General features: G+C 43.3%; 1 protein-coding gene across 2 annotated transcripts; it reads right to left on the bottom strand.

Annotated features, from left to right (window-relative positions):
* Nucleotides 1–114,676: 114,676 nt before the first annotated feature.
* STIM2 (stromal interaction molecule 2) lies at nt 114,677–264,127 on the bottom strand. 2 transcript variants are annotated; one of them, XM_090035731.1, is made up of 12 exons: nt 263,842–264,127; nt 176,248–176,378; nt 143,633–143,747; nt 133,376–133,487; nt 132,832–132,947; nt 128,637–128,814; nt 127,759–127,936; nt 126,235–126,402; nt 125,859–125,959; nt 125,449–125,585; nt 118,484–118,703; nt 114,677–116,381 (listed from the first exon to the last, which is right to left on the bottom strand). In XM_090035731.1, exons 1-12 carry the CDS (start codon nt 264,017–264,019, stop codon nt 115,901–115,903), a joined length of 2,115 nt encoding a protein of 704 aa, XP_089891857.1. In that variant the 5' UTR covers nt 264,020–264,127; the 3' UTR covers nt 114,677–115,900. The 2 variants fall into 2 exon arrangements, with proteins under 2 accessions (XP_089891857.1, XP_089891856.1); XM_090035730.1 differs by having other exon boundaries at nt 114,678–116,381; nt 125,347–125,585.
* Between the last annotated feature and the right edge of the window lie 24,231 nt (nt 264,128–288,358).

Here is a 288,358-nt window from a genome sequence, read left to right as displayed (position 1 = left end):
CACCTGGGGATAGGTATATCTTGACATTGGTGCTTAGTTTTCATAGCTAGCTACAGTGTGTGTGTGTGTGTGTTTGAGGAGATCAACCCCAGGGTTTATGATGTCACTTTTGCATCAGTCCAAGAAACTAGAATTTTATGATGATCCTGTGAGTTGGTCCTTTGTAGCTAACAGTGGGGCCACCCTCACAGCCCATGGCCATTGCCCACAGCCCATGGCCACCCTCACAGCCCACAGCCCATGGTCTCAGCATCCATTCAAATCTCACAAGGAAAGTCTCTGGGTCACCAGCCAGTCCCAACTTGGGGAACCCTTCACCTTCAAGTCTCAGGGCTCCTGGTGACTCACTAAGTGGAGTGGGGCTCTTTCTCCATTCCTGTTGTTGTTGTAGAAACTCCTGCTGTTGCTGCTGCTGCTCCCTTTAGAATTGGTGCAGTTGCTGCTGCTGCTCAAATTGTTGTTGCTGTTGTTGCTGCAACATCTCCATCCATTTTAGTAGATCTTCTGTCTCCATTGCTGAGGTTGACTTTAAGGTGCTTGCATTCTCCACCATGTGTAATGGGTTGTCTGTTTGCACAACACAGTCTTTAATTCCCTGGGGTGAACTTGACTCCCAGGACACAACATAAACCATAAATAAGCAAACAGGAACAACAACAGTAAAGGATTAACTCACACCCAGCTGTCCTTCCCCAGACCCTGAGAGAGTGCTGTAGCTCTGTGCTGCAGCCCCTCCTTCCCAGCTTTCTTCCCAAGGAGCTTTTAACTTCCCATGGGCCAGCCAACTATCCTGTGGCCCAGTCTTCCTAGGCAGGCCTGTAATCACTTTCTTACCACCTGCAGCTGGCTGAGCTGTAGTCCTTGAAACATGAAGCCTGCTACATACATGTTAATCCCAAACAGCAACCCCAAGCCCACAAACAGTGGAAACAAGCATGAGTATCCTTAAACATGCAAACTAATTAGGGTATACAGAGAAAGAATACATAATGTTACTATTACAGAACATATCCATACCGAAATAAGACAGAACTTAAGCAAGGGTACATGAGGATACAAGAAACCCTTATCTTTATCCCAATTAAATTTTGATTAGTTATAGAGAGAATAACTCCCATATGAGAGCCAGAGAAACCCATTTCAGATAGTTGATAGCCTTCTGGTCAGAACATTTAGTTAAAATGTAAGAAACTGGGTATTAAGTCACTGCTCTAAATGAGCTAGCTATGCTGATTTAGACAACACAAGAGAGCTCTACTTTTCAAATGCTTCATTCACTTGCTTCTGCTATATGTGCTACAGTCCAAAAAGTATATTATTTAGCTGTTACTGTGGTGGCACTGGTCTCATGGCAAAAGGCACCTATGTGGTATTTTAACAACATGCAGGATTAGATGGGCATGTTCTCATAAACACTCTGCCTACCAGTATCTGGCAGACAATAGTCAAGCCCAATGCAATGGGGTAGAGCAGGGGTTTTCAACCTCTTTGGATCTGTGTACCCCCAGTGGCCAGACACAGAGCAGCGTACTCCCAGCAGCTGGACACAGAGCTGGGCGGGGGTAGGGTGGTGCATGGCTGAACGCAGGAACGGCAGTAGCCGTCGCGTGCAAGCTTCCCCCACCCCCCACTCCCACCCTCACATCCAGCTGGGTGGGTGGCGCCTGCGCAGCAGCATGGGATGGAGTGCGGTGGTGCTCCATCCCCACCAGCCCACACATACCCCCTAGATCCTTCCCCCCGGGGGTAAAGCTATGTAACATGGTTTTCCAACATCCCAGGCAAGTGTTCTTCATTGCCAGCCTTTTTTTGGCACTGGTTCCAATCTATCTCTTGGTTTCATTAAACACAAAATAAGAAAAATGTTGAAATTATTACTGTATTTGCAGTTTCTTATCGAACTCCAAATAACAGCTGTTAGTCACTATAGTTGTTCTTAAGCAGAAACTGCACTTTTTTACCATAACTGACAGAAGGTGACAGCTAAATTTCCACTTTGATCCATCAAGTTGATCATAGTTTGTCTTTGGTTCTGAAAGAGTCCAAGGTATTAATTATAATTACAAGCCATATACAGTATGCATAATGGGAAATTAATCTGGGAAAGTCAGGAGTAGTGTCCTAATTAATGTTTTGCTGAAACAGCATTTGTGTAGAGCTCCTTGTAGCTACAAATAGTCCATTGGCACAACTGCCTCACTTTAAATTGAAAGTATCTTGTTATATTAATGGTGCATCATTTTCTCATATTAATTGGCCTGTTATACCCATGCAATCTGGAAGGAACCTCTGTTTCTGCCTCTCATGTCATGCCCTTTATTCATCCCAGAATTTTAGCATTTCATTGCATTTGCTAGCCATTTCTAACCACTTATTACAACTTTAATCCAAAAAGGGATTATTAACCTTGTGCATATGATTGCCAGTCACAAAGTGCTGACAATTCTCCAATGCCATCCCCATGATTCCCCTCAAAAGACAGACAAGTTTTTTTGCAATTGACACAATTTTCTGGGAAAGACTCCTGAGTATCAGCACAAAGAACATGGAATGTCCTCACAGATTCTCACAAGCAAGCTCAGAAAAACTAGAGACACAGTAGTGTGAGGAAGGCTTTGCTGTGGAGACTTGTCTGCACACCAGCTAGACTAAATACAGATGCTGAGATCTGCATGCCAGTGTCACAGGTTAAATAAAGACATGCCTCCAGTGACTACCCATTCAATCCAGAATTCAAACAACAACTGAGGAGTTAAAGCTGCTATACTTCATAATCACATATTGGATTTGGTCACTGAAAACAAAGTGCATTGCATAGGAAAGTAAGTGTGATTACTTTGACCATCATGGTATTGTAAACAGGTTAACTAAGAAAATTAAAATCCGAAAGAACTGTTTAATTATGCAGAATTAAGCTCTTAAGAGTGTGACTCCTTTTAATTAGAGGTACACTTTAATCTCTTTTGAAATCTAAAAGTTTAAGTTGCTATGCTTTAGCAAGAGAATTCTTGGAACAATGAAATATATTAATCAAATTGCATTGAACTCTGAGTTGAACCAAATGTGAAAGGTCCTGCTGGAGTGGTTATTGTAACTGTTCTGTCACAAAGAGCACATATACAGAGTGACAGGAATAAAAGTCTGGACAAAAATAAATGCATGGGGGATTTCAAAGTACACAGTCTGTAATGTTTGGACTCTCACTGTTTCAACTAACCCTGTGCCAACACTTATGATGGGCAAATTCCACTAAATGACTGCTCCCCATCTAAATTTCTACAATGTCAGCAAAGTAGAGAAAGCCTTCATTCCCTCGGGAAGGTGTGGACAAGGCCCATTTATTACTAGAGACATAGAAAAAACACCTTGACTAAAGAAAACCAAAATAGTAACACAGAAGCAGAGTGACATTACTAACATGTTCCTTCCTTGTAGTTTACCAACTTCAGGATAAAATGGTGAGATTTAGAGGACATATATTAATTCCCAAATGAAAGCCACCATTTCTGAAATGCCTCAGTTACTTATGATGTAAAATATTTCTCTGCTAACAATAAACAGAATCCTGACCAGGCCTTTTAGGATGTCCATTCATTTGGAACTTACCAACGTATGGGGATGACACCTTAAAAATGTCAAGAGTGATATTCAAAGGCACGAAGAGAAATGAGCTACCCAAGTCCCATTAAAACAGAATAAAGTTGAACATCTAACCACCACGCTTGCAGTGCATACTTACAGACACAGAAGAGGCATTGCCTTTAAGAACAAGGTTTCATCCTAATCTCCTTGTACAAAAAATTACATTTGTCTTCACGGTTGCAGTAGGGTTGGAGCATTGTTGTAGCTTTGATGGACCAGGAAATATACAAGAATCAAGGGTATTTTTGGTGGTACCTTTTTTTAGGCCAACTTTATAGTTGGGAAAGATGTTAGACGTGCTCACTCTACTCCTAGGCCCTTTCTCGGGTCCCTCTTTCTTGACTGCTGATCAGTACGCTTTATGCTGGCTGGCATCTGCCTCTCACTTCAGAGGTTACTACTTTGAGTGATGTGGTGTGTAGACATTTTGTGTAACATGCTTTGAGCGCCAAGGCCAAAACTGTGAAAGAGTGGAATTTAAAGTCAGCAAGGAAGCGCTGGGCTTCTAAGTTATTTTGGCACTTCTGAAAATGTGAAACTATACAGAAACTTAGAAACCTGATTTCATGTGTTTATATTTAAGGGGGAAAGGATCATGTTATACTTATATGCTACAGCAAGGTTGTCAAACATACAGCTCACAGGCCAGACCCAGCTTGCTGATTCATACCACAGGCCCACAGATCCCCTGAGGGCCTGAAAATCTGGGGGTAGGGTAAGTCCACCACCAAAATCCAGGGCTCAGAGAACAACTGGTTATACATGTCACCAGTGGGGCATGACAGACTGCTATGTTAACACCAGTGGCCGCCACTCATTCTGCTGCCATATCCCGATCCAACCTGGAGGGTAGGATAAGTTTGACACCCTGTGGTAGAGAACAGTAAAACTAAGTGAAGTCCAGTGTGAGGCTAGAAATTCGCAGAAAGTATCTGAAACGTTTTGATCTACAAAGTTCTTTTCAGAATGGAAAAGCAGCTGTGGGCAGAAACAGAACAGTCTATGTAATTTCTGATTTCTTCATTTTAATGTAAATTAAATTCTGTTAAAGACTCCAACACATTTTAACATGGTGCCACTGTTAAGAAGTTTACATGTGCCATATAATTACTTTCTTTAGTACCTAGGTACTAAGTTGATGGACACTCAGAAATATTGTAGATACGTTTGGATAGTTATAACTGTGAACACATATGTACACTTGCCAAAACACTTCATTTTTCTTTACACACCTCACATTTTCTCTCCTAATGCTATTCCTCTGAGCACAAGACTATTTTCACAGTGAAACAGGGTACCATTATAAAGTGCCAGTTCTTATTTACCAGGGGCATCTGACCTGCAAGCCTCTGGGCTTAGGCCTGCAAGTAGGATGCCCACCAAAATTTTAGAAAAAACTGAAGCCCCAGATAGGGGTGGAGGATGTTTGCTGGTAGTAGGGCCACTGATGCTTCTGAACTGACTCTCAAATTTGGAATTTATTTTGGCTAATTTGCTTTGGACTATGAAAAATTTAAATTAAAAAAAAAACCTGTTTTCAAACCTGTAAATCAGTTTTGGATTTCAGCTTTGAACCAACAGAAAGGTTGGTCAAATGTTGTATTAACTGGCTTTAAAAGTTTCTCTTGGCACTAGTTTTACACTGATATATTTCTAAAGAATGAAATGTGTTCAAATATTTTTACAAAGCTTTTATTGCTATGATAGAATTTCAGTAACCCATAGAATGTCTTTATTATCTTGAGGTAGGGAACTATAAAACTGCTAGTTTTAAAATCAATTTACTCTCGAGTCTTCTTCAACTAGCAATCGCAACCTTGCTCACTGCTACCTTTCATTTAGTACTTGCAGTTCCTGCAAAATGCACCTTTTTCTTTCTCAATTACAGGCTTCAGAAAGAAGACTACACAGATGAAGGGGCACCAGGGAGACCTTTCAGCAAGTTATCCCAAAAAGGGTCAGTTTTAAGCCTCTGAAGTATTTAGAAATGTACTGTACATGCCACTATCATAATAACTGAGAACACTGCACCTGGGTATAAAAACCATGGTCTTGTCTGACTTAACCTCCACAGTACTCAAAGCTTAGTATACTGAATGTCATTTATGACAAAGATGTAGAAGTTGAAAATGAAGGACAACAGAATAGTGCTGTTGAAGAGATTATGAAATGAGATAAAGGGGTTAAAAAAATCCTTATTGACAAAAATGGAAGATATAAACAGAAAGGAATCTATTGTGATATTTTGTTTTGTTTTTTAAATTACAGGGGGTTTTTTTAATGAGGTACAAGTAGTGCAGAACCCAGAGACCTCAGTATTGAGAAAACCTGAATGCTTCCAAGATTAGACGTGATGTTATGTGTCTCATAGCCTTTCAGTAAAGGCAGGATGACCTCCTTCTTGACCTGCTTTATTGGCTCTAATCCAAAAGCAGATGCCGCAATGAAAGCCTGATTTATTTGGGCATGCTACCACTGCAAGTAATTCCCCATTTGCACTTCAAGAAGGGGAAGTCTAGGACGGCTAGAAAAGAACAATTCTATTTCAGAATTTGCTTTCATTCTACTATGTAACAAACACAAGATTTTATTTTGGGGGATGGAGGGAGGGAGGATAGAAACAAAGATGGTATTGTAGATCTAATTGGAAATTTCTGGCATAATACATCTGTTTATAACACCAAACTTGTCTACTACACCCAATTCAGCAAAAGAATTGTAGTATATCATTGGGAAAACTGAAATGACAGATCCTTGACTGCCCATTTCAGAAGACTCTGTCAGTTTTACTTTCTTGTCTTCAAGAAAGCAAAATTGAAAAGAGCCATCAAGAGCAGTTACCAAAAGTGGACATATCTTCAGTCCTTTCCTCTGTAGCTTTCATTCTCTCTTCCCCACCCACCCTACATCAGGGAAAAACCAGTGGCCAATTGATAAAAAAAAAATGTTCCTAGCCCAATTTAGTTGCCCCAAATTTGATTTTTATCTTGAAATGCCTACCCACTAAAAATTGTGTTTTTGACAATTCAAGCTCATTTGAAATGAAAAATCTTTTAAAAAAACTAAAGGATTCTTTTATAGGAAGTTAGTCTACCCTCCAGTCAGATAGGTAAGACCCCTCACATAGGGTATGAAAACCAGCTCTATGTCTGCTCCACCTGATTCAGAGAATGGTTTTAAAGGAGAGTCTTTTAAGTGAGTCCTATTGCCCTCAGCCATTTGGCTATTGTGTGGCAAGACTGTCTCTTTCTGTCCAGAAATTATATCTGCAAACTAAGAACACTTCCTGACAAAGTGGCTTTTGTGATAGGGAAAAAAACAAAACACATTCAGATTTTTGTCAGAACTAAAATTGTGGCTATTGTTTGCATATGTACCTGTAAAGAAAAAGATTGAAGGGACTCAATACATCTCTTCATGTCACAAACTCCCCCATTTCTGTATGTACTCTGTACCAGAGTTGAGCGTGCAGGTAAGCGTGTTGTTGACATAGACATAATGAGTGGTTTAAGAAAATTTATTTAAGAAGTTATGTACACATTTAATTTTCATACTTAAATAATTCACTTTTTAAAAAGTCATTTGAAAGATTTCAGTTTGCCTCCTGCATAGTGTAAGCCTGCTTGCTCTTGTAAAAGTATCAACTACATATTTGTTGTGGAAGACAAACTAAGCTTTAGCGGAAAGTACACAGAAGGCTAAATTGGATTAGTGTCCTGTGAATTTCTGTCCTCGGAAGGGATATTTAAAAAAAAGCTATGGTTTATCCAGTCTGTCATTAAAACAGATTAATATACTAAAAGTGAGACCTGCCACCACCAAATACTAAACTTTTAGAAACAGCTGCTAACAAGCACTTATAATAGTAAATTCATACCTCTGGGTACAGAGTTTTAACTGTTTGACAATGATAGGTAACATATGACTGAATTTATTAGTATTCACTATTATAAGTAAAAAAGAACTATCACTAGAAATTAAGATACTACCTTTAGGCACATCTATACTAACTTACCATGCCAGATGCCACTTGTGCTGGCTTTGGGCACCATTTTCCAAACTGGAAGTAGTAATTCATACAGTGATGTTGCTGCGCTAATTAACTTTGCCCGTGACACTTCATCAAGGCACTTAAGCTACTTCTAGTGTGAGTAGTAGTGCACATGGAGCAGCACAGCCCTTTTCAGTAAGGTGCCAGGCATGATAAGTTAACACTACAGACAAGCCCTTTGAGTAAGAATTATCTACTAATAGACTGGTAAAAGGCAGCTTCCACTGCACTCACTGTAAATTCACTTTCTGTATGTAATACTCACTAATCCAGAATTCTGAAATTATGAGATGCTCCTCTTTTCAGACTATCAACCCATTTAGGCAAGAGTTTCCAATGTTTTTCATAATGCAGACCCAAGAGATTTGTTTGTTAACCACCCCTCAACCCATTTAAATTGCATAAACTCCTTGTGGCAACTTAGAGCAATTTCTTATATAGACAATTAATGATGCATACACATTGTAGCATTTCTTAATGCTAATTGACAATGTGAAAGCAAGGAAGAGAGCCAACACCATAGGACCAGCTCTCCACAGACCATCCAGAATGCTTCCTAATGCCAAAGTCTAAGCTTTTCATATAGTCACAGGATTCCAGAAGTTAAAGTTTTAAAGAAAAATAAGCATTATGAAACTTGTGCATTATAAAATTACAAGAGTTGGTGACCTTAAGTTGCTTAAACCTGTGCTAACTCAGGCCCCAAATAAGCAAGGTACTTAAATTGCATGAGTAACTTTTAGCATGTAATCCTACATTTACTTCAGTGCTACCCCCAAAGTATTTAGAGCTGGATATGTACCTTGCTGCTTCAAGGCTTAAGTGCCAGAAGGCATCTTTCAGCTAGCAAAATTTCTCAGGGCTTTTAGTGCTCAAAATATCTCTCTTTCAGCTCACACTTCTATTTATTCCCTGGGTGATCGTTCCAAATCCTCTCTTTTCTAAATTTCTCATTGACTCAGGAAAACCAACTTATTAAGAAGAGCTGTAACAAATTGAGATGCTAACTGGTTTAAACTTGCATCATATCTTATTGTAATGAATCCAGGAGGGTGAGAGGTAGATTAGTGGATCCTGGATGAAGAATCAAGATTAAAATATCAGCTCCTTCCTCTCCACTGTTTCAACAGTTAGTCTTTGGAAAACAGGCCGCCTAAATCTCCTGTTCCTTGGCTTCAAGCAGCAAGAAAAAAAAGTAGAATAAGTGAGATGAATTACTATAGTTACTGAATAGAAGTCGACTGTGATTGTAAGATGAAATCCGAATAGATTCAAGATATAAAGAATTTATAAATTTGTCATAATTGTCCAGGTATGGAATCTAATTATTGGAGATTTACCTTGAAATCTGTCCTCCACCCCACCCCTCACTGCTGCAGCAGGGAAAATAAATTGGGGGGGAGGAGGCTGGAGTTAGACAGCCCTTTGCTCTCTGCTTGCCCCCAACTTTTTCCCCTGGCAGTCCCTTCCTCCTCCCCTTACTGTCAGACCCTGCTCTCCTTGAACAGGTAGAAGTGAGAAACAAACTTGAAAACAATAACCTTAATATAAAACATGGGTATATCAATTTGCATATATTACTCATGGACTTATTTCATCCAGAACTGATGTATGTTATCTTTTTTAAAACTGCTACAAGTTTTAACAAAGGTGTTAAACACACTATTGCGTAGCACTTTGGCACCTTGTATAAACTATACTTTTTTTTTTAATGACAATTTTTCATGTTCCAAGCCAAATCAATTCCGAATCCATGAGTCAGTCAAGAACCATAAGTGGCCCTACTACCGGCAAACATCCTCCACCGCCATCTGGGGCTTCAGATGTTTCCAAAACTTTTGGTGGGCATCCTACTTGCAGGCCTAAGCCCAGAAGCTTGGGGTTCTGATGCCCCCAAGTTTTGCTTGCCCTCAGCCATATGGCTGCAGAAACAAGCTAGGAAGGAGTCTCCCCTTTCTATAAAGTGGGCATAAAGCCAAGACCTTCCCACTCCAGCAGCTAAATGGGAGGCTTACTATACATTACCTTGGCAGGTACTATCCCCATGCCAAGACAGCCGCCTTCCCCAGGTGTAACTAGGAAGACAGCCTCAGTGTTCACAGTGTTTCTCTTGCCAGGTAAGCGTAGGACTTGATCTGAGCCCGCAAGAATTATTATGATTCTGTTATCAGTCACAAGTTTCTGATTGACCCGATGGTCAACAATGCCTGTCAGTTACAAGGAAGGAAAGGAACAACTTACCAGGTCTCCTCTGGTACTATTTGCATTGTAGTAGTGCTCAAAGGCCCCAATTATTCTTAGGTAACTCATCATGGTAATGCACAAACATATAGAAAGATACAGTGTCTGCCATGATATGCTTATTATTTAAGAGGACAAGACAGGCAGACAGTAATAGACAATAGAAAAGCAAAATATCTGTCAGACATTTAAAAGTTTTCCCTTTCTCCAGTGCCGGAATTTCAGCCAATCGGCTGCTCCGTTACTGATCCAGCAAGCCTCTCTTGAATCTCTTCCTTCCAAAGAAATAGCTTCCAGCTCAGTGTGAAACTTCAAGTTACAAAATGGAGTACAAGCACCATCTCCACAACAAACACAAAATCATTAATTACATGGACAGAAAAGCATAAGTTGAACAAGCGGCCATTCTGGTAAACATCATATTTTACCTCTATAGTCCAGAATAGCCTGCTATTCTTGACAGATATTTTTAATGTATTGGGAAGACTAACTTTTTCCTGTGGGTAATTTTTTATCTTATTGCCTCAATTGTTTTGCATCATGCCTGCCTACCCTCTAGCCATACTGCTACCACTGCTGCATGCTCCAAGACAGACTCAATAATATGAGGGTACATTCTGCTGAATAAAACAAGTGCATTACTCACATGCTTTCCTACCCAAAGTTTTACAGCTACTCATGATCTACAGCATTTCCTGTCCATCACACTTCCTTGTTCAAGTAATGCAAAACTTGAATAATAATGTACACGTTGCTCAGCTGCACTTACCCTAACCAAGTCTCCTTGTCAATAGTCAAAATCTATGTACAGCCAAACTTGTTGACAAAAAAGCCGATCAACCAAAGTTGCTGGTTTATCCCTTCTCCTATTGGCTTGACTCCTAGCATCTCTGACCAGTGAGTACTTGCACCACCTGCTGACTAAACACTGTGCTTCTGTTCTTAAATTCGGGATCAGTCCCTGATCTGGGTTCTTACTACATTCCAGAGTCCCCTAGATTATTTGTTCCAATGTCACCTATTTGGTGCCATATTTTCAACTATCATTAGACCCCTTTCCCTGCTTTGGTCTTTACATACAACAAAATTAGCATAGTTTCAGGGGCTTGTTTCCCCAGGACAATACCTAAAGACAACTCTGTAATGATCCATATGCTTTAAAAGTGTAGCATCCCTCCTTCCTGACAATTTCTTAATAACAAGAAATGATGTCACACAGGTCAAACCTTTAGCCCCTCTTTCTGAAGCTTCCATTGTGGGCTCCTTTCCACAATAGATCATTTTCTTGGTTTAAGCAGTAATGATTAGCTTCATACTTCTTTTCTCTGGAAACCTTCCTTCAGTTCCCATATGGGAGATCTCTTTATTTCAAGGCTAGTCCTTTCCATTCTGTGGAACTTCCTGCACTTAAAATTCCTGCGTAAACCAGTAAAGCATGGTTTATTCGCACGGTTTGACTGGTCAAGTAATGCACCACTTGATTTGGATGATCTAAATTACTAATCACAGAGGATCAGAAATAAATCAGGAGGTTTTTAAGACCTGGCTAGACAAAGCCTTGGCTGGGATGAACTAGTTGGGGGTGGTCTCACTTTGGGCCAGGGGGTTAGATGAGATGACCTCCTGAAGTCCCTTCCAACCCTAATTTTCTATTATTCTAAATAAGATATTATGCCTGTGTGAAGTACTGCTATATTTTTTACTTCTAAAAATAAGGGAGAAAGATAGGACTCAGACAAATTAGTAAGCAAGTATTGTCTACATTCAGCAATTTTGGTTTTGATTTTTAATTACCATAAGTAGCTTTTGTCTTTCATCTATCAAGAGGAGAGGATTTGACTTTAGAAAAACATATTTCTAGGCGGGAGTTGTAAGAGGAAAAGGCAGAGTCATGGATTAATTTATGGGAAAGAATTTCAGCAATGAGGCAAACAATTACATCTATAGTACAAGTATCTTTGTACTTTAGGACTGTTTCAATGAACTTCAGTCTGCTGAAGACTGAGTAATCTGTAGAGACTGGCAGCCATTTTGAGTTCATTTCTGTAAAAGTTGTTAGAAAGAGAAACAAAAGCTGGGTCTCTGTGATGGGGATTTATTTTTGTTCTGACTTTGTTGTTCTTAATTTACAATAAGAGTCATTCAAACAGAAAATGTCTGATAGCTCTTTGAGCACAGAAAAACATAATGGAACAGATTAGCAAGATGGTTTGCTAGTACTGATCCCTGTTACTGAAGTCTACTGTCATGAAAGTATTTTTAAAAAGCAAGTCAGATCTGTCACATCCTCAACATAAGTCTCTTTCTCTCTAACAGTATTTCCACAGATTAATTAACTCAAATGTCATTCTCTTATAGCAGCATGCACCCTGCAAAAGAGTACTCAATGGCTGCTGTGTGTTTGGGATCAAACAAAGCTCTGCAGGGATGCAATCATATCTCCAGTAAATTGCTTTGGCAGTAGAATGGTACAAAATAGCTTTTCGTATATACAGTGGGAAGAGCACAGTTTAAAGGCATTTTCAGAGATGGTCCACCTAGTCCAAGTCTACTTTAGTCTAGACCTTTTATGTTTTCTAGAAGGCCCAAATCCTCAAAAGAGATTTAGATTCCTAGCTAAGAAGCTAAGGTGCCTGAATACCTTTGAGGATCCAGGCTTAAGCATTCAGTTTGTGAGTATCACATCACATATACATCATTTTCACTTGAAACACAAACACACCACTGTGAGCACAGCAAGGACAGCATCATGCAGACATATCCACTTGCATATGTAGTTGTGTGCCTGGCACAAGATGTGTACACGAACCACACACAAATGCACACTCTGGTGCGTAAGGTGCCTGTAGGCATGTGGGGACACAGCTCTGACATGTTGCAATTACACTGGGTCAGAGCAGACTTGATCAATCAAGTCTGCTGAAGCGTGCTAATTACTGCGCTTCAGCAGCTTCTGAATCTCTTGTATTCAGCATCCCCCAGCTCCAAAATGGCAGTGGGGGCATTTGAGCTAAAGTTCATTAAACAAGCTTGAGTTAAAGTGCCCCCACCACCATTTAGAAGTGCTGGATGCTGAATACATGAGATGCTGCATGTGCTTTAATATTTGCAGCTGCTCTAATTAAATTGCCCTTTCCCCCAACCCCTGGAACATGTGTAAAGATTCCCTTAGTTACTTTCTACATCATTTAAATATTCGAAATATGTAGAACATAATAAATATGAATGTCCATCTCTACTCTGCTCATGCTGGCTCCTTGTACCTTATTTCTTTCTCATTAAAAGACAAATGAATGACTTAAAAAGCTGCACTGCATTTTATGAGCAGAAATCCAATAGGACTTAAATCAGTTAGGCTTTGATCCCACAAGTGACTCTCTACATGGAGACAGATCCCTGTGCTCACTGGAATCCCACCGACCTCACATACAATATAACAACACTATTTATTTACTGAAGCATTATTCACTCCTGTTCTTCAGGTAAAACTAAGAAAAATTCAAAGCAAGGAAGGAGTAACTTTAATCACCATGTCCATGCAAACACTGCTGTGTTTTTCCATTTAGAAAGTTCTTACATAGAGGAAGACATAAGCAATTGCTAGTACATTTCAGAGGTAATTTACACCCAGAATAGAAGTCTGTATGGATAAAACAGTAAATATATGAATGGTTCACAAAATATATTAAAAAGACTAGTTTGGGTTTAAGAATTATAAAATTCAAGTCTGAATATTAGATTTATTTCAACAAAAAAACTATACTGTATAATATAATTAGCATAGAAGCCAGAGGGATAGAAAATCCTTTAAATTCTGAATTCTCTGCCATTCTCTGAGCAACCACTAACCTAACAGTTAACAGGGAGCTGAACACTTTCCTAGATAATATAAGAAAGCATTATGACAATCCTGCTCCTGAGCTGCTCTGAGCTTAAATCAGCATGGGTATATTAAAATAATGTCACATAATTTTCCTCATGAAACTATCATTTCACTGTTACCTGGAGGGATACTGTAAGACACACTATAGTACTATAAATGTAAATATTCTATACACCAAGTGTTCCACGAGAATGGAAACTTAATGATGTTTATATTACAGCATCACTGCTGGAGTTAGGGTTGTATTAGTATTTCTGTGATAACCCACCCCTCCATTTCCCAGAGGTTTATAACTCAGCTGTAAAAAACTTACTACAGGCTGAAATTTAACATATCACATCTCACCTTTGGAGCAAATTGCTTTGAAAGGCAAAAAGCTATCTGCATGCTCTCAGAATGTAAATGTGATCATATATATGCCTGGGTGTGCGAGCACGTGCGTGTGTGTGTGTGTGTGTGTGTGTGTGCATACACACACACATCACATAGATAGATAGATAGATCGATAGATAGATATAAAGAGTCCAGAACCAGAAAATGATCTTAATCATTTTTGGTACTGGTGAATAAAAAAGTAAAATTAAGGACACTTTTACACATGCTCTGGGGATTGAGAGGGGGCAGTGCTTTAAATACAGCAGCTCCTAGAGGCACCATAATTAAAGCACCACAGTGTCTCACACATCAGCATCCCCACACTTCAAAATGGTGGTGAGGGCACTTAAACTAAAGCTTACTGAACAAGCTTCATTACAAGCGCCCCGCTGCTATTTTGAAGTGCAGGGATGCTGATACACAAGATGCAGGAAGCTGTTAGAGCGCGGTAATTACCACGCTCCAGCAGACTTGATTAATTGAATCTGCTCCAATGTGCTGTAATTACAGCATGTCAGAGCGGCCTCTACGCTCATGTACATGCACCCTAAAAATACTGAACCTTAAAGGAACAATTCATAAACACGCAATGTAAATATTAGGAATAAAAACTGTGTGTCAACTGCCAAGTATAAAAGACACATATATCTGACATGTAATGTTCTAACTCTCCTCCTAAGCTGTTCAAGGAACTACCATTGATTTTATTGGGAATTCATAACTTAGATCAGAAGCTACAGTTTCAAGCCTTAAATATACTGAGTTAATGCTATGCATTTCAAACATCAGACACATTGTAGTAGAGACAAGCAAGAATTGTGAAACTCAGTCATATTTCCAGGCATTTCCCTTTCCCCAAATTTCAAGTCTTCTATAGCACAAATCTCTCAGTTTATGTGACTCAGTAACCACAAGCCTTCACTGAAATCCAGAGCAGCTGTACAGGGACTGATCCTAACACTTTCCTTAGTGCCCAGATTTTTCAGTTTGAAACTCAGTGGGCTCTGCATGTGCTCAGGACATTACTAGCAAAAAACTAAGAGGTCTTTGTACCTGACAGTCTTATAGAGTGACTCCAGTTAATGATGGCTCTGTGGACAGATCTATCAGAGATGACCAAAAGGGACTGACTCATGGTCCAACCAGGCTGGGAAGGAAATAAAAGGAGCTCTAAACCACACAGCAAACACATTTTGTTTGTTTTCTTCTGCTTCTCCCAAAGATGAACTTGAATATGTACTCTGAGACGAGCTAGTAAATAGTTGGCAGGCTGTCTGCGGTAAAGAAAGGAGATTTCACAATCCTATCACACCTGGGCAGGCCTGGAAGAGGGAAGGATGAAAGAAGGCAGGTTAGCCACAGAGAAAAAAAGGACCAACTGAACCCAGGAGATAAACCTTTTCCTCTCAAAATCCCACCTGAACACACAAGAATTCTGCCCCCTTAGTAAGGATGTTCCAGTACTATCCAGTACTATTTTTCTTTCATTAATTCTTTTTATGATTGTTGCTGTACAAACATTCTTCTTGAAACCGAATAAGGGTTATTGACAAGGCTAGGATTATAGCCACAGACCATCCTAAGAACACACAAACTATCCTTTGACCTCTGAGACTAAAGGAAGAATCAAGTCAAGTTCTCATTCAAAAAACCTGACAAAAGCAGAACATGAGTTACGGGAGCAGCACCTGCAGGCAATCAGTTGAGTTCTTGGGTAGAAACAGGATATTAGGACAGGCAGAAGTCATGTACTTGAATCTGTCTGTTCAAATCCTCATAATAAACCTAATTATAAATTGTATGGACTAAAAGGATAACACGGCAGCACTGTTTTTGCACCCTCACTCCCAAAGGCAGCAGTTGGAGTCCCTAGGAGTCCTACTTATGTACTCCACTCTGACACCATACAAACACAGAACAAAAGGATGCTCCAGCCCCAAAGAGCTGACAATCTAAAGGGTCTGGGAATACAAACTGGTTACCATGAATCAAGATAAGATGTGATCTTACGGTGTCCTCTACTACACAGTATTTGCCCATAGTACTCCTACTTATATTAGGGACAGTTAGATGGCATTTAGTTTGGGGTAAGAGCAGGTACGCAGAAGTTACCACACAGCAGTTGGCACACTGTAAGGATCACACACTAAACTGTCTCATGATAATGCATTCATGTGCTAAAGCATGTTGATGACCCAAAATATTTTTCCCTTCCCCCCCCCCCACTCCTAAAAACCACAAGTACTGGGAATTCAAATTTAAATAAATGGATAAAACCAAATTACATGCAGATTAATAGTCTAATTGGTGCCAGGAGACCATTATCTAAAGTGCCTGCTTCTATGTACAGTGTACTCAAACTTCAGCCAAGCTGTGGGCTTGTTTGGTTTTCAAACCTTGCCAACCTTAATTAGCGTTAGTATTTCCAAATTTCTAAAGCTCTCATTCCTAGTCCTACTCATTTTCACCCTAACTACAGCTTTTGCAGATGCATTGGATGATATTGTTTTGTAATTCAGGCTGAAGAACTCTCATGGAAATCAATTTTACTAACGCACACACAGCATAATGGCTGATGTTCAACTGCAGTGAGGGGTTTTTTGAACTGAAGAACAAGAGTGAGCATTAGAGCTAGAGTTTCATAGTAGAAGTTAGAGAGAAGAGATGGCTTCCCTATGGATTAACATTTCCTGACTTTGCTCTTCACACAAAGGTTACAACTATTTATGTCATGTGCAAGCTAGCATAATAATTAGAAACAGGGCGCACAACCTAAATCACTGTACTTGTTAGCATTTCAATACAGATATCATTTTAATCCTTGAATTTCTAATGTCAACAATAGCTACTTAGAGTTGTCATTGAAATCTTTCATTTTTCTCTTTTTCAAAGTAGCTCACATTACACCCGTGTTCACATATTTTTCACTGACTGGGGACTCTGCATTACTTACAGATTTTTGTAGCCCCACACAAGATTTATGCACATGTCCAAGTTGCATTTGTGACCTACAACATGTTATGAGAGGGGAGGTTATATCTGAAAGACAGACTGGTGCTACTTAAAGCTGCATTCAGATGAGCACAGCCATGCAGTATATGGTGCCACATACCGCACACTAGCTGATCTCCACACTGCACGGGAGCAGCTTGGGGGGAGGGTTGACCCCTGGGTATACAGGGGTCAAAAGAACTTGTGCAAGAAGAAAGCAGAGCGACGCACAAGGGGACAGCGCGTGCTGCTCAGATCTGGAGCCTGGCCAGCTGAAGGCACACTCCGGCGGCTGGCCAGGCTCTGAGCAGCAGGATCACCACTGCTACAACCCCAGGAGGCTCCCAGGACCCCAAGTAAGGCTGCTGGAACCAACACCCAGGGAAATCTGCTGCATGCCAGAGGCCGCATGGCACAGGTGTTCCCTGGGGACAACCAGCAGAGGCACAAGGTGTCCCTTTGTCCCTGGGGAACCAAACGTCCATGCTCATGTAGACGCGACCTAAGATTTCATTCAGGAGGATTATATAACAAAATAAAGGTCGGGTGTAATACATACCAATATGGCAGTGTGCAAAAGGAGATGTATTAGCAGAGGATATAAAGGCTTTCTGCATTCTGAAGTCAGGTTATGGTTAAGAATCATGCTCTGATACTGGTAGATATACGGTGACTGTGGATTATTCTAGGCTTACAAGAAAAACAATTTTCATATCAGATGAAGCAACCACTTTAAAACCAGAGCCAAAATCCAAAAACCTCATAGAGAAAAGGAAAAATACCTGAAGAGTTTTAGAGGGGAAGCTTTAGCTACAAGCTCTAAACTAGGGTAATTGTTTTCAACAGCAGGTTCCTTGGCAACATATCCATTCATTTACATTAACCCTCCTATTCAAAATTCTCAATGTGACTTTTCTGCTTCATGCATTAATGGCACAAAGTATAGTATTTGCTGTGATATACCATAATCAGTCATGACTATATGAAAAAACAATTTTCTTGCTAATTAAAGCATAGACATTTTGAACAGTTTTCAATAAACTGCTGATGCTACTTTTGTACCAACTGGGGGGTGGGGGTTAAAGAGAAAAGCCAGGGCAGAGGGAGTTGCTGGAGAATAACTTTTCCTTATAAAAGGTCATGTATGCTGTGAGGTATTTCAGGTATTCCAGGAGACAGTTCTAAGGTATGCTTCATAAATTACTTATGAGACTTCACTGAAATGTAAATCTGAGCGAGTTTCGTTGGTTCCCTTGGTCTTAAATGAAACAACACTTGCAAGGTCCAACAAATCACTTGCAGAACTCTGAAATTCTAAAGAGAAATGTGCAGTAAAGGAGGGATTGTTAATAAAAATAAATAAATATATGTCCAGGAAAATCAAGCTTCTGCACTATAAAACTGCACATTCTGTCTGTATTAATCTTTAATGTATTTGTAAAAAGCAGCCCTGCTTTGCGGAGTACAGCAACAAAAACGTCCTGCAACCCACCAGCACTTAAAATCACAGCATGGGTCCAAAGAGCTTTGTTAGAGATGCATCATCCATGTTTGATAAATAGGAGGATCTGTACAGAGCATATTAAGAGCCATATTAAAGTCACTAACAGGAAAGTGAATTCAAAAAAAAGTCTTTCTAGGTTAGCTCTAAAATTAGACATTAACCTAACATTTGATTGGCTTGAAACACACTGAGGAAATGAACAGTGGGTGTTGATGCTTGCAAAACAAAATCAATTATGACCTGCAGAAACCTATTTCACAACAGGGACTTGAAAAAAAAAAGATGATAATCACAATATTTTCCTGAGCAATTTTATGATTAGTCTAACAATGTATGCCTTTCCACTAAAATAAAACAAAAATAGACACTTAGAAGACCCCAGTCTTCACTGGCATAACCAATTTAGACAAGTGTTATCAAGAGCAAAATGTAGCCTATGGTTCCTTGGGCATCTTAAAAAATGTCTAATAATCAATTTGAAACATTTCCTTCAGTCGCTTGCTGAGTTACTAAGATATGCAGCTTTTTAAAACAACATGAATTTAGAACAGAAGTAGGATGCATTTGCTCTATCATTTATTCATATGTTTTTGTACAAGGTTAATTCAGTGATATTTCTGCTATTCCTGCATTTATGTCCGGGCAGAAGTATTGTGTATTGTCAGCACAATGAAAAACATTTCAGCTACATTGACAATATATTTAAAGTTGTACTAAAGATCTGAAAAGATCTTGTTTGTTTATATTGAAACAGCACTTAGACCTAGGAGTAAAAACAAATGTTAAATTGAGCAGAAATGTAAAGGCATGTTAATATTTACAACAAACAGTCCAAGACAAACATAACAGATTCAGAGATCTTAGTCAAAGTGCAAACACAACTTTGCATTCATTCATAAACGAACAAAAGAAAACCTGGTAATGGGATGTCATCTTAAACTGAAACTTGTTTTTTCACCCAGTGAGACCCAGCTACTATCTGAAATCACCCGCCTGAACTAGAAACCTCTCTGTCAGTTTTGATTTAAAATAGAATCATAACTTGACAAAATATTCAGGGGGAAAGGATATTCAAACTCAAAACTTCCTGAGAAAGATTAGAATGAAAACAGTATTTGAAATAAATGAAGCAGATCTCACTCTACATTTACAGGGGGAAAAAACTGCACCAAGAAAAAGCAGCATATCTTCTAACAAATTTATTAATGGAGGTTTAAAATAAGAATGGTAAAAAAGCACTCTACTCAGTGGAGACTAATCTTCTTGGCAGGAATGTCACAAATTAGCCCTGCAGATTCCTCAAATGCCACTCCAGTCCCCTACCCTGTCTAATCTGCTACACTATTTTCTGCTTCCTGCCCCTTTCCTGCTTCTGCTTCCTGCCCCTGCCACTTGTGGCCCATGTGCCCAGGGTTGGCCACCCCCTGCTCTAGATTGTCTTTCCCATTCACACCTATAAACAATCATGTTTCTCCTCAGATGCCACACCTACAATTTCACTGAGGAGCTAAATATTGGTTTTGATCTTTTTAATTAACTTTCTTCTAACCAGCTTTAATTACAGTCTATTTTTAATTGAGATTCAGCTACATTGTGAATTATTGAACCTAAACTAGGTCTCCACTGTCACTCAAATGTACCTTAAAGCTCAACTATCTGACCTGAAAAATCTTTCTCCTGTTGCTCCATATGACAGATTTGGATAAAATAATAAAGAAAAAGATTTGAGAGGTCTGCAGGCTTTTACCCTCTAACGAGCAATCTGGAACTACACAGCACTCACGTACAATCCATATAATAATCTAATAAAGCAAATTTAAAGGTTTAAATCATAAAAACACAGGAAATTAAGAGACAATACAGTTCAGAGCACAGACACGGTAATCTGGTCTCAGTTGTGTTTCTGTCTTCTCACAACTTGGTTATCTTCAGACCTGGTTACAATTACATTTTAATTTGTGATGGGGAAAGGGGTCTAACATAGTCCTCTCATTAGAATAAAACAAATGTAGCCTATTTACACCCATTGCATTGACAACTCTGTTAACCAGGACTCCTGCCTCAGATGCATCTGCAGAGAAGAAAGGCCCATGGGGGGGGCTGGATTTTCAGAAGTATTCAGCACGTGGGAGTACTTTTAAGAAATCTTGCCCTTAGTTCTAATTTCCTGTTTTTGACTGACTCTGAGATTTTCTTTATGCGTGTAATTTTTAAGTGGATTCTAAACAGCTTAAAGTCTGTTAATGGATCAAGGTAAGATCCCATTTAAGGAAAAAATGAGGGAGGGAATTTCTTACTTCTTCCTTCCCATTCATTTTCCAGGGGAGAAATAGTTGAGCTCAAGATCCCAGACTTTCTTATGATGCTCCTAGCAAAATAAAGTATGATTAAGTAACAATTCCACTGAAGATGTGGTGCCGCTGTCTAGTAATGATAAAACCAGCTGCCCTAGTCACCTTGTATTCTGGCTGTTAGCCTGTGCCATAGCCCATACTATTGCACCTTCACTGCAGTTATTACCTATGCTGACTAGTATGAATACACATATACATGCACCAAACACACCATCATCTTGTTAGATAGATGATCCAGGGGATCCTAAGTTTTCCCTCTCCTTTTAGCTACTTTGTGTGGAGCACCTGATTTACATTTTGAAGGTGCAGGAACATGCTTGGACAGCTCTTCAGGCTGAGCACAAGAGAAATAGCTGATTTCTGGAGTGCTCTCAGGAGAGAACACCGATATGTTGGGACATGTCTTCCCATTTAATATTTGTATTACTTTCATTGTATGTATTTTAATTTTTATAAGAAGTTCACAGATCTGTAGACAGGCCCTGTTAATTATAAATGTGAAAGAATGAATACAAATCCATAGCTCGTAATGTTTCACGTTAGATTTAAGAATAAACTTGTTTTGTAATATCCCCTTACCTTTTGTCAATCATTAGTATTAGGGGGACAGTGGCTAAGGAGGTATAGGAACAATTCTAAGTGGGTCACCTTTGAACCATATTAGTGACCCAAGGGTCACCTCCTTGCCATGAGCACACTGTATAAATATAAAAGAGTTTACTTTGTGGGAACATAAAGCATTATTTTGGCCCCTCTGAAAGAAAGACACCAGCTTCCTGTCTTACATTCAGCTTGTGGTCAGCAAAAACCCCTAATAGTAACATCCTATACCAAAAAAATTGGTTTAAAAATCAAAGCCAAGGGAATTACTGTGCCTTCGCACAGCATAGTCTCATGGGATCAATCCTCTCCCCTTTCTATACAACAATTGGTTGGGTTTTAAGAGGAGACAAGCAGAGCCTAGTGTCAACAAGGCATTAATAACAGAGAGCTCCAATTCTCACAGCAAATGCTGACAGTGCTGTTATTTGGATGACCTTATACCTTTCTGAGGACTCTGAGTATGCAAAAAAGTTACGCAGACTTCACCAGCAAAAGGCAGAAGTGATGTTGATAGGAAGCAGCAGCAGTGAGAGCACTAGGCTCAAAAGAGAAAGCACTTGTGAGTCATCTAACCATCTGGACCTAGTTTCAGCAGGGAAAACTGCTCTGACATCCCAGAGGCTTTTCTTAACCCTGTGAAGCACCAGCCCCTTCTAGATCCTCCACATTGATAACGTGTTGGAGGCCCCACCAGCTGGAGCAGAGAGAGAAAGCGTTGTTGACACGGTATTCAGTGTCTCTGCCTTTCTCTCCCCGTCTGACATTTAGCTGAGAGAAGGCTTGTACAGCCTCCCTTACATTCTCCTTTGGTGAATGAGCAATCCAGTCTCTTTTGAGGCTTCCATCTGGTACTGCAGAACTCCAATATTAAATAAGTAGCTCTCCAGCTCTGCCAGCTGCAATGAAAACCTTGAGGTGCGACTTGCATACCCACATACAACAGAAACACAGCTGGGGGAGCACCTCCTCAACCCCTAGACAGGAACAGGAGGAGAATCAGAAATGAAGATCTGCACTGAGAATGGCATCCCATTGGCATGACATAGTGAACAGCATTTGGAGTAATCTATTGTTTCCTCCATGCACTTACAATATGTCTCATGGAGCCAAAACACCGAAGGGAAGGAATAGAGCCCAAAAGGCCAACTTACAAAGCTACAGCAAGCAGCAAAACTCTTGTTTAGTTGGGTTATGATTATGTCAGCTTTTTCCCTAGGTTGTGATTCTGGCTGTTTCCTCTGCTGGAGGCTATCTGGAAGCTCAAATCAACATAGGTTACAACTGGTCAGGTTTTCAAGCTTTGCTTCACAATAATGGGGACCAGAAATATGGACAGGGACTTCAGTCTTATATAATCCTGAAAGCCAATACCCTAGACAAGTGTTTATTGTGTCAAAGTCTTACTGTATCCCTGGTCCTATGTCAGAGGCACCAAGTACATAGGGGTCTGAGGGCCCTGGCCCCCCTAAGGAAGAGGGCTGTCACCTGAAATGCATAAAATTTTCCACATGTCCATCATCTTAGGCCCCCACCAGCAAAAATAAAAATCAGCACCTATGTCCTGTGCACATCCCCTTTAGGGGGGAGCAGTGCCCAGGGGAGAGCCCACCAAAGCATCCCTGATCCTATTTTAAACATCCGCACAATCCAACATGTAAGCATCTCAGTTTGGGGTCACAGATTGGTGATATCTTGTTGGAGATGGAACTTGGGAAACTATTACCACTCTCCCCACCTCTATATGAAGCCTGAGGGAATGTCTCACTGTAAAAGCAAGGTCTGCCATCAAATGGAAGTGTGTGTGGGAAGTGTGATATTAGAGATAAACGTGAAATAGGAACAGATTCAAGAAACCAGGATTAAATGAGAAAAGATTTTTGCGTGCTTTTAATCAGAACTGAAAAATCTTCCCCCTCCCCACCGCAAACCACAACAAAAATCAGAACATTCCTATTGAACATGAAAATGCAAACAGCTCCTTTACCAATGCAGTGCTGGTAAGGAAAGATTATGACCACTATTGATGCACACAGTTAATGAACTGCATTACTTACAAATATTGTTATAGCATCCTACATATGAAATGTTGCTCCTCGTTTCCCCTTTAGTACTATATATTTCAGCCCCAGCTGAGGAATTCAAACCTTATTTTCAGAAAATAAGTTTCTGACACTCTCTTATTTCACTGTAGAATCATCATTCCCTTAAGCAATGGGATCACTTCTTTACGAGCACAGTAAATATAAGGCATAGGAGGGATAGCCATCTGTAGGAGAATGCTCTGTTCTTATTTACGCTCATCTCATCAGTTTGTTTATCCTGAACCCTCCTGAACCCTTCCCCCCTTTATCAGATAAAATGACTTCCTTTTGTGTTAACCACAAGCTTATGTTGGATGTCAGAATGAGCAGATGGAAATAAAAGAGTTCCAACAACACGGGTGCCCTTCCATTGTACTAAACAAGTCAAAATATTAAATGGTGTCAAAAATAGACAGACTCCACTGCCATCTACAACACTAGAAATATTACTGACTTTTCTACATTCAAAATCTGGCAGCCTCCCACACACATGAAAAAGATTGAGACAACTTGTGCAGCTGATGTTTCCTGGGCCCCATAAGGCAAAATCAGAAGGAAGGTGTACCCTCTTGCTATAAAGTGTCTATGTCTTAGAGTACAGCAGATCTGTTGCAATCAAAGCCTGAGTAATACCAAATAAACAGCCACAATCCACAAATTGAAAGCTACCATTCCTAGCAATGGGATGCACAAAGAAGATGGACCTTGATATAACTAAATAGCCTCCCACCTGGGGTTTAAAGCACTGAAGCAAGTCCAGGTGTTCCACAATACAACTGTGCCATTATAGAAACTCTCCCGCTTATATTTTACAGGTGGTCTAAGCCAGAGGTAGGCAACCCTCAGCACAAGTGCCAGAGCATGGCTCATGAAGGCATTTTGCTTGACACATGCACCTTGGGGCAGATGGCAAGGAAGAGGCCAGGGCTGCACTGCCACAACAAGGATCAGGTCCCTAATAGTTCTCCCACTGCCGGCCCCAGGACGCCAACATCTTACAAGTTGAGGTTGCAGTCCCCTCCCCTCAATCTGTGTGAATATGAAGATATACATTTTGCAAAACTACGAACTGCAGAACAGCTACTGTGGAAACCTTTTCACTCAGTATTTGGACTGTGTGAAAAGCAAAGCTTCAGATTTGTTTTTTAAAAAGTTCTCAGTGTCTTTTTATTCTAGATTGAACTGAACCCTTCAAAAATGATAAAGACCTACCCCAATAAAACCAATTGGTCCCAGGATTTACCTGGGAGATCAGAGACACAGGATAAGACAGGCTCTAAAATAAGTAGAACAGAGCTAAACATATGCCTTCCACGTTCCAGGCAAGTCCATGCTTTGTTAATTTGACTGGAATAAATTGGCCAAGAAAGTCAAAGGTATTAACATTACCCCTGCCACTGTTCAATATTGAACAGTTAAACAAGATTGTGGGGTTTGAGTAGAAAGGCCTTTGTCTCATGGAAGACTATCCCCATTAAATAACATTAACCTTGCAGTAAAGATTTTTTAAAAAGGGGAAACATAGTTAAAGAATTCAAAATGTAAAATACTGAGAGAAGATTTCATTTTAACAACTAGCCTTATTCCCTTCCTTTTTAAACTTTAAAGGGCCTTTTTAAATTTTGTTTTAATAAGGCACTTTCTAACCCATGTTTTATGGTATTAAAGACCCTTAGTAACTTCTGGGGGAAAAAATTAGTTGAGATGGACTGCACTAATAATTATTGCTAAAGTCTGATCCTGATCCTTTCAAGATACTCTCAAAAGGGAGAAAAGAGGGCAAAGAGAAAATTCAGCTACTGGTTCTGGTACTAACTCTCAGGCCATATCTACCTGGCAACCAGTGTTTTGCCTGCAGCTTGTTTAGATATAAGCAAGCCAACTTTAAATGAGATGGCCCAAATACTGCTAGCAGTGTAGCTGCCTCAGCACAGAATACAGAGCAGGCTATAAACCCTGGATGAATCCTTCCTGGGTTAAATAATGCTGAACTCCAACTACAGGTTTCCCTCATTTATGCAGGTTCTATATGTGCAAATTTGCTCTTATGCAAGGACTCTTTTTATACCAAAATTTGTTATATGTAAGGTAAATTCACTCTTATGCCATCAGTATGGTAGTAGCCCACAGTCAGCTGCTTTGCATGGTGCATTGTGGGAGTGACGCACAGCAAAATACAGTCTCCTGGGTGGATCTGCGCTCCTCACTCGTTGTCTGCAACACGTGTTTCTTTAGTTGCCATCCCCATTATGGTAATATTCACCACACCCTGTGCTTGTGTGTACCGTCTGCTGTTGGTGAGTACCAACATTGTCTTGTAAAAGTGGTAGAAATGAGTCTGGGGGTCAGTACAGTCAAGGTCTTGGAAGATATCCCTATTTGTTACGTTGTAAAGTGGGTTCCCTTTATACAAATTGGAGTTATGCACCATTTTCCAGGAACACATGTACAACATAAAGCGTGGGAAACCTGTACAATGCTACTAGTAGCTGAGCTAACCAGCAGAAAACCATGTCAGGCGTGTATACACTGCACTGTGGTCACAATCATAAATGTAGCCTAAACATACTCTGCCTTGAAAGGGTGAACAGTGCAGAGCCTCATCAGCCCCTGTGAGACTTGATAAATTTGCATCAGTATCTGGCTGTTTAAGACATTGCTTTAGTCTGCTTCTTTGACTACTGGATCTCTAAAAATGCTAAACAAGATCAGACCAAACCAGACCAGACCAAAGGAAAGCAAAAAGAAGTGGGGAGAGGAAAGAAGGAAAAGAAGACATGAAGAATAAGACTCACATTTATGACTTAGCTGAAGAAGTAGAGGTGATGATATAATGTGGATCCCCCTCTAACAAATTATCTTCCAGTAGCGAGGCTGTGATGGATCCCAGGAAATAGCAATGGTGGGAGCCAGGATTGTGGAGCTTGTCCTTTACAGTCTACCCTCAAAAGGAGCTTAGGGCAGAATAGCCCATCGGCTCATTATTTGTTCAGTAATTAGTCCTTATTTCAACACATCAACCCTGGTCCACTCATTTGTAGACTCACATACCTTTTGTTTGCTTAGCAGATCCTCTCAGTCTTTGGGTAGCATCAGAAGAGCTTCGTGTTTACACTAATTGAATTTTGCCGTCCCAAAATTTTGCCAATTTTTGCAAATTTTATGTAACAGGCTGAATTGGACTTTTGTTATCGTGGGAACCTAGATACAATAAACATCACTACAATATACTTTAACCTCTGGGCTAATGAACTATTTTCAGGTGGGTTTTTCTGTGTCTTTTTTCAAAATTCTTGATCCCAGGAAAACTTCTCAATGAAATTTACATCAAAACTCACAAGTTTTTTTTAAAAAAACCCTTCCGTTTTGACAAAATAGCCTTTTCTGATTAAAAGCTTTTAATGAAATAGTGCTGATCAGTACTGCCCTTTTCAGACAAATGCCTGAGACCTGAAACAATGAACTGCAGCTAAATGCTCATTATCAGCAGGAAAAGGGGATATGCAATGACATTATAGTCCAAAATGCAGATCAAGGAAAGTTTTTGACTAATTGTCCAGCCATCTTCTATGAGGACCATCAGTATAAAGCAAACTGTACCTGCATGGCATCAACTATATCCTGTATATTTAATACTGTTTCAGTGGTTAATAGTCACAAGAACACCATTCTTATTTAGCAACATATATTTATTTAGTACAAGATATTGCTTACTGATATTATTAAAGTAAACTATAGCAGAAGGGTGCTTTTTTTTTTTATAGATGGGAATGTACCAAAATGTGTTACTACCACTTGCACTTAGCACATTAATTTGATTGCTTCTAAAACCTTTGTAAACCAGCTAGAAGCAGCAGCTTCCTTCGGAGTCAGGAGTTCTAATTATTATGTCCTTCTAATGTGCTTAACAAGACAAATTATTACAGAATCCAAATACTTTGGCAAATACATCTTCCTGGCAGGGAAGCCAACTTCAACGCTGCAGCAATAACAGCTTCTCTTATTCCAGAAGTACTCTAGAGGACTGTCCTGGAACAGAACAAAGGTCAGGCGGACTGCAGTCAGATGAACCTGACTGAAAAAGAGACAGTTTTAGAATCAGAACCTTTAGCTTTTAATACCCTTCTACGCAGAAGCAGAAAAGGATGCAACCATAAAATTATCACAAATACCTGTAAAGCCACAGAGAAAGTATGACCAAAAACAGTGCCTGGTGCTGTGTTTCACTAGGTGCTGAAATGCAAAGTCCATTTATTTAAGAGGACAAGATGGCAATGATACAAATTGTTTAGAACAAGAATGTAATTTTCACTTGCGTGTCCAGTTTCAGGAGGTGCAGCTGCTGGGGGAAAAACAGGAATTGAATCACAGTTCCTGGTAAATACATATTTAATTGCTTATGTATTTTTTATATTTTGTTTTCTGCAAGACTGTTTACCTAGCTCATGATGATGTGGAATTATTTGTCACTGAGGTTTCCATTTTCCATACTCGGTCTTGAAGCGCCCCCTAGTGCACTGTTAAGAAACTGGTAAAGGATAGAAGGATTTTTAGAGAATCAAATAAAGAGACTATTTTGACAGATTTAATTTAGGATGAAAATGTTTGCTCATTTCTCTCAAGTTGACTTTACTGTGATGAAATCCAACTACAACTTCCAAAGGCTATGGTAAATCCTCCATCACTGGAAATTTTTATACCAAGATTAGAGGTTTTTTCCTAAAATGATGTGCTCTAGTTCAGTCAGGAATTAATTTAGCAAAGCCCTACGGCCCATGAATACAGAAGGTAACAATGGCCCCTTCTGGTCTTACAATCTATAAATCTATGAACTAGTAAGTCTTATTATGCATGCTGAAGTACAGTTATATCAGCTTTCACTGCGGCGACAGTGGTACTTCTCTGAATGTTTAGTCAGCCATCTGCTTTAATTGTCACAAGACAAAACAGTCTTGGCCTGCACATAGGGAAGGAATGAACTACTATCCCTTCCTCCACTCCCCTGGCTCTTAGGAATCGTTCAGCCCATGCCACATGCCCCTCAATTTCCTGTGCTCAAAAGCAATGGAGATCCTTTGTTCACAGTCTTTCCCATTTGCATGAGGTAATGAATACAGTAAATAAACTCAGCTCAGATTAATGCTATATATAAACCCTGCAATTAAGTTTACACAAATAGAGCTTGCCCTGAAAGCCAAGCACGGGGTCTGTCAAAATTAGATGTTACAACAGTAGGTACCCAAAAAAAATGCACAATAGATTAGACAGGCACCATTCTTGTACAGTACTTCGCATCTTCAAAGTGCTGAACAGATAGTCAGCATCCTGTGACATGGGGAGCTAGGTAAGCTTTCACCTTGTTTTAAAATAAAGAGAAAGAGCTTTCATTACTAATCAATAGGGTACATAGACATTTAGGGAGGTTAGAGGGAGATTAGATCACATTAAAAATGGCCACCCAATCTAACTTAATTCACCCAGGTGGAATTTACATTTAGATCCCTTGTTAGGTAGATCTAAGTGCAAACTTTACAGAAGTTCAGGAAGGTTAAATCAGGCTAAAAATGGTTGACTAATCTAAGTTAATTGTACCTCTGAGGCAGTCTAATTTAGGTCTGGCAAGACTGATCAAACTGAACTTCTGTACAGTTCCCAGTATAGCCCCAAAGCTGGGAAAACCCAGCCACCACACTATACTACACCTCAGCCCCCAACCAGCAATTTTTATTTTTATCCCCCTGGTGCTTCATCCCCTCTGTCTTGAATCAACCAGCTCCCCTGAGCCCACCAAAGCTGCTTCTGGTGCCAGTCTTACTAGCATTCACCAGTGCCAGGACCCGAGGAAGTAAGGCGGGGGTGAGGGTGAATGGGATTGGGAAGGCTCCGGGGGGGCGGGGGGAGCTAAAAATATCCCCTGGTCTGGGGGAGGGAGAGACCATCCCACCGATTCCCCGACAGACCCCATTTGCCACCCCAATTCCCCCACAGACTGCATTTGCCTCCTGGTCCCCCAAGCTCCCCTGCTAGTTCCCCCCCATCCTGACTTGCCATAGATCAGGTGGCCATTTTTGACTTGTTCAAACCTCCATGAATGTCTGTACGTACCCACAGAGTCTACAGAAGACCTAGAAGTGAAACAGTAATTCCTGGATACTAGACCTCTGCTGAAGCTTTAAGGTCACACACTTCCCCATAAGTCCAAAATAAAGGGTATGCCCAGCTTTCAGCTTCTTTTAACTCCTTACTAATGTGAAGGGAAAAGTTGTTTCATAGGTGCTTAGAACCTCAATCCTCATGGTTCTTTAGAAATCAATAGCAACATCTTGATTTTCACCAATAGTTTCACATGGACTTCATGCCGTCTTTTCAGATTTGATGTTATATGTCCTAGTTCTTCTGCATAGCCTTCAAAAACCATGCATCATAGAGAGCACTTCGCATTACTGTAATATGGTGCCAAAAAGTGGTTATGCCAAAGCGGGCATTGAAAAGAAATGGTCGCAATTTCCTTGCAAGATATGTAGTTCCAATCATGCTGCTGGCCATTAAAACAACCTGCACACCTAAAAGCAATGTGTGTGAGGCTGGGAAAGGACGGGATTGATAAGTACAGCCAGGTAGTGAGTCTCAATGATCAAATCCCCTTAGTAATGAGGGCAGCTACTACTTATGTCAAAGTTTCCAACTGCCTCTCCCAATATCACCTCCATTTTGTCGTTTAGATACTTAGCTTCCACCCTAATGAGCAAAATATAAATTCCTAGATAGAAAGTATTGCCCACATCAAGAATATCAGCATCCTATCTATAGGTTTTCTTACTCTTTGCGGTTAGAGTCAGACCCTAGCTTTGTAGTTTAATTAGTATGTACCTAATTACATTAGATATCTATACTAGTTTGACATTACATCTGCTTGGATTCTTCTAAAAAGGTCTTCAGCAGCTGCTCCAGAGCTGTATAAGAACTGATTGTAAGTCAGTTTTATAGTAAAATTAACTAAAAAAAAAAAACACCTGACTTGCTCTGTGGCTTTGGGCAAGTTGCTTCACCTCTCTGCTTCAGTTTCCACATCAGTGGAATGAGGACAACAGTATTGACCCTAGGGGTACACCGATAGACATTTTGGGAGCCCATAGCCAATTTCTAAGGATGCATATCAGCCGATACCAATCCAATTTCCAATACAGCTGGTAAGTCTCTCGTGGTAGACAGGGGAGAGGGGCAAAGTGGGGGGGGGGGGCTCAGATCTAGGCCCCCATGGTGCAGAAGGGAGTGAGTGAGGCTACGGCAGGCACTGCCCAGCCAGGGCAGGTTGGGGTGCAGGACAGAGCCATGGCTCATCTGGGGAGTATGGGGGAAGCAGCTGCCACTGCTACGTGTACTCTGGGAGGTCATGGGGGAGTGTTTGCTCCCAGATCTGCGTGGGCATGATGGTCTGCAGCTGCAAAGCTGGGGCTGCACTGGTCTGTTCCTGACATGACGGGGGGAAGGGCTGGACCAGGCAGTGGTGCTGGGAGGGGGCTATGACAAGATTTGGGGTGGCTGCAGCTTCCCCCCCACAACCTCCCTCTCAGTGCCACCACCGCCTGCCCCAAGCACAGCCTGGCTCAGCCTCCCACTGCGAAGAGCCCACGGTTGCTGGACTCCAGCACTCCCCTCCCATGCATATCTGGGGGCACATGCCCCCCTCTGACCCCCAGGGGTGCACCCCAGTGCAGGAGCCATGCCCCACCCCCCACCCTGCCCTGGCTACATAATGATTCCGATATTGTAGTGAACAATCACACATGAGCTGGGACAAGGCTTGAGAGAGACAGTATACATGAGAACTTGAAGAGGCGTTTATTTGCTGGAGTGTCACATCAGTCATTTGTAAGCTTCACTTTTGCCATCTAATAGCTATGTTTAAGAACGTACATACATGCAAATAACTGAGAATACATTATTCAGCATTAACACATTTCTCTCTCAACAAAGAAATAGCTGACTTCTAGATTTGATATTTTCCTGACTGCCCTAAAGCAGTGATAATGCCTCAGTCTTAATAGACTATAATATCCACCTTACCTCTCAATATTCACGTGAAAATAAATCATCTGGAATCAAGAAAGGTAGGTAGGTTTTATTTTGTTTAATATTGCAACTGTTCCCAAGGATCCAAATCACTCATATACAAAGGTGAATGCTTTCCATGCATTGCTTCACACTAGCAACATTTCCCAATGTTTTGCTCCAATAAATATGTACAGAAGACCACAGCAGGAATTTCTACATGCCCCATTGGGCTAGAAATCATTAGATATACACCTTCCTGATGAAATGCAGTTTCTGGTATATGCACAGAACTTTTCACACCCTGACAACCAATTTTTCAACCCCTGAAAGCCATATTAAAAGATTTCCAGCTGCAGTACAGTACTTCCAATGAAACAAAGAAAAAAAAATCAGTAGCAAATGCCTTTGCAAAAATAAGTATAGTACACAAGAACCTGGTTAATACTGCAGTAGTATCAAAAGCAAGAAGAAAATATTGTATTTTAAATGACTAACCCCCCACCGCACCAGAGTGATGCAACTCACTGTTCCTTGTCAATACTCCATCTATGCAAACCTTCATGTAGTATGCTGATTACCAGCACAAACAAATATTTATACATATTTGTTTCAACAGGAATGTCACTTGAAAACCAAGGGATGTGATTCTTCCACTATATTCAGCATCGGTGAGTCCTCACCAGGAGTATTGTGTTCAGTTTTGGGCCCCACACTTCAAGAAAGATGTGGGTAGAATGAAAACTGACAAAAGTGCAGAGTGACAACAATTATTACAGGCCTGGGAAGCATGACTTGTGAGGAAAGACTGAAAGAGCTATGATTATTTAGTCTGTAGAAGAGAAGACTGAGGGGAGAGAACTTGATAACAGTCTTCAACTACCTGAAAGGCAATTAAAAAGAGGATGGAGATAGACTTTTGGGGCTGTAGGGGACAGGACTAACAGGTTGCAGCAGAGAAAATGTAGGTAAGAAATTAGGAAGAACTTTCTGACTGTGAGAATGGTCAAGCATTGGACTAGGCTATCTAAAGAAGTTGTGAAATCTCTATTCCTGAAAATTTTCAAGAGCAGGTTAGAGAGAAATTGGCTGGCATGGTCTAGTCAGGGGCTGGACTACATGATCTCATAAGATCCCTTCTAGCCCAATATCCTTAAGATCCTATGGTCTTTAGGAATTGCTCATCTGAAGTACCAGGATTCCCATTAGCCAAAAGAGACAAGTAAGAAACAAAACAGAAGGGCCTCAGGTTCACAACTAGCTCCTTATTAAAGGAAATCCTCCATACCATCTTTAGGGTTAAAATTCAGCTTGACAAGGGTCAAGAAGAATCAGAGGATTCTTGGTGACTTTGGACCATTGCCACCTTTTTCAAACTTTCCTAAAAAAGCTCAGTGGCAGAATGCCATCTCAGTCTCTCCCCAGACTCTGCTATCAGGCTTATCACCTATCTGACCATTTGGTACCATGGTCACTGCAGATGTCAGGCACCCCTGCCCCCATCTGTTTCAGGTAGCCCTGAGTTGTAACCTGAGCTGGATACATTCCTGAGGGAGGGGGGAACCTGCTCCCTTTGCCTAAGTGACTGGCCTCACACACCTGGGTTGGGGAGCTTTAACTCCCTATTGTTCTAAGCAATAACATCATGACTGGGAGGGAAGCTAGAAACCCTGCCATTCTACCCAGCAACCAGTGATGCATTTTCAAATTGGTTGGCTGGTAGCCAACAACTGCTGACCTTCATTGGATCAGGTAAACGAGTTCATAAGGCCTATATAAGTTAAAGACTGCCTAGGAAGAGGGGCAGCAGCCATGATGAAGACACTGAAAGTAGCTGAACCTCAGCAGCTGTCTATCTCTCCCTCTTGAAACACACGGACACCCTATGAACTGCCTGCCTCCAGATGAAAGCTCTATCAGCCTCTGGAATATACTTATGGGTAAGCTACTTGAAATCTAACTAGATATATAGCTTGCAGTAACTCAGATGCATGATCAAAGGCTACCATCCCACTGTTGGCTCTCAGGATTATTCTTTGACATTGCTGTACCTATTCTAAACCTACTCCTTGTAATCAATAAAGTTTTCCTCTGTACCCAGTATGGGAGACTTATTGCAAGACAGTCTAGATTATGCCTTGGTCCGGCTGACTAAGGGAGACCATTATTTGTGCTTCAGACTCAAGTTCTTACAGTGGGTCAAGTACCCGCTGGTCTATAAAGCCTGTGTACCTCATCATGAGGCACAGAGCCACAAACAGACTGAGACTCATGAGTGGTGGCAGCGTTACCCTCAGGCTTGTGGGTGTACTTCAGGAAAGGGGTCGGCCAGATGCAAGGCACCCCCAGGGAGGCACTCAGAGCTTGGTTAAGTGGTCAGGCGCAGTGAGGTGGGTGGCTCAGCACAAGAGCACACCCTACTGGCCCACCACAAGCTCTAGTAGTAATGCTTGATGCCTTCAACATGAGAATGATAATTTCTTAGTTAAATGTAAGACAACCACCTATGTGCATATAGCAACTTGCACTCTCATAAGGAATTAATATTCTTTGACAATTACAGCCTCTGTTCAATTTTACTATCTATCCCACAGATATCTAAGTGGAACTAATTCCAGAAGATAGAGTGAATTTGCAAGTTCCCAGTACAGCTCTGCAATCTCAGAGGCAAAGGGGATATGCCCAAATCATAGATTGATAGTACCACTTTATTTCACACTGGTTAGGCCTCAGCTGGAATATCATATCCAGTTGTGGCCATCCTATTTTAAAAGGATGCAGAGAATCTGGAGAAGATCCAGAGGTGAGCAACATAGATGTTAAAGGGGTTGGAATACAAGTAGTACAAGGAAAGGGTAGGAAAACTACATCTGCTTAGTCTGGAGAGAGGGAGATTGAGGCATGGGGGGGAAACATGATCACACTTCAAATATTTGAAAGGATGCCATGAAGAGGGAAAATAACTGTTCGCCTTTGCCATCAAGGTCAGGATATGATGCAATGGTTTTAAATTGCAGCACAGCAGACATACTAAATCTGTGGAAAACTGTCCTTGCTATCAGATAGTAGGACAGTAGAACAGCTGCATAAGTAAGTTGCAGAATCTCCTACATTAGTGTAACACCTCCAATGAAGAAAATTCCACAACTTAAAGGGTGTCTGCCCTTTACGAGGCAGCAGAAATTCTGTGGTAGAGGCCTAGCTGCTGAACATTAGCCACTCAAGGTAAAAACCCCAGAGAGAGAGAGAAGGAAAGTGAAGCAAGGGGAAGGAGCAGTCCACAACCAGGAGAGGGAAATCCAGATAAGGTCTGTGCCAGGCAGAGTCAAGTAAAGGGCCCATCCTACTACCCAGAGAGGGGTTATCAGTTTTGGTTTGTTTCGGAAATGCCTATGATCTGTTTTAATCTCTAAGTGACCATACAATTCACAGCAAATATTGCTTGCTATATATGGCTCACCAGCCATTTACCAACCAGGACAGGGCTCGTAGGTCAGAAAATTATGGTAGCAGAAAACTTGCTCGGTCTTTCACTAGAGGCACAGGATCTAACCGCCACCTTACCCTTATCACCTCCAGTCACATTTCCTTGATCATGGGTCTTCAGCAGATCACGCTCAAAACCTCATGAATTGCTTCAGTTTAAAATAATGATGCTTTGAGGTTTTTCCTATACAGTACCTAAGTAATTTACTTACTTATTTTAGGCATGTTTGGATCAAAAACTTTGAAGTTCAGGAAGAAATAATAAGGGAACAAATGCAAATGTGTTTAACTTTTAACTACATTTTAATTATGGTTGCTACCACAAGAACAAAAACAGGCTTTTTTCCCTCCTGTGTTTTAATCTTCACTTCAACAAAGCAAGCAAAATTATGACTAATGCAGAAACAGTATATTGCAAAGGTGCAAAATTATTATTTCTTTATATGTATGCCTGTCCCTGAGAATGTCATGGAAAAAAAGCAATTAAAAGAGGTTCTTTTTGAGCTTTTCTGTTTGATTTGAAATGTTTCTGCTGTTCTCTTGTTGTATTTTTAAACACCAGGAACAAAATTGCTGTGTGGTGTGCTTGCAACATGCACCTTAAAAAAAATCAATTGGAACTTGTGTTTGTGCTTTTCTCTCTCTCTCTCTCTCTCTTCTCATTCCAAAGATACTTGAGCAGGTATCACATTTCAGCATAACTGTGTAAACTCACTGGAATGGTCATAAAAAAGGAGTGTAAAGAAGTCTATCATAACGACTAGCATGAGAAGAGAGGAGAGTGAAATACAGTAACAGCTATTCTAAATAGACAGGCATCCTGCCCCCCAGAAGAGGTCTATCAAGGCATCTTTTCATGATGGCCACTCTATCACCTCACTAAATTTTACAAGACTTTTTAACAAAGAGGAACTCATACACAGTATAGTCACAGTCATCTAAAACTTTCAGGAAATTAGAGAACCATGAGAGAAAACTGCACTGAATTCCAATGTAAAGGCCCCGTATAGAAATTACGCTTAGATTTCTAATCACTTAGAATGGTCTATCTAAACCCATAACCATAAAGAAGTTCAGTGTATATAGACTGGTCTAAAAATGGTGCAAGTGGTCTAAAATAGACTTGGTTCAAGGTACACTCAAATCTGATCAATCTAGGTTAGAGCAGTGCATTAAATTTCCATACCAACTCCCTATCAATTCAAATTAGATCGCTGTTCTCCAGCAACCCAGCCTCCTTTGCAGCCCACACTGCCCCTCCCTCATAGAGAGGCACACTAACACCCAGTGCGCTTTCAGCTGATCTGGCCAGGTGCCCAGTTGGCCCTGCCCCCAAGCAGAGTTGAGCCAACACAGCCCCTCTCCCCAGCCCTGACTCCATCCATCTATCAACTGCAGGAGCCATCTGCATCCCCTGTGCAACCCCAGGGCACCCGAATGCCCTGTCATAAAGCAACCTGTGATGTACACACAGACCTGACATTGAGCCCAGGAGAACCTTCATGCTTGGGCAAAGACCCCAAAGACTCTGACCCTGGCTGCCATACACCCAGCCAGGGACCCCCATGCCCCCTCCATACCCCCATGCTTAAGCACAGCCCCACAGACCCTGACCCTGGCTCCCATGCACCACATCTCAGAGGCACTCTGCCATCTGGACCCCAGCATGGACCCTCCCTGAGCAGGAGCTAGTGTAGGTGGCTCACCTAAGGTAGATTGGGGCACCAGGGGCAGACACTGTGACTGGACCTGCACAGAGGCAACCCTGTGACCTACTGCTGGTAGATAGCCATGCCATGGACACCTGGGGTACTGCAAAGCTTTTTTGGCCTGCAGCTACAGGATCCCAGAGTGCTAAGATGGGAGGAAAGATGGGATATGCACTGAGCACCCAAGCAAGGACAAACAGGCAGATGCCCCTGAAAACTTCAAGAGCAAGTGGGGTATGGCCAGCTGCCTCCCTGGTGCAGGTACAGGACATGGGACATTTCCATGCCAGGGACATAGGGTTTTGCCAGAACCATGGTCTGCCTGCTGGAAGCTCCTGGAAAGTTCAAGGTTGTAGGGATAGCCTGACCAGTGGAGCCCTGTTCACACTGGAGCTGGGGCCACACCCAGCTGCAGTGAGAGGGAGACACACACTGAAACCCACACCTACACACATCCACCACTCCTTCCATCTATCCACACTTCCAGCCTTCCTTCCATCCCCCCCTCACAGCCAGACTGTCATCGACCCATGGACACTGAGACCTTACAGACACTGCTGCAAACCATGGCTGAACCTGTCCTATCCTCCTCCTCTACTCAACCCCAGTCACACAACTGGGACTACAGGAAAAAGAGGGATCTCTTTGCCATCTGGGGCAAGGAGACAACCCAGCACCAGTCCCACAAAGGGCAGTGGAACAGAGATGTCTTCAAGTACATTGCCCAGGAGATACAGGCATGGGGCCACAACAGGGATTGTGAGCAGTGCCTCAAATGGATGAAAATCCAGTATAAATGCATGCAGGATACAAACAAAGTCCAGGGCCAGGAAACAGACCATGCCCTTCTATGAGGAGCTGTCCTACTTCCTCATTCTGGACAGGGCCATTGAGAGTCCTCATATCTACAGCACTACTGAGGGCTGGGAGGCATCATCAGAAGGGACCCCATGGGAGGAGGCAGCACAGGGAGGCCCCAGGATGATGGGAGAACAGGGTGTCTAGAAGGAGGTCTCTGGGTGCCACAGAATAAGCTGTCAGCTGGTGGTGATGGTCCCCAAGGAGTTTTGCTTCTTAGTGCTTTGCCCCATACCATCACAGGATTGGGGGAGCCAAGTTATACCTGCAGCTGGACCTGAGTTCCCTTGACATCTTCTCTGTCACGTTTGAGCATAAGGACCAAGGGGTGCAGGACCCGGGGCTGACACCATGGAAATTCAGACCCAGGATCTGGAGTTAGAGCCCATGCCCTCCACTACACAGGAGCCCTCCCCCAGTCCATGATCCCATGCACCGCAGCTGAGCATGCAGGCCCTGAGACACCATTCCCCACACACAGCTGCCATGGGTGTTCCACTCCCTCTTCTCTGACACTTCGCTTCCCCCATTCCAGGTGCATAATCTATCCCTCCCTGAAGCCCTCCCCTCACTACCAGTGCATTGGCTGCTGCTCCAACCCTCCCCCTGCCACATTTCTGCTGATGACTCAGGCACTGATCAAGGATGGGTTGCAGCCCAGAATGCCATAGTTCACTCCTGCTCTATGCAGCCTTGACAGAGGGCCCTAGACCATCTAAGGGAGTGGAACAGGTGCCTGCCACAGTGTGTGCAGAGGGACACAGTCTCTCCCTCTCTGGGAACCCAACCCAGCACTGCTACACAGCCTGCTCCCCCCCAGCACAGCTGGGACACTTGGCTCCACTGTGCCAGGTGGAGAGCAGTGGCACAGCTCCCAGCTGGGAAAGGGTCTAGACAAGGAAGTTACTGTAGCATCACTGCATGAGTGCCAAGGCAACTGTTGGTCCCAGACATCTGCCCTTATGCTTCATTTTATCAGCAAAAATTTCACACAAAGGCTCTGTGGCTCCCCTTTCTAACTGAAGAGACACCACCTGTGCAGAATGCAATACCAGCCCAGGGCCAAGAGGCCGCATAGCTGCAGGGCACATGAGGGATGTCTGTAGGAGGCACTGAAGAAGCAAGGAAGAGATCCTTTAAGACTTGGTCACTGCTTCTGAGCTGCAGGGGCACACAGATGACTCCTGGCTCCAGGGGCTGCAGGACCAGCCTGAGAAAAGACTTGGGATGTGGAACAGGGACATGCACAAGCTAGGGGATGCTTATGCCTAGGCTGCTGAGGTGAAGGAATGGGGGTTTGGGCTGAAGAGGTCCAGGTCCCTCAGTCTCTCCTCATAGGGCTTGTCCTGTAAGCTCCTAACCATACAAGTGTCCCTCCTCTGGCCACCTGCTTTTTCAAGAAGGCCACCTGTGCCTCTGCAGAGCTGACAGAATCACAGCACCAGGGGAAGGAATTTATGGACAGGGCCCTGGATTGCTTTGCATCAACATACAACACCCCTGACTCATGCCTGTAGTCCTCCTGAACAGGAGCGGCAGGAGATGCTGCCACCCAGGGCCCTGCTCCAGGGACTCTTCCCAGGGCAATAGGATGGCAGGATCCTGGATGCCAGCTCAGGAGGGAATACTCCCCACTGTGCCCTGACTGGGAGCTACCAAAGTGAAAGGGGGACACAGAACAGGAGCAGTGGTGTAAGGTGACCCATGGTCCAGGGAAGGAGAAAGGCCTGAGATGGGGCCCACTCTGATGGGCATCAGTGGGTGAGGGGAGCAGGACCAGGGTGTCTGGGTCCTGATGCCAGGGCCACTGGGGCATCGCCCCTTTCCCAGAACGAATTCACTCCCCCCAGCCCTGGCAGCTGCCTTGTGCCTGCAGGCCCCCCAAGTGGTTCCAGGACAGTTCTGAAGAGCCACAGGAGTGCTCAGAAGCAGGAGAAGAGCAGAGCCCACAGCCCACTGGGCCAGGTCATCACTGGGACTGCAGCTGGCAACAAAGCCTGCCAAGCCCAGCTTGTCCACCCACCAGGAGGAACTCTTCTGCTCCACAGGGCCCCCTCATGGCCTAGGTCCCACTGCAGGGGAGTGGTGCATCCTTGGCAAGGATAGGCAGCCCCCAGGCTTGGTCCTACTGCATGACATGTGTCCCAGGTGTGGTCAAGTGTCATGGGGCCAGGCTTGCTAAAGGGGAAGACAGCACCAGGGGTCCCATAAGGGAAAGCCAGGAGTCCATGGCCCCTGCTGTGGCACTGCCTCCCTCCTGGCCCCACAGTCACCTCCCCTCACCTCAGCTCTCCCAGATGGACAGTGGATCTGGGATCACCCAGAACCTGTCCATCTCCCATATGGAGAAGTCCTTGGTCTTCACTCCCAAGTTCAGGAATTAATGTTTAGCCTCCACAAGAGAAGGTTAAGGGGGGACCTTGTGGCCTGCTACAAACTGGTCAGGGGGGATCAGCAGGTATTGGGGGAGTCCCTGTTCCCCCGTGCGCTCCCAGGAGTGACCAGGAATAATGGTCACAAGCTGGTGGAGGGTAAGTTTAGATTAGATATTAGGAGGCGCTACTTCACAGTCAGGGCGGCTAGGGCCTGGAACCGGCTTCCAGGGGAAGTGGTGCAGGCTCCTAGCCTGGGGATTTTTAAAAGGAAGTTAGATGAGCACCTTGCCGGGGTCATCTGACCCCGGTGCTCTTTCCTGCCAAGGCAGGGGGTCGGACTAGATGATCTACCTAGGTCCCTTCCGACTCTAGCTACTATGAAACTATGAAACTATGTGCCAGGTTTAAAGCCTCTTAGCCCCCCATGCCTCCCTTCCAAGATTTTAGGTTTGCAGAAGCTGAACTCAACAGCATTCCCCCTTATCCCAGCACCCTCCTCCATCCCCATCCTAACCCCCCTTCCAGATTATTTTTCCCCTTTTACAAATCTCCCCCACCCCCTCCAAAGGCTTACTGGTTTGCATCAACAGAAAGAGGGACCAAGTTCTATCATGGGCAACATTCAGTATATTTTCTTTATTGAAAATGAGAAAAGTTTGGCAACTGAAACACTGTAAACTGAGGCACATCTCTTTCTTGCACCACATTCCCCCTGTATCCCGGTGTGCCCCCTTGCGGGGAGCAGAGCAGGGCAGAGTGGGGAGAGAGGAAGGGAAGTCATTTCAGCAGCCTGGGTTGTGGGCAATGCTATGTGGGATGCAAGACCAAAGAACCTCAGGCCAGGAAATTCATGGCCCAGTGCCACAGCGCAGGCACTCAAAGTCCTCTGGCCCTACTCATCCAGAGAGGGTCCCAAGTTCTCCATGGTAAGGAGATAGTCAGCCAGGGCTTCAAGAATCTGGACTGTCTGCCACTGTGAAGGGCCAGTGCCCCCAGTATCAATGTGGGGGGTCACTCTCTCCTCCATCCCTGCACCATGTATGCATGATCTGCCATGCCAGTCTGTGCACCATGCCTCCTCTGCCCAGTCTTTGCAGAAGACCTCCCCCCTCATCCACTCATGCAGATGCTGTGGAGGACACATGCAGTGACAATGAGTCATGGCAGGTTCTCCTTATCCACCTTGAGGCTTATACTAAGACACCACCAGCATGCATTGAGGTGTCCAAAGGTGCACTCCACTATCATGCAGCAGTTGCTCAGGCAATAGTTGAATTGCTCCTTCTGGCAGTCCAGCTGCCACCCCACCCCTAGGGCTTCATCACCCAGAGTATGAGAAAGAAAGCCAGATCCCAGTGATGAGAGGAGGGACAATGATGGTACCATGACAAAACTGGGGGCTCCAAGAGCATAGCACCCATTCTCCATCATCTTGGGTAGTTGGGGAGTTGCGGAAGATGAGGGCATCATTGACACTGCGTGCCCAGCCAAGTGAAGATATGGGTGAATTAGCCATGGTGGTCAATGACGCCCTGCAGGTTCATGAAGAAGTAGCCCTTACAGTGGATGAACACCTGGGCAGCCTGTGCTGGGCAGGAGATTGGGATATGGGTGATATCCATGCCCCCCCCCCACACACACACATTAGGAAAGCCCATGTGGCATAGGCCAACGACAACCTCCTGTGGGTTGACAAGGCAGATGAAACAATTAGCCAGGACATTCTAGACGGCCAGGCACACTTCTTGGATGATATCTCTGACTGTAGGATTTGCCCATGCCAAACTGGTTGGCAATATAGCGGAGAATACTGGGAGTGGCCAGCTTCATGAGGCAATGGCCACCTGCTTCTCCGGAGTGAGGGGCAGCCATATCCTGATATTCTGGCACATGATGTGATGGGCCAGAAGGGTGATGATGTCCATGAAGGTAGCCCAGTGCATGTGGAAGGTCTGGACCCACTGTTCATTGTCACAGGTATCCAGGACAACCCACTCTCGCCAGGCAGTGCTGGTGGTGCAGGCCTAGAACCAGCACTCAATGGTCTGGAGGTTGTGGCCTTGTCCTTGTTAGCCACGTGAAAATCACATGCTTGGTAAGTGTGGTAGGTGCCCCTGCATGGGATGTCTAGCTGCTAGCTCAGGGGCATGAAGCTGTGTCCCATGGTGCACAAGCTTCTCCATCATGTACAGATGAGCACATATGATGTCCTGTAGCCTCTGGTGAGCTTCGCATAGGGCAACAAGCAGGACATGCTGCAGTTCCTGGGTCTCCATGCTTGGGCATGGGTGGTGGGACACTATGGCAGTGTGCGGGCAGGCTGGGACACACAATCATGTGCAATTCACGATGGAGGCAGTCACTCTGGGGCTTCCCTGGAAGCCTAGGACTGGGCACAGGGGAAGCTCTGTGGTGACATGACAGGGGATTGGACATGTCCTTGTCCACACCTGGCAGGCAATGAGGGATGGCCCAGTGCTCAGCTGTGCTTGGCAGTCTCCAGCAGCTCAGGGAGCCCATGGGGAATGCTAGAAGGCATGCAGAAGTGCCCCAAATCTGCATGTCCTGTCCCCCCCACCGCCAACAACAGCAAATGTGCATACTGTTCACAACCAATCTAAACCAGGCCGCTTACAGTTAACAACGTAACTTGCATCAATTCTGCCTCAGGCTTTTTGAACATCTGTAGGCAGCCAAAAGGTATAACCCCCCCATGAGGTATTGACACTTTCAGGTGGTCACAGTCACATACCTCTAAACTGAAAGAATTCCTCCTTTACAAAGAATTCCTGCCAATACAGAGAGGAAGCATGATACAAGTCAGCTACTGTCATTTTAAATATTTCTTATGAAAGGAGACAGATGCTTTACTGCAATAAGATACCGGCAGTAGATTTGTATGGGGTGTGCTCAAGAATTAATCTCTAACATTCATCCCAATACTGCTATCGCTGAGTCAGCTCTATTCTTTTAAGTGACCTGAATCTGTAATCCCATTATTAATATCATGAAAATGACTTTGCTCTATACTGTTCTGTGCTATCAATGGAAAGCCACAGAAGCAAAATGCATTAGCTCTCACAGGTCTCTGCTAAGATTATTTTCATCAATATAAACTAAATTAATCATAACGACATTTAAATAATCACCAGTCACATGTTACAATCAGAACTATGTTGGTGGCTGTGGTTCCTTCTGTTTGTAAAAGGTAATGTTTCATTTGTGTTATAGCCTTTTGAAATGTGCATGTTTTACTGTTCTTTGTTAGAATGAGATTTAAAATTTACATTGTACTTCTTAATTCCAGCTAGAGGTTTTCTTTATATATGTAAAAGTGTGCGTGTGAGAGAGTGAGAGAGAATATATACATATATATACATACATATACATACACACATTGCATGCATACGTATGTATACACATACAATTTATGTTCACTGATCAGCACCTCTGTCATTGAGGGGGCAGGTGTTTAACACTATAAATGGGTGGGGGGTCCTTAAAAGAAATATGCATGAGAAATATAATAATAATAATAATAATAATAATAATGGTGTCTTTTCTTATTTTGTAAGATATTAAGGTTGCCTTTTCTATGTCCTAATTTAAGGTATTTTCTATAGCTGCAATTCTTAACTGCAAAGAAAAGCAGCAGGTAAACCCCACCAAAGGTTATTCTGACAGCCAACACAAACAGCTTAACTCCTCTCACTATTCATTAAACTGTGTTACAATTAAACCTAGCTACTGTAAATATATAAATTAAACATATAGACAGAATCAAGTATCAGCTTTTAAACCTACAAGCACCAATAGCTTAATGAGAAGTCAACAGCTGGAGTCCCTGAATACGAGGATGACAGTCTTCCAGTAAATAGGAAGGCATAGGTAAAATCCACAGATCACTGATGATGTTGATCTGAGATCTGCATACTTGACTGCACAATGGGAAATATAACTGAGGTGAACTGATATAAATACATGGATAGGAATATGGATTCAGACTACTGCTGTGCAAACCAGTTAGAAATCTAAAATTCCACTAGGGCTTCAGTATCTATTTCAACATATTATTATTATTAAACATGTTAGTACCTCATAGCTCTGGACAACTAGGCCAGGCCCCTGACATGCAGGGCGCTATACAGGGTTGTGAGGGTATACTTACTTTGCAAAATAATTAAATGGATTAAGAAGTTTCATGGAACTATCAATGCCTAAAGCAAAAACTAAACACAACAAGAAAAAGAAATGCAAGGATTGTAGCCAGCATGGACAATGGCATATGTCAATGAAAAAATGATGGCATATCTGCTATAGAGACAAGTGCACAAGGCAGCCTCATAAAGCTGGATAGACATAACAGTGATGATATGAGAGTAAACAGTTAATATAGAACATTATCACAGAAAAATATACTGAGGACACGCCGCAACTAAGCCAGTCTGAATAAGAATGCTACAATTATCCCAAAAGAAAATTATTCTTAGACCAATAAATCTCAGAACAAATATACTTCTAGAGAAATCATCTTAGACATAAACCTCCTCTAAACTATGCTATAGAAACAAATAATAAAAGGATCATAAAATAAGAAGTTTAAAGAAACAAAAAAGGTGAAAAGAAAGGACACATTAAGCATGGAGAAAAGAAAATATCCTGGCAGAACAAACGCAGTGCTGTAGTGGGATAATATATTCCTCCCTACCTAGAAAGGGGCAAGGCCCATCATTTATAGGTAGAGCTGGGGCTTTCAAGAACAGATGCCAACAATTTACATGAACATTTTGCAGGACTCTATCTCATTAATTTTCTTCTGAAACACATTTCATCTTTGTGTGGTGAAAACAATGCTTCACAAAACTCCATATGGAGGAAAATCAACTATTTAATCCTACTGTAGTTACTGTACAATTCCAGTTACCATAACAACTTGATGTAGCTCTTCTCATAATAGGTTTATGATGGGTAGGTCCATGAAAACATTATATGACTGTAATGAAAGACTGTAGTCTATTCCACATCCATACAGACTTTTTGCCAAGGGTGGCCTTTTTTTCAGTTCATTTGAAAACATAATTCATACTATTTTGAAATCTCATAATTAAAATGGAAGACCACAATAAACTTGAAAATCCACATTATTACTGTTAATAATGTAAAACAGAAATTGCCCTTTAGAAGTCAATACTTACTACAACACTTGCCTACAATTATAACAGGATATAACTTTTATTTCAGGTACAGATCTAAAATGAGAGTCCCATGTAGTATTTCCTACATAAGGAATTAATTTTTGTCCTTGTTAATTTATCCTAATATTTCCACGCCTTAAAAGAAATATCCTTAAAAGAAATATGCATGAGAAATATAATAATAATGGTGTTTTTCTTATTAATCCTTTTATATTCTGTACAATTCCAGGCCAAATACCTCGTATTCCAAATCCCTGAAAGCGGGGCCATATGCATTGTAAATAATTATGCTATTGGGAAACATACATATGACCATAAAACATAAACCAGAGCCTGTAACTATCATTTAGGCAAGTGGGGGTCTGATAGCTCCCGCACTCCAACTTTATATGGAAAATTGGTTTTAAATGTTTTCAAACAGTGGGAACTAATCACAAACCCTCTCTCCTGCTACAAAAAAACAGATGAAATTGGAATTACAGTGGATTCCACCTTATAATATCACTGGTTAATACAATCAGCCATGTATTTGAATCAATATGGGGAAACCAAAACCATTTGATTATTATGTAAAAATCACTCATATTAGAATCACAGTTTTCAAGCAGCTGGAGGCCCCCTCTGGCAGGGCTGGGAGGCTAGGGGACAAGAGGCACCAGCAGGGCTGGGGAAGGAGTACCTGTGTTCTTAAAAAAGAGGGTCTTCTTTTAATGGATATCAGCCAGTTAATAGAACGAAATCACCATTTTGCAAAGTGATCGCAATAAGTGGAATCTACTTTCTTCCTGTCTTGTTATTAAAATAAGTTTTAGCAGGTTCAAAGAGATGCATCTAAGCAGGGGTGATGGATTCCTTTGTAAAACAGTAACATAGACAGTCCCTGATGGACAAATACATGAGGAAAAATAAAAGGTACAAAACAGAGGTCTTTGGGATTTCAGTAACCTTTTCTTACAAATGAATTGGGTGGTTTGGGTCATGCTGTCATCAGTTTGCAGTAACCCAATACACAGGAAGGGGAGGGCCCCAACCTACCTTGCTACTTGAAGCCCCAGCTGAACTCCCTATAGCATGGTATCAACTTAGTGCTCCTCTCTCCAAGACATCTTCTCCAGTACCATAACTAAGAGGTAGCAATCAGGATAGCAGCCCTGGACACTGACTAGAGGTACAAAAATAGCAGCTGCCACCATTGTCAGATAGCTATACCACCAGTGGCAAGAGCCACTGCAACCTAAGCACAGAGCTGCCCTGCTATGCCACCATGAAACTAACCCAAAAGGAAATACAAATATTTGTAGGTCTTCTGGTGGTCTACTTCTTCTCATGTTATGCAGTCTCAAGGCTGACAATAACCCCCTAGGATTAAAGCAAAAAAGAGAAAACGATCTGTGGCCTTTATATTACCTCCTGTCCCACACCTGCTGGAAAAGCTACCTGTCTCTTCTATGCTTCAGGCTAACAAACCCCAGCGGAGTCCAAGATACAAAAGAAAGATGGTCTTCATGGCTAATACACTCAGAAAAAGATGGGCTCTGTTTCTGCTTCTTCCCCAGACTTCTTGTGTAGCTGGTCAAGTCACTCAGGCCACATTTTCCAGCATATTTTGTGGGTCTTAATTTGCAGAGGTGCTGAATACCTCTACAGCTCCACTGAGTGTACCTGGATCACCATCACTATCACTAGGTGTCACTCAAGTTGGGTAACCAAATATAATAGAAGGCAAGGTCTGTGGAAATACGACGAGCATAGCCCATACCTCTCCAGGACCAGACCGGGAGGAGAGTGTTACAGCATGCAGGTGTTCATTCTTTGAGAGAAACTCTCACAGGGGAGATCTTCCAGTTGTTAACTTGGTAGATATTTCTCCTGGAAGGGGCATGTCTTCCCCAAGGGAAACTGAATTAATGTTTGTATGCTCATAGTTTCTCCTGGGAAAGCAACCACTCTTCAGATATAAATGTAATGCCTGTAGGGACAAGGGGAGCAGAGTGAAAGCAATACAATTTAAGTCCTGTTAAAATGCTTTTTCTACTCCTTTTGGCATTTTTTTTAAATACTAAAAGGGGTATAAAGCAATGCAATTTCAAAATTCAGAATATTACAAACAATGATAAAATGTAAATTAAACTAAAGACTACTTGAAGCTTCTTTGCAACAGTAATAGGAAAAGCAAATGTCAGATTCATGGGAAGTTATTTAGCAGATTAGCCTGTGCATCAGTTCAGACTCTTCGCTTTAACATTAAATTCTCATGAATTCTCAACATACATAACTAAACAGTCTATTATGAAGAGAAATACAATGCAGCAACACAAATCATGGATTCCTGAAATAGCATTAGTACAGACTGAAGGCTGCAGCACCTGCTTACGAGTCATCTAGTAACCTCTAATTCAAGATAATATGTATTTGAATATACAAAACCATGCCCAATTTCTGTAAAAGGAAGGCAGAGGAAAGTTGTTGTTATGCCTTATGTTTGGGCAATCACAGATTTCACTGAAGTTGATAAGCATGCTGATCACCTTTCATTCAGTTTTAAATAGGGGAAATTAACTGTCCCTTGGTTTAGAAGATGGCTGAAATAACACAAGCCACTGCCCAAAACATTCTTCGGTGTAAGATGGTCTAAGCAAGGTCTCCTAGAAAAATATAAGAGGTTTCCTTCACATTCAGGGGAAATGCAAAGGCTTGGTCATTTATTGGTGGAACTGTGTGCATCTGACTGCAGACAGGAGTCTGAGAAATCCAGAGAGCCACCGGTGAGCGTGCCCCTGGAAAAAAGCCAAAATGACTGCTTTTCTGGCAGAAAGACAGCAAGCTTGGATGTGAAAGCAAGGAAACTGTTTCTTGTTTGTTCCTATTATACTCAGGAAATAATACGTGGTATGTAATTTTGGCATAAAAACGGCATTGTGCCAAGGAAATAGCTGATTCATATCCATTCCCTTCCTAGCAGACACAATGTAGCAAGGCCCCGAATATCAGCCAGTTACTCTGTCCAAGTGGCAACAGTAATGCAGGCAGTCATATTCTGACTAGTCATAAAAAACTGTAAATGTCTACTGACAACATAGTACATGCAAAAGAGGAGAATGGAAAATTCATGGAGAGGGTGTACTTTAATTAAAGCCTACTTAAGTATTATGTAGTTTCAGATAGTCTTTCACAAGTCAACAAACTCTGAGGCTCATCTAAATAATAAAGTTTTTTATGCTGTATTTCTTAACAAACAGCTGGATACTGCACCACTCCATGATACTATGAGTAGCTTGCAAATTATTTCCAAGGAAATGAGTACTTAGGAATTGTCAGAGACCTGATTAGATGGTGGAATGAGTAAGTGTTAGAACTGTAATAGACTTTGATCAATTTTAAAATGGCTTGTTTGAGCATTTGAAATCATTAGCAAGGTGTAAATGGGAGTGATATAATAGTGTGTCAAATGCAATTAGATTGGAGTTCATTTTGTAGTGTTTATTGAGTATATTATTTTTATCTGGTTTTAAAACATTGTAAGTCTTGTTTAATAGCAGCAGCATTCCTTCACTGGACCTTATAAATGGGTTTTGAGCCAAATTAGAGAAATACAATTGTTTCCTGAAAGATTTCTCTCTTTGGGAAAGAAAGCTGAACTTTCAGCTGATCACGAAAATGACATTCTGCCTGCTAAGTTATTGGATATTTATTTTAAGACCAACTGGCCATACTCAGTGTGGACAGAAATAACACACAAAGACACAGATCCATAATGATATTGAGGCACATCATTCCCATACATGCACTTTTCTGTGGAGTTGACTAATTGCTCCACAGTAAAACATCACCATCTACACCTGCACCACTGTTAGCACACAGTAAATTAATTAACTCCACTGTAAGATAGTACTGTTAGGGACAGCACTATCTTAGGGCAAAGTACTTAACTCTACAAAACTCACATGTAGATGGTGATGGACTGGCAGGGCACAAAGGTGCTGAAGTCCAGGAGCTGTCTGCTGCCTTGCCTCACACTTTAGCATCATTGTGCCCCAGCCAGCCCCTCCACTGCCCAACACTGCCACCCAGAGCTAGGGCTGACCCCCAGAATGTCCCGTCAGCCTAGGAGTACTCTGCCCAGGCTCAGACTCCTGCAGAAGTGGGCACCCATGTAGATGCAGTGCCTGGGAGCAGCTGACTCCAGCTCAAACTGCGCATCAACTTAATGGCATGTGTAGATGCACCCAGTTTCACTCAGACTTAGATGTCCAAATACCTTCAAGGATCTTGGGCTAAAGCCTTCAGGAATGTTTAATGTCTATTCCAAGACCTTATTAAAAATGGTACAGACCATCAGTGGAAAAGGCATAAAAGGAACGCGAGTGAAACTGGATTGCATCGGGGCTGAATGCAATACCCACTAAAATCAGTGGGAACATTTCTACTGAGATCATTTGGCTTTGAATCCTGCTCCCAATGTCTGAATACATATCAGTGCAGTGAACTGAGGAGGGGTAGCATTTGGAAAACAATTGCATGACTGCTTTAATATGCCCTATATGAAAAAGGCCAATAAACTATATTAAGAATTACATAGGCTCACTGACTATAAACCATCCACATTCATTGTTATTTGTACCCACAGCAAAAATATTTATCTATGGTCCTTGTTACACAGTCATTTTGGGATGCTCCTGTAGCTCTTAACCCCTGGATTGTCTACACTTTAGTACCTGAAACTGGCTTTAAGCACTTATTATGCAGCTCAAAGTAACGCCACCCCAGGGCAGGATCATCTCTGATCCATACTACCCAGCTCATGTTATACTAAGGTATGCCACTGCAGGTTACACCTTAGTGTAAAGGCCCCACCTGCCCTCCCCTCCTCTACTAGCCTGGATTTGGCCCACTGCCCCCCAACCCACCCTAGATCCCCACTCACTGCCCCCAACTCCCTCCCCCTCAGCTTACTTGCACACACTCTGTCTCCCAGGGAGCAGACAGGGAAGGCTTAAAGTGCTTATCCAGCTGCTTGCTGCTGCTGCAGATTAACCTCCTCCCCTGGGACAGACAGTACAGGCAACCACAAGTAATGCCCTGGAGGCAGGGGAAAGCAGGAGCCAGAGGTGGGGGGAGAGGAGGGGGAGAAAGCGGTGGTGGGGGAGACTTTCAGTCCTCCAGGCCCCTGGTGGCCTGAAATGTGACTGCTCCCAACTCAAGCAGGCACTCAACAAGCACTCAACTGGTCAACATTTGTGCATCTCAGTGTAATATATAACAAGGCCCTCCCAAAGATATATAACAGGCCAGCCCATTCACTGGAGCATCTAAATACCTCACCACCTTATATTTAAGATCTATGGCAGGTAGGGAAAATCTGGGCTGTTATAATTTAGAAGCTGAGGTCCTCAGAGAGTAAGGTAACTTGCTCAAGGTCACATATGAAAAGTCTGCAAAATAACCCTCAGGCTCCAAGTTCCAGGCTAACACAAAACCCCTGGACCTCTTTCACTCCCATCTTCATAGACCCTTATTAATTACGTACCACACTCACAGCTTAATTATCCCTCAGGTCATTAATAAATAGCTAAATGAATAAGTAGTGCCTCTGAATAAAGCATTAAGATTTCAAACATCTGATACCCACAGGGTCACTTATAAACATTGGCTCAAGAGTAGTATGCCCATGATTGTTTATTTATATGTCACACCCGTGAAAGGCTCAGGGCAGGTTACAGTAAAAATAAGATACATTGGTTTTTTTTAAAAAGATTAAAGTAAAATAGTAAATACTAAAAACTCCCCCAAAAACTCCAAAATGGAACCCTGAGGTCTTGCACCACTTTTGGCTCCGACAGGCCTCAGGAGAGAGCAAACTCCAAAGCTCAGGAACAACTAAAAGCAATCTCCTATCTAATTTTGCCCAACACACTTGGTAATTTGCATATACAGTTCACAAGAGGTTGCTCTCAGCTGATTTTAAGGATCACGATGGAAGATAAGGAGGAGGCAGTCCCTTGGGTGGGTAGGGTCCAGGCCATTTCAGACTTAAAGGTCAAAACCAGCACCTTGAATTACACCCAAAAAGCTACAAGAAGCCAGTGCAGATTCTGGAGTACTGAAGTAACACACTTGTGGCAACCCATCCCTGTCAGAAGTCAGGCCATCATATTCAATAGAGAATACCCACAGAAATTAGTAGGTTTAAAACTAAAGCGAGAAAGTTTTGTTTGTTTGTTTGTTTGCTTTAACACATGTAGTTAATTTGTGGAACTCGTTGCCACAGGACGTGACGAAGGCAGAGCAAACAGCGAGATTCAAAAAGGTACTGGATAAATTAATGGAGGATAAATCTATTAATGGCTGTTGAACAGAATCATTAGAGACAGGGCTGGGCCTAGTAGGGGGTGAATTGGGGTGACTTCCCTGGGCCCCGCAATTTTGGGGGCCCCACAGAGCCGAGCCAGCTCTGCATCTGGCTACTCAACATCCCTCCCCACCGCCATGTCTAGGCCCCGCACAGGTTGATTTGTCCCGAGCCATGCACCCTGATATGGTTGTCTCTGGTTGGAGATGTTTCCTCTGACATCTCTTAATCAATATGATGGGTGGCAGGGAGGATATTGAATAGGGGATAGATGACTACAGCTATGCGATTCAGCGCTCTCCCTCTATAACATCAAATTCTGCCACTGTCAGAGACAGGATGGAGAGCTGGATGGACTACTGGTCTGACCCAGTATGGAACTTATGTTCTTATTCTGCACCAGGTGGTCCTCAAGAACAGACCCCATTTCTGTAGTCTGGACTCAAAATTATAAAGGAACAGATGGTGGTGGCCAGATCCAAATCTGAAAGAAAAGTTGCAGTCTTTTCACTGGTGTTAATGAAAGATGCTCCTAGCCCAGGAGTGAGCCAAGTCTGGCCCATGGGCTGGATCAGGCCCATGGCAAACTCCATTTTCCAGCAGTCCATCACTGCAGCTGGTTTTCATGGAGACCCTAGAAATGGCAGGGCAGTTATAGTACAGGGCCAGGGTTTCCATGGAGCACTGGCAGGGCACACAGCTGAGTGGGGAGGTGCTCCAGGGCCATGGCCAGGATCTTGCAGTGGTGACAGCACGGGCCAGAGCCAGGACAGAGCTGTGATCCACTGCCTGCATGCCCTGGGCAGGGGCATTCAAGCAGCAGATCACAGCTCTGCCCTGGCTCTGAACCATGCTGTCACCACAAGATCCCAGCCCCAGTGCAGCATCATGCCCAGCTGTGAACCCTTGGGCCAGTTTCCATGGAAACCCTTGCCCTATGCTATCATGGCCCTACAACTCCTGGGGCCTCCACGGAAACCAGCAGCAGTGACATGAGCTGGGAAATAGAGTCCGGCCACCGGCCAGATCCACCATTTTGCTCACCACTGTTCTAGCCACTGCACAACCAAACCTGAGTGACAAGTTGGGCTGAACCCCAATGATAGCTGTCCTTCTCTCTCCCCCTCCCTCCTTCCCAGGGTTTGAATTACCCTTCGACTCTTGGGGGGGGTTCTACAAAAAAACCTGGGATGCCCATAATGATGCCCTAATAAAATCGGAGCGCCCCGCCCCTCCCCCCCAGTTATGAATTCCAAATCTTACAGGGGGGGTCCCATCTCTTATCAGGGGGATCAGCCCCTCCAAGCACCCCCATAATTTGAACCTGCTCCTTCTGCCCAATCAGAGTCATGATAACAGCCATCATAACCTGTCTTATCCAGGTTCAGATAGCTGGTAATGCATTTGCTTGCAGTATAAAGATTTTTAGCATCACAGGGCTTACTCAGAGTTTTGCATCAAGGAGGTTAAATAACCCCTTCCTTGAATAAGAAAATAATTGTCCTTGCCTCAAAGTACTGTCTCAGCTTCCAGTATTGAGTCAACTATTTCCAGAATAGTGCTAGAACTAGACACCGCACTGGCATATTAAGCAGGGGAACTGTACGTGGCTGTGGTAACAAACCAGAAGCAAGCAGCATTTAGAAGGTAGCCCTCACTGTCTAACAGGATAATCCAAATCCCCTAGACTGCTGTGCAATTTTTTTCCTTTTACTTAATCTATACAAATAATAACTGTGTTTATTATAAGGATTTAGAGTCAGCTTCAAGTAAATGACTTATGGCTGCCCTAATTTCATGTTTCTGCTCAGGAATTCAACTGATTACTGGTGCGGTTGCCAGCAAGTGCTGCTCCAGTAACTCATGTTGTGCAGACAGACAATGTCTCCTTTCCCCAATCAGATCCTTCTAAAGACTGGCATCTTCCGCATTGTTTCAGAAACACAAATTATAGAAACAAAGCAAGCAAATGCACATACAGCACAGTTATTTCCACCTATACTTCTCTCCATTTCCACCTTTCTACATATCTATCCATTAGTTTTTTCGGTTTTCCTGGAAAGGATCATTTTCATTGTGTAATGTGCACTGTAACTAACAAACAACAACAGTTAACAAAATATCCCTTAAAAAGCTTGAAAATGTTGGTTTTGAGTAACTGTACTTAGTACCTTCGAAGATACTGAGTACAGCTACTCAAAACCAACATTTTCCCCCTGAATTAGCATAAGATGTTAAAATATTAAAATTTCCTCACAACAGCATAACCCAGAACAATATTAAATTTGGAAAGTGTCACATGAAGCAATAAACTAAAACAAAAATTTCATTTCCACTCAGACATGGAACCCTCTGCCTTAACTTTCTCAGAAGGATTTTGCCTCAGGGCTTAGGTCTCTCTGTGGGCTGGGTTTCCATGAGGGACGGTGTGAATCAAGTGAGCAAGATTAGGCTGAACAGTCCAAAAGTGCAATGGTTCAGTTTGGTTACACATTTTCTTGTGAAAAACTAAATATTCTATAAGTGGTATTTTCCATCAAAACACCTTTCTAAGGAATTCCCAAGCATCCCTATACTGAATAATTGGGTTTAGCCCTATTTTAGTTTTCTTACTAGAGATGAGAACAAAGATAGTACATAGATTCAGAGATGCTAGGGTTGGAAGGGACCTCACTGGATCATTGAGTCCGACCCCCTGCCCATGGAAGGAAGAAGTGCTGGGGTCATGTGACCCCAGCCAGGTGCTTGTCCAGTCATAGTTTCATAGTTTCTAGGGTCGGAAGGGACCTGAGCAGATCATCTAGTCCGACCCCCTGCCATGGCAGGAAAGATTACCGGGGTCAAACGACCCCAGCAAGGTGTTCATCTAACCTCCTCTAAAACACCCCCAGGGTAGGAGCCTGCACCACTTCTCTTGGAAGCCGGTTCCAGGCCCTAGCCACCCTGACCGTGAAGTAGCGCCTCCTGATATCTAACCTAAACCTACCCTCTGCCAGCTTGTGACCATTATTCCTGGTCACTCCTGGTGGTGCTCGGGGGAACAGTGACTCCCCCAATGCCTGCTGATCCCCCCTGACTAGTTTATAACAGGCCACAAGATCCCCCCTCAGCCTTCTCTTGTGGAGGCTGAACAGGTTCAGGTCCCGTAGCCTCTCCTCATAAGGCCTGCCCTGCTGATAATGAGCTCGTCCAGCAGGGCAGGAATTCTGCAGTTACCCACAGATTCTGAGCAGAGAAATTTTAGCCTCGGGTGTACATTCAACACGCACCTGAGGTGAACCTCAGGAGCCTTCAGTGTGATGCTGTGGCTAGTAAAGTAAGCAAAACACTGGCTTGCATCCATAGATGCTTCTCAAGCAAGTCCCAGGACATAATTCTCCCATTGTACTCAGCCTTGGTGAGGCTGCAGCTGGAGTACTGCATCCAGTTTTGGGCTCCACAATTCAAAAAGGATGTGGAGAAGCTTGAGAGGGTGCAGAGGAGAGCCACGCACATGATCAGAGGTCAGGAAAACAGACCTTATAATGAGAGGCTGAGACTTTTCAGCCTGGAAAAGTGCAGACTCAGGGGCCATCTGGTGGCCACCTATAAGTTTATCAGGGGTGCTCAGCAGGATCTGGGGGAATGTCTGTTCACCAGAGCGCCCCAAGGGATGACAAGATTGAACAGTCACAAATTCCGCCGTAACAGATTCAGTCTGGATGTAAGGAAGACCTTCGTTACTGTCTGAGCCCCCAAGGTTTGGAATAGACTGCCGCCAGAGGTGGTTTAAACACCCACTTTGAACACCTTCATGACACATTTGGATGTTTATCTTGCTGGGATCCTATGATCCCTGCTGATGTCCTGCCCCTGGGGCATGGGTCTGGACTCAATGATCCTTCAGGGTCCCTTCCAGCCCGAATGTCTGTCTATGAAATTCCTTTGATTGAATCAATACAGACCTAACAGACTCTTGCAACCAAGAATGAAGGGGCGGGCAATAATACAGCCTGCGAGCTGGATCTGGCCTTGCTGGCCAATGTATGTTGCCCACAGGGCCCCTAAAAAACTTAGAAAATTAATATTTATCTGCTCCTGACTGTCTGCTAAAGATGACAGGAGCCAGGGGTAGTAGGACCTAGGGGAAGCTGGCAGAACCCAGTAGCAAGGTCACACAGTCCTGCTCCCCCAGCCCCTCCCCCACCAGAAGCCTCTGCCTGCCACTGCTTTCACTGCTTCTTCACAGCACTCTAACACCACATGGCCCCCAGATGCATCACTGGACCGCGCTGGTACCCAAGGCCAGGGGAGGGAGGGCTGGGCGGAGGGGAGAGGGTGTCAGTATAATGATGGAGGTGGAGAGAGAGACAGAGGATACAATGAGACAGAGAGAGAGAGAGTTTGTATGTGAGCATGTGTGCGTGTACATGTGCACATAGTGTGGGAGGCACAGAGTGTGAGTGTGTGTACTGAGAGAAGCACAGAGTGTATGTGTATATGTGTGTGCGTATGTGCAAAGTGAGGGAGGCATAGAGTGTGTGTGGTCATAGGGCAAGTCCCACACGCACACCCTACCATACACATGCACCCACACCCCCATTCACACTGGTATACACACAGACCCCCACACTCACACCCCCTCACACACCCTTCCTCCCCACAAACCCCAAATCCACCTCCATACAACATTTTCACACACAAACCCACATGCTCCCTCACTCAACACCCATACCTATACACCTCCCCACAGATACACTCATGCCCTCCCCCACACCCAACATACCCACACACCCACAGTCCCCCACAAACCTATACCCCCCATCCCCCCTGCACACAGTATACAGGAGTAAGACTTCACGTTAAGCTATTGTGCAATCACTTCTATGTATGCTACACAAATGCACACAAATCAGGACTTTTTTTTTTTAATCAAATATAATTTGGTATTTTTCTGGTTCCAAGATTGCAAAACCCCTGCTCAAATGAGTATTTCTAGGGACAAGGGGAGGGACTTCTCATGGCAAAAATCAGAGGTTAGAGGGCAGGACTTCTGGTCACAAGATGGTGACCAGGGGGCAGGGCATCTGTCAAGGGTGGGAAGGGGACTACCCATGCAGCCCTTGACAGCTTGCCAAAACTTGGTAGGTGGCCCTCCACCCAAAATAATTGCCTACCCTTGTTTTAATGCTACACAAGATAATGCTTCTTGCTAAGGCATCCTTACAACCACATGAGGAATAAGCCGCAGACCCAAAAAGAGGATTGGGAGTCCCAAGACCCAAAAAGGAAGGGAGAGTATGCAGACATACCTCATAGGCAGAAACATAGCTACGCAGTTCTGCATAGCAGTGGTGCATGGGGTAGTGGCAGTGGCCAGCAGGGTTGCCAACCCAATAATTTTTTTTTATTTTATTTTTTCTAATGACAAGCTGCAAACATTTTACTGACAGCCAAATATTTTTATTGGCATAAGTTTTACATAGTCAATTGTAATCCTTCCACCAGACCCTGACTGGCAGTAACAAAGGCCAGGTTCAAATTTAGAAGTTTAACACCAACTGTCTCAATCTGGCTCAAGCCCCCATCCAAAAACCTAGGAAAATAAATGTGACTAGGTGTTCTAAAGTGAACAAATCTTTCCTGATCTCTAGCATTATTCAACTAAAACAGGGTTTATTACAAGGGGAGAAAGCACACAATCTCAGAGAAAACCTTGCCCATTAAACATCAGGTGAAACCCAACTAGTTAACAGTCTCAGTCACTAGCAAACCAACCCAGGAGAGCTAACCTTGGCTGGGTAGATTAGGAAGGGAGACTCATCCAAAGTTGTCATCTGTGGGCTCTACCACCTACACCAGCCAAAAGTGACCCCCAAACAGTAAGATGCAGGCCCACAACCACTAAAGCAGGCACAAGTAGCCCCCAAAACCTCCAAAATGTGCATACTAAAGCACATATGCAAAGAAGGAATGCACAGCTACAATAGAACATCATAGCTGAACCTACATAACATAAGTAGGTTACATCAAGGAAGTATACAATACAAAAATAAATACAGCAGACAAATAAAAAATTTTACTTGACTACAGCAGTGCTTTTATCCCACACTGGCCTGAGCCCAGGGGTATCTTGATCACCCCCATACCTGAAAGGCCTGACCTCACCTTCCCCCTTGCTAACTCAACCTCAACTCATTCCCCAACCTTCCCACCAGCAGCCCCACTCCCCACAACCCTGCATAGACCCCTGCATGTTGCCTTTCTCCTAGCCCCATAGCTGCACCACCCCCTCCCTATCCTGCCCAGTGCCACAGATTGCCTAGGGCCATACAGCCATGCCTCCTTTCAAGGTCATCAGCCATTATAGGTAGGTAACAGCCAACAGAACAAAGCAGCAGCATCTGGCTGGGATGGGGGGTGGAGCTATTCTGTTCTGTCTTTCCAATCAATACATGTACCCAGCCTCATTCCTATGACTAATCCTCAGTCAAGCTCACAGTTTCTCAGATTTTTTTGTTTTGTTGTGGTTTTGTTTTTTTTTAACGGGTCAATTTATTTTATGGACTTTGCATGTTTAGCCTCTTTCTTTCCCGGGCGGTTCCATAAATTTATGGGCAGTTGGCAACCCTGGGGCTCAGGTTGCTGCTGCCACCCTCAGGTGAGTGTTATTTTTGTATGCACATACCCAAGTCAACTCCCCACTTTCCACCCCCCAACCTTGGTTAAGATACTGCTTATAGGCATGTGAACACTGAGCTAGAGCATCTTCTATGAACCCTGGAGAAAAACATCCTTTGCCCTTTTTAGTGATCCATCAACTTATACGAGGCAGTCTTCCTCTTTAGCTACAAGAGCTCTGCTGTTCCTGCCTGGCTCTTTAGTCATTGCCAGGGATCCTAGTTTTCTCTGATAAAAGTTGCAAATTTTCTTACAAAAAACACAGAATCAACAATTAAAATGAAACACCTCTATATATATATATATGTATCAGTTGAAAACAACATTTTATTGATATATTTACAACTCTGATGCAATTTGGAAGCCTACCAGTGCCTCAGTCACTATAATAAAATAAATTCTAAACACCTATAAATTCTGGCGTTGGTTTTTTATCATGGAAAATCAGAGTTCCCCAAGCCCCCTTAGCTCACAGAATGCAGATCCAGGACCCTCACTCTCAAGCCATAGCCCCCCAACCCATAGCTCTTCCCTCCCCCCCGTCCCTCCCGCCAACATGCTCATTCCCCTCAATCCTTCTCACAGCCCACTGGCCCTGCTGGTGCCCCTTACTCTGATTCCACAGCCCCCCGCTCCCTCTAGCCCTTCTGGAGGGGGTCCTCAGCTGGCAGGGATATGGAGCCAAGGACCCAGGTTCACAGCCCCCTGCCCCCTGCAGCAGTGCCAGAGCCCTGGCTGCTGCTTGCAGTGGCTGCTACAGTGTAGCAGAGTACAGCCATGGTCAGAGTGGTCAGAGTACAGCCTATGGTGGGGCAGATGGAAGATGCCTGCTGTCAGCTCAGGGGTTGGGGGGCAGCTAACTGCTGCTGCACACACTGCTGGGGGGGCAGGCAGGAGCGAGGGTGGACTGCTTGCTGAGGGATTGGGCTCTCCACCCTGTTACCCTCTCCCAGGGTCTCCACAGCCCAGCAGGCAGGACCTGGTGGGCCAAGGCAGAGCAGAGCTGGGCAGGGAAGGTCCTTGCTGCTGCAAGTTCCAGGCTGTTCTGGCAATGCACCCCTGCCTGCCCCAGAGCAGTGAGGGGCACAACTCCATGCCACTGCTGCCAGGGAGGCAGGGGGCATGTTGCCAGGGTGTCAGAGGGCTTGCAGTGGCAAGGAGCTTCCCCATCTGGCCCCACTCTTTCCTGCCACACCAGGATCTGCCCTCTGGGCTGTGGAGGCCCCAGGGTGGGACAGCAGGGTGGAGAACCTAGGCCTACAGCAGTAAGCCCACCCCCACCCTACACACAGATGTGGAGGGCATGGGTCCCTCTCCACCCCCCCCCCCTTCAGAGTACACACAGCAGCAGGGAGCCAACCCCACTCCCCACCGGAGCCCTGCTGCTGTGGATTATGGCCCCGATCCCCAAGCCCCACACACCACCCAGCTAGGCAGCAGCTCCAGCCTTGGTCCCAGCTCTTCCCAACTCACTCACTCCCTCCATATGGGGGCCTCAATCCTCCTGCAGTTGACTTACCAATGCAGCCCAGCTCAAATGGGCTTGGAAAATCTTTTCAATTGGTGGAGTCCATCCACCAATCAGGTAAGGGCTGGGTGGGGCTGGCCCTGCCCCTCACACGGCGGGGTGGGGGCAAAGAGCCTCCTGGACCTGATTAAAGACTGAGTTCTGCAAGTCCAGCAAGCCTTTGGAGGCGGAGCCTCCTGAGCAAATAAAAGGAGCTGTGTGCCCAGCATGTGGCACATGCATCAAGGGACAAAGAAGCAGGCAGGGCTAAGAAGAGCTAGGGAGAGCTGCCTAGCAGACAGAAGCAATAGCCCAGAAGAGCCCCAGAAGATCTCCTTGGCAGGACCAGGACAGTAAGCGGCTTTGGCTACAGTGGTGCACAAAGCGGTGCACGGGGCAGACCCTGGGAGCTGCAGAAGACAGCTCGGGTTCCTGGACACCCAGTGCATCTGGCAGTACGCGGAGCCACCAGACCCTGGGAGCCACACATGCAACTTGAGTCTGTTACCCTCAGTGTCCAGCCAAGGACTCTGTGTATGCAGCACTGTACGGGGTTCTGAGGGATCAGGAACCAGGTGGGCCCATCTGGGGCCAAGGAGGTACTGGGACCCTCCTCCCCGTAGGAGGGTGCCAGGGTTTGGCACCCTAGGGGAATGCCCAATAGTCTCAGCCACATGGGTACCTGGAGGGGGGAAAAGACTTGTGCCTCCCATTTTGTAAATAGTGATAGATAGATAGATATCCTCCAATGTGGCCTGGGTTATGTCAGCAAGTTGAGATTGAACTGTATCTAATTGTTGTTACTATTCTTGCCTGAACTTACCTGTTGATACCTGTGTTTATCTGCCTAGCTATATTTACCTGTTGTTGTTGCACATATTTACCAATACTTCCTTATAAATCTGTAAATATCTGTCAGTTGTATATTAATAGCTATCTTCTTAAGGTTCCCTGTAAACATTAATACATTTGTATATAGTTAAGCTATTCTTGGTCCTGACCTGACTCTATAGGGAATAGAGGGAACTGGCCCAGATCCCTCTCACAGCACTTCTGCCTACCTACCTATCTCTTCTATTTGGAGCAGGGAGCACATGCAGCTTGAGTCTGCTACCCTCGGTGTCCAACACCTGGGGTTACATTCTGGGGGCTTGTGCAGGATTTGTTAGCAGGCAATTTGATATAGTAAAGTGCTGGCTGTTCCTATGGAGATACAGAAAAGGAATCATGTTGGATCATGCTAGTCCTCAACAATCTGGGGGAGAGGATGGGAAGGATCCTCTGAGAAAGGAGGGGCAACAGCCTTCCACGGTTTTACCTCTGAACAGATTGTGGCTTTGCAGCAGGTCATCAGGCAAGTGGTAAATTTTTCAAATGACTGAGCTGCATATAAAAGACTGATGAACTTCTCAGGAAATCTCGTGGTCCCTGTGGGAGAAGAAGGTTTTGAGGCCCGGACTGCCCACATACAGGAAACTCTGATGACATGGCAGATACCAGACAAAAAGAAGCATTAGTGTCTTCTTGGCATACTGAGGGAGCCTGCCTTTGGAGTCATCTGGACCGCTCAGGTCCAGAATCCTGGTATCACCACACAGCAGTGCCTTCAGACTCTATAAGAAGTGTTCGGATGGCCGTCCCAGGGCGGGGGAGCATACTACGAACTGCTTAGCACATTCCAGCACAAAGGCGAGGCTGCATCCTCATATTTGTTACACTTGGAGCAGGTGTTGCAGAGAGTGGTTGTGCATGAGGCCATTAGCCTGAGCGAGGTGGACCATGTGTGGCTCCACCAGGTCCAAATAGGGGCCTGATACAGCCTGGCCCTTACTAGGGATCTGAATCTGGCTGGTTGAAAAAAACAACTTTCCTTGTTTTAGCCAATTAGTGAAAAAAATGAGGGAGGAGGAGGAGGAGATCCTTCACCTCTGGCATGGGCAACTGGTAGGGAGTGCACAGGGGTGCACTTGCCCCCCTGATGGCCAACACTGATAGCGTTGGTAGGGCTGGTGCCCCCTCTGACAGGGCCACCACCATCAGCAGCTTCTGTGGGCACCCCACCAGATTCAGGAGGCACCAGTCATTCATGATCTCTGGGATGCCACATGGGTCCAGAAGGGAGTCTCCTCATGACAGGGTCCTGTTAGTTGGGTAATGGCCCCACAAGAAGAGGAGCCCCCACAGGGGAAAGAAGAGTCCTTCCCACCAGAGTTGGCAGCTGCAGTCCCAAGGGCTCCTCCTGACCCTGATCATTTGCCCCAGCCCAAGCCAAAACTGAAGCTGGGACTAGGATGCTGCGGATCTGTTATAAATGTGGGGAATACAGGCACTTGGCCTGAGAGTATACACAACCGGACAACCCAGACCTTGTTTTTCAGTGGCTAAAGGCCCGATGGGGGGCAGGAAACAAGGGAAGGCCAGAGGAAAGGAGCTGGCTCCACCCCAGAGCATGTCAGACTCCTGAGTCCTGTTCCCAAACTTGCTGCCCAAAGGACTAATAGGCCTTAGGATGGAGGTCCCAGTGGCAGTGAATGGCCAAAGGCGTATGGCCATTCTGGACAGTTGATCACAAGTGACCATCATATTTGAGTCATTTTATAAAAAACACTTTCAGCATGTGGTGTTGCATCCTCTTACTGGGCTGGGTCTATGTGGGCTTAGTCACAACCCATGCCCATACCACGGATACTTAGAAATTCATATCAAGTTCCCCGTGTCTGTGGCTGCAGTGGAGAAGATGGTGAACTCCATTGACCTAGTGTGCCCTGACCCAGGTTGGATGAAAGGGGCCTCCCTCCTCAGTGGGACCAACTCCAGTATATTTCAGGTCCTGGCCCAATATCGTAGGCAACAGGCTGCTCCAGGCTATTAGAAGCGGTAACCAATGCACACTCTATTCTAAGACCTATGCCCCCTGGGAAAGAAAAGGTATGTGGAGATCCCCCCAAATATTGTGTTCTCTGCTTTTCTTCAGGTTGGCCCCCCCAGAAGATCCCTGCGCAAGGCCAGTGGGCCCTACCCACTACATGCAGGTTGTGGGGGAGCCCCAGCAGCTGGGGTCCATTGTAGTGGAGACCCTCCCTGGAAAAAGGGGATTGGGAACCAATGGAGTATTTGAGGCTCAAGAATTAAAAGGGAAGTAGGTCACTGTAGTGTGGTAAATCCTTTCCTAAGAGATGTAATGGTGTACCTGGGGCAAAAAAGTGGCCACTGTACAGGAGGTAGATGTGGTGAATCCAGCAAAAAAGGACAGTGCCTTGCCCTGACTCTATACAGGGAATAGAATAGAGGGAACTGGCCAGTATTTTACAAATCCCTCTCACAGCATGTTTGCCTAGCTGCCTCTCTCTTCTATTTGCAGGGGGGAGCATATAGTTTTGTGTGCCCAAGTTACACCTCTTTTCCCTGCAAGACTTACCTGCGGGAGCTGCTCTCAAGGCTGCCTGGTGGCCATGTGCATGTACAGGCACATGACACCGCCTGCCTGACCACCCTCCTCCCAGTCCCCACTTCAGCCCCTTGCAGACTGGAACTATGCCAGTCTTTGCAAAGTGCAACATCTGCATGGTTCTCTGGTAAAATGAGAAATCCACATTTTTCTCTGTTTTTCCATGGGAGACAAAAAACCCAGATCCCTGGTCATTACCACTCTTTCTATTCATACAGGCCACCCATGTAGATAAGGTTCCCTCCCTTCCAGCTCTCCTGCCCATTGGCCCTTTATATTTACTTCCAGGTTTGCTACAGTTAGGGTAGTAAATCCTCTAATTGGGGCAAATTGGGTGACTCAAATGTGAAAAAGAGAAGAGCGTATTCTGGCTTTTCATCTTGATTATTTAGACACAAACCAAAGACCTGATAAAAATAGAAAGAGAGGCAAGCTTTTGTTTTCTAATCCAAGAGACAGGGAACTTGTGTAATTGGTTAATTTAAAGCCTGTAATGAAAGCTGTTTTATGTTCTGACATTAAAAGATGTAAGACTCGTTTAAAACCTGGAGGCAAATTCACTGGTGGTGCAAGTCACTGACTTCAGTAATATTGACCCTGCTTTTGCCGGCAGTAATTTTGGCCTGTTCATGCTTTCTGTGCAACATTTCTATCAAACAGCTCATAGCAAGCAATTTTTGGCTTTGTCTAACTATAGGCAGATCAACCATTTGCAACCAGGATTCTCTCTCTGTCCTCTCATTTGAATTTTCTCCCCCACTGTGTATGGCTTTGATGTACCTTTATAACAGCTGCAAAACACATTTAATGCCAAGGAGCAATTTGAAGGCCCAGCATTAGACATTTCAGAGTGTTCATGCATTTTTTTTTTGGCAGCCTTTCAAAATACCATCGAACTGTTGCCTGCCACAGTAACAAGTATTTTCATGCATTTGCCTTTTCTGTGAAAATAATTTTACTTCAAAAAAGAAGCCATTCCAGCAACACTGTAGCTTTAAATCTTGTGGTTTGCTTTTAATTGTGATAATTGTAAGGGAGTACAAATGAAAGCTACCTTGACATGTAAGTAAATTAAGAAAATCTCTTGCAGGTAATAGAAAAGAAGCAACAGGGAAACCTTAGTTTGTCTCCAAATGAGACATGCTGCAACTGAATGTGTAGGACCATGTTTCATCAACTCAATAGACAAAAACAAGGAGGAGATGCCTGAAAAATGCGTAAGTGGATCAGCAGACCCCTGCCTTCTGCTTTTCAGTACCAAGAGTACTTTTAGTGTGGAGGGCACTTATTAGATTGAAAGGTCTTCATGACAGAGCTCTCAGCATGTGCATGCAGCTCATCCATAAATGCAACCACTTTAATTAAACTCTCAGAACAAGCTGAGGCAGTGTACTCTTAAACACGCAGCAGATAGAATTGTGTAAGCAAAGGTTGATCGTCTGGATTATGGTGTATGCATAAGGGGTCTAATCAGGTGCCTGATGAATCTGCTTGTACAGTGTCCTGTAATCACCACACCAGGAGCTTCAATACATATGTATAGAGGAGTGGAGGCTGTCCAAGACCTAACATCCCCACCCCCCACTTAGACCATTGGGTGCCTATACACATGCAGCAAGGCTGCTTCAATGTGCTGTAATTACAGCACATTGGAGAGACTCAAATGAGTCTGCTAGAATGTGGTAATTACTGTGCTCTAGCAGACTCCAGCATCGTGTATTAGCATTCCCGCACTTAAACATGGTGGGGGCATTTTACCTGAAGTTCATTCGACAAGATTTAAAGTGCCCCCGACACCATTTTTCAGCATGGAGATGCTGATACACGAGATGCTCCGGATGCTTTAATGAGAGTGGCCCCCACCCTCCCCCCACTCCCAGAGTATGTGCATAAACACCTGTTGAGACAGAATCCAAAGGCCAGACTAAGTCCAGTTGTTTAGTGCCTCAATGGCTGTAGCTTCTGCCAGACAGCAACAGACCAGAACAGCTGCTGACTGCTTTATGCCTCAGTGATGATCCGTTTCTGTCAGGGTGATGTCCCTTAGCCTTTCTCCAACCAAGAAATACCCACAAGGTAGTAGGGGCTAGGGTTTTGAGGCACCTTATACTCACCTTACTCTGGAGGTTGCAATGTTGTGGTATTTTATAAGAGCTACCTCACCACAAGCAGCCACACCATGTTGCCACTAGACCTTCCAGTCAGATGCAGTTTATAGTTATACCCAGAACCAGATAGAATGACTGTAAAAGAAATGGTATGAAAAAAATAAATGCATTATAATTACACACCAGAAGTTGCAAACACCACCAACCAAAGCTTGTTAAACACTAGAGACTCTTATCATTGGGAAAACCCAAAAGAACAACAGAATCCTGATTTCACTTCAGGCCACACGATTGCTTTTTTTTTTTTTTTTTTTTTTTGTACTTTTTCAGAGTTTTGAAAACAAAATTGCCCTGCTCACATACCGGCTGAAAGTAGTAGGGAGGGGGAGTAGTCCCATGTTTTAGCCCATAGACAAACATTTAGGTCACTTGGCCGAGGAATTAGGAGACCCAGCTTCTAGACCCCCTCACATAGAGGGTACTTGAACCTTCATCTATGGCTTCCCAGAAAAGTGCCTAACAACCAAGATGTCTGGGAGCAGTGAGGAAGTTTGTCTCCTACTGGGAGCAAGGTTACAAACGCAGGCCCCTACCCATTCAGGGACGCATCTATCTTTCAAAGCCACACACATGCACACACGCACCTCTGACTTGTTTCCTTCATCATGACCCTCATATCTTCATCTCTTGGCTGCCCAAAGAGTTAGTATCAAGAAGAGGACTGAGAGAGGTCCAGATAATGCCTAATCTGTGAGATGGTGATTAGAGAACTGTGCTGAGAAGCAGGAAGTGCTGGTAAAATCTCCCTTTGGATGAAGGGGAATTAAAACCTGGGTTTCCAAGTCCTTGGAGAAGTACCCTATTAGGGTATTGGGCAAAAATTTGGGAGAGTCCAATTCCTCTTGTAGTCACATGGGTGCATACTAGGCCTGTGAGAATAGGCTAGTATTCACTTCAGATTTGGATTACTGGGGAGGACAGTGATAGCCCCCTCTGCTCCCCCCCCCCACCTGGCAGGAGCTAGTGAGTGCCAGGGTTGGTTTGGGTTCTTGGGTGGGGAGGGGCATGTTTTATTTTTAAGTCCTGGGACACTGGGGCTGGACAGGGCAGCCATTGATGTGGCTGGGAGAGCAGATGGGGGTAGGGGGCACTCAGGGGATGGGCTGGGGGAGCAGGAAGGGGACGGGCTCCGGATGGTTCCCTTCCCCCTCCCCCAGTCCTTGCTCCCCACCCCCTACTTCCCAGCATGGAGTCCTGTTCCAGCTCCCTGCAGCAGCAAATGGGGCTGCCCAAATCTCCAAAGCTCTCCAAATCTTTTCTGAATCAATTCAGAGAGCTTCAAATCAATTCAGACCTTTTTATTGATCTCCCAATTCAATTTGGATTCAGAGATTTGGCTGCCAAATCAAGGCAAATCTCCTCCAAATCAAATCAGAACCCGAAGCTTCGCACAGCCCTATGGCATACATGCCATTTAGGCACATAAAGTGAAAAGGATTCTGTACTAAGTGTTCAATAGGACAGTTCAGAAGTGCAATGAGGTCTCAGTCCAATGTCCTGCTCTGTAGAACATGCAAAAAATAATATTCTGTCTAGAAATTGCATCCTTTACAGGTAAGATTCTTTAAAATTCTGTTAGTAGCCAATTATTACTCATACTCCTACAGGCCATCCAGTTTAGCATACATCTTCCAGCACTTAATTCAGTAGGCACATCATTGCTTTTTCTATTCTGATTCTTTTACCATATTTATTCTTTCTATTCCTTATTCAGCAGCCAGCTTGAACTTCTTTTTCAGACCTAAAACCTATTTTAGAACTCAAATCAGACATCTCAATGAGCTTTTGGAAAACTTCCACTTTTTTTTTTTTTAATCTCATCCATCTTGTCAAGACTTTCTTTCATTATTGACTTGTAAGTACCCCGATATTCTGGCCTTTGGAAAATTGCTAGTTCTTCCAACAATAGTAAACCAATTGTGAGAATCACCTACATTATTAGTGCTGCAGTTTCTCATGCACTCATTCACGGTATGTCATTGCGCTTTGTACTGTGTATGACTGTTCTTGTCATCATCCATCCTTGGTATCAGCAGGTCTCCATTAAATTAGACCTATCTGTGTTGTATTCTGCAAACTATTACTCTTTCTAAAAACCAAAATTTCCTGTGGCTTTGTGGGACTGAATCCCAATAATTTTTCTTGCAGTTAGTGAATTTTCACCTTGCCTCACTTCACAGCTTGTCCTTTTCTTTTTCTTTATTCTTGGGGTGGAGGAGGGGAAGAAGGGAGTGGACAGCAGGGGAGGGTCCCTAATACCAGTAATAATAACAATGTATATACAGCTGTCAAGTGTAACAGAATCTCATAATGGAAAACTGAGGAAACAGTGCTGACAAGTTAAGTACCTCGCTTAACTGAAAACATAGTCTCAGTTCTTTGTTCAAAACTAGATCACATTAATTCAAGTAAAGGCTGTCTTTTGTTTAAAAAAAACAGCCAGTTTTTATTTACAGATATTTCATGTGATTTGCTTAAGTTTAAAGCTTCCACATTTTCTGTCTCTGATATTGAAAGACTGAAGCTAGACTCCCCTTGTTGTTTCTGCCTGGGCTTGTTTTCTAATAAGGAATAATAATCCCTGAAATATAAACTTCAATTTTTTTTACTTTTGATGAAAAACACTTGGAGGAAGATGGCATTTTGTGGAAGTGTCACACCTTAAAAAGGCTATAAAAATGAAGACATAAATATTCAGCTAGTGAACTTAAACTTTTCAGCTGCTAAACTATGTTAAATGTAGAAATGTTTAATAGAAAAAAGTTTGATTTCCTTGGAGTAACTTTACACAATGGCAATAACTACAGAGGTGAAAGACCTAACAAAGGTAACATTTCTTGTGGTCCTATAATATTAAAGATTCCTATTTTACAAACATTTTTGTACAGGCACAATAAAAGTGAAAGTTATATGAATACATAGCTCAGATAGATAGGATGGTGGCAAAGGCTAGGGACAGACATTACATACAAACCAGTTTAAGTGATCAGAAACTAGTTTAAACCTCTAACAGAACAGATGTTCAGTGCACATAAACCAGTTTGAGACTGGCTGAAACTGGTTTGAAATAAACCTGGTTGAATGTAGTATATCAAACTTAACTGACTTGGCTTTGTCAGTTTATGCAATGTCTGTCCCAGACCCCTTGCTGGTTTAAATTAAATCAGACTCCCCCAGCATCTTGGCATGCTCTCTGGGCTGAATGGGGTTCCCTGGCTGCAGCTTTGGCAGAGACTTGCAGGCACAGGGCATCTGCCTTCTCCCCCACTTCCCTCCCCACTCTCTGCTAAGCAGGCATTCCCCCGTCCCTCACAGACATCTCTCAGCATTAGCTAGCAGACCACATGCTGGCTACCTCCAAGCCGTGGCACCGGGACAAAGGCAGAATCCACAGATAGCTGGTAATGTCCCTGTTTCCTTAATGGGGTGATCAACACTCTCTGTTTGGGGGGTGGGGCAAACCCCTCCCTAATCAGAGCCTCCTGCCGGAACTTAGCCATGTCCCGCTCCACTCAGCTGTGTGGAAGGGAAGGGCAGGCTGCTCTAGTTCCCCCCAGTTTCTAGCCTGAACCACTGCAGGTATGTGCCTGCATTTCTGGGATGTCTGCGTGGTTACAAAACTCATTTAGCCTAGTCAGGTTAGACTAACCTGCAAAGACTGAACCAATTCAGGCTGAGACTTTCTGAATATCTGTCCCTATCTTAAATGGTCTCCAAGTCACTATTTAGGAGGTCCATATGGCAGAGGGGGATGGTCTGAAGTTTTTCATATGCACAGTTTATTCCCAAGTCCCTTTCCTCATATAAAGCCCATCTCCCGTTTCTTTGCAGCCACATTCATTATATTTGCTTGGCAGCAGAACAGGCAATGAAAGTGCATTGTCACAATATAATTGGCCAGGGGGGATGCTGAAATGAGAGGCATGCAACTTCTCCTCACTCAGCAGCTAAGGAATGAGAATCATCTTTCCAACACCCCAACCTACAGGCAGCTCTGCAATCCAGAGCTTCTACATCTTTGATAAATCTATCAGGCCATCACGTCAGCCTAAGACATCTTAAAACACAAAATGAGCAGTCAGTAATCCCACTGGATTCCACTGAGAGGTGTAATAAAATGTGTTTTACATGAGCAGTTACAATTAAATAATTTTGTGATGAAAGTCAGATTTAGATGAACAAAAACAGTGGCATAATTCAATTTATTTTCTTACTAAAGATCTATTGTTGATCTGTGTTTTTCAAATCAAGGCCTATTACCTGTGTGTCTCATAAGAAGCGAAGGACATTTCTCTAACCTCATTAAGTGCATAACAAAGACCAGAAGGAATACTGTCTTCACTTTTCAAAGATGACATATGGCGTGTTCCACTGGATTGTCAGAATTAATCTCTGAAATCTTTACCCTAAAAGCTGTCTAAGCAATGTTCTGAGCTAAATTTATTTTATATTAACCTTTAAAGTGCAGACACTAAGTTTCAACAAAGTAGTAACCCTTTGCATTTCTGTTGCACCTTACCTGGGAATCTAAAAGTACTCACTGAGCTTCACAACATCCTATAAACCAGTATTAAGCCCATTCTGAAGATGGAGAAATGAAAATACAAAGGGGATAAGTGACACATTCAGGTAGCAGGGTAATTTAGTAACACACCTATGATTATAATTCAAGAAGTTGATTTACAAGTTCCCTTCTTTCCATACTCGAGTCTGTTCTGGCCTTCTATTAGACTAACATATCCTAAAAGATTACATGAAACTTTCCATTAACAAACTCCTAATTTGCTGCTAATTCTGACAAGCTTCAACCATTTCAGCTGAAAATTTCCACATTTGCTCTGTGCTGTTTCCAAAAACAAAGTTAAAAAGAAATAGGTATTTTTTGCTAACATCATTCGGGAAAGAGAAAGAGGCTTCTACTAAAGCGTTTATTCCACAGATGTTATCTTCACTTTATCTCACTCTCAGCACATGCCTTCTCTCCCTTGCATTTACTTATCTATAGTAGGTGTGGGGTGGCCTGTGTGAAGTTATTAAAGTGACAACAGGTTTTTGGAAAAAACAAAATTAGATGACTGAATAATAATAAAACAATAAAAAAAGTTTGAATAACAAAACTAGATGTGGAGCTGAACAAGGCAGGCTGTCATCCTTGTTACAGAGCAGGAGTTGTCAACTGGGGATACATGTACCCCCAGGGGTACTTAGAAAGGTTGTAGGGAGTACATACAAGTGGGGACAGAGCATGCCGAGAGGCACAGCGGTGGCACCTCTCCTGGCACATTTGCCTCTTACCCAGGGAAGGGAAAGGGAGAGGGAGAGGGGGAGGGGGAGGGACGTGCTGGGCACCACCAGCCCTCCACACCCCCCACCACAGCTTATTCTCCCAATTGGCCACTACCCCCTTTGCAGAGCTGTGAGGGTCTGAATGATGGTGGGGGGGGGAGCGTGTTTTGTGCCTGCCCCTGGTGGCACATGATTGGCCAGGTGCAAGGCCCATCAGCAACCCACAGAGCCATGACCTGCCATGGGAAAGCAGCGCAGCACACGGCCAAGCAGGGCAGTGGCGGTGGGGGTGTTGGTGACAGTGGTAGGAGCTGCTGCATGCCAACCCCCCCACTCACCCCCCCCAACACCCTGATGTGCACCCCCAGGAGGATATGAGATCAGTGTGCCCCCAGATCAGCGTGTGGAGTGGGGCAGGCTGCAGCTGCAGGCTGGGGAGGGGGCAGCACCAGGCTGTTCCTGGTGGGGGTACTAGGCCAGGCTGCACTAGGAGAGGTTAGGGGGGCTACAAAGAATTTGGAGGGGGCTACAATGCCTCCCATAGCTCCACTCCAAGTGCCACCACCACCCGCCCCAAGCAGAGCCCAGCACAGTCCCAGTCTCAGCCCATAGCCACAGCCTGCCCCACCCCCCATGCAGATTCAGGGAGAACATGTCCCCATGCCCTCCCAGGGGTGTGCATAGCAGCAAGAGATGCCACCCCCCATGCAGCTCAGTCCTGTGCCCCCCTCCAGATGTACAGTGCCTGCCCTGGCCCCAGTCCCACTCCCTCCTTCAACTCATCACTCATCCTCCCTCACTTTCTTTGCAACTGGGCTTGAAGGGAGTGCAAGCAGCTAATCCAGGAGCATGGGAGGGAGGGCTCCCACCGCTGAGCATGCTGTGGGGGAGCCAAGGGGGAGCATGTGTGTCCCCTTGACTCCCCCATGCCATGACCCTGGGCAAGCTGATGGGCTCTGATTTTCCCATGATACATCCTGGCTGGGGCCCCATTCAGCTGGGCTGGGCCGGGCCTGGTCATGGGACAATCCCCACAGTGCAGAAGGGAGTGATTCACGCCACTCCCTCCTGCACTGCGAGGGTCTCAATCCCCAGCCCCACTCCCTCCCTCCCTCCCTCCCCACCATGGAGGGGGTAGATTAAGGCCTCTCTGGTGATGAAGGAAGCAGGACAGGAGCAGGACCTGGGGTGAGTGGGGCCCCAGTCACGCTCCACTCCCCCCAGCCCTTTCTCCTGCCTTTGCCCTGCCCCCTCCCTCACTGTGGGGGCCTTAATCTGCCTCCCCCCCATGGCCCTTTCCCCTCACCCTGTGCCTTCCTCCACAGACTTATCTGCTGGGCGGGGTATGTATGCACACATACACACTCAGCCCTCCCAAATAGTTTTTTCTCCCTCTGCCTATGCAGCACCCACCCCTGCCCCTGTCCCTGCCCCAGCCCCACCCCCTCCTTCACCATAGGGGCCTCTATACCCCCCCCTTAAAAACAAGAAAAATATATAAAAGGAGTACATGAGCTGAAACTTTGAGACCAAAAAGGTACACTTGTTTAAAAAGTTTGAAAACCCCTGTGAGAGAAAAGAAAATCTTTTATCTCCGCAAGAAATTGGTTCCTTCTCTATTTCTTTGATCAGCCCTGGCACAGCCTCCTTCAAGCTCCTCCCAGGGATTTCTCTTTACCTTTTATTTCATTTGCTTGCAAATCTGAACACGGGCATTTTTTACTATTTCAAGAAACAATTATATCAGCGTTTCATTTGGAGTACCATGTGGAGGAAACAAATATTTTTGTCTCCGTTACAAGAATTTGCCTTCCATTTGTTGTTCTCCACCTTTGTTGGTCTCCAAATCCAGCATTTCACAAGCTATTACAATCTACACTATGGTAGACATTTCTTTACCCACCAAAGCAACTTCTGAATTCTGTGTCCAGCATTCTCGGGTATAGTTGATAAATTATTTCCCCATCCTGAAAGCAACTAACTTCTATTTTACCGACCCAGATAGAATTGCTTTTTTTGCTTTTTTTAACAAATTATTTGTCAATTTTGCTTGACGCTTAGACTGACGTATCACAGCACCCAACAACTAGTTCAAATGTGACACTCACAGTTCACTTCAGCAATTCAAAATACCTTCAAGTCCCAAGGAGCAATTGAATCATTCCAAGTCATTCCACCTTGTAAAACCTCCCCTTTATGATTCACTCTTAATAAACAAGCTTCTTTCCAAAACTTTAAATGAGACTCATGTTGATTATGCATCAAGAATGAGCTTGGTGCTATACGGTAAAAAACGCCATTAAAAATTGGTCCCTGCCCTGAGGAGCTTACAACAAAGAGAAACAAAAACATTGGAGTCACTTCAAAATTATTAAACAAGAATGAAAGTACAGAAAACAAAGTAGATATAAACCTTCATCTGATAGCTTGTTGCCAGCTAAAGCAAAGACCTTACCTATGCTTCAGACCATCACAAATGGAGAATAAGTAAACTTCACAGGTATGTTTTCTTCACAAGGATTCTTGTCACAACTTAAAAAATCTATGCATGTAAAATTACATGCAATGATTACCAATGGAGAGGAATAGTATTTCTTGCATCAGTGCTGATGAAACTAAAGCAAATAGCTCCACTGGCCACCATCAGCTGTATCATTTATATCCAGAGGTCACACTATTCAAATGGTTAGCAATTTCTTCCTCGCTTTCCCCTCTCACCCCTGAATAACTACTGAATCCCTAACAGTCACAAATAACATACATGCTTGGATGAGGGAGGCAAACATATGCTCTATTTTGGCTTTACCCAGCAAAGCTATGTCAGTTATTCTGGAGAAATTAACACTAATCTTGTTATTTGTTTGGTGGGTTGATTTAAAATTCTACTGGGAAATGTTCTGTTTTAACTCTACTGATTCCTTGAACAGCACAAACAACATCAGGATAAAACTATATACCCTTGTTTAACTCTAGCTGTAATAAGGTTTGTAATAGCAAAAAAACCACCCCCAACAGATATAGTTCTGCCACTAAACTTTCTAAGCCCACTGAGGGGGATTCTTAAATAATTTTGTTATTGTCAGCAAGCTACAGACTTGAATTCATTTCCAAACAAACCATAGGTCCATATTCCCAAATAGAAAGAAGGAGCACAGAGAGAAGTGATATGTTTTATATGATCTGGCCCTTGAAAGTATACTACAACCATGTCCTAACACAGATGCACAGATGCAGAGAACTTTTTTAATGGCTGATCATATGAAAAAGTAACCCTTATTAAAAAATATAATAAATGAAGGTGTTCTAAATTAGAGCACTTAAGAAATTTGTATACAGTTCTCTACAAGGTTACCTTTTTTAAGGAAAATGTTTCATGTCCCAAGTCAAACCAGACAGATCAATTCCAAATCCATGAGTCATTCAAGAACCATACATGGCCCTACTACCAGCAAGCATCCTTCACCCCCACCTTGGGTGTCAGATGCTTCCAAATCCTTTGGCAGGCATCCTGGGTGCAGGCCCAAGCCTGGAGTCTTGGGGTTTGGATGCCCCTGAGTTTTGCTTGCCCTTAGGTGTATGGCTGCAGGAGCAAGCTAGGGAGGAGTCTCCTATTTCCATGAAGTTGGCATATAGCCAAGATCTTCTCGCTGGAAGTGAAAATGGGAGGCTAACTATGCCTTACATCAGTCAAGGTACTACTCCCTGCTAAGAAAATGCTTTTCCCCTGCAACTTGGAAAACCACCTGAATGTGCAGCCAGGGAGGGAAGGAAGAGTGAATCCACTGGGGGGCTAGAGGGCCCTGGTTTGCATCCCCACGCCAGGAGCAGATCCCCAGTGCCCAATGGCACCACTCAAGGGTCCACCCCCTAAGAGCCCCTCCACATGGTGGGATCCCTGGCAGCCTGGTTGGCTGCTGGTGTTTCCAGGTGGGCAGAAAAGCAAGCCCAGACACATCAGCTGGCCCAGCTGCTGGGCTTCCAGAGTAGGTTATAGTGCCTCCTGTCACCTAGCTTCAGTTACTTCATGGAAGCTCAGACCTACACCAAACATCTGTTTACTTTCAATGCCACTGAAACTTTAACCGCTTTGTGTAAAGTGCTTAAAGTTAGTGATATCAATAATTTCTGTAAGTGTCCAAGGTGTCAACTCCAGTGAGACTTGGAGAACCAGTGAAGGGAAAGAAGAAAAGAAAAGCAGAGATGATAAAAAGAGCTTAGCTGAGACCTTGTTTCCAGTCCTTATTTCCACTTTCTCTAGAGGGAGAACTGTGCATGAAAACCTCCATAAGCTGTGGGGAAGCGCCAGTGAGAGACTCCAGATGGCCAAGAAAACGGAGGAACAATTTCAACAAATTTCTATCATTTGCAGGTACCAGCTGGTGGTATATTCCAATCTCCTTCTATCTAATCTCACAGTATCTTCGCTTCAACCCATTCCATACCTAGCCATCATCTGTTTCTCCCCCGTACCACCCTCAGTGTCCCCCCACTAGCCAGGAGATGGCGCTGGAAGGAAGAAACTGAGCACTGCTGCTGTTGTCCCCAGCTGAGCCCAACTCCCCACACAGCTGCTCCCCACATCTTGGAGCAGAAGTGAGTAAGGGGCCTGGGACAGTGGTAGCAGCATGCACATTCATCCTTCCAGCACCTGTTCCCAGCCATTGGGAGACACCTACAGGAGGAGGAGCAGACAGGGAACAGGAACTAGAAGGAGGAATCTTCACACTACTGTCACTGTCCCCTGCTGAGCCTAGCAACTCACAAAGCCCACACCACAGCTGGAACAGGGCAGGATTGGCTCTGGGGATCCCTGTACCAGGGTCAGCTAGGGATAGAAACAGCAGTAGTAGAAAGGGTACATCAGCACTGCTGCATGCCCCTGCCACCCAAATCCTCCCCTGAATGATGTCCTCTAAAATTCAGGTTCAGTTTAGGAGCTGGCCAAATCCGAACGCTCATGAATTTCAAATGAGAAACTTCACCTCAAAGCCTATTATTAAACCTAAGCAACATATCATGGAAAAATCCATTCCAGTGAGATTCTGGCCCAAGATAACAAGGAAAGAAGACAAATTCACTTTTTCAAAAATTCCTCCATGAGGAACTGAGGCAACATAAAAATGCCTCAGATTTAAGCATCATTGGATTTATCTAGAACCTAATCTTAATTTGACCTCAAACATAAAACATGCAAACCAGGTTTGAAATATTAGATTTTAAACATGGACTCAATGTTTTTAATCATAGTGGGACTTTATTTTACATGGAATATACAACAACCTTCTTAACCCATACTTCATCAGATATTCCATACAAGGCATGATATGCACTAATAAGATGCAAATTTCCTAGAATAGGTTATTTAATAAAAAAAAGTGTTCGTGTTCACAAATCATTATGTTTCAATTTCATTTCTAATAGCATTATGCCTTGTTGTTTTGTCATGTTTCTTCACAAGAATAAGTATGAAGAACTTTTCTGAAAGCAAAGAAGGAACTAATAAAGAGCTGATGTTTTAGTCTATGTAAATCTAAAAAATTCAGAAACTGGTATGGAAATGTTTAGATAATTAAGGTGATACAGAGCATCAAATTAATCTGACAGTGTCTAAACTACTCATAATGAGAAAGGCAAACCAATCTGTCAAAATCAGCTGCAACTGTCTGAAGTAAACAAGGAGCGATATTTCAGAAGTGACTGTCTAAACTTACTGCTGATTGTGACACATTCAAAAGACACCGTAAATGCCTGATTTTCCAGGTTACTAATTTTTGGGAATGGCTTAGAAAAATAATGGGAAAAACTATGGTGTGACACATTAAAAACATTAATGGAGAGTTGATATATCACCATACATCATCCCATGACCTTCTGACCTCTCTTCAAAAAGTGTAAAGGCTGCATATTTCATTTGTATTTTGAGAAATTACATGGTAAAAAACTGAAAGTTTAAATATGCTTCCTTGTGTAGGTTACAACATTTTCCAACAGCCTTTTACTAGCAAGGGAAGTTCTTACAAAGAATTGTTTAAGTTCTAATCTTAGAATAAATTTCATAATACATGGATACCAGTAAGACAAAGATAAGATTGCATGGGCAGGCTTCTGAAGGCAGTACTTGATACTTGGCTTAATACTCTTAGCATAAGTTTTTGTGTGGAATTTCCTGGTGGTTTTTTTTTCCTATTAATGGAGACAGGAAAAATATTAAAAAGGGGCTGCAGTCTTCGGGACTTCAAAGATTCAGTGCTAATAATGAGGATTAGCTGCAGTAATCTACTGTGAATTTGATTAAAATATTAATAGCAAAAAGGTAATTTGGGTGTCGTATTCGAGAATGACATTAGCTGCAGTGTTCTAGTCTACCCATAAACCAATATACTATGAAGAATGGAGGTATTAAAGATCCTCAAACAAGTTTGCTCCCTGCCTTGTGAAACAGTTTAAGTCTTGTTAGGATTAAGAGAGAATTAGATACTATTGCATGTTTCCCCTCATCTAAATGAACAGAATTTAGATGTCAAATCAAGGTATGCATACACACAGCATAAAGGCATTGGTCAAATACAATATGTCTCTTTGCAGACAGCTTAATTACTCTTTCTGTCCATAAATAGAGCAAGCCCTCCAACTCAGATTTTTTTAGATTACTGAATCAAAACATGTCATGCTGCCCCTACCAAGGCCACAGTCAAAGCAATGGATTTATCAGGAGTTCACTGTTTCAGTCAGGATGCAGATATTTCACTAGACTTTGCCCCATTAGATCATACATACTACTGGGATTTTAGTGCAAACATTTTGGGACTTTTCTAAGGATTAGTAGAAAGTCACCTTGAACAAATATCAAAGATTGGTGCAACAATGGGATATGACCCTCTCTCAGGTGTTTAAATAGCCAGATTATTCTTCTAAAGAAGACATGAGACTCAACTTGGTGCCCAATGCAAAATGTTCAAAACAACTGTCACCACAAAAGGCATAATATATAAGAGCCCTGTTCTATAAGAAGATCCATACAAACAAATTCCAACACCCTTCCATTTTTCTCCCTTTTGTCTGGTGTGACACTTGGATGAAAAGAGAGAACTATGAATTACATTCTTTAACAACATGGGATTTTCCATTTCTATCAGCAAAGAATTATAGGTTTTAAGGTATTAAATACTGATATGCAACCAAAAAGTTCAAACATAACATCTAAAATGAAGCACAGATTTCTAGATGACCAAATGTCACTTAATTTTTAAAAGTGCCCTGTACTAACAGCCTCAAACAAAGTCCAAATGAAGAGACCTGATATTGCTTGGTATCTCCACAAAGTGTCTGGGAGTCATTTACTCAGGAATTGAAACGATATCCCCCAATGAAAAACACTGGCTACATTAAATAATTGGAATATTCTCTCTACTTAATATACAAGGCATGTACATATGGATGAAAGCCTGCATATTTAAAAAAAATTCAAGAGGAAAGAAAATTGCATGAAGAGCATGGGAGAAATCTGTACAAACTTTTATGATTTTTGTGAACCTGCTTGTTTGATGGCTACTGTATTGCTTGCTAAAGGAAAACTAGGAGTTGAATCAGTCATCTGCTTTTGCAGGTCTGCAGGCACCCAAGTCAGTGGCTGCAGATAACCTTAAACTATATTTAAACCAAACAGACATTAGTTTTTCTGAAGCACTTTATCAGTGTTGTTTCATCCAGTAACTCTGCGGGGACTGGAAGAATCCATGCAAGGGAAGTAACACCAAACACCGGAGAAATTTAAAGAAAAAAACTTCATATCTGAAGCTGAAGTGGGAAAAACTACGAGACAAAGTCAAAACCAATCACCAGAAGCAGGTCTTAGTGCAGCATGCTGTAAAACCCTCAGAATTACAACAGACATGCATCTGTTTAGGCCCCTCTCTCCAATTGCTAGACTCCAGCAGGGAAAGGAAACTCTTCTGCTCTTGGTGCTGTTGTTGCAGTGGTGTGTGACCCACTTCTCACTCACTCACTGGTGGCCTTCTATGACCAGGTCACAAAAGCCTTGGGCACAGGTGTCGTGGTGGATGTAGTCTTCCTGGACTTTAGGAAGGCCTTCGACACTGTCTCTCACCCCATCCTCATTAAAAAATTAGGCATCTGTGGTGTCAACGCCTACACAGTCAGATGGGTCACAAATTGGCTGGAGGGCTGCAGCCAGAGTCGTAGTGGACAGGTCATTTTCGACCTGAAGAGATGTGGGCAGTACAGCTCAGTCCTCGGGCCCGCACTGTTCAACATCTTCATCAGCGATTTGGACGAGGGGGTGAAAAGCACCATGTTCAAGTTTGCAGATGACACTAAGATGTGGGGAGAAGTGAGCATGCTAGAAGAGAAGGACAGGCTACAACTAGATCTCGACAGGTTACGGAGGTGGACAGATGAGAATAGGATGGGTTTCAATATGGACAAGTGCAAGATGTTGCACCTGGGGATGAAGAACCAGCAGCATACCTACAGGCTGGGGAACGCCCTTCTTGTCAGCACAGAGGCAGAAAAGGATCTAGGAATCACTACTGATTCCAAGACGAACATGGGCCACCAATGTGAGGACATGGTCAATAAGGCTAACCGCACCTTGTCATGCATCCACAGATGCATCACAAGCAGGTCTAAGGAGGTGATCCTTCCCCCCCCCCACATGACACTGGTCAGGCCGCAGTTGGAGTACTGTGTCCAGTTCTGGGTGCCACACTTCAGGAGGGATGTGGACAGCAATGAGAGGGTCTAGAGAAGGGTCACTTGCATGACAAGTGGGCAGCAGGGCAGGCCCTATGAGGAGAGGTTACGGGACCTGAACCTGTTCAGCCTCCACAACAGAAGGCTTAGAGAGGATCTGGTGGCCACCTATAAACTGACCAAGGGGGACCAGCAGGCAATGGGAGAGGTCCTTTTCCCCCAAGCACTACCGGGAGTAACAAGGAATAACAGCCATTAGTTGACTGAGAGTAGATTCAGGCTGGATATCAGGAGGCACTACTTCACAGTTAGGGCGGCTAGGAGCTGGAACCAACTTCCAAGGGAAGTGGTGCTTGCCCCTACCCTGGGGGTCTTCAGAAGGAGGCTTGACAGCCACCTAGCCGGGGTCATTTGAACCCAGCGTCCTTTCCTGCCCATGGCAGAGGGTCGGACTACGTGATCTGCTTAGGTCCCTTCTGACCCTACCAACTATGAAAGTATGGGTTACTGTGAACAATGTGGAGTAAGTGAGGGGAGGATTTATTTGCATATGTATTTACTAGGGGTGCACTGATAGAAATTTTTGGGGCTGATACCGATAGCTGATATTTAAGGAGGCAAATCAACTGGTACTGATCCAATTCCTGATACAGCTGATAAATTCCATCTGATAAATCTGGTGTGGTGGAAGAGGAGTGGGGAGGAAAGAGGTGGGGGGGAGGCAGATCAATGCCCCCTGTGGTGAAGGAGAGGGCAGGGGCAAGTACTGCTCAGGTGGGGTGGGAGTACAGAGCCACGGCTCATGGGGGAGGGGAGGTGGCTCCCACTGTTGCTTGCTCCCTGGGAGGGCTTGGGGGGCATGGCTCCAGGATCTGTGGGGCAGGGCAGGCTGCACGGGGCTCTTCTTGGTGGGGGCTGGGCTTGGAGCATGTGCCAGCAGCACTGGGAGGATAGTGCATCCACCCCAAATTTTGCCACCGCTCCGCTCCCAACACAGATCCTGTCAGCTGCTTGGCCCAGCTGTGGCTCTTGCCAGCATGTAGGTGGAGGCAGGGTGTTGAGCCAGGGCCTTTACCATAGACTCTCTATCACTGGAAACAAAAAATACTGAGCAAAACTGACCTGCAGTCTGGCCCAGGATAGCACTCCTTATGTTTTTATGCATTTTTCAGTGATTAAACTATTACTTAAAGAACTGTCCAGTTCTAAATCCAAATCCAAAGGAAGTATGGGTTAAATGAATGAACTGTAAGGTGGATAGAAAACTGCCTGGATCATCAGGCTCAAAGGAAAGTAATCAATTGCTTTCTGTCCAGTTGGCAGCCGGTCTCAGGTGGAGCCCCCAGGGGTTGGTCCTGGGGCCAGTTTTGTACAATGTCTTCATCAACGACCTGGAAGATGGCATGTGATGCACCTTCAGCAAGTTTGCAGATGACACCAAGCTGGGGGAAGTAGTTAGATATGCTGGAGGGTAGGGCTAGGATTCAGAGTGACTTAGACAAATTGGAGGATTGGGCCAAAAGGAATCTCATGAGGTTCAACACGGACAAGTGCAAAGTCCTGTACTTGAGATGGACCAATCCCATGCACCAGTACAGGTTGGGGCTGACTTGTTTGGCAGCAGTTTTGCAGAAAACAACCTGGAGGTTACAGTGGGCAATAAGCTGAATATATGAACCAGCGTGTGCCCTTGTTGCCAAGAAGGTTAACAGCATACTGGGCTGCATTTGTAGGTGCATTGCCAGCTGGTCAAGGGAAGTCATTATTTGCCTATATTCAGCACTGGTGAGGCCACATCTGGAGTACTGTGTCCAGTTTTGGGCCCCCCACTACAGAAAGGTGTGGACAAATTGAAGAGAGTCCAGGGGAGGGCAACAAAAATGGTGAGGGGGCTGGGAGTCATGACTTACTAGGAAACACTGAGGGGACTGGGCTTATTTAGTCTAGAGAAGAAGACATTGTGGCGGTGGAGGGGGTGGTATTTAATAGCAGCATTGAATTACCTGAAGTGGAGTTTGAAAGAGGATGAAGCTGGACTGTTCTCAGTGGTGACAGATGACAAAACAAGGAGCAATGGTCTCAAGTTGCAGCAAGGGAAGTTTAGGTTAGATATTAGGAAAAAACTCTCTCACAAGGATGGTAGTAAAGCACTGGAACAGATTACCTAGAGAGACTGCAGACTCTCCGTTCTTGGAGATTTTTAAGACCCAGAGAGAGAAGGCCTTGGCTGGGATGATCTAATGGGAACAGTCCTGCTTTGAGCAGGAGGTTGGACTAGATGACCTTTTGAGTTCCCTTCCAACCCATGATTATTTAAATGATTTTCCATGATTCTATGATTTACTGTATTTACCTACTGGCTAGAGCTCTTGAAGGGAAGTCTCTTTCTGGTGTCAAAACTCCCCCTGGACTTGCTGAGGAACCACGGATGCTGAACAGGGCTGGCTCAAGTAGTCTACAAAAGGAAATAAAACAGGGGAATCTGTACTGAGAGGAGTAAAAAAGCAGATCCCCTCTCTTTACAGGATCCAATCCAAAGAGGGGTCCAAGTGCAGCTAACCCTGAACCAAAATAGAATGAAAAAATAAATCATTTAAGTCCTAAAAGTAACCATCAACATGGGAACATTTAATAGAAATACAACTGCGGAATAATTACCTACATTGTGCATACTAGTATGTATAAGAGTATTCACCCTACTAAACAGCTATTAATCATTACAATTATTAAAGGCTGCAAAGAAGAGCACCAGACACCCCAGCAATTTATTAATTAATCTGACAGCAGCATTCTCTCTCCCCTAAGCTGTCAAACATTTTACCCAAGTTTGGATGAATAGAGAGGTAAGCATAAAATAAACCTTCTAAGTTAAAAACACATTTGCATCTGTTCCTCAGCAAACACCGGAAATAGTTAAATTATCAAAACTGAATAAAGACTTGCATAAAATGGTATTGGACTACAGCGGCTACAATTTAAAATCCTGTATAAATTCTTGATGGAGAGAATCCAAGCCTATTGAACAAACTTTCAAAGTCCCATTCTTGTGCAGTTCTCAGAAAAATACAGTGCATCCATGCGGCCTTGTCAAAATGACTCTCTGCAGCCAGGGAAACAGCTATGATAAGGGTTTTACATGGCTTAGCATGACTTAAGATGAAATAGTCTTTTCCCATATTATCTGCTGTTCACCCAAAAAAAAAGCTTGTTTGATCTGAATATATCAAGTGAAGCTGCTTTCCCTTGAATTGTAATGATGAAAACCATGGGCTTATTTTCCCCAGCTGCTGTTAAGCGCTGCTTCGTGATTGATACATAACCGAGATCTATATAGATGCATCTCACAAACAGAAGAAAAAGTTTTCATCAGTTAAAGTTGAAAATGTATTTCGGGAGAGTCCAGCTCACATCTGGGCTCCAACGGCAGTACAGCTGTACAAAATCCTATTACATTAGAAGCCTATAACTGGATCTGGATAGTAACGATTAAAGAACAGAGCCATTTTGCCCCCACCAACAATCCCTATTGTAATCAGCTCCCACCCCTGATTTACACTGTCCACCCTTTACCATCTTTTAACTGACAATATAATTGTGCTGTTTATCAATTCACAAAAATAAAATGGATGATTTTGAAGTGGCAGGCTGCAATTTATCCATTGCCTCCTGACATCTTATTCAGTCCCACTCTCAGACAGTTGAAATTTATCATCGTATAATCAGTGAATTAGGATTGGTCCTTTTCAACCAAATGATCTTTCCCTCCAGCAAGCAAAATGAGGGTACCCCTGCCTGTAAAGACTGAAGGTCTCCTTCTCACTGTGCCCCAAAACTCAGGAGCTAAATCCCAGCTTGCTCGCTCTCCTCTACCTCTGGGAGTTGGCCTTTTCAGTCTTTATCATCTCCCCTGGATGTTCCTGCCAATTAAGATGAATTAAACATTCCTAACATTAAAAAAGGAATGTGTACTCCTTTTGACCTCTTCAGCCTAAATGTCATAAGGCAGGCAGAAAATCCACATGGCTTACCAACTTGGCCCAGGATAGACCAAGGGGGAGGAAATCCTTCCTTATCCCAAAATGGATAGGCTAGTCAAACTCATAGGATCCTCGCAATGCAGCCTGACATAATCACAAATACACAGAAGCAGGCCAACAGTAGTAGCTGCCAAATGTCCAACAGGACTTTAAATGGAGAAGAAATTTGGCATACGACAATTAACTCCCCCAAATCCCTACTTAATGGGAAGCAGAGAAATCCTGCTCTCTCTGACGTACATAAATGGATGAGGAGAAGAAAGGGCTTTGGTGCATCTGAGCATGAGCTCTTACCCTTTCCATATGGCCCCAGGAGATGGCTATCCCACTGTCTCCCCAGTGAAATCTCTTAGCTGCTATCAAGACAGTGCAGGACATTCATTTTGGATGCAAATTGTTGGGTTTAGATATTGTAACATAAAAATTAATTGACATGTTAACAATGTTAAATGAATTATCGCCCTGCATATTAAGTTATAAGAAATCCTGCGTCTACACAAGGGGCTAGGCAGATGACCCTCGGGATCTTTTCCAAGCATGTGATTCTATGAGTGAATAATGGAACAAGCTGCATGATCTATTTCTTTATTTAAACAGATTTCCTTAACAGAATTAGGATTTTATTTCTACATAAAATATTTCAAACCTTTTTCATATTTTTTATAAATATTTTGGGGGTAAATTTAAAATTGGAGAGGGGGTATATGAGAGGACAAACATAAAAAAAAGGGTTATATGCAAGTTGAGAGTGAGAATTTTTTTAATTATTTATTTACTGATATAATAGATGTTTTGGATGGCTGCATGTTTGGGGGCGCTGTTTTGTTTTGTTTTTAAATGATCTAGACTTTTTGTGAAGAAAACATGAAGTGATTTCAACCCCAAAGAAATGTCAGAAAGTTATAAACAACTTAAAATCAGGAAGATAGAAGCTGGAACTCCATCTTCATTACATCATGAACACAGATACCCACTAGGGTTATATATGCATACAACAGTGCAATATACACATTTATATATGTACACCATCAGTAAATTGGTGTACTAAAAATTATGACCGAATGTAGATGCGCCTATGATCACTGACTCAGGCGGATTACAGCACAAGCCTGCTGGGCCCAGGGCCCCCCGGACACCACGGTTCCCTTGCAAAATGGCGGGTTTCTCCTTGCAGGGAGGGAAGGGACATGGGGAGTGGTGGCAGATCGAAGCCTCCAGGCCCCACAGTGAAGGAGGGAGTGGGGCAGGGACTGGGGGCACTGTCCAGCCAGGGTGGTGCATGGGGTCCAGGGCTGGGGCAGGTAGCAGGATGGAGCCACAGGGGGCTCATTCAGGGGATGCAAGGAAGAGGGGGCAACTCCCTGCTACTGTGTGCACCCCCCCAGAGGAGACAGAGGGGTATAGGCCCCCACCCCAGATTTGTGCATGGGGTGGATACAGGCTGCCCACTGTGGGCTCAGGGCACTCCGCTCTGCTGCCTTTGCCCCGGGGCCCTGAGCTGGCCGTGCGCCCCCTGCCCACCCAACAGCAGGAGGTGCAATTCGCCACCCACTACTATGGGGCAGGCAAAGGACATGCAGCTGGCACAGGGACCCCGGGGCAAAGGCAGCAGGGCAGAGAGCCCCGAGCTCACAGTGTGCAGCCCGCACCTGTCCTCACCCTGCTCAGCACTACTGCGGCTGTGGGGGGGGAGGGGGAATAGGGAGCAGGGAGGAGAGGTGGACATGTGCCCCCAGCCAGGCTGGGCCCACCCAGCCTCCCCCTGCAGGGCATGGAGGCCCTCCCTGCCCTTGGCCACAGGAGAACCAGGAGGAAAAGGGGCCCCTCCTTCTGCTGGAGTCCCTGCTGGGGTGTGGAGGAGCTCCAAATTTTCTGCTAACCCAGGGCCCCAATAAATCTTAATCCACCATTGCACTGACTGCATTGTCATCCATCTCCAACAGACGTCTAGTTTTTATAAACCTCTCTGCGGTTTCAAAGAGTTGCCTTTTCTTCTCCCCTGCAAAGGCTGCCAACTTCCTCTAACAGTGTAGAATTTCCCTCCCTCCCAATAAACAAATTGGTTGTAGTTGCCATATGGGCCATAGTCAACCCTGCACCAATGACAGGTTTCAAACTTCAGTAAACTTGCAAAAAATAAAAAGTAAATAAAACTCAGAAATATCCCCTGCTCCACAATGGCACACAGCACTCACTTCTAGCTTTGGATGGTCCTAAGACACCTGACCTGAAACCATGAAAGAGCACATCTTTAAGCTCCACCACGTTTCCAGAGATTTCTGAAGATGAAGCTGCTACTTCTGTTCCCTGCAGCCCTTGCACTTTGTATAACATGTGGGCAGGAGATTACAGTCATCCTCTCAGTCCAATAGGGCCGTGAGCGGTCTGATCAACACTTGGGGATTTTAAATGAGCCCCAGAATACTTTATATTCCTGAAAACTTGGACTGGTCAAACAGCCCTATGAAAAAATGCTAGGTTTTGAGGGGAAAACTAAAAAACTCCAGGTTTTCTTTGTTTTTCAATGGAAACCTGAAGAATTTCTTGAAAAATGACATTTCCATTTTGATGGGAAAAGAAGACATCTTCCTTTCAAAAGTGTCAAGAAAACTTGAGTGAAAAGTTTTAGACAGCTCTACTCATAGAAACCACAGCAACCTTGTCTAGCAAGTCCCCTCGGGGATCTGACCCTGGCTACTTGAGAGATGAACTGCTTGAGAGGGGATCGCGACCTCCTGGAACAGCTATTGTCCACTGGAACGGTGAAACCGCTGCCCAATAGAGAGAAGCCTCCGAGCACAACAGACAGAAGTGTTAGCAGACTTGGAACTAAATCCATTCATAGTCAAGTGCCACATTTCTTTGTCTTAGGTTTTCCTCAGTAAACTCTACTGTATGCACGAAAGAACACTATAAACTAGTTAAACATGAATTTCCACATAAAAGGGGAAAGAAAAGAACAACTCGCTTGTTGCTACTTCTACTTTTTAAGTGCCACAGCGGTAAGGGCCAGGCAGATGAAAGATAACACCAATAAAATGTTTTATTTTCTTTCCTTTATATAAAATATGAGGCGTGCACAGAACACATGGTAATGTGCCATGGTATAAAGTTTTCATCCATACCTTCTGAGAGAGCAAAACTCATTGAAAGTCAAATCTTTTCCAGGTATCTTCATTAATACTGAAGGGACCAAAAACATAACCCACGCTGTCAAAGACAGAGTGCTACAGATGTAGTAACCTTCACCTCCTAAAGCAGAACAGAACTTTACTTTACTTGATAGCAACCCCCTCTGGAAAACATATTATCCAATATTACTATGCTCTCTCCTGCTTCCTAGAAAACATAGTTTTAACACAGGGACAGGAGGAGAAAAAGCTGTCAAAAGGTGACCTCTAAATAATTTTAAAGCCAAATGGCAATTTATATTCTGTTCTTCCAGAAAGGAAAAAATATATGAACTCTAATAAGAAACAAAAAGAAACATCAAGGTTAATGGAACTATTTTACTGCTTTGAGAAAATATTTTGTTTGAAAATAAAGGTAACCACAATTAAGAAATATGATTATGTTATGCAGAATTCATTCCTGTGTGACCTTTCCCATTGATGGTCTTGTATGAATAATCTGTAGAAACACCAGTCTTGTCATATTAAGCGGTGCATGGCAGCATTAGTACTGTAGACCTTCAAGGTTTCCATAATGATAAATGGTTACATTGCAGTAGTACTAGTTAGCATGCAGAGTGTCAAAATCCCTTGAGAGTTACAATATTCCCACAACTATATATCACTGATTTTACTGTAGCAAGGCAAACATGATAAGATTTTGTCCAAATAAACTGAACTACTGGAAGACAGTTTTAAATTTTATTCAGTAATGAAGGTTGCTTTATTATTTTAGATTCTATTAGAATAAAAAATTCAATAGATTGCTGGTCAATAAAAAAGCTGCTTTTATAGTCTCTAGAAATGCTAAAAAAAAAACCTAAAGCTTGCAGGCATTTGAGGTAATAGGCAAATATTGTGTTGTTTTAAAAATATAGAAGTTTTTATGTAAGTTCCAACTATAGTGAGTCAGCCTGATCATAGGATTCGTATAAATCTATTGTATTTCAACTTCCCATTTTTTCTGAAGTTACTATTAAAAATTTGTATTTCATAAATCCTGCATCTGTGCAGGGAATTGGACTAGATGACCCCTGAGATCCCTCCCAGCCCTATGCAAATTTCCATTTGCTTTTCATGGTAAGAAATCCAGATTCATGGTTCTCCCCTGCAATTTGAATATTTTCAAGACTCATGCATCTTCTCTGTTTAAAGATAAAGGTCAGCAAGTAAAACTTACTTATGACTGGAAAAGTCCCTTTATAATTTCTGTACCTTCTACCCCTGCTTTATCAAAGACTAGATTCCAGTAGCTTTACTCACAGGGTGAGAAGTAGCTCCACTTTAGCCACTGGGAATTTATTCACTCTGTGAGTTAGTAAAAGGCTATTTACAGCATACAGGGAATCTGATTTTGGCTGTTAAGGTCAGGCTGAAACAAAAGTAAACCAGAAGGCATAGAGAGGACTGAAAAGTTCCACATTTCAAGTATTTTATTAACAACTCCATTTTCTCTCCATTTTCTGTAGCAGGAGGGGATCGCAAAGTGTTTCAATGATTCATTGATAATATTTTGAGAAATTTTTAATCAGATCTCTAGGCGCTTCAACTTTTTCCAATGAACGGAAAAGAAAAGAAAAAAAAACCTCTCTTAAAAAAAGTACACAGCTTTAGAAGAAAAAATGATGAATGCACAGTCACATGGGTGGCAAACTGGCTCCAGGGGCGCACCCAGAGGGTGGTGGTAGATGGGTTGATGTCAACCTGGGAGGGTGTGGGCAGTGGAGTCCCCAAGGGCTCAGTCCTTGGGCCGGTGCTGTTCAACATCTTCATTAGCAACCTGGACAAGGGTGTGGAGAGCACCCTGTTCAAGTTCATTGATGACACCAAGCTGTGGGGTAAAGTGAATACACCGGCAGGCAGGGACCACATCCAGGCAGACCAGGATAGATTAGAGAAGTGGGCGGATCTGAACAGGATGCGGTTCAACAAGGACAAGTGCAGGGTGCTGCACCTGGGGAGAGGGAACCAGCATTATGGTTATAGGTTATAGTCATGATTGACTCCAGGATGAATATGAGTTGCCAATGCGATGAAGAAATAGACAGAGCCAACCGCACTGTCATGCATCAACAGGGGCATCACTAACAGGTCCAGAGAGGTCTTGCTCCCCCTCTATGTGGCGCTGGTCAGGCCGTAGCTGGAGTACTGTGTCCAGTTCTGGGCGCCGCACTTCAAGAGGGATGCGGAGAACCTGGAGAGGGTCCAGGGGAGGGCCACTTGTATGGTTGGGGGCCTCCGTGGCCAGCCCTATGAGGAGAGGCTGAGGGACCTGAATCTCTTCAGTCTCCGCAAGAGGAGACTGAGGGAGGGATCTTGTGGCTGCCTACCCTACAACCTTGTCAGGGGCCAGCAGCAAGGACTCGAGGAAAGTCTGTTCACCAGGGCCCCCCTTGAAGTCACCAGGAACAATGGCCACAAGCTGAGGGAGGATAGGTTTAGGTTAGATATTAGGAAGAACTACTTCACTGTAAGGGTGGCCAGAGCCTGGAATAGGCTTCCCAGAGAGGTGGTGCTCTCACTCTTCCCTGGAAATCTTCAAGAGGAGACTGGATAGGTACCTGGCTGGACATAAGACCCTCCCACCTTCCTGCCCATGGCGGGGGGGTTGGACTAGATGGTCTGTCTAGGTTCCTTCCGACTTATTGATTCTATGAAAAAAACCCAAACCTATTTTTACTGATGTCTTGACCATCCATCTCTAATTGTGTGCAATGTTAACTTTCATCTCAATACAACTTAGTAATTAAGACAAACACAATATGCCAGTGGAGACAGAGGATCTCCCTTGAAAAATTCACAACAGAAGCTACAGCAGAGGGTTTACTGCAGTCCTGCCGACACAGTCCCTTTGAAAAAGGACAGAGGTATTATTTCTATATGGTCTCCATATAGAGTCCTTAGCATCTATGTTGAGGCCACTAATTATATTACCAGTGAGGGCCAATTACAGTAGTTTAGGATGAAGACAACTAGGGGTGGATCCAAAGGGGATGCAGTGGCAGAGCTGCACTCCTCTTTCGGAGTACACCAGGTCACAGGAGCCTCTGAAAACTTTTTTAAAGTCCCCAAAGCAGGTGAGAATCCCTCCTCCCTTCCCCTCAGTGCTCAGAGGCACCTGCCCTCCCCTCTGCTCCTCTTCCCCCACTTCCTGTTTCTGCTGCTCCTGCTTTCTCCCCTGTCCCAGCGTGGGGGAGCTCCTGTCCCAGGAACTTCAGACCCTCCTACCCACTCCCATCTGGCTGAACAAGGGCTGGGATCAGAAGCTTCTGGACACCAGGGAAAGCAGCAGGAGTGAGTGGGGGAAGGCAGGACGTGCCTCCTGGCTCAAAAGAGAAGCTGGGGGAATTCTTAGCTGCTTTGGAGTCTTTTAAAAGTCCCCCAAGGCTCCCAGAGCACAGTCTGCCTGGACTGGTTTGCGGGGGGGGGGGGGGGGGGATATTACAGCCACCCCTGCAGCACAGGTAACTGGTCTTGCACCCCCGTCCCCCCCTTTGCCAAATGCTGGATCCACCCCTGAAGACAACTCAAAGCTAGAGAAAATAAACAGATCAATTAAACTCCACATCACTGAAAAGCCACCAGCTCATAAATGCATGCTGGATTTGAAGGAACTGAGCGACGATGTCCAAAACTCATGTCCTGAACAATGTATCTGAAGAGCTCTGTCTGGGGCAAATTAGCTGGCTCTTTCAAACCACAAATTTGTCCTCTCCACACCAGCTTTCAATCTGGAAAAAAAATGGAAGTTGACATTTGTATGGAGCATCCTTTACTTTCGGCTTTCTTCTTAAATGTAGGTGCTGTAGGGAAGGATATTGGAGAGGAAATCTACTGCTAGGAATCGAGAGAGACTGTGTAGAAACACAGATCTCGGACCTGAAAGCCTGACAGCGGAGATCATTACTGCAAGTTCTGATTATGGGACTGAACAACTGTAACGTATGGAAGTGGTGAGGGTGAAAGGCAACGTTTCTGACTTTGTCTAGAGAAAAACAAAGAGAAGGGGTTCAGCATTTTCCTTTTTCCTGTAATATGACTTTCCCCTTTAGGTTTTCCTCTCTACTGAAAAACAGTTTAATTAGAATATTGTTCTGAAAGCTTCCTTCTCTTGTTAAAGCAACCTAGTGTTTTTCTAAAAGAAAAAAAAATAGGACTGAAAAGAGGATCAGATGAGTGTCTAATATGTATTTGTCATATGCCACAACAAATTAAACTCAATGTTCCAAAGTGAAAATATTTTAATTACATCCTCTACAATGGAATTGTTCATATAATGTTAATTAATCTAATTAAAAGTACCTAACTTACGCAGCAGTGCAACATTTTCCTCATTTTTATAATGAAGCTGACAGATACAGCTCATATTTGCTTGACTTTTTTTCTGAGCAATGTCTCCTTTTACAACTGCTCTATTTTCATCTCCTTTGCCCCTTGCATTTTTGTGCATCATCTATTATCTGTCATAAATTAAGAGACTTTTGCAAATGAGAAGCGTCTGACATTGTAACGGATTTGAAAACATGGTTTGTTTGGGTTCTTTTTTAAACATTCCCAGTCATATATGTGGGAACATGTACAAAACTGCTGAGAAGATGCTTCAAGAACCAATGTTATCATGGCAATTATACTTTACAAAATACTTTGCAGCTTCTAATCGAGTCAGGCAGCTCTTCTGAATAAGATTGCTTTTTTTTTTTTGTATTTCTCTTTTAAAAGTAGCTTATGAATTCTACCTGCTTACTGATAAATCTGACACTATCGGGGGAAAAAAAGGCAGCTGATTTAAGAAACAAGCATTATTCATGTTGGGGAAGTATAGATCATTAACCATTTTTTGTTTTCAAATCCCTTCCTCACAAGCTGTACACAGTGCATTTCTGCCACCCAGAGGCCAATCCAAGCACAATTTTGATAAACACATATTAATCTGCTAGATTTATTTGGAAGTGATAATTTTCAAGCAAGGAAATTAAATGCAAATATGATTGTATATATATTTTAAGGTATGCTACACGGTATTTAGTTCGCTCCATGTTACCAAATCAGTTAGTAGCAATGGAATAAAAAATATTATATTAGATAATTACCACCTCAGCTGTGTTTAACTTATATTTTGATACTTACTTGCATTCGAAAGGAGGCTGTATAATTCGCAAACTACATTCAGTAGCTCTTCATTTAGCCAAACACATTTGAAGGAATTCCTATCAACTGATTTCAGGTTATGAAAGGAATTGATTAATTTGTGCAAATTGGGACATTTGACTGATTTCCTAGAAGAGTTCCATATTATACATGCACTACCACTCCAGATGCAGTGATTTCTGGGGCAAACACCAGCAGCCATTTTGTGCATTCAAAAACTGCATAGCAATCTGGAGGGGAGATATTTTGGGTGATATCAAGACAAGTCACAACAGCTGTACAGAGAATAAAAGGAATTTCAGGTGCAATATATGGTGGAAAAGAGCTATCAGATTGAAGTATCATCTGTGAATCCACACCAGCTAATTTGTAGAGGACTTGATCTGCCCTGCTCACTAGGAGGAAGATGCATAAAAAATAGTCAGCTTTTACCAAAAAGCAAACTAGGCAGTGAATGCTGAGCTCTCCAATAAAAGGAAACAGTGAGATACCAAATACTGCATTATAATATTCTAGTATTTAGAGAAGCCACCTGGTAGCTGTTCTCAGCCTAGGTAGAATTTAGCTGCTATGAACAATATAGATTAAATGTATACGTTGCTGTTGTTATTGCTTTATAGGCAAGAGAATTCCAGTCTCTGCAGTTAGTTTTAATCCTTTTAGCTGCCAGCCAGCAAAAGTTTCCAAGTGCCATTTGAGAAGGTCCGGGCAAGAATTCCCTTTAGAATTTATCAAAGCAACCCTAAAACATCAGGTAGGCATCCACGCCTGTGAGCAAGAATACTTTGCACTTAATTTGCCGGGCACATTTTGTGTGTACATCTCTTAATTAATGGTTGCAAACCACTTAAGATGTGCATTACTATTGTGACACACAGAAATTATTAAACCCAGTGTGTATGGGAAGGAAAATTTCAGAAGGACACTGAAGTGAATCCAGGGGAAAGGAAGAAACCAGGGCTCTGTGCCAAACTATATATACACACATGGAGAAACTATAGGAAGCTATGGTCCAACAGCCTGTACAGACCTCACCCTCCTTGTAATATAAAGATCTATCACTACACCCATGATATTTCAACCAAAAAGTCACGTGCTTAGCATTTTCATGCATGGCAAAACAGTAATCCATCTCACCTCTCTTCTGCCCATCAGCTCCTGCCTTTCCTACCATGTTTTTCATTGCGGGTATTTTTAATGTACATTTCCCTTAAGATTATTTTCTGATCTTTGACTCTCTCTTCTTCAACGAGAGCATCTCTTTCCAGTCTCAAAAGTCACTTGCTTCTCTTACCACTTCCTGTTCTCTCCAGTCTCCCTCTTTTCGCCTTGCTCTCTCATGCTAGCCCACTATCACACCCATCCTCCTTTGCTTTACCTTCATCATTGCCCACACACAACTCCCTCTGCCATTAAGACATCTTTAGTCATGCTTCCCACAGTCAACCCACTCCCTCATGCTCCTCCATCCAACTATCCCTCCAAGATGTCATTGGAACACATTCCCCTCGTCCAACCTTTTCCCATATTTTTCAATGGAGCAAACACCACTTTTGGATTTCAGGCTCTTCTCATTACACACTCTCGCCCCACTCCTAGTAGTGGCTTCAGGGAGCACATAGAGATATCTATCAGCTCCCCTAAGAGAAGAGGAGCTCACAGTAAAGTATACCCTCACCTTTAGAAACAAAATCTTGTATAGAAAATTACTGTTTATGCTGTGGTAGCTTCTAAGCACCCTAAGCGTGAATTGTACATATGCACGCAAAATGATAATTGCCCTGCCCCAAACAGCTTACAAGCTAAGGGTGGAAAAACAGAGGACATGTGGATGCAAACAGTATTTTTCCTCCCAACCTGAGCAGAGACTGCTCTGAACATTTTAGGGGAGTGGTCCTCTTGTACACATGCTATGCCAATGCAGTTGAACTATAAAGTAAAAACTTTTCTGTTTAAAATAATTTCATAACATTATTATGAAAGCTCCAGGACTGGGAATATGCCTTAGTATAATGGATATATAATACATGGGGAAATACTAATATCTCAAGCTCTTTTGCTGCAATGAAGGGGGGGACCCCAAAAGTCTTCACCTCCTGTTTCTGTGTTTCTTATTAATTGAAACCGATTGTGGAGGAGCAAACACTTTTAGCAATGACTAGCATAATAATACGGTAGTGTAAGAATGATGTGGTAGCTGTGATGATCCAAAAATTATGCAAGAACCAAGTAAGACTGAAATGAATATTAGCCAAACTAGTAAATAATGGGGTTATTCATGAAGCAGAATAAAGCATTTGTTCTTTGTGAGAAGAAATGATAACCTAAGAGATGATGCCTAGAAGATTCAAGGCATTACTAGACACTTTTGCTCTGATTTGTTTTGTGCCAACATGCCCCACACAATAAAGCATAGGTGGAAGTGAAGCAATCATTACAAATATACCAACCTCTTTGCTGAGGCAAGGGTCCCCTTAAAACCATAGGGTTAGGACTGTGGAGAATTTCCAGAAAAGTTTATCAGAAACCTTAAATCCAGGTATGAGCTGGGTAAGCCAGAGAGATAAAAAGAGCACTCAGATCTAAAATAGCTACAGTAAGGAATAAAGCAAGCAGCTAAAGCAACTTCTGCATCTATTCACTCAAAGCCAAGCTAACTTGAGCCATTGTACTAATATCAAATCAATTCACTAAGGCCTTTCACGACCTGTTCTCAGTTATTTCTAGACCAACCAATATCATACCACCAACTTATCTTTCAGCTATCAAAGGGCTAGATATCTGTTTAAACCCACATTTAGGGTGTTAATGGCCGTACATTTAATCTATTCAAGAACACTTTTATTAAAAGCATGAATAAGGGAGACCATATTCTTCCTTAAGAGGCTTTTGTTAGAAGGCTCAGATTTCCTCAATGCTTTCCTTAAAGCAGATCACAATTATCTTTATTATACACCCTGAGTCCATAGCACTGAAACAACAGATATTTGTAGCAATATACTGATGCAAGCCCCGCAAGAAGGAAGGAAACAACTAGTATTTTCAAGGGTTCAGATGGTGATTAAGTGAAGGAGCTATTTGTTTAACTTTCAAGTCTTTCTGTTCAGATGAATGTTTGCCTTTCCCAAAGAGGGAATACAGAGAAGATTAAAAAGCTCTCTTAAAAAGAACTTGGAAACCAAGCTATTTTCCTTGTTTATATTATTTTTTGAATAGGAGCCATCAACAAATGTGCACACTAATTTCCCCTCGAGAAAAGGAACAGTGGTAATAACAACCAAGTTGAATGTCTGTAACCTATTTGTGACCCAGCTGTCATAACAAACTGTGTGAACTGCAGTGCTGCCTCCTGCACTGATGCTCAGAGTTTGTCAGACAGACACAAGCATACATGCTGCTTAAAGAAGAGGAGCAACTTTAGAAGGCAGCAATATAACCAGGGCAGGGTGAGTGGGGCACCGGACCCAGGTGCCAGAGTCACCACCTCAACTTCAGGAACCTTTGCCATGGCATGCGCAGCCCTGCTCTGTCCCTGTCCTGCCATCAGAGCTGGGAAGGGCAGTGTCACACCCAGCTAATGTATTCAAAGGTTCCTGAATAGATTCAATGTAGTGCATAACCACCCTATCAACAGGCACAGGGCAAGCAGAATACTTCCCCCCTATCCCAGGGCATCTTAGCTCAGAGCCCCATGCTCAGTTACATATTTCAGAGACTGGGCACTCAAGAAGCCTGGTCACGGGGCTGTTGTCACCCAAGGTAACACTGCTATTGCAGTGGAGAACAGCAGCAGGTAAGACTTTGCTCTCCAACTCCCTCTGCTCTCCAGTAGTCAGCCATCCCCCCTCACGTCCACCCAGGCACCGAAGGAACCTGGTACCACTGTTAGAAGGATATGGAATATGCACCCCCTCATTTCCTTTTGTAGCCAGAGGAAAATTACCATTTATCATGACATAACAATCACAACTTCTTTGATTGTGGTAGCTGTGACTAGAGTATTCTCAAGGACAATAGGCAATGTATCCAAAATGGCCTTCAAAATTGTAGCCAGTTAATTAGTAATAAGGAAAGGCTGAAATATGCGTATCTCCAGAAAGAAATCCTTAGCTTAACATTTTTAACTTAACTAGGTGCAGCAGATATAAAAGAAATGGTTGGCAGAAGCCAAAGTGATGAAGATGCTTGATGAACATAAGTGCACTGCTTTTCCCTAGCTATGAAAAACACCTTTCAGGCAAGCAGAAGCAGGAGTGAAATGCAGTAACTAAAAATACCACTTCCTAAGCTAGTGGAGAAGGCTGGATTTAAAGAATCCAGATAACAAAATGAGAACATGCTGTCAGGGGTGTTTAACTAAGAATACAAGGAAACATTCTTCCAAGTAGGAAGGGAACCTTTTTCCCCTCCCTCTCTACGCACTGACGAGACTAAAGGAAAACTACATGCTGCACCCAGTTAAAAGGGTGTAACAAAGTGATCTTTGCATATGGTTAAGCAAAGCATCACTGGGGATATACAGACATCACCAAATGAAGCAGATCAGCTGTGGTGGGATGCACCTCAGTGCAACTGACCTGCTTCACTGAACGAAAAAGACAGGACAATGAGAAATGTGTTACCTGCTTGCAGAGACGCATCTTGGGGAGTTGCCAGGGTTTGAATCTAAGTGGGGAAAGCCAGCTATGGTGCAGTCTCAGGGCTGAGACTGCAAATCAGCTGATAGGTAATCTCAGACTGCACCAGAGAGGCTGCTGGTGTGTGCCCCAAAAGAGGGACCCAGACAGGTGCTTTGGGGGCCCAAACCTCTGCACCAGGAATTCCCATTCTTGGGCTGCCTGTACTTGTCTGCCTTAAAGCAAAACAGATGTTGGCCACAAAACAGCAGAACAAAGTCATGCCACCTATCTCTCAACTACAGATTTGAGGCATTTGTGGCATGACAAATGAGACATGACTATCTATTTCCTTGCCCTTTATGCTACCATAAAAATGTATATGGTGGCAATGTCCTTTTCCAGTCTAGGAGGCACTGTTGCAGTAGGCAAGTACTCATCCCACCCTGTAAGCAGAAGTCAAGGCCATAATCTAGCCATTTAAAAATTTGATTTTGAAGAGTCTTCAAACCATCTCCTTCAATACCGTAATAATATTACTTCAGGTGCCCGGGTAAATCCAATAATACTTTCTTTCATAGATTTCATAGATGTTAAGGCTGGAAGGGACCCCAAAAGATCGAGTCCAGCCCCCTGCCCCAGAGGCAGGAAGTCAGCTGGGGTCAAATGATCCCAGCAAGATAAGCATCCAAATGCATCTTAAAAGAGTCCAGAGTCCATTCCAGGCCTTGGGAGGTCAGATAGTGAAGAAGTTTTTCCTTATGTCCAGCCTAAAATGGTCTTGGAGGAGTTTATGACCATTGGACCTTGTTTACTTCAGTTAGCACAGTAACATGGCCTAATTAGTCTAAAAGTAATATGCTTGATTTAACATACAAGAAATTGTCTTCTAGGACAATTAATATAGTGACAACTAATGATGACCTTGTTCAATAATTGGCCTGACTGTCCATTTATAGAATGCTTTTTTTTTTTTATTCCTATTCCTTACACACCCTAACATCCTGTTTAGTGGTGTGTTGATGGGGGCTTTTTGTGAGTCATTTAAAAAATATCATAGCTTGTACATCGAGATCTCCACTGAGCTGTTCCCAGAGATGAAAAGGTTAATTTCCTGAGTTGGTGCAATTAAACCTGGACTCTGTAACGGTGTCAGTAGCTGATATTTTTTCTATCCAATGCACATTATTTCATATTCATCATATGAACAAAAAACAGAAAGGAACTTCCCAGGCTATTGAGTTTTGTCCCTTGTTCAGTCATTAGCACCTGTATGTTCAAAAACTGCACAAGAATAGCCAGTCCTATAAAAGACCCCTATAACATGGGACAGGTCAAGAACAGTGAGGACCAGAGCACCAGCAATGACTTGCTACTTCAATAGCAGGGTACTTGATAAATTAAAATACACTCAGCTGGTCCTAAGAAGAGGGCTTCCCTGGGCTTAAGAGAAAAGATAAAAAACGGACATGGTTCTCACCAGCCAGATCTGGGGCACAAAAATATTTCTCACCCCAAATCTAGCCATCAGCCTGACTTCTGAATGGATAACTCAGGCACCCAAGAGTTATTTAGTTACTGCTAGGAGCACTATCATACTTCAGCCACCTTCACATGTGCTCAATGCTCAGGAGGAAGAGGGAGGAAAAAGGCCAAAAAAAAGTCTTCTTGTGGCAGGAATCTTCCTGGTACCTACAAGCAGCCAACAAAAGCACTAAACTCTGGAATTACAGGACATGTCCCACACAGAGACAGAGTTTCTTATACTCTTCTGTCTGTACTAAAAATACCATGCATGATATACCTTCAATTTATGTTAGATGTTCACAGCTGCACCACACCAGCAAGTCACCTTCTGGCTAATTAGTGCACCTAGATCCTGCTCTTCTTTCATTGCCTCCAGTCCATGAGTCACTCTCTTATAAAGTTGTTGGTATAAATCTCTAAGACATAGCTTTGCACTTCATACTATTAAATTTCATACCATTTGTGTTCCTCTACACCACACAGTTATCTAATAATCCGAAATAATAATCCAAATCTCCTGCATTTTGCTAACACCTCTCATCTTTCCAGTGTCCACAAATTTCATAAGCACACATCTGGTTCTTGCATCAGGTTCACTAATGACAAGTGTTAAATTAAAATAAATTCAGAGACTGATCACATTAGGGACCTCTCTCCGATCTGAGAGCTCCCCCTTTCAACACAACCTGTTGTAATCTTGATTTAATGAAAATTCATTATCCACTTTAGGATTATGCTATTAATCACCATCTTTTCTAAATTAGTTAACAGAATTTCCCATAATTCACAGTGTCAAATGTTTTGCTTAAATCTAGGTAGATTACGTTCATTATAGTGACCTTGTCTAAGATTAGAAGTCAGTTATCCTATCGCAGGCCAATACAGAACTGATCCAAGACAACTTCCTTTGAATGAAAGCATGCTGTGTTGTGTCCTATCTTGTTTACTTCCATTTCCTGGATTGTGTGTTCCTCCCATGTCTTCCCTGAGGCCTTTCAGAATACTGAAGTCAAAGTACCAGGTTAGTAATTGCCTGAGTCACACTTTCCCTTTTTGAATAAGCCCTAAACATTTTCTAGTCCCCAATACTGCACTTCCCCTAGTACTGTCTCAGCCATCCACAATAAGATTATTTAGATGCTCCTGATGTTTGTCAGTTCCCTCTGGTTCAGACTAGCCCAGATTATATCAACCTGCAAATCTTTGCTATCTAGCTTCTTTAGTAGATGAATCACGAATAGACCTAAAGACAGAACCCAGACTCACCCCCACCTTTTGGCATTATGAGATTTGACTCTTTTCTCCCACTTTTTGTTTACTCCTGCTCTCTGTTTGTTTGACTCTTTGTTTGCTGCTGGCTGCCTGTACGTACTAGGACATTTAGGTTAGCGATTAGGAGGAATTTTCTGACTGACAGTGGTCAAATATTGAAACAAGAGAAGTTGTAGACTCTTCTAAATTTTCAAGAGCTGGTGGAGAGGTATTTGGCTGGGATGGATTAGTCAGAGATGATCCTGCCTTGAGCAGGCGCCTGGATTAGATGACCTTGTGAGGTCCCTTCCAGCCCTACTTTCCTATGATCCTATTATTAGAAATCACTGGCTCTCCGAAAGCTGCCAAACCCTCGCCTGCTTGGAAAAACTGACAGTCTTGTCAACCACTTGTATTAGCAATTCAACTGAAGAGCAAGAACGTGTTGAACCCAGGAGAGAAAAGTGTTCAGTCACCATTGGTTTTTCAGCAGACCCCCCAGGAATACAGGTCCCCTTGGAAGTTAAATCTGAGATGTTTTGTCCAAAACATTTCAGGCTCAATGACCAGGAATTCTCCAGTGAAAGTATTTCACCGCACTTCTGCTATATAAAGAGCAATGCCATACTTTATCAGAAACACTGAATCTATGACTTTGCTTTGAATGCTACAAAAAGAGATTAGAAACAGCAACAACAGACCCGAAAAAACCGTAATTGGCGTTTCAGCAGGCAGTAGGGAGAGGAGTTCTCTCTCTCTCAAAAGCAGGGTTTCAACTCACAAATCTCTTCCTTTAGCAGGCCCCCTCCTGCACATCAAAAGCATCAGATGTCTGGTTGAGTAGCGATCAAAAAAAATATCAGAAATTCTCTGAGGACTAAAAGGCCTTGCAGCCATTCCTGCACTTCAAAGAACAAACACTCCTCCTTCCCTTCCACACACTCCCCAACCCTTGTTAAGTAAAAACCTTTAAAATTAGACCTTGAAAAGGGTCAAAAATATTTTGGTCTTTAGTGTTCAAACTAACTTTGTAACACCATATAATTCTGGTATCAAGGGGACATGCAAGATTGGATCTTAACTAATTTGAATTAGTGGAAATTTCACCTTGCTGCACTGAGTAGTAGGAAAATAGCAAGCCACTGGCAATTTGATTCCAGACCCACATGAAAAGAAAGGAGAGTGTCGGCTTTTAAGATGGGTTAGTATCTGCATTCAGCTTTATAGTCAAGTAGTTTAACTTTCTGGCCTGGGAAACTGAATGAACAAGTCACAATTATGTAAGCACCTAGAGGGGGAAGGGAAAAAAAAGCTAAGTGGATCAAAGCCAAATTACACCTGAAGTTTGTCTCCAATTTGGATAAACTTAGCAAGTAAAGAAGTGCCACTGTATTGCCTCACTTCAGTAGGGCCTACAGCTCTAATTCAGTGGAGGAAGTGAATACAATAGACCTAATATATGCAGGCTTTGTAAAGATTGACACAATGCCACATGGCAGTTTCATAAGACAGCTGGAAAAATAGGGGCTAGATACATATTCACCTAAGAGTAAATCTAACTGGTTGAATAACTGCAAGAAAAGAGTAACTGTACCTGGCTCAATCTCTGACTGGCAGGAGGTTTCAAGTGCAGCTCCATAGGGGTCTGTTCTAAGTCTGGTGCTATTTAATATTGCTATTAATGACTTGGAGGCAGGAATAAAGAGCATGCTGATAAAGTCTACTGAGAACAAATTTGGGAAGGAATGCAAACACTTTAGAGAGTAGGATTAGAATTGGAGAACTGGACTATAAAAAAATTAAAATCAGCAAAGATGTAAGGTGCTACATAGAGGAAAGAAAAATGCATGAATATTTAATAGGGGCTCTATATAGACTGGCTGAGAAGGACCTTGGTGGATGGTAGACCACAAATGCAACAGAGGCCAGAAATAGTGTGCGCTTGTGTGGGAGAGGAGTTTCTGTCTCTCACACCCATACCTAGCAAATACAATTTGGGGCTGCATTAACAGAAACATTGCCTTCAGAAAGAATATAACAACTCTACTCGTTAGGCCTCAACTGAACTATTGTGTCTACTTCTAGGAACTAACTGTGTGTCAAGACGGATTGGGAAAAACTGGAGAGGAACAAATGCCAAGTGACAAAGGATGATAAAGAAACTGGAATGCAAATCATATGAGAAAAGGTTGATAGAATGAGATTATCTCCCCTTTCTCCCAACTGAATAAGTGGGGACAGGATAGCTGTTGTTAAATATTTGAAACGCTGACTTAGGCAGCAGAAGGCAGAGCTAACAGGGCTCAGTGCTGCCCCCCCAAACTGGGTCAGCAACAGTGGCACCAGCACCACCACAGCACCACTCTCAGCACCCCTTGAACCGGCTCCTGAATGGCCCTACAGGAGGGAAGGGCGGGTGGCATCAGGCAGGTGTGGTCCACACCACCCAGCTCCCCCCCACAATAATATTTTCTAGCACTACTTCTGAAGCCTGACGGAGATCAGCTATTGTGCCTTACCACAGAAGGTAAGGGATGAGGCTTAAAAAGCAGCAAAGCAGACCTAGATTCAAATCTTACGATAAACTTCCTAACTGAACAGTAGACCAAGCTGCCTAGGCAAACTGTGGAACCACTATCATCAGAAGTTTTCAAGAAAAGGCTGAATGAATAGGCATCCTATATCTGTGCAGGGAAGTTGGACCCTTGAGGTTCCCTTCAACCTTGGTATGTAGGCTGACATAAAATCCCATCAAGGGCTTTGTTGAATAGGTATAGATTTAAATACAAACTTAAATGCTTTGTTGAACTGGGGACTTGAGAGAAAACCGGGACAGGTAGGATTAAATGGTACCACTATAAAACTGATAGAGAACAGGCTAAACAATTGAGCACTGCTATTATTAGGGCCATCAGTGATTAGGATCCTCAGTGTTTACTTTAGCGGGTCACAGAGTTGGTGACTTCTCTGGGCTTGATTCTATTCTACCATTTTGGCATGGCAAAATGAGAAAACACTACTCAAATTTCCAGCAGTACCAAGATTTGGAGGAAGTCCAACAAGTTGTCAACTTACATTTAAAAAAGCATAAATTGAATAAAGTCAGAAAGTGGGCTAAATTTAAATAATGTCAAAATTGAAGTGCTTTACATGGAAATAATAAAATACCAAGCTGAATTACTAAATCCCCATTTACTAAAACTCTTAATTAACCAAAGTTCAGTAGCAGCCCCTGGTGCTGTACTGCACTCTGCTCTATTTCTTTGGGCTTTTACTTTGAGGAGAGAAAATGCAGTATTGTTTTGCCGATCATGCTGACTAAGAGAGGCTATAACAGTCTATCTAGGCCCCCCCCCCCACTGCAGGTTAAAACCTTTTATAATTGAGAACCATCTCTCTGAAATGGATGCATTCAATACTGCCATGAAGCCCCCTATTTAGAAGCCAGATAGTCTGCAAACATAGCTGGTGCCCCTTGTAATGAAGAAATGTCCTGCCTGTTGTTATAGGTTTATTTCCTTTCTTTCTTCAGGTAGATTACCTTCCCCCCTCACTACTCTCCCAGATTGTAGGGTACTAAAGAAAAAAAGTAAAAAAATTAAAGCACAATACCTACAAAATGATACATAATGCAATGGTATAATGCACAATATGCTGAATGTTATTGTCATGATGCTGTTCTCTAGAAGCAAGTCATCTTGGGCTGTAGTAAGTAGCATGTGGGTAAAATAGTTATTCTTTCCCAAGTCACACCTTTGTCTTGACTGAGCATTGGCCATTTAATACGAGGCAGTTAACATGAAAAACTGGACCAAGTTCAGATCAGAGGTTTTTAAGGCCCAGCTCAACAAAACTCTGGCTGGAATTATATAGTTGGGGATGGTCCTGCTTTGAGCAGGTGGTTGGACTAGATGACCTCCTGAGGTCCCTTTCAACTCTAATTTTCTATGATTCTATCAGAAACAACTATTTTAAACATTCAGAAAACTGGGAACAAAATGAAATGTAAACTGGACATTAAGACTAGATTTGCAATGGTACACTACTTACGTGTTTAAAGACGTAGATAGTCAGCTAATGGAATTATAAGACACACCAAAGCAAGTTAGGATCCTAGGTTAGGATAACTAAGTTTTCTAGTTTTGTAAGTCCTACTAATAGCCAATTTACACCCTGTAGATGTCCAAATGCTATTGGAATTCTGGCACACTGCACAGAGAGCTAGGAAGGGAGCAAGGAGTCACTGTAACTAGGTGCACTCAGGGCAGGTCCCTGCGGACTGGAAAGGGGCCAATGTGGTCCCTATTTTCAAAAAGGGGACGAAGGAGGATCCAGTAACTATAGACCAGTTAGTCTCACCTCTATCCTTGGGAAAACCTTTGAAAAAATTATTAAGGAATACATTTGTGCGAGTCCAGCAGGAAAAGTAATGCTGAAGGGCAACCAGCATGGATTCATAGCAGGTAGATCCTGCCTGACAAACCTTGTTTCTTTTTATGACATTTTACAACCAGGTCACAAACTGCTTAGATGCAGGAGTTGAGGTGGATGTCATATACTTGAATTTTAAAAAAGCCTTTGATATAGTGTCACATCCCATTCTCATTAAAAAAACAAACAAACAACTACGTGGCTGTAACTTAGATGATTACACAATCAGGTGGGTGGCAAATTGGCTAATGGGATGCACCCAGATAATGGTGGTGGACAGATCAGTGTTGACCAGGAAGGATATGGGCAGTGGAGTTCCCAGGGCTCAGTCCTCAGGCCAGTGCTGTTCAACATCTTCATCAGTGACTTGGACAAGGGCGTAGTGAACACACTGTCTAAATTCGTGGATGACACTAAACTATAGGGCAAAGCAGACATACTGGAAGGCAGGGAGTGGATTCAGGTGGATTTGGACAAGCTGGAAAAGTGAGCAGAACAAAACAGGATGCAGTTTAACAAGGGTAAGTGCAGAGTACTGCAGCTAGGGAGAAGGAATCACCAATACACATATAGATTAGGGGAGGACTTTCTAAGCAGCACAGCAACAGAAAGGGATCTTGGAGTTATAGTTGATTCAAAGATGAACACGACTCGGCATTGTGACAAAATGATTGATAGAGCTAACCACACTCTATCATGCATCCAGGTGATAATAGGTGCATCACGAACAGGTCTAGGGAGGTTATACTTCCCCTCTATACAGCCTTGATAAGACCGCAGCTGGAATACTGCATTCAGTTTTGGGCACCACACATCAAGAAGAATGTGGATAACCTTGAGAGGTTCCAGAGGAGGGCCACTCGTGCGATTAGGGGCCTGCAAGATAGGTCCTAGGAGAAGAGGTTTAGGGACCTAGAGCTCTTCAGCCTCCATGAGAGAAGGCTGAGAGGGGATTTGGTGGCCTTCTACAAATTTGTCAGGGGGGAGGGGAAGGCGGGCCAGAATGGAATAGGAGATACTCTGTTTACCAGGGCGCCCCTTGGAGTAACTAGGAACAATGGCCACAAACTGACAGAGAGCAGGTTTAGACTAGACATTAGGAAGAACTTTATGGTAACGGCTGCCAGAATTTGGAACGAGCATCCAAGGGAGGTGGTGCTCTCCCCTACCTTGGAGGTCTTAAGAAGAGACTGAACAAACACTTGGATGGGGTCATCTGACCCCAGCACTCTTTCCTGCCCAGAACAGGGGGTCAGACTCAATGATCTGTTAAGGTCTTTTCTGACCCTGAAAACCTATTAAATCTATAAAATATATGTATGGTCATCTGTTACCCTGTGGTTGGGAGCCTCATCAACTGAGGGGTGGCCCACTCTCTGCCAGCCCCATGGCTGACTAGGCTGATAGTGGCAGCGGGGTTCCTGGAGCTGCTCCTGCTCAAGCCTCAGCAGCTGCAGAGCTCAGCAGGGGCAGTGGGGAGAACGCTGACCCCCCCGTGAGGAGCTCACAGCAGGGGCAGCACAGAGCATTGTCAGCTGATGAGGCTTTACAGCAGGGCAGCATGTGGAACACTGCCCCGCCACTGCAAGCCTTGTCATCTGCAGGGCTTGCAGCCTTGGAAGCTAGTCTATGTGGAGCCCAGGTGGTATGGCAGGAGGTGCGATTGTGTGGATTGTGCATTAGATCCTATCATACCTTTATCTGAACGTCTAGAAGGGTCCTCAGTGGATTTTTTTTTCTTTTCTTAAAAAAAAAAAAAAAAAAAAAAAACCCTAAAAAACTTAAAAGACTACATCCTAATCACCCCTTGAGTTGGAATAATTTCCGCCTCCAGCATAAAAGTTACTAGATGTGTTTAGCCATTGATTATATGTAAACACGATGCACAGATATCCTAATTATTTTCCTTGTGTTGCTACCCAAACTATTTGAAAAATATGGACATTTTTTAGTCCACAGCTTTGGTTGTGAGCAAAGCATTCACTGAAATGTTCTTTGTCTGCAACTGGCCAAAGTTTGTAATACAATTCATTTTGATTGTATTACAAACTTAAAATGACAAAGAAGATATAATGAATAGTGAGTGTTAGTGTGATCTCAAAGGTGGGCTCTCGTGCCTGAAAGTATAAAATTTACCACTATCCCTTCCAGCTGTTTAAAAGGACTTTTTCTGAGTGAAAGTCTCACCTTCGGGACCAGGCACAAAAACAGACACTTACTTTAAAAAAATAAAATAAAATCACTCAGCAGTCTGTGGCAGGACCAGAAAAAGGACATAGGACTGTTGCTTCTGAGTTTCACACTGTTACTACGGACAATGTTGTCTCCAGGTCCATCTCTTTGGTATCAATACCTTTCTACCTTACAAAAGTGAAGGATGGTGAGCACTAAGGTACTGGTCAAACCATTTAGGCAGAAGAGCAAAAAGGTTTTTTGCTGGGTTATAAAGCTGATACAAATTCTGAGGCTAACCTTCATTGTATTACTGTCATACAATGTTTGCACTGACAGTTAAATCTGTCAAAGTGAAGCTAAGAGCTATTCAGACATTCGGCCTGACACCACATCAGAAATCAATACCTATTTATGAAATAAAAGGAGAATTATATGAATAAAAACAAGGCTATGCTGTGTGCTGAGTCTCCAAGCATGGGATTTTCTCATGAGACTGAGAAAAGTGGCTTTTAAACACGAACAAAGATTTAATTCCCTAAACTCAATTTCTCCCAGCTGTAAAGCAATAGCACTAATGGGAGTCAGAGTAAACTTGAATTGGGAATGAAATGTAGAGTGCAGGGTGATGCCAAATACATACTTCAGCTGTATTTCTGTATGGCACAAATGACATGCAAGGGATTATGAAACCCAAGCACTGGGTGTATATACATAAGAGAGACAGACAGTATCAAGTCTCAGATTTTGTTTCTTATTTTAATTTAGTTGATGAAAATGTATAAACTTCCAGGAACTAAGAAAACAGCAGAATCTTCTCTTGGTATCTGGAGGAGCGCTACCCTGAAAAAGCAGAATCCAGAGCATTATAAAAGTCAGATGCAAACAAGCACACTGTTAACTTGGCCAAGGTCCCCTTTTGTTGCTTTAAAGCTGAAAGGATTTATACTGGGATCTAAAGACTGGCCACATTTCAGCTTTAGACGAAGATTTACATTTTTATAAGGCTGAGATGAGGAACATTGTGTCAAAAACTTTAATTGTGCTCTTTCAGTCAGGCATTAATACATTTAACCTGACAGTAAGACTCAAACCAGCATTCAGTGATTGATTTTGATAACTAGATGTGTGCGCACTTCCCAAAGAGCCTTGATTATTTATATATGTACATCTTTATCATTTCTGGCAAAAATGTGAGGTGGAAATATACAATGCAACTAACAACATCCCTTTCATCAAGTGAAAGGTAACAAGCAAGCTTTTAGGACTAAAGGCAAGATGTGCCTGCCTTGAGTCAAGCTCAGTTATTCACTCCTGCTCCCCACACTAAACCATGAGCCCCTTCCCTCAGGATCTGACCCCAGTTCTTGCCAGAGCAACTGAAAAGCAAGCATACACATAAAGAAGTAGGATTAAGTAGGATTAAGCCTGAATCAGCCTACAACAAAGATGAAAGCTCAAAACAAGTAAGGCTTTCCAGGTTTGTCCAGTTTGGACACCAAATGAATCATCCTTGGCAGGTTCACACGGAATTTTTGGTTTGTTTATTTTTACCCTAAATCTTCACGAAAGTCCTTTGCCTCCAAACTCTTTCCAGCCTATTGCACAGACTTTTCCGTTAGGATAATAAGGTCATGGAGCATGGCATACTTATCCAGATGCCATCTGAAAAAATATGGCAAATTTCAGCTGGCTTTCATTTCCAGAAATTTAGAAGTCCTTTTCAGTAACAGTGGCCTGATATTTGTAGATACGTTTGTAGGATTAAAAAGACCAGACCCATTTTTAATGGATTCAGATTTTTAGCCAAATGACTTGTAAAAATGCAATGAGATACTGCCACAGGTAAGGTGGATGTCCGATTTCATGCATAAAGTACCTGCATAACACAAATTCACTGTGACCCTAATATCATTTTGTATTACCCAGTAATGCTAAGTTTCAGCACAGAAAGGCAGACCATCTCAGTCTAATATTTCCAACCACCTGGAATGTTTTAGTAGCTGTGTGCATGTCCTTTTAAAGTCATTTACCTAGGACCAGCTTGGAGACTTCTTCAAATGCTTATTTCTCCTCCGTTTAAACTCCTATTCTTTATTCAACACCTGAACAAACAAATTTACATTGGCATTAGTGTAGAAAGATAGCAGACTAATAACATGAGCCCCTAAAAAAGGGTAACTTTGCCCATTGTGGTGGATTATTAGCCTGGAAAATATCAAGAGTAAAAAACTCTGAGCAAGTTATACCAGTTTTGATATCTTTTCACCTATCAGTATACAAAGGTACACATTGCTTTTTATGGAAGACAGCAAAAAGGGGCTGATAAATATGCACTATCTTGCTTATATCTGCAGATGTAACAAACCAGAATAATTTTGAGGCTATTAATAAACAAACCACACAGATTTATAAAAGATCAAAAGGACTAGGTACAAATCAGAACGGTCTCCATGGAGGTGTAAAGGGAAAGCCTTACAGATGCATTGCAAGGTGGTGACCCTCCAGAAGCCTCAAAGCTGAGACCTTTGAACGTGCCGATTGACAGAACAACATAAAACTCTTGGTTCAGAAAGAATTTTTGGATGCTGCAACTTTTGGACACCAATTTCTTAAGCCGTCGTCAGAAATGTCATCTATGCTTGTAGTAAGAGGTTATGGATGCATTCATTTCAGTAGGCTGTTTCAAGTTCTTTGAATTGCCTACCAATTGGAGCATCAACCCCTCAAGTATCAGGCTATCAGATACAGAGTTAAGATGCCTAATTGGATCCTGAGCAAATTGCCTCAACCTGCAATAGTACTACCCCTCATACATCTAGGGACAGCTGGAAAAGATCAGCAAACCATGTTTGCCTATTCTTTTGAGGTCTGGCACAACATTAAAAAAAAAAAACCCACCCAAAAAACCCAAAAATGCAGGAGGTCTGTGGACCAGGTGCAGAGAATCATAGAGTCACACAACTCTCTACCAATTCAGATGTGTTTAGTAAAAAAAAAAAAAAAAAAAAAAAGACTCTGACTGAATTTTCATTTCTCTCAAACCTCAACTCACTAGAGAGAAGAGGACCATCCTATTAAAAGTGGCAGGACATGAGAAGTACCAGGTTCTTTTCAGCAATGCCACACAACCAGGTAGCCTGAAGAGCCATTGATTCTCCATTAACCAGCCTTTAAAGCTGGAGAGAGCTGTACTGAAGTATAGCACAATTATATGCAGCACAGCTTCTAAGGACTCAGTTTCCCTTTGTGCAATTTGGCTCCTCATGTTTAAGCTAGCTGGAAAAGTGGACACAAAATTCTTTAAAAAGGTTTCTGTTTCTCATCCACATGTCTTTTTAAAGTCTTTCACAGTTCTAATGCAAATACCTTACCCGAGCTGGTATATATAGTGAACATACTACAAGGCAAGTTAGCTAGTGAGCCTTTTGAAAGAATTCCTCCCTTGGAAGGAGTATAGGTTGTAGCCATGTTGGTCTAAGGACATAGGCAGACACGGTTCTTTGAGTAAATCTGATATCTTTTATTAAACCAACTCAAATAGTTGGAAAAATTCTTCTTTGTAAGCTTTCAGGTACCCTTCCTATACCCAAAAGCTTGCAAAAAAGAATTTTTCCACCTATTTGCGTTGGTCTAATAAAAGATATCAGATTTACCCAAAGAACCTTGTCTCCCTGGGAAGGAAGCATACGTTGTATGTACTTTGATGCTATTGGCAAAAACTTGAATGAGACATACAATCCATAGATGCTGTCTTGATCAAAAAGGGAACTGCTCACTGTCTGAATGCAAGCTCAGGGAACAGATTTTAGCGGAGACTGCAGAAGTGCTGCAGACCTTGCTGCATGGGATGGCATTGCTGAATTGGAACTGGAACTCTCAAACTGCGGATGCAACTTTTACTGTTCTCTATTCATCAAAGAAAAAAATGTTTACTGCTTGTCAGTCTGGGAGCTCACCATGTGCTGGTCATAAGGATTTCTGGTATGAAACAGAAATATCTTGCCTACAAGAATCAAATCCTTTTGCAGGACCCAATTCTATCAAGAAGTACAAGAAAACATATGGGTCATGTCCAGACAAGCAAGCACCTGCCTGCTGCAGCAGCTCAAAGCAGCACAGACTTTAAATTTGATACCGGGAAATCCTGGTATCAAACGAAAACACCCTGGAAAAAAAATGTGCTGGATGAAGTAGAAGCAGGGCAAGGCTGGCAGCAGTGGCTCAGATCCAGGCTCTATCAATAGATGAAGTGGATATATATATTATTAGCACAACACAGGAAAACTTGAAGGGTTTTAAGTATGCATGTGCTACCTTTCACCCTATCTATAAGATGTTGAAATATATCTTATGTCCGTCAATAGGCAGGTTGAATTTGCTGGATTTTTCTCTCTGTCAGTGAAAATCTACCCCATAAATTCAGCTCCCCTCCCGTCCACCACAGGAAGCTTAGAAGGTAACCAAGGTCCAGGCGCACACATCTGAATTACTACACAGAAGGATTTTTAGCAGGACAGGCACAATAACTCATTCACTTTTTCTTTTGTTTGCTTGTTGGTTTGGTTGAAGGTTTAGGGGCAGTCCTAGGGTTAGTATGGAAGGTTGCTTAGAAGCTGCATAAAAATACGGAAAAAAAAAAGTGAGCTTAATATTAAAATCCTGAATATAAGCCCCAACACACAAAATCCATTCATTTTTCTAGTTACATTAACGTTTCCTGATGATTCAAAGGCCATCTAGTCCATACTGTTTTCTACATGGGCTCTTGATTTATTTTTCCTCAGAAGCTAGATTAAAACGTACTTTGGAAATGTATTTTATTTTGTTTTAGACTATAAGCATTGACAAGTTGTCACCTTCTCATGAGTTATTTTACAGGTGTCCAACTCTTCTAAGTGGGTTGAATGAGTAACATAGGGCTCGTCCCTGGACCAGTTAATGGTGCAGAACTGACCAGCTCATGGACTCCACCCCAGCCACATGCCAGATTGTGTGGGTTAGGCCATAGGACCCACACTACATGCAATGTCTGTGCTAGGTGGGTGGCTGAGGCAGGCTCTGGGGGTCCCAGCCCCATGCACAGGGCCAGTCCAATGCACACTGAGTGCAGCGTATGGCTCAGTTCCAGACCTGGGGCAGCACTGGAGCTCTGCAGGTCAGATTCAACCTATCCCTAAGCTATTCTGTTTCATTTCCATCAGTACTTGGAAACTGCATCCTATTTCAAAGTTGAATTTGTATAACAACAGCATCCAGCTATTGAATACCTTTGTCTGTAGGATTAAATAAGTGCCCTTTTTGCCTCCACTGCTTATCAGATGCCTTTCCTATGTAAAACACAGATTGAAGTCAATGCTTCAACTTTCTTTTCGACAAATTGGGCTTCTTAAGTCTCAAGTCATAAAGTATGTTTTCCACTTTTAGATCAGTTATGCAGTCCTTTCCATCCTGCAGCCCACCTCCCCACATCCCATGCGCAGCCCTACAGCTAGCCTCTCCCTGTGGTCCCTTTTGCCAGGCCTACTGAAGACATACTTAAGCTAGCTTGGTGCTAGCTCCAGAACAGCAGCAGCAGAGCTGTACTCATGTAACAGGAAGCCTGGATCAGTTCGCTTTGCCTCTTAACACTGCACTAATGAGACTGCTGCTTCCTATTCGGAAGGCAGCATGCATAGAGGCTCTCAGTGTTTCAGCATGATGCCATCTCTACCACCCTCAGTCGTCCATTGTGGTCCATGTGTGGTACCTCTTGGGCTTACCAGGCGAGTGGTGCTGCCCTATGTTGCTTTTCTGGTTTCACTTTGAACTCTCTCTGGTGGTGTTTCCCACATCATTCTCAAGGTACAGAAACCAAAATCAGGAACAGGAAAGGTCTTTGGCAACTGCTGCAGACAGAGGTAAGGTCACTTTTCCACTTGATTTTAAAACACATTCAAGGATTGCCTTAGTCCTTTTTGCCACAGCACCGGCACCTCATGTAAGAGCCTCACATCTGTTCTCAGATAAATTTGGTTGGATTGTGACCAGTTAACCTGTTGATTCAGTTCACACTCAAGCAGTAGCCTGTTATTTGCTACAGAACAAGTATGCATGTCATCTGGCATTTGTCTGCCATTCATAGTATCTAGACTCCTGGTAAAAATACAGCATTTAGCATGAAGCCCCTCCTTTGCTAGACAGTGGAGCTCTTTGGTGAACACATTAATGGAAGGCAGAAAGCAGGGCAGGGTGACACACTTAAGGTAAACACCTTCAGAGAAGCATGAGTTTTCACAAGGTACTGACAAAGCTCACAAAAAATCATGCCCCTCTGAATGGAGTTGGTATTTAAGGTGCAAACCTTCTATGCCTTCTACCTAACTTCAGACTAACATGGCTATCAGATTTACTCAAATCCAGGATGACCTCGAATTGAAGATGATCCCCCTCCCCAATAATTAGATTCTATATATGGAAAATTAATAAAGTTGTTATAATCTTCTATGTATAGAAGCTAATTATTGGAGGATCATCTTCAATTCATCCCCCACCCAGCTGCACGGAGGGCAGGCAGCAGGGAGAGGTCAAGTGACTTGCCCCCTACTTGTGCCTGTTTTCCTGCCTTGCTCCCCACAGCCTCCAGGCCCCACTTCTCCTCTTGCTCTCCTCCCTGCAGCCTCTGCTTCCCACTCTCCCCCCTTATCTTTGCTCCACACTGGCAGGCTCTGTTCCTGTTCTGGTGCAGGAAACTGAGTATATCCCCAGTCCAGCACCTGTAGCAGGTGTGTGGGCTGCATGCAGTTACAACAGAGCCAGGCTTGGGACACGCTCATCGCTCCATGCTGCAGCAAAGGTAAGGTTGGGGAAAGAGAGAGGGGCAGGTGGGGGGAGCAGGGATTTCATGAGAAGGGGAAGGGGCTGCAGAAGGAAGATGGGGGGGTGCAGAGGCAGTAGCTATGGCCCTAACTCTGGGTAAGGGCTAGAGCTTGAGCCACAACAGCTGTCTTCCCCACCCTCTCCCCTTCCCCTGTTCTCATACTTGATTCTAAGATGAGGTGCTCCCCCACGTTAAATGGCGGGGAAGCTCATCTTAAAATGAAGTAAATAATAGTACCTTTTGTATAGTAATGGAATGTAGCATTTTTCAAAGATTCAGTTTTCCTTTGTCAGAGGGCTCTGTCAGTGCCCATGATACCTGATGAGGCCTTGCTTGGCACAACCACCCTTTTGTTAAGTTACAGCCATTTCTCTCTGCATAATTTCAGCATCTTCTGTTAACTGCTAGGGTGACAATTCAGAGTCACACCCTGAAGTCCACAGGACCCTATGCTCACCCCTGGGCCTCTGCCCAATCTAGGGCACACTAGATCTTGGCCCCTTGACCTACTGGGCTGTCACTTTCCTTTCCACAGGAAACTGAAGCCCACAGATCCCACATACCTGAGTGGCAAGGGACCACTCAGATGCTTTATTACAGGGGTGGTCAACCTGCAGCACAAGTACCAGAAGGAGCACAGGCAGCCACTGTGAGGCATGAGACAGTTCAGAGAGCACAGGAAGCATAGTGGCAGACAGGGCAGAAAGCTGAGTAGCAGATCAGGCAGGAGAAGGGGATTGAAGTGTCACTAGGGGAGGGCGTGGGGCTAATTTGTGGCAACCCTGCCGAACAGGTTGGTCCCTGCTGCTCTGCTGCTTCATTAGGGAAAGGCTATCCAACTTTTGGGCAGCCAGGAGCCACATGCCACGAGGGCCACAGACCCAGAAGCTATATACCATGGAGACTACATACCCAGCAGCCACACATCATGTGGACAGACAGGCTCTCCCTCCCACCCACCCTCTAGCCACTGCATGCATAGCATGAGCAGCACAGCTCCCTCCCTCCCAGCTGAATGCATGATAGCAGTCCCTCTACCCCCAAAAGCACAGGGAGCCCAACTTCCCCCCCTGCTGCATGCATGGCACCCTGGCTCCCTTCTTTGACTGTGCGTACCACCCATCTGCAGTGAGAAGCTGGGTTCCCTTCTTTGTTGTGTGTGCAGCTCAGCACTCCAGCCGCATCCCAGCCAAAGGGGCAACTGCAACAGAGGGAGGTAGGAGAGGGATGGGGAAGAGGAGTGTGACAACTAGATGGAAGCCTGAAGGTCACATGCTAACCTTTTGGGGGACACCAGTGGGAAGTCCTGCACTAAGGTATAGCATATCCTTGTACTAAGAGGCCATCATAATATAAACATGAATAAACAAACAGAAACCCTACAAAGTGGGACCTCAATATAAAAATAAGGAGTTTTGTATCATGTCAGTTTAAATACTTGGTTAAGAGTTTTGTTGAAGATTCCTTACCAGCAAGATGTTTCAGCAGTCAATGAATGCATTGTTTTCTAGATTACAGTATGTGTGCACTGGCAAAGACTAAACCCCCTGAAAACCAGTGAGAAGGCAACTCTACTATGGTCACCAACATATCCTCCTCCCTCCCCTTCCCCCTCCCACCGCTACACCCTCCTCAGCCCAGCAGAGCTCAAAAGATGTAGTCATAACACTGGATACATTGCTTGTGTTCACTGGAGCAAAAGCATTTCTTTGGAATGTAACTCAAAGATAATTCTTGCTCGGCCTTAAACATTTTCAGACACACTGAATAAAAGGCACTGTTATTCAAGAAGCATTTTTTTGGCTCTGAATGTAAAAAAAAAAAAGTGGTGCTGGTATTGAACAAATAGCCACTGTTTCCCTAAAAAGACTTCTTTGATACTGAGGTAATTTAATACCTTATGATAAAAGCTTACTAATGTAATAACTTCTTTTGTCTGAAGCAGGTCTTGATTCTCACCTTAAGTCTTAAAATTACATTTAATTCATAACAGTCTACATGCATTATAAAATTAGACCGTTTACTTCAACCAGACAAGTCTGAACAACTAACTCTTTAAACTATACAAAAATAAAGAGTATGAAATCTTACAAAAAGTAGGACATTGAGACATTAATAGCTGATCCAAAAATGATAACAGTAACTTACACACTGCAATAAGCATAAGCAGCCTAAAACAGCTTTCAATAAACAGGACCTCAGAAGCAGAATATCAGCTAATGCAATCCCAAGCACAATGACGTCTCTGATTTATTATCTTTGCCACAGTACAAATTTTCACAAACTGAACATCCTTTGTCTGTCGAAGTCTGTAAACAAGTGCTGTATCCCCCCCCAACCCCAATTTTAAGCATGTGAATGTTTAAGTCTTTCACTCAAGTTTCATATTCATTACTTGCATAAGGAATCAAGAGCCTCTTCTCTTGTTAAATTATCTCTATATTTTATCATACAGCCTGCAATGCAGTAAAATCACAGTGAAAGCCCTTGAAAAAAACATGATCTTTACAGCAGGACTTGAACCGCTCAAATAATAAATGCATCTAATGAAGCTTCCCATAATAAAAGCATGGAGTTTCCATTTCCAGAAATCAAGGCAATTAGAAATCTTATGTTTTTACTTAAAAACTCCAAAAGATCTAAAAGTGAAAAGACCCATCTCTTCAGTCAGTTAAGAAATCATACAGTTTCACTTGCAGAGATACTTTTCCAGTCTGAAAAACAGTAGTGCAATTTAATTAGTTTTACTTCCTTATGTTACTTCTGTCCAGTGGACAAATGTCCTAGCTCTGTGGAAAGATAAGAAGATGCTCTGGTAAACAAGAAACTTTGGCAAGCCCACACAGGCTTACTAGTCCATTAAAGCTTGCAAGTCCAAAGTGGCTTTAAAAAAAAAAAAAAAAAAAAAAAAGCTGAAACTAAAACAAAGCAGAAATAAATAAGCAGAAATGACTGTAAACTGACTGAACATTTTAATGATCTCTGATTTGACAGCTGGCATGAACTTTGACACTGGAGTCATTTAAATAGTAAAGTTGACCTATACAGCTTTCCTGCTATGGCATCCAGTCTGAAATGCCCCAAAGAAACTACCTCCCTAAAATTTAAAAAAAATTAAATGTTTAATTACGCCACTCTGTGGGGTTTTGCCTTTCCAATTCACTTGGACTTCTTCTTAAAGAGGCTTTTTATTTTGGAGGGCTTTTTGTTTTTTTCACCATTCTGGCATAGGTCCTGTGGGATGCTACTTATTCGAGGGACAGGGGAGGCCTCATGAGCAGGTTTGCAATCGCTGCTGGCTGAGGAGCATGAGGTGTGGCGAGGCTTTGGGACTGGGATCCCACTAGACAGCTGGTTCATGCTGCAAGATTTCTCCAGGATGCCATTGTACACTTTGCTTGCAGGGCTAAATATCATGCTCTTAGTTTCTGTCATGCCTACGCAGTCAGGAGAGCCCCTTGAAATATCTGCAGTCAGAGATGAGGAGTCTCCTGTAGATGATTCTTCTAGTGAGAGTTCCTCCCGGGAGATCTTTTGAGGAGACAGCGTTTGGTGTATTTCAAGACTTGAAGGAGGAGATTGCTTCCTTCCAATGGATGAATTTAAGGAGTCACATTCTGAACTGGTATCCTGTACTTCCCTGTGTCAGAGAAAAAGGGAAGAGAGAGCGACTGTAAGACAACAATTTTCTTAATGCAATTGAGAGGAAAACAGGTTTAGAATATATGCCATTAGACTGCAAACTTTACCTCATTTATTCCACTATCAGTGCCAAAGGTAGATAGCTAGATATGTATTAACTAGGGATCTGTATGGTTTAAACTTACAATGATACCTGGAATAACATCTGAATCAGAATAAGTTCACGTATCGGATTCAGGAAAGCCAATTTTATATATGCAATCTTATGGCATGGGAAGTGGCCAGTTTTTTCTTGTAATTTTATTTGTCACACTGCTACTAAATGAGTAAATTTTAGTATAACTTTAAAGTCCACAATAAAATGGTATTACTTATTAAAACATAAAAGTTGAATAACTTTAAACCTCAGCCAAACATGATGGGTGCCTGTAGACATGCTGTGGGGGATTGATAGAGTCTGCTGGAGCATGGTAATTACAGTGCTTCAGCCAGCCTTCATGTCTCATGTATTAGCACCCCTGTGCTTCAAAATGGCAGTGGGGGCACTTGAATTAAAGCTTACTGAACAAGCTTTAGTTCAAGCGCCCCTGCTGCTATTTTGAAGCATGGGGATGTTAATACGCCAGATGCTACAGCTCTATAATTAAAGCGCTCTACTTAATGCACCATCCCCACCCCCGGAGCACATGTAAAAGTCCTTGATCTGTTTAGCTCTGTTCAGAATCAGTCATTTACATTTCAAAGTAGAAAAGCAACAATCATCCAGATAAAGTGTTTCCACATTCTAAAAATATTAGTCACGCCAAAGTCTATTATGAAGATATCCACTTTCCTAAAATTTAAGCTTTGTGAGGGGAAATGAATGTAAAGAAACAAACTAAAAAAAAAAGAAAAAACCGAGAGAGAAGTCCCAGTGAAAAAAGCAGCACTTTTTCACCCAGCTTCTTACCTATTGAAGATACTTATATGGCCTTCATTATTACAGCACCCAAAAGCATCAATTTCTTGGGTTTATTTCTCAGTGTCAGAACAAAGATATCTGACCAAAGTCACATGAAGTATGTGACAAAGCAAGGAACACCTCTGTTCTAGGCCAGGACCTTATCTACTAAACTACCATTCCTCTGAATTTAAAACTTCCAATTACAAATACACTGTACAGCATAACCATACATTTAAAGAAGCACCTGAAGTCTTAGAGCAGACAAATTTTCTCCTATGAGCTCCTGCTTTTACTAGCAGGTTTTTCCCTAACTAGTAATTAGACACAAACATAATGGACAGAAACAAATTAATTCAAGTATTTTACCTATGGCACAAATTTGACATAAACTTTTTTTTTTAAAAAGTTTATTTGGCTAATATTAGCATCCCCCCTTTACTGTTAAGCATTGCCAGTGTTTAAATAATTCCAAATCTCCTCTCTAATCCTAAAAGCAAAAGAATTAACTAATTTATATTTATAATGGTGACAGGATGCTGTCTTAGAAGTTATTGTGATATCCCAATTTCTTGTGCCACTTCAGAAATAAACAGCTGAAAGATGGACTGTGAGGGAACAAAAGCTCTGTGAATAAATTAAGAAGTTATGAAACCCATGCAAATGGACTCAGGGTGATTATACTTGAAAGTCTACTTGAGAATAGAAGTCCTCAACATACAATGTCAGCCCATTTGTTACCCCATGAAAAGACTCTGTCTTTCCTTAGGAAAAAAAAAAAAAGGTAGCAACAACAGTGAGCAGAGAGCTCTCTATGGTATAAAGTATAAGAAAGCATTCTGACTTCTCTTCTGACTAAGGTTTGCATTGCAGTCCACCTTCTCTCAGCCTGATAACTAAGATTGCTTTCGGTTCCCATCAGAAAAAATATAGCTAAGAACTTGAACTGATTCAATACATCTAAGATTGTGGTAAATCCCAAATTCTACCTGCTGTATTGACCATGAAAGTCCATTTAGTGTTCCAAATGAGTCACAATAACTGAGGTTTTCAGCCTGTTGGCTACTATACTTTCTGGCTCAGTTCAACTTCTAACACTACTCAAAATAGTTAAGAGCAATTCTACCAGAGTTCCAATAACATGCCAGTATTCTTTATACCATTGTTTATCAGCAGTGAAGTAAATAGCTTCTTCCTCTTCCTCAGTACGGTAAAGAGCAGGGCAACTTGACACTGAAAGGATGTCAGGGTCAGGAGAGTGCAAAGTATGCGGAGTATATTGAGTATGTTGCGACTGTGGAGATGATGGCACAACACTGCGCCTCGAGCGACACAAACTACTGCTTCTTGCTAAGGTGCTGGGAGGCTTTACAATGGACCCTGCGAGGGAAAGCGGGGGGGGGGGGGGAAAAAACGGTGTTACTTGATGTTAACACGATTATTGAAAACCCTATAGGCAGATACTCTTTCTTGCAGGAGTGACATATTAGATAAATGATCTTCAGGATCAATGCATCTGTGAACAGCTACAGAGTCCTCAATTACCACTACTTAAACAGAAGGAAAGGTGGAGCAAAGTTGTGCTTTGCCACACCCTCTCTCCCAGAGGGGTTTGTGGGAATCCAGGACCTGAATATAGCAGTTTTGTGTCACCAAAGCATCCCTCTGGCTATTTGCAACTACATTCTGGTTCCTTATGTGTCCCCTACCCCCCTCTCCAGGCAGCATGAAGAGGGCAGATCTCAACTGAGAATCTGGTCCTGCATGTTTGTACATTTAAAATGGTGGTATTACATTATCATATGTTACAGAATTATTCTCCTGTATTTCACTTGTGTGATAACCAACATTAAACAAGAGGAAACTTTTTCAAGCACATTTTTCAAACAAGTAAACCTAACTAAAAAACAAGTGTCTGGAGTAAATTAAATTTATTTAAAATCATGTATGCTACAGTTATGAACTCTGACCTATTCAAGACTTGCCAATTACTGCTGTCTCAATAGAAAATGCCAAATATATAGAAGGAATTTTCTGCTAAATATTGAGCAGATGCCAGATTTATATCATCTGGTTTTAACTGCAATAAATTTGTATTGGTATATTTTTTTTCCTCTTTGATAAGCTTCTTTTCCCCAGACCTACTACAACAGCAACGATGCTGAGGTACAGTTCCTCCTTGTCAAATGATGAAGGAGCAAACTAAGACTTTATTAAGGAACTGTCTGACAAGAGGCCACACACACAGCAGTCCGGGAAATCCTTCCAGTTTGTTTTATTTGGAAAGCAAGCCAGCCAGAACCACTCAAGTGAAAATAAACCCATGGAATTACTCAGACTCACTGCTATGGCATTCAAAATTTGTAGACTTCTTCATACCAAGATCATGGCAGCTTTGCAATACTTCACTTGGACAGGGATGGCCTTGCTCACAATGGTGTCAAATTTGCCTACTCTAAGGAACTATTAACTAAGGAAATAAATCAGGAAATTCAGTAATTTTGCAAATCAGGCTGGATTGATACCACATGCACCTTTCCTCCTGAGAAGCCATTTTAACCTTGGATAATCTATATTGTCTCTTCCTGTGTATCAACTTATTTGCTTACATGCTTATATATAGATTTGTACCATGACAAGCAAGGACAAGGCAGATAATTCCACTAGCTTCTACACTTCCTGGAATCTCACAGTAGGTTTAGTTACCACCCTACTCTCCAAGCAGAAGGTCACTTGGGAAGTCACAGCTTACAATGTGCAGCTGCACCTGACCTCAGCTTATCAGGTTTATGCACACTTTGTTGAACTGAGTAGTAATTGAGTTCAAGGACAAAATGTTATATAGCATCTGCTCTCTGGAAGCCTATAAATCTACAGTTCTTAAATTTTGCTTCATTTATTTCTAAGCTGAACACAGCTCCTGGCCTGTCAATGTTACAGAAAATTACTAGTTAAAATGAGCATATACAGAATATGACTGCAGTTTTTATAAGATGAACTGTGATAGCGAAGTGAGCTTTGAAGTTACAAGCTGGCATAACCATGGAGTAGGTATTCCTTTAAACTGAAATAAATGCTTGTGTATACAAAATCAGAATTACTTTAATAAATCAATGTTATGGGATAGTGATGGCTGGCTGTTCCCCTTCTTGATTTTTTTAGGATAAAATATATGGTGATATCTGAGGGTATAAAATGAATGAAGTACAGCAAGTTAAGGGGGAAAGGGACTTATGAAGCAGATGCTTCACTATAACAACCCATCTACCTGTGGTAAATAAAAGCTAAACCTGGGAAGACTACCCAGAATAAACCCAGGACTATGCTCCCCCAGTTCAGCATTCACTTACCACAGGGTAAAAACAAGCATACATTTACAGTGGGGTAGTTGTTCAACAAAAGTCCCAGGCCCCTTTTAATTCATTTTAGTTTGTTCAGTTATGAGTTTCAGGTGTATATGCTTCTATACATACATCATACCGGGAGTGGATGGAGGAGAGGAGCAGTGATGCAGATGCACCTGCCTTTGATTCCTGCCCCACTACCCAAACTTAAAAACCAAATGCCGGAGAGGGGCAGTCCCATTTCTATTCAAATAGTGCTAAGCAAGTCAATTGACTCATGGCTTATTATCATCGCCTTTATTACTGTTAATCTCTTTCTACTCCACAGGTGTTTACAACAGTCTATCCTTTTTAGGAGTCTTGATATTTCACTATCCAAACTATCCTTTTTTTGCAATTTTGCTGTTTGTTCCTGGTAATATTTCTCTCCAATTTTACAATCTTACAGACTGTCCTTAGCTCTAGCTAAAAACCTTAACTTAGGTGTGATAATATTAATTCAGCTACAGAAATGAATGACAGTGAAGTATTGGAGGCACTATCAAGACAATCGAGAAGGCAAGATGTTGTTTTCAGAATCTGACATTGAACTACATTTAACTATAATGACTACCGGACAAATGATACAATATCCTTTGACTACTTTTTGCCTGGTTTGTTGTGTTTTTAATACTTTATATATACTCCAGCAAATGAGTGAACATTCCAATAGCAATACTTGTTTTTTTGTTTTTATCTGAAACTGAATAATACAGTGGTAGTTGCCTAGTATATCAGTAATGCTTCTAGTTTCTCTTTAACTGAAGAAAGATATATGTTGTGCTACATGTAGGGACTAATGAATTCACGATTCCCTGGATTCAGGGGCATTGGCTGGATTCGGCAAAATCCACACTATGCCTATGAAATCCACAGAAAAAACACAACAACTTATTGAGTACTGTGGCATCTCACTGGGGTGGGATAAGGGGGATGGGGCTGCTTGCTCTAAGGGCTGCCACCTCCCCCTGAGAAACAGCTCACCAAACCTGGAGCCCACAGGCCCTGAGGCTCTTCCTTACCACTTCCAACACCATCAGCGCCCAGTAGCAGCTGAGCACACAACTCCAGCCCTGGCCTGCCCTGAACCTGCTCTAGACTTGCCAAGACTATAGCAGACCAGCTCTGAACCAGCCAGTACCCAAGTACACAGCCCCATTCCCAGTCCCGGTCTGTCCCATGCCTGCTCCAAACCTGCCCTGGCTACAGCAAACCAGCTCCGTACCAGCATGGAACCAGTGCACACAGCCCCATCCTCCTTTGGACCAGTCCATCCATGATGAGTGGCAGCAGTGGCTCAGAAGCTGCTGCTGGGTACAAGAGAAAAGCGGCTTGCTCCACCCAGGCCGCTGCCAGGCCCTTCTTGTTGTGACCACCCAGAGTCCACATCAGACTGCCCTGCAGCTCCTCTTCACTGCCACCACTGCCCTGCTGGGTTGCCCAGAGGCAGCACTAGTAACAGCAGTGAAGAGGAGCTTCAGGGCAGCCCAGGCACAGGCTCTGGGCCTGGCAGCAGTGAGAGGAAGGTGGCCACTTTTCCCCCCATGCCCAGTTCAGCTTCTGCATGGACACTGCCACTCAGAATGGGCGGACCAGTCCAAAGTGAGCATACAGTGGGCCAGGATTGGGCCAGTGAGTGCAGGTCCTGGCTAGAGTGGGAGCAGAGTGGACTGAGGTCAGGGCAGTGCATATGGATCCCCACCAGTCTCCATGGGATGGGCCAGCAGTGGCAAGTGGAAGGAGCTGCCCCAGCCCCACTGAGTACATGGGGATAGCAGGATGCACACCATGGGCCAGATGGCACCTGGGTCAGGCAGGACTGAAGGATCCGCCGCAGCCCAGTCAAAGTCCCTCCATAGGCTAGATTCAGCCTGTGGGACCAGATTTTCCCCACCCCTGTGCTACATGAAGAAAGACTGGTGGAAGAAAAAGATATCCAAGTCTGGAGAAGTGAGTTGCAGAAACTGGGTCCAGCAACACCTTATTACTGACCTATCTAGATTTTATGCTTGCAGCCTCATGAATGAAGTAATTGTTAATAAGACTAGTACCCTACTTACAGATTGTCTGCATTATTTACTTTTGTTTAGTATTGTTTTAGCAAAGCTGTAAATAAACTGCTACTACTATTGTTTAGAGGACAGGAATAATTTACCAAGTGTTGCCAAGTAAAAAATAAAATAAAAAAGGGGTACTTTCCAGAATGAACAACAAGTGTTTGTTTCATTTACACACACACACACACACACGCCTGATAAAAATCTGAAACCATGTAGTTTCTCTGGTGAAGCTTCTACAGTAAAAAATGGGGCTGTATCCTTTACGCAAAATCCTGAACCCAAAGAATTATTTACATATTATAAAAAATATGGAAAAACAGCATTCTAGTCACCTGTTCAAGCCAACCTAAATATGACTGCATCCATGAACATCCAAATCGAGGTAAAATCTGACTGATAAAACAATAATTTAAAATGATAGGAACTTTGTAATCATATTTGTGAAAGTATGGATAATTACAATAAAGATTTAAGATATACTAAATGTTAGAAGAGATGCTGTTCTTCTAATCCTATCTCCTTAATCCCGCTATTACTTTTCTCATTTACTATCTTCTAAGAAATAAGCAAATACAGTGGCTAGAACTGGTATTCTTTAAACTAGGCATCCAAAGCCACAGGAGTGCCTATACACATGCTCTGTATTCCAATTCCAATGTAATGGAGCAGACTCGATTAATCTGCTGCTCCACATTTTAATTAAAACGTTCCAGCATTGCTGCAGCAACATATGTATAAGGCCCATGGGTTTAGAAATGGCCACTGGGGCATTTTAACTAAAGCTCATTGAATGAGCTTTAGTTAAAGTACCCTGTAGCCATTTGGGGCTTAATGCATGTGACGCTGCAGAATTTTAATTAGAGAGGCTCTCTGGAAACTGCTCTAATTAAAATGCACACCCACCCCAGCATGTGTATAGGCAGCCCTAGAAACTATGGCTAAATTTTTCAGAAGTGCTGACAGGTAGGAGGGGCTCATTATTTGAAATCTAATCACAAGTCTCCATGTATGATTTAGGTGCCTGATTTTCAGCAATTTTAAGCCAAGGAATTGGTTATTAGCTTATTAGCAAACCTTTGGTAGGAAACACACACCAGTTTCAATTTTTTAAATTGCTTTTAACAGATAACTGAAGCTTAAGAGTATGTAGCATTCAAGTGTGGAAGACAACACATTAAGATCACAGTCTTCAAAAGCTGAAATAAGTTAGGTGTCCAAAACCATTACATGCTCCTAACTCCCTGAGAATCCTTAAAAGGTATCTAAATAGGGTGACCATCATAGAGGACATTCTGGTTTTCTGCTACTCTGTCCTCTATTGATACGAAACCTGACACTTTATATCCTCTATTTTTCTCTTCAAGAAAAAAATAGAGGACATAAAGGCGACGGGTTTTGTATCAATAGAGGACAACTGGACTGTCCTCTTTAGTGGTCACCCTATATCTAAAAGAAATTAGAATCAACAGAAAATTGTGACAGTAACTGCCAGAAAGTTTCATCCCTTCTTAGGCTTTACATCTTGAGAATTTTTTTTGTCTTCAGCAGCTAAGTGTGAAGTCATCTTCCTTGTCTAGGTAATCACAGTTTCAACAGCCTGGTGTCTACTGATGATGCAATGACTACATCATCACGGTGGTTTGAATCCCCAATGTATATTTTTCAACTACAATTTAACTTAAGATGGACTATTTTCCACTATTGACTTACCACCCTCTTGCAAATAACCAGTTGCATCCCACACAAACATTTTGTCTGAAAACTTCTCTGGACAATAGCACTAATTTGTTTCACTTGTTAGATGTCTGGAAAGCTACATAACACATCCTCACAAAAATATTAAGGGACAACTTCCTACTTTTTACCTGCTAGTCTGTTTTCCAATATGGTAGAAAAATGGATTAAAATTTAACTATATAGGAATTTGAACATTTTGGATTTTATAAACAAATTTGTCATCCAATTTGCATGGCCAGGTTTACAAAAACATTATTTTTAAGATTCCCTCTTTTTTTTTCTTTTAGAGTCAACAGTAACAGGAAGTATTTTTCAATCTTTACTCCTAGTGCCAGCCCATTTATTGAGCTTCTAATTTTTGTAGTTCCAAAAAATCTTATTTTAAAAATTTCCCCCATTAAACATGGGCACCACACGTTATCACAAAGCAAGATAGGGTGTGAATTTAGCATAATCTATTCTGCATTTAAGAGTGCACTTATGGATATACTCTATCCTGTGATAAATACCAAGCTTCATTTACCCATATATGAAGATCCATAGCGTAAGCTATCACACATTCACGGGGCAGCAAAAGCAAGCACATCAGCAAGTAACAGAGTATGCTGTGAATTCACACCCTTGCCTCTTGTTGCCTCTGGCAACTTATTTGAACACCAACACTTTAAATCCTATCTTTTTTTTAAACTTGTTTCCATTTCCTGTCAAAAATGGCCCACGGATTTTTTTTTTAAATCTCCTTTGTTTGATCCTCTTCCAAAGCTCCTGCTCATTTCTTTTCACCACATTATCTCTCACTACTCTAGCTACACTTCCTTAATGTCTCCCTTTGCGGGGACATACCATGAAACTGTGAAACTATTGGAGGAGTGTCTTCATCTAAGTCATCAACTCCCCCAGCTATTGGGTAAGGCGGAATGGAGACTCGGGGCATCACTACCCAACTGTGATCAGAGTAAAGAGAAGAGGTCAGGCTCGGTAATCCTGAGTTGTGCGCTATCTGAAAGCCACAGATCTTCTCAATCTGCTGCCATCGATAAAGACGCTCTCGCAAACTTGTTGTCAGTTCAGAGAGTGCTTTTCTAAAAAAAAAAAAAAAAAAGAACACACACACAGTTATTTGCTTTGTCATCAGCACTGACAACAGTACACCATCTGACAATTGCACAGAACAGTAGAACAGTGTAATCCCTGCTGTCTCATAAGCAACGATAACCTTCGACACTAGCTCACATTAAACTTTTCAGAAGATACTGTACTTAAAAGTAAAATAAAATTCTAATTCAAATAATCTGTAGTGACCTCCATGATTTCTGATAAAAAATTGATAATACACATCTAGTTAATACTCTTACTTTGCTTCAAGGATTTTATGGTCCACCTCATCTAAGGAAGAGCTGTGTGCAACATGTAATGTCCCAAAGACAGTGCTTCTCTTCTTTTTTATTTTTTCTGCCTAAAATGCAGAATAAAATATGAAACCAAGGGCTGTATATTTAATGCAGATGACAAAAACATTGTTTTGAAAAAAAAAAAAAGAAAAAAGGCAGTAGGTATTTGTGAAGAAGAGGACCTTTATATTTTAACCGCAGAAAATGTGACCAGACAACATTCTATCCAATTAAAATGTTTACATCCACAAGTTCATTTATCTAGTAAAACTGGCCAGGTCAACAAGGCTTTTGCTCCTAAAGTTTTGAAAAACCTCAAAAGTGAATACATTGTCCGTACCTCATCTTTAGCAATAGATAGCTGCATTTCTGCATTTTGCCTTTTAATATTGTAGTACTGCACTTCCACTTCATGTGTTAACTGGAGCCATTTCTGCAGAGCATCAGGAACAGACCAGTTGCTTCTCAGTTCAAATTCTTTTTCAGCTTTCTTCAAAGCCATTCGAACCTAGAAATGCACAAATCACCACAAATTTTGTTAATATTGAAGGTAATTGAGAGTCAACCTTAAAATGCCACAGACATTTATTTCTAGCACTAAATTTCTGTGAAATTCTTAATGCTAGAAAAATATCCCAAGGTTTGCAGCATACATGCGTTTCAGCCCCTTGGCTAGGGAGTTACCCAAGGGAGCTCTCCAGCTACGAGGCACTAAAAGGCTGATTCCCGGGTCTCTCTGGACCTTAGGCAAACCCACTGATTGTCTACCTGCTCTCTCCCCTGCCTGGGAATAGAGCAGGCTGTCAAAAAAGCAGCAGATGCCAGAGAGAGCCTGGGGAGGGTTCCAGACTGGGAGAATGCCCTCCAGCTCCACCAATAAGCTGGTCCCAAAGGAACGCTGGGGACCATTCTCCCACAGTGGCAACACTCCTGAACCCCCAGGGTGGTTGCTGCTGCAGGCACAGCTACTTCCCACCTCCCACACTCCTTCAGGTCAACCCAGGGAAGTGCAGGGGGCCACTTTCCCATGGTGGCAACCCTCTTGTCACAAATGTAACACCTGTCCATGGCTACTGTCATCATCCTGAGACTCCTCCTTCAGGATATCTGACATAGTCTGGATTTTCAGAGCTACTGCATGTCACACTGGCTGTGTTCAAGCAAAACACTGAGACATTTCTAAAATTCAGAATGCAAATTTATGTATACTGCATCAGCCCTCAGAATTCCTCCTCTTTATCAGCTTTGTGAACTTGTCGTTCTGTTACAATTTGATCTTGGCATTTTTTGGTCCACAGGAGTTATGAACAAGGGGCATAAGTGGGTGTTTATTTACATGCGGGGGGTGGGGAGGGAGTGATTTAATTAGAGCAGCTCAAAGAGCTGCTCCAACTAAAGCAGCTGGAGTGGCATATGTATCAGCGTCCCTGCACTGAAAAATAGCAGCTGAAAAGTGCCCCTGCCGCCATTTTTCAACGTGGAGATGCTGATACATGTGACACTGAAGCATGATAATTACTATGCTCCAGCAGACTTGATTAATTGAGTCTGTTCCAACATGATGTAATTACAATGCATCAGAGCAGCCTTGCTGCACATGTATAGGTGCTCAAATACGAGGAACTGTTTTTCATTATGCTTGAGTAACATTTTGTTATACAGTTTATCTACATGTGTCTGCATAATTAGGCTACTATTGCATACTGCTTCTGTGGCTATGAAGCAATGAAACATGTTCAGATTAGAAAATGCCTCCAGGATCACAAGCCTAATGACAGAAAAATAATTTAAAAGAACAAAGTTCATTAAACGAAGCCCCAATCAGGAAATCTACGAAAACAAAAGTGACCCTTAATTCAGATACCTGTACTAGTTCTTCCTCTGCATACTTGAGCCTGCTCAGTTCACATTCAGCTCCCTCTCTCAGCTCCCTCAGGCGCTGTGCTTCCCGTTTTGCATCACTGATTTCATCCATCATTTTGCGCTCCAGGTTTTGCTTTTCTACAGCAACATTTCTATTTTCTTCCTGTGCCTTTATGAGCCTTTGAAGTTGAACAAAAATAAGTCTCAGAGAAAAGATTGAAAATTTCAATATTCCACTGAACAATGAAAAACTATGAGATATTTTAATATGTAGATGCCATTCATTCATCACAATTTATAATTCAAATCTCAAAAAAATCCCATATCTGGCACACCAATCTGAATTATTGTCCTTTGTAAAGGACAAATATACCTTTGTCCGTTAAAGGTATAAAGAGAGAAGTACAATCTGGTTTACTATAAGAACTTTAATTACAGCTTCTATATGAAAAAGGTATAGTCTTATCCATAACCCCCCAAAAACAGTAAGCAGTTTTCACGAAATTTTGCCTGACTGTAACAAGCTATAAAGTAGGGAAGAAAATGCATGAAAAACAGGCTATTCCAAGTAAAGTTCTTTTGCTATCAATGGATAACATAACACTTTTACTTAGTATTTTTTAGATTCACCTTCTCTCGTCGAATTTAAAATATCACAGAGAGATTGCAATATGTCAGACATATTCAACAATTGCGGCTGACCTGGTGGAACAACCCCCCGGCCCCCCCAAAAACCCCAAATGGTGCACAAATCTAGTGTTGTCTCTAATCAGTTCTTCCCCTAGTTTACAGCTTTAAATAGGATATGAAAACATTTGTACCTCAAAATAACACATTAAGACAAATAACTAAGACTTAAATCTTTTCTGGTTGACATACCTCTCTTGCAAGTCAAGAAGGCTTTGCTCTGCATTTTGGAGGCTTTCTAAGTCTTTCATCATTTTTATGATGTGTTCTCTTGAGGTCCTGTTCTGAGTATATGCAAACCAGCAGCCTCCAAAACCAATTACTATAGAAATTATTAGTGCAAAATCCTTTATCCAGTTGTGAGGGGGGCCTGTACAAATAGTTATACAAATTATTTAGTACAGATTTAAAAGGTATGCTATGGAAATGACTTCACTTCAGTCATAAAAGTGGTGGAATATGGCAGTCACCAAGTGGGTTCTAACTTAAATAACTCATAAGCTTTCTCCAATGTGCCCTTCTGAAATTCTTTTGGGGGCATTTTCCAGAAGGAGATTTGTGGCTAAACTTCATTTATAGTAGATTAACAATGCACACGGTATAGGAAATCCTTTGTGATACACTGACACTGGAGTCTTCATTAACTATTTCTATTTCATGAGCTACAGAATAATTCATCAGTAATCAAACTGTGTAACTGGGAAGAATGTCAGGTTCAATTCCAAAGTCCCTCCCCTCGATATACAGTGCAATCATTGAGATTAACAGGAACCCCATAAGTGAATGAGGGAAAGGATCAGGTTCATATTAGCATAAGGTTCTAGGTGACTAGTATAAGGACAATATGAATTTAAAAATTTGGCTGCCCAGCTAAAGATATATAGCTGTAAATCTCTCTTGTATCCAAAAATGATCAAATTAAAGTAATTAACCAGACTAAATTTCTGTAGAAGTAAAAGAGGTCTGATCTGAATTTTAAAAAGGCATAATTTGTTTATATGCTATTACAAAACATAAGATATCTAGCCAAGGATTCAGTGATATAAAATAGATTATTCCTTTTACATGTAGATATGGCAATATGTAAACGGTTGCATAAAAATAGCCATCAAGATGCACTTAAAAATATTCCAGGGGCACTACGTACCCACTTTAAGGCCAAAAATGACAAGCAGCCTCCTACTCATGAAGAGGCACTGACATCTCACACTGCTCTTCAGAGACTGTACAATGCAACTGGGCCCCTTGAATTCTGAGTTACACAAAAGGGTGCAGCTGCCTCAGGATTCCAAAAGAAGAAATTTAGTGAAGTAACATGATGGGACAGCAAATCCTTTCCTAAATATGGCTAAAGACCAAGTGGATAGAAGTTTTCAAATGCCACCTTTGTCAATTCACCCATTCGATACAAAACAAGTAAAGTTCATATAACTGAATTCTTCTATAAAGGAACAGTAAGAACGTTTCTCGCTTGAAAAGGTCCTGGGTTTATGGAGTCAGATTGCAGAGAAGATGTAAATATCCATGTGTGCCATTCCTAATTAATAGCAGTGATATTGTGCAGGAAGGACAATGTAGCTGAACACCTGAGCATCAATACACTACACACTCAAAAGATGCCAAAGTCTCTCAATAATCAAGCAAGCAGATATTACTCCAATATGCACATTCATTATCTAACACAAATTGGTTCTGGACAGTATCTGGTAGGCTGGCAGTCCTGATGCATTCTAGCCTTCCTAACTACAAAAAGCACAGGGGTAAGTCGCATTACTCCATCCACTGACATTTTGTATCAAGACATAATATATATGAAAAGTGTGGTCTCTTAATAAAACAGGACTAAGACATACAATGGTGAGGCTCATGCTAGAAAGGGCAATTTTGTAACAGCAAGGTAGGGGTTTTTTGATAATTTTTGTTACGCAGGCTTGATGACTAGAAAATGATATTTAGAGATTTGCTTTTAGGAACTGGCTTGTAGGTAAACTAGATACGCATTAGAACAATGGTCCAGGGGCACAGCAAGGGTTAACAGGTTTCTAAAAGTCTGTTTGTGACAAAGTTTCCTTCAAAGCCCACTGTGTCATTAGCAAGCAGGCATACACATCCTGGGAAATTAAAAACATCCAAACAGTGTTCCATAACATAAGATAGGTTTGCTGCACGGGCATCAGGTCACAGTGACCAGCTGCAGAGCCCTTGGGATTTCTGGTTTTGGTAGACAGATGAAATTAAGATGTGTGCATGTGATGAGTTTAGGAAACAAAGCATTACGCTGACAGGACAGAATGTGGACAATGTGATGACCATGGGGAAACCAATCAATGGTACCCGGAGATGAAGAGTCATCAGCCGGAGGAAAAAGAATACAAAAGGAGGGATTTCAGAGCAGCAAAGGGTCCTTGAGGGGTGAACCTGAGGCCACCATGGACAGAGGGTGCTTCACCAACCCATCTTGCCCACCTCATTGGAGTGGGAGGGAGGCCTTGGTCCTTGACCTCCAGGTTCCTGACATCTGACACTCAAGAAAGAACCACAGGGTGAAACTCACATACTGGCGAAACACATCCTCCCTCTGTGACAACCCTAGGACTGGTAGATACAGAATTGGCGGGGGGGAAGGGCAGCATATTTTGTTTGCCTCGCCTGTATTATTCATATCCGCTATCACTGTGTATCAATAAAATTTGCCTATTATTGAAAGGAGAAGTTGTGGTCAGTCTGAGGGTTTGAGTCTACCCAGAACAAGGTGTCTGGGTCAGCACCAACAAGCTGATCCCTCTGATATCATTCCAATGAACAGGTATATACGAGTCCTTTAGCCCTAGGTTTCTAACATGTCCATCTAACAGCTGTATCAGATATTTCAGAACATGACAAGAAATACTTCAGCACTAACAAGATTTTTGGATGGCATCAGAACAAGTTATAAATTATAGAAGCCCCAGACAGAGCCAAATTTCAGGTTTCAGGTAACAGCTCCTCAATCTGACACTTAGAGAAGGCCAATAAAAAGCGTGCACTTGGGTATTAAAGACAAAAATAAAACTATTGTTCCCCCTCCCCCCATCATAAAATGTTTTTGAAAGTGAGTACTAAATCAACAGAGAAACCCTTTGTTATAAAGTCCATTGTAATTAATATTCAAACATTTCTTGCTTAGCACTTCCCATGATTTACCAAAGTTTGTAAAGCAAAAATTTGTATTAAACGAAATGATTCTAACTTCTATTAAAGTACCCATTTAGCATCTCAGCCTTCAGTTTTTCATTCACTATCTTTTCAAAACTATTTGTTTGTTACATTAGTGTTCAAGATGTTGGTCTTGACCAAGGAAATTAAGGTAAAGATCAGCTAAAAATGAGCTAGGTCTGATGGTTTTCCTGGCGCAAATTCAGCAAACAGTTATAGCTCAGTTTTAACTCTAGTAGTTAAACTAAGCTAGTTTTTACTCTAACCGCATCTCAGTAATGAGGTCAGTTTAGTTAAATTTTTTCTAGTACACGTTATCCAAGGCCTCATACAGACATTCAGTTTTTCCTGGGAGAGTCGTTTCTCTTGCAGGTGAAACCACAAGTATACAGATGTTTAGGCTTCTCTCAGGGCAAAAGTGGCCAAAAGAAGAAAAGTAACCTGGGAACAACAAGGGTTACATCATTCCCAGGAGCATTTCTCCTGGGAGAGTGAATGCCTGAATATGCCATGGCTTCTCTTAGAAGAGAACACAGTCCTTCAGCTTCTACCTCCCACCTCCCCCAGGAGACAGTGTGTTACTCTCTGGACTCTGCTGCTCCAGAACACACCCCACCCCGCTTTGCCGTTCCCACATCGTGCTGTAGGTAAATGCAAGCTGACCATAGGCAGTCTGGGTAGGTCAATCATGACTGCCCTATAAACTGCTGCAATCTTTCACCAAGCAGATTAAGGAAGCCTACTGATCACATTATGTGTGAACAGTCTGCCTCCATCCCTGGCTGCACAGTGTTAGCACTGCAAGTTCTCAACTCTTCAGGGCTTCAGCCTTTGAATGTCTGCACACAAATCTCTGGGTAAGTTTTTCTACCCAGAGAGCAACCTTGGGAAAGTTCTCCCAGGTTACTGGAATATGTGTATGCAGCCTAAGAACAGCTTCAAGTCACCCAGGAAGATGTAGAACACTATCATTAGACCAGACTAACAAACCCCTGTAAAATTTGTACTGCAAACACCCAGATCAAAAATAGGATTCTGATATTGTAATTCTACAAACCAATTTCCCAGGTCTCACAATGCACTAACATATTCACAGTAGAGAGAGCTGTACAGTATACAACCTCAGTTGAAAGCAAGACAAATATCTTCACTGAGATCTTAGTCACAAGATAAAACCCCTAGATATACTAACGTGTGAGAGGTCCAAATAAAACAACGTCCAAGGCTTTTAGCTGAAGTTTCTGCCTGTGGCTCCGATCAGTTATTTTCAGATGAGAGATCATAAAAGCAGGTTCATTTACTGCTATCCTGTTGACAATAAATCAAATGTTACATACCAGGTTTTTACATGAGCTACAAAGAACTATGCTGTGAAAACACAATACTAGAGCATATTGATCTTTTTGTCAGTTTTACTGATTATATCTCCTGGTTTAACTGTAAATAATTTGTTAAATTATCATCAGGAAGTTATTTTTACATGAGTTAAATGAAATGTAGACATGGGACTGTTGGCTGGAAACAGATGACATTCAAGCATATTATGGCAGCAATAAATAGATCTTCTGGTTCCAGAATTCCATGTGTGCCTCAATTTTATTTGGGCAAGGATAAAAGAGTAGATTGAAATACTTGTCCTCTAGCAGAAAAAAGTAGTTAGAGGGAGCAGTTCGTTAGAAAACACGAATAGCACGTATTATAAAGTAATTCAGAAGGGGAAGAAAAAAAAAAATCACCTGGGAAGTGTTGTTCCTTTGACATTACTGTCTCTGAAATTTTTCTCATACTGAGGAAGTTCAACAAAGTCTATCAACCACTGAAGTGTCTCCTCCTGAGTCCAGTTGTGAACTGTGAGATAAAAGATTGCCTTTGTCAAATGATACTGAGTTTCAAAAATGATCAGGGCTACAATTGAAAGTAGAATAAAGATGGCAAGATGGGCAAGTTATATAGTCAGCAAAGGAATGGAATCACAGAGTAGTACTCACATCTACTAACAATGTGTTCCTGGCAATTTGCCTTTTTTCATTATATGCTCTTTAGAGACAAAGCTGAAGCAAATTACAAGTAAACACATACTTAACCAACAGAAACATTTCTTTATTAAAAATTCCATAGCATAATTTAGAATTTCCCATCTTGAGACCTGCAGCAAAAATTCTCAAAGTCAATCTCTTTGCCCTTTGTATCTTACAAAGCTGAATGTATACCAGCAGGTGCTGATTCCATTTAAGGTAATTTGCAGAGATCTTAGTGCACAGGCCATGGAGAGGACTCCTTTTTCACTGGAATCTTCATACAAACGCATACCATTTGAACATGTTGGGGGAGTGGGGCAACAAGGAAGAGAAAGAGAGAGAGAGAGAAAAAAGGAGAGAAGAAATGGAAAATGGAAAAAATATGGGGTTAGGAATGCCAAGGGCATAAAAAAAAAATAAATCCCTTTAAAAATGCCTGGAGCATCTTGTAGTGATGTATAAAGCCTGCAATACCATCCTACCCCCCAGTAATTTAGTTCAGAGCTGTTCAACTCATGGCCTACCAGATGCCTATTTGGAATCAGCCCAGGCACCACTCCTCCCACCATTCTTGCTGCTGCTGTTGCTGGAGCCTGCAGGCTTCTCCCATTCTCCTCCAGCTCCTGCTTCTGGCCCATGGGCAATGAAACCCATTGGGCCAAGGGAGTCCACAGGTCAGGGAGGGGGACCTAGGGCCTGCCTATGGTCGGGAAAACGGTTTGTGCTAGGCATGTGGCCGCAAACACTCCAAAATTGGACAGCTAAGTTTTGAATGAATATAGACAAAAACTGAGAAAATCTTAACCATTACATTTCTCTATCCACCATTACTCTATTAAAGATTACAGCCAACAGTGTATGTGACCTTCTGTTACAGTGAACCATAACCTCAATATAAGCCAACAGTGTGCTCTTGTTGCAAAAAGCCAACAGCACCAGCAGCTGGGCTGTATGAACAGGAGTGTAACTTGCAAATAAAAAGAAGTGATTTTTCCATTCCATTCAGCACTACACCTGGAGTACCGTGTCCAGTTTTGGGCCCCACACTTCAAGAAGGATGTGAAGAGTTTGGAAAAAGTATAGCACAGGGCAGTAAAAATGGCCAGGAGTATGGGAGACAAGACTGAGGAAAAGCTGAAAGTACTAGGGTTATTTAGTGTAGATAAGACTGGGGGGGAGGAAGAGGGTGCAGTTGGTAATATTCATCAAACTACCTGAAAGGTTTTATAGAGAGGGTGGAGATGAACTTTTCTCTGGACTGTATGGGACAGGGCTAGGAACAATGGTCTCAAGCTGCCGGAGGGAAAGTTCAGGCTGGATATTTGGAGGAAAAGGCATTGAAAAGGCTAACTAGAGAAGTTGTGGAATTTCTATCCTTGGAAAAACTTTTACAAGCAGGTTAGAAAGACACTTTGCTGGGTTGGCTTAGTCAGGGATGATCCTGCCTTGAGCAAAAGGCTGGACAGATGATCTTATGAGGTCCCCATACTTTTGTAGGATCCTACAAAATGCAAAAACCTCTGAGTTTCAAAACAAACAAACAAAATCTGCTGCCTAGAGGAGGTTTGAAATAGTCTCAGCCAACAGCTTCAGGTATTACAGGTCTGTCAGTATAGCACAAGGCTATACACAAGCTAGCTTTCAGACTTGGAAGCAATATAGTCAAGTTGATGCTGCAAGCTGTCCCAGGTTATGAATTCAGGATCAACATAGCTATAATTGCTTCTGGTTCTGCCTTACATGTACCAATACTCCCAAAAGGCCAACCAATACTCCCAAAAGGCCATGGACAGACACTCTTGCAACTTCAAGGGCAACTGTTTTACCTAACTATAACTGCAAACTTTCAGAGAGTTTGCAAACTTTAAGATCCTCTGTCTTATAAAGAATTCAAGTACTGGCTTGAACCATCCATCACTAGCTTTGTGTTTCTCCAAGAACTGAACCTGTATAAGTGGAGGTCCAGTAGAGTGTTAAGACTCCTTTGAAAAGTTGACCTTAAGATGTCTGCTCAATAGAGAAACTTGACAGTTATCCTTCACCAAAAAAATACTCTGACAGACAGTCTTTTATTTACACTGGAGACAGCAGGATGGTTTATAGTTTAAACCACTGCTGTCCAACTTCTAAGTAGTCATGAGCCACTTGCCCCACAGGCTGCACCAGAGGAAGCCTCACAAAGCACAGGCCACACCAGGGCAAGCCTGGACCACCTGCCATGAAGCCTGACTTTCCAATACTGCTGCACCACATGCCCACAAGTGCTACCCCCTGCCACTGCATCATGCAGGCACTCCTCCTCACCACCACCCCCAACATGCATGGCTGCACTGTATGCTCAGAGGCCTGGTTTCACCCTCAGCTGCCCACATCACCCTCCAGAGCAGGGACAGGCAGTGAAGTTTGAGGAAAAAGGAGGAGCCCAGAAATTCTGGCTGCTTTTGCAGCCAGAGCAATGTGGAAGTGGAGAAGGCAGAATGGCAGCTGGGTAGGAGGTGCAACAAACCCCTCATGGCCTACCTACATGCAGCTTGTGGGTCAGTAGTTGGACAGCCCTGGCTTAAACTATAAAGCTTAGTATGACTAATGTAAGAGATGAAGTTGCATCTGAGATTCTTAAGAGAATTATTGAACACCAAATAAGTAATGAGTATGAAAAATCAAATTTAAAAGACTTCCAGTTTCGCAGGCACTCTTAAACTGTTTCCAACACCACTGCAGCTTTACAAATAAATAGTAATCAAGCTGCACCTCCTCAAGACTTTATCCTTTCCTGCAATTGCTTTTTCCTTGTTTTTAGCTTGCAAATCCTTCCATTTTCTGGACCTTATTTTTTCACTGTACAGAATCCTGTTTTACATAAAAACAAGACACTGAGACATTTCATAATGAATTCATTTTTTTTTTTTTCATTTTAAGGAATTGGGGCATCATACCTGTTAAAATGAGAAGTTTGTCCCCAATATATTCCAATATGTTCCAGTTCAGCCGACATGCATAAAAGCTACAGAAAATGTTTTTATTAAAAAACAAGGCATTTGGCCATAACTAGAAGTGACGGCACCAAGAGACATTAACACTCAATGAGAAAAAAAATGAGGTTTCAGGAATCTGAAGCAGTTTCCTGTAGGAATGTTTGTTAAAGGCACACACACACACATTCAGATGAGATAGGTCGTTAGGTATAATTTTATATATGCAAAGGCTGACCCCACTAGGTCCCCTGCCAGAGCAGGGCTCCTCCAACTGGGCTCCATGTGCTGCAGGAGGGCTGACTGAGGCACAAGGGTACTTCAGCGTGGTGGCTGTCCATGCCTCAGCCAGCTGATCCCTCAGCACATGGAGCCCAATCAGAGCAGCTCAGGGCTAGCAGGCTGACCCCCTGGGTCAGGCTGCCAATACACTCCAGAATTTATTCATGGATTTAATTGCACATGTAGACATGCCCAGTGAAATCCAACCATTTTCAAGTCTTCCATATTATTAGTGAGCAGACTGATAAAAGTAAGAGTCACCAATGCTCCTTTTCCTGCCCCAGCTGCTAATTCACTTCAGACTCTGTTAACCTGTTTCTTATTTGATACTTATTTGTTCCTTTGTATTATCAAGGTATTGTGAAGTTAAAATCATATGTTTCAGCAATTTCCTTACCAGGCAGGGGGCTGTGGAGGTAGGTCTGTAGCCCTGGCAGCTGGGGGCCCCTTCTAGCATGGCTGGGGGAAGAGGGGATGTGAGCGGGGGGAAGTGGCACCAGAAAGGCTGTGGGGGCTGTTGGTGCACTAGCAGAGCCAGGGCTGTGAGGAGGACTTTAATCATGTATTTTGGGTTTTTGAACAAAGATTTTGGAATTTTTTATCAGAGAAAACCAGGATCCCTGAATATCACGCACAAAAGAACCCTCCTTGATGCATTTACTTAAAATATACCTACCAAAATTTTTTAAAAAAGCAAAACGGTAAAGCCAGTACAGAATGTCCAAGTTAATCATTAAACAGCTTCTCTTGAGCAATTAATCTGGTTGGCTTTCAATCTGACTACTTTAAAATGATATTTACGCTCCAGGCTCCTATGCTCAGTTATGGAATTTGCAATGAGCAGGGATGGTTGAACTATTGAAGGCAACTCAGTACTCTCTAAAACCTTTAGCTTTTCTCACTCACATACAAGAACATTAGCAGTATATCCCTTTTTGAGCCTGTTGCAAGGCAGCTGTTCCAGGGGCTTCATTCTTAGTTTGAACTTGGAGGGGAGGGGAGGGGAAGAAGGTGGCAATTTAAAAATTATTCATCAATTAAAAGAGAGGGAAAGAGCTCCAGTGATGAGTATGATGGGCATTTCCAATTCTCAATATTTTCTTGTTCTCTATAAATGCATCAAATTTACCATTAGGTGCATGCTAACCATTAAAAAAGAAAGGTAAAGCCTTATGATTCCTGAGCAATGATGGTCAGCTCAATTGCATGCCATTTGGTCAGGCAGCAATAGCAGTCAAAGCCTGAGTGGGAACTTGTGACCTCCTCTTGATACAAACTTTCTATACTGGTCAACATTCATCACCCAGCACTAGGCTACTTCAAAGGACATTTCGTGAAGCAATTGTTTAAATCCATCCAAAAAAAAAAGCCAGCCAGCCAGCCAGCACAGAATGTACTGCTCCGTTTATTAAATACCTCTTAGCATAAGCATGATGCCAGCCATCATGTGCCTGAACTGTTCACCTTTGGAATTCCATGTAAAAGTCCTACAAGATTTATACTTAAAAAAGCACTACACCTGTTGATTACAGGCAAAAGAATATGGGGGGGGGAGAGGGGAATACAGCAAATCAATGCAAACAATCTCTGATTTTGGGTCCAGACAAATTTTACAATTGTTTGGTTTTATGCTTTCTCTATAAAATATTTTAACATACGCACGGACAAAGTTTCAAAGAAATCATTTGAAACTTGGCAAATAAAACAAGGTAACATGCAAATGCAGCCTTTTCATTTTTATGTAGGTCAGGCCTCACCACTACAGTACAGTATTTTTGGGAAAGAGTATCTAATGAATATCTACTGAATTCTAGAACAGACTATCTAAATGCTTCAGAGACAAAATGATAACATCTGTCTTTTGATTAGATAAATGGTAACTGTAGTGGGTACTGTATACTTAAAGCCCCAAGGCAGAATTTGGAAGAAGGTTTGCAACCTGTGATCTGATCATGCTGTGAGATTCTTTAACTCGACTCTTATTTCTGCACTCATACTGCGTTGCTGGTAGGCCTTTCTCAGCTCCAATCAAAATCAAAGTTACCAGTAAACAAAACCAGTACCCAGCCCCAGTCCTGAACCAAGACTGCCCTGGACTAGCCCCAAACTGGCCCCAGCGTGTGGGCCCAATCTGGCCTACGGACCATTCATTCCTTTGCCAGTCGTTCAGCCTGTGGGATCTGATAACCCTGATCTAATGGATAGACCAATGCTTAATGTGACAGCAAGGTTAACTAACATTAGTTTTAAAATTAAGTTGGTTGATAAAATTACTCAGATTTGACGGATTAAAAAACCCCCTTAAAACGGCCAACCTAAAAGTGCCAGTTCTGTGGGCCCAAATTTGAGTGCAATCACATTCAAAGTCCCTGTGTGGTGTCATAAACCTCCAACACTGTGTGAATAATCAACATATTCTACCTCTGCTGAATAAAGTAAGACTCATCACTGCTCAAACGCCAGCTAAAGAAATTCCCTGTGCCTTCATCCAGCTGCCCCAGTTCATTCAACAACTGGTGCCTTCCAGGGTGCACTTTGGACTCTGGCACCAGAGGTTGTGGTAGAGCCATCAGAACTACATGGGCGTGCACATGCTCAGACAACGCAGTGGTGGCACCTGCCATCTACTACAGAGCGCCAAGTACAGATCCAGTCCTGAAAAGGGAACAAGATGTTTTCTGTCCATCTCCAGGTGACCTTAAGAAGGGGTGGAGTAGTTGTGGGGAATGATCTTATGGGGTTTTCCTCCCTTGAAAATTAATTTTCTGTAGTCATCTGCCATAGGCATGTCTACTGTAAACCAGAAAGTGTTTTCGTTATAGCTGCTTTTCAAATCAGCTATACAATTCAAATCAGGTTACATAGCTATCCATCATGCCAGGCAACTTAAGGCAAGTTAAAGTAAAGTTGCACAAAAGAAGCTTATTAATCAGTAAAACACTGCGGGCTCTATTTACCACAGAATTAATTTTCTGTGGAATCCGTTGGGGATTTTCCAAGGATTACCCACTCTGGGATTCATGGCAACTAATTCTGCATCAGAAGAATTTTCAACTCAAGTGCTAAAAATCAGCTTTTCTAGCTGAGGAAACACCCCTTTCCTTGAAGAGCCTCTTGCTCAGCTTACAAACATGATCTCCTATAAGCCCCACTCTATAACTGAGCAAATTTTCCACAAAGCTTTTCTAACAAACCAAACCCTCCTAAAACGTCCATTATTAAAGCCCTATTAACAATGCCCCAAACCTATCTGAAATATTGTACCCAAGACAGATATTCATTGTAATACCTGTCACTGTTTTCCATGCTTCTTAAAAATGACAACCTGAAGAGAGGGCCAAACACAATGCAGTAAGATATGCAAGCGATAAGTGATATACCCAGCTCTTTCCTAAAGCCATAATATAGATGTTATTATTAATTTCAGAATTCATGGACAGTTAATGATATCACTATGGTGTTCCCCATTTCAAAATCTAGAGAAACAGTGTGATTTTTCATTTAGTCTTTTAACAGCTGGTAAACATTTGTATTTGAAAGGCAATTTCTACAAGGAATTAGACCAGGGCTTACAGAACTGAACAAAACTCTGTGCAAACAATAAAATGAGGGAAGTGGGGCAAAAAGGTTAAGCAACCTGCCTAGAACCAAACAGCAAGCAAGGAGGAGGCAGAACTCATAAGTACTCAACTCCCAATACAGTGCTCTAACTCCCAGATCATGCCAACTCTTTCTTGAATTCTATCTTTGGCCATAGCTATGATGCTAACATGCCTAACAGATGGGAAGGGAGGAAGAGGGGTATTGTTGAGAGGAAGTAATCAAATGATCATATGAAAAAGATGCAGACCAATCCTAATGACTTGTTAGGATGCCATATGCCAACATGGTTGACAATGGCAACTATAGGATGCATTAACACTGCTGCCTTCATCATTGTCTGTTTCTTTACATATCTTGGCTCACATTAATTTACTGCATGAGGCAGCAATTTTCTTAGCAGCAATACAACATGCTTTTGTGCCATTAACATCAGTGTTTCCAGTGCAATCTGATTCCTTTCTGGACAAAAGTATAAGCTGGATGGTGCTACTCGGTAGGAAGAAAGGAATGAGACCAAGACACTAGGTCAAAAGCACTTAGAACAGTTCACTTTTGAATCACAAAGTGTGCACAGAGAAGCAGACGTGACATGGTATAGTATTACCTTGTAAACACAACAGGACTTCAAGTAGAATTTGAACAGTGGCCAGAAGAAAACACCAGTATAAAAGACGTAACTGCCACTAGTATACATCCCAATACCAAGAACACAAAGGAAACTAAACTGAGTAATGAAAGCCTTAAGCAACTCTGATCTCATACATTCAATAGTTTAATATTACAAAGCATAGCTGTTTCCTCTTCCAGAGAATGAAGGGTTTACAAGACTGTATTAGTCCCATCTGGAATGGAATTCAATGTTATGTAATGCATCTGCAGCCATGCTTGGCGTGCACGCATTTCCACTGTCTGGATATTTAAAACCTGAGATTGCCAATGACCAAGAATGTGCAATGGAAACATAACATCTCTTTATGGTATGCAGTTATTCCCAGTTGCTGAAAGAACATCTGTTGTGCAAAATAAGACAGCCCATCATAAATAGTGATATGTAGCCAGCCCCCATCTTTATCCACTGACAAAGAAAACTCCAAACTTGAAGTCATGTTTACCCTTCAACAGAGAAGAGAAGAACTAAAGCAAGACAGATGAGAACTCCTTTTTACAAAAATAGAACACTACTTTAATTCACGGTTTCAAGGTCAGATTCCTCCGCAAAGTTGGCCATACAACCAGCCATGGTGGTAAAGAATGCCCACCTCCATCTGCCACTAGCTAAAAGAATTTGGTTCTGAAAGGATTAGACATCATTCAGCAACTCTGATCCACACGCTTGTGAGCTCTAGGCCTAAGTGTTTCAACTCCCTGGGGGGGAACTACATGAGATGTTTACTGAGGAGTTGCCTCATTAGCTCCTCAGTTAAAACAGCAGCATCTAGCAGAGCTATTGGGCAACAGTAAACTAATTAACTCTACCTCAGGATAGTAGCGGCAGATACAAGTACTACCCTGTGGCAGAGTACTTCACTCCACCACTATACCCACATAGACAAGGACGCTATAGCAGCAACGCTCAACCTTTCCAGTGTATGCCCTGAATAAGGCCCACAGTGTGCCACATCTGACCTGCTAACTGCCCCTGTGGGCTGCATGACATGTCCAAGGCTACAAACCAACTCTGTACATTGGGTCTTGGGCCTCAGACTAGCTCAATCCATCCCACAGGGCTATGTCATCCAGTTTGTAGAGCTCCAACTAGGTTGAAAAATGCAGCGACAGTGGAGCAGTGGCAGCATTAATTATGACAGGGCATGTGTGTATACACAGAGGCGCACACAGTTAACACTGAGTGCAATAGAAATAATTAAGGGAAAAACAAATCATTAAGATGTTACTTTTATCATAAAGTACAAATCCAAGAAAACCAGTTAAGGTTACATACCTGACTGTTTGGATATGGACACTTAAGAAAAACAACTATTTTTCTTCAGGAAGAGCATAAAGATGAGGAAAAACCTGAAGTAGCTTTTACAGTCAAATTTAAATTAAAAATCGGGAATTATGGAACACTGCAACGTCTTACAATATGTGTGTACACACGTGCATAAATACACTTCAATGCTAATAGCATAATGCTTGCATATCGTTCTTAACTGCTTATTGATCTAAAATATCTATCTTTTTACTCAAATCTTGAAAAAAAAAGAAGCCATTTCTCAGAATCACATCAGAGTAAGGCTGGGAGAGACCCCACAAGGTCATCTAGTCCAGTCCCCTATTCAAGGCAGGAGCAGCCTTAGCTAAATCACCCCAGCCTATTGTCCGCCTAACCAGATGTTGAAAATTTCTAAGAATGGAGATTCCATAACTTCTCTACGGAGCCTGTTCCAATGCTTCACCACCCTCATAACAGAAATTTCCACCAATCTCCAACCTAAAATTCCCTCTGCTGCAGCTTGAAGATGTTGCTTTCAGCCCTGTCCACTATACCCACCCAGAATAATCTTTTTTCACCCTCTCCTTAATAATCCATCAAGTATTTTGAAGATTTATCAAATACCCTCAACAGTCTCTTCTTCAGATTAAGTAACTCTAGTTCTTTAGCCCTTATTCATAAGCCTCGTCTCCCAGGCCTCTGATCTCTCAACAGAGAGAAACTTTAAAACACTAAATTAGTTCTTCACATCACAAACCAATTATATTTAAAAAAAACCAAAAAGAGAATACATTTGTCTTCCCATATTAGGAAATGGGTCACAAAAGTTTAAAAAGAGTTTAAGATGACTAATTTAAACCTCATACCAAGTTTTACAATGAAAGTCGCATACAGATGATGCAATAAAGCTAGTACAAATTGTCTGAAGCATTTACTTACATTAGAACACCCTGGTTTCATTTACATAAAACTGAGTCCAAAATGAGGGTCATAACTAGCTGAATTTAACAAAAAGTTTACAGGTTAACCGGTAAACAAAAGGTACAATGAAGTACCACTAGTCATTTGATGCCAATATTTGCACTACTTTTTTCAAGATCAACTTCACTTGTTTTGTTTTGTTTTGTTTTTATGGTTAGGCCACCTGAAAACCATGGCATGGATCTTGAAAACTTTACTTACCTTCAGAGGTTTTCCAGCGTTTCCACAGATCCTCAACCGTGATATGTTTGTCTTCTCTATGCAGATGACTATGTTTATTAGTTGCATCCTTATATTTCATATCTTCCCTGATAAACTGAGAAGAAAGCACAAATATTAGGTTTTGACATTAATGAGGAAACGGCATCAATTTCCTAACAGGGAAATCTGGAAGTGAATCATCTGACAGAATAGCTTTATTGCTTCTGGTCTGTGAAAAGGCACACTTTGGGCAAGCCCCTGAAGCAGTCAACCTAAAAGACAGAATTCACCATTCTTACAAAATGTACATTGCCAAATCATCGTGAAGAAACAAAATCACATTTGTGAGACTGGCTGGTAAACTAAAGATATAACTGGAGGATCATCTGTCTTGGATCTTGTCCTGACCAACAGGGAAGAATTGGTAGAGGCTGTGAAGGGGATGGGAAACATGGGAGGAATTAATGATAGAATTTATAATCGTGTGCCAGAGAAAGCATGAGGTCAGCAGAACTAATTGTGCAGACAGAAGCAACAATTTCCACCTGATATGGCCACAGAAAGCAGTTTACAGCTGTGACCAAACATAAGTGCACAGCAGCAGACAGCTTCAAAAAATGGCCAACTGGTTAAAAATCTGACTCCTCATTGCATGATGTATCAGATAAAGATGTTTCAAAATGTAGTGTCTTCTGTAACTTGTGTCAGGGCTGCCTCCCAGTCTGTCGCTGTTTTCAGGATGAGAGGGGGGAAAGGGAGTGGAGTGAGTTCAGTCTGGGGTTTTTTTAGTCCCCCCTAGAGGGTGGGGCCAGTGTATTGGAGTGCCCCTCCCCCCTGCCTCGAGGTGGGGGGGGGCAATTCAGCCACCCCACCCTTCAGCACTAGCTGGAGACCCTTCCACTGGCTTTCCCCCTCCCATTCTGAAAAGAACGAGCACTGGCAGACAGCCTGGCCATTGCTATGGGAACCTGACTGCAGGCTGCTGCCAGAAGTTAGATTCGTCTCCCCCCTGGAACCAACAGTGAACTTCTGCCTGGTCCAGGGTAACATTGCAACTCAGAACGCTTTGCACAAATCATTCTGAGTTACAGCTGGAAGCTGCCCTTCTTCCTGCACCCTAAGATACTAAATTTCAAAAATACCAAGTTCAACCTACTCAAGGAGATGATTGGCATGGTGCCATGGGATGAGAAACTGAAGGATAAAGGCACCCAGGAGAGCTGGAAGCTTCTAAAGGGCATGGTATTGGAAAACCAACAAGAAACTGTTCTGACATGATGGAAGCAATAGAATGGTAACAGATCAATGTGGCTTCAAAAGGAGCTTCCAGAATGCCTCCAATGCAAAAGGAAAGCAAGAAGGCAATGAAAGATGGGTGGGTGACTAAGGAAGCATGCCAGAAAACAGCAAGAACCTACAGGGACAAAAAGCAGGAAGGCAGAAGTAAAAAGTGCACTGCACCTGCTTGGCCAGGGACATTAATGACAATTAAAAAAGCTTCTGTAATCATGCTGCCCAGAAAAGAAAGACTAAGGAAGCTGCAGGTCCACTGTTAACTAGCCAGAATGTGCTGTTAAGAGAAGATGCACAGAAGCAAAGAAGGTAGAGCTACTCAACAGCTACTTTGCCTCAGTCTTCACAAAAAAGTTAAGCTGTAACCAGACACCCAATAAGGTATATTTGGATAATGAAGGGGACAAGATGAGGGATGAGAGAACAAGGGAAACAGGGAGCTTTTGATGTGTTTGAATTAATTTAAAAATCAGCAGGGTCTCATAGCTTCATTCCAGGTACTGACGAAACTGGCATGGGAGGAGATCTCTGAGTCCTTGGCAATGATCTTCATGAAGTCATGGGAGATTGGCAAGGTACAAGAGGAATGGAAAAGGGCCAATCTAGTGCCCCTACTTGAAAAGGAAAAAAGGAGGACCCAGGGAACTACAAAAAGGTTAGCCTCATACCTCAATACTCAGGGTGTTACTGGATCACATAATAGGGAAGTCCATTTGCAAGCAACTGGAGGAAAGGTTCATCCAAGCAGCCAGCATGGATTTGCTAAGAACAAATTGTGTCAAACAAACTTGATCGCCTTCTGACAAGAAAACTAGCTGGGTGGATGAAGGATTCAGTCTATCTGGACTGAAGCAAGGCTTTTGACAAGGCCCCACGTGACTGTCTCACATAAATTGGAGATGGGTGAGCTAGACAAACCTACTACAAGGGGGATAGACAACTAGCTTAGTAACTGCTAGCAAAGGGTAATTATAAATGGATCCATGTCTGAACAGCAGAAGGCTGAGTGGAGTCACACAGGGGTCTGTTCTGGGCCCAGTGCTGCTCAATGTATTTAATAATCTGGATGCTGGACAGAGCCCTTCTTCAGAACATATGCCACAAAATGAAAATGGGAAGGATTGTGAATATTCATAGATTCATAGACATTAGGGCTGGAAGGGACCTTGGCAAGATCATCGAGTCCAGCCTCCTGCCCAAAGGGCAGGAAGTCAGCAGGGGTCATAGGATCCCAGCAAGATAGACATCCAAATGTCTCTTGAAGGCATTCAAAGTAGGTGCTTGAACCACCTCTGGTGGCAGTCTATCAGAAGGATCCTGATAGATTGGAAAGCTGGGTTGGAACTTACAGGATGAAGTTCAATACTGGTAAATAGAAGGTATTATACTTCAGAAAGAATCATCAAAAAGATAAATACAAAATGGGTGGAACCTGGCTGGGTGGCACCACTACAGAGAAGGATCTGGGAGTCTTAGTGGATCACAGATTCAGTACGTGTCTGCAGCGTGATATAGCTGCTTAAAAGGCAAATGCAGTTTTGGACTGCATCAACAGAAGCATTAGCTGCAAGACATGAAAGGCAATAGTGCCTCTACTCAACACTGGTTAGGCTTCATCTAGAGCTTCTGGTACCTAAACTTTTGGTTATTGTGTACCCCCTTCTAGATTTACCAGCTGTCCGTGTACCTCTACCAGCATACATTTTATATTTTAAACCCCTAAAATGCCAATTTTTATAATGAAAATTAAATCCACAATTACACAATTTCTCCCTCATACCCCCCAGAGATGTCTTGTGTACCTCTGGGGTACAAGTACCAGTTTGGAAACCCCTGATCTACAGTACTATGTGCAGTTTTAGGCTCCACATTATAAGAAGGACATGGAGAAGTCAGATAGGGTCTAGAGGTAGGCAACAAAAATGATAATGGGCTTGGAAGGCAAGTCATGCAAGGACAGGATGAAGGAATTAGGCATGTTAACCTTGTGTAAAAGGCGCTTGAGGGGACATGATAGCAGTCTTCTAGTATCTGTACGACTGGCAGAAAGAAGAGGGACAAACAACACATTTTGTCTTAGTGTAGAGAACAGGAGGCAAATTAATGGCTTAAGCCTGCAGCAAAGTAGGTTAAGAATGGATATTCAGAAAACTCATTCATGGTTAATGCACACTGCCTAGGGAAACTGTGGAATCTCCATCATTGGAGGTACTCATGACATCATTGGAGGTACTCATGGACAAGCAATGGCTGGGGATGATCTACGTGCATCTAAGCTTATGTTCTACTACAGAGATTTCTCATGCTTCTGGATTTTGCTGGTTGCCACATGGAACCGGGAAGGAATTTTTTTCTCTTGCTGCTGCATGTATAAGGTATGTGTGGGCAAAGTGGGGTGTAAGGTGTGGGAGGGGGGGAAGTGGGGAGGGGATCTTCCCCAGAGGCATCAGGGGTTGGTTGGCTATAGCCAAGGCTGGGGATTTTGACTAGGGTGTGCCAGTGCTACTGCTAGGACTTAAAGCTAGAGGTTCCTTGCTAGAGGGTCTTGCTCCTCCACTGAGGGTCAGACTAATCACCATATTTGAGGTCAGGAAGCTATGTTATCCCATGGTCAGATTGATACCGACTGGGGGCAGGGGAGTTGCCTTCCTCTGTAGCGTGGGGCATGGCCTTCTTCCTTGGATGTCTCAAGAACGTTTTAACAATCTTCACAACAGCAGGATGTTGGTTGCTGTTGTTTCCTGCTCTGGCAGGTTAGGATGTTATGCCTTGTGGTAGTGGCAGGGTTGACTATGTAGTTTTATTAAGAGGTTACATACTGAATTTAGATAAGATACGTTTGGATAGGGATTACCCTGCCTCTGGTGGGGAGCTGGACTAGATGATCTCTGGAGGTCCCTTCCAACCCTCCTTTTTCTATGATTCTATGGAAAGTATAAGCATATAGATAAGAAACTACTCAAGAACATGCCAAACAAGGTGTACAACATGCTTCTACACTCAATGTATATTTATGCCACTTCCCTTTCCTGAGGGCAAACCCACATGACGGATTGAAAGTAGAGGGAAAAATAAGGTACTACATGCTTTATAGATCAGCAATTAGTTACTCTTCTTGAATCCTGATATACCTTTTAAAGAAAGTTGCTAAAGAGGTAGAAGAAAGGTGATGCGAGCTAATTATTGCTAAAGATGTCTGACTATGCAACAAAAGGTCACTCTGTTTCATTAAGTCTAGCTGTTGCTTAATGTAGTATTCATGTCAGCCCTGGTATTTACACACTTTCTTATGTAGTGATGCTTGATCAACATTGTTACGTGTCAAGCCCAGAAATACCAGTGAATGTATCCAACCTGCAGTAGTGTATCTGAAGCCTATTGCAAAATATAAAACTTTACATTTCAGAATGCAACTAACGTAAGCAGGAGCCTGCATGTACTTTGCCCATTTGTTCCACATTTCGTTTCAATCACAATATTTCAAGGTCCTTCAAAAATATATGTCAAGTACTTTAAAAGACATAGAAATGAGAGGAAAAAAAATAAAGGTAGATAATGGTATCAAAATTTAGTAAAAATCTCTGGGGGGGTCTAACACACTGTGTTCTTCAGAATGAAGGTGGACCATAGCCACTAAACATCTCAAGTTGCAGGACAAAGGACTAAGTTGGGAAGGGACTTCCTGTGGAACTGAAGTCAACTGATGCATCTCACTGGAGACAGAAGCAAGCATTGATGCTCACCTTACTACAGGACAACTATGACACTAGAACAATCAAGACCCTCATAGCTCTTCTGCATTTGTTTCAAATTGAATCAGAGCCACCATCTTTGGTTCACTATTGGCCTATAGTGGTTCACTACTTGCCCACCTAACCCCTTTGGTTGTACAATCCATTTTGTTTGCAAGACACCATTTCCTGAAAGAACCCCTTCCACTCCTATTAGAGTTCCACTCTGCCTATGCCACGGGTAGCAACCTTTTCAAGACACAGCTAGAACAACTCCAGTCTGGCACAGCATGCATGACTTTGGTGGCATGTCAGCAGCAAGGGGGGAAGTTCACCTGCACCCATGCTGGGGCAGGCAGTTGGGAGCTGCAGCAGCACCACTTCTCTCATGCCCCTGCTAAGATAGCCTCCACCTGGAGGGAAGCTGAACCTATGTTGCTACCACTACTTCTCCCCGGTTGAGGAGTGGATGTAGTCCACCTTGCTGTCGCATCTTAACGTGAAAGGTGTGGCTTGTTGAAGATGTCTAAGCCAAAATCGGAAAGTGCTGATGACACAGAGTTAAAAGGAACAAGTACAAACATGCAGGTGGAAAGCCCCTAAGACAAGTGCACATGTTCAAACACGTGCCACACACATGGCCAGTGTGATGGAGTAAGGTATTCAAATTGGCAGAGCACACATGCCCAGTCATGCACTAAGCAGATAGGCATTACGTAACGAGACTAGAACATTCCACAAAAGGGATCATATGGTTGGTTATTTGAAAAGTATTTAAGTCAACACAGTTTCCGCCCAAGGCAGAAACCAGCTCAGAGATACCTTGGGCTACCTCACAAGCTGGCTGTCTTTCTACCACCGTTGTCTCCCGGCGTACTCCACACCTGCATGCCAGTCAAAACCAGTCGATTCGCTTTCATCAGCTGTCGTTTTCAAATTAGAGTTTGATCGTACTAAGCAACTAAAAGTTTACAACTGCTGTAACTGTGAAACCTACGCTCTCTACAAGCTTAAGTAACAAAACAGCTTTGCAACCATTACGCATCAGCACCGTCTCTGCCCCGTTAGCCCCTGCCTGTTCATCCAAGCTCATCATCCAGCACTGGAGCTCCGGACTGCCGACCGCCACAGAAGATATGATCAATTTTCCATCCGCACAGTATACTACTGTGGAGGTTAAAGTACTTCACACTGACACCAAGTCTTACAGCATGCACTTCCCTGCACCTCCCTTCACTTTTATCTTTTGGTAGCTTACTTCTCTCTGTGTGCACTTACTACCACTTACCCACTTTCAGGGTCACCCATAATACATAATCAGTTGACCTAAAAGCAACAAAATGCTACCTGAAGTACAGACCTGTTAGGTTGTGAGGAGTTTATTGCCAAAGTATGATTGATCAAGGAGAGAGGGGCAGATATGAAGAACAGTTTTAAAGCTTCTGTTTAGAAAAACAAGTGGTTTAGAGAGATTATATGCATGTTTTCATTTTTTTTAAAATTTAAAAAGGCATCTCTGCTCATTTAGCATGCTATAAAAATACTACTATTTTTTAAATTGACTGTCCCTTTCTGCATCCACCAGTTATCTCAATTTACTGAGATTACACATCCAGCATTAATAGCTATAAAACCCAGGTAGGACTCGACATGGACACTATTTTATAAAGAACAGTAGAAATAAAATAGAAGTCTCTCATATCCTAGCTGTGCAAGGCAGAATGGGCCCCAGTATTACATGATGCTAAACACCTGTGAAAACAACCATGAAGAGATTTTTGTGCTACCGCTATACACAGGATATCCTCAGTGGGTCTTTTTTTCTTCAGTGCTCAGAAGAGGAAGTTCTGGTTTGCTGCACTCTAATCCCAAGCCAATTACTAAAAAAACTGAAGCTTTATTCTGCACTGCCTCTTTCATACAAAGTTTTACTCCAAACTACTTTACTTGTATTCTTCTCTGGTTATTTAACTTTAATTTGAGGAGTGGAAGGGAGGGAGGGCAGAAGAAATCTAAGATAACTGCAAGGGGAAGTAATATGTTCTAAGCTTTTATTTGAAATGATATGACAAATGATTGGGTGAAGGGATTTAGTAAAAACTGTGGTGAGACACTGTTAGCCGAAGAGAGGGAAGACAATAGAAACAGGAAACATGCACCATCAGTTAAAGTTAAATGAATTTTTAGAAGAATTTTCAATCAACTTCCACAAAAGAACAGCTTGCTAATAGAGATGTTTACAGGAGGGAGAATGATACTATAAAGGCTCATTTGGTCTGTGAAAAACTGGAGCTTTTCACACTTGCTGAAATTCAGGTTTAGAGAGACCTTAATAGAAGGAGTTTCCAGTAGACAAACGGGGAAAATTATATTACACATGATGGGGTTTCTTTAATTACAATTTGATTTACTCCCTGCGTTTACAATAAAACAGATTTGTACAGTGTTGCTAATGCACAATTAGTGGTGCACTCCTAACTTTACTGATCTCTTCATTTCTGTGCTCAGTGAGTTACTCCCTGGGAAATTCCTTATACCATGGAAGAGGTGACACTTTCTATTTTAACCAATAGTCATAATTTTAGAACTCCTACCCAACTGGGAAAATGTCACATTTTTCTCTAGATCCATTTAGTCCCTATCACTGCAAATGACAAACTCCCACTCAGGGAAAATGCTCTGGTGGCAGCAGCAAGAATGGCTGTAACAAATTCAGTAGTTAGAAACCAGAGTAATAAGTACCTTAAAAATACATAAGAGCATAACAGGAATTAGTAGACTGCTGGACCAGGTGCACCTTCAAAGCATTTCCTTCAGCACCAGTGCCCAATCATCAGGACTGAGAAAGTTAACTAATTTCTTTACTTTCTATGCATTTATATCTACACATACAAGACCTCTCCCATGATCTAAACCAGTGGTCTCCAAACTTTTTTGATCGCTCACCCCTATCAGTAAAAAATGTTTGAGCATGCACCCCCAATATATGTATATTTATATAAATATAAATAGAAGTTCTAATATTTTCTTCCCGCACCCCAATGGATCGTCTTGTGCACCCCACTTTGGAGACCACTGATCTAGACTACTACTGCAAATCTGACTGAACATACTAAATCTATCACCCCTCAGGCAGCAACCAGAACTAAAGGTTGAGTCAGCACTACAAGCCTGCGGGATTCCAGAACAACAAAAACACAATAAGCATGAAGTATTTAAGGGTTGGCTCTGCAAGGAGAGAATAGGGAGATCTGCAAGGAGAGAATAGGGAGATCTATCCCTCTCTTCCTGCCATTGACTGAAGTTGACCTACCAGTAGAAGCTTCCCTACCCATGGTTATCATTAGAAATGTCTAACCATGTACTGTTCCTACCACCTCTTACAAGAGTCACTGCAACCATCTGACCTTGCCAGGCACCAAATGACACAGGTGTGAGGCCAAGTGATCTAGACATATAAGTAGATTCAGAAGGGGCAAGTAACAGCAAGAAAAGATCATGCAAATCTCTCCATTTTAATAAGGCCATAGCAGAAAGCTATGTAAGAACACTTTAGTTACTATGGTATAAAGGGCTTGACGTTTTAGTAATCTTTCAGGAAAACCATTACGTTCGTGGGAAAGTATGGCTAGATGGGACCTCATGAGGTCCACTAGTCCATCCCCCTGAAGCTGGCAGGTTCATCCCTAGTAAACCATCCCATCCAGATATCTAATTTGCTCTTTAAAATTTCCAGGGATGGAAAAGAGTTCACAGCTTCTCTAAGGAGCCTGTTCCAGTACTTGGCAACCTGCATAGCCACAAAGTTCTTCCCATCTCCACTCTAAATTTCCTCTCCTGCAGCTTGAAACCATTACTCCTTGTCCTGTCCTTTATTGCCTTACAGAAGAGTCTATTTCTATAACCACTCCTCAAATATTTGAAGACTTATCAAATCCCGCCTTTGGTCTTCTCTTCTCTAGACCACTGGTTTTCAACTTATGGTCTGTGGACCTGGGGGACTACAGACTCTAAGGGGCCCACAAAAGATGATAAAAAGTATGTGTATCCCCCCAGGTCTTTCTCTGCAGGACTGCAGCCTAGCCAGCCATTCCCCAGTCTGTATATGTGATGGCAATTCTTTCATCCCAAGGACATGCTTGTTAAATTTTATGTGGTTGATTGTGAACCATTTTTCTAGTTTATCCAGGTCATTATGGATCCTTGCCCTACCCTCTAGAGCAGAGGTTGTCAACTGGGAGTACTTTGGAAGACCCAAGGGGATACACACAAGTGGGGACAGAGCGCTGCCACCCACCACCCCATGCTGCTGCCTCCCAGGGGAGGGGTGGGGGGAAAGGAGAGAGTAGTGGCACTCTTCTGCAGGCTGCACAGGTGCTGCTCAGCCGGCCAGACGTGGAGGGGGGCGCAGAGAGTGAGGAGTTTGAATGTGGTGGCCGCTGCCACCCACCACTGCCACCGCTCTGTGTCACAGCTGCACGCCACCTTGCCTCCCCCTCTCCCACCCCCTCCCTCCCTCTGTGTCTGGCTGCCAAAAGGTTGCAAACCCCTGCTCTAGAGTGTGGGCAACTCCACTCAATTTGGTGTCATCTGCAATAGAAATGGTTCTGTGTCCTCAATTCAAGTTACAGTGGAATTAAGACAAAATACATAGAAAAGTTTAAAGTTTTCTGATCTTCTGCGAGGGGAACAAGTTCACCTTTCTTTTCCAAAGACTGTGGCTATTTCATTGCACATTTTTGGTAGGTCATCCTAGTTCAAAGAAGTAAGATAATCTACAGAACCACTATGGCTCTCAGTTTCAACATAGCAAACCTCAATGGAAATAATATATCTGGGCTGGTATCTTGTTTCTGATAAACTGAATACTGTACATTCTTCCTTCTCAAAGTAGTCCAAAACAACCACAAAATTATCAATGTTCTTATTCAATGCAAGTAATAACATCTCAATTTTCATTTCGCTTTTCCTAACACGTTTTCATAGTTTCATAGTTTCTAGGGTTGGAAGGGACCTGAGCAGATCATCTAGTCCGACCCCCTGCCATGGCAGGAAAGAGAACTGGGGTCAAACGACCCCAACAAGGTGTTCATCTAAACTCCTCTTAAACACCCCCAGGGTAGGAGCCTGCACCACTTCTCTTGGAAGTTGGTTCCAGACCCTAGCCGCCCTGACCGTGAAGTAGCGTCTCCTGATATCTAACCTAAACCTACCCTCTGCCAGCTTGTGACCGTTATTCCTGGTCACTCCTGGTGGTGCTCGGGGGAACAGTGACTCCCCCAATGCCTGCTGATCCCCCCTGACTAAGTTTATAACAGGCCATAAGATCCCCCCTCAGCCTTCTCTTTTGGAGGCTGAACAGGTTCAGGTCCCGTAGCCTCTCCTCATAGGGTCTGCCCCCTGACCATGCGAGTGGCCCTCCTCTGGACCCTCTCCATGCTGTCGACGTCCCTCTTGAAGTGTGGTGCCCAGAACTGGACGCAGTACTCCAACTGCGGCCTGACCAGTGCCACATAGAGGAGGAGGATCACCTCTTTGGACCTGCTCGAGATGCATCTGAGGATGCATGACAAGGTGCGGTTGGCCTTCCTAACCGCCTCCCCACACTGTTGGCCCATGTTCATCTTGGAGTCAATGATGACGCCCAGATCCCTTTCCGCCTCCATGCTGACAAGAGGGGAGTTCCCTAACCTGTAGGTATGGTGCCGGTTGTTCCTCCCGAGGTGCATCACCTTGCACTTGTCTGTGTTGAAGCCCATCCTATTCTCGTCCGCCCACCCTTGTAACCTGTCTAGGTCCGATTGTAGCCTGTTGAATCCTTTCAGTGTGCCCACGTCCCCCCCACATCTTAGTGTCATCAGCAAATTTGAACAGGGTGCTTTTTACCCCCTCATCCAAGTCACTGATGAAGATGTTGAACAGTGAGGGCCCAAGGACCGAGCCCTGCGGAACCCCACTGCCCACGTCCTTCCAGGTTGAGAAGGACGCACCTACTACCACCCTCTGGGTGCGGCCCTCCAGCCGGTTGGCGACCCATTTGACTGTGCGGGTGTCTACACCACAGCCCCCACTGCTGCCCCTGCATCTAATGATCTGGTGATCTGATCGTAAAAGGCCACCAGGTTGGTCTGACAGGACCTGCCACTGATGGACCTGTGTTGGTTGCCCCTAAGCATGCAGTCCCCTGCTGGCCCCTCCGGGATGTGTGCAGGCATAATTTTCTCGAACAGCTTGCCTAGGATCGAGGTAAGACTAACTGGCCTATAGTTTCCTCCTTCCTCCCTTTTTTGAAGATGGGAACCACGTTGGCCCTCTTCCAGTCCTCTGGTACCTCACCAGAGCACCACGAGTGCTCGTAAAGCCGTGCCAGGGCACTTGCAATGACCTCGGCCAGTTCCTTTAGAACTCTGGGGTGGAGATCATCCGGGCCGGCTGACTTGAATATGTCCAACCCCTCCAGAAGCTCCCTAACTAAATCCTCGCTAACCCGTGGCCCAGGTGTGCCTCCCCCAGGGTCCGAGGGGGGCTCAGCAGGGAGGTGGCTGTTCTGGTCCCTACTTAGGAAGACGGAGGCAAAGAAATCCTTAAACATGTTAGCTTTGCCGTCTGGTGTGACGACCAAGTTTCCCATAGCGTCCTGCAAGGGCCCCACATTACCCGGGACCTTATTTTTACCCTCTATGTATTTAAAAAAGGACTTCTTATTGTCCTTAATCTGGGAAGCTAGTCCCAGTTCCATCTCTGCCTTGGCCTTCCTAACTACCCCCTAACATCCCCGAGCAACTACAGAATAGTCCTCCCTGGTGATGACCCCTTCTTTCCATCGGGTGTAAGCCTCCTTTTTAGCAAGGAGACATTCCCAGATGCTTTTGGTGAGCCATAGAGTCTTGTGTGCTCTCCTGCTCCCTTTGATCCTCATTGGGATTATCTTCCTTTGGGCTTGGAGGATTGTCTCCTTAAGGAGCGACCACTCTCCTTGGACACCTGCCTCCCTTCCCCTCCGGGACCTCAGCACTTCTCCAACTATCCTCCTTAGCTCGTTGAAGTTTGCCCTCCTAAAATCTAGGGCTGCTGCCTTACCACATGCCTTTGCCACCTTGCGCTGGATGGTGAATTCTAGCAGGCGATGATCGCTGTCGCCCAGGTGGTCGAGCACCCGCAGCCCCCTCACCAGGTCATCACCTGTGGCCAGCACTAGGTCCAACAAGGCGTCTCCCCTGGTGGGACTGTGCACCTCCTGGGTTAGATGGAGGTCCTGCACTCCGGCCAAGATCCTACGTGAGCATTCAGACCTGGCTGACTTCTTCCCAGCAGATGTCTGGGAAGTTCAGGTCCCCCATGACTACCACATCCTTAGCCTTCACTACCTCTGTGAGCTAACCCAAGAATTCCTGGTCAAGCTCTTCTCCCTGGTTGGGAGGTCTGTAGTAGACTCCCACCATTAAGTCTCTTTCCCCTCGACTGCCTTGTACTCTAACCCAAAGCACTTCAGAGTGCCCCTCCCCTGACTCCTTGCTAATTGACGAGAATGTGTATTCCTCCTTAATATAGAGTGCCACACCCCCACCTCTCTTTCCTATCCTGTCCCTCCTGTACAGCCTATAGCCCTTGACATTCACCGCCCAATCATGCGTTTTCAATAGTCTGAAGTTAATACATGCCATTTAGCTTTCCCTAGCTTGTTTTCCAAGTGTAATTTAAACAAAAAGCAAAAAGTTAAGTACATGCTTAAATTCACCATTGCTCAAATGTGTACAAAGATATCATTACCTTCTAATCCTTAGAGGCTTAGCCTCTAAAAACTGTTGGTTCAAGTGAAAGCCCATTAATGGACAGTTTTTGAAGTGCACACACCTGCATGCAGATACTAACTCCCCTTCATTTTCTTTGTACATCATGTACTACTAGTTCCTTTTGAGATTTTTACTATCAAAATTCTCTTAACTGAGGGCAGATACTTTGTGACACATAATAAATTGACCTATCAATATTTCAGAATCAGTAAGCTTTTTAAACTTCTATGTTGAACTCTATACTGACAAATATTGTGTATTTTAGGCTCTCCTATTTACAGTCCCCAGCATTGGGTACTTCTATTCTCTTGAAGATGTAAGGCAGAGCATACCTTAAGACCAGCAGTGCTCAACCCCTAATTTATGGGTCAAATCTGGCCTTTGGGTGGGTGTTATCCAGCTGATGGGCCTGTGGCCCTGCACACTAGGTTGGAAGCACGGGGCCCAAACCCAGCCCATGGACTGCCTCTGTATCATTCACATGACCAGGTGAGCCAAAACCTTTAGCAACATTCTTTCAGATATTAACCAGCCCACAAACTATCAGCATGGACATACTGCAACAGTTGAACACTACAACATCCACGCCTCTTACAGCTAACAACAGACTTTCCACCAGGGCATCCCACAATTTATCAGTAATTTACATCACCCTAAAACAAAGGTGGCCAGAACTAGCAAATGTTATACTTCACAGGAAAGAGCAATTGACAAGCTTGCGGGATACGTTTCCCCATTTTCGAGTAAGACTATGTCGGTCACCGCTCAGACTAGAACCGATTAATAGTAAACACAGATCAGAAAAGTAACACAGTTCAATGTAATTATGAAAGAAAAGGATAAGGACAGTTCCATATCTCTTCCAAGGTGACCCAGGTTTTTTTGTTCATTTTCCAATGTTGGCTGAGCTGTCATTTGCCAGAAGATGCATCCAGTATGTTGAGAAAGGAAAGTACAAAGGATGAGGAATGAAAAAACAATCCACTTCAGGTATTTTGTTTCATTCCTCCCAGTAGTGGGAGATTGAGAGGTACAATTCCATGAGATTTAATACACCACTCAGCTGCCAAAAGATACTAGTTTTACAACTTTATTACAGAAATGGTTCAGTGAACAATTCAGAAGGCTGAATGTTCAGAAAAACCTTTAGTAGGACACTACAAAGTCAGAATGAAGTTCAAACCACACAGTCAGAATCAGCCAACTTAAATGGACTACACTCTGCAGCCAGCTAGTACTAAAATGATATCCTCCAACACTGGGAAACATGGAGTGACCAGATCAGAGAAGGCTTTCTCGTCTATACTAAGTATTAATGAGGCCCAGTGCAACCCAAGTGGATATAAGAGAACTTCTATTAGTCAGAGTCCAATGAACTGAGGTTATGGTATATGGCAATGTAACCTACTTGCAAACTCCTCAACCTTTAATAGGCAAAATGGTAGAGTGTATGTAAATTTTCTAATTTTCTTAATGGAAGATTCTCTCAACCAGGTGTACAGCCTGGTTATGAAGAAACACAGGTGCACTTTTCAAAGCACATTCTAATATATGCTATACTTCTTTTAACAGTTGCGTGAAGATTGTCCCCTTCCTAGCTTTTTGTCCATCCTCAGAAGTGCACTGAGCCCCATTGATTTGATGGATTGTGTGATGTTACCGAGAGGTAGCACTGATTTTTCAAAGGATGGGTACAATGCAGAAAACAGCATATGGCTTGATATATGAAGAGAAAGCAGATTCTAGGGGCAGAGGCAGGGTGGCAGATTTGGAAGAATGCAGATAAATTCTCTCTCTCAACTTTTGGTCTTGTATTTGTTAAATATCTAGAACAACAGGATGCCCATCCCTGGGCACCGTAGTAATATGAGGTGATTTTTGCATCTAAACGCCAGATTATCTAAACAAGTTCTGCAAAGAGCTCGTCAAAGCAAACAAATGTAAGGCTTGTGTTTGGGCATCCTGATCCTTGTTCAAATCAATAATCATACTCCAAACAGGAACTTTGACTATCTTCCTGTTACTAAGCAAAATGCAAACTGATGGGAAAAATTTTCATAGTACACATACAATCTGTACTATTGTTACAGACAACCTTATGAATTAAAGCAAAATGCTCTGTTTGCTTGGGATGATACACAAAGGCCAAGTGTTTGGAACCTTTACATTTTTCTGATGAACCAAGATTTAAGAGTTTGCCTGGAAAATGGGGGCACAAAAGAAGAGCACCTCTCCCTCTGACCCCCTTAGAAAAAAGTTTCTACATTTCCTGGGTCTTGCTAAAGAACTATTTCAATCATTAGATGCTGAGAAAATGAAATCTGAGCCAGGGAATTTTAGTTGGGCTAATTTAAACCTTTCAGTTCATTTAAAGCTACCCCTACTGAATACTCCATACTTCTGTATCTCTTCAACAGGATTTAAAATGGCCTTGCTCAAGCTCTATACTATTCCAGTTCAGTCCTCCATCACAAAAAGGCAACTCAGGGTCAAACACTTAAATACTGTTAGGTTATGCATTTTTTTTACAAAATACAAAGGAGGGCAAGGGCAGATTCCCGCTTGTTTATGGAGGACTTGGACATGTCCGCTTACTCATGCAGAAACAGGTATTAGCGATGAACCCCATCTTGTATGGCAGGTAGATTGTGTGCCGCTGACATTACAGGAAAAATGCAGAATGTGGAGGTGGGACAGGAAAAAAAAAAAAAGATTAATTTTAGACATGTTACCATGAAACTGCTAGTTTCTAAGAGGACATTACAGACAGAGAAATTTAGGACTGAACAAAGGGAAAGGGGTAAGCAAATCTGAAGTCACCAGAACAAAGATGATAGTGGAAAAAGTGCAGGTGGACAAAGTCCTCCAAGAACAGAAAGAACACTTATGGAAGAACAGCATCTTTTAGGAGCCTTTGGTGTGAAGAGGAAGGGAGACCTAAAAGAACATATTAAGGAATGAGCAAAGGCACCGATTCAACAGTAACTATTCCATTCTGACACAGCAATCCTTCTATACTACACAAACCTGGGTAGCACTGTGACAGTACACACCATAGGACACTAACATGTTACATTAACAGAAGGCAGCAGATATGAAAATATAAAACATTTGAAAGTTAATATTTTTAAATAGCTACAATTTAAATGTATGAAAGCAATACAGTTAAGATTCTAACTTCAGAGTTTTACTTTTTGAAGATATACTCCTACAGCAGATGCACGTTTTCCCCTTCTCCAAAATTCCTTCTTGGGTCAAGGCCACACCTACTAAAACTTCAACATGAAGTTTGGTTTCGTGGCTGTATTGAACAGTGGGGTAAGTTTTAATGTTCCTAGCTGCTGATTCACAGAATCATTACATGTTTTTAAAGAGATTTTTGTTCACAGCAGGAACTGTACAAAACAGAAAATAATCTAAGGAAGTGTGTTACCGTGGAGATAGGAATAATAAACAGTGTTCCCAAGTTCCTTCACACCCACCATGCCAGGATAATCATTAGATGGCCACCTCTAAAAAACAAAACAAAAAAAAAACAAAAAAAAAAAAACCCCAAAACAAACAAAAAACCCCATATTTTCATGTACCATATTTACTTGAATCCAAAATAAGGTATTTTCCCCCTTCAACATGGGGAAAAAACACTCATCTCAGAGTCAAGTACAAGATAGGGACAGGTGGCTGATGCAGCTTTGGCTTCAACCCTGAACCAAGTTTGGAGCCACTGCTCCTGCCCCCCACCTCTGCTGTGTCCTCTCTCCACCACACTTATGGCTCTGGCCCTAGTTCACCCCGTGACATGGCTCAGCAACAGCAGCTGCCATGCTGGCAACCCCACCCCACCCCAGCCCTGCTTCCTCCACAACTACTACTGCCCAGCCACGTGTGGATGAAACCAGCATGTGCTCCAGTTTGGAGCACAGCCAGAGCTGCAACTGAAGATAAGCAACAGGGGGGAGGAATGGGGCAGGAAGCAGGGTGGGAGGCAAATAGCAGAGGAGCACAGACCCTGGGAAGGGAAGTGGTGTTGGGAAGACAAGTGGCAGGCAGCATGGAGGGGCAAATGATGACGGAATGCAGCAGGTAAGCAAGTGGTTGGTGGGGCAGGAAGCAGGGGGCCAAGGAGCAGGGGTCAGGCTGTTTCACTGCCTGCTACCTACCCTCCTGCTGTTGCCTGCCTCTCTACTGCCCCTTTTACCATTGCAGCAGCTTTGGAGGGAAGGCGACAAATTTATAGTGGCCATGCCCCCAGCATCAGATTCTACACATGGAAGAGTATAACAAATTTATAATTCTTCCATGTATTGGGGGTCATCTTAAATTCAGAGTCATTCTGGATTCAGGTAAATATAGTAATAGTAAATTGCAATGTGAAATTTGTCTATACCTGAACCTTTGTAACATTTTCCAAACTGGACCATCAGCAGTTTCTTCTCTGTTCTAAATCATTCCACAGAACAATTCATCTTTGGCACAGCAATCCTAGCTCACTTACGTGCATTCAAGTCATTTGTGCTCTGTATGCAATTGAGATCCCTGTGTTCCTGTGCGCTCTGTGTCCACTAGAAATTATAAGGTTACATGAAAGTCACTTTCACTCTACAGAGCCACTTCACCCTGTTCAAATGATTAAAGCAATGGAAGACAGAACAGATAAACTTGAAAGTTTCTAAAATTGTATTCTGGTTCTAGCTAGGGGTCTCATTATGCTAGGGACTACAAAGAGAAGATGGTATCTGACATGAAGAGCTAACAATGCACTGAGGAGAACAGAAGAGAAAGGAATGCAACATATGATCTCATACAAAAAGATTAAACAGGTAATAATTCCAAGTAGCACATTCAATTTTTCAGCATTAGGGAAAAGGTGGGAGGGCGAGAACAACATTTGTGGTTAGTCTCACATGCCAAACACTATTAATCTCGCACATGTAACGTAAATCATAAAGCTAGCCCTCCTACTCTCTAGTGGGCATTACAATCTAGTAGAGATTACAGACACCTGGTGGGACTCCTCACATGGCTATTCTCTGCACAGAAGGGACCAAGTAGGGAAGACAGGTGGAGGTGTAAGTCTCTATGTGAGGGAGCAGTATACCTCCTTGGAGGCTGACGTTGTCTCCAAAGAAAAGCGGCTCGAAACTCTCTGTGTCAAACTAGCGGGGGGGAGGGAAGGGGAGAGTGTGGTGAGAGAGACCAAACTGTTGGTGTATTCTACAGATCACCAAACCAGAGGGAGGAGCTCAATCTGGTGTTCTCTTGAGAACTGGCAGAGGCTGCGTGAGCATGGGACACAGTCATCATGGGCAACTTCAATTACCAGACATCTCTTGGGAGGAACACTCAGCTATGTTAGATCAGTTACGTTGCTGCCTGACCTGTATCAAAGAGCTCTACCTGATTCAGGAAGTGCGTGGGCTAACCAGAGGTAACACTCTCCTAGACTTGGTCTTGTTTCAAAGGACACCATCTGGTGAGCAACTTGAATATAGACGGCAGCCTGGACAACAGCGAGCACAAAACTATCATGTTCACTGTCCGTCACAAGGCAGGCAAATCAGCTAGCAGGGTCAAAGTTTTGGACTTCAAAAAAGCGAAGGGCAATAGTAGAGGAAGCACTGTGGGGCCAGGGACTGAAGGTGAAAGGAGTACATGAAGAGTGGTCATTCCTCAAGGACACAATCCTCAAAGCACAGAAGTCGTCTATTTTCATGTCAAGGAAAGGTAGCAGAAGGACTGGTAAGCCCTTGGCTTAACAGGGATAACATGGTCCTTGTGAAAAAGAAGAAAGAGGCATATTAACAATGGAAGCTTGGGACAGTTCCCAAGGAGGACTATACAACTATGACCCACACCTGTAGATTGCAGATTAGAAAGGTTAGGTGGCAACTGAATTTAAACTAGCAACAGAAATCAATCTGATTCAGGAAGTGCATGGGCTAACCAGAGGTAACACTCTCCTAGACTTGGACAAATGACATGATCTGGCGAGCAGCTTGAATATAGAGGGCAGCCTGAGCATCGTGTTCACTGTCCATCACAAGGCAGGCAATAGCGGGGTCAAAGTTTTGGACTTCAAAAAAGCGAAGGGGAATAGTAGAGGAAGCGCTGTGGGACCAGGGACTGAAGGTGAAAGGAGTGCATGAAGAGCGGGAGGACAAGGGGGTGGCCACTATCTTGGTTGCTGGCTTCCCTTCATGCCACCCCACCAGCTGGTGTCTTCCCTTTCCAGGTGGGCTGCAAGGCAGCGAGAACCGCTAGCTCCCACTAGGAAGCCAACCTTTTATTTTGATTACTTTTTTTCCCAGTTGATTTCATGGACAGTAAGTAGGCCCCTAGGTATAACAGAACAAAAATGGTGTCTAAACCAGGCTCTATTTTCAGCCTTAGATTTGATTTTTTTTTTTTTAATACAACTTTTGCTTATAAGTCTAGGTATAACTTTTCTGCATTTCTTGTTTTTGTGTCAAGTGTGAAACAGTCACTTAACACATTTGAATATATGTACCGTAATCAAACTGCTCCCTATTTTTATGTTTATTAATTCAAATAGAGCCTTTCCTCACTCACGCCACAATTTCACACAGCAATCTAAGAACGTTGCTCTAGGAAAACAACTCAGTTAGCCAAACACTGGTCACTGCCTAATCCGGGGATGCTCAACCTCTAACCCACAGAGCGTTGGAATCTGACCCACGTGGATTCCCAGGTGTTGCAAAATATGGCTGCAGGGGAACAGTGGCGGTAAATACCGCCACCCTCCCCACTGCCAAAATCCCAAGCCTCGCATGATAGGTTGGAGCCAGGCGATGAACTTACCCCCCACATGGCCATCTGGAGCAGGCCACGTACCTTTCTACGTATGCAGCCTGATTGGGGCTGGCCTACACCCCCCTTTCCCCACAGAGCCAGGCCACACCACCTCCCCCTTGCCCTGTGGCTGGGCCATGCTCCCTCCCCCTGCACAGCTGGTTTGGCTATGTATGGGCCACAGCCCTTTCCCCCACAGAGAATGTCAGGTTGAGACTGGGCCACAGTCCCTCCCCTACAGGGCTAGATCAGGACTGGGCCATGCCACCTCCACCCCTGCTAAGCTGGGTTGGGACCATGCCAATGCAAGCCCCCTGTCCCCATATGGCTAGATCAGGGCTAGGCTGCGCCCCCAGATGGGGCTCTACTGCACATGCTCCAAGCACCAGATTGGGTCACCCAGCTGGATCAGGCACTGTCTATCTGCCCCCACGGAGAAAAAGGTTGGGCACCACTGGTCTAACCTACTATTCTCTACAAGGAATTGTTATATTTACAATTCACCTAAAAAGATTCAATTCTGATGACTAGAAGGATCATAAATAAAACCTAAAATTAAGTACCAATTTCAAAACTACTCTATTACTTAACAGAATAGTTAAGCATGGGTAATAAATAAAAATATTAAAAACAGAAGTAGAAACATGATAGTTGTAGATAGTTAAACTTCTATATACAGGATAAAAGTGAGCTGCTAAGTTAGAATATTACCAAAAGTGTGCAGGGAAGAACTACTGCAACTACAAGGCTAACAAAATCATTTCAATCATATGCTAATCAGGATACTATGTTGTCTCACAAAGGAGCAAATACAAACTGTTTTGAAGGAGATACAAGAATTGATGCACACGGCAGCTATGGAAACACTTGCCCCTTAGAAGCTGCCTTATACCCGGAAGCATGAGACTTTATATCCTTTCCAAAACATATTCAACACCTTACTATAACAACTCTAGGTATTCTGGTTAGCCATGTAAATAAAATCAACCAACCACACAATAGTCTGTAAAACCATAAACAAGCAAGTGGATGTTGCATTAAAAAAAATCTCATAAGAAGTTATTTTGGAAGGAACCATTGTATAATTAGGGATTAGTTTCTAGTTTAAACTGAAAGCTACCACCTAAAGTTATTTTGTAATTCTTTAAATATAAATAAATAAATAGTTATTTAAAGAAGTATGGACCTTATCTTTTTCTTCTTGTTTAGCTTAGTGGAGAAAATACATTTCTTGTTCACTCTTAAAACAAGCACAAGAAAGCATGGTTGAGAATATTCTAATGATAATGGATGTTTAAATGATTTACCATTCAATAAGCAATACTAGCATTATTACCTCGAGGCAGATAAAAGTTACTACTAGAGCAAGTAGTAACTCACTGCAATGCAAAACTGTGCCACAAATTTTAAAAACTTCAGCAGTCATTTTTCTAAAGCAAGAAAACAGAATTTATTAAAAGAAAAATATAAAACAGAAACCAAAGTGTAAAGCAATGGATAAAATCATAATAGGAGTTCTGAAAGTGAAAACATACATAGTATGAAACATCATAAATACATGAACAAAAGATAAGAAAAGTGGTAATAATGCTATTAAATAGTAAACTGCAAAGTAGGGCATAACTACATTTTACTGCTTGTACATATTATATAAAAATAGCCTCTGAGTTCTCTTTACTATAACTTTAAAAAAAACCCCAAAAACAAATGCTCAGGTCTCATGTCCTAACTTCTCTGTTGGGAAAATGGAAGCATTTCAGCAACGTTTTAGCAGGATATGAATGGTTATTTTTAAAAGACTTTATAATTCCCATTTGTTGTCAGCATCCAAGCACTTAACTTGAAACCAATGGAAGTGTCTCAGGACTCAGCACCCTTGAAAAATCAGGCACCTGTGCCTTGGTATAAATATAAGTTAGCCCTCAAAATGTAAACATACAAGCAAAACTTAACACAAGTGGAATAAGGAAAGAGAACCAAAAGTAGTTTTTAACACTTATGCTTCATCTCAGGGACTTAGTGAGGAGACCTTTTTGGATACATTACCCTTTGTGCACTCAGCTTGTGGACTGTGTTGAGTAGTTCTCAAATTGACTCAGCTGCTATAATGCTGGCAAACAGTCACAACCGTGTGCAAAGTGCACACAGGCTTAGGCCAGCTTTCTCATTCCCACTTTTAGTAAACACTCAAGAAAAGGAAGAGGGGGTGGGGAGGGAAAGAAAAGAAAAAGAAACAGGAAATCTACTTTTTATAACAAGCAGTGCCTCAAAGCCTGCTTTTAGAAATAATTTAAGATGGTATCAAACATAAGTAATGTAGCTTCTCTGGCAAGTATCTTCCTCTGCCCCAAAGATTGCCTTCCTCCTTTTGACAGATATCCTCCCCTCCTACCCCTTCAACATCCTCTGGAGACAATACTAGAAAATCCTTTCCTGTACAACCACCACAAGTAATTACTGTAAACATACTGAAACATACATCTAACTACCTTGTAATGTCATGGCAATTCTGACCAAAGACATCAGGTATTACACAAAATCCAATGTGTTCTAATACTTGAAATTCCTAAATCCTTATATGACCGACTGTGACAACCTTCCAAACATGGAGCCACTGTAAGTGGCAGTCGCATTCCTGGATACACCTCTGAAGATACCTTTATAGTAGGGATCTGCAACCTATGGCCCATGGGCCAAATCCAACCCTTGAAGAGACTGGATCTAGCCTGTAGTAACCCAGGGAATCTGCAGCTTCCTCCAGCCACAGCAGCAGAGGAGGAGCCCTAAGGGTCCTACTGCCCACTGATTTCATTTATTCTCTCTGCTGCAGTAGATGCAGCAGCCCTAGGGTCCTGGCACTTGCCTTTTTCTCACTATTCCCTTTGCAGCGTCTGCTGATTGCCAGGGAGGTACAGAGACTGCAGCCCACACAGGGACTGAGTCATATGCAGCAGCAAAAGGTTGACAATCCCTGTTCTAGGATGCATGCTGCAGCTTGCTCCTGTCACAAACACAAATCAGAGTTAAACAAGACTTGGATCAGCCACTGCTGCTACTCAGAAACTTATGGGTAGCCAATATTTTATTATGATGGTACCTGAAAAAGTTAAGGAACAGCCAGAGAGATGTCAGTGGAAACACTCATAGGAAAACTTTATACTGAAGGCGAAAGAAATCCCTTCCTCCCCAGAAGACAAGACACTCAGTTAAAGGAGAAACAAAACCAAATTCCACTACCTTCAGATATGTAAGAAAATTGATATATATGTTCTTGGGGATACCAAAGTTGCTATAAGCCTGTGTTCTGGAATTACTTTTAGCTTCATCAGCAGTCAGACACAGAAGCTTGCACAGAACATGAGGTTTGCTTCTTGACTACCCAAGCCACTATGCTCAAGACAGAAGAACCTAAACAGTGGAGCAACCTTGAACTAATTTGAAAATACATAATGTATCAGGATGCATACAAGACTAACTAAAAGGAAATTTTAAAAAAGAGACGCTCCCTGTTGCACCCTTGAAGTTCCCAGCCTTTGAAGATTTAATTTTTAAAAAGCTGCTGAATTAAAGAAAAACATAAGTCTTGGCTTGAAAGTTTTATAATACCTGACGTTGTTACAAGGGAATGCTTTCCCAATCTTAATGCACTTCCAGTACTCTACCTGTGCCAAATAGCTGAAAGAGTGCTATTGTTTATGCAGGCTTTGCAGTATTTAGTGCTTGGCTACTGCAGAGCCACCAGAGGGAGTAGCAGTTAACTTCCAGATGATGTTCCCACAACTCTGCAGAGAACATAAGCAATGCCAGCACAAAGGACGAAACAAGCATTCTGAGACAGACCTTCAGGTGAACACACAGAATCCAATCATTTTTAAAAAATGCTACAAAATCTTCCATTCTGAAAAGGCCTTTTGAGTTCCATTATAAATTTATTTCCTTTGTTTGACAAGTAGCTAAGGATTTAAAGGTGGGGGAAAATCTAGTTTAGCTTGAGAAGCTGTTGAACAATTAGAATAAGTATTTGACTGTATCTCTTTAAATCAGAAATCGCATACTACCAGGCAGAAGACTTTTGAAAAGCTTTATTAAGTTAATTTACTTCTTGCATCTCTAGAAATTAACATAATTCATTAAGTGTGACTATTCATATTTAAATCAGACCATTATTCATATGTAAACCTCCTTCTTATTTGTTCCCTTATGTTACCCACATTGTCTGTGCATCTTCCATGTCACAAATCTAAAGACAAGACTCACAACTGCATAGTAAATCAAACGGTGCTTAGGCTAGGAAGGAGAAAGACAAAGTGCTTTCACTCATAATCACAGAAAAGTATTCATAATAAAGTAAATGGGCCAGCATACTTTCTTTTGTTTAAAATATTTTCATTTCAAAATTGGCTCTGATGTAGAAGTTATCCTTTAGGAAAGAATCAGCAGTGTCTTAAAACAGCTCTGATTCAAGAAGCAAGAATCAGCTTCACCTCAGTCCCCAGAAAAAATCATGGAGCAGGTCCTTTAAGAATCCATTTCTAAGTACTTGGAGGAGAAAAAAAAAAGTGGTTAGGAACAGTCAGCATGGATTCACCAAAGGCAAGTCATGCCTGGCCAACCTGAATGCCTTCTATGATGAGATGACTGGCTCTGTGGATGTGGGGAAAGCAATGGACAATAATATACCTTGACTTTAGCAAGGCATTTAATACAATCTCCCACAGCATTCTTGCAAGCAAGCTGAGGAAGTATGGGTAAAATGAATGGACTGTTAAGGTGGACAGAAAGCTAGCTGGATTATGGGGCTCAAGGGGTACCGATCAATGGCTCAATGTCTAGCTTACAGCCGGTATCAAGTGGAGTGTCCTAGGGGTCAGTCCTGGGGCCAGGTTTGTTCAATATCTCCATTAACAATCTGGAAGATGAGATGGATGGCACCCTCCACAATTTTGCGGCTGACACCAAGCTGAGGGGGTATAGTAAATACACCAGAGGGTAGAGCTAGGATTCAGTGACAAACTGGAGGATTGGGCCAAAGTAAGTCTGATGAGGTTCAACAAAGACAAGTGCAAAGTCCTGGACTTAGGACAAAAGAATCGTATGCACCGCTATAGCTTGGGAACTGACTGCTGAAAAGGACCTGGAAGTTACAGTGGATAATACACCGGATGAGTCAGCAGGGTGCCCTTGTTGCCAAGAAGGCTAACCACATACTGGGCTGCATTAGTATGAGTGTTGCCAGAAGATTAAGGGAAGTAATTACTGTGCTCTACTTTGCACTGGTGAGGCGACATCGGGAGTACTGTAGTCAGTTTTGGGCCCCCCACTACAGAAATCACGTGGACCAACTGGAGAGAGTCCAGCAAAGGGGAACAAAATGGTGAGGGGGTTGGGGGACATGACTTCTGAGGAGAGACTGAGGGAACTGGGTTTAGTTAGCCCACAGAAGAGAAGACTGACAGGGGTGGGGATTTGATAGCAGCCTTTAATTACCTAAAAAGGGATTCCAAAGAGGATGGAGCTAGACTGTTCACAATAGTGGCAGATGACAGAACAAGGAACAATGGTCTCAAGTTGCAGCAAGGGAGGTTTAGGTTGGATATTAGGAATAACTCTCACTAGGAAGGTGGTGAAGCACTGGAACAAGTTACCTAGAGAGGTCGTGGAATCTCCATTCTTGGAGATTTTTAAGGTTCAGCAAAGCTTTGGCTGGGATGATCTAGTTGGGGATGGTCCCACTTTGACCAGGACACTGGACTAGATGACCTCCTGAGGTCCCTTCCAACCCTAATTTTCTATGATTCTATTTTGTGTTCTTTACCATGGTAGCTAATCTCTTTCTTCTGCTGCCTTGGTCATTAAGGATATGTAGAAGAGGTTAGAGAAAATAACTCTAAATACAGAGGTGGAGACAGAGTAAAGTTTAAGACAACTGATGTAATTCCTCAATAGTGGTAGCCATTTTATAACCATGAATTTGGGGCAAAAAAAAAATAGCAAGTACAACTCACATTAAAAATTCCATTTGAAAACCAAAATAGAATACAATAGTTAAACTAGGCACAGCAAACAAAGATCAAGAACTGCTAGTTATCAAAACATAGGTACATTAAAAACCAATTTTGACCTATGAGACAAAAAAATGCTCTGGAATAATACATATCAGAAATCCTAGGCTGATACTTGTGACAGGGAGACAAAGAATTCCCCAACAAGCAGACTGAGGGGATCAGGAGAACACAGTTTCATCCATTTTAAGAAATACCACAAAGTCTTCCTCTCTGAAAAACCTTTCCACTCTGACATTCACTAGAACTTCTTTTACCCAGTAAGTCTTGACTAAGCAAAAGTCCTGAAATAAAAAACACGTGGCTTGCATTTGAAAGCTTGTTTAACTTTACTACACTTGTGGTCCAATAAAAAAAAAAAAAAAAAAAAAAAATCTCTCCCTAAGGAATCTTTCGAGTTTTGCATAATTTCTGGATCAGAGTACAACATCCCTCTTACTCTACCATATCGTAGAAAAGCAGTTGACAATAATAAGATTTTCCATGCATGTACTAATCTCTATCTTTAAATATTTTCCCTAAACAGTATTAAATTCTTTGTAGTACTCTATTCCTTTAAATAGGAAGATAGCAACATGAATTTAACTATAGTTCCTATTCCTATGAACTTGGCAAGCATATGCATCTAGGCAAATCTACAGTAATCACCAACAAAAAGTCAGCATTTACCAGAAGTTGCCATCCACTGGTGTCAGAGATCAGTCACATGTATTTATGTAAAAAATAAATAACTGTGGCAGCTTATCTGTTGGCAGGTGTACTGTGTCAGGCAATAGTCTATGTGTAAAACGAAAAAAGACTTTTAATTCTTTCTGTTTTAATTACACTATATGTTTTCAGAAGCAACATGCTGGCACATTCTGAAGACATACAAAAAGGAAAGCTCTCACAAGGCATACCAGTGCTTACAGTATCTCTTTAAAGTGGTGATTTTGAGGGATGCCACATGCTCAAATAAGACACTATTTAGATGCATTACAAGATGTGTTACTAGAAAATGTAAATGGCTATAAAAGTGGTGCCAGAAACATTCTCTGAAGCAGCCTAAAAATTCTTCTATTTTGAAAGAATGTGTTATTGTGGCACAATACAAAATTTCCCTCTCTAAATCTGGCCTGCTCCACACAAGATGGTGTGTTACTGGATAACTTAATCTGGTAGATTAAGTTTCTCAGAAAGTTTCTTAGTCTAGGCCAGACAGCATAAGGGATTACCTTGGTAACTTCGTAACTGCTGGAAATATGGGTTAAAGCATCAGTGTCAAACTCACCCCATGCTCCAGGCCAGATCTGGACCACAGGACTCCTCATCGGTTAGATCCATATGGCAAGTAGTGTCTATAGTGGGCCCCATCCTGGCTAGCCATGCCTACCAGTAGGGCTGATGGGTCCTGAAGGACCAGCACACCCCAAGCCAGATCCAGTGCATGGGCCTTGTTTGACTTCCCTCATTTTAAGTATTTATGTGCACATTTTAGTGAGTACTAAGCTCTAAAAATGCTGAAAATAAGCATCCATAATTCCTGTAGCTAACCCCATCCTTCACTTACATGACTATCACAAATACAGCTTTCCACAAAAGTGTTTTCATAAACCAAAATAAACGACAGTTCTATTTTGACTACAACATGGCATTTGGAGCCAACAGCCCTGCCCCTACTTACTGTTTGACTGTAGGCAGGGGGGCAAGATAGTATTTCATTAGAATGCTGATGAGTGATTAATGTCACACTGCTGGCTATCATTACCCAGTACTAATTGCTTCTTACAACCATTCATCTTTTATACAAAAAGTTAACTCACCCAATTGCATAAAAGAACTTTGTATCACCACAACAAATTCCTGTAACATATCTGATGTTTATGACAGCTATGAGTAATATCTGACTGAGAACTGTCACATAGTCACCCTTGTATTTGCCACCTGTCTGTCCCATGCAACATTATATATTGCATTTCAAAAACAAGGGAAAGCAAATATATTAGTCAGTTAAGTGGAGATAAGTAAACTCTGGATTAGAAATGGAAGTCAGGAATCTGAATCTATCAGTGTGATCCATAAATACAATACAGACATAGTCAGATCAGCTAAACAAGGTTCATTAGAAACATTAAGCTGCTTTGTGGAATAGACAGGTGTTCATTGCTAATGCTGAGAAACTCCTGACAGTAGAAACTGGTGAGAGGGTGTATATACAGGCATTCCAGCCTGCAGCTGTCCCTTCTCTGCTGCCTTAGCAGAAAGATGCCCCAAACCTTCCCCAGACTGGAAGACCCCAGTCTAGGGAAGTTGCGTGGGAAGTTTTGTCAATTTCTCATAATCCTACACCCCAGGACCTCCAGTATCATAAGGAATATCGTTTTCCCAAGCTCCAAACTTATGGAAGTTCTGACTTTATTTTAGGGACATAACATTTGAAGCAAACAGGGATATAATGCCTTTCCTAGGGTTCTAAAAACAAAATGTACAGATCTAGACAAAGGAATTCTTGTACACATTTCCATGCCTTAGTTTCCTCACTATTCAAGTACAATTTAAACCCAAAGAAGATTCCTTTTAGTTTAAAATCATCTCTCTTCTGCACAGCATCTGCTCCACATCAGTCTGTCCATCTCCAAAGTTCGCAGTTGGTGACCTTCCACTCTCCCATCCCAGCTCCCTCTAATGACTGCAGAGAACCCAATAAAACTTTAGCCACCTCTGTAAGCCACCTCCCTGATCAGCCTCTTTGGGTGATCTACTGCTTGGTTACACAGACCTGGAATTCAGGTTTTAAAAAATTGCCTAAAACAGATCTTTAATGGAAATTTCAACAATTAGTAATTTCTCTTTCCAGTAATAAAAACAAAACACTAAACCAGATGTCTCAGGAGCACAGAAAGGAAGTACACATTATCCTGCCCATACGCCTGCAGAATTACAATGTCTTCTTTCACATGCTTCCCAGCATCATCTCCTGCTCTCATTTAAACTCAGCAACACCCCACTTCAAAGAACTTTGTCAAGAAAAGCATAAAGGTCTTTATCCTCTAGATCTAGGCCAACCACATATCCTTGATACCTTTTTATAAACAAATCTGAGAGTGCTTGTTAGGTAGCACTGTACTATACTCTACCCTAGAAAAATTAAAAACACATGAATAGTTACTAAAATAGCAGCTTTTTGAGCAAAAATTCTGATGTTTACCCAATACTAATGAGAAAATTTTGAGATTTGTAAGACCAAAAAGAATCCACCTTCCTTCATATCAGACCGAAGACTAGCTCCTAGGGAAGACTAATTCAACAACTTGCGATTAAACTAGATGAAATGTTTTAGAAAATCATCTAACCTCAACATGAAGACGACCAGCAATGGGAAAATTACTGCACATCTTGATCATCTGTTCCCATAATACTCACTATTAAAACACCTGCACCTTATTTTTAGCATAAACTTGAAAGACTGGACCTTGTTGTCTGCTCAAGTGTGCCAGCTTGAAAAGCCTTGTAGGATCTAACAGCCTCTTCCTGTACTAAGGAAAACAAATGCTTCAGAAAGGCTATGAACTTCATTGTATTAGCAATCTTAAGATAATTTAGAACCCCTGAAAAAAATTAAATGAATACACTGAAAGATATTTAGCTATCTGTAGTGTTAAAGAAATGTTAAGCTTTTTCTCAAACTAGTAAGGAAAACAGTAGTCACAAATACAAGAACATTTCCTGAACAGTGATATCTGCAAGTGAGACTTGATATAAATAAAGAAAGCAAGTTACAGCAGGAAATAGAGCAGGCAAGCAGGAGATAACAAATAATATGTGGTCTGCAGTGAATAAACTGAATGCTTGAAATCGGTTATAAAACCTGTGATATATTTGTGATTAATGAGAAATCTTCATCTCCCCTTACCTTGCAATCCTGGAAAATAATCTCACTCAAAACCTAGATGGCAATGTTTTATGGTAAAAAAACTTTTAACTCAGTAAATTTCTTGCTGTGATTAACTCTGAAAGCTGTGATTGCCCAAAAAAATTACAATTCATTGTTAAATTTTTCACTTACAGATGAAAAGCCACAGAATGCTTTCTGGTCCTACAAGGAGTCTTTTTGTATGCAGAAACAAAGCAGGCCAAAATCATTATTTGCCTGTTCAGTAAGATCCATTTCTTGAAAGCTTCCAAGTTGATCACAAGTGTTGTTTCTGACAATGAACCTCTTAAAATATTAATCCCTATGGTTGCTCACTACAGAAAATACTAAGAAGCAAAATGGAATGTTTTCTACATCTGTCAGTGTGGATAAAATATTCAAGGTAGATTTGTACCTACAGATTAACCTAAAAAGATGCATCTACTGAGCTCACCTGAGAAAAATATCCATTTTGGTTAGTCTATAAGATGCAAATCTACCCTGCCTTCTACTTGACTTCAGACTAACACTGCTAACTGTCTCTAAAAAATTTCAAGCGTTTTTAAATCCCCTGAGAATTCAACTTTAGTTAAACCAGCCATTTGGCTGACTGACGTTAAAGAAATGAACATGGCTAAAAATCAGACTGGAAGATTGAACAAATTTTACATCATTCTACCCTGCTAGTACCAACCATAGTATTTTTGTTTAATTATCATTTTCCATATTGTTTTACTCAAGATGTTTTTCCTTTTTTTTCCCCTGTACAATGAGTTAATGTCTCAGAAGGAACTGGTTATACAACTAAATATTTGCATAGGCGCATTTTATCCACTCTCCTATGCAAAGAAAAAGCTCAAAAGAGAAAACGACTTTTTTTAAACATCTGCTGTAGTAAAAATGTTTAGATCATCAAAGCTGAAGTCTGAAAGGACAACTATTATTTCCAAGTTTGTGCATTTGACAATGCTTCCTGTACAGTAAATTTAACTTCTGCATGAATCACTGTTCTTCCTATTCCCAAACCATTGCTGTCATGACAATATCATGTCTTTATTCATTGTTCTGGAGAGACCTCATATGTATTCTCTTCCTCAATTATTTCAACAACAGGGATAACAGAGAAGCTGCTTCTGTTTGAGTTTAGCTTGTGATTTCAAAGAGCAAGAAGTTATCTGAATTTATAAAATTTGGACAGAATTAAAATTCTCCAGCAGATCCAAGGATGCATCTCAAGTACTTATGCTGTAAAGGATTCTACCTTCTTCCAACCAGATATTTCTGTATTTTCTTTATTCTCCTGCAGCTTTATGTATGACAAATACAGCTGAAGTCAATAGAGCATCATATAGTACCTGAATGCCGCGTAAAAAATTAAAACCATGACAAATGCTTGTGCTCATACATAAACATTATAGGACTTGGGATATATTTACCACACGTAATGCAATCAATATAGATATGTCCTTAAAACTATTTAACAAACATGAAGTACAATTCTACAATGCTACTGTCTTTCACTGTACTGTATGGTCTTTTAAAAAAGAGGGTCCTACTACAAGTACTAGACATCAACAATATTCTTTACAGGCTGCTGGCAGACATGGGGGAAAAAACAGCACTTTAAACTCGGCATGCTCCTGCAGTGAATCCAGCACATGCCCAGAAGAGGCAGCACCTTAGTTGCACATGGTTTTTCCCAGCATCAGTAGAGACTGGTGCTTTAGTGGGGCTTTTTGGGTGTTTTTATCTGAAGCACCTGATCTATACAGACACTGCAGAGCCACATCAATCTATTACAGTGCTGCTTCTTGTAAAGTGTATTTTATTATTTTTTTACATCTGTCAGAGCTCTTAACGTCTGAATACCCATTTAATGAAATTACTAACTTGAAGGCCATATCATTTTCAATCAAAATAACTGCCATGGCCAATTTGTATCCTTAAAAGGTTAATCAAAAATGGAGGACTGTCAAGCAAGGTGAAAGAAATTGGAGCAAAGAAATCAGGCACATTTCCCCATCTTCCTTAGGTATGTTGTAAGAGTGAAAAGGAAGACAGCTCTATGTATCAACCACCAATCACCACCTGCTTTCCCATGCCCCTAGAGCTTAGGTGGTGAGCACTGCCACTGCTCCCTCTCCCTACCTCCCTGAATTCAGCAGCAAGTGTCAAAAGAAGGGACAAACAGCTGTGGTGCTCGCCCTCGCAGGCTTCGAAGCCATGCAAAAGGCGGCTCTCAAGCCAGACCCTGCACTGACAAGCTGGTAAGCTCAAAGCTCACGGCACATGCAAAGCTCTGGCAGGAATCACACCAACACGCTGGTGAAATCAGAAAGCTCTCAGACCCATGGCATACAGCCAAAGGGGAAAGAGCCACACCTGATCTGCTATGCCCTGCCTGGAACTACACCTGCACTCAAGGTTCATCAGAGATGGCAAGGGAGGTAGGAAAAAAAAAAAGGGGGGGGGGACTAGACAGGAAGAAAATACTCTGAACATACACTTAGCCCATCATTAGCAAGTATAGCAAGTGGCTTCTTCACTACTCATCCACAAACATGGAAGAAAAGATGCACTGGTACTTGGTGGTAGGTGACAGTTTCTTAGACCTCAGTATGAGATAAGTAAGTTTTCACTTCAAGAAATGTAGTGCATGGAACTGATCAAGGGAGTTAAATTCTTTATTTCCTGAGGCACAGTTTAAAAAGCTGGAGTTCTGAAGCAGGGTACGTGGGAAAGGAAAACAACGGAATGTCCTTCAACAGCAAATAAAGTTTGTACCAAGACTAAGCATCCACAGATTTCACTGAAAGCAAGATTAAAACAATTTGTCTACCTCCATGTAACAATGCACATATTCCTCTAACTTTGTGCTAGCACATAAAAAGGTTGATAATCTATAACAGAAACAAGACTAGACTTCGTTTTCAAACCAGGTCAAACAACATTCTAGCCAAAGACTCTCCTTCTAGTCCTTTTAAAATGAAGACAATACATTCATGGAAAGAACTGAGTTCTTTTCCCCACTTACCTCATCACTTTCATCTACTTCAATACCACCGTCTTTGTCATCATCCATTTGCTTATGGATTGTGCAGAGAGCTTCCAGACTGAATCGGTCCTCTTCAGTAAAGCATGGTGGGCTCAATGAATTGCAATGATCTGGAGGACAAAGAGCACACAAATCCTAGTTATTAGTGCCTTGAAATGTAAAATTTTTAATCACAAAGCTCTTTTTTCCTCCTGGGGACAAAGTGGCTCCTTCAACTTCAAAATAACTAAATATCACTTTGTAATTTAGTGAAGAAATTCTTGGTACCTTGACTGTAGGTAACCATGGCTATTGCTGCCAAGTTCTAGGAAGCTTTTTGGGTGACATTCCTTGCAGAGAAGTTGTGGAGGGGTGGGGAGGGGATTGGGAAGGGTTGGTTTGCTTCTTGATCTTTGCGCAGGACCCATAGGGAAGACAGAGAAGGAAGAGATACATTCCCGCAGGAGAAAAAGGTGTTTGCTCCCCTCCTGTAATCCCCTTTGCCTAACCATGAGACCACACGATTTCCCTCCTTTCAGCCTCAAGTAAATATTGCAACAGCCAGTATATTTCTCCCACTTCCTCAATCACTTTTCTGGCAGCCAGCCCAGCAGAAAGGGACAATGAGGAGAAAGAAAAAAGAGAGGAAAAAGAACAAGCAGGTCCTGGTATTGCACTATGGGTTCTTAAGTGTCCACAGTCCTACTGATGTGGAATATTCCACAGAGGCTGCAAGAAAAGGAAACATAACATTGACAGGTCAAAGAGAACTCATGAATGTCTGCATGACATAGGAGACACTACTCTAACAACTGTTTCATAATAATTGACCAAACTGTTAGGTGGGTATGTAGTACTAGATCCATTAAGAACATCTTCAAACGTTTTAATGAACCCAACATGAGAATGTCCAGGCACTTAAGTAAGTTGGAAGGAAAAGCAGACTCATGGAAAATTCCACTGGAAAGACAAAGACGGTGAAGAACACAGCCATAGCACAACAGGATACGTTGGGTTGAAGGTTACTGCTTACAGAGTAAATGTGCACCCACTACCTTGAACAATATTAAGGATAAGTACTAGGCCAAATGGGTCAACATATAAACGCACTTTTGGAACACAGTGTTTATTAAAAACGACTAAAACTTTTTATGTACTTACCAAAAAACCATTAGAGATAACTCTGCCAATGTTAAGGAAAATACATCAACATAGCCAGAGTTGACAAGAGCCCCATAAAGAAAAGAATTATCTAGGCTTGGTACATCCATGCAGAAATTATGTATTATGAATTTATTTTTCCAATCCCAATGGTAACACTGTTAGAAAGACAAGAAACTCACAACAGAAGTTGCTGAAAAAAGCCTGGCTGACCCTGCAGCTACAAAACAAGAGGAAAAGAAGAAATTAAAAGGGATCCAAAAAGTTATGTTATCAGCATTACAGCTAAGTAAGCATCAGTACCACCTTTCTTTGTAGGTTAAGCATCCAAACTGAAAAATACCCCATTAAACCTATACAAAGTAATTACGCACCACTATTCTGAAGTTCTGGATATAAAATTTCTATCAGTTATGTACTGACCTCACAATAGTAAATAAAGAGGACCTCTTTATTCTCACCAAAATACATTACTAGTCCTCAACTGCAAGCACACTGTTTAACAAATTTTAGAGCTATGAGAAATTATTAACTGCCTGACCAGGCTAGCTATTCAGAGCTTTCATTTTTGAAGCACAACTGCAGCATATGCTTAGGAAGTCAAATGGTGGCCACAACAGCCTGCTCCTTCATTGATTTTTTGCCTTTGTCTCACTCAAGAATAGCTTTAGTTTATACAACAGTAGTTGGCTTTTAAGCCTTCACCTCACAATAAAAGAAAACTAACACAAGAATATTTAAGAACTAAAAAGTACAATGCAAAGGGCTTGAAAATAGGGCTTACCTTTTGAGATGTTATAAACCACCCTGGAAAATTCTATTACACATTCTAACAGAATACATCCTATACTTCACTTCCTAATTTCCTAAGTTCCTTTCTGTAGCGGAATCAGCAATCACGGCATGTTAGTTAGCAAATCAGAGAAGTCCACTTTTTCTACAAATACACTGTGGTTTCTCTTACCTCTCAAGAGACGCACAGTACAAAAAAAGCTGGTTTTGCTCTTCATTACATCTAAGGTCTAACTCTCGGTCTAAATACAATATAAAAATATCCAAAACAGATGAAAAACTAAAACAAGTACAGAAGTGTACAGAGGAACCAATTTTTATTTATTTTTGTGCACCAAAATGAACAAGTCTGCTCCCATAGTTCAGGGCTGTTCAGTTTCAAAGAGGCTGGGGCTGGACCCCCAAATGGATGCATATATGGGTGGGCACTTCCCCCGCCCCCATCCTACTGCAGCACATACAGGCTGGTGCTCCCCTGCCCCTCTGTACCATGGGCACTCCACCTCATTTTCTGCTCTCTGTGGGCTCCTCTGTGATACCATGCAGCACAGATGCTCCAGGCCGCCAGCTCCTGCATACCCTGGGTGAGGGCATGCAGCAGAAGTTGGGAACGGGAAAGGGTGCTGTGTAACCCTGGCCAGAGCAACAGGGGCAGCAACAGCTGGGTGGAAGCCTAGGGGGTGCATGTTAATGCCTCAGACCACCAGGTGAATAGCCCTGCCATAGGTAATAGGAATCCACTTCCAAATCGCTTTTGCATTTTGTTCAGTACATTTAAAAAAAAATCAACCTTACCTTTTCAATTTAAAAAAAAAAAAAGCTTTCTTCGAAGGACAAGGGGTATTTTACTCCCATGTTGATTAGCTTTTAGATGAGAATGCAAAACAAATGCAATTTCTCCATTTTATTGGCCTAAAAAGTCTATTTTTAAAAAGCTACTGCTTTTATTAAGAGAAAAACAGACAGGCCACTTGTGCTTCAGATGTCCTGAACTCATTAAGGGAACATTTGATACCTCCCTTAAAGAACAGATCAAGTTCCTGACTGCTTTTAGGAGCGAGGAATATGGGATAGGACCATGTCTAGACTGAAATAAAAACAAGCAAAATCCAGACTGAACTCTAGCCTTGTTTTTTATGGTAATATTAGAAGTAACATTCCCTAACAAACAGTACATCTTAGTCTAGAGTTTAGAGACAATTCTCTTACCAAAAGACTATTCTCAGCAAGAATAAAAGGATATTCTAGAAAAAAGGAGATTTATGACAAAAATTCAGAAATTGGTTCAGACCTTATAAATCTGATCATCTGGGAGAATTAATATCAATAGGAGTACATTTTTAGACCATATACAGGTAAGCACCACCTTAGTCCATGTTTGTTACACAGAAGTTTAACCACGAATTACTAGAGGAACTTTTTATTACCAGGAACCTATCAAACTTCTATTTTCTTCCTCATACCCAAAAATGTGGAATAAGTCCATAGAAAGATATTGGGGGCTGTAATTATGACCCTGAAAAACTGCCCCGATGTTAACCATTTCACTAATAGGCCAACAGTCAGAAGTGGAACCTTCCACTATACTTAAATTATACTTAAATGATAAAACTGTATTTGGACTTGCACTAATTTCTCTGGCCTGTACTGGAGTCAAGTCATGTTTCTGAGGTTAACAGCTTTAATTCTTCACTTTCTTCAGGTTTAAAACTAAGGGGAACCGAATCAAGTATTTCAAGCAGTAAAATGTAGCCAGCTTTGAAGCCGACTTATTATAAATGCAAACCAGTAAAATTGTATGCATGTGTGATACAAACTGCAGCATATATTCAAGCTTACTAATGCTTGAAACATCGTGGAGCAGTATCATTTGCTTGCATCAGTCAGAAGTAGGGAAATTTAAACACAAACATATGGCTTTAATGGTAAAGAAATTTGTCATTGGGTTAAATTTTTAAACTATAGAATTATAGCTCAACATACTCAAGGGTTTTTTAAATGATCCTTCTACACAATTCATGCAACCAAGTGACTATCCTCTCTTACTGTTTCTAAAGCCTCCAAGACACAAGACTGCTTGTCCAGCCAGGGGGCTGCTAACACCCAGTCACAAAATAAGAGATCTGATAATAAAAGTGGGATAGGGATGTTGAATCAAATATTTGAATTTGTTCCCAAAAACAGCAGCCAGCCAAACTTATTGGACATTCAAATTATTTCAATATTTCCTGCAATTTACACAAATTTTATTTTTCCAAGAGTTAACCATGAAGACAGAAACTGCTTTTCATTAGAAATTCTCTGCCTCTGTGCTCCTTTTTCTTCCTAAAGGCAAATTCTGAAGCTACAATGCTGCTGCAAATTACAAATTAAACAGAATGACTATGTCTGCTGACTATTAGTTTCAAGTATTTGTAATAACTGTCATTGTATGTACCTCCATGGTCCCACTCACCACAGCGCCCAAGTCCCTCAATGTTTTTAGAATTGTGGGGTTGGAAGTGACCTCAAGGATCATCTAAGCCAGTGGCCCTCAACCTTCTCAGATTCCAGACATCAGACACCCCTCCATAACTTTGGTGAATCAAGCAGGATCCCATTTTGAAAACTAAATTTTGTTTCCTCAGCTCACAGGACAGGGTTAGAAGGGAGAATATAGTCAGGTAAGGATGTGCTTACCTCTTTGCACAGCACAGGGACTGAGCAATGAAGGGGGTGGGTGGGGGAGGAAAGAGCAACTGGGCTAGAGTAGACTGTGCAACCTTACTCCCTGAAGTGCTCTTCAAAAGATCATGAATCACTCCATTAAAAAACCCCTGATCTCACCTAACCCACTGCACTGCACAGATGAGGTACCTTGTATTTCTTCCCTGCTCCCCACCCCTGCAGGCCAATGAGAGGCAAACTACCAGTACAAGTGAACACTGAACTTTATAGATACAGGCAGTCTTCGACTTGCAACGTTTTGAGCTACAACGTTTTGCACTTACAAAGTTTATAAATTGACACCCTGTTTTCAACTTCATGACATCAGTTTCGACTTACAACACTTGATTCAATTCAAAGCCATGCCAGCAAACAAGTTCGCTGTATCACTCATCTCCCTGGAGAACATCTGTCCAAACTTTCTTGGACACTTACTGTAAGAAAGCAGACAAGACTCCAGAAAAACCTGCAGCCAAGACTCCTGAGAAGACTCCAGCCAAGAACCCTTCAAAAAGCCCAACCAAGAGCCTTTCAGAAAGTCCAGCAAAGTCACCTCAAGGAAGTCCTTCTAAATCAATATGATTGCCATTTACAATATAAATACATTAATGTAGCTATATTACTCATCTATAATTGATCGAGTGCAACATTCTGGGGTATTTTTGGTGAAAACAGGGTATTGGGCCTTGGTTCAGGAACCAACCCCCCATTGTTTCTTATAAGAAAATTGGCTCCGAGTTGCAACTTTTTGACTTAAGACGCAGTTTTCAGGAACTGATTGTATCGTAAGTCTGAGGACTGCCTGAACTTTAGTGATAGGATTGTTCAGGTAGGCAGGAAACATTCACCACACCAATACAAGACAGGGAAGTGCTTTTATCTTAACCTTACAGATGGGAACTAGAGCACAGACAGGCTGTGACTTGACCAAAGCCACAATTGAAGTCTAAAACAAAGCAGGGGCTTGCACCCATGTCCAATAAATCCAAGTCTAGCACTTTAACCACTGAAACGTCTTTCTTCAGTGATTCAAAAAACACTTTTTCAGATTATGCACACATACCACCTGATCTTCATGGGTTTCTATTTTAAGTATCAACACAGACCCTGTATTACTGAGGCTCCTAAAACATTATTAATCGGGGTGAAAAACATGCCTTTGATATCTGGCTTTTGGTTTACCAGATTAGGGTAAACTTCAGCTTTCTCTGGGTTTCTGCAGAAATACAAAACCCTACTCCAGACTGAATCAGCTTTTGGTAGAGAAGACTGAGTGGAGTCTCCTTCAATGGAACAGTTTTTGTTTAAAGCCTTCAAAAAAACCCCAATGAAAAGCAAGCAGGCTTCAGGAACCACAGTCCAATGGAAATGCACTGACTGCTGAGGTTTTCTATAGAGGAGCAACTCTACAGAAAGCTGGGCGTGTAGTAATTGTTTGTTCAGTTTTAATGCTTCCTCCCCCAGCAACAGGACAACTTTAAAGGGTGCAGTAAGACACTGCCAGTCAGCCATTCCAACCCCTCTCCCTTTTGCTGAGGCTTAAGGACTCTGGTTTAAGCAAGAGTCTTTATCCATCAGACACTTACAATCCTAACGCAAGGGTAAACTATCTTGGGACCTTCTTTCCCACAGATATTTAAGAGGGGCTTCAGCAGAGAACTAATTTCCTCATGCTTCACCTGAATCTTAGAGAACACACTACTTGAATATTTGAAGAGAATTTCATAAGTAAAGGCATCCAGGTCTAGTCCAGGGCAAAACGGAAAACATGCATCCATGCCTCTCTATCCGGCATCTTGTTTTGGCAGCCTGCTTGGAAGTGTGCAGGTAGAATTGATGGGGTATTAGAGATGACCCTATGCAAGCTTCTTAATTAGCTTGATCAGGAACAGCAGATGAACTGTACAGAGACTGGGTGTGTTCAATTATGGTTTGAGTATTGGATGATTTGTGTCTCTTTTTCCCTCTCTACAATGGGAGGAAAAGAACAAATGTGTGATTTTGTTGACTCACTAGCAAGAAGGGCCCAGGTTAGAGCATGAAATGGCAGCTCTGTTTTCCAGCAGCAATTCCAAGCACTTCCTTTTTTACAACTAGGCTGAATCAGATAGCAAAAAAAATTATGTTTTTCAGTTTTATGGTTCCTTGTTTTTCCACGAGACCTTCTGAGATACAGATGATTTTCTTAGAAAAGGAAGATGAGCATTCCTCACAGTAGAAACTGCTAACTGCTAATGGAATAGCAGGATTTCTTTCCTCCTTTCATGGCCAAGGTGTAAGCTCACAACAATTCTTCATTTCTAAACAAATCTTCCTGCTCCTGACATTCAATTTTCCTTCTACTTCAGTTCTGTACATTACACTGAAACAGTACATACCTCTTCCAGCAAAAAAAAGAAAAAAATCTGAAGGAAAGGCAGAGGTTGGGGGACTGGGGAGGGAGAAACATTTTGCCATAGTATGTACATTTTTAATTTTGAACTCTGAAACCTGAAAAACCTGGAATATCCTGGTACAATACAGGTTAGTTAGTATTAATGAAAAAAAAGCTAAGGATTTCTGTTTAAAGAATCACCATATGATACTTGAACTAGTTTTTTTTCTTGAGACCTTCTATAAACATGTTAATGATATTCTTCATGCAAAGATTTAAAGTGAAGGCCACAAGAGCATACTTTTGTTGAATCTCTAGTTTGAAAACTGTCACACTGAACTTGACTTCACCTTCCAATTAAATACTTCCAGAAGCAATCAGTCCTACACTTTATTAAACTTTCCCACATGCCAAGTAAGCTCCAAAGGTAAGAGTTAACTTGACAATGTCACTTTGCATTCAGTATTTAAATAATGTCATAAGTTAGGACTGCAGCATGTCCTTCTATTAAAGGAGTGGCTTGCAACTTTTTTTTCCAGACTTAAGGCACCCCTCCATAACTTTTCTGAATTTTAGTGGCACTATATTTGAAAAAAAGTTAAAATGAATAAAAATAATGCAACTGGAAACATCACTTTTAATCAGATGGAAAAATAGATGCATAAATAACCATAATATTATAATTAAACCTGGCACTTATTGCAATAACTTGTATTTGTGGCCAAACTGGAGAAAGACATGCTCTCATTTCCTCTCCCAAAGAGGGGACTCTCTCTTTTGTGGGTATTTTGGAGTAGATTAGGCAGAAAATCCCAACTCACATAAACAGAACAGTGAAAATGGCAGCATGATTTTAATGGCTTTTTTTTTTTTTTAATGTTGGGACATTGCTCGGTCTGTTGAATGTAGAAGGCATCCAAAGTTACCTCCTAATTTTTCAATTTAAGGTCTGATCATTCTGTATACTGGTGATTCTATGGTAGTCTTCTTCTCGGATAATTTTTTTGCACTGCTGTTGTCTACACTACCTCTAACAGCGCCATCTCCACACCTGCTCATCATACTCTGTCATTCCCATACAGTTTCTAGCCTGGTGTAACGTATCCCATTGATTGTAATTGTTCTAACAGGTCTCTGAGATGCCTATTATGTCAAATAGGCATCATCATTTAATACCAAGGATACCAGTTCACCCATTCTATTTTTCAGGTTTCTAGCTTTTGTGTAGAAACATTTATAGCTTTTATCTTGACTTGATTGCCTATTACACCATGTAATACTTGACTAAGACTCTAAAAAATGATTTATTCTACCTATTGACTACAGTTACACTTTCTGCTCCCCTACTATCCTTTTCAAGAGGATAAAGGATTTCTATGGTGTTCCCTTTGAGGGTTGAGCCAATCCAAACTGTATACTCTTCAGAGCTGTTGGCTTTCCCCTGCCATTTACTTAAAACATGCTCAACAATCTTTTAAAACATTTTAGGACTAGCAATGTAGCTCAGTTGTTGTTTTTTTTTTCAGGTGGAAGCCATCTTTTCTGTACAGTTTTTTCCTGTCCAAAAATGTTTCCCAGTTCTTAATAACCTAAACTCCACCTCCCTACACCATTATCTCATCCATATAGAGCTCTGGAGCTCTTCCCCAGCCCCATGTGTGGAATTAGAACTATTTTAAAAAGTGCTACCATGGAGGTCCTGAACTTTAACCTCTTGCCTAGCAGCCTAAAATCAACTTCCAGGACCTCTCTCCTACACTGCCTCAAGTCACTGCTAACCACGCAGACCGTAGCCATTAATACTACCCAACACTGCATCCACTAGACTTGACACTGTGTGGTCCTCCCACACATCATAAACCCAACTACAGGTATGCCCAATATGACTGAATCCCCTACTATCACCTCCTGCTTCTTCCTGTTCTGAGGGTCCCTTCCCTTCGAGGAATATGATTGGTACAAGAGGACATTATGACATCAGTTGAAGAGAGGCTCCCATTTAATAATACTAAATATTTTTATAGTATTATGCACTCGGGAGCCAGGAGCAGTGGGGAGAGGAGGGATACAGGCACACGTGTGTCCTGAACACACACGTGCCTCCTTACCGGACCCAGAGCAAAGGCGAATGAGCAGCAGCAGCGGCGGCGAATGCAGCAGCAGCAGGGGCAGCAGCAGCTGATCCCCCTAAGGTAAGTGGGGCAGAGGGACCAACACAGCTGAGCTGGATCTGGAGGGGAAGCCCCCCGAATCCCTCTTAGCTGAGTCGGTAGGGAGCCATGCTCCCGAGCCGCGTGAACAGAGCGTGCAAACAGGCACGTTCTGTAAGACCGTGCCGGCGTTTGCATCGGCGTTCGCACTGGCGGGCAAGCAGGCAGGGCCAAGAGGCAGACTCCTGCCAGCGCAGGGCAAAGGCATCACACTTAGCCAGAAACAGGCGGCAACTCCTACAATGGTGTCGACACGGAGTGCTGCCAGGGCCCCTGCCCAGGGGGCACAGCCTTCCCAGGGCTCATCTGAGGCCTCCACCCAGACAGAGCCCACGGGGGCGTCCCTCAACCCCCTGGCCTGAGGGAGTTTTCCAGCAAAGCCGGTGTGGGGGAGGCAGGGACTGGGGACCCCCACACCTGTCCTGCAGGCGCCTGCCTCAGGGCCCTGGAGGCGCAGGTGAGGGAGCTCCAGGAGGACGTTAGCAGGCTGAGGGGAATCAGGGAGGCAAAGGAAGAAATTGACAGCTATTTTCTTTCCCTGCAGGGTTGTACACCCAAGGAAGATGCACCTCAAGAAGTGCCCTCCACTGCTGAGTGGCAGATGGTCACCTCCTGAACCAGGGCTGCTCATAACACAGCAGTACCAGTTCCTCCAGTCTGGCTGGAGACCAGCTACAAGGCCCTGGCAACCCTGAAGGAAGGACAGTAGGAAACCGGGGAGGAGGCAACTCCACGCTCTCCACGTCCAGTGCAGGCCGAAGGAGGTATGCAGGCCAGGAGGAGAAAGCGTCGCGCAATCGTCATAGGCAACTCCATCCTGAGAGGTACAGAGGGCCCCACCTGTCACCAGGACCCCATGGCACGCGAGGTCTACTGCCTACCTGGAGCAAAGATTCAGGACGTGAAAGGGATGCTCTAAACCATGATCCAGCCCATTGATTACTACCCCATGGTCCTAGTCCATGTGGGTACTAATGATGCGGCCAGGAGAAGCCCTGATCGTCCAGTGGAGGACTACCACACTCTGGGGTGCGTGCTAAAGGAGATGGGCACACAGGTGATTTTCTCTTCTATCCTACCAGTGAGTGGACGTGGAAGACGGCATGAAATGTGCATTGCGGAGACCAACTGGCGGCTTCAGGAATGGTGTCTTGAGGCAGGCTTTGGCTTCCTCAACCATGACCGGTACATCACGACGAGAGACATGCTTGGTTGGGATGGGCTCCACCTTTCCTCTAAAGGTAAGCGTGTGTTTTCTTCTAGGTTGGCGGACCTCCTCTGGCGGGCTTTAAACTAGGCTCAGTGGGGGAAGGGGAAGACAAGGGTGGAGGAATCATCGAACTGCCAGACCAAGCAACACCCACAAGTACAGCCCAGCCTAGACCAACGACCGAAACGTATACACAGGTAAGCAACAGTGGCCAGGGCAATGCTGTGATTAGGGGGCTGGTACACACATCCACAGGAGGCCTCAAATGCCTCTACACAAACACTTGTAGTATGGGAAACAAGCAGGAGGAACTCACCCTCTTGCTAGCTGACACCAACCCAGGCATAGTGGGGATCACTGAAACATGGTGGGACTCAACTGGTGTGACTGGGCAGTGAATATGAAGGGCTATAGGCTGTACAGGAGGGACAGGACAGGAAGGAAAGGTGTGGGCGTGGCACTCTACATTAAGGAGGAATACCCATCCTCATCAATTAACAAAAAACAGAGGAAGGGCACTCTGAAGTGCTTTGGGTTAGAATATAAGGCAGTCAAGGGGAAAGAGACGTAACAGTAGGGGTCTACTACAGACCTCCCAACCAAGGGGAAGAGCTCGACCAGGAATTCTTAGGTCAGCTCACGGAGGTAGTAAAGTCTAAGGATGTGGTAGTCATGGGGGACATGAACTTCCCGGACATCTGCTGGGAAGAGCAGTCAGCCAGAACTGACCGCTCACATAGGTTCTTAGCCAGAATGCAGGACCTCCATCTAACCCAGGAGGTGCACAGCCCCACCATGGGAGAGAGACGCCTTGTTGGACCTGGTGCTGGCCACAGGTGACAACCGGATGAGGGGACTGCGGGTGCTCGACCACCTGGGCGACAGTGATCATCGCCTACTGGAATTCACCATCCAGCACAAGGTGGCAAAGGCCTACAGCAAGGCAGCAGCCCTAGATTTCAGGAGGGCAAACTTTAATGAGCTATGCAGAATAGTCAGGGAAGCACTGAGGTCCAGGAGGGGAGGGGAGCCAGGTGTCCAAGGAGAGTGGTCGCTTCTTAAGGAGATGATCCTCCAAGCCCAAAGGGAGGTAATCCAAACACGGATTAAAGGGAGCAGGAGGGCACACAAACCCCCGTGGCTCATCAGAAGCAGCTGGGAATGCCTTCTAGCTAAAAGGGAGGTGTACACCCAATGGAAAGGAGGGGACATCACCAGGGATGACTATACTGCAGTTGCTCGGGGATGCAGGGGGGCAGTCAGGAAGGTCAAGGCAGAGATGGAACTGGGACTAGCTTCCCGGATCAAGGACAAAAAGAAGTCCTTTTTTAAATACATAGGGGGCAAAAAGAAGGTTCCAGGTAACGTGGGGCCCCTGCAAGACACACTAAGAAATCTGGTCGTCACACCAGATGACAAAGCTAACCTATTTAACGATTTCTTTGTCTCCATTTTCCTGAGCAGGGACCGGAACAGTCACCCCTCCTCTGGGCCCCTCTTAGACCCCAGAGGAGGCGCACCTTGGCCAAGGTTAGTGAGGAACTAGTTAGGGAACTTCTGGAAGGACTGGATGTATTCAAAATCAGCTGGTCCGGACGATCTCCACCCTAGAGTACTGAGGGTATTAGAGAGGTTATTGCGGGACCCCTGGAACGGCTTTACGAGCACTCGTGGTGCTCTGGTGTGGAGCCAGAGGACTGGAAGAGGACCAATGTGGTTCCCATCTTCAAAAAGGGGAGGAAGGAGGACCTGGGAAACTATAGGCCATTTAGTCTTACCTCAATCCTGAGCAAGCTTTTTGAGAAAATTATTCTGGCTCATATCCACAAGGGGCCAGCAGGGGAGGTCATGCTTAGGGGCAACCAACACGGGTTCATTAGCAGCAGGTCCTGTCAGACCAACCTGGTGGCCTTCTATGACCAGATCACCAAATCCTTAGATGCAGGGGCAGCAGTGGACATAGTCTTCCTGGACTTTCAGAAGGCCTTCGGCACTGTCTCTCATACGGTTCTCATTAAGAAACTGGGGGACTGTGTTGTCAACACCCACAGTCAATTGGGTCGCCAGCTGGCTGGAGGGCCACACCCAGAGGGTGGTAGTGGACGGCTCATTTTCAACCTGGAGGGATGTGGGCAATGAGTTTCCGCAGGGCTCGGTCCTTGGGCCCGCACTGTTCAACATCTTCATCAGTGACTTGGATGAGGGGGTAAAAAGAACCTGTTCAAATTTGCTGATGACACTAAGATGTGGGAGGATGTGGGCACACTAGAAGGGAGGAATAGGCTACAATCAGACCTAGACAGGTTACAAGGGTGGGCGGATGAGAATAGGATGGGATTCAACACCGAGAAGTACAAAGTGATGCACCTGAGGAGGAACAACCAGCACTATACCTACAGGCTGGGGAACTCCCTTCTTGTCAGTACAGAGGCGGAAAAGGATCTTGGAGTCGTCATTGACTCCAAGATGAACATGGGCCGGCAGCGTGGGGATGCAATCAGAAAGGCCAACCCTACCTTGTCATGCATCCTCAGATGCATCTCAAGCAGGTCCAAGGAGGTGATCCTCCCCCTCTATGCGGCACTGGTCAGGCCGCAGCTGGAGTGATCACACAGTTCTGGGCGCCACACTTCAAGAGGGATGTCAACAGTATGGAGAAGGTCCAGCGGAGGGCCACTCGTATGATCAGGGGACAACAGGGCAGGCACTATGAGGAGAGGCTACGGGACCTGAACCTGTTCAGCCTCCAAAAGAGAAGGCTGAGGGGGGATCTTATGGCCTGTTATAAACTAGTCAGGGGGGATCAGCAGGCATTGGGGGAGTCACTGTTCCCCCGAGCACTGCCAGGAGTGACCAGGAATAACGGTCACAAGCTGGAAGAGGGTAGATTTAGGGTAGATATCAGGAGGCACTACTTCACGGTCAGGGCGGCTAGGATCTGGAACCAACTTCCAAGAGAAGTGGTGCTGGCTCCTACCCTGGGGGTCTTTAAGAGGAGGTTAGATGAACACCTTGCTGGGGTCGTTTGACACCAGTACTCTTTCCTGCCATGGCAGGGGGTTGGACTAGATGATCTACTCAGGTCCCTTCCGACCCTAGAAACTATGAATATATTAAAATTCAGATACAGTCTGGAATTCTATTTACCATCTTGGGGAATTCAAATATAACAGAGGAAGTCAGAGGAACAATGAAAAGGTGATTTAGTCTATTATTTTAAATGCTTCTGATTACATATAGAACTCCAATATGTATTAACTGCCTCAGAAAAATAAAAGTCTTATTAATAATACCAAATTCCCATTATAAAGTCTGAAACCCAATGAAAAATAGTTTAGTGCAGGGAAGAAATTCTCCACTGCTCTTAAGTTAACCAAAACCAAACACCAGTTTTACAAAAGCATGCATATACAATATTGATTTGCACATATACAAAATGAGATGGGACTGTTTATAGTCACACCCATGTCATTTAAGCTAATGCTAAGTTAGTCAATTAATTGTTACTAAATTTAATCCCCATACATTAGGTGTCTTTCCCCTCCTCCTCCTCCCTCACACACACACATGCCTTTTATATGCAATATTAGTTGCATACAGAAATGGTTGACTGGGTGGGCCAAACGGATGCTCTGCATGGTACTGAGAAACCTCTGAGGTGCCTCTCAGGCTCTGGTCAAACTAACTATTAGATTCCAGTTTGCTGGGGAGTGTCAGAGGTGGCTTGTAATATCTGGGGGTGTGGTGGGGGGAAAGAGATTGCACAGGATGTTCTTGTGGGCCTTCTTGGACTCAACATTTATGACACAGTTGCTATGATCTCAATGGACCTAGTTGGCCCTTACCGGACAATGTTCTTCAGGTCATATCAAAGATGCACTTAACAGCTCTTGGAACTACAGTGGTTTTTTAAACACCCATGACCCTTGTGTGTCCATATGATGGGCACAAACTCATTGCAATAGACTCCTTTCTTGTTGATGTAAACAATTATATGATTTGGCAGGAGCATGAAAACAGCTGTGAAATTCCATATGAGAGTTTGTAGTAGAAATCCAGAGTATATTAGCATTACTAGCGCCAAGAAGTAAGTGGATTTTGATTAATATTCTGCTTTGGAAATAAGTCTTTCCTGGTTACATTCCTGAAACACACCTTAAACAAACAGAGAAGGTGGTAATACTTTCCAATGAAATAATAAATTAACTCAAACCCTGACACACCACTGCAGAGAAAAGTAGTAAGACAATTCTTCTGTTCCACACCTGCCCTCTTAATGAAGAAAATGTTGCATAACTAATTTTGTACATTTTAATTTCACACTGTTCTAAATACCACATAGAATTAAAGCAAAGGCTTACCTCCTTCAGCAGGTACATAATGTCTTCCAACTCTTCCAAACTGGTACGAGTCACATATGACGTGCAATATTTGCTTAAGAGACTGCCTGAGGTGTGGTTGATTTAAAAGTTCTGTTATTGCTGATATTTCCTATTTTGACAAGACAGAGCTCTATCAGAAAGTCAGAGATAGTATAAATACCTATGCAATTATCAAGATCTAAGTTCTGCTTGCCTGGACGGAAAGCAAAGGCTGAATTAGTAACTTCCTGGTGGGGCAGGAAAGTGAGCTACATGACAAAAATCAATCCACTTCTATATACAAAGGTACAAGGAGACTGAATTAAAAGGGGAATTCTCTCCACACCCAGGAGGGACACACAAGGAACTGTAGAACAGCACCAATTACTAGAATGAGGGAGAAATCTGCCATATGATTTTCTTTCCACACCCACAAGAATAGTAAATACCACAACTCGGATATAATGCATATGAGGAAAACTACAGAAAGACTGCATTTGTAATTAATCTCTAAATGGCTGCTTTGGTAATGGAAATCATTTAATAACCAAAATTTGTACTAAGATTTTAGCTTAAAGATACACCTCTAATATAATACTTCTCTACTTGTAAGCCTAGCATTGCTCCAAAAGGCAAAATAAAAATAAAATTAAAACATACCTGTCATTTAGGTACAAAAAGGGAAAATGTAACATGTATTTAAGCCTACATAACTAAGAGGGGTTTTGCATTTTAATTTATCATTTCCTCTCCTGACTCTACATATTAATAAGTATTACACATTATTCCTTTCATTCATTTTAATTTTATAAATGTTTATACAACTTTCTAATGGCAGAGTAACTTAATTGAAAAAACAATTTAGCTCAAAAACTTTTTAAAAACTACACAAATCCAACACATTCATAGATTTCATACATGTTAGGGTTGGAAGGGACCTATTAGATCATTGAGTCGGACCCCCTGCCCTAGGCAGGAAAGAGTGCTGGGGTCAGATGACTCCAGCCAGGTGTTTGTCCACTCTCCTCTTAAATACCTCCAAGAAGGAGACAGCATCATCTCCCATGGAAAGGCATTCCATATTTTGGCAACCCTCACTGTAAAGAACTTTTTCCTGATGTCCAGGGTAAATTTGCTCCCCCACAGTTGGTGGCCATTGTTACTAGCTACCACAATGGGCACCTGGGTAAACATAGCATCCTCTATTTCTGCTGTCCCCCCGATGAGTTTATGGACGGCCACAAGATCACCTCTCAGCCTTCTCTTGCAGAGACTGAAGAGGTTCAGGTTCTTCAATCGGATCTCGTAGGGTTTTTTCTGTAGGACTTTAACCCACCTCAGAACCCTTTCCAGATTATCATACAATCATAGAAGTAGGGTTGGAAGAGACCTTGTAGATCTTCAAGTCCGACTCCCTGCCTGGCCGGAGAAAAAACCGGGCTCAAATGCTCCCAGCTAGGTAGGCATCAAGCCTCCTCTTAAAGACCCCCAGGGTAGAAGCCAGCACCACTTCCCTTGGAAGTTGGTTCCAGATCCTAGCCGCCCTGACTGTGAAGTAGTTCTTACACATGTCTAATTTAAATCTACTCTCCAACAACTTGTGGCCGTTATTCCTTGTTATGCCAGGAGGTACTAGGGGAAACAAGGTCTCTCCCAAACCCTTCTGGTCCCCCCTAGTGTGTCATCAGCAAATTTGAACAGGGTGCTTTTACCCCCTCATCCAAGTCACTGATGAAGATGTTGAACAGTGCAAGCCCAAGGACCGAGCCCTGTGGAACCCCACTGCCCACATCCCTCCAGGTTGAAAATGACCCGCCCGCCACCACCCTCTGGGTTTGGCCCTCCAGCCAGCTGGCGACCCAACTGACTGTGGGTGTCGACAACACAGTCCCCCAGTTTCTTAATGAGAACCGTATGAGAGACAGTGCCGAAGGCCTTCTGAAAGTCCAGGAAGACTATGTCCACTGCTGCCCCTGCATCTAAGGATTTGGTGATCTGGTCATAGAAGGCCACCAGGTTGGTCTGACAGGACCTGCCGCTAATGAACCCGTGTTGGTTGCCCCTAAGCATGACCTCCCCTGCTGGCCCCTTGTGGATATGAGCCAGAATAATTTTCTCAAAAAGCTTGCTCAGGATTGAGGTAAGACTAAATGGCCTATAGTTTCCCAGGTCCTCCTTCCTCCCCTTTTTGAAGATGGGAACCACATTGGTCCTCTTCCAGTCCTCTGGCACCACACCAGAGCACCATTGTAAAGCCGTTCCAGGGGTCCCGCAATAACCTCTCTAATACCCTCAGTACTCTAGGGTGGAGATCATCCGGACCAGCTGATTTGAATACATCCGGTCCTTCCAGAAGTTCCCTAACTAGTTCCTCACTAACCCTTTGCCTAGGTGTGCCTCCCCTGGGATCTAAGGGGTGGGGTGACTGTTCCGGTCCCTGCTCAGGAAAATGGAGACAAAGAATCGTTAAATAGGTTGCCCCCTATGTATTTAAAAAAGGACTTCTTGTTGTCCTTGATCCGGGAAGCTAGTCCCAGTTCCATCTCCGCCTTGACCTTCCTGACTGCCCCCCTGCATCCCCGAGCAACTGCAGTATAGTCATCCCTGGTGATGACCCCTCCTTTCCATTGGGTGTACACCTCCATTTTAGCTAGGAGGCATTCCCGGCTGCTTCTGATGAGCCACGGGGGCTCGTGTGCCCTCCTGCTCCCTTTGATCCGTGTTGGGATTACCTCCCTTTGGGCTTGGAGGATCGTCTCCTTAAGAAGCGACCACTCTCCTTGGACACCTGGCTCCCCTCCCCTGCCCTCCCGGACTTCAGTGCTTTCCCAACTATTCTCCTTAGCTCATTAAAGTTTCTCCTCCTGAAATCTAGGGCTGCTGCCTTGCTGTAGGCCTTTGCCACCTTGTGCTGGATGGTGAATTCCAATAGGCGATGATTACTGTTGCCCAGGTGGTCGAGCACCTGCAGCCCCCTCATTAGGTTGTCACCCGTGGCCAGCACCAGGTCCAACAAGGCATCTCCCCTGGTGGGGCTGTGCACCTCCTGGGTTAGATGGAGGTCCTGCATTCTGGCTAGCAATTTACATGAGTAGTCAGACCTGGCTGACTGCTCTTCCCAGCAGATGTCTGGAAAGTTTAGGTCCAACTTCTGCATTTTTAGGTTATTTCTACAAACAAGCTGATGTTTTAATGTTTTATTTTAGACATAGCTCTATATAATCACAAAAGAGAGCAAATTAAGAGAGGCTATGTTACATTTTCATTATTAACAAGGTCAGTGATGAACTGAGGCCACAGGCATGGGCAGGAGACAATAGTTGAGTTGGGGGGGAAAAATCACCCCTTTTTAAAAATCTGCTTGTCCTAAAGTAGGGTGGTCATTTGTTCAGCTTTATAGAGGACAGCCTGGTTTTCTGGTCCTCTGTCCTCTATTGCTATGAAACCAGATGCCTTTACGTCCTCTACTTTTCACTGCTTGGCACACGCCCCCACAATGATGACACCGCTGCGGCTGCCTGCAGGAGGCTCCTTGTTAGGCTCACCCCCACCATGGCTGCCTGCAGAAGCTTGCCATGCCCACCCCAGCCTCGGGAGGCCGGCGCAACATTCATGGTGGTGGGGACAGGTGCACTAAATGCAACTCTCCTCTATTATTGAGGTACCTTGATGGCCACCCTATCCTAAAGGCATAGACAAGTGCCATGTTTGCTGACTCTCTGTATGCTGCTTGAATAACTGATTATTGAAGAATATTTGTATGCTCATTCAATTTAGGAAAGCAAAAGATGACAAAACATTACTTCAGGCCAAGAACAAGTATGGTATATGTCAACCTGCAAAGAGAACATAGAAAAATAGAGGAAGAGGGTATAACTTAGACATTTGTATTTCTAATCAATTTCTCAATACACAAAGTATGCATTTAAAGTACGGTAAGGCCTTTTGTTGGCCGAGCAGCAACATTCTGAGAAGACTTTTGTAACACATTCCTTGTGTCACCGGAGATGGCTCGGCACTGGATACAAGGCTCTGAATTCACTAGGCTCTGGTGTTCTTTGTGGGCTGGATGCCATCAGCTAAGCTGGTCACTTGTAATTCAAGTGAAATACAGCTTTCTATTTAACACCAAGGATCTCTTATCCTATGCAATTATCTTCCTAGCACTGTCACTTCATAAAATGGATGACTAGAGAATGTGTGATACTAATATTTGGTTAAAATGTTAAAATGCTTAATTTTGTGTCCTTAAAAAAATGAAATAAAATAATTGTTTCCTCTTAACAAAAATGAAGAAGGTACGGCTCAAAGAAAACTTCAATTGTGTATATGGAACAGGTCTAAAGATAAGAAAGAAAAATTACATTTAAGCCATTTTATTTTGTTTTTCTCTAGACAGAATGTGTTTGCTTCCTGCTTAGAAACGTAAACTATGCTGGACTGTTGAAACAGAAGAGATCTGATCTGTAGACTTACTGGAAGAAAAAACACTAACTGAAACCTGACAGAAAAAGCCAGGTTCCCCCGTGGGCTACACAGAAAGTTGATGACACACATCCTCCTTAGAAGAGCAGGTTATCCAGAGGACCATAAAAAAACTACAAACACACAGCAGAAGACTTTTGTCAGCAAGAAGTAGTAAAAGTATACTTATTAAACATGAACAGAAGCCTTTTAAATAACTTAGATCTTTAATCATTTAAAAAATAAATAAAATTGGGATATTGAAATTAGAAAATGAAACTAAGAATTTCATTCTTATGGGAAGTTCTATAATTATACTATTAAAAATTAAAATTCTCATCAACTTAACTATTGGAGCAATATGAGAGTTAAATTGTCAAAGATATCCCATTAATAAAAACCTCTCATATAAAGCTAATAAATGACATCCTTAAGGTCAGTTTAAACTGTGCATCATTTTTTCTGGTTTTAAATTTTCACACATGGCTCATAATCATATCCTATATCCATGAATCAGGCATGTGGGCATGACATTGTTGACAGTACTGAATTACTTTAGGTCTTCTACACCAGTGGATCTAGTGCATATATTATTTACTATCCAAACACCAGGGAATCAAATTTAATTCCCAACAAGCACTTCTTGTACCATCATAGAGTTCTAAGAGTGCTTATAGGTAGATGCTGCCAAACATTTTTATTCTGGAGAGGATGAAGTCAAAAACTAAACATTTAATACTATACATATTGCAAAAAGATCTGATCACACCCAATGCCTGTGGATTTTACACATTATCTCCTATTAGTATTATATCAGTTTTACGTAGAAAAATGAATCAACTTTAATCACTATCAGCACAACTGCTTTATCTACATTTTAATGAAAATAATTCAGATATTCAGGCACCTTATATATTCAATTCACAAAGCTGCACTGCAACCTTCCGTATACTACCATTCAACACAGCATGCTTTGATTCTGATGATGCATATAAATACTATCATTTACCCAGACAATTTAAAAGCAGAATATTTTAAAAATTGATATTTCATAACACCGCTTGCAGTTGCAACAAATTTGCTGCTCTTTCAAAAGATACACGAATCATTATGCAGCTTAACACTCAAGTCTAACTCTCTGGATTATACAACTGACATTTTTAATGTTACTGATATGCTGCTAGATATATTTTTTTAGTGATAAATATCACCAAGTGATAAACTTGGCTGACAAGCCTTCTGGCTATGTCCCAGTTCTCTCCAAGCCATTGGAGTTTCATAGTCCCTGCAGCAGGTTTGGGGATTTACTCACTCAGTCTTTCAGGTTCACTCACAGTCTTTTCCCACTATCTTTATTTCTCCATGGCAAACTCCCTCCCAGCAGGAATAAATATAAACAACCCAATCCATAAACCAAATGCTTGTACCACATGGGGTCTTCTCTCAGACCCAAAGAGTGAGCTTGGGTATAGTCTGCCACTATCTGCCTGCTGTCTCTCTTGCCCCTCCAGCCCTTCAGCCACAGGAAGGGCACACTTACAGTCTCTTTGCTGCACCTGCAGTCCCTCTGGGTAAGAGGCACTCCTAGCCTGATCCTCAGGCTCCTCTGTGAGCTGACCCACAAGCTTTCCCCCACTGCGCTTGCAGCCATCTAACTTCTAGCTTCCTGCTTGCAAGCTTCCAGTCTCTCCCGGACTGACCCTGGCTCTGTTGCCTGGGAGCCCTTTTAGATGCCTGGATGCCAGCTAGTTATCTGCTGCAGCTGGCCCAGTCTTCCTAGCCAGCCTGCAATCAGCTACTTAATGGCTGCAGACCCTGAGAGCATGCAGACTGCTACACGCCCTCTGATAATGCACAGCCTGTTGCACTGTTATGTATCCTCCCCACCAAGAGGGAAGCCCTCTTAAATTCTTTATCCCCCCTACCACCACTGTAGGCACTAGGTGGGACATTCCTAATCCGTCTGTTCTCCTGCACCCTTGGTGCTTCAAGGACATGTTTTGTGGACTCCATTCTCTGCTGTGCTCGCACCCATGTCTCACAGATGATATGCCTAACGCTTTCTCCTAATCTTTCTCCACCTCTTTGGGTTGGCTCAAGTTCAGACAGCTCCAGGATCACAGCTCTTCCATGCTTCCTAGCCCAAGGCGAAACTGTACTATCTCAGCTTCCCTGGCCCTAGTTTTGGGGGTGTTTTTTGGCTTTGGCTGAAACATCAATGGCTACTGAACTGCCATAGCTCCCCTAGTGTCTCTGTGCCCAGGGTGAAGCTGCTTTCACTCAACCTTGGATATGACTTAGCCCCTCCTGGGCACTGGACCCTCCTGATCCTCCGAGGCACCAAACCTTCTCTCAATGTGCCCCCTGAGGTGCTATGGGACACCTACTACCCCTATAGTCCCTCCCAAACCACGGATTATTTTACAGTCTACTTCATCCTATAACATCTACTTCATCAGACACCAAAAAACATAAGCCCACTTGGTTATCCCCAACATCACATAACCAAAACTTAAGTCCAGAGTAGCCCACTGGGTTCGACTAAGGGCCATGCAAACCTCGAACAGTCTCCACAGCCCCTTGATACAGAGCCTCTCTGCCTGCCCCCTAGTCCATTGGATCTAGTCTGCCTGCTCTTCCTCAGGCTCCAGTTCCTTCCCAGAACTCATCCCCTTCTAGTCAGGAGGCTCTTCCCTTCTGATAAGGTGGTTCCACCTCATCTACCCGCCAGGGTTTCTAATTTTACCTCCACATTTCTGATCCCTGGTTGCCTACTCTCTGTAGTCACCCCACAATGGGCCTGGTTTCTCCCACCTAGGTATCATATCCCTTCTACCTGTTTCCAGGAGGTAGTTCCACTCATTCCCTTCACAGCAACCCCCATCCTTTCAGTCTCCCCATAGGCCAACACCCAATCTGGGGTCTTTCCTACCATGGATAATAGAGGTCAGTCCTCTACTAAGCCTGTACCGCACACCAAAATCTCCCAGAATTCTGGCTGTAGCTCCACACAGGTCTCCACTTGGCAGTCACTGTAGGGGGCTGTCCCTTTATCCATTCTTACCCTCATGGGACAGCCACATAGCAATTGTTCATTTAATAAGGATACTGCCTATAAGTCTTCCCGGGATGTTCATACTTCACTGTCCCCATGTCTCCACTTTTTCCCCTTCTGTTTCTCCACACTTGGGCATGCCTCATAGTTCCTGCCTGCTGGAACACTTGATTCAGTCTTTTCCATCTTATGCTGAAATATAGGTTATATACAAATATGGTCAAACTGTCACTATTCATCTTCTGGTTTGGCTTACCCTGGAACAGGATCTGCAAAAGCCTCTTCGTGACTCTTGCACATGCTGTTGCCATCTTCCTCTCTGGCTGCAGCTCGTCTGGATTACCTCCAAGGAGGGCGGTTCCCAGGACTCAAATACTCTCAAGTGTATTCAAGGCCTTCTCCATCCAGACCACTGCTTTCTGGTGGGCCCCCCTTTTCTTTTGTCCTGAGACCTTGCTGTTGGATACAGGCATGGGCTCTCTCTGTGTGGGGTAGATGGGCCTTGTCTCTTCACTTGGCCTCCCAAGGTTTCTTCCTCAACTCCACAGTTTCTTTAAGGGGCATTCTGGCAGGTTCCCCCTTGGCTGTGATGGACTTGGCCTCTGCCTTCTCTTCTCCCAGGCGTCCCTTGTGCCAAGACTGCTCCTGATCTGCTCTTTAGTCTCTTTTACAAGGGCTCAGACTCTCTGCTTCCTGTTGCAGGACTTCAGCTGGCCTCATCATAGCCTCTTCCAACTCAGCTTCTAGGCTCAGAATTTGGCCTTTTAAAGGCTACCACCTCCATCTCTTGCCACTCCTGGGTGTGGTGTCCCACCTCCAGCTACTTCAATAGCTCCTGCCTTTCCTGCTGAGGCCTTGGCTTGGACAGCAAATCTTGCCAGCTCCTTACAGTCACTAAAAAGCTTTTGCTGACTTTATCTCAGCTTGTTCTCCAGTTCATGGAGCTGGGCTTTCAGTGGCTTTACTGCTTCTAACCCTCACCCTGCTAACCCCGCACCGTGAGTTCCTGGATCTCAGCCTTCAGGTCTTGAACACATTGATGCAATGCAGCTTTCTCCATCTATCGCCTCCACCCAGGCTTGGCTCACATCTCTGGCTTTCTCCAGGGTTTGCAGCCAGGCAATTAGAGCTCTGCTGCTTTTCCTTGTTGGAACTTTAGTATCTGTTGCAATGCCTTTTCCCTCTCCTGCATGACCTTTCCTGCTCCTCTCTCAATGCAACTAGCTACTCACTGTGAAGTTGCTGTATCTTCTGCTGCTGCTCCTTCTGAAACTGCAGGTGCTGTTGTTGGAGGTGCTGAAACCACTGCTGCTGGAGCTGCTGCTCAATCTCCTTATTCTTTCTTTCAACAGCTGCCACCGGGTATCTCAGGGTGCCTATACACATGCAGGGAGGCTGCTCTGATGCACTTTAATTACAGCGTGTCAGAGCATGGTAATTACCCAGGCAGCCTGCAATCATTCACCTACCAGCTGCAGCTGGGAACAGCTCCTGAGAGCACGCAGGCTGCTACAAACCCTCTGAAAATGTGCAGACTGTTACAGTCCCAAATATTTCTCGAGTAGTGTCTTAAAGCTTCCAGAATGCCAAAAAGTAAGGTGTTCATATGCGCCTCAGGAAACAGCGCTTCACAGTTGTGTTTATTACCACACGAGTAAAATTTACACAGTGATTCATTCTTTTAACAATATCAGTGTATCGAAGTGTACCATGGAACTGATGTGAATATTTTAAGGATAGATGTTGCTTCAACAGCATCTTATAATTTATTTTGTGGGCCAATAATAGAAACGCAGGAACATTACCTGTCAAACATGTTTCTTAAAAAATGCCCAATACTCCTTGCATTTAAAATGATTGCTTTCTGTAAAATGAAAATCTCCAGTTCTCACAAGTACATTTCAGAGAACACAATGACTTCAATGTACAACTCTCACAGTCGAATCATTATCTGTGCTGTCCAGAGCAACAAATTGGAGGTATATATTGTTTGATTACAAAAACAAATCCCAAACCATGAGTCATGCAGAGTTGGGGCAAATTAGTTCAAACTGAAGCTGTTTAAAGGAGAATTCCTACTAAACACAATGCTGTTCTTTAATTAAGATATTGATTGAATATAGTTGGGATGCAAGATTAGCATGGTAACTTTTCATCTGCAGGTATTGATGACCTTTCAGGCTGTGAATTAAACATAGAAGAGTTGGAAAGTTTTATTTAGACTCCCACGTTTGTCTATATGATAAACATAAACTTGCAGTTTCCACCAATGGCACTCACAACATGAGGAAGAAAACAAGAGACCCACTGTGAAAACAAGTACTGTGTCACTGTTTCACCTAAATCCAACCAATCAATGGCATGACCCATAGGATAACAGTTTTACAATACAGTATAACTGTTTAACAAGGAAGCTCTTCACTTTATGACAAAACTGAACAAAATAATTTCCCAGAGGAAATGTGATAGATAATTAGTTGATATTTGCATTTTCCCCATTTTCCATATGGGAAAACAGATATCACATGACTTGCCTGAAACACCATTAGTGCCAGGATCAGAATAGAGTTTCCCCAAGTACAGAGTCAATCTGCTTCTCTTTAAAACGATTAAAAAAAAAAAATCAAATACATACAAACAATCGATTCTCTCAAAACACTCTATACTTTCACAAAAATACAAATAATCATATTATGACAGCTTGGATGTCTTGGTATACCTAATATTACAGACAAAAAATTCACCTATATAAATAATTTCACTCATTCCCAGGTATGTTCTAAAAGGGAGAATTTCCAAGCAAGCTAGTATCCCAAAAATCAACTTCTGTTTTTCCATTCAGTTTAATAATCATATAGCACAGATCCTTGAGGTCAAGGTTACTGTCATCAATTAAACTAGCACACATTAAAGAAAGCCTCAACAGAGGGTTCAGAATTTATCCTTCCCCTCAGACTCTCCTAAGCAACACTATAAGAACCATAAGGCACTCTGTTGCACCCCACAGCAGGACCAACAGGCACAAGTGATATATCTTTATACACACCTGCTGCACCCACCAAAAGATATCACTTTGCCTATGTTATTGTACTGTTCACTTCTACATCTTCCTTACCATATTGATCCCTTTGTCTTTATTCCCCCAGTCTCAGCCTCCTATTCAGAATCCCATTTTTCCTTCATTGCTTGTATTACGGCACCCAGGGCTGCATCAAGATGAGCATGGACATGCAGTATGTGGTGCTGCAGACCCATCTGTGGTGCCACACTTCACACATGCAGGCGTTCCCCATGCTGCTACCTAGATCCCAAGGTCAAAAAAACCCGCATCAAAAAAAGGGGGCACAGCGCATGTGGCAGCAGCGTGCACTGCCCAAAACCAGAACCTGGCTGGCCAGAGCCACATTCCAGCTACCAGGCAGGCTCCCAGCTGCAGGATCACCACAGCTGCAACTCCCCGAGGCCCCCAGGATCACAAGTAAGGCTGTTGGGGCCAGTGCAGTTGCTGGCTCCGGCCTCTCCTGCCCCACCTGGGGTAACCTGACATGTGCCAGAGCACACGTAGCATATGTGTTGCCTGGGGACAAGTAGCAGCTGTACAAGGTATGCTGCTGCTACCTGTCCCAGGGAAACAAACTTCCACACTCATCTGGACACACTCCAGGAGTCCAAATCAAGGACCAGGGGGCTTCATTATGCTTGATACTGTATAAATAGAACACGATAAACTTGCCTGCCTACCCACTGATTTTACAAATTTAAGTATATGACAAAATGTAGATGTATACTAGTGAAGGAATACAAAGAAATACTAGTTATAAAGACAGGCAGTCTCAGCATGCTAGCAGCTTTACCATAATCACATTTTATGTTTTGCATCATAGCAAAAGAACAACCATGTTTACAAGCATGAGGAATGGCAGTGGAAAACACCATGATCATTTGAGACCACTTTCAGCCATTCAATGGCTCTTTGGATTTAATTTAAAAAGTCTAATTTATGAACAAAATGGTACTCTTTAAGGAAAGCAGTAAGATCCCAGTGTAGGATCTTACCTTACACCAACCACCTTTCGAGCTGGGACTGTGTTTATGGTAATAATATGTGTTTAAGCCACACATCATATACTGGTGCTCTATGAGCCATTGGCACCCAGCTCTTTAAAAGATTAGCTGGATTTCAGCTAAGATCAAAGAGTCTCATAGTCCTCTTTAAACATTAATATTAAAATTATATTCATATTTGCCAGGTAACCATTTCCTTTAAAGACCTGGCAAGTGATCTATCAGATGTTTAACTCTGTTTGGATACATCCTGTAATGGAACAGGAAGCCGCAGATGTGTGGAATTACAAAAGCTCTAGCTGCGATCTGCTCTGTACAACATTCAAAACTAGGAAAATGGGCAGTGTGCCAAATTCCACCCAAGACATAAGTGTTTCCGCTATGCTACCTTTTTCATACGTTAAATGTCAACAGATACAGACTGTTTGTCAGTTCTAATACTTTTTCAGAAGAATTCAACTATGCTTTTACAAACTAAAAAACCAACAGTCCTTTATTAAACATTAGTAAGTGTGAGCATATCAAGTCCTTGAAAAAGGAGACTGAAGTGATTTACTTCCCTATTTGTGACCAGATCTCATTTTTGAGAAAAAAACAAAACAATACAGGAAGTCAATTCTGTACAAGCACTTATCCTCTCTGAGTCTGTAATCAGACTCTACACAAACACAGTGAAATAGAGCTTGAATTTTAAAAATTGATCCCATCCACCCTGCACCCACTACCATAACAATTTTTGTTCAGTTTCTTTCGGGGGAGGGGGAAAGGGGAGACAGGGGAGGGGAGGAGAACTTTTTTTACTTTCTTTTTTAAATTATTCCAAGAGCTTTTGAACTTCATCTTTTAATAACTCTACACAGATTATTTCATCAAAGCATTCTGCTACCTTGGACAAATGTGAAGTTCCCTTTCATTTTGCTCTGGAAGATGTTTTTTCTCCACCTCTGCCTTCTTTTGTGTTCTTTGCTTTTAGCCTTCATCCTTTGGACAAACAATAACTGCATGGTGCTGGAAGCCTGCAAACAGGGACATTGTTTCTCATCTGCCCAGTGTCCTGATCCATCTGCCCCACACCCATCACCAGGGAAACCAAACAGAGCAAGCAGGTGCGGGTCTCAATGGAGACTGGCCTGGGACCACCTACAGACAGGGCACACTCACCCAGGCAGATGAAATGGGGCTGCAAGCAGGTGGGAAGCAGCATCTGGGAGCGGGCCAGACAGGCAGGGCTAGGGCCAGGATTGCAAGATGGTGACAGCATGGTGCCAAAGCCTGGGGCAGGGCCATGATCCACTTACCGCACATCTGAGACAGGCACCAGTTTCCTGCCCTGAAGAATCGGTACCCATCGCAGGGATGTGTGGGGAATGGATTGGGGCTCTGCCCCAAGCCCCAGTTTTGTGCTGTCGCTGCCTTTCCATCCTAATCCTGGCCCCAGCCCTACCTGCCCACAGCCTCATCCCATATGCATGACCAAGTAAGCCCTGCCTGTAGGGGTCCCAACCAGTCTCCATGAAGACTCCTGCCTTCTGCCAGCCCACTCTGTCAGGTATCATTGGCAGTGGGTGTAGGACAACACGTCAAGGTTTCCAGGTGGTGGGACCAGGGCCAGTGGAGACACTGGCAGTAGCAGCTGGAAATGTGAGGACAGCAGGGGTTGCTGGGAAGTCGAGTGCAGCTGCCGTGCCTGCCCTGCCCTGCCCCTGTGTCCCTCAGTCCATGGACTACAACTCTCAATGTGCCCAAGAGCCATGCACGGGGATACGATGGACTGTGCTCTGCACCAGGTGGCACCTCTGCACCCAGGGGTAGTGGACCATCTATGCATGCCATGGCCCAGGTTGCCCCCCACACCTGGGGCAGGACCAAGGGACCTGCCACAAGCCAGACAGAATCATGTCACAAGCTGGATCTGGCCCACAGGCCATATTTTGCCCACCCCTGGACTGGCAAGTCAGAGGCCAGAGTCAAGTGCCTACACAAACTATGCTTAAAAGGTCCACAGGATCATCCACTGACCTCTTTTATTAGCTTTAAAGCACTTTATGAACCCCACCCACAGAATGTGCCCCAAAAAAAGAGCAGGGAAGACAAGGATACCACCAATGCCCTGCTCCTTCAATGGTAACTTGTTAAGTTAAAATATGCTCAGATGATCCCTTGAAGAAAGAACATGCTCTATGCTACAGAAAATGACAAGAAAAACTTGTCCATCTGAACTTGGGCAAAAATTCATTCCTGACCCCAAATCTGGTGGCACTTGATCACCATAGCCAAAATTCTACATTCAGGTATGACCAATGGCTAAAGCTTCAGAGGAAAGAAAGAAAAAACATAACATGCCACAGAAGCCAACTCAAGCATTTACTGGTGTGGAGTATGGGAAATTGTACCTGTACAGCACAGAAAACTAGAAACCCTCAAATTACAGGATTACCATACACATCCACCAAAGAAACTGAATTTCCTTTCACCTAAATACTGGAATCCACAAATCACATGCACTGATGTTTGCTCTACGAAGATCTCTATCCCCTCATACTATCCTTCCCCTTAATTTACTGAGCTCCGTTTCAAAGCAACTGAAATCCCTTGTACCTTACACTTCTCTCAGACCATTCCAAAACTTTACTCTTAAATCACTGAAAGCTTTTAAATTTCCATCCATATTTGTTTTGTGAGAAGTCTATAGACATTTGATCTTGCACAGCTAACATTCTTTAATCTAAATAGCTCTTCTCCCTCCCCAATAGTCACCCCTGAATATATTTATAGGCGAGTCATCATATCCTCTCTCAGACTTCATTCTGAGAAGCTAAACTAGTCAAGCTTTTAATCACTTCTCATGAGATTTTTTTTTGCATTCATAACCAGAATTGTAAGCAATATTCTACAGTCTTGCCACCGACTTGTACAGTGGTACTAACGCATCCCTGTTTCTACTAATAATAATCCATTTATCTTAGAACCGTGGTTTTCAAAGTATTTTCATTTGCGGACCCCTCAAAAATTTTGAATGGAGGTGCCTTTTAATTGTAAGTGTGGGTATTTGCATACTTCTAACTGATCACAGTCATCCTTCATGGACCCCTTAAGAGTCTGCAGACTCCCCGCAGGCCACAGGTTGAAAATCATTGCCTTACAGCAACATTTGCCTCAGCCACACCCCACTGAAAATACATGGACTTCCTATGCTTAACCATTCTACCAAAATCCTTCTCTTTCTGTGTAGTTTGCAGTCTGAGTCCCAATGGTATAACTGAAGTTCTGGGTATCAGTCCCAAGTATTACAAATGATCTCATTAACTTTAGGGGTGCACCAATATATTGGGTGACTATCAGACTGGTACTGATAAAAGGAGAAATTATGTCATCAGCTACCAGCTTTTTTTGGTTACTGTAGCCAGTAATTACAGCCATGTACCCGGAGCACCCTGGCAAGTATAGGCCAGGCCCTGCACCCTGCTGCTGCTGCTCCAAGCCCACAGCAGACTACAGGTCCCAGTGAGCAAGCAGCATGAGGAGGAAGGGGAACCAGGGTATGGTCACAGGGCACCACACTGAGCAACAAAGGAACTGTTACTGGCTTCTGCTGCTGCTGCCAGGGCATGGCCATGCACACAGCTTGACCACCAGGACCGCTGTGGAGACGTTGACATGGGCAGGGTTAGGTGCCGCAAGAGGGACATTCCCACTTGGCCGGGCACCTTTACCAAAGCTACTTTCCTCCAGCAGCCATGGGAGCTCAGCTGCGTGGGACCCCACCAGCACTGAGACAGTGGAGTGCTCTGGGGATCCAAATGCACCCAGCACAGCTATCCACACAAGGGTCCACCCTGCCCGCCTGAGATGGCAGCACAGACTGCACAGGGAACAGGGCTGTGAGTAGGAGCTGTGGGTGAGGGGGCAACATGCATGGGAGTGAGGCAGTCACCGCCTTCCTCATTAAGGGCTGGACCAGGCAGGAGGCATGTGTGCCTGTGTTATAAATGCAGAACAAACAAAAAAAGGTTTATTTCAGTAATTTAAAATGTCTTACACTATTACTAAATATTAGTTATCGGATCAGCATAGGTCAATATGGTTGGTTAATCACTGGCTATTGGTATCAGTAGGGTTGCACCAATAAAGATTTTTTTGGCCAATTCCAATCTGATAGCCAATTTACAGGAATGCAGCCTGGCAGCTTGAACAGCAGTGGCACAACTATGGGAAATAAGCACCCCAGCACATGCAAGCTCATCTGGATACGCTCTGTGACTTCTGCATTTAAGCTCTTAATCTTCCAAATCCAGGCACTATCCCTAATTATTTCCCTTATTTGGGGGCATGTTTTCCTTTATGAATTACAAAGGCTTGCAAACCTGTGCATGTCTATCCTGCAATTTAAACTTGAAATTAACTCATGGTTACTCGGTCCCAGATTAATTTTCCGCAAACAGGTCTTCTAAGATTTTCTCTCCCAATTTCCTAGTTTCAAGTTCTTATTGATCATGCAATTACATGTTTTCAGTACAAAATTTTATAGCACAATTAACATGCAGAGGAAGAGTAAAGCATGCTATCCACAAGCTAAGTAATGACTGAATTAAAAATCAAGATGGATAGAAGAGTTTAAGTTTCCATTTTAAATTTGCATGTAAACAACTTCATTTTTTAACTGATGCACAGAAATAACAGACTATAGAGAGCCCCTGGGGGAAAAAAACCCCAAAAACATTTATTGTGGTACATATAGGACCTTACCCAAATAGAGCTGAAAGGAGAAAGGATTGTGGAGGACCTTTTTCTTACGTTACAAAAAACTCTCAACTTTACACCAATATCCTCCAGGATAAATGTACCCCAGAATATGTACTTGTGCATTTAAAATACAAGCAGGAAAACCAGTTCAGTTGTTTTTAACATGACTGTGAAAGGAATCACATTCCCTTTATAAAACACAAATGACAATGTTTTCTTTAACAACTGTAAAACCTTAGGAGTTCTCTCTTAATGGAAGGCCTGCTTTTCCTGAAAAATGTTGCCTAGCAGTATTGAAAGAGTTTATAAAATAGACTTTGGACACACCAATTTTTATTTAATGAAAGGACAGTTGATTAGGAGGGTTTTTTAACCACAGGTTACTCAGCATTTTAAATCACTTATTCCATGTCAATGCGCCATTTGAATGGTAGTTCCACCATATTTTAAAAGGCATTTAAAGAGCATCTACCTGTGTGACAAAGAGTTCCCTGAGCTGGCAGTGATTTCTATTAAGTTATCTCGCACACACGCACACACGCACACGCACACACGTTAAAAACACAAAATTGGCAGAGTTCCTGCAGGAGGACCTCTGCTTCATTCAGGATGCTTTGAATGAAGTAAAAGTACACTGTGAACAGGAAAGGAATGCTGTTACCCATTTGAAATGTAAACCTCCATTTCACAAAATAAAACTGAATTCACAAGGCCAAATTAATGAGTGCATAACGAAATTGCAACAAAGGACACAGTTACTGTGGTAAGGTACCATCAATATTCAAACTTAAAATTTACTGCACACCATGCACCCTGTACACTCAGTGAAGCAAGTGCCACACAAAACATAGCATGAGAATAATGCTTTACTCTCCCTGACACAAGGATAGAATTCTATCTTTGGTATTAAAATGCAAAGGTGGTAAAAATTCCTTTTTTGTCACTCACTTTTTCATCAATAAAGGATTTACTCAAACAGGCAAAACAATGCTAAATTTAAAGTGCCAGCAAAATTCAACCCAGTGGTGAGATGCTGAGCTAGGGGGGGCAAGAGTAGGGCAGAGGGTAGCACACGGCCAAACACTAAGCGGGGGGGAGGGGGGGGGTATAACACGCGGCTGAACTCCAAGTGGCAGGGGGGAGTGCGCGGCCAAATGCCAAGTGGCGGGGGGAACAGTAGCATGCAGCAAGCAGGGGGGCAATAGTGCATGGCCAAACACCAAGCAGGGAGAAGTATGGTAGCGCATGGCCATACACGGAGCAGAGAGGTGGGGATGACACGCAGGCAGGCGAGGACAGAAGCTCACCGGGCTGGAGTGAGGGCAGTGGCGCCCCTCTGCAGGGCAGGGAAGTTCACCAGCCTGCTGTGTGATGGCAGTGGCTCCTGTGTGCGAGCTTCGCTACCACACAGAAGGGCACCATTGTCTTCAACCTGCCCCGGCCCTGCTCCTGGGAGGCAACAGCACTCCATCCCCACCCGCCCATGTATACCCTCTAGGACCGGTCCAAGTACCCCCAGGGGGATGTGTACCCCCAGTTGACAACCCCTGTGTTAAGACTACTAGAATAGGGCTGTCCAACTGGTATCTCTTGTGGTACATTCAGTCCATGAAGGGCTAACATCTGGCCCTTTGGCTCCCACCACCCCTTGCTCTTGCTGCAGCAGCAGCTGGGTTTGGAGGTTCTCCATCCCTCCCAAAGCTTCCACTGCCTGACCCAGGCTGGGGGTGGGGCACAAAGCAGTGTGGGTAAGCTGGCAAGTCAAAGTGTCCATACAGAATGGTGCCACAGGGGAGTCTACGGTAAGCTGCAGATGAGGCAGGGCTCTCCACTGTGCATGGACAGCAGGGAGGGGGAAGCGCCTGCATACAGCCTATGAGGCCCATGGCCCCTGCTAATGCAGTCCCCATAGGGTTGTGTTAGGAGAAGTCACTAAGAAGCTGGACAGCCCTAAACTAGGAAAATCCCAGTACCAATACTGTAAGTCACAGGACACTTTTTTTAGTCAACTTCTCCCACCATTATGGTATCAACCAACTTGAAACATAGTGGGCTGGGTTCCATCTTCATCTGATTGCCAAGCACATACCTTCTGGATTATTTGCTAGTCTAGGATAGGCATTACTACCTCTCACCTCCAATATCTCTTACTAGAAATGCCAACCTGAACTAAGAAAGCTGTCTGTTTTTCAGTTACAAGCTTTTCTAACCAAAGCTTCCTTTGAACATTACAGATTTGTCAAAACCGTATAATGTTTCACTGCAAAATTCTCTACTAGCTTTAGCAGTAGGCATTTTACTTCTATTTTCCAGAAGGCAAATGGATCCAAAGCAATCAACGGTCATTAACCTGGAGCATCTCCAACTCAGACGTATGCATTGTAAAATGAGGAGCCAGGCTGCACCCAAGGAACCAGTTCAATTAGGTGAACACCTAAGGAAATAATGGATCATCTTGAAAAAAATCTGAAATCAGCTAAGTAGAAGGACTGGAACCTTACCAAAGAGAGATGCAGTCATTTGGGGGGGGAAGAGAGACAGAATCCTGAAGTCTCTGAAAAGACAATGACCCAATCCCCAAAGGGATCTTCAGGATGCTCCCCCAACAGATTTAGGTTTCTCTTAAGGTATAAGTGAAGAGCACATTGACAAATTCTTTTACGGGGTTTGTATACAGCTTTCACAGTCACAAGTCACATAGTCCTCAGAGAAAGAAACTGGAAGGCAGAGGTAAACTACAGCCCCAAGGGAACTGGCAAGGTTTGGAATAACAGACACTGATTTCAAGACGTAAGAAGATGGAGTAAAAAGGCTCCCCAGGCAATAGGAGTGCCATATACAGGGCACGCCTGGAGGACCAGAGCCATACAAATGTTTGGTGAGCACCCAGAAACAGCAACTCATCAACCGTTTTAGGCTGGACATAAGGAAGAATTTCTTCACTGTCCGAGCCCCCAAGGTCTGGAACAGTCTGCCAGCGGAGGTGGTTCAAGCACCGACATTGAACACCTTCAAGAGTAAATTGGATGCTTATCTTGCTGGGATCCTATGACCCCAGCTGACTTCCTGCCCTTTGGGCAGGGGGCTGGACTCGATGATCTCCAGAGGTCCCTTCCAGCCCTGATGTCTATGAAATCTATGAAACTTAGTGAACAGTGAGTATTTTAGATTCTCTAATTATACTAAAGTTATACATAGTGAAGTGGACCTGCAAAGATGTTCACTTAACTAAAAATGCCTGATCTAGCTCAGGGGTGGGCAAAATGTGGCCAGTGGGCTGGATGCAGCCTGCCAGGCCATTCGACCCGGTCCACAGGGCCCCTAAAAAAATTAGAAAATGAATACTTATCTGCCCCTGGCTACCTGTCAGGCAGTCCTCAACAGCTTGTGAAAACTCAGCAAGCGGCCCTCCATCTGAAATAATTGCCCGTCCCTAGTCTAGCCTGAGAAAGTTAAATATTTAAGGGGGGGAAGTATGGCTAATTTAACTACGACAGGGCAAATGGGGCAGCTGCCCCACGTACCAACTTAGGGGCTGGTGCCACAGCCACACAATTGTGCCACAGGCACATTGGCAGTCAAAAGTGGCTGCTTCCCCCGGCACCTCCATTGTTACATCCTTGAGAATGGCTTATGCTGTTTTAAGATATATCTATCAGATCATTTATTTGTGAACATCTTAGGTAGTGACTGATAGAGGGAAATGAACATAATGTGTATGCATTACTTTCAGAATAGCACGTTTGCCAACTTTTAATATACCACAAACTGCTCTATGAAACTGTACAAACTGTGCGTCCACACATTAATGTATTAAACCTTTTTAATAAACAGTTAAAATCCTTCTCTTTTACTTGTGAGAAAAACTTACACAGTAAGCGCAGTAAAGCTATACAAATTCTTAACAACATTTAATTAACTCTCCCAAATAAGGAACTGATATTTAAATAACGTTTGACATTGATTTCATAAATTTGAAACACCAAGATATTATCTGTAAAAGGCTAAAAATTACAAATTGACATTATTAAAAAAAACCAAACCACACAGACATTTATAGGTAACATACAGTGTTACTAAGTAAAATGTATTCCCTATGAAATATAAAAGGGCCCTTTGTTCTTTTTTTAATGCAATAATTACTTCGACTGCTGTTTTATTAAATATAAACTTAAAGACACTGGAATTCTTTAAATGCCCTTCTTTTTTCATCCAAAACCACATGGCTACTGATCTACTCACCTCCTGAAAAAGATTACCTACTTGTAGTAAAACCGCATTAAAATAAGCACATTCTATGTTTGTCAATCATACAGAAAGCTGAACTATCCCTTAGTGTTATAGTAGACTAGATTTTTAAGCTTTCTAAAATCAAGGCAATAAGTTTTTGTATGCTAGTTGCTTAACAAAATGCCCAAACAATACGACATTTTGGCAAAAAAGAGATAATTAAAATATGTAAAGAATACAAGCAACCTCTTTTACCTCAACAAAGATCACACTCTAAATGCAACCAGTTCTTCACAGCATGTCAGGACACTGAAAATATTCTTGGAGAAAATCCAAACTCTCAATTAAGAAATTAAAATACAACTTCATTGCTACAGCAAGGCAATGCTTCAAATAAGAAGCATTTTCTGCACCTCATTTGCCCATGCCTTTCCGTAAACAGGTCATGGAAGCCAAAGAAGTTTCACGAAATGCAGGCCAACGATGTCTGAAATGTGTGTACTGCAAAAAACCCAATGCCCAACCATTCTAATGCTGAAAACAAATCATGCTTGCCATTCTTTATCGTTCTGGATATGTAATAAATACGTGGCCAGGGCAGGGGGTTGGACTCGATGATTTCCTACGGTCCCTTCCAACCCTAACATCTATGAATCTATGGCAAGTTTTTTGTTTTTTTTTTTTTTTTTGGGGGGGGGGGGGGGGGGGGTTCTTAATTTTCCCATTAGTAAACACAGACATCTATTTATAACCTGGAGAAATGGATGTGGCTCTACAAATGAAACAAAGGGCCCTGCACGCCAAACATTAGTACTTCCATGGAGCAGAGTTGACATTTAAAGATCATATTTTCAAAAGCAGTTATATAGTCTGAACAGAAGTTTGCATTTATGCATGCATAATAATAGCATGCTCTTGTAAGTGAATATTTACCAACTACTAGTGATTATGGATACACTCCCACAAACATCTTAGTCACATGAATGCAAGCCCGAGCTCATAATGGTTGCAGACTTGTTCCAGTTATGCACAGGCACAACTTGAAACAGTTTCCAGTCACCAAGAAGAGGACAGCTACCAGAATGGTTTAACTCCTGCATGCTAATCATGTTAGACACAGTGTACAGTCACACATATACTGAGCATGTGAGCATATGCCAATAATTTAACACTACTGACTAGGCACATGCAAATCCAATCCTTTTAAGGTGCCAACCTGCAGCAGTCTGACCACATGTAAACTGACACAAGGAAGTGGAAAAATATGGGGAGTGATGACTACCTGAGAGGGAAAAGAGGTCCCCATAGCAACTGAAGTTAATTAAATAATCCTCTTCATGAGTTTTCTTTTAAAAAGAGAACTCTCATACTGCTTAGAAAGAAAGGATATGGGAAGGCATAAGTGAATGCAGTCTCAGATAAAAAAATACATTTAATACACTTGAATGGTATTTGGAAATAAGTAAACAAATAAAAGGACTTCCCATTCTGTAAACTGCATTATTGTCTGCTACAAATAGAACACAGAACAAAGTGCATCAGCTTACTCATGCATGGTCTGTGTCTTTCCCTATGAAAAAAAAACAGCTTGTAATTCGCTCCCTCTCCAGAAACTAACCATAGAAAGCATCCACATATGGAGATGAGTGGTCCCAGTAGTTTTAAGGTGGGCCTCAAGAATGACAATAGTGTCAGCAATTCCAGGCCACCAGTGATCATATCTGGTCCCGCAGGGACCTCACTGACTTAATTATTATAAACTGTCTGGGAGTTTGGGATAAGGAGGGAGGAAAGGTGTAGCTAAACCCTGTTTCAGCTACTAACTCTTTGGTCTGTCAACAGCTGACTAGGCAGCCAATAGGGAGTTGATTTTAGTCGCCTTCTGAGTCCTTCTAAGTCTTCTCTGTATGCCTGCAAATACCCAACAGGACAGCACAAATCTGAAAAAAAGTGGCATTGACCCTGCCTGTATCTTCATAGACATTAGGGCTGGAAGGGACCTCAGAAGATCACCGAGTCCAGCCCCCGGCCCCAGGGGCAGGAAGTCAGCTAGGGTCATAGGATCCCAGCAAGAAAAAGTGTCCAAATATTTCTTAAAAGAGTCCAGAGTACATGCTTGCACCACTTCTGGAGGGAGTCTATTCCAGGCCTTGGGGGCTCAGACAGTAAAGAAGTTTTTCCTTATGTCCAGCCTAAAGCAGTCTTGGAGGAGTCTGTGGCCATTGGACCTTGTCATCCCTTGGGGCACCCTGGTGAACAGATCATAAGCCCCTCCACTCCTTAAGACTATACCAGAACAGTCCCTGATTTTGTGCAATAAATTCACAAACCTTAAAAAAAAAAAAAAGGCTAACTTGGAACAGTTACATACACCCACCCACACACCAAACAGAACTAGAGACAAATCTACCAGATCTACTACCTGCAGTTTAAAGAAAAAATAAGCTTCTATACTGTATGCAAGTGTGAACGCACACCGGAAATCTATCAAAGACAAGAATACACAGCTACCTATGGGGGCACATTTCTCACAAGAAAACCACTCTCTCCCCAATCTCTCAGTTCTAATCCTCAAAGGGAACTTACAAAGCACTTCTCAGAGACGAGTCTATGAACTTCACTTCATCAACCTCCTGGATACAAAAAATCATGGACTCAATATAGAGTCAATATAGATTTATGACACACTATAACATGCCTAACATCTGACTCCCCAGGTACCTCTCCACTGTTTAACTGCTACATTCATCCCTCTTCTCCCCACCCAAACTTAGCTTGTCTCACCAGTGACTCCTCAATTTACATCTTCACTGACTGCCTGTCTTGCATGCATACCAGGCCAGCCTCTGGCTTCTATACTATTCATTCCATCCAGGAAGAGCCCACACCAACTGCAGAGACTTCCTCAGCCTGACAAAGGGTTTTTAAACCCAAAAGCTTGCTATTAAAAAAAAAAATAATAATTTCCAACTATTTAAATTGGTCTAATAAAAAATATCATATCATATTCACCCAAAGAACCTTGTCTGCCTATGTCCTGAGACCAACAGAGCTACAACCTACACACCAGTGAAATGTTAACAATTTTCTACCTAAACCAGAGGCGGGCAATTACTTCAAGCGGAGGACCGCTTACCCAGTTTTGGCAGGCTGTAGAGGGTCGCATGGATAGCTCTGCCCCTGGTCACCGTCTTGGGGCCAATGTCCCAGGGCCAGCACCGGTGGGGCCCAAAGCAGGACACAGGCTGGCAGGGGTCTGTGGAGCCAGGCTGGGCTGCACCAGCTGCAGTTGGAGTACTGGCGTCCAGTTCTGGGTGCCACACTTTAGGAGGGATGTGGACACCATCGAGAGGGTCCAGAGGAGGGCCACTCACATGATCAGGGGACAGCAAGGCAAGCCCTACAAGGAGAAGCTATGGGACCTGAACCTGTTCAGCCTCCACAACAGAAGGCTTAGAGAGGATACACTGGCCAAGGGGGACCAGCAGGCAATGGGAGAGTCCCTGTTCCCCCAAGCACTACCAGGAGTAACAAGGAATAACGGCTGTAAGTTGACTGAGAGTAGATTCAAACTAGACATCAGGAGGCACTACTACACTGTCAGGGTGGCTAGGTTCTGGAACCAACTTCCAAGGGAAGTGGTGCTCGCTCCTACCCTGGGGGTCTTCAGAAGGAGGCTTGACAATCACCTAGCCGGGGTCATTTGACCCCTGCATTCTTTCCTGCCCAGGGCAGGGGGCCAGACTTGATGATCTGCTCAAGTCCCTTCCAACCATGAAACTATGAAGCAGGAAGAGTGGGGAGCTGGCCCGGCTCTATAGAGGTCCTGCTGGCTGGAACAGGATGGTTGACAGGAAGCAAGGGCAGATGAATATTAATCTTCTAATTTTGGGGGGGGCCCCACAGGCCAGATAGAATGGCCTTGTGGGCCAGATACGGTATTTTGCCCATCCCTGATCTAAACTCTCTGTATTTTCTAAATAAAGATACTTCTCATACTGTTTGTGTTATTCAATCTCCCTCTGACCCCGCCCCTCTGCCTTCTTGACAATCTAATCTCTTATTTTCACCTTCTGTTTTCTGAACTTTTTCAAGTGGAGAAGGCTCTGTTTCATCAGAGCATGATTTGGGAAGTTTAAATGGGTCTTCCTTCCAACCAACAGATAAGGAGGGACACAGGAAAAATAGTAATGACAAATTCAGCCACATTTGATCTGTCATTGCTTCTTTCTACTTGGAAGACAACCTCATTTCCTACACATGTTGTGTTAAGTGACAGAAGATACCCCTCACTTGAGCCAGACAACCTGTTATCAATTCTGCCCTCTAAAATTCAGTCACTTTCCTCAATGCTTCAACATCAACAAAAATGAATCTCCATTTCTTCCCCCATTGTTCTTGCTGTAAGGGTGCATGCTGTAAGCATAAGTGTGTCAAATTCAGAAAGCAGCTGGATGAGTGGTGCTGGGCTGGTCTACGGGCCAGATCAGGTCCACAGACCAGCCCTGAGCCCATCTGGTGGTGTGCGCCCCTTGTATCAGCCTCATGGTTGCTGTGCAGCACACAGGGCCAGTCCAGAGCACACAGTAATACACAGGTTCAATCCAAAATCCACACCAGGGGCCAAATAAGGGTTTGTGGGCTGGATTCAGCCTACAGGTTGCATCTTTGACAAGTGAGTTTTGGTTTTTATCATGGTTGGATTGGCTAACATATGTTGTCTAATCAACATTACTTTTCCAGCTTATAGCATTCAAAGCAGCATTAACCCATAACTTTTGGAAAAAAGAGTAACTTCACTGCAACCAATAAAAAAGTACATGTAGTTATGAAGAGCAAGGATCTACAAGTCAAACCTAATCATGCAAAGCTAGTCCAACACAGAAGGAAAAGTCCCTAGCAAATAAATTCAACTGTATGTTTGCATAGAAGGCAAATTGTGATTTTTATAGTCCCAATGTATACATTACCCATGTCCAGTGAGCAACAACACAATCCTCTTAAATACTCTGTTGTTTACCATCCTTTCTTTTCTTGCTCTACCTTACACCATCTGTCCATCACATGAGCTGAACATAATCCAGGTGCAGGGGAAGACAGGTAGCAAGAGAACCAGCAAGAGCCTTAGGATTCACGCTCTTGTTGCATTCCAGGGAATTATGCAATTATGTGGCAGCACAGTTTTGCACATAAAACATATAACCATACATAACTGCATAATTTTGCATCATTTAACGCAGATGGGCTCTGTACCTCCAGCACCACAGATCCCCTGGCATTCCAGCTAAGAGCCCCATGTGCAGGCACTGAGCATGATGGTGAACAACTGGACAGCTGGTGAGTGGGAAGGGGAGCTCCTGCCTGCAAGGGGAGAGTGGGTATACAGCTTGTGGGTGGACATGGACGTATGTGGGTGGGTGTGGGCACCCTCACCACACATCTGGCCTCCCTGTAGTGGTAGCAGTCCATCAGGGCACTCATGGCCGTGGCAGGCAGAGCCCCTGGGGGAGCACAGCTCCAGCTGAATCCCAGGGGCTACACACGGGCAACACAGAGTCTGCCTGGCCCAACCTACTGGCATGCACCTTCCAGCCAAACCAGGCTGGCTCTGTGCCAGCACACAGGGCTCACAGTACTGCAAGCAGGAGATGTGCACCCTTGGGTTGAGCCAGCTCCTTGCCTGCATGTGGGGCTTTCCAAGCATTCCAACGGGAAGCCGCACATGGAGGCACAGACCCCACCTGGCCCAATGGGGCGCAACTCCATGCCTCCACAAGCAGCTTCCCACTGGAGTGCTGAAAGCCCCACATGGAGGCACAGAGCCTGCCCAGCCCAGTGACACATGGCTCGCACCTACAGTGCTGCGAGCCCCACGTGCTGGCACGGAGCCAACCCCATCTGGTTCCTAGGTGCATGCCAGTGGGCCAGGCCAGCTCCGTGCAGTCACATGCAGCACCCCAGATTCAGACAGAGCCGTGTGCCGCCAGGGGACTCTGCCTGCCATATCCACGAGTGTCCTGAGGGCCCACTGCCTGTTGCTGCTGCTGGTGATGGGGCTGTGCACCAAGGGGGTGGTGTGGTGAGGGGGCCCATGCCCACCCACAAGCCCCACACCCATCCAGATGTTTTTCTGGCACAAATATTAAGGATATGAGATAAAATGAATAACTTTTATTTATTGATTGATTACATTTTCCATAATTTTGACTTTTTCTGTGTATAATTCCTTGGGATGCATCTCCAGCATGACATCCACCAGATGGTATCAAGCACTTTGTGGTACTTGCTGGTTGAATTTCTCAAGCCCAAGTTTGTAATTGTTCACCTTCCCTCATCACTTACATGTTGAAAGAGTTTCAAGCTCATTAGACAAGAATCTTGCCCTTTGAAGCCAACTTTGGCTGCTGAAGAACACGTTGGTATAATTCAGGCAACATCTATAAACTGCAGGTAACCATAAACCAGGATTATAATACCTCACTACAACGCACACTGTTCATCTACACACAGCACTTGTGTTCTGTTGCTTAAATTTTGAAACTTACTTCAAACACAAAAAACAGAAAACAAAGGACAGTTATTTAGCATGCTTTTCTATTTAAGTCACAGAATTTACTAGTATTTTACCAGTACTGAGGAACTAGAGAAATGATAGTTTTAATATATTAGCAATCTATTCCATAATATAGTGATTTCCCTCCTGTATCTAAAGGTCTTTTATTAACCAGAGAAAAAACAGCATTTAAACAACACACTAAGAACACAAATGCAATTACAAAACCACAAAAATTAATTAAACAACCAGATGGAATTCCTGGAACTATTTTTAAACAGGTCTAAAAACATTTTTAGACTTCAAACTGAAGCAGTCCCTTTCATGAAACAATATATTATGACAGATGAAAGACTTTATTTACCCTCATATAATGCCCCCACTTCTTGTGGAGGAGGGAGAAGGAGGGCAAGAGCTAGTAGAAAGTCATCTGAATTCAGGATGTGAAAGGTTAACCATTTAAATGATAAGTATATTTAAACTGGTAATACATTACCAGTTAACGTTTGGCACAGGGCAGTCATGAAGAAGGGAAGCCACGCAGTGGCCCAGGAACACGAGGTGGTAGGGCAAGCAGAAGGGAAGGAGGGAGGTATGAGGAGGGAGAGACCAGAAGGAAGGCCTATGAGGTTAAAAAGGAAAACAGCTAGCAACCCAATAACTTGACAATTAAGCCATTAGCAGCTTATTCACAGGTGCTCCCTCCCTCCCACCACACCAGCAGCTGCAGGGGGCTGGGAAAGCCCCTCAACTGCTGCTCCTACCCACAGCTTCACAGGGGCCTTGTTGTCTGGCAGGGCTTTCACCTACCTCTCTGCCCCCACAAGGACCCGGGGGAGCAGCTCTCAGCAGCAGCCATGTCCAAGATACTGTGTTATCAGATAACCAATTTTGAGGAGGTTAAACGGATAACTTCCTAAACAATATTTACATTCCTAATCTAAATATGTGCCATTACCTCACAAAAATAGCACATGGGCTCTTATTTACACATATGTAGCAAACATATACTTACTTCAAATAACCAGAGTGAAGGTAAAGAATCTAATGCAGAGGTTTTCAACCTTTTTTAACAAGCATACCCCTTGTGCTTCAAAGTTTCAGCTCATGTACCTCTTTTATATTTTTTGTTTGTTTTTAAGGGGTGGGGGTAGAGGGCAGATCGAAGCCCCCATAGTTAGGAAGGGAGTGGGGCTGGGGCAGAGGCAGGTGCTGCACAGCCAGGGCAGAGTGCAGGACTGAGCACCCAGCTGCCACTGACCCAAGAGCTGCATGATGCCATGTGCCTGTGGTCGGTGGGCAGGCAGGGGACAAACACAGACACCCTCCTTCCCACTTGCACTTACCTGCTGGGGGGAAGGGGTGGGGTAGGGTAGGGTGGGGTGGGAGAGAGGGAAGAGGTGGGGGGGGCTCCAGATTGAGAATAGCAGGAGGGAGGGAAAGGACCGTGTTGCTGTACCCCCTCCCAGGAGCAGGGCTGGGGGCGGGGCGGGGCAAGGGAGCAGTGCCCCTCTGCAAGCTGCACAGGTGCCACCCAGCTGGACCAGGGGGTGGAGACTGCATGCCACCCTGCACCACCGCACCCCGTACCACTTTCCAGCGGCCAGTCACACGTGCACCTGCTGATGGGTCTTGCAGCTGGCAAATCACACGCCACCCACAGTACATGCAACTGGCTGTGGGAAAGCAGCACAAGAGCACTGAGTGACAGTGGCAGTGCCCACAGCATGGAGTGGTGGATGGTGGCAGCTGCCATGTATGACCACCCTGCTCGTCCGATCGGGCGCCGCCTGTGCGGTCTGCAGAGGGGTGCCACTACCCTTGCCCTCCCCCCCCCAGCCCTGCTCCTGGGGGCGGATACAGAAACACACTCCCTGCCCCCATTCAGACCCTCGCTGCTCTGCAGTAAGGGGATGGCCACATCACCTCCTTGCTGTTGGCTATTGGCTGAGGGCAGTGGCCCAGTGGCCAATCAGAAGACCAAGCTGAGGTGGGGGTAGAGAGGTGCTGCAGTGTGCTGTGTGGTGCCAGCTGTGCCCAGCACACCCCTCCTCCTCCACTTCCCCCTCCCCAAGGTAAAAGGTGAAGTGTAGGAAAGCTGGCGGGTGGGATGCCACTGCCATGCCCCGGTGCACCCTCCATCCTCGCCTGCATGTACCCCTACAACCTTCTTAAGTATCCCAGGGGTACATGTACCCCCAGCTGACAACCCCTGATATAATGCATCAAACAGCATAGGGTAGAAGGATCCTAAGAAATGTTTAACTCCTCTTATAGAAATAAACATACTATATTTTTGCAGCCCAGCATGATCTTATTTTATTATAGCAGTCTGGAAAGTAAGTAGTATCTTTTAGACAAAGTGCAGTTCAAATGCAAAATAACTAATATACAATATCAGGTATTGTGCAATTTGTTCATGGTCATTGGCTAAGAACCTAATTAAACAGATATGGAAACAATGTCCCCATAATTACATAGCCAACTATAGATATAACAGTATACTTCATAATTTTTTGTTGAATCACTTTAAAAAAAGCAAGTGGACTTCATTTATTATGTAACATTTACCTACAGTAGTAAAAAAAAGAAAAAGAAAAGGAAATTTCTAGCAGTATTCTTTATGTGCTGATGTCTACTACAATTATACAGAAATTCTTATATTATATAACCTGAATTATTCAAATCTATTTGTTAGATCAATGTACATGTTTGTGGGGTTGTTAACATAAAATCTGTTTGTCCTATTTTGGAAGACTATAGTTCCTCTTAATCTCCTCCCTCTTTCTTAGTCTAGTATCCTGCTTCCACTTTCTCTTACCATCAAGAGATTAAGTGTTTTATAAATATCTTTTGAAACAGAAAACATTTCTGTTTCTTCTACATGTAAAATAGTCTGCCTTATCAGGAAGCAAAATATATTCTGATATCTGTGTCCTATCACAACTTGCATTACAATAATTAATGTGGATATTTTCTAGCTATTAAACACGTGTGTTAAACGAAAAATATGCATTACTCATGTTCTGTTCTAGTGGCTGCAATACTTACACGCTTGAAATTAATTAAAATTAATGCTTGACAAATTATCCTTTTTGCTTCACTCCAGCTACTGTATGCACAGTAGGCACAAACAAAACACAAGGGACATTAACAGGTAGTCTCACTGTTCCCAGTGCTTGACCCATTTGCTGGCACCTGCAAAAGTACCAGGCCCACATTGTCATGTGTTAGAGAAATTATAGGCTTCACTGCAGCTCTTGCAGTCTGAGACAAGCTGCCATATATTTTTAAAATAGCTCTCAGCTACTTCAATTTACACAGGGGAATAATTTTGGTTCCACAATCTGCCCAGATTAGGAAGGACTTCAAAATAAAGCACAGTATAGAAGTGGAAGAGATATGACACAACTTAGAGGTTTATACAATGATAGGGGGAGGGAAGAGGAGAAAGAGAGAGAAACAAAGTTCAATATTTGTGCTCCATTAGTCCACTGTCTTAAGGTGGGTGCATTAGTTTCTAACTGAGGTAATGATAGCGAGCTGTAAAAAGTGTTTGTTTGCAGAACACTGAAAAATTACCATGGAGAGCCATGATTCCAGAAGAGGACTGATGGTAAGGTAAGATAATTTAGAATAGGGATGAAGAATAAGGAGAAAAAATTTGCAGGTGATGCCTGGAACCGTCCAAACCATGAGTCTATGATGAACTCCACAAGAACTCTAACAAAGTAGGCAAGCAGCAAAAAGTGAAAAATGAAACTGACTGCCAAGCCACACAATGCATATTGGAAAGAATAATAAATATGTAGTCACATACATTAAAATTTGTTTGTAACACAGCAACCATTTCAGTACCAGAACCTGGTCAGTTCCATTAAGACCTTTACTTTGCATGCAGTAGTGGCTAAAATGCAAACACTATTTAAGAATTAAAAGGATGATACAACATAATCAACACGTGAATATATTACATAAATTTAAGGATACACTACCATCGTTAGCAGTACATTCAGTTTTGGTCTCTCAAAAACAGACCGAGTCCAGAGAAGATAAGAAAGTAGGACGACTCTTTTTTTTTTTTTTTTTATCCTCCTTCCTCAAGAGAGAAATTGACACTGTTTAGTTAAGAATACAAGAGACTGGGTATAAGACAAGATATGAAAAGGCATCAAAGTAATGACAGATGCTAAGATGAACTGGAATCTTCAAAAAGTAGAATCAATAAAAGGCAAAACCAAGATTAATAAAAAAAAAGATTTTCTTCCTACAGCAAGCATAAACCTACACAGCCCACTGTCAAAAAGTTATCACCATGGATAAGTCCATCATATCACCATGTGCAAGATCCTACAAAGATTCAGTAAGGAATAAATGATTGTAAGGGTAAAGACACACCTAAACCTACATCAGAAAGATCAGATATAAGCAATCTGAAACCTTCTCGCTACAGGGCATAAACCTGTGTGGCATTAGGAAGAAGCTTCCTCTACCTTACACTCCACCCTGTAGCATCTAATACCAGACCAGATGAGCCATTACTGTGATATGACAGCACCCATGTACTTAAGACAGGACATATGAACATATTCCCTTATTAAGGCTTTGAAAGATCAATGTAGTCCAAAAGTAGGAACTACTAGAAAAAAAAATGTACAGGTATATTTTGCTAAGGAATTACATTTTTAACAACCTCTTTCCACAAAAGCAAAAAGCTGCAGTTCCAGCATCTCTAAAAGTATGGACAGATTCTAGATCATACCCTTAGAACTAGTCTGTACATTCTTTTGTCCCAAAAAAAGACATAATCCTGAGTCAGGAGCCTTGATAGCACAAAGATCTGCATCCGTTATCTGGAATTGCAATTTCAACTAGACACTGTCAGGTGACAGAAGGCTGCAATAAATGTTTTGAAGAAATGTCAATAAATATCTGCTGTATTATGTTAAAAAAAACCCGAACATTTGAGATATTACTTTGTTCCAGAAGTGCTATTTCACTGCTGAGCAGACATCTATGAATTTCTGCCCGAGAGCTGACCCGACTGATTCTTCTATAAAATGCCTGGAACCTGACAAATCATATGAGCACAATCAGTGTATACCATTACTTGTCCCTAAACAGTGACTAGTAATTCTCCAGTAAAGCCTAACAATTCAATGCCAGAAACATATGGAAATTGCCGCATATGAATTTCAGTGGCACCAACTCCAGAAACCAGATCTCATAGGCAGAATGGTTTAAGCCCAAGCCAGAAGTTTCATAGTTTCTAGGGTCGGAAGGGACTTGAGCAGATCATCAAGTCCAACCCCACCGTGGCAGGAAAGAACGAAGGTGATTATCTAGCCTTCTTTGTGGATGACATCATTAAAATGTTACTGCTTAGTAGGTTAAAAATGAATAGAAATAAGAACAGTTATGATACGTTTATAGTTTGGAGCAGTTTAAGCATGCTACATTGAGCTGGGGTAGAACAAACCAGCAATCATCAGATTAGACTGAAGAACATAAATACTGCGAAGAGCTTACCACAGACACGGAAATCTCATATAAATAAAGTAACTGAATAAGACAGCTGTGACCTAGACAAGGGTTGTCCAACTGGTGGCCCTTGAGGAGCTAACCTGCAGCCCCTGGGGTCCCAGTCCAGCTACCGCTCTCCCCCCTACCCCTAATCACTCCTGCTGAAGTCTCTGGGCCCTCACTTCCTCCTCCAGCTTTTGCTGCTTGCTCCTGTCCCAACCTTCTGCTAGCCATCCCTGCTTGACGGGACCCAGGGGCCTCATATGTGGAGGGAAAGCAGTCAGGGGAAGGAAAACCATAGGTTTTGTTACCACTCCCAGCTGTGCCTTCATACACCCAACACCTTTGTTCATATATACTATTTGTTTCTACAGAGCATTTTAGTCTAAATTTGATAAATCTTCTTTTTGAAGTACATAGTGGTAAGATATGAATAAAAACATGTAGTTTTCTAGCAGCCCAACTGTCACCCACACATTGGATCACTGTGAGAAACAAAATACAAAGCAAGCAAAAAATGTGGGCACAGACGTGGGTTTATAGCAGCTCACTCAAATATGCAGAGGCTTGTACTCTGCTGTAGTTAAAGACTGAGTTGACCAAGCTGCAGCCCCAAAGAAAGTACATTAACATGAAAAGTCCCAGGTAGATCTTCATGTGGCCTAGATGACCACTGCAAAGGCCTCATGAGAAAAGAACAGTCACAGCCTCTTGACAAGCTGCAGCTGCAGTTGGTGAAGGAAACTAGGCCACTGCTAACTTAGAAATTATGGGCGTCTATACATGTGCTCTAGGGGAGCAGGGTGGTGTTTTAATTAGAGTGGCTCCTGGACAGCTGCTCTACTTAAAATGCCAGTGTCACATGTATTCAGCATCCTGCATTTCAAAATGGCCACAGGAACACTTTAATTAAAGCCCCTGCTGCCATTTTGAAACGTGGGATGGTGAATATAAATGACTGCAGCACTCCAGAGTGTTCCAATTAATTGAGTCTATTCTAATTAATGGATTAATGGAGTCTGCTCCAGTATGTTCTAATTAGAATGCATCACAGCACAGGTATAGGCAGCCTATGGTTCTTTTGGGGGTACAGACAGACTTAACACGTAAACTATTTTAAATGTTATTTAAATCACAAGCCTCTGGACATAAAAGTCGACTTAGAAAGACTTAAACTTTCTGGAACATTTAAAAAATACACCTGGATAAAGAGGTATTATTTTGAACTGGTCTTCCTAGAACCAGTCCTCCTTGAACAGGTTCAGGGCTGTGTGGACACCAAGCTTTTTGTGACTTAGTATCTGCTCAGTCCTCCATGCATCCCCACACTGCACCCCTCCTCATCCTCACCATACCCTAATTGCTGCCTGACAACTGGCTACACTGATATGCAGCAGAACTCTACTGATCCAAGGTATATGGCTTGTACTTGACCCAGTTTGCATTGCTCCAAGCTAAATTTGGGTTGGGAGGGTGGGGTTAAGTGGATAGAGGGGTTCTGGGTTCCAGGGCTGCTGTGTACCATGGAAGACTACCCAATGTCTCTGTACTTTTTCCCCAAGCTGTTTGTCAGTTTCGTTCCATTGGTGGCAACTGACCAGGCTTCAGGGCATCCCAGCTTATCTAGACTGGGGTGGGGGGAGGGAGAGGGAGAGGGGGAGGGGGAGGAGAGGGGTGCTGGGGAAACAGCTAGGTGGTAGAGAGAGTATGCCTGCATCTACATTCCTGGGAGTTGTGGGGGGAAAATGGGTGCTCAGGGCAGGGTTACCAACCCAGGATTTTTATTTTATTTTATTTTTTTTACAGCAGTGTACAAACTGACAACCAAACTCTTATTTACTGATATATCTTACATAATGTAAATGTAACCCTTCTGTCAGGCCTTGGCCAGCACTATCAAGGGCAAGGTTCAAATTTAGGGGTCTAATATTTAAGTTTTACTTGATAGCAGCAATGGTTTTACACCTGCTTAGACACAAAATGATACTGTTCTGCTGTCTGTCCATCAGTACTTGCATCTAGCCTCATTCTGACAAATCTTCAATCAAGCTCAGTTTCTTAAGATTTTTTATGGATAGTTCATTTAAAAAAAAAAAAAAAACCAAATAATCCACAGGCAAGCATTTTTCTACAGACCATCTATAAACTTACAGACAATTGGTAACCCTGGCCTCTGCCACTTTTAAACAGCACTTTTCCACAAGCCACTGATCAATACCATTCCATTCCTGGCAACTGATATGGAGGACCTGGGCACCTGCCCTGCCCAAGCATTCAGCAGCCCTAGAATCCAGAAGCAGGGATACCCCTTCTGCCCTCTTGGCCACCATGCCCCCTCTCTTCAAATCAGTCTCTTGATGCTCCAAAGCTGGTCAACTGCCACAAATGGAATGAAACTGATAAGCTGCTTAGAGGGTACTGACTTGCAGATTTCATAAAGTGCAGGAATGGTCTTTATTGAACTCAATGTTAGTGAGAAGGGGCAGAAAATCAGAAAATTGCAATTGCAAGCAACTGACATTATTTTCTTTCTCTTGCTTGATGCCCAAGCAACATGGGTCTTCCTCCAGTGCTCAAGAGATATTGGGGAAACTGGGGCATTTGCTGCTGAGAGGCATTCTGGGCTGGGTACTCACTACCAACCCCTGGTGGTGGTTTGATATTGCAGCGATGACTGTTCTACTTAGAACCCTTGGCAGCGTACATGCAGACATGTTTAAACCAGGATAGTTGTGAACTGGTGGTCCCCAGTCAGTGACATTCTTGGAACAATTCAGTGTTAGGTCTGTCCACACCCTTGAATTCTTCCTTGAGGGAGTCAGTGAGATAGAGCTGTCATCAACAGATGGAGCGCAAATTAACTCTGCCCATCATCTACGACCTTCAGTAAAAAACCAGAGATAAAGTTCAATCAAAGCTTCTAAGATGACTAGTGCAGAGACAACGGGAGGCATTTCATCACTGTATGCACTTGTCAGAAGTGTGGGCAGATCAGTATTCTATTGATTATGACTAATTCAGCCACAGCTTCAGGATGTCTATCACATGTGACAATACCAAAATTTCTATCTTAGCAAACTTCTGCTCTGAGCACAAAATGTTATCTATATTTTCCACATGTACCAAGTATATATGTGGTGATAAAGCCATTTCCTTCAAGTCCTCATAGCTTCAGGTTTGGGCTAATCTACTGAGCTTTTTTGAATTATTCCTGCTAGAGTTTCCAAAGTATACGGATTGATGATCGCCCAGTCCTAACTTTCAGTACTTGAAACACACACACACAGCGCAAAACAAAACCAATTTCATATACACAGAATTCCTCACTGTAGGCATCTTGGGAATTTAAATACTTCTTTTCCAAATAATTCCTTCTTTCTCAAATAAATTAGATATTTACATACACAGACATACATATTGGTGTACTTGGCACTGTCAAAACCAGGGCAATTTCTGCACAAAAGTATCTGTAGTACGTGATATGCCAATTAGATGCAAACAGCACGAAGAGAAAAATATTTACTGTTATTTTAATTAGATTGTTGGGGCAGATATGGCAATGATTCACATGGCTCATTGTGAACCACACTTAAGACTAAGCCCTCATCAATGAAACAAATGAGGCTAGGAAGTTGGTTGCAATGGGTTTGGTCATTCACATGCAAAGATAAAGTAGAAAACACATTCAGACAAGATTTGGATAGGTAAGTTGAGGGAACATTTGAGAAAACAGAGGCAGAAAGACTGACCAACGGAGGGTGGGGAAGAAGGAGAGAAAGGGAGTTACAGGGTGTCCATGCTAACAGCTAAAAAGTGCACAATTTTAAACATGCTTATAAACTGCAAGTCAAATGTTCAGATAAAAATCAGTAAATCAGATAAAAATCAGTAAACACACACTGAAATATCCTTTTTCTTTTCATTAAAATAACTTCAAGCAGTGCTTATTTCAACATCATTTTAGATATATTTATTCAAGTCACCAAGTCTTTCAAGAAGTGTAAATTATGGCTAATGAGGACACCATAGAAGAAGTTAATAGCATCTACCTAGCTCTGTGAGTAACATATTAATTATAGCTTCTTAGGTTGTATTACCGATCAACTGAAACCTAATCCTGTAACATTTTAAAGCTAATTGACACAAGAAGCGAGACAGCCACATAAAGATGCCCACAGCACTTTCTAAAAGTACCTCCTAACGTCAAACTGATAGCATAACCACCCAACAAAAGTAGCAAATTACTTGTTTTACAACACCCAGAAGTGGGATGAGCACACTGCAGAAACATGTAGAGTTCCTGCCCCAAACAGCTTATTATCCAAATGATGTTACAGCAAGTGAAAGTAACAGAGAAGAAGCAGAGAATGGGTGCACAGTAATAAAGGTCACTTTCGTACATTGGAACACTGTACATTGGTCATTTTGGAACAGTTCTTGTTCCACTATAAAGACAGCGTGTTACACTGGACAGGACACCATGTACTAGGAGCCAATACCTCATTCAGTCCTAGCATTGCCACTAATCGCCTGCATAACTCCCAGACAAGTCACTTCTTCACTGTACATCAATGTATACTTTGCTTGCTATGTCTGAAGTGTTAAGCTCATCAACTGCACTCACGAGGGGCATTAAGGAAATTGGGACTCCCTTGAATGTGAGGTGGAAGAATGAGTGAGAGTGGGTGGAGACAGGAGGGAGAAAAAATGAGGTTTCCTTTTACAGAAGTAGCGAATGTTGACTGAAAAGTGAGGGGCACTCTCTAGAAGCAGGGAAGCTAGAGTGGGTGTGGTGGAGTAGATTTCCTTTGAATCTGATGGGGGTTTCACAGGGAGAAGAGGGCCGTTTAGTTTGTTATACATCCTCATTTTAATATTCTGTTTTTGTCTCTCACTATAAGATGCCATGAGCCATTTTTGGGAAGGACAACATAGATTAATAAAATAAATCAAGGTAGATACAGCCTCTTACTGTGTGTTTACAGAGTGGGGTTCTCATATCATTTTGGGCCCTCTACAGACTAGTAACACAGAAGAAACTATATGAAATAGGAATGGGGTGCAAATTAATAAGGAATAGATCGCTACCTAAAGTATACAGGAAGTCTTTATTCCCACCTCCTTGCTTGTTGATATGTTGTTGGAAATGCATATTTATATATTTTTTAAGCAACTCAAGTTTCCTTCCTAAACAAAGAACATCTTAATCTCATAGCTCCCTCACTCTTGTTTCATGGTAATTTTAAGCTGCTCCTAGAGCTCTTAACTCCTAGACTGGCCACATTTTAGCACCTTTAAGTAGTTTAAAGCACTCGTTATGCGGCTTAAAAGTTATGCCAATCTAGGGCAGGATCATCTCCCATCCTCATAACCTTGCTCCTGTTCCATTAAGGGTAGCCACTCCCCACAGCTGTGCCACTCAGGTCCTCCAGTATCCCAGCATGCAGTGGCCCCACCCCCACATGGTGTTTCTGAACACAGCTGAAGATGGTGACACCTTGAGGTGAATCAGAACTGGCAGGGAGAGAGTCAGGTGGCCAGGCATGGAAAGCTGGAGTCGGTGCACCAGAATGCTGCTATGGGTTGGGCAGAGCATGGCCCAGCACAGAAAGAAGAAAGATGCGTGAGGTGGTGCTGAGGATGCAAAGGGTGCTGGGGGGGGACCAGGTCTGCTGCACTGCCCAGCCCAGCCAGGTGCTGACAGCTCCATAACTGCCCAGCCCAGGACAGGTTTCATCCTATAGCACCATGCCATGGCTGTTGAGAGCATCTGACAGCCCTGGAAGCAGCTACGGGGCCAGGCAGAAGGAAAAGGATGGGAAGCCACTGCCTTGTCACACCAAGCTACCAGCATGCTGCCCACACCCATGCCAGGCTCCGGAGACTGGTAACATTGCTGAGAGGAAACCAGTGGGGTGGCATGGTGCAAAACTCTCAGGCCAGGTAACAATGGAGCTGTCAGCCTTGCCAGACCAGGCAGCAGAGCCAGTACCATGCCATGGCTAGTGGGATCATTTAGCAACCCCGAAAGCAGCAGAAAGAGGAGGGAGGAGGAAGAGGAGCATGGCAAACCACTGGTGTGCTGTCCACACCAACACCAGGCTCCAGGGGAGGCAGGTGACATTGATAGTTGCATGTTCCAGCCTAGGCCCCATAACCCATTTGTCTCACACCTGCTCACAGATCAGTGACAGAAACCTCTCCTGGTTCACCAGCCCTGCTCACCAGGCCTCCACTGGCAAGTCACAGCTGTGCAAGTGGAAGACAGTCAGAGAAGGTTTTTTAGCCTTAAGGTTTGACTGCTCCAAACTCCAAGCTTGCACTAAGCCAATCAACATTTAGGCAACTTACAGCATAAGGTATAACAAAGCACTTCAGTCTCACCACACAGACCGAATATAAGCCTTGCCATATTCAGGAAGCTCTAACAATGATGTAGCTACTGTTCTGCCCATTTTCTCTAGCATCTCTGACCCATGAGATTACCAGAAAGATTACTGCCCATCTCCATTCTGTCCCTGCAGAAGAAAAAATACCCTGACACCACTGATATCTTGGGCTCTGAAGATATGTTGCTGATACTCCTTCCTACAGACAGGATGCCCCCTGAAGTCTACCAAGAGCAAGGAGGTTAGCTCTTATTCCCCAGGGCTAAACACAGACAGTCAAAAAGCCTGAGGCTGAATCAATTCAATCTAAACTGTGTAGACTGAACCAATAAACAAGTGAACAGACATTCACACTTCTGATTCTAGAAATGCAGTCACAAACCTGCAGCGGCACAGGCCAGAAGCTGGGGGGTGGATGCTAAAGTATACCTCCCTGCTCAGCTGGAGCAGACAGCTTGGGTCAAAGCTACTCACCATGTGAGAAGGAGTTTGTGGGGAGATGCAAAGAATCCTGGGATGCTGGGGAACTCAGAGTTAACTTGAATCTGGAGGAGATCCGAGACAAAGGATCAATAAACCAATTTAACCTAAGTCTACAACCATACAGGTTTATCTTAAACTGGTTTCAGCCATTTTGAAACAGTTTACATGCAGTGAACTTCTGATGTGTTGCAGATTTGAACTGGTTTTTGATCACTTATACCAGTTTGTGTGTAATTTCCGTCCCTAGCTCATAAGTCTGGGGAAGAAAGGCCCAACTAAAATCAGGGAATTGTAGGGAAGTACCTATGTTGCCAGTGGGCCTAGTTAGAGATGGTATAACATTTTAGGATTGTAAGACATTTCGTAAAATTATTAAAACTAAAAATGGAAATGTTTATCTGTTGGATATCTGTGAACGTTAAAAAGTGAGATTCATCAATACAAACCTAAGATGTTGTATTCACACACTTACAATTCTGCAGAACAAGCCCATTAAGTTTAAATAGATTTAAAAACAAAACAAAACTGTTTGAAATAAATTCCACGAAAATATTTTCTTATATTTTAATCTTTCATGCTGAAAGACAAGAAAAGAACAACAAAAGTTTTGGTATTTTAGATTTTTGGTGCAACTTATTTGCAGCTATTCAAGAACGTTACAAACTAGTCTTAATTATGACAAAAAAGCAGTTGCTTTCATGAGTAGCCCATCAAAAACTCTTCAGAGGGTTGTAGAAAGAAGAGCTGTGGTTGTTACTAGCTGTGATAACTTGGAAGATTATCCCTTGTATGGGAGTTTGGCTTGCAAGAGCGAATACTTATATACACCCTTCCCAGTCTGGTCTGGTCTAGGAGCAGGGAAAGCTTCTTCTTGACTCTTTCCCCAAACCAGGCAGTCCCCAGTTTGAGGATGAGGCAGGGACTGATACAGGAAACGGGGCTGCACGAGACCAAATACTATTGGCCAATGTAAAACTGGTACCTCCACACTGTCAACAGAAGATCCACCATCCTTCTCTTTTTAGTGCTTAGCAATAGCACAGGTGCTCAGGTCCTTACGGGCAACGCTTAAAAACTTTAGTAAAGCTCCCCTGCCACAAGCCTGTCCTGAGGCTGATATTTGGTCTCAAACCAAACTTTAGGAAAATTACAGTTGCTTTTGTTTAGTACTTACCGATGCTTCTGTAAGCAACTTCATTTACTGCTGAAATACAATTTTTTATTTTTCTTTTGGAGGAAGATAACAGCTCCCCTAGTGATGTTGATTGTTCATACCTACCAACTAGAAATTCAGAGGCTCCATCCCTTGGCTAATACATATTGAATACACCATGTCCTTTGGAAAGCAACACTAAAGTAAGACCTGACAATAATTAACACCGACATGATTATTTCTTGCTCTGTATACTTTTTCTTTGATCAAAATCTATTGTTACTTGCATAGCTAATGAAAGAACCAATTTTTGTCTATCTTCTTCCCAAAGAAAAATAAACAAATGCATTTCAGCAGTATATGAAGCTGCTTACAGAAGCATCAATAAATACTAAACATAAAAGCAACTGTAATTTTCCTAATGTTTGGTTTGAGACCAAATATCAACCTCAGGACATGATTTAGATGGCTATAGCAGTTAAATTTAGATGTGTTTATGGTGTTTCAAACAATAAGCATGTGCACAAAATTTTTAAAACAGTAGTTAAGTGAAATCAAATTTCTAAGACAACTTGATGCCAAAGAACCATGCCAACAAGTAAAAAACCCTACCCAGTTTGCAATGTCACTCAAAAACCTGTCATCATAGCATATCAAGTTACCCTGCAAGGCTGCCACATCAATTTACTAAAACATTTTGATGTTTTCCTTTTTATTTTAAGCTTTTTTTCTCTCATATTAATCTGAACTTCAGTCACCTGAAGTAGACATCTGCATAAAATAAAAAAATGACAGAACAGAGAAGAAGAAACAAGAGCAATCACCAGATTTTCCTGCCCCACCACAAGTGAAATCAGCGTATTTTACAATTATAAGGATGATGATGTTTAAATTGCTCTACAAAAAACCTTGAAGATTAAGTACTGCTACAGAGAACAGGCCCAGCTGGTATAAAACAGTAACAATTCAGTACTGCAAGAAAGAGTTCTTCAAGCAGTTTTCGCTCATTAAAATATGTTCGTTGAATGTAATGGGTAGCTGATATAGATGAAATACAATGTTCATTAATTCCAAAAGCAGGTGGTTAATTACTTGTCAGAAACAGAGGACTATTTTGGGGGGGGGGTTTAACCCTTTGCAGTATTCTTTCTTTTTCCCATTAAGCATTTTTTCTGCCAGATCAGGAATTTTCCCTTTGGGACATGAACTTCCTCTGGGAATATACTCCATTAATCAACGCATTCCATACCCTCCCAAAAATACAGCTTCTCAAAACTAAGTGACAAAGCACAAGAGTTTAGATTAATTTCAAAACTTACATTTAAGTGTTTACTACTATATGATCAGATCACCAGATCATTAGATGCAGGGGTAGCAATGGAAATAGTCTTCCTGCACTTCCGGAAGGCTTTCGACACTGTCTCTCACCCCGTTCTCATTAAGAAACTGGGGGGCTGTGGTGTAGACACCCACACAGTCAAATGGGTCGCCAGCCGGCTGGAGGGCTGCACCCAGAGAGTGGTAGTGGATAGGTCCTTCTCAACCTGGAAGGACGTGGGCAGCGGGGTTCCGCAGGGCTTGGTCCTCCGGCCCGCACTGTTCAATATCTTCATCAGTGATTTGGACAAGGGGGTAAAAAGCACCCTGTTCAAATCTGCTGATGACACCAAGGTGTGGGGGTATGTGGGCACACTGGAAGGATGCAACAGGCTACAATCAGACCTAGACAGGTTACAAGGGTGGGCGGACGAGAATAGGATGGGTTTCAACACAGACAAGTGCAAGGTGATGCACCTCGAGAGGAACAACCGGCACCATACCTACAGGTTAAGGAACTCCCCTCTTGTCAGCACGGAGGCGGAAAGGGATCTGGGGGTCATCACTGCCTCCAAGATGAACATGGGCCGGCAATGTGGGGAGGCAGTTCAACCGCACCTTGGCATGCATCCACAGATGCATCTCGAGTAGGTCCAAAGAGGTGATCCTCCCCCTCTATGCGGCACTGGTCAGGCCGCAGCTGGAGTACTGCGTCCAGTTCTGGGTGCCACACTTCAAGAGGGATGTGGACAGCATGGAGAGGGTCCAGAGGAGGGCCACTCGCATGATCAGGGGACAGCAGGGCAGGCCCTATGAGGAGAGGCTATGGGACCTGAACCTGCTCAGCCTCCACAAGAGAAGGCTGAGGGGGGATCTTGTGGCCTGTTATAAACTTAGTCAGGGGGGATCAGCAGGCATTGGGGGAGTCACTGTTCCCCCGAGCACCGCCAGGAGTGACCAGGAATAACGGTCACAAGCTGGCAGAGGGTAGGTTTAGGTTAGATATCAGGAGGCGCTACTTCACGGTCAGGGCGGCTAGGGTCTGGAACCAACTTCCAAGAGAAGTGGTGCAGGCTTCTACCCTGGGGGTGTTTAAGAGGAGGTTAGATGAACATCTTGCTGGCGTCGTTTGACCCCGGTAATCTTTCCTGCCATGGCAGCGGGTCGGACTAGATGATCTGTTCAGGTCCCTTCTGACCCTAGTAACTATGAAACTATAAATTTGGCTATTGTCATCTGGAAGCAACAAGCAAAAAAAAAAAAAAGGCTGTTAAGCTCCAGGGCTCAATTTTCCTCTGAAGAGATCTAAGCATTTGATAAACTTTCAATGGCACTTTCCAATTTGCAGAGAGGTAATTAGCCACGTTAGTCTGAAGTCAGTCAGAAGGCAGGGTAGATGTGCTTTCCAATTTCACACAATGTACTTGAGTGTACCCTTATTCTTTCAGAAGAAAGAGAACTTCTCTTCCCCCTATCTATTTTTCTAAACTACTTGTCATTTATTTTGTATATTTTAATTGTGTTCCTTTTAATTTGTGTTACTTACATAGTCTCAGACTTCTCAAGCTATCTTCACAAAAGGATTTTGCGCCTACTCTTTTTTTTATTGTTCTTTTAACTTTTTTAAGATTGGGAAATCAGACATATCCAAGTGGAGGGCACACCACTGGTCTGAAGAATGAAATTATAATATTTTCCATACAGTCTGTCCCACTCAACTATGTTCTAGAACTGTTTTTTTTTCCACTACTGTGAACACAGCAGTCTATAAGTACGATCCAAGTCTTTCTAGAACCAACAGCCCAGCTCTCCCAACCCCCAACCGTCCCCCCCGCACTGGGAAGAGCCCAGCGCAGCTCCACCCCAGCCCACCTTCACCCCAAAAGTACATCCCGGGCATGCAGCCCCCGTGCCTCCTGAGGTGCAGGCAGTGGCAGGAGCCACACTCCCCAAACAAGCAGCTTGCAGCTCAGTCCCGTGCGCCGCCCCAGCTGTGCAGCACCTGCCTGGGCCCCAGCCCCACTCCCTGTGCCACAGCTTTGCATGCACCCCTCCCCACTCCTGCTGCAGCTGCTGGAAGCCTGGCACCAGGCTGCCAAGGGCTTTGCTGCTGCCCCACGTTTGGGGGGGGAGGGATAAGCCCATCAGCCCCCACCTTCCACTGCCTATGGGTACCACGTTAGCTCAGGAGGCAAGGATTTCATAGTTTGACATCTTTTATCCCAACTACATAGATGGTTCAATAAAGTTAAACAAACCTTTGAATGCAAGGCATTCTTCCTCACGTCTCTAATTATAAGAAGCCAGGCACAGAAAGTTAAGCACAACATAGAGGAAGGGCTCAGAGGAATTCTCAGATGCAAACAAACAGCTAAAGAAAAGATGCTGAGCGCTCAGAGATCAAAAGGAGAAAGGGGGAGGGGGTCAGTTTCACCTTCCTTGTGTAGAAAGCATTCAGGGGTTGGATAAATTATAATGGGCCATAAATCCAATATCAATGTTTAGCCCTTGGTTCTTATTGTCCAGCCAGCTTATACATTTTTGTTCCCAAGTTTGCCTTTTAAAGGCATTAGATAGATTTCGCTTGAGCACAAAGGACAGTAAGATAAAACACCCTTCCTAAGACTCACTATGATCTTCTTCCCCAGCCCAATAGGCTGCTCTGGTTTCTGCCCTATCTGCCATGTACCACAAAGAGAAGCTACCTGTGCCACATGTTGCACATATGCTGCAGAATGACTACTCCTGCCCTAGGATAAGGGAGGCTTATCCTGAACAGTGGTGGGCTGAAGGATGGAAAACAGGAAGCTGCTGGGCACAAAAAGAAAGGAATGCAAGAAGTTGTTTTCAGTGAGCCTTGTCTAAAGGAACATTATAAAATAGATGACTTCCTCCTCAACTTAGATCTCAGAAGGTACCTGGGTAGTTCAAATTATTCCCTCCAATGACTATTGCTTGTTATTATCAAACCTCTATTACAACTGTCATTATTCTGTTTATACATCTAGGTATGACAGGTATGGCAGGTCCCTTGCAAGTTCTTCCGTTCTTTCAAATCTTGATTAGCCTATGTTAGGGGTTGTCAACCAGAGGTATGTGTACCCTGGGGGTATCTGGACCAGTCCTAGGGTGTACTCGTGGGGGAGGGGGGGACAGAATGCCGCCACCTCTCAGGGCTGGGGTGGGGCGAGGGCAGCGGCACCCCTCTGCAGGGCGGGGAATCTTTCATACAACGGCCACCACCACCACACGCCAGCCTGGTGAACTTCCCCACCCCAAGCGTACCCCAAACCTCCTCAGCCCCCCCCCACACACATGCTTTTAATCACTTTGGGCCTTTGTACATACCACGTTTTTTTGCCATTCCTTGTGTTGTGGTGGCATGACTGTTTGCACAAGTAGGTTTTCTGGACGCTTTAAAGGTCTTTCTGGTGCATTAAAGTAAAACTCCTTGGAAGTAATTTATTTTGGCTCACCGAGAATTAAAGTGTTGCATGCAATGAATCCATGAATGCAACCATAAAGGCACTCAAAGACATGTAATGAGCACCTTTGTCTTTTTGTAGCTCACCCCTTCAAATTGCTTTCGCTTTCAAATTGCTTCCCCTTTTCCTTTTTTCTTGTGCGGTTTGCTGGCTCCTTGCTTCCACAGCTTCATGGGGTGGAGGGTGCACTGGGCTGGTGGGGGGAGGGCAGCAACAGACCATCCCACTCTCCTGCGGTGCCAACTGCGGACTGGGCTTACTTTGATCGAAAACCTAGTGTGTACAAACGCTGATATGATGCTCCAAAGCTTAATTCATTCTAAAATCTAGTGCGTGCAAACACTGATGCGATGCTCCAAAATAAACAAGTTTAAATTTTATAAAACTATTTAATTTAAGGAGGACTAAACCCCATCGTGTGTACAGACAGGCACCCTTTGACTGATAACATTGATGTTTATTTTTAAGCATTTGTTTAGATTTTTATTGATTTAAATTAACAGTTCTTCCCTTCTCTTTTTGTCAGTTTGCGAGTAATTGACAAGGTAAAATTGATTTTTAGTGATAAAAATTGAATACTGTCAAGCCTAGAGATCCGATAGGAAGTATTCCTACCAGAGTGGTATCATTTGTCCTAGTGTACTTAATTATGATTTGGAAATCAAATTAAACGGAAGTGGAAAAGCATGCTATGTTTTTTTCTATAACTCAAGACAACAAGGGAAAAAAAAAAAAAGAGACAGACCACTTCATATCACTAATTCAGCAGCACCATTACTAGTTCTCAAACTTTTCCAGAAGCAATGAGGTAAGTCTGATATCTTTTATTAGACCAAATGAGTAGTTGGAAAAAAGTTCTTAGCAAGCTTTTGGGTGCAATCACCCTTGGGCAGGCATAGGAAGTCTCTGCTGGTCTGAGACTCCAAGGAATGAGAAAAGCTAAAAGTGTGGTAGGATGTCAATGAAAATGTACATAGGTAGAGATAAGAAAGACAAAAGGTAAGGGAGGGGAGGGGGAAGACAACAGGGGGAAAGGGGGGGAAGGGTCAGAGGGAAACACCCTGACGAAGGATAACTGAACTGGAAAGCTTGTTAAGAATTTTTTCTCAACTACTCAGTTGGTCTAATAAAAGATATCACATCTAATCAAAGAACCTTGCCTGCCTGGGGGTACATATACCCCTGGTTGAAAACTCCTGCCTTAGATCAACACAGCTACAACCAAAAATTCAGCATGAGTTAAGTCTGGCACTCAAACTTCACACATTCTCATGGGCTAACAACTTGTGGTGTACTTTCCTTTAAACAAGGAGTGGGCAATTATTTCGGGTAGCACTGAGTTTTGGCAAGCCATCGAGGGCCGCATGACAGGCAGTCAGAGGGAAGATAAATATGAATTTTCTAAATTTTTTAGGGGCCCCGTAGGCCAGATAGTGGCCTGGCAGGCCATATCTGGCCCGCAGGCCACATTTTGCCCGCCTCTGCTTTATACTGTATCCCTCCCAAAGTCACTCAAGTTAAAAGACACAAGTTGAAAAAAGGTACAGTGCTATAAACTTGCAGCCCTTTACTGATGGCAGAGGATGATTGCAACAGTTGCAAAAAAAGGGAAGTATTCCTGTTCAAAAGGATTTTGAAATAAATGCTAACCTAATACAGAACGTGCATTTACATTGACTGTACAATGCATGCCATTCTTGTGCATTTTACCAACAACACTGAAATAAGCAGGACTTCAAAACTGTCAGAAAAAGGACGACTTAGTGAAATACTGGTATCTGAAGACTGTGAATAAATCCCACCTCAATCTTCTCTTCTCTAGATTAAATAATGCCAGATCTTTCAGCCTTTCCCCATATAACACATTTCCCAGACCTTGAATAATTTGTTCCTCTCCCCTAGATGCTTTCTAAATTGTCCAAACTTTCCTTGAAATGTGGCGCCCAAAATTAGGCACAGTATTCCTGGTGAAGCTACATCAGAGCCAAAGACAACAGAAGGAACACTTCCGTTGATCTGCAAGTGAGACTCCTGCTGATACAGTGCAGACTGTCACCCTCCCCACCTTTTTCCAACAAGGGGACACACTGTTGGCTCATTTTCAGCCTTTTCTGCAGTATTGCAGCCTAGCTAGTCATTCCCCATTATGTACTTTTCTTCAGTTATTGCTAGATGTCAGTATGCCAGCAACATAATTTGTTGCCCTCCATTTTCTTTAGATCTAGTCATTAGGGCTGTGTGAAGCTTCGGTTGCTGATTCGATTCAGCGGAGATTCGGCCCAATTTGGTGGCTGAACCTCCGAATCCAAATCGAATCACAAGACCCTTTAATCTCTCCAAATGAAATCGGAGCCCTCTGAATCGATTCGGAAAGATTCAACAATTAGGACAGACACAACTTTAAACGTTTTTTCTACATACATCAAGGTACCAGGCAGCTCATAAACACTGAGGTGCTGGGGCAGATGCAGCATCCCACAGGAGTGCAGGGGGAGTCCCCAGCATACTCAGCAGCAGACCCGGAAGTGGACCAGAAGTACTTCCAGTCCATTTCTGGGTTCGCTGCCAAGCATGCAGGGCCCCCCCGCCCCACCCACATTCCTGTGGGACACTATCTGTCCCAGCATTGCAGTGTTCACAAGCTGCACCTGGTACCTTGAGGTATGCAGAAAAAACATTTGAAGCTGTGTCTATGGGGGAAATCACAGATTCTCTGAATCAGCATCAAATCTTCAGATCTGGATTCAGCCGAATCAAAATCGGGGACAGTGATCCAAATCAAATTGCTGTCCCCAGTTTGGGCTGAATCTGAATCCAAAGCAAATATGGCCTGTTTTGCACACCCTTACTGGGCATGAGACAGAAAAGTCACCTGCTTATTTAAGCATCAACAGAGAAATGTTATTAACATACACTGCAACACTACAAAATTGTTTTTGGGACAAAAGAGAATTTTTACCCCACCGACCATGGAAACTATGTTATCACCTTTCTAAAAAGCTGTGTTTAGGCATAATTCTTGAAAAACACAAACTGAATGTGAAGATGAGAAAGTACTTGACTTCGAGGCTCAGCTACTGGCAAATACAGTCTTTACTGTAAAGTCAGACTACTGAGATACACCGGAGGCACAGATGCCAAATTTGAATGGTGGCACCTAAAAGGACATTAAAACAGAAGAACATTATTTTACATGCAAGCTGGCTTTCTGCAACTCTGATGCAGTACAACCTGGATATGTCAGAGGGGCTTAGCAAATTAAGGTTTGCAAGCCAATCAAATGTCCTCCATAGCTGCAGCAAAGAGCTACCTGAGACAATACAGATGCACCAGCTGACCACTCCAGATTTATTTCAAAGTGCACACTTTCTCTGATCAACTGCACAGGACTATGGCTATGCTCTAGCTAGAGAAACAGTGCCGTTTGAAATAAATGCCATAACAAGCAGCTGAGCAAGTTGTTCTTAATTTGGCATCTTGCTGAAATTATGTGGTTGCAAACCTAGTTGAGAAATTCAGGTTCTACTTTATTCAATTGCCCAAATTTAATGCCACTATAATTCAGTGCTTAGTCATCTGGCAGAAGCAAAAAGACTACCCTCTCACAGCTGCTCTACATACTGGCTCATATGTGTATTAATTGAGATTACTTCCTGACTCTTACCTTTATCTGAAGTCATGAAGCAAGTAGGGGCAACTATACCTCTCAATACCTGGAATATAGCCACAATTGATCTCCTTACTCAACACAGCTCTCAGGCTGTATCACACAACTAACAAGGTATATGCACAATAATTAACATCTATATAAGGTTAACAATTTGCTCCAGCAGCCCTCACCCATATCATCTATCCCTCAATCCAGTTTCAAAGGGTGACCAGCCATCTTCTTGCAAATTACCCACCACAGAAACTATACACACAAAATGCTAACCCCTTCCTCCCCCAAGTAACAGAATTGTGGGCTGCCATTTCATTTGCAATTGGGACATTTATTTTTAATGCTTTGAGCAACAAGGCAAAAGTTACAGCATAGTAAGTAGGGGCCAAAGTAGCTGTGTAACCCCACACCATAACCACAAATTGTGAGCTGCTGATAGGCTGAAATGGCCCAGGTATAACACAGGCAGCCGTAGCTGTTAATAAGTTATTGGACCTACACAATTTTTAGTTGCTGATGCAACAAAAGTCAAAAGGGTAAGTAGCTTGCACAAAAGCCACACCCCTTCCATTCCCTGCAAGCAGGACTCATAGAGGAAACTATAGAGTCCACTTTCAGCAGCCCAAAGCACAGCAGAGGAAAATAAGCTCCTGGGACCCCATAGGCAGTTGCCAGGCTCTTTGCACCTCGACAGGGAGACTACAGGAGTGGGTAAAATCCCTTCCTTATTTTAAAACAGAAAAATAAAAAGGAGAGGTGGCTCAACATGCAAGCTAATGCAGACAAGAAAACAACAAATGGGTATTTTGTTTTAAACCTTACAGCACCTTCTTTACCTTTACACACAATTATTACATTTCCCAGGCATCTGTGTGGTGCTGCCTTTTTGGAGGACAGTGTTAAAAAGAAGGGCAAGAATGACCAGTAAAGAACTGAAATTAAATCTTGGAGTCCTACCAAAATCTTGGAGTTCCTGTCTGTCATGTAGGTTACGCCATAAATGAAACATACAATTTAAAAACTTCATAGTATACTCCAACACCTTTGTATTTTCTTTATCCTGCATCTCAATTCTAACCACGTGTCTTTATTTTGTTCACTAAGTCTACCCCACTGAAACATTGCTATGGAAACCATGCCTTTGCTATGACAGAAGTGTAACAAACAACGAGAAACGCAGAATTGCAATTTTTATAATTATCTGAAACTTACAGTCTTACATATCAAAGTGATTTTTAGAAGAATATCTGTAGCAATTACTATTTACAGACTTTGCTCCAGATTGCCATATAGATTCCTATGTTTTAAAAAGGCACATTTTGCAGCTATTACATAACACAGATTTTGTCACAACCCTGTGAGTCACTAAACTCCTCTCATTAATGATGACATTGTTCCCATACTAATTTGTTTTAAAAGGGATAAAAAGCCAACCCCCCCCCAAAAAAAACCTTTAAAAAAAACAAAAGAAAAAAGATGGAAGGTAAGCAAGACTGGTAGATTCAAACTAGTGACCACAAAATCGTATGTGGGATTGTTTTCTGGTCTCTGGGTTTCAGGTGATGGCAATAATTTCATAGATTTCATAGACATTAGGGCTGGAAGGGACCTCAGGAGATCATCGAGTCCAGCCCCCTGCCCAAAGGGCAGGAAGTCAGCTGGGGTCATAGGATCCCAGCAAGATAAGCATCCAATTTACTCTTGAAGGTGTTCAATGTAGGTGCTTGAACCACCTCCGATGGCAGACTGTTCCAGACCTTGGGGGCTCGGACAGTAAAGCATTAATTACAATTTCTAATCCCAGGAACAGACCACTAAACACTGTGGACCAGTTAAATCCATCTCCATCAGTATAGCCAATAAGTACTGTATAAACCTACAAACCATTTTTGTCCCTTACCCCTTGCATAGCAGCCCCTTCCAGTAAGTTATAACCCAATCCCTTTTCCGCCTAAAACTAATGGAAGGAAATTGAAGCGTGTTAAACAAAGAAAAAAAGTGTATAAGATCGGAGAAAACAAAACTATTTAAAACTGTCCATCTATTACTGTTTTAAATATACACAGACATTAAGAAACAAATTCAAGCCACCAGTTCACAGATGGTCTAAGTTGGTACTTCAGTAAGTGATGGTCTTTTGGATATCTATGCTGTGTCAGAATACTAACCCATTTAGTGATGGAAGTTTAGGTCCCCAGTGATGGAACCAATTGGACACAGCGAGGAAGGTGGAGGTAATAAAGGAGATCCAGAAGGAAATCCCTGGAAAAGGCAAATTAATGGAACCTGGAAGAATCCCCAGAAAGCAGCAGCTAGCTGGTTCTGGTAAGAAGCTGTTATAGGCAGCTATAAGAAGCTTCCATGGGAAAGCCAAGAACCAGGAGAGCAAACTTCACTTCCTGAGTGAAAGAATGCTAAAGCTAAAGAGAGTAGAGGGATGAGCTTGGTGATTTCCCTGCGTAAGCCACAGAAGATGGGACAGGAAGAAGGCACTGCAAGTCTTCAGCTTTTGTTTCTCTGCCCAGCCAGAAGTTAGTAAGTGAAGAGCCCAACAGTGTGGTGAAGAGAATTCACAGGTGAAGCCCTCTATGCTGCCACTGGGTGTCAGACCCCTGAATTGTGTCTGTGATTTTTAAAAATCACAGGTGCAGACAGAAGTGACAATTTTTGCCAGATCTGTCCACAGAAAGCAGCTTATAGCTGTAACCAAACATAAGTGCACGGCTGCAGACAGCTTAAAAATGACTAAATCAGGTGAAAACCCATCCCCTCATTGCATGAAGTATCAGATAAAGACCTTTCAAAATGTAGTGTCTTTCATAACTTGTGTCTGCGCAGCTCCCTTCCTGAAAACAGTGACAAGCTGGGAGGGGGGAAAGGGAGTAGAGAGAATTCAGTCTGGGGGGTTTTCAGCCCCAAGGTGTGGGGAGGGCTCCAATTCACCCACCTGTCAGCACCAACTGGGGAGCCCCAAAAACAACTCCCTCCACTGTCTTTTCCCCCTTCCATGGTGAAAACAGAGAGCACTGGCAGAGCACCCTCTGCCCTAGAACCAACAGTAAACTTCTGTCTGGTCCAGGGTAACATTGTAACTCAGCATGCTTTGTACAAGTCATTCTGAGTTACAGCTGGGAGCTGTACTTCTGTCTGTACTCTCTATGCAGCAGGCAACTCCCCCTCCTCTCTCCCACCACCAACCCCAGGCCTCACTGGGCAGCACAGAGGGGGTTAATGCAGCTGTTGCTTATCCCCTCTCACCAACAATATGCACCCCTCCCCCCCCAAAAATGATCCATCCCTGAGAATTTGGCAGCGGGCCAACTCTCCCTCCCCTCACTGCCTGAGCCCTGAATTCCCAGCCCCTCCAGGAGCCCCTCAGGACAGGTCAAAGGCTTCACAACCTGCAGGCTGCATCTTTAACAGCCCTGAACTAGAAAAAGCATTGGGGAGTTATAATATACGCAGTAGGCAACCAGAAGCATGGCAAGAAGCATTCAAAGGGTAAATGAGGCTTTCAGATAATTCTACATCTAAGACTGTCTATAAATTGGGACTCAGAAGTCACTGGCCACGGACCAACACAGCTCGACCTGTACAAACCAAAAAAGCTAGACTTTGTACCAGCAGTCCTCAACTCCTGGCCCATAGGCCAGATCCAAACCGTGGAGTCATGCATCCACCCTACAGAGCATGCCAGGCATCCAAAAATTTAACAGAAGGATGTTACAGCATTCATTTCTGGCCAATTTCCAGACCCATAGGGAACTTCCAGCAGGCAGATAGTGTGGCCCAAGATGCTACACCGGGCACATAAAGCAGGATCTAAGCAGCAACCTTGCAACATTCATCTAGCCCATACTGTCAAAATGTGGAGCACTACTTGAGTTTACTTCCTTTTCAAGCAGAGAGAGATTCAACCAGTGCAAACCATTCTTGTCCACTCACAGCAGACATATCAAACCGAGGGCCACTGGTTGTACAATACGAAGTACCAATAAAGCTGAAGGCACCTACTTTTACAGTACTCTGTGGGTTATTTGCCAATTCTTTACATTCTTCATCTACCTAAGCTTGACTGAAGGAGTAAGCAACACACTGATGATATTAAAAGGTTTCTGGAAGCAATTCAAATACAGTAAAGAAAAAACTGAATAGATAGAAACTTAAAACAAAATGGACAGAAAACTACAAAAATGGACTTCAAATATATTAAGACTCAGAAGCCTTGTCACAGAGAAAATAGTGGAGTAAAACTGATACAACTGAAATATCGAAAGGAACATCTGAATGATCAGATTGTACTAGGGATGTTTAAACAAAGACAAAGGATTATTCAAGATTATGCAGGGCACAGAAATGGTAAAAGGAAGTGTAACTGCTAGACAGAAAATAATTTCTATCATAAAAAACACCGCTCTCCCTTAAGTTTTTTAACAGATGAAAACATCATTGTTTAGAATTTTTTAGGCAAAATGTTGATTTAACAATAATTTTCCTCTCTATCTTGACCAAATCATCCCTTTCTTTGCATGCTTCCATTGATAACAACTCTTCCATCACAGGTAAGGTGATACATATTAGAGATGTGTCATATCTTACTTCCTCTGTACCTCATGCACAAGTTTTCATTGCCCACTTGCTGCATTTTCAAACAAATGCTTTCATGCTTTCTCCCACGCCATCCCGTACGTGCTGTAAAAGCACATCATGGACATGCTCAAATTCTTTAAATTTCCTGGGACTGTCTTCTTCTCAGAAGCCTGCAAAACACCTGCTAATGGTCACATTCCTTATCTCTTATGCGTCTCATCTGTTCATTTTTTTTAACCTCCAAGTTAAATTATAAGTTTTTCACAGTAAGGACTATCTTTCTGTTATATGGTTTTTCAGTGCCTATGACACTAAGGAACCTGTTCCCTGACTCAGTTCCCTGAGCATTATCACCATACAAATAATGACATTAGAATTAGTGTAGCACAGGAAATAAAGCAGATCTTCTCAATATCTAGTTTGTATAATTCTCTACCACAAAAGAAAACCCACCAATTCTCCAAATGAGCACTTTAGCTAAAGCAAAGTGCTCTTTACTACAAAGAATTAGGTGTTTTCTTCAAGTCTTCTACATGCAGAAATGTTCTGAACAGATGGAAGACTTCAGTCTTTTTTTCAAATCACTCTAGGAGAAAAGAGAAAAGTCATCGAATCATAGAATCAATGAGTCAGAAGGGACCTAGACAGATCATCTAGTCCAACCCCCTGCCATGGGCAGGAAGGAGCACTGGGGGTGGCAGGGGTCATAAGACCCCAGCCAGATGCCTATCCAGTCTCCTCTTGAAGATCTCCAGGGAAGGTGAGAACACCACCTCTCTGGGAAGACTATTCTTTCAATAGCAATATATTCAACGGACTAGCTGATGTTTTGTTCAGTCTCATTAATATGCCTGACCCCCTGATGCAGCAATGAGATTTAAGAACATAAGAACAGTCACATACTGGGTCAGACCATAGGTCCATCTTGCCCAGTACTGTGCATCACACAATGGCATAGAGTAGATGCTGAAAAGAAGAGTGACCTGGGTATAACCAGGGTTTGGCTAAATTGGCTAATCTTGAAGATGTTTCAACAAATTTCTAATGTGAAAAAAATCTCCATCTTTCAAATCAAGAACTATATTTAATTTAGGCTTTTAAGACCAAAACTGCACTTTTCAGACTTCACAAAAAAAATCCTGAAGTTAAAAAACTGAAGTGAGTATGAAAACTCAAGACAATCTTTCAACCTTCTCTTCAAAATATCCCTTTCACCACGTTCGCCCCGTACTCTAACCCAGAGGGTCTCAAGTCACCCTCCTTGGGTGCCAATCTCTGCTTGTAATAAAGTGTACTGCTTCTTCACATAGAAAGTTACACCCCTGCCCTTCCTTGCAACACGATCCCTCCTGTACAAGGTATAGCCATTAATACCTGTGGTCCAGTCATAGGTGGAGTCCCACCAGGTTTCTGTTATCCCTATGAGATCATATTTGTTATTGCTTAGCAGAAAAGTCAGTTCCTCCTATTTGTTCCCCATGCTCCCGGCAGTCGTACACAGGCAGCTAAGCCTGCCATCAGAAGCCCTGGGCTTCTCTGTCCTCTTAGAAGAGTCCTGTCCTTGGGCTGGGGTGGAAGTGAGTTCCTTTGTGATACCTGAACTGCTGATTTTGTGGTTATCACTTCCAGAGCTTGCACTTATTGTCCGCCCATCCCTCAGATATCTTAATTTAAAGCCTTGTCAAGCAGGTCAGCCATTCTGGCCAAGAAGAGCTTCTTTCACACTGGAGTGAGGTAGAAGCCGTCCCTTCCCAAAAAAACACTGCCTCTCTCTCTGAAGTGCAGACTGTGATCAAAGTAGCCGAACCCTTCACAGTAGCACCAATGCTGCAGTCTTTTCTTGACTTCTTCAACACGTTCCTCCCTCCTGTGCCCGTGACCCATAACCAGAAGGATCAAAGAGAAAACTGCCTGTGCCCCCTGTAGTCACTCACGACCTGGCTAGAACAGAAGCCACCTCATTCATGCCCACATGGATGAGATGCATGGAGTAGTCGTCGCAGGGCAGGAGTTTAGGAATCCTCTCTGCCATGTCCCCAATATGGGTCTCTGGAAGGCAGCAGACCTCAGAGGATTTCAGTCAACAATGCATAAATCCTTGACTTTAGGAAAGCTGACTTTCATAAGCTCAAGAGGTTGGTTGTTGAGGCCCTGAGAGACCATGATCGGACAGGGAGGAGAGTCCACGATGAATGGTCGCTCCTCAAGGACATGATCCTGAAAGCACAAAAGAGGTCCATTCTGGCCTGTAGGAAAAGGTAGCAAAAGGACTGGAAGACTCTCTTGGCTCAACAGGGAACTAACAGACATCCTGAATCTGAAAAGAGAAGCTAATAAGGGATGCAAGTCAAGAACTATCACTAAGGAGGATTGTGTAGCACTGGCCCCAAAGGGAGCGGACCAAAAAAAGCCAAAGCTGAAACCAAACTCAAGCTGGCTACAGGAATCAAGGACAATAAAAAGTCCTTCTTCAAATATGTGGGAAGTTGGAAAAAAAAACAAGGGCAACGTTGGACCCCTGTTGAACCACATGAGGCAGCTGACAACTGACACCCAGGAGAAAACTAATCTCCTCAATGATTACTTTGCATAAAGGTGATCATACACTTATAATTGATGAAGATCTTGTGAGGGAAACACATTGAGAGGCTGGACATCCACAAGTCAGCTGGCCTGGATGAAATGCATCCAAGAGTGCTAACAGAGTTGGCTGACATCATAACATGACCAATGACAAGGGTATTTGAGAACTGATGGCATTCAGGAGAGGTTCCTGAAGACTGGAAGAGGGCAAATGTGGTGCTGATCTTCAAAAGATGAAGGAAGGAAGATCCAGGGAACTACAAGCCAATCAGTTTGACCTCGAACCCTGGAATGATCTTGGGGGGAAAAAAATAAAATCAAATCAAAGAAACCATGAACAACAGGCCAACAGAAGGCAACGTTCTAAGAGATAGCCAACACGGCTTCATTGCAGGTAGGTCTTCCCTGACCAACCTCATTTCCTTCTATGACCAGGTAACACATGGGCCTGAACAAAGGTGTAGAGGTTGATGTCTTATATTTAAATTTCAAAAAAGCCTTTGACTTGGTCTCCCATGATGTCCTTATAGTACAATTGGGGAACTGCAGCTTCAACAACCTTACAATCCGATGGCTGGGGAACTGGCTCTGTGGTCAGACCCAGGGAGTGATAGTCAATGAAACCCAGTCAACATGGAGCATGATAACCAGTGGCATGCCCCAGGGCTCAGTAGTCAGACCAGTACTCTTTAATATACTGATATGCATATTATAAATATCTAGATTCAGGTGTCAGAAGCAGACTGGGTAAGTTTGCAGATGACACCAAATTATGGGGAAGTGCAGTCACTCTAGAGGACAGGCTAGCAATTCAGCCTGGACAGGCTTAGAAGGTAGACAGATCAAACCTGATGACATTCAACTCTGAGAAATGCAAAGTATTCCACAGATAACATCCTTGCTAGCAATAGAGGTCAAGAGAACAGGCCTCATGAAGGGAGGCATGGGACTCTTCAGCCTGGAAAAGTGAAGGCTTGGGGTGACTTGTTGGCAGCCTATAAGTATATAAGGGGTGTGGAGAACAGGAATAGGGAGAATGTCTGTTCACCAGGGCGCCCCAAGAGAAGACAAGGTCTAATCGTCACCAACTGCTGGAAGACCATTTTAGACTGGACCGTCCAAGTCTCAATAGTCTGGAATAGACTCCCCCCAGAAGTGGTAAAAGCCCCTACTCCGGATACCTTTAAGAAACACTTGGGTGATCTGACCTCAGCTGACTTCCTGCCCCTTGGGCAGGGGGCTGGACCCAGTGATCTTGCAAGGTCCCTTCCTGCCCTAATTTCTATGAAATCTATGAAAAATCAAAGCTGATACTGACAAACAGCACTAGATGCAACATACAACAGCAGCAGCAGGTAGCATATGTGACAGACTACAGAATATATGGTAATTTTTCTGTCTTAACTGTATTCATGTTTTTATAACACTATATGAATCAATTTACCTATAATGCTAGCACACAGGGAAAAAAGGATTAGATACCATGTTAAGTGTGAGATGTGCGGGACCAGACAAGATGGACCTAGCACCCCAAAGTCCTGAGTAGCTTTATTGACATTTCAAAGGTGAGATGGTTCACGATCAGGTGACTGGGGGGAGGGAGACAGAGAAGATGAACACAGTAACAAAGAGAAAGAGGGGATGCTTGAACAGAGGGGTTGTCAGCTCCTTCCAAGAACAGTCAGAGACCAGAGGAGGTCTGTGGGACAGGGGCTGGAAGGACTATAAAAGGAAACAGATGAGTAACTTTGGGGCTATTCTGGGTGCTGTGGGGACAAAGAAATGGCTACAGAGTACCAGCAAAGGTGCAAAACCAAAAGGACAAGATCTGAGAGTGGAAGGGAGTCTGGGCTGATCCCTTGTTCTAGAAGCCATGCCTAGGCTGGCTTTGAGGATTCCCTCAGAGACCAGACAAGGTTGCACTGGTCCTGAGCAAGTGTTCCCACCCATCCCACAGGGCACTCCATGACAGCATACTAAATCAAGCGAATAGTACAGCAAAATTCACTTCTAATTTTCAAAATGCAGCCTTATAATGATAGCCCTTTCATTCTAACAAAGTCTACGCACAGGGTGGATCTGATTTAAATCACTGGTCAGGAAGCCTCTATTTAATTACTGTTTTCTACAAAACATGCATTCTTGTTGTTTGATATCCTTTATCCTTTATAACTTCTTGGAACTCTGCACTTTTAGAGAGAGATAAGAGCTTGACTCTGCGTACACAAACTTGGAGAGAGACAAGAGAGCCGATGGGTAGGTAATAAGATCTGTTATCTCTCATCTCCATATACTGCTAACAAGGATGTTATCTGTGGAGACAAATCCACAGTTTGAGAGCTGAAACTGAGCAACACAGAGATACTTAATGGGATCTTCTAGACTGAGCACTCATTCCCATTGGGTTGAATGGTTTTCCTTAATCTCTACTAATCTATAGAGAAGCCTCTGGGAACCCCATAAAATCAGGCCTCTAATATACTCCATGGCCTGTTGTGACCTATTATAAAACTTTTCTAGAAAGGTTACAGAAATATATGGTCTCATATAGCATACAAGTAGAAGTTATAATCCTTATATCATACATCTTTGAGCTTTAAAACAGCTGAAATTTCCTGCAGAATTGCCAGGAGAAAACAATAGCAAAAAACCCACTAAAAGTAAAATGCTGGCTCCCCAGTAGGAGTCATCGGTCCTCACAGCTGCTGCTGCCCAGCCTCACCAGCAAGGGCCAGGGCTCACAAAAGGCCTCCAAAAGTAGCTCTGAACACTTCACCTTGCCCTGATTTAGGTAGGTCCTTAAATATAAGGCCAGAAAAGACCTTAAAGAAGTCATCTATTCCACTGACACTGGTTAGGCCACAGCTGGAGTACTGTGTCCAGTTCTGTGCGCCCCACTTCAGGAGGGATGTGGACAACATTGAGACGGTCCAGAGGAGGGCCACCCGCATGATCCGAGGACAACAGGGCAGACCCTACAGTGAGAGACTGTGGGACCTGAACCTGTTCAGCCTTGACAAGAGAAAGCTGAGGGGGGACCTGGTGACCATCTGTAAACTCACAACACAGGACCAGAAGGGTTTGAGAAAGACCTTGTTTCCCCTAGTGCCCCCTGGGGTAACAAGGAATAACGATCACAAATTGTTGGAGAGTAGGTTTAAACTAGATATCCGTAAGAACTACTTCACAGTCAGGGCAGCTAGGATCTGGAACCAACTTCCAAGGGAAGTGGTGCTGGCTCCTACCCTGGAGGTCTTTAAGAAGAAGCTTGATGCCTACCTGGCTGGAGTGATTTGAGCCCAGTTTTTCTCCTGCCCAGGCAGGGGGTTGGACTTGAAGATCTACAGGGTCCCTTCTGACCCGACTTCTATGATTCTATGATCTTCCTGCTTGAAGCAGAATAAAAGCAACACAGCCCAGTTGTAGCAGAACATGTAATAACCCATTATTAAAAGCTACCAATGATGAGAAATTGTGGAGTCCCGTAGGTGAAAGGTGTCAAACTTGCCTGCACCTGTAGGCCAGTAGGAGGATAACAGAGCTCTCTGCAGGGCTGGATGCAGACGGAGCAGCAGCAGGCCAATCCATGGGGGGGTGGTTAAGGCAGCTGTCACCCCCCACCACCACATGTGCCCATTGGGGCCCCATCGCTGAGAATTGGCAGGCTTCACACCCCAATTCCAAGGCCTTTGGGGAGCCCACACAGACTCATAGAATCATAGAATCAATGAGTCAGAAGGGACCTAGACGGATCATCTAGTCCAACCCCCCGCCATGGGCAGGAAGGAGCACTGGGGGTGGCAGGGGTCATAAGACCCCAGCCAGGTACCTATCCAGTCTCCTCCTGAAGATTTCCAGGGAAGAGTGAGAGCACCACCTCTCTGGGAAGTCTATTCCAGGCTCTGGCTACCCGTACAGTGAAGTACTTCTTCCTAATATCTAACCTAAACCTATCCTCCCTCAGCTTGTGGCCATTGTCCCTAGTGACTCCAAGGGGGGCCCTGGTGAACAGACTTTCCCCAAGTCCCTGCTGCTGGCCCCTGATAAAGTTATAGGCAGCCGCAAGATCCCCCCTCAATCTCCTCTTGCAGAGACTGAAGAGATTCAGGTCCCTCAGCCTTTTCTCATAGGGCTGGCCATGAAGGTCCCCAACCATACGTGTGGCCCTCCTCTGGACCCTCTCCAGGTTCTCCACGTCCCTCTTGAAGTGTGGCGCCAAGAACTGGACACAGTACTCCAGCTGCGGCCTGACCAGCGCCACATAGAGGGGGAGCGAGACCTCTCTGGACCTGTTAGTGATGCCCCTGTTGATGCATGACAGGGTGTGGTTGGCTCTGCTTATTGCTTTGTCACATTGGTAACTCATATTCATCCTGGAGTCAATCATGACTCCAAGATCCCTTTCTGCCTCTGTGCTGCCAAGGGGGTCAGCCCCTAACCTATAACCATAATGCTGGTTCCCTCTCCCCAGGTGCAGCACTCTGCACTTGTCCTTGTTGAACTGCATGCTGCTCAGATGTGCCCACTTCTCCAACCTATCCAGGTCTGCCTGGATGCGGTATCTGCCTGCCAGTGTATTCACTTTACCCCACAGCTTGGTGTCATCAGCGAACTTGAACAGGGTGCTCTCCACACCCTCATCCAGGTCACTAATGACGATGTTGAACAGCACCGGCCCAAGGTCCAAGCCCTGGGGGACTCCACTGCCCACACCCTCCCAGGTCAACATCAACCTGTCCACCTGCACTCTCTGGGTACGCCCGTGGAGCCAGTTTGCCACCCATGTGACTGTGCATTCGTCAATGCCGTAGTCCCTCAGCTTGCCCACCAGAATTGGGTGGGACACTGTGTTGAAGGCCTTCTGGAAGTCCAAGAAGATGACATCGACTTCCTCCTTCACATCTAAGCTCTTTGTTACCTGGTCATAGAAAGAGACCAGGTTGGTCAGGTAATATCGCCCTGGCACAAACTCCTGTTGGTTACCCTTCAACATCACTTCCCCTGCAGAGCTCTCACAAATGTGGCCCTTGATCATTTTTCCAAAGACCTTCCCCAGGATAGCAGTGAGACTGACTTGCTTGGAGTTGCCAGGCTCTTCCTTCCTCCCCTTCTTGAAAACAGGAACCACATTGGCCCTTTTCCAGTCCTCGGGGACTTGGCCCAAGCACCAGGAGTCCTCAAACAGCCGTGCCAATGGCTCCGCCTTGACACCAGTCAATTCCCTCAGCACCCGTGGATGAAAGTCATCCAGGCCCGCCAACTTGGACACATCTAAGCCCTCCAGGTAATCCTTAACTAGGTCTGAACTAACAGTTGGGGGACTCGCATCCTTCCTGGGCCTCTCTACACTATCACCTGAGAGCACCCCATTGACAGCAGACAGGAACACAGAGGCAAAGAACTTGTTGAAGAGTTCTGCCTTCTCTCGCGTGTCCATCACCAACTGCCCTGTCCTGCCCTGTAGGGGTCCAATGTTACCCCAAGACGTCTTCTTGCTGCCTATATACTTGAAGAAGGACTTTTTGTTATCCTTAATCCCAGAAGCTAATTTAAGCTCCAGTGCTGCTTTAGCCTCCCTTACCAAATCCCTCCAAACTCAGGTCAGGGAGATGTACTCCTCCTTTGTCCCTGCCCCCTGCTTCCACCGCCAGTATACTTTTTTCTTTGCCCTCAGGCCAGCCTAGATATCCGCGCTCAGCCATGAAGGTTTCTTGGACCCTTTTCTCACCTTCCTGTGCAGTGGAATTGCATCCTGCTGCGCTGTGAGAACAGCCTCCTTGAGGAAGGACCACCTTTCCTGGACCCCCATACTAGCTACACCCTGGGCTCCGAGTGCCTCCTTGACTACTGCCCTGAGCACATCGAACTTGGCTTTCCTAAAGTCAAGCATTTGCGCTGTGCTAGTAACCCTCCCCACCTTTCTCTGAATAGCAAACTGGATCATTTCATGATCACTGTCCCCTAGCCTCCCTTGTATTAGCACATCCCCCACCAGAGGCTAACACCAGATCCAGTATGGCGTCTTCCCTAGTGGGGACGAGTACCTCCTGCATGAGGTGTAGGTCCAGTACACACGTAAGGAATCTTCGTGAGTGGCTAGACCTGGCTGACTACTCCTCCCAGTTGATGTCAGGGTAATTCATATCACCCATGACCACAACATCCTTTGCATGCATGGCCTCCCCCAGCTGCCTGGAAAATTCCAAATCCAGCTCTTCCTCCTGATGTGGTGGCCTGTAGTAAAACCCTACCACCAGATCCCTCTCCAACCGCCCTCCTTGATGTTGACCCACAGGGTCTCAGTTAAGCCTTTCTCTGGTCCCATTTGGAAGGTAGAACTGGTATACTGTTCCCTAACATAGAGCACAACCCCCACCCCCCACCACCACCTTCTTTCCCTCTTCCTATCTCTTCTAAACAACCTATAGCCCTCTATATCTAATGCCCAGTCAAATGTTTCATCCCACCTTGTCTACGCTAGGCCAACCAGGTCGATTTTACTACTTGCAAGCAGGAGAGCAAGCTCCTCCTGCTTGTTCACTTGCATTAGTGAAAAGACACCTTAATCCCCCCATGGGAGCCCCCCTACCTGAGAGACAACCGGTCCCTTGGTATATACCTGAGCTCTTACCTGGCCAGGTCCTACACCTGGTTGAGTTTTTTTCTTACTCCTGTGGATCCCCATCCCCCGACGAACTTAGTTTAAAGCCTGCCAGAGGAGGTCAACTAGCGTGTAAGAAAACAAACTCTTACCTTTGGTGGAGAGATGGAGACCATCACACCCCAAGATGCCCTCTGCATGAGTGGGTGAAGTGACTTCACAAGACATACGTTTGACACCCCTAACCTAGGTATGATATTACTGTGCTTAAGTACTCTTGTAGCTGGAAAGATATTCCAAAATATAGATTTCCCTCATTGCAATTAAATTAATTTTTTCTCATCCTATCCCCAGTAGGCACAAAGAAAAAAAATCTATCCGTAATCTACAGCCCGTTCTTGCAAGCCGCAACCGGGTTGCATGCACGGCAGCAGAAGTGATGACCCACCTGACACCAATCTGCCTTACTTCAGCCCGCTGGTCCTAAAAGATTGCCAACACGTGTTCTATACAAATAATCTTTTACATATTTAAAGAGTCATGTTACCTCTCTTTGCCTTCTCTACATTAAAAGTATTCAGTTCCTTCAACTATTCATCACAGGTCACATTTTCCTATAGCATCCCCATCTTATTTCTCCTTCTCCCCTCTGGGTGTATTCGCATTTGTCTACACTTTTCCTCAAAGTGTAGTACTGAAAGCTAGAAATGTTTCTCCAACTCAGCACAGAAAAATCGCTTTGCTTATCTTGCATACAATGATTCTGGTGATGCATTCAGAAGGATGAAAACTGCTATTTTTGTAACAGAACCAGACTGTTTACTCATTTGGTTTATGACACAGTAAAACGTGTACAAGCCCATGGGTCAGGATGAGATGCTGAGGGAGTTGGCTGGTGTGTTTGCAGAGCCACTGGCCATCATGGTGATCAGGAGAAATCCTGGATGACTGGAAAAGGTCAAATATACTGCCCATGTTTAAGAAAGGGAAAAAGGAGGATCCAGGGAACCACAGACCAGTCAGCCTCACCTCAGTCCCTGGAAAAAAAAATCATGGAGCAGATCCTCAAGGAATCCATTTTTAAGCACTTGGAGGAGAAAAATTTGAATAGGAACAGTCAGCATGGGTTCACCAGTGGCAAGTCAGGCCTGACCAACCTGACTGCCTATGATGAAATGACTGGCTCTGTAGATGCGTGGAGACTGGTGGATATGGTGTACCTTGATTTTAGCAAGGCTTTTGATACGGGCTCCCACAACATTCTCACAGATAAGCTAAGGAAGGCGGATAGAAAATTGTCTGGAGCACTGGCCTCAGAGAGTAGCAATCAATGGCAGCTGGTATCAAATGGAGTGTCCCCAGGGGTGGGTCCTAGGGCCAGTTTTGTTCAATGTCTTTATCAACAACCTGGAAGATGACACACAGTGCAGCCTCAGCAAGTTAGCAGATAATACCAAGCTGGGGGGAGTAGTTAGATACGCTGGAGGGTATTAGAGTGAATTAGATAAATTGCAGGATTGGGCCAAAAGGAATCTCATGAGATTCAACAAGGGCAAAGTCCTGCACTTAGGACAGAACAATCCCATGCACAAGTACCTGCTTGGGGCTGACTAGCTGGGCTGAAGCTCTGCAGAAAAGGACCTGGAGAGTGGACGATAAGCTGAATACAAGCCAACAGTATGTCCTTGTTGCAAAAAAGGCTAACAGTATACTGGGCTGCATTGGTAGGACTGTTGCCAGTAGGTCAAGGAAAGTGATTCTTCCTCTCTGTTCAGCACTGGTGAGGCCGCATCTGGATTATTTTATTATCTGAGGGATAATTTAAGAGCAGCCTTCAATTACCTAAAGAAGGGTTCCAAAGAGGATGGAGTTAGACTGTTCTCAGTGGTGGCAGATGACAGAAGAAGCAGCAGTGGTCTCAAGTTGCAGCAAGGGAAGTTTAGGTTAGATAGTAGGATGAAATTTCTCACTAAGAGGGCAGTAAAACACTGAAACAGGTTACCCAGAGCAGTGGTGGAATCCTTGGAGGTTTTCAAGACCCAGCTAGACAAAGCTTTCAATGGAATGATCTAGTTGGGGATGGTCTGACTTCTAGCAGGGGGTTGGACTAGATGACCTCCTGAGGTCCCTTCCAACCCTAATTTTCTATTATTTATTTGATATCTATGAACTACTATTAGCCAGGACACATCAACAAATGACTCATTTGATACGACTTCCTGGTTGGTCAACAAATGTATAAACTACTGAGGTACAATTTTTCAAATATTTCTACAGTGAATTTACAGCAATTTCATCTAATCCACATAAATACGGTGAATGTTAAAATGAACCACATTAAAAGTCATAATAAAGTCGCGGCTTCCCCATAGTCAATGGGCCAGTTATGCAAAGAAGGGAAATAAAACATTACACCAAGATATTCTGGTGTAACAAACCAGTTAATAAACTGTTCCAGTAGCATTGCAGTTGTTGAAATTAAGCCAGCTATTCTATAACTCCCCTGCATTCTCTTTTCCTTCACATTTTAAAAGTTTGGAACATTTGGGATTAGAACTCCAATAAAGTTTTTCAAAAATTTAAAAACAAATGAATAAATCAGCATAAACTAAGGTTGGGTGAGGTCCTGGATAACTGGGAAAGGACAAATACAGTGCCCATCTTCAAGAAAGGGAAGAAAAAGGATATGCGGAATTACAAACCAGTTAGCCTGACATCAATACCAGGAAAAATCATGGAGCAGGTCACAAGGAACCTACTGTGAAGCACATAAAGGAAAACGGTGTGATCAGGAACAGCAACCATGGATTCACCGAGTCAAGCCTCACCAACCTGATTTTCTTCTATGATAGGACCATGGTCCTAATCCACGTGGAAACAAATGATGCAGTGGGGAGCACTCCAGACCACATCATGAAGGACTATAAGGCCCTGAAGGCCAAGCTCAAGGAGATGGGGGTGCAGGTGGTATTCTCCCGGTAAGCAGACACAGACGGCGCCATAAGGCCTGCATCGAAGTAGTCAGCCGGCGGCTTCGGAGTTGGTGCTACCAGGCAGGCCTCGGGTTCCTTGACAATGACCCGCATTTTCGCGCAGGGGCATGCTTGAGTGGGGTGGGTTTCACCTCTCCCCTAAAGGCAGGCATGTCTTCTCTTCCAGGTTGGCTGATCTCATACGGCGTGCTTTAAACTAGCTTCACCGGGGGATGGGGCCACAGGGGGACACAAGGATACTCCCCAGCCAAGACACATGATTAGCACAAGAATTACCCAGGTAAGTGACAGGGGTCCAGATACTCCTGGGATGAGGGGGGCATTGCATGGACCCATAGGAGGCCTTAAATGCCTCTACACTAATGCTCATAGTATGGGGAACAAGCAGGAGGAACTTGCCCTCCTGCTAGCCAACACAAACCCGGACATAGTGAGGCTCACTGAAACCTGGTGGGATTCAACCCATGACTGCCCGGTAAACATCAAGGTCTACAGACTATACAGGCAAGACGGAACGGGAAGGAAAGGCGGGGGTGTGGCGCTCTACGTCAAAGAGCAATACACATCCTCAACAAACAGCACAGGGTCAGAGGAGGGGCAGACTGAAGTGCTCTGGGTGAGAACACAAGGGGGTCATGGGGAAAGGGACTTAACGGTGAGTGTCTACTATCAACCACCCAACCAGAGGAAGAGCTGGACCAAGAATTCTCAGGCCAGATTGCAGAGGCAGTTAAGTCAAGGGATGAGGTCATCATGGGTGACCTAAACTACATCTGCTGGGAGGAGCAGTCAGCCAGGTCTGACCGCTCACATAGGTTCCTAGCCAAGATAGAGGACCTCCAGCTAACCCAAGAGGTGCACAGTTCCACCAGGGGAAATGCCTTGCTGGACTTGGTGAGGGGACTGTGGGTTCTCAATCACCTAGGCGATAGCAATCATTGCCTAATGGAACTCACCATCCAGCACAAGGTGTCAAAGGCCTGCAGCAAGGCAGCAGCCCTTGACTTCAGGAGGGCCAATTTCAATGAGTTGAGGAGACTAGTCAGGGAGGCACTGAGGTCCCAGAGGGTAGGGAAGTTGAGAGTCCAAGACAAGTGGTCATTCCTTAAGGAGACGATCCTCCGAGCCCAAAGGGTGACAGTCCCAAAGCGAATCAAAGAGGGCAAGAGTGCTCAAAAGCTCCCATGGCTCACAAAAGGCATTCAGGAATATCTAAAAGCTAAAAAGGAGGCGTACACCCAGCCGAAGGGATGGGCCATCACCAAGGAGGATTATACCTCCATTGCTTGAGACTTCTGGAGGGCTGTTAGGAAGGCTAAGGCATACACAGAACTAGGACTAGCAAGCAGGATCAAAGATAAGAAGTCCTTTTTTAAATACACAGGGAGTAAAAAGAAGGCACTGGGTAACATGGGGCCCATGCAGGACACGCTTGGCAATCTGATGGTTGCACCAGATGATAAAGCTGACCTCTTTAACAAATTCTTTGTCTCCATTTTTCTGACCAAGGCCTGGGACATACCCCCCCACTGGGATTCCGGACGGACTCAAGAGAGGCACTGCCAGGCCTAGGGTCAGAAAGGACCTAGTTAGGGAAATTCTGGTGGGGCTGGATGTGTTTAAATTCATAGTTTCATAGTTTCTAGGGTCGGAAGGGACCCGAGCAGATCATCGAGTCTGACCCCCTGCCATGGCAGGAAAGCGTACTGGGGTCAAATGACCCCAGCAAGGTGTTCATCTAGCCTCCTCTTAAAGACCCCCAGGGTAGGAGCCAGCACTGCTTCTCTTGGAAGTTGGTCCCAGATCCTAGCTGCCCTGACCATGAAGTACAGCCTCCTGAAATCTAGCCTAAATCTACTCTCTGCCAGCTTGTGACCGTTATTCCTGGTCACTCCTGGCAGTGCTCAGGGGAACAGGGACTTCCCCAGTGCCTGCTGGTCCCCCCTGACTAGTTTGTAACAGGCCACTCGATCCCCCCCTCAGCCTTCTCTTGTGGAGGCTGAACAAGTTCAGGTTCCGTAGCCTCTCCTCGTAGGGCCTGCTCTGCTGCCCCCGATCACGTGAGTAAGTCAGCAGGTCCAGATGATCTCCACCCCAGGGTGCTGAGGGAATTGGCAGAGGTCATTGCAGGACCTCTGGCATGGCTTTATGAGCACTCATGGTGCTCTGGAAAGGTGCCAGAGGACTGGAAAAGGGCCAATTTGGTCCCCATTTTCAAAAAAGGTAGGAAGGAGGACCCAAGTAACTATAGGACCGTTAGTCTTACCTCATTCCTGGGGAAGCTCTTTGAGAAAATTATCCAGGAGCACATCTGTGAGGGACCAGCAGGGGAGATTATGCTTAGGGGCAACCAACATGGATTCATTAGGGGCAGGTCCTGTCAGATCAACCTGGCTGCCTTCTACAACCAGGTCACAAAATCCTTAGACACAAGCGTCACAGTGAACATAGTCTTTCTGGACTTTAGGAAGGCCTTTGACACCATCTCTGACTCCATTCTCATTAAGCAATTAGGTGACTGTGGCATCGATACCTACAGTCAGATGGGTCACAAATTGGCTACAGGGCCGCACCCAGAGAGTAGTGGTGGACAGGTCATTTTCAGCCTGGAGGGATGTGGACAGTGGGGTTCCCCAGGGCTTGGGCCCGCACTGTTTGACATCTTCACCAGTGACTTGGACAAAGGGGTGAAAAGCACCTTGTTCAAATTCATGGATGACACTACGATGTGGAGAGAGGTGGGCATGCTAAAAGACAGGGACAGGCTACAACCAGATCTGGACACATTACAGGGGTGCACAGATGAGAATAGGATGGGATTCAATACTGACAAGTACAAGGTACTGCACCTAGGGAGGAAGAACCAGCAGCATACCGACAGGCTGGGGAACTCCCTTCTCGTCAGCACAGAAGCAGAAAAGGACCTTGGAGTCGCTATTGATTCCAAAATGAACATGGGCCGACAATGTGAGGACACGGTCAGCAAGGCTAACCGCACCTTGTCATGCATCCACAGATGTATCACAAGCAGGGCCAAGGAGGTGATCCTCCCCCTCTATGCAACATTGGTCAAGTGGCAGTTGGAGTACTGTGTCCAGCTCTAGGCACTGCACTTCAGGACAGATGTCCAAAGGAGGGCCATGCATGGTCAGGGGGCAGCAGGGTAGGCCCTATGAGGAGAGGTTACGGGACCTGAACCTGTTCAGCCTCCACAGAATTAGGTTGAGAGGAGATCTGGTGGCTGTCTATAAATTTACCAGCCGGGAACGGGAGAGTCCCTGTTCCCCCGAGCACGACTGGGAGTAACAAGGAATAACGGCAGCCATAAGTTGACTGAGAGTAAATTCAGGCTAGACATCAGGAGGCACTACTTCACTGTCAAGGTGGCTAGGATCTGGAACCAGCTTCCAAAAGAAGTGGTGCTTGCTCCTACCCTGGGGGGTCTTCAAAAGGAGGCTAGATGATCACCTACCTGGGGACATTTGACCCCAGCATTCTTTCCTGCCCAGGGCAGGGGGTTGGACTTGATGATCTGCTCAGGTCCCTTCTGACCCTACCAACCATGAAAAAAAAAGGATGACAGACTTCGGATGTGGGGGAAGAGCAGAGAATGGGATATGCCTCGACTTTAGCAAGGCTTCTGGACAACTTCTCCCACAACAATCTCATTAATAAGCTACAGAAATATGGAGTAGATGGAAGTACCATAAGGTGGATATACAACTGGCTGAATAATTGTGCTCAGGGAGTAGTCATCAATGGCTCAATGTCTAGTTGCGAGGAAGTATCAAGCAGGCTTCCCCAGGGGTCTGTTTAATATCTTCATTGATTTGGACAATGGGAATGAGAGCACACTTGGCAGATTTGCGGGCAATACAAAGTTGGGAGGGAGTCTTGCACTCTGAACAGCATAACTGCACACACAAATACAGAGTGTGGAATGGCTGGCTTGGCTGCAGAACTGCAGAGAAGGACCTGGGGGCACAGCATACCATATTAATATCAGTGACATTAGCAAATTAAGTGATGCAATTCTTTTGGTCTGTTCAGCACTGGTCCAGGCCACAGAAGGATGTGGACAGTTAGAAGAGACCAGTGTAGACCAACAAAAATTATTACAGGCCTGGAAAGATTTAAGAGGAAAGACTGAAAGTAAAGACTAAAAAGCTTGAGAAGAAAGGACTGGAGGTGGGGATTTGGTGATGGTCAAGTACCTGCAGGGTGATTATGCAGAGAATAGAAATCAGCTTTTCTCTGTGGCTATAGGGGACAGAACTAGGAGCAAAGAAATCAAGCTGCAGCAGAGGACTTTAGCTGGGGGAGAAAGAAGTTTCTGACTATGAGGATGGTCAAGCATTTGAACAGGCTACTGAGAGAAATTGAGAAATCTCCGTCCTCCGAAGTTTTCAAGAGCTCTCTAGACAGAAACTCAGCTGGGATGGTTTAGTCAGGGATGATCCTGCCTTGAGCAGGGGGCTGCACTAGATGGCATTATGAGGTTTCTTCCAGCCCTACTTTCCAATAATCCTAAATCTGGAAGTAGTGGTGCTCATGAGACCACTGCAAACAGTTTGAGAAATGTACAGAATTAATCCTGACAATCAAGAGAGGGAGCCTAAAAGAAGAGAACCCAGGGACCACAACAGGACAAAATACTACAGTGGACCTAGTGGATTCCTGAAGGGTGAAAGAGTAGAAAGACAAAGAAGAAGAAAAGTAGATCAGGCCAGGCTGCATGAAACTTCAGAAACAAATCAAGGATCTATTATACTTGATGCTGAAGTAAAGAGCATACCAGCAGAGTGGCTGGTGATACAGGCAAGTGAAGGAATTACTTTATTGGCAGTATTTTCAACATTATTTATTTATTTTTGAAGGAACTCTGCACAGGTAACTACATCACCATATGCAATACATAAAACCATACTACTAAAAAGCCTTAAAAATGTAGTTGCCAAGCCACATTTTGTCCAAGACCTTAAATAAGAAAGAGATGTAAAAATGCCATTAAAAGTTACCGGAGACATATTAAATGTATATACTGTCACATAGTAAGAAACACATTTCTTGCCTGCAAAAAAGCATCGCAGTATATGTCATAATATGTTTAAAGATGGTATTTCCCAAATATGAACAGATCTCTACATTTCCTGTAGACCCACATGTTAAAACCAGCTAATCCTGTCTATGAAAATTTTAATCTAGAACAACATCATCTTTGTAAACCACAAAGACCCAATCCCAGAAATACTTGATAACGCCACTACCTACATTACAGTTTGTTCAAAATGTGGTTAACAGCAAATCTCACTACACCCTTGAGATGTACAATCTCTTTATAAATGGCAAATCATTACTTCCATCTAAATACTACGGAGGGTGAGTCTACATGTGAACCAGACTGCAGTTGTTACGGCTTAAGCACAGGTTGTTTCCGACACTAGTGTGCAGTAGTAGCATCAGCACCACGGTTCATGCCCACAGGCTCTACATCGCCATAGCTCATCAATATGGCAACAGAGCATCTCGTGTAGCCATGCTCAGAGAGTTAACAGTATATCCAGAGGTAGTATTCAAAATGCTCATCTCCAAAACCAAAAACGGAGCCTGTGAGGTCAGACTTCAGGACCTTTATTTTTGTTCTTATTGGTGAGAGATTCACATGCAACATTCACAGAAGCTCAGCAATTTTAATCCTGGCCAATAACATTATTTTAAAAGTACATTAATCTTTACACTGGTAAGTAGTGCAATTGGTACAAAGTAACATGCTTATCATACTTCTCTTCCACTACCTTTCCTAACAAAAGGTCTTTCAGCACCTTCCAAACCTGCACCAAGGAACTACATTATTTCGAACTGCTTTTATATGCAATATCACTATTACTCCTGTTCACTACAATGATGTACCCAAAGGATTTTCACAATTATAAAACTTCACTTAGTTTGCTTCCAACTAGAATCATATCAAATGCACGTAGTAAGTACCTCTCAAATCCTGTCTCTTAATATGAATATCACAGTTTCTGGCCTCCTCTTTGGGAGATGTGGTCTAAGGTCGAATTCAGAAATACCCATCAACTTGCTGTGTAGCATTTGGGTATCACTTCTGAAACCTAAGGGTATGTTAAGTACAATGCTCATTTTCAAGTCTTCATCATACACGGCGTTTTCAAGCACAAAATTACAGACGTGTTGGCTCATTCGAGATCTGTGGTGTCCAACCTTTTTGCCCCATGGCCCGGATGGGCATTTCCCTGTCTGGCAGCAGGATGGATCTGGCCAGGAGCCTGATCGGGTGCCCAGGCTAGGCATGATCCAGCCATGCAGAGAGGTGTGGGCAGGAGTGACAGGCCACCCCCACTGTGGCTCCACAGGGGAAAGAAGCATGGCAGGAAGGGGCACGGCCCAGCCCAGAAACAGGTTACAGAGAAGTGAGGGGACGCGGACCAGCACAATGAGGGACGAGTGCAGGGTTCGGCGTGAGGATTTGGCAGAGGGAAGGATGGCCGTGTGAACAAATTCCCAGACCCGCGCCGGCGGGTCCCCACGGGCCAGATGAGGTGGCTCCAAGAGCCCGTGTCAGAGACCAGCCTGAAATAGGGGAGCGGAGCAGAGCGGGGAGGGGAGTTCCCTCAGAAGAGAAAAGCATGAAGCGGCGGCAAGTTCCCTGGACAGGAGCACCCTCCTCCACCATCCCGCCGGCCGGGCACAGCCGAGGGCAGCACCCGGCTCCTCGCCACGCGCGGAAGCGTCGGGAGCCCCCGGGGAGGCACCGCGGCACCGAGTGAGTCACCGCCCGGCCCGCGGCTCCCGCGCGCTCCGGCACCGGCACCGGCGGGGGCGGTACCGCATTGCCGCTGCTGCCGCGCAGCGCCCCCGCCCCGCTCACCTGCGCCCGGCTCTGCGCCGGCGGCGCCTCCTCGTCTCCGAGCCGCGGCCACGGCCCCGGGCTCCAGCGCGCAGCCCGCGCCGCCAGCCCCGCCGCGCGCCAGCGCCAATGCCGCCACCACCACCAGCAGCGGCACGGCGGTGCCCGCCCGCCCGACGGGGCCCCGCGTAGCGCCCATTGGGGGGGGGGGGGGTGACGGTGGTGCCGCTGCCGCCGGAACGAGCTCCGCGCCGCTACTTCCCTACAGCCGCCGCTTCCGGGCCGGGAAGCTGCGCTGCCGGCAAGCTCGTCACGGTGCGCATGCGCGCACCAGCGGGGGGGGGGGGGGGAACCCAGCAAGGGGGCGGGGCCAGGAAGAGCCGGGCCGCAGGGGGGCGGAGCCGGGCAGAGTAGGGCCATGCCTCTGCCCGGGCCCAAACCCATCCCGTGTTGCAGAGGGGTGGAGAGTAGGGCTGCTTCGTCTTCAGTAGACGCGTTCAGCAGCGAAGCTTTGGGGAGAAGATGAGCAAAGCAGCCGGCCCTGGGGGTTTTAGCGGATGTTAATGCGAGGAGAACCCGCCTCACAGCTGGTTGCTTCCCCAGCACCAGGCTCTCCCGGCCGCGGTGGGCGCCTGCTGGCACTGCCGGCGTCAGGCCGAGCTTTCTCTGGGCGCGGTCAGGAGCCAGCGGTGACTCTCAGCCGTGCCGCCACCGCTTACAGCTTACAATAATTCATTGCACATAGGAATCCACGGAGTGAAAAGACCTGTTGTGATCGCACTGAGCTTCTTGCAACAGAAGAATTTCCCTTAATATTTTTTTGTGGTCAAAAAATGAATGAACAACTAGAAGCTGACTGTTTCCAAGGGGTTTCTTGAGTCTAAAAGAATTTGGAACTATGGGTCGAGGAGCTTTGCAGTCCGCAATGGAAGCACTGCCCCGGCACCTATTGAGTTTTGTGACTTTCAGAGCAGAGACAATGTGAATCACACTTTTAAACTTAGCATTTAGGTACAGAGTCCCTTTTAGGTTCCTCTAAGAGCAACCTGTATCTGGCCCAAACTGATAAAAACCACAGTTTTTTATTGCTGTGATGAAAGCAGCACTAGAAAACAGGAAAAAGGTACATTTCCATCCAGCAGGTTTTATCTGCATCAGTTTATATGAGTGATCACTTTGATGATCTGTTTGAAAGCATCTTGAAACCTACTGAAACTCAGTGAGAAATCCATGCCCTCCTTGACACCTTTTTTTTTAAAAGGTATGAACAATGCCAAACAACAGTAGCTTAGTAGCATTCATAAAAACTGTCCTCCCAACCATAAACACTACACTCTCACATTAGACTGAAGCAGAAGAATCAGGCTCCGGCTACTGTGCAGTCACTGATGATAACAAGAGGAAACACATGTACTCACCATCACATGTTGTATATCCACCCATAACTTCCTGCCATCATTTCCTTGATAATACCAACAAATTACAGAAGTAGATAATTGCTTGCTTGGCCCTGACAAATTACCAAATCCTCTTTCTCTACTCCCTTTTCTGCAATACTTGGTTAAGCCTATATGTGCTCTTGCCAAAGAAAAGATATGCAGACTACATTTTTACTGGTATTTGTATGAAACTGAAGCAGGAAGCTAAGCTCAGGCTAGATTTGAGGTTACATCAATTCGCTGAGGATTTTAGAAGTGAAAGTAAAATCAGCTTCACTGAGGAAGGGAGAAACAACTTTAAATAACCAATTAGGAATAAAAAACAGTTATCTATTTGCAGAGTCAAATTTGAGACCTGATTTGTCACTGCAGAAAAGTCACCAAGGACAGCTTTCTAAAACTATATAGTGGATATTGTATATGAAAGTTCTAGGGGTAACTAGGGTTTAAAACCTGATCTCACAGAACGGAGAGTGTAAAAACAAATCTGAACCCTAATCAGGTGTTGACCTCAAAGCCTACTGTGAGCATCTAATGCCCGAGTAAGATCATTACCTCCACTGAACAAACTGTAACAGATGAGCTAAATAAATGGGGATAAAAAAACATACATCATCCTTATGATAACTATACCTGCATCATGTTGGGTGCTGTACAAAAAAGCCAACAGGGTATCCAAAGATCAGATACTCACATTCTGATTAAAGTAACTGGAAGCAAAAAGAACCAGGATGTTGATAGACCAGGCCTGAGGTCCTGTCGGCGAGAAATATGCATTGTAATTTCTGGCAAAAGAACACATTTATTTGCATAGGGCACCAGACGATAGGACCACATTAGTCTTTATGAGAGGGAGAAACTTTTCAGTTATATTTGTGCATAAAAACATTTTTTTTAAAAACAAAGCAACTTCAAACCCTGATTATGAGGAAGTTCTGCAGCAAAGTTGCTCGGGGTTGCAAGGGGGCAGTCAGGAAGGCCAAGGCAGAGATGGAACTGGGACTAGCTTCCCGGATCAAGGACAAGAAGTCCTTTTACAAATACATAGGGGGCAAAAAGAAGGTTCCAGGTAACGTGGGGCCCCTGCAAGACACACTAGGAAATTTGGTCGTTACACCAGATGACAAAGCTAACCTATTTAACGATTTCTTTGTCTCCATTTTCCTGAGCAGGGACTGGAACAGCCACCCCTCCTCTGGGCCCCTCTTAGACCCCAGGGGAGGCGCACCTTGGCCAAGGGTTAGTGAGGAACTAGTTAGGGAACTTCTGGAAAGACTGGGCGTATTCAAATCAGCTGGTCCAGACGATCTCCACCACAGAGTGCTGGGGGAATTAGCTGAGGTCATTGTGGGACCCCTGGCATGGCTTTACGAGCACTCATGGTGCTCTGGTGTGGTGCCAGAGGACTGGAAGAGGGCCAGTGTGGTTCCCATTTTCAAAAAGGGGAGGAAGGAGGACCTGGGAAACTCTAGGCCAGTTAGTTTTACCTCAATCCTGGCTAAGTTTTTGAGAGAATTATTCTGGCACACATCCACAAGGGGCCATCAGGGGAGATTATGCTTATGGGCAACCAACATGGGTTCATTAGAGGCAGGTCCTGTCAGACCAACCTGGTGGCCTTCTACGACCAGGTCACCAAATCCGTAGATGCAGGGGTAGCAGTGCACATACATAGTCTTCCTGGACTTTCGGAAGGCCTTCGACACTGTCTCTCATCCGGTTCTCATTAAGAAACTGGGGGACTGTGGTGTCGACACCCACACAGTCAACTGGGTCGCCAACTGGCTGGAGGGCTGCTCCCAGAGAGTGGTGGTGGATGGGTCATTTTCGACCCGGAGGGATGTGGGCAGTGAGGTTCTTCAGGGCTCAGTCCTCAGGCCCGCACAGTTCAACATCTTCATCAGTGACTTGGATGAGGGGGTAAAAAGCACCCTGTTCAAAATTGCTGATGACACTAAGATGTGGGGGGATGTGGGCACACTAGAAGGGAGGAATAGGCTACAATCAGACCTAGACAGGTTACAAGGGTGGGCGGATGAGAATAGGATGGGATTCAACACCGACAAGTGCAAAGTGATGCACCTGAGGAGGAACAACCAGCACCATACCTACAGGCTGGGGAACTCCCTTCTCATCAGTACAGAGGCAGAAAAGATTCTTGGAGTCATCATTGATGCCAAAATGAACATGGGCCGGCAGTGTGGGGATGCAGTCGGGAAGGCCAACCATACCTTGGCATGCATCCCCAGATGCATCTCAAGCAGGTCCAAGGAGGTGATCCTCCCCCTCTATGCGGCACTGGTCAGGCCACAGCTGGAGTACTGCATCCAGTTCTGGGTGCCACACTTCAAGAGGGATGTGGACAACATGGAGAGGGTCCAGAGGAGGGCCACTCGCATGATCAGGGGGCAGCAGGGCAGGCCCTACAAGGAGAGGCTATGGGACCTGAACCTGTTCAGCCTCCACAAGAGAAGGCTGAGAAGAGATCTAGTGGCCTGTTACAAACTAGTCAGAGGGGATCAGTCCCTGTTCCCCCAAGCACTACCAGGAGTGACTAGGAATAACGGTCACAAGCTGGCAGAGAGTAGATTTAGGCTAGATATCAGGAGGCGCTACTTCATGGTCAGGGCGGCTAGGATCTAGAACCAACTTCCCAGTGAAGCGGTGCTGGCTTCTACCCTGGGGGTCGTTAAGAGGAGGCTGGATGAACACCTTGCCGGGGTCATTTGACCCCAGTACTCTTTCCTGCCATGGCAAGGGGTCAGACTCGATTATCTGCTCAGGTCCCTTCCAACCCTACTAACTATGAAACTATGAAAGTTACTGCCATCTTGACATACCAGAGAAAATACAAACAAAATAAAATTGTACAGCTTGCTATGGGGGAGGGATATCAAGAACACTTACCATAAAACTAAGTCTAGCATAGAAATGTTAGAGACAACAGCAAGTGAGCACTGTAGATCCTCTAAAGTCAGTATTCAACTACGTGTTCAATAAAGTAAGCTCATAATACTGATACAACCCATGATGATTTGTGAATCTGCCCCCGTATGATTAATTCTTTGAAAATATGACATCTGCATGATTAAACCCTTATGACAATCTTAACTATGCTCTTGTCTCATGAGTCTTGAGCTAGAGAGACAAAGGGGGATGATAGAGTCCATCTCTGAAGAGGACTATCTTTAAAGATAATCAGAACCTGAACAGACTTTGTCAGCACAGAATAGTAAGGTGGATGTATCATAGGAAAAATAGTTTGACTCATCTTGTTTGCAAGGAAGGGAGAAGGAACAGTGTCAAGTTTAATAGTTTAAGATGGACAGTATGGTTTGAAAGGGATGGTCTAAATGAGCAGGAAGAGTTTTGACTGCTGGATGCACCAGAACTGTGCACCACAGACTGCAGGGGCCCAAGAATGAGACTCCATCATCCAGAGAAGACATGAGCTAGGGAAGTTCAGTACAATTAAAAGATGTAGTCCCAAATCCCTAACACTTACCAAGTATAGCATGGGAAACAGAGTAGGGATGGCATATATACTCTAAGTAAGAAAAACCCAACAAACCTAGCAAGTTCTGTCTAAAGTAAGTACTAAGTTGATTTCTTTCCATTATTACAGGCCTGTAAAAAGGTATACTACAAGCCAGGGTGCCTGCAAGTGCTGAATTTGCCTAGTGTTTAAGGTTAGTATGCCACTATAATATTATATATGTTATAGTACAAGTATATGTATATGTACACAGCCCCACACACATTTCAGATTATGGCTATATAGATACTTAGTTTGTAGACTGTGGTTACCTGTAGATTAATTTAGCTACATATTGCCACCTCGGTCCTACTCACTAAAGATAAATTTGAACATCTATCTCCTGTAGAAATGCTGTGCAGCAGGGAATGCAAGTTCCTTGTTTAAGTGACACCTTCCATCCTACCAATTCATTTTAGAATAGAGGGATAAATCACCAGTTTTTAATTTCTTACACAGAAACCAGAGTTGACTTCCAGTCCCTACTGACACCTCAGAACACAGCAAATGTCTTTGTTGTAAACATCTTTTTGCCCAAGCTAGACAAAGTGACAAGAATCAGCCGTCAGGATGTTCTCCAGATGGAAACTAATAGGTGATACTAAAACAGGCATAAAAAGCATTTAAAGAAAAGACCTTGTAGACAGAGCACCAAAAAGAAGAAAAATGGGTCCTAAAGATAGAGGATTTTTCTGATTATGACAGTGGTCAAGCATTGAAAGAGACCACCTAGAGAAACTGTAGTATCTCCATCCTTGAAAGTTTTCAAGAGCAGGTTAGACAGATACAGTTAGCTGGGGTGGTTTAGTCAGGGATGATCCTGCCTTGAGCAAGAAGCCAGACTAGATGACCTTGTGCAATCCCTTCCAGCCCTACTTTCCTATAATCCTATAGCCAAAGACAAAATCAGTAAGAACTGAAATTGCTAAGATCCAAGAAGAATCAAAACATTTGAGTGATATTAATTAGACATGCTCCTTGATTATTTCCTTTTAAAGGTTTTCAAGAAGAGCACTGCAACAAAAGAATGCAAGAAGGAAGTGCTCATCACAGCCTTTGCAAAACACTTCTAGATAAAACTATTGAGAAAGAAAGATCTCCCTCACTATATAGTATTATCTAGGAATTAGAGGAATCGAGCTAAATTCTTTAGTAATCTGGAGGAAGCAATGTCATTCTTGGATCTCTTGAGAGAGTTGGTTGGTAAAGATGACCTTGTTGATTTAATATTAATAGATTTTTCCTAGGCATCTGACCTAGCATCACTTGCATTATGTAGAATTAAATGGTATGCATTAGGTGGATTGAAAACTGGTTCACAGAGAGATCTCAAAATATAGTATTTAATGGACAGATATCACTGGGGCTGTTTCTAGCAGGGTTCCCAAGCAATTTGTTTTTGATCAATGCTATTTAATATTTTTAGAAATATTGAGCCTTAATGAGGCCAAGATAAAACCTAGATTCCAAATATTAGATTATTGTCTCCTGCTGAATGCAGTTGATGTTTTGGGCTCAGCACATTTAAATTGGGCTATGTATATTTAAATATGGATTTAAAAGACCACCTTTAGCAGACAGTTTTTAAAATGTGCTGTATATTCAGCACTTTATAAAAAAACAAGGAGTTTCTCTTGCATTTGGACAATCCAGTCTTCTGCCTTTATGTTCAAAGGCGTAAGTTTCCTCACCAGTAAATTCTGAGGGTTCACTTTAAAATTATTTCAACTTCTTTCTCCCCCTGACTTCAAGATTAATTTATCTTGGAAATGCACTGTTACACCGATTGATAGGAAATGGAAATATAAGACATCAATAAAAAGCTTCTTTTTTTCTTTTTTTTGTTTTTTTACAGAAAAGCATAGGAGCTCTGTTGTATGTCATTCTCTTAGAATTAACTACTGTCACTGTAGCAAAGGTTGTATAACATGCATAATGGAACTCATGGAACTACCATGATGTTGGCAGTCTCGCACATTGTTTAGTCTCCTTGCTTGCTATACCCCTTTACCCTACCCCTACCCTGTCTGTCTTGTCTATTTAGAGTGAAACTTGTTGGAGGAAAGGACTTGTTTGCACAGTACCCAAAACAATGGGATCCCATTCTCCACTGGCCCTCCACACACAACATAAATAATGGAAACACTCCCTTCTCACAGTACACCTTCCCTGTAAGATTCTGTGGGACCTGGGAAGATGGCTAAGAGACTTACGTATAATACAGCTTTGAATTTACCTTATGCGTAAACAATTCTCTGCAATACATGCCAAGTATAATACATACTATAAATGCCCTAGTGGTAGAGGTAAATAGACTGCTCTAGCTTTTATCTGAGCCTAATTTAGACAAAGTGAACTTTTCCAACTAGGAGATCTTACACCTTCAGCTCTTCTGTGTAATATGAATTTTCATTTCCAGCTACGGGAAATTTTACAGTCTTTGCATTCTCCTATGCTTGAAGAAGGAGAAAACTTGTGCACCTGAAAACTTGAAAATAAAGACTTTTTTTTTGCAAATATCTAGTTGGCCTAATAAAAGTTATCACCTCTACCCAGAGTTCTGATTCCTAGTGATAATTATAAACTTGCTTTCATTCTTCTCACATTCCTGTATTTAAAATAAACTCAGATTACAAAAAGTTAGCTTACGGCTTACTATCTAACCAAGTCATAATTTTAACAAAACACTTAACAATTAACTAAATATATTTGATTCACACACTTAGAGAAGAAGAAATTATTCATCTGTTATGTGCCAAAGAATATGCAAGTCTTATTCCTAACTTAGAGGAGACAATATATTTTTTGGTATTTAGTTCCAATTCCTTTTTAAGATTATTGTTATAAAACAGTAACATAGAACACTTTGGAATTTGTGGCTTGCATATATGTATTTGGTCCTAATAATCCCATAGCAACAAGTCCTCTTTTTTCATGGTTGTCAGGAAAACAAACAAAGAAAAGAAAAAAAGGAAAAGTTTCCTGCCAGTGCAGTGCAGTTCAGTTACACTAAGTGACCTCATTTGAATCAACATACTCGCCTCTGTGGTTATGTCAAACAACAGCGAAAGAGCAAACAAAAGAATTACCAAAGCTACTGTCAAAAGAAACCCATTCATTTACACAGGTAAAAAGAGATGAGAAGGAAATTCCCTTTCTATAGCAAGTGGCTCCACAAATGGCTTCTAATTAACAGTATCACTATGCCAAATTAGGAGGGAGAGGAAACACAGCAGTTGACATTTTCGGGTGCCTGTTAATTATTGAGTTACTTCTGTAGAATATGTTAACCGAAAGTTCCTTCAGCTGAAACACTACATTCTGCTATCAAATGCTTAGTAAAGGAGACATGAAGACTTCAGGTGGTTATTTTGTATGTGTTTTCTATGGAAGCTGTCATGTTTTCTGTTCAGAAGATAGCTATGGACTTCTGATGGCAGGGGATTAGACAGCCCCTCCAAGGACAGCTGAATGAAGGTTAAGAGATACTTCGGGAGCTGACTTGCCTTTTTTTGCTGCTCCAAATAAGACATAGAGACAATTCAAAACATAGCAATAAAGTTAGCAACATCTGTTTTATGTAATCAATACAATACAGATTTTATGGCAGCAATGAGAATTCAATGTGAAAGCAAATTCATGTCAATTAATGTAAATAAATCAACTGTTGCCATTAGTGGCCATAGGTGATATGTACCTGCATAACAATGAGCTGTGCAACATTGTGACACAAAAGAGAAATATATTTATACCTACTTGGACAGGTTTGAGAGCAAAAGTTTCCTTTTAATGCCCTCATGGGAGCCGCATACCACATGCTCCAATTACTGCTCCAAGAATACAATTATCCTAGGAGAGCTTCATGTTGAAGGTATTCAGGTGTACTTTGTTCAAAAAAGCCATTCTCGAACTCTTCCAATGGTTAGAGGCTTCCTAAAATTTTCAATCTAAATTTGTTTATGACTAGTTTGTAGCTCTTTGACCTTGGACATCAATATTGTCCTTTAACTTAAATAGGTTTTCTCCTCCCATAACATTCATTTTCAGAATGTATTTATAAAAGTGAACCACATTCCAACTCAACTTTTATTTTGCTAAATTAAAAAAGCCAAACATTTTTAAATCTCTCATAAAATAAAATATCGGTTCCCATAGCTACGCTTATAGCCCTTTTCAGCACCTGTTTCAGTTTAAGTTAATCAATGATTTTTAGTTACAGAACTATAAGCAGCATTATAACTAAGATTTTACCAATGCCTTCCTAATGCATCCCTGTGTCAACTAAGATTACCCCACCTAATATAATCTACCATTGCATTAGCTTTTTTCACAGATGTATCAGACTGAGATGACTCATAGTTATCCTATAATCAAGCCAATGCATCTTTTCCATTATATAATACTTTTTTTTGGAATTAGTTTCTAAGAGGATGATTTTGCACTTCGAGCTGTTTAATTTCATATCGATTAGTCCCATAATGGGACTAAAAGCAGGAACTGGGGAAAGGTTCAAGTGTCAGAAGCAACAGGAAGCAACTGAACTTTCTGCCTTTCCAAAACAAGGTGTATACCTTATTTGGCAGTGTGGGGTATTTGAGAAAAATATGGTAATACTGTACCTTGCAGGAAACTGGAGGAGACAGGGATTAATATTATAATCGTGCAATGGATAAGGAAGTAGCCCAAGATGAGATTGGGAATATATTGAAAGGAGTTATCAGACTGGGGGGAGGTTACTAGTGGTGTTCCTCAGGGACCAGTCTTGGGACCCCTCCTGTTCATGATTCATCTCAGCCTGGAAGTGCTTGATTTGAGGAAAAAAATTTCAATTACTTTTTAGTTATGACAGCATATGCTGAGAGGGGAGGTGGTGATGGTGGTGTAAAGTGATGTCTTCTTCCTAACCTGTCATGTGGCAAGACAGTAAAAGCTAAGAATCTTATAAGGGCTTAATGAAGAGAGGAGAACTGAGGCAGTGGCAATGGATTAAGGATTCTTGGCATTCCTCTTGTTTGATAAGAGTAAATGTACTTTTATTTAAACTGTCCAGAAGGGAACCTAGATATTCCCTCATTTACAAGTCCTTTCAGCCAAAGGCCAGGGGCACCTGCAAATCCCAGGAGCTACCAGCACAGCTCTTTGGCATCAGCCTGATCCCCTACAGCATGATATTTAGATCAGGGATGGGGTGTTATACCAACTAAACAAGATTTTTAGGATGCTATCATTTTTACCTTGTCCCCCCCACCTTTTTTGCTGCCCTAATATTAATAATCATATGGGTTCAGGGGTTGTTGCTCATCACCAAAGAAGACCTATTAAAATATGTATTAAATTAATGTAAAATATTAAGAAAAAGAAAAAAAAATACTGAAAACTAAAGAGTTTAACTAAATTATTGTTTGATCTATTTCCCTTATCTCTTCTCTTTCTTGTAAAGAGACTATTGGTTGCAAGTTTTGCAGATGGTGTTACATCTGGGACTAGGGAAATCATTTTAGGTGTCAGATGTTGAACTTTGAAATTTCTTCCTGAGATAAGATGAATACAAAAAACACAGAAGCTAAGAAAGTAGCCAAGAGAAGAAATGCAACTCTTGTCTTCTGCAGTTCAGTTGCTGAAACACACAGGCACAAGCCAATTCCTGAATCCCAAACTTTACTTATCTTGAATTTTCTTTAACTTAGAAGCTCTGATTTTCCTTTCACCAGGATGGCCTGATTAGTCACTTCAGGACTGAGCAAGATTTACCTGGAAACAAGCAGGCCGGATGCTTCATAAGACTACAGCAAAGGTTTACTGTGTTAGATTGGTCCTAGCTGAACTTGTTTTGGCAAGGAAAGGCAAGGTGGTTGAAATTAATATACTAGAATTAGATGATGATAAATTCAGACTTCTGCAGGGATAGCCATGGAGATGGTATCCAAGTATTGCTCCATATCTAATCTAGTCTTTCAGGGTTAGGGGAAAAAAAAGGACTTAGCAAAATGATGCAGCACATAATTGCAGTGTATGTGAGAGTGATACTGGTCAATGACGCCACTGCAAAATTATCTGCCATTTAGCATAAGCTGCTAGAGAGGTGATGATCTGTATATGGTCATTTTATTTAATCTTACAAAGATTCTTGAATGGTACAATTCTGAAACCTCAGAAGAAGCCTTGAGTGCTCCTAATCTACTGTTCTCTTAGTTTAGACAAATTCAGTTTACATAATTCCTATGACCTAGCTGCTTCTTTTTACCCTCTCTGTCTTGATAATTTAAGAGTTCAATCAGTTTAGCACAACGATAGAGGAACACATGCTCTCAATAAAAGATAGGCACCAGGGGAAAAAGCATAAATGAACTTACTGCAGTGAAAAGATGTTAGTGTAATGTTCTTTCTTACACCTCCAGTCATGAATCTCAATGCAGAGATGAACGTTTCACTTCCCTCTTCCAAGAATGGAAAGGAACCAGAACCTTCTGTCTATCAATCCCTATTCCTCCTCTGCGGGACTTTAATGAAGGCTCAGGATAAAAATTCAGTCATCTGTACCTTGAGATTTTTTATGCCTACCTATCTCTTAGAAATTGTTGACAAAAGTCTCCATACTTTACATGTAAGTGGTCCTTAGAACAGGCTCTTTGTCAGCATGTAAGGGAAAATTACACTATAAGTTACAGATAATAGAAGTTTAATTTTGAATCCATTTCTCTAGTGTTTAGATTTTTTCTTACTAAGGGAAAGAACTGAGGCAAGCCTGAACCTCTCCATATAGGGGACTTATAACTTTGTCCTCATTTTTTCTGCTTTGAGATTCTAATTAAGATGCAGGAGCAAGCAAAGGTGAATGGAAGTATGTATAAATGCACTGTGTTCATCTAAAATAATTCCATTTACAACCTTCATTTCTTCTTCAGGTAGACACTAAAATTTCCACTCATGGGATGGTTTGATAAGGAGCACTTCAGCTAAGGCAAGTGGGATGTGTAGTCCTAATTAAAGAGTACTTTAGTCATTCTACTACATTGATCATTTGACTGGGATGCTAACATAAAGTGAAGAGAGCGCTACAAGACTTTGTCAGCACGAGTATGCAAAGAGGTTGTCCTTGCCTTATGGAACATAAATAATCCATGGAGATGAAAGAGATCTGGAAATCAGTGCTCTCATCCATGTTAAAGAAAGCAAAAATGTTTCTGTTTTGTCTTGCTTTATCTTATTACTCTTTGGATGAGAAGAAAGCGGGGGGTGAGGGGAGGTATGTTCTAGTGGAAGTAAATTTAACATAGATACTCTGCTTCTGCTCTCAAGTAGAACCTTGAGCATTTGGCTTTGTGCTTTTTTGCAAACAGATCTATTTCTGAGTTATCCCAATGAGCAGAAGTCTTATCCGGTACTGATGTTTTTAGATTGTTTATGCAGTTCTTTCCTTCTTCTGCACTTCTGATCTATTAGGTTGTCATTTTTCCCACCAAATGCAGATCTATAGGGAAAATTTAAGGGGTATACCAGTCCCATAATGCTTTAAATTCCTGGCAGAGTAGAATGAAATGAGTTCCTTCTTTGTTGTTCATATAGTACATTGTTTTACTGTATGTAACAATAACTGTTTTGCCTTGCAGTTGAGAAAGGAGAGATTCAAGACCCTAATGAAGTGCCCTCATTTCTAGTATATTAAGTACACAGCTTCTTCTCAAGTTTGAAATGGACCCTTCATATCCAATGTATGTGAACTTCATAGATGAATCCTCAAAAGGATGAGCATATTTAACATTCAGTATCCAAGTAGGGCTATCTGGCCTAATGAAGACATTACCAAACCTGCCAATAACGTGTACCAGATTGGCTACTATAGTGTCTACTTCAATGAGGCAACAGCCTGTGGTTATATGAACACTGTAGCGTTTGTCCTGGTATACTTTTTAGGTCCTTGGAAGTGAGGTCTGTTCACAGTGCAATTCAGTGTCAGATTAAAGATCTGATTTCAGATGTATAGCAATATGAGGACACAAATGACCTCAGTATTTTAAAAACTAAAAATAAAGTCATCTCCTTGGTGAGGCTGGAAGGAAAGTAAAAGACCTCGAGAAATCTAAGCGTACTATGTGATTGTTTCTCTTTTTTCCCCATAATGGGACAGGGAGCAGAACATGACTGTGAAGCTTATTTTAGGCTGTACTTTTACCCAGAACTGGAGGCACAGTCTCTGAAACTGTCTTTGCTAGCAGGGGAACATAGATGTGGGATTCCAAAGTTTATGGAGGGCAATTCATTCTTCCATTGTTATTCTACCTGGTCATTTTACCCAGACCACTCTCAGGCAATGTTTTTACATCTGCTGGAAAGTGAATGGAACAACCAAACTCATTTCTCACTGACAAGTCACAAGTTTTGTCACTGCTGACCCGACAAGTTTCCAATTGACAAATTAATCTGGAGGCAAGAAGTTCTACACCTTGCAAGAACTAACCTTGTCCAGTCCAGTCAATAATTAGTACTGTGTGCACTTTCCCCAAAGTTCACCAAAAGAACAGCACTGCACATGTGATTACTTTTGATTAGGCCCAAGAGAGACTGGTAAAGGAGTGGAAACTGTAGACCCAAGACTAAGGACTAGTAACTGGGCTAGAGAGCCCCGCTCAGGTTTAGGGTTGATCAATTAGGCTGACTGTCAGTCCAATGAGGAGCAGGGTAGAGTGCGACACCCCAAGGCTCACTCTGGTATTCTGAGGGCAGCCTCTCAAAATATGTATTTTATCTTCTGTCAAGGCATAGCAGGAAAGAACCGGGTGGTAGTCTGGGGAGACAAAGGAAGGGACAGGATTAAAACAGCTGCCAGGAGGTGCCATGGCCATCCTCAGAGAATCCTGTTACAGTAGAAAAATATGAAGAGGTCTTGCCAGCCATTTCATTAACAGACACCACTGTAATTAAATTGGAAAGGAAAAATCATCTCTGAAGAGGCATCTATCTCTGAAGATGGATGATAAATCTCAAAGATGTTCTTTTTCTTTAACAGTAGCTTAACCATTACAGAACAACAACAACAAAACCCAGACTAAATCCAAATGCAATTCAAGGCAAAGGTTGCAGAAACAACTTAGACTCTCATGTAGCTTAAGTAAAAAAATAAATAAATTTTTAAGCTCTGGCTACACTTTCTCCACACTACTCTTACAACTGTCCCTGAAAAATAATCCCAACCACCTGCTTGCACTCTGCATATTCCAAACTGAGACCTGAGGCAGGAAAGAGGCTATCAAGATGGCCCACTGCCATACACACCAGCAACAGAAATCTTGAGAGCACTGCAGAAGCAATGTAGATGCATTCGAAAAGCACTTTCACTTTTGGTACCACTCTGTCATACAAAAATTATTTTAATTTCAACTTGTGCCTAACTTCCCTCACTTTGTCTTTTTCCAGTTAAAATAATGCAATATATTTCACTGTCATCCTACAACTATGAAATATCTACCCTAATGCCTAAGAACATTAAAAAAATTACAAGGTAAAAAACTATGGATAAATGTCAAAAATGTCACAACTTCCAAACAAGCACCAATCTATGAACATTATGAATGCCCCCAGGTTCCTCCAGCTAATCCTCAAACTAAAGCCCAATAATATGGTTTAGCCTCATTAACAGTACATTAATTACTTATGATACGATTAAAGCACTCTTGAATTTACCTATTTTAGTGGCCTATTCTCTCCAGAACAGTGATTCCGTTAAATTAGGATTATCAAATTCTATGTTTATTGGGATGCAGTTCCCCTGGATGATGTGAGCTCAGTATATGGGTGTTGTTTTTTGTTGGGTTTTTTTTTAACTTCTGCCAAACTAATAGATAAGCCAGTGCCTAGTGTGATATAGATCCTGCTCATGTTTACACAATCAGTGCTCTATTTCATTCTCCCTTCCTAACTGGACATGCCAGATGTTCATTTTGACCTTTCTACAAAGCAAAACTTATCTTTTATTTATATTCACAACTGTGCAAGTGATTGTCAAGAAAATGTGTCTGGCCATCAACTCTGCTCTCTTGAGAAGAAACTCCTATAAACCTTATATTTCCTAACTGATCAGGTTTTCCAAGATTTCAGTCCTCTATTCAGAGCTTCATTAACTGAAGTACAGCAGAATGCAAGCCTTAAGTAGTCCTATCTTTTCTCCCTGAGTTCTTGTGTTCTTTCCTGAATAGTTGACTTAAAAGACACACTGTTCCCATCAGTAACATGTCCTAACACTGCCTCTTGTACTGCTGTCTAATGCAGTGGTGGATTGATTTGAGCCCATGCAATTACATCTAGGATTTACCAAACAGAGTCATTGTTATAGGCTCTGAGTGTTTCTCATAACATATGAAAAGGTGGCATTCCCTTGAAGGCAAGACTGTTCCTAAACAAAACAAAACAAAACAAAGCAAAGCAAAAACTTTATACTTTCCTTAAGCCCAAACATGCAAAAATTAGATTTATAAAATCAAAACAGATAGAATAAAACGATGTAAGAATGCTAAATAAACAAAGGGGGAAAGAAGTCAGGGGAAGAAGTCATGGGAAGAGAAACATCATACAATAGTTCAAAGTTTATGCAAACACATCAAAATGTCACCATGTATTTCCAGTATTTGATCAAAAGTGGGTCAAGTGTTTAAGCTAAAACTTGTTAAATACAAATTGACTGTCTGGAAAGATGCATTTTACTTTCACTGAGGTACCTGCCATAACAGCAAAATAAAAGTACTTTAAGACAGCTGTACATCATATAAACCATCAATGTGTACATCATTTAGCCCAGTGTTTCTCAACCTGTGGGTTGTGACCCAAAAGTGGGTCACAAAAATATATGAAAGGGTCATGAACAAACTTTAAAAATGGATCAACAAACTCCAAAAATGAATTCTCCTTTAAAAGAGAAATTGTGGGAAACTGTGGGTTTTCCCTTACAGGCTGGAAGAGTTCCAGCCTGCAAGGGTCTGCTGGGGGCCCCCTTGCTCCACACACTGCGGGGCTGGGGGCAGTGGGTTGGGAGTGAAGGGCACTGGTTTCAGACTGGCCATTGATATTTCTAAATGGGTCTTGGTCCAAAAAAGGTAGAGAAGCACTGATTTTAGTCTGCTCTCCTGTTAGATTGCCAAATAGGAGAAAGGTATTGCCAAGTACTAGAGAATTTTTCCATCTTGCTCATGCTACTTGGGAAGCAATTTCCAACATGGTTCTTGACATGTATTTCAGCAGTAACAGCACAAGGCCATAAGGCAGGGTCTTCTTCCTGTGTACAGAAGGTAGCATGTTAAGCTTGATAATATAATTCTCCTAAACAACTCATTTTTAACTTTGTCTTTAGCACTTGGTTGATAAATCATAGTGCTTAGAATACATTTAAACTTAAAGACTCATCTTGTTTGTCTAGTAATTTCCAAATATCATGAACTGAAATTAAATCATCTTGTCTTTCAAGTTGGGAACCATGAAGTGAAATTCTTTGCTAATAATGTGAATGTAGAAAGCAGCTGGAACTTCCTTTGTAAGCTGTAATAATGCCAGTTCTCCCAGTAAGACCTTCATGTCAACATCAATGAGCCAGAATTGGCCCTTAAAGCAATGTTTATATTTTTGTAACCTAGAAGTACTGAAAAATAGAAAAAGGAAAATCTTATGTAATTAGAGAAAGAATCAAATAGTTGAGACAAGTAATTTTGTACAGAAAACAAAGGCCCGTTGCTGATTACAGTTCATGATTTAACATTAGCAAGTGGATTGAAGAAAAGTAAAACATACCAGTTTCAGATGTTCAGGGAAAAGCACTATATAAGTGTGGAATGTTGTTATATATGAAGCACCCATGCTGCCTAATTAAGAGTAATTATAAAATCCAGAGTAATATATACTAATTTATAATTTTGCCTTTTTTTACCCGAACTCCCATTTGTCTCTTTAGAACTAGGTATATAAAAGGCCTGTAACTTTTTTTTCCAAAAAAGTGAAGCATAATATTAGTTATACTCTTTGCCTTGCACAAACTTCCTTTCCAGTGAAAAATATGGTCAGCCCCCAATTCACATGCCAAGTCCTAGTCTCCTCTGCTAATGCTATTTTAAACGGTATGTAATTAAGTCTTTTTGTTAAATCTTCTGTTTCTTTTGAGATTATTATAACTGGTTGGCCTAAATGTCAATTTACTCACAGACTGACATCAGCAAAAAGCAATTTAAGTTGGCAAAAGAACAGGGTAACCATAAAACTACTCTCTAGGGGCAAGCATTAGATGACTGAAATGTAGTAACAATTTTAAGAGGTCTATTTTTGGGGGGCGGGGAAGGGTTGTGGGTTTGTTTTGGGTTTGTTTTTTTTTGAAGTTCAACAATTAAGGACCTGATCCTGTAAACCTCAAGCAGCTTCATGGCTACGGGTCTCCCTTCATAACCAAAATTATGTAGAATCAGTTGTACTTCTTTGGGTCTGATCCCAGGGTCATCACTGTCTTGACCTGCAAGAGAATTCATAGAATCATAGAAAATTAGGGTTGGAGAGGACCTAAGAAAGTAATTCAGTCCAACCCCCTGCTCAAAGCAGGACCATCCCTAACTAGAACATTCCAGCCAAAGCCTTGTCTAGCTGGGTCTTAAAAAATACATTTTATATATATAAAAGAATTACAGCACCCAGCTCTAGCTATAAAGATCCTAAGCATCCTCAACGCAACAACTGATTGGGTTTAATAAGAATCAGCATACAGACTGTGAAGTTTGCTGAAAATGTACTGAATCTGAGTTACACACCATGGTGTAATCATATATGAGAATATATTTTTTGTCCATATTTGGACTTGATGACTTCCATTTGGCCAATATAAGCATTCACAACATTAAAAAATTGGCTTCCATTTACCTCACATGCACTCTCTTTTATATGTTTCCTATACGTTACCTATATTTCTTTATTTAAAAATAAATCAAGAACAATACTAGACATTTTCTATGATTCTATGATTTTAAAATTAAGGTATATTTTTAGGTAAACGATATACTAAAGGGAAAACTTTTTCACAATCACATAAAGGTCTTCCATGAATGTATTTTTTAGCACAGAAAAGTTGCATATAAGAGGCAGAAGAAATTGATCATTTGGTGCAATGATTTCCACTGGTAGGACCATTTGGAACATGGCCAAAAATTATTGTTTACCATGGGAAAATGTTCCTCAAGAGCCTCACTCTTGAGACAAGCGCAGCCTTTTATACAAGCATGTAAGCTTGTGTACAATGCCCATTGGTTGAACTCCTTTCTCCATCATTTTGGATGTGGATTGGCTTCCACAATATATGAGAAGCTGCAAGGGAACAAATCTGTAAGGGGAAAGGTTACTTACTGCAAAAGAAGTGTCCAACAGTGTTCAAATGTACTAATTTGTCACAGACTACATCACTGGTAGGAAGCCCAAGGTCTTGTAACGGTGAAGATATCCAAACCCTCCTGAGACACTCAGTATAAAAACTCAACCTGCTTCAGAGGATGTGATGAGAACCGGAGAAGTAGACAAAAAGAATAGATAGCCAGGGTCTTTTTGATGCAAACACTTCAGACTCTTCATTTATATTTAGCTGAGCAGGAGACCACAACAGTTTTGAAGAAAAACTTCAATGTTGTCCTGGTTGCATGGGGGTCTTAAGGCTGAAGTTGAACATTTATAGTTAGTTTCATATCAAACAACAATATAATTCACATAGGCATTACAGCTGGAAAAAAACCTGCTGTGGTTTCACCAAGGTTGTTGAATTGGAGCCTCACACAGTGGGTCCCAAGTGCTCTGAGCTTCCTGAGTCCACTATTGCCACCTGTCATGTATTTCTCACAAGTGGTGGGATTTTGCCAGGCTGGAACCAATCTCACACTGACCTCAGAAGTTCTCTCTTTCTCATGAATTTCTGATTGCTGGCCTACCCTGCTACCAAAGAAGCCAATCAGGATTGATCAAGCAGACACTCTACTCACCTTCCCTTAGCAACTAAAACTACTGAGATGGGAGGGGAGGAGGAGCAGAAACATCCCTTCAGCTTGTGATATCAGTCCACATTCTTGCCCATTCCTTCCTGTGACAACATTTCACTTGGAAAGAGAAAAGAGGGATCCTTCTGGACTGCCCTTCCCCACACCAACCACAAAGAAGGAGAAAGGGTCCTCACCAAGAACTAGTGAAGGATCTTGGGAGAAGCAGAGTTGATTGAGGGTGGTGCTGGAGGGAGTAGGGGGGGTGAGAGTTGAGCAGGGCCATTGGGGCCAGAACAGATACAACTGGGGGACAGGATTGACTGAGGCTGGAGGTGCTGAATTAAGCTGCTGTGCAGAAAATGAACAGATGGGAGAAGCTTTGCAGTGAAAAGTCCAAATCACCTTGCTCAATAAATCATTATCACATGCATACACGAGATCAGCTGTGGGAAGTTCAAAAGCAGAATACAAAGCCTGCATATTATGATCTCTCTTAAAAAAGATTAATTTGGCTTGACTTGCGAGTCTTCATCTCTCAAAGCTGTCAATCTCATCAGTCTAAGTAGGTTACATTCATTTCTTCCCTCGGCCTCTCCAGCACGTTTCCTGGACAGAGGTTAGTTACCCACCACAAAGATGGAAACTCACAGTCCAGCAAGACTGGTGCTCATCCCCCTCCACCCTGTCTCCAACTCATCACTTGCTTAAGTACAATCTACTCCAGAGTTTTGCTTTCCCAATGCTCTGACCTACAGGTCTCATTTTATGAAATATATAACAGTGGAGGTAAACAGATACACAGGCTTTGCAAAGGGATCCAAATCTCAATCACTTGTTACTTTACCTAGCACAAGAAATATATGGATCTAACTGAACAAATAAAATACCAACAACCATTTCCCTAAATTTCATCACAGTTTTTGGACATTTTTTGGGCTTATATCAGAGCAGTTCCTGCTGCCCTCTCTGACCAAGACTTCTTTGAATCAGTCTCTTAGCCCTCAGCTTCCTTCCCCTTCCACTGCTGCCACAGTTAAAAAAGACACCCTCTGCTACTAAACCATGCCCATCTGTTTCCCCAACCCACCCAAGTTTCCTTTGCTGCTAAGTTCCTCTGGGTTTTGAAAGAAAAATGTTCCAGCTGAGTTTATTTGTTTTCATGTTAGAAGATTTTCAGTTTTCCACACCCCCTCAGGGCACAATTGGTTCTCCCAGTTTTAAGATCTCCTCCTTAAACTCAGGACCTTGTGATGTGTGAATTCTGGGTGGCTCCTGGAGCTGTTGACCCTTGGACTGTCCACATGTTACCACCTTTAAGTGACTTAAAGCACTCTTTTTGTGGCCCAAGGTTACACCACTCCTGGACAGGATTCTCTCTGATCCGCACAACCCAGCTCCTCTTCCATTAATGCGTGGCCGCTCCCCATAGATGTGCTGTTCAAGCTGAAGTCTTCCAGTACCCCAGCATGCAGTGGCCCCTCCCCCACCCTCATGTTCTGTGGGCTTTCACATCCCCAACTGCTTAGTGGAGCAGCCCAGGGACTAAAGCCACAGCTTTTCTATTTCCCCCAGCCACCAGACCCCTGGTGCAGGAACAGCAGCCAAGGCACTCTTCCTTACCACCCCTCAGCCTGTCCAGGCAGATGGCTACTGCTGGACCCTGTGCCCCCCCGCCCCCCCCACCAAGCCCTGAGGAGTGGAGGAGGGCATGGCCAGCCCTGAGAGCACCGAGACCCAGCCAAGCTCCAGCTCAGCGGCTCCAGCAGGCCTTGCTCCATGCACTGAATCTACATGCAGTGTGGCAAGAGCTGGCAGCGGCTGCTGTGGGGTGAGGAACTGCCTGCTGCCAGAGAAGCCACTACTTTGGGGCAGGGTAGGGCAGCTGTAAGTAGATTTGCCACTGCCTGTATGGATGCAGGAACCAGCTGCAGGCAGACTCCACTCCCATCTGCAGAGTGAAGCCAGCTTAGGGAAGAGCCAACTGTACCAGCTGCCAGTGCCACCCCCCAGCCCTGGCTTCAGCCGCATGTGCACTGCTGCCACCACCTCTGGCTTCCCACAGCCACTTCCAGCTGTGACTCCTGGCTCAGAGGCACCAAGGAGAGGTGGGATGGATGCGGGGCAGAGCTCTGGGGGGGCTCAGTGGGGAAGCTGAAGCTGCCTGGGCACTGGGAACAGCCCAAGGGGATGCACGTGGCCAGGACATGTGCTTAGACATGTGTGACAACAAAACAGCATGTGGGTGCTGGGGGTCAGAAGCTGGGCTGACAGAAACCTCTCTGCACAGCCCCTAGCCGAGTCTATCAGCCTTGCTGTTGAGGGATCCCACTGCCTCCCTCCCCACCCCAGTCTAGGATGCTGCTGCTGTGGTCAGCAAAGGAGGGGCGAAACAGAAGGAATCAGAAAAGTAGGGCTGGAAGAGACCTCTCTGCTCACAGGCCTCTAGTGGCAAGTCATATTTCTGCAGGTGGGGGACAGTCAGAGAAGGGTTCCAGACTAAAGATGTGACTGCTCAAAACTCCAAGCTAGCACTAAGTCAGTCAACATTTGTGTGGCTCAAAGTACAAGGTGAAACAAAGCCCTCGTGTTCAGTGAGAGGCCAGTCACAAGGAGTTTAATACCTTTTTGTTGTTGATCTGTAGCTTCTTTCCTTAGAGTGGAGTTCAAGATACTACCAGGACATGGATGGCACACTACACACATTAATTATACAATCTCACAGTAATTTCATATAATTAACTAGAATTTATAAACTTTATGTATGTTCCCTAATCATTGCATCTGGGATAAGTAAGAAATGATTGTACAGAAAGGACAGAGTGGGGAAAAGGGGGGGAGGGGTTGCGCTCTATGTTAAGGAGCAATATACATCAACCCTCATCAAGACAGAATCAAAGGATGAGGAAGTAGAAGGACTGTGGGTTAGGCTACATGGGGGGCAAAGAGAAAAGGATTTGGTGGTAGGGGTCTGCTACAGACCCCCACATCAAGGGGAAGAAATAGATTTGGGGCTCCTGAGGCAACTCTCAGAGACCATAAAAGCTAAAGAGGCGGTGGTCATGGGGGACCTAAACTACCCGGACATCTGCTGGGAGACACAGACAGCAAAGTCCCACCGCTCACGCAGGTTTCTAACCTGTGTACAGGACCTCCACCTGACGCAGGAGGTACATGGTCCCACTAGGGGGAATGCCTTACTGGATCTGGTATTGGCAACGGGGGATGACATAGTAGGGGACCTACAGATCGGTAGCCATCTGGGGGACAGTGATCACCTAAAAGTACAATTCAACATAAGGCGTCGAGTGGGTAAGGTAACCAGTAGGGTGAACGTGCTGGACTTTAGGAAAGCTGATTTCAGCAAACTCATGCGATTAGTGAAGGATGCACTGCAGAGTAGTAGTTTTGAAACGATGGGAGCCCAAGAAGGGTGGCTGTGCCTTAAGGAAGCTATCCTTCTCGCACAAAGCGAGACAATCTTCGTGCGAGGTAAAAGAGGGAAAGGGGCCAGGAGGCTTCCCTGGCTGACCAGAGAAATCCAGGGCAGACTAAGGGCCAAAAGGGGAGCACATAAAAAGTGGAAACAGGGAGAGATCACCAAAGAGGAATATACCTCTTCTGCTCGTGCTTGTAGGGAGGCAGTTAGACAGGCCAAAGCTACCATGGAGCTGAGGATGGCAACCCAAGTAAAAGACAATAAGAAATTGTTTTTTAGATATATAGGGAGTAAAAGGAAGGCCCAGGGAGGAATAGGACCCCTGCTAAATGGGCAGAAACAATTGGTGACGGACAGAGGGGACAAGGCTGAACTCCTCAACGAGTTCTTCGCTTCAGTGTTCCTAAGTGAGAGGCATGACAAGTCTCTCACTGGGAGTGTAGGGAGGCAGCAGCAAGGCACCAGACTTCCATGCGTGGACCCTGAGGTGGTGCAGGGTCACTTGGAGGAACTGGATGCCTTTAAGTCGGCAGGCCCGGATGAGCTCCATCCGAGGGTACTGAAGGCACTGGCCGACATCATTGCAGAGCCACTGGCGGGAATATTTGAACGCTCGTGGCGCACGGGTCAAGTCCCGGAGGACTGGAAAAGGGCCAATGTGGTTCCCATTTTCAAGAAGGGGAGGAAGGAGGACCCGGGTAACTATAGGCCAGTCAGTCTCACCTCCATCCTTGGCAAAATCTTTGAGAAAATCATCAAGGCTCACATTTGTGAGAGCCCGGCAGGACAAATTATGCTGAGGGGAAACCAGCACGGGTTCGTGGCAGGTAGATCGTGCCTGACCAATCTAGTCTCTTTTTATGACCAGGTCACAAAACGCCTCGACGCAGGAGGAGGGGTGGATGTCGTATACTTGGACTTCAGGAAGGCCTTTGACACGGTATCCCACCCCATACTGGTGAACAAGTTAAGGGGCTGTGACTTGGATGACTGCACAGTCCGGTGGGTGGAGAATTGGCTGGAGGGTCGCACCCAGAGAGTTGTGGTGGATGGGTCAGTTTCGACCTGGAAGAGTGTGGGCAGTGGGGTCCCGCAGGGCTCGGTGCTTGGACCGATACTCTTTAATGTCTTCATCAGCGACTTGGACGAGGGGGTGAAATGTACTCTGTCCAAGTTTGCAGATGACACTAAGCTATGGGGCGAAGTGGACACGCCGGAGGGCAGGGAACAACTGCAAGCAGACCTGGACAGGTTAGACAAGTGGGCAGAAAACAACAGAATGCAGTTCAACAAGGAGAAATGCAAAGTGCTGCATCTAGGGAGGAAAAATGTCCAGCACACCTACAGCCTAGGAAATGACCTGCTGGGTGGCACGGAAGTGGAAAGGGATCTTGGAGTCCTAGTAGACTCCAAGATGAACATGAGTCGGCAGTGTGATGAAACCATCAGAAAAGCCAATGGCACTTTATCGTGCATCAGCAGATGCATGACAAATAAGTCCAAGGAGGTGATACTTCCCCTCTATCGGGCGCTGGTCAGACCGCAGCTGGAGTACTGCGTGCAATTCTGGGCGCTGCACTTCAAGAAAGATGCGGATAACCTGGAGAGGGTCCAGAGAAGGGCCACTCGTATGGTTAAGGGCCTGCAGGCCAAGCCCTATGAGGAGAGATTAGAGAAACTGGACCTTTTCAGCCTCCGCAAGAGAAGGTTGAGAGGCGACCTGGTGGCTGCCTATAAGTTCGTCAGGGGGGCACAGAAGGGAATTGGTGAGTATTTATTCACCAAGGCGCCCCCGGGGGTTACAAGAAATAATGGCCACAAGCTGGAGGAGAGCAGATTTAGATTAGATATTAGGAGGAACTTCTTCACAGTTCGAGTGGCCAAGCTCTGGAACGGGCTCCCAAGGGAGGTGGTGCTCTCCCCTACCCTGGGGGTATTCAAGAGAAGGTTGGATGTGTATCTAGCTGGGGTAATGTAGGCCCAGCACTCTTTCCTGCTTATGCAGGGGGTCGGACTCGATGATCTATTGAGGTCCCTTCCGACCCTAGCATCTATGAATCTATGAATCTATGAGGTGGTACTTTTTACAAACTCCTGTGGGTGTGTAAGAATTTAAAGAACTTTTGGTAAAATGCGTAAAAAA

The sequence above is a fragment of the Crocodylus siamensis genome, chromosome 2, assembly GCF_052110815.1.
Source record: "Crocodylus siamensis isolate JL-2025a chromosome 2, ASM5211081v1, whole genome shotgun sequence".
In the NCBI taxonomy this organism is placed as follows: Eukaryota; Metazoa; Chordata; order Crocodylia; family Crocodylidae; genus Crocodylus; species Crocodylus siamensis.
This window is presented reverse-complemented; position numbering and strand designations above follow the sequence as displayed.

Bases quoted from the DNA above. Each gene is read 5' to 3' on its own strand.
- STIM2 (XM_090035730.1), bottom strand. From the start codon at position 264,019: ATGGGCGCTACGCGGGGCCCCGTCGGGCGGGCGGGCACCGCCGTGCCG. The intron at 176,379-263,841 runs GTGAGCGGGGCG...TTTGTCCTCCAG, and splicing joins CGGCGCAGAGCCGGGCGCAG to ATCATTGCAATTCATTGAGC. The intron at 128,815-132,831 runs GTTAGTATATCT...CTATTTGTACAG, and splicing joins TTTATTTGGACCTCTCACAC to GCCCCCCTCACAACTGGATA.